Genomic DNA, 247,645 nt, shown 5'->3' on the forward strand with positions numbered 1-247,645 from the left:
TTTGCCCCAGCACCCCCATGACTCCCACATTCAACGCTGGAGGTTTGTAGACATGTGTTTAAAGTTGTATATGGTCACGGCGGCTCCAGTTGGGAGAAGGAATCCAGCAAAATGCCCCTTTTTATCTGGTTTTGATGGATGAAGCTCAGAGGGGCAAACTCTCCATCAGATATTGTCACAGTGACTCACCCCCCTCTTCTCAAAATCAGAAGCCTGGAAGTGGTGGGAAGGGGATCTAGTGAGTTCAAAGTGAAACTGATTGATTGCGCACACTGGTGGGAACAACTTTATCATCTGCTGGGTATATAAGTTTCGGGTTTGTGTGGGTTTCCTTGTTCAGTTTCGGTCCTCTGCACCTTAGAGCTGGGGTCACAATAAAGACCTGAACTGAGCTCCCAGTGTCCTTGTCTCTGAACCCACAGATCTAACAAGAACACTGACTTACGTATGCTACAGTGTGTATGCACCGTTCCAGTGGTTTGGGCAAGTGGTAGTTATGTCCATGTTGGTGGAGACGGAAGATGGTTAAGAGTGGAGCCAGATGTGCTGAAAGTAGGGAAGAAAAGAGATGGAAGAAGTCAGAGGAATCTAGAAGAGAGAGGATTAACAAATAGGCTAAAATCACAGAATCCTAGAGTTGGAAGGGGGCATCCAGACTATCTAGTCCCACCAGCCTCAAGCTTCCAGGAGAAAGATCTGACCAGCAACTGCTTGAAGGCCACCAGTGAGAGGGAGCTCCCCACCTCCTTAGGCAGCCCCATCCACTGCTGAACTAGACTCATAGAATCCTAGAGTGTGAAGGGACTATCCAGGCCATCTAGTCCCATCCCCTGCTCAGTGCAGGATCAGCCTCAAGCATCCAGGAGAAGGATCTGTCCAGCCACTGCTTGAAGGCCACCAGTGAGGGGGAGCTCCCCACCTCCTTAGGCAGCCCCTTCCACTGCTGAACTAGACTCATAGAATCCTAGAGTGGGAAGGGGCCCTCCAGGCCATCTAGTCCCACCCCCTGCTCATTTCAGGATCAGCCTAAAGCATCTATGGCCTATTATGTAATGAAGTTAGTTCACCAACCCTTTTATATTGTCCTTTAAAAAAAATATTTTTTAAACATTACCATCTATACATGAGCTATGATACTCCATTGGATTCCCCCCAGTTATGTACCTTAAAAGATTCCTACAGTAACCCTTGGAGGGGGGTGAAAGTTTGAGAAGGGAAATCCATTGCTAGGCAATGTCATTCACATTCCAACTAACATTTCAATTGCAGCCAGTATCTTTAAGACAGAAAGCCTTGGTCTGAGGAAATCAAGCTATAAAGGACTGATTTCTGGGGAAAATCGCTCTAAACTGGCTACCAGAGAGCCACCCAGAGTTAAGGCAAAGCCCCTTCCTTCCTAGTAAAAAGCCATGTGGAACCCAGGCTGTCCTCGGGCTATTATGGGCAATGGGAGACTGAATCAAATTGCATGTTCACCTGATTGCTGACACTGAGGAAGGAGAAATCAGCAGCAGACACCTCGAGCCCCCCCCCCCCCCCCCCGTCACCATGGTCAGTGATCAGACGTAGATCTTTGTCGTCTCAGGAGCATTTGCAGAAGGGTGTGGAGGAAATGCATAGCACAGGGTAATTTCTACTAATGTATGCATCAAAATAGACCGTTCTAAGTGCCATAACACAAGAAAAGTTGCTGTAAAGCTAGTTTCAGAAGCTTCACTGATAAAGCGCTATTTGGTCTGTGGCCAGAGTTTGCAATGCGAAAACAAAAATAACATGATGGGTTTGGAGCTGCAAAAATGGTACCACATTAAGAATTAAAAAATAAGATGTCATTTGGCAGTCTTTTTGTGAGTTTTCTGTAATGCATCATACACACTGGATAGGGTTCTGTCCAGCCACTGCTTAAAGACTGCCAGTGATGGGGAGTTCACCATCTCCTTAGGCATCCCATTCCACAGCTGAACTACTTGGACTGTGAAAATTGTTTTCTGATATCTAGACAGTATCATTCTCCTCATACTTTAAACCCATTACTGCAGGTCCTAATCTTGGCTGCCACCAGAAACCACTCCCTGCTCTCCTCTAATTGCCAACCTTTCACATATTTAAAGTCAGCAATCATGTCCCCTCTCAATCTCTTCTTCTCCAGGTTGAACACTCCCATGTCCTTCAGCCTTTCCTCCTAGGGCTCGGTCGCTTGTCCCCAGATAATCCTCGTCGCTCTCCTCTGCACCCTCTCAATTTTGTCCATGTTGTATTTGAAGTGAGGCCTCCAGAACTGCACACGGTACTCCAGGTGGGGTTCGACCAATGTGGAATACATCTTGTGGTTTTGATGTGACACCTCTGTTGATATAGCCCAAGACTGCATTCACCTTCTTTACCATCGCATCACCCTGTCTCCCCATATTTAGCTTACAGTCCACAAGTACCCCAAGTTCATGTTGTCTCAGGGTCTACTGAAATGCCCCAACCATGGAAGAATGCCAGGGAGAAGGAAAGTAGCGTAGAAGGGCACACGACAGAAGCATTTATTCAGCTGCACAATTGGAATGATATTGTTAGCAATATAAAATCCGGCCAGTTTAGTAATACTACCACTATCTTATAAAGCTTTTGCCATCTATTTTAACCTCAGCACTATGTGCGACATCAACTATGTGGTAAATATGTCTATTTTTCCTCGTGGAATTGCAGCACAGAGAGGTTAGAGCCCGGTCCGTTCCATTATTTATTGTGTCCATTCAGAGCAATTCAATATATTGCGTTAATTTCCTTCCTCTTCCTTTTTTAAAGAAATAATCCGTCACCCGGTTGGTAACGGCCTCGCCTTTGGAATGGAAGCGCGTGAGACAATGGCATTGAAATTGGATCGGTCCAAATGGAATCATTATTGCCCATCCATTCAGGACGTAAATGGCTCCATCAATCGATGGGGATAAGACAGCGCCCAAGGTGTTTGGAGAAGGCTTAGCGGCGCATCGGAAGCGAGCCAAGCCTACGTGCTTCTTGGAAGAGCGAGAGCATGCATTTAAAAAGGTGCACTTCAAAAACAAAAAAAAACAAATCTCCCCAAGACTCATTGTCTGCAGATTGTATCCACAATGGGTTTCTTTGGTGCCATGACCCTCCATCATGTAGATATGCATTTAGTGAATTTTCAAAAGGAATCGGTCATCAAGATCAGGGGCCATCTACGTAGAGCCCAAGATCCTTCTGCCCACTGTTCTTTGTGTGAAGGTTTTGACAACATTCTTGTACGTTGAGGCCTTTTCTGGTTTTCTGTTTAGAACAGTGGTCCCCAAGCACCGAGCTGTGGCCCGGTGCCGGGCCGTGAAGGCCCTAGCACCGGGCCGCGGCTCCCTCTCCCTGCCCCCCCCCACAGTAAGAAACTTCCCAGGCCGCAAGCTTGTGGTCCGGCAAGCTTCTTACTGTGGGAGGGAGGGGAGAGGGAAGCAGGGCTGTGCACACATGCGCATGTGCGACCGGGCCGCGCACGCACGTATGCGCCATGTGCGGCCAAAAACATGCACGTGCTGCACTTTCACACATTCACAAAAGGGCCGCACATGCGCGTTTTGGGCCGCGCAAGCGCGATATGCACAGCCGGGCAATTGCCCTCCCTGCTGCCATCAGTCCCCAGCCTGAAAAAGGTTGGGGACCACTGGTTTAGAAAACACAGTAAGGAAATGAGGATTAGGAGAACACTTGTTGTCAGGGAACATGCTTGACCTCTTGAAGTATTTGAAAGGTTGTCCCTCAAAGGAGGGTAGGGAGCGGTTCCCATTGGCAGCAGAGGAGAGGGCCCGCAGGAGTGGCTTTAAACTATGTGTAGAATGGAACCAGGTATCATAGAATCATAGAATCACAGAATCACAGAATCATAGAATCATAGAATCATAGAGTTGGAAGGGGCCATACAGGCCATCTAGTCCAACCCCCTGCTCAACGCAGGATCAGCCCTAAGCATCCTAAAGCATCCATCTATCCTAAAGATATCTATCCTAAAGGTAGATATCAGGGGCGGGAATTCACAGTCAGTGCAGTTCAGGAGTGGGATTGGCTGCCTAAGGAGATAGTAAACTCCCCTCCATTGGTGGTCTTCAAGCAGTGGTTGGACAGATACTTATCAAGGATGCCTTAGGCCAACCATGCTCAACCTTTTTGCCATTGGGAAACCCCTGAAACATTTCCTCAAGCTTCGAGAAACCTCAGAAGTGGCGTGATTGTGCAGAATCTGGTTGGGAAGTAGAGATGTGGACATACCCACCTGTGGCCCCTTCCTACCCGCACCAGGCCCATCGTTGGCCATTTTGGGAGGAGAGGAGCAGGTTGACACTACCATATATGGTAATATCACCAGATAAATGCTTAGCAAAATTAAAAAAAATGTATTAAAATTAATTAACTCCCACCTGTTAATGCTTAACAAAATTTTAAAAGATATTAAAGTTAATTAACTCCCACCTGTTCAGGAAACCCTTCCAAGAAACCACAGGGTTTCTGAAAACCTGGATTGAGAAGGGCTGCTTAAGGCTGATCCTGCATGGAGCAGGGGGCTGTACTAGATGGCCTGGTAATTCCAGGTAACAGAGATCAGTTCCCCATGAGAAAACAGGAGATTTGGAAGGTGGAACTTATGGGGTTATAAACCCTATGCAGCCTGTGCCCTCCCCAGATTCCATCTATTGGCAGATTTGGGTTTGCTCAAGGCCTCTTGCCTCGTTCGCCTTACATGAAATCACTCTTTTACATGACCCCCCCCCTCCTGCCCCATATGTGGGATAAAGCACTGGGAATTAATTATTTGAATAATTAATATTTTAATATTTTATTTGGCGTTTAAATGCTTCATTTCAAATTTATTTTGTATTTATGACATTTATATGTCTTTTGTTTTAGTGTACTCCGCCCTGAGTTTTCGAAGATAGTGTGGGACATAAATTCCAAAATACATAAAACAAAATAAGAAAGCTAACATAATCACTTGCTGTAACTGTAATATCTTCCTTCCTTCCTTCCTTCCTTCCTTCCTTCCTCCTTCCTTCCTTCCTTCCTTCCTTCCTTCCTTCCTTCCTTCCTTCCTTCATTCATTCATTCATTCATTCATTCATTCATTCCTCTACCACCCTCTCCTTCCTTCCTTCCTTCCTTCCTTCCTTCCTTCCTTCCTTCCTTCCTGCCTGCCTGCCTGCCTGCCTGCCTGCCTGCCTTCCTCCGATGAAAATGGTGACAAACCAGGGATACCCTTCTTCCTCGACCAAAAGATACTGTAGGGAGAAAGGATGGAATGAGGGTCTTAAGATACGACTACCTGTAGATGCTGTTGAACGAGTATTTGCCACTACATGTGCCGAGGGGCTTCTTCCTCTCTGACTCCAGGTGAATAAGCAAATCAAGAGCTATGAGAATAGCAGCTCTAGCCAGCAGGATCTTCTTATTGTGTAATGGAAGAATGTGGTTGCCCATAGATTTATGTCAAGCCCACTGGATGTTTGTTACTACCACTGCAGAGCTTGGCTTACCATTGCCCGCATCCCAAATTTCTCATATCTGAAAGATTACATGCCAGGTGCAAATGTCGAGTTGCATTAACGTGTATCGCTCCTAGGCAATCACTCTGTATTAAGGACTACGTTCCTGTCTCTTTTCTTTCAATCAAACAAAGTAGAAAATGAATGGAGCCTCACAGACGACTGTAAATACCCGGTGATCAAAAAGGATACAATCATCCAGGCCAAAGCAACCTTGTCATGCGGGTGTCTTGTCAGCCAGCATTAAGGGGCATCAATGGTAATGAGCTTATTCTAAAACTGACATCTTAAGAAAGACTGTGTAATTCCCCCTTTATGGGAGGCTCGGAGACACAAAAAAGGTTGTTGACAGCTGCCATCAAATGTGATTTGCTCTCTTCCCTCTTCGTCTCTTCCCTCACCATCAGTAGTGAGATTGCAGAACAAAGTCTATAACAAACCTAGATCTGTCCCTCATTCCGCTGGCTAAGTATGGGCTTGGATGCAAACAAAGTCTGCTAGCTAAAGGCTCTTCCATCAATGGAACCAACCTTTCCTGCCTGTCTCCCTCCTAACAAATCTGTTCTGCTCCTCGGGGACAGGAAGACCTTGAAGGAAGAAGAAGAAGAAGAAGAAGAAGAAGAAGAAGAAGAAGAAGAAGAAGAAGAAGAAGAAGAAGAAGAAGAAGAAGAAGAAGAAGAAGAAGAAGAAGAAGAAGTTGTCAGATCAACAGGTGGTGAGGAATCGATCTGTTTACGATTTAAAATAACCCAATTCTGATAAAGTATTGTTAGGACTTCCTAAAAATAAGAAGAGTTGGCTCTTATATTCCAATTTTTTCTACCTGAGGGAGTCTCGAAGCTGCTTACAATCGCCTTCCCTTTCCTCTTCCCACAACAGACACCTTGTGAGGTGGGTGAGGCTGAGAGAGCCCTGAGATTACTGAAGAAGAAGAAGAAGGTTCTTATATGCTGCTTTTCTCTACCTGAAGGAGTCTCAAAGAGGCTTACAGTTGCCTTCCCTTCCTCTCCCCACAACAGACACCCTGTGAGGTAGGTGAGGTTGAGAAAGCCCTGATATTACTGCTCAATCAGAACAGCTTTATCAGTGCTGTGGTGATCCCAAGGTGGTTGCATGTAAAGGAGGAGCGGGGAATCAAACTTGGGTGACCAGATTAGAAGTCTGCACTCCTAACTACTACACCAAGCTGGCTAGAGGTTTGTGATGGGAAATGGGAAGTAACAACTACTTTGCTGTTAGTGGAAAACATCAGCTGGATCCAACCCAAAGGTCAGAATCTGATATGATCCTTTATTTACTGGTCATTGATGGGGAATTGGTGGGGATGCCAATCCCCAGGTGAGATCTGGGGAGTCCCTGGTTTTGCAGCTCATCTCCAGGCGACAGAGTTCCCCTGGAGGAAATGGCTTCTCTGGAGTGTGGACTCCATAGCTGCCCCAAATCCTGCCATCTCCCATCTGCACCCCCAAAGTCTACAGTTATTACCCAACCCAAATCTCGGAGAAAGCTGCCTGCAAGAAAGTCTTCCCTCAGCATCCCCCTTTCCTTGCAGCCCTTCCTCCCCTCTCCCAGCCTGCCTTGCCTCTTCAACAGGTTCTAACCAAGAGAAAGGAGAGGCTTTTAAACTCATCCAGGCCAGGGGTGACCCAGGTCCTGGGTTTGGGTCTTGTGGCCTCCCCGAATTAACGATGGTCTCCAGGAAGAGTTGCTCACTTCCAGGTGGCACCTGAAGATCTTCTGGTATTATAACTGATGACAGCGATCAGTTTCCCTGGAGAAAGTGGTGGTTTTGGAGAATGGACTCCATGGACTCTGCTGAGGTCCCTCTCCTTCCCAGCTCTGGGTTGGGAAAGGCCTGGAGACTTTGGGGATGGAGCTGGGAGTGGGTGGGATTTGTGATAGAGAGGGACTTCAGTGGATGAGGAGGAGGAGGAGGATTTAATTTGTTACCTGCTACTCCCAAACAGGCTCGTGGCAGGTTACACAATGTCCAGTTAAAAAACCCATTAAAACCCCATTCAAATGGACAAAAGTAACAATACAATAAAACCAGCAGACCACAACATGGCGGGGGAAAAAACCCAACCCCTACCTCTAGAGGGAGGAGAAAGGAGAAAGGAGAGACAAGAAATAATAGTTGGAGCTTGACATCAAGGGGGCCCTGTTGATCTTCACCCACTGCCCCAGGCTCACCCCACTGGCCGAAGAGCTCCATTTTACAGGCCCTGCGGAGCACTGAAAAGGACCTGCAGGGCCCACAATGCTATGGAGTCCACCCTCCAAATCAGCCATTTTCTCCAGGGGAACCGACCTCTTTAGTCTGGAGATGACCTGTAATTCCAGGGGATTCCCAGTTCCCACCTAAGGACTGACATCCCTAGACTAAGTAGATGATATAGAAGACTTCTAGCAGATACTCTGAAGAGCAGCTGCCAGTCTGAGTAGACAATACGGACTTTGATGGACCAAGGCTCTGACTCAATATAAGGCAGCCTCATGTCTTCACGGGGCAATCGATGGGTGTTCATAAACATGCCAAAGAAGGTCCAGGATGATGAAAGTTCAAGAAACAGTTACTGTGCCTCTGGGCTCTCCTCGGGACCTTTGGCAGACCTACAAGGCCTCTACAGGTGCCCTCTGCCATAATCAAAGTGCTCTCCCAGTCTCGGAGTCCATAAAAAAAAACCCAAATATTAATCACTAAGCCATTTGCCTTACTTCAATATGTTCTGCTTCACGAGTAATCCAACAAGAGACTTTTCAACCACGCTGTAATTTACGAGCCGGCTGGAGCACAATACATTTTTTTTAATAAAAAAAAATTAGGTACAAGCAGATACAGGGGATTAATAGTTGTATTATAATTTTATCGTTTCCAATATATTGCCACTGTAGAAAAGACAATCAAATATGGGTAACCATCTCAAGGACGTAAAATGGGGTATTTATTTTTAATGGAAAGAGAATTTCAGGAATTATCGAGGCATGACGAGTTGATGAATCCAATCACCGGGAAAAACAAAGGCCAACCTGAAAGCCCAAGAGAGGGAAACAAAGGGACAGCAATCGTTTGTTCGGGACTGAGGCACCCTAAGGGTCATTATTTATCGGGTTTTATCATTTTTTATGAGGGCTCTATCTTTCTGAGATATGAGCCTCTTATGGCGCAGAGTGGTAAGGCAGCAGACATGCAGTCTGAAGCTTGGCCCTTGAGGCTGGGAGTTCAATCCCAGCAGCCGGCTCAAGGTTGACTCAGCCTTCTATCCTTCCGAGGTCGGTAAGATGAGTACCCAGCTTGCTGGGGGGTAAACGGTAATGACTGGGGAAGGCACTGGCAAACCAAGGTATTGAGTCTGCCATGAAAACGCTAGAGGGCGTCACCCCAAGGGTCAGACATGACTCAGTCAGACATGACACAGGGGATAACTTTACCTTTACCTTTACCATTCTGAGATCAACATGTCCATTGTTATGATGAGTTGTATGTTCCTGTGCACTTACATTGGAAGGGAAGGGTAATATGTAGAGTCAAATATAGAAGAAGAATTGGGTTCTTGCCAGGGGCTCATGGTTATTGTAATCCATGGACATCTGGAGAGCTGCAGTTTGGCCAACTCTGCACTACAGTATAGCAATACATTGGGAGCCGCCTTCCAGATTCCAAAATTGTTGTAAGCTTCTTGAGTGGTAGATCACCTGTGTTGTCAAGAAAAGAAAGTTCTGCTATCCCAGTAGTTCTCAAACTGGGGGGCTGGAACCCCTTTTGGGTTGAATGACCTTTTCACATGGGTTGCAGCAGGGCAAGCAGCTTGGCTGGGGGGGGGGTTCCATCCACACAACAGTCTTGCAGGGTAGATTGAGATAGAGCGTTTGTCTGTCTGGAGCAGTGGAAAAGAGCGAGATCTTCATGGTGGCATAAGAGGCAGAACTGAACTGAGAAACCCCGGAAGAAAACCAATTTATATACAATCTTGAACAATGGGTTTTCACGCTGTTGGTCAGTTTTGGTTTAATTTCTGTGAAAGAACCCTTGCATAGTTTTATGGTTGGGGGTCACCACAACATGAGGAACTGTATTAAAGGGTCGTGGCATTAGGAAGGTTGAGAACCACTGTGCTATCCTGACCACCTTTTCCCCACAATTATGAATTGGGAAAGCAGGTGGGGGAAACTGTGCTCCTTTGAGCATTCCAGCTCCCTAGTGACCTCGACTGCGGACGAATCGGTGGTAATGCAGCGTGAAATCGGTCATTTCAGACAGCAAAGCTCAAGCCAATCACAGCAGCTGCCCGGAAAGACAAGAACTCTCCTCTCCCAAAAAAGTGATCAGCATTTGAGCTGCACCGCAAATGACTTAAGAGAAACAATAAAACCAGAGTCCAGTAGCACCTTTAAGACCAACAAAGATTTATTCAAGGCGTGAGCTTTCGAGTGCAAGCACTCGAAAGCTCACGCCTTGAATAAATCTTTGTTAGTCTTAAAAATGCCACTGGACTCTGATTTTATCGTGCTACTTCAGACCAACACGGCTACTCATTTCAATCTGACTTGAGAGAGAGTCATTCCATGAATCCCTTTTTAATTAAGGGGTTCGTGGGAAAAGGGCGATGAGTCCTCAAGCCCCCCCCATCCCAGCCTTAGGAAGATTTCCTGCCAAAGAGCCCTCTTTGAAGGTAGATGTACCCCCATAGTATCCCTTCTGTGCATCCCCCCCCCCTCCAAAAAAAAATCAAATCTGTCATTGCTTCGGAAAGCTGCAAATGAGAAGCTGCAACAATTAAAATCTTTGCGGGGGGAAGTGAGCCGGCGGTGTCAAAAGCCTCCACGGGGACCTTGCCTTCCTCAGGCTGATGGGTAGGGAAGGTTCTCCATCCTCGGGAATTAGCATAAGCAATGGAAAGCTTTGAAGCCACCCTCCTCCCTTTCTCTGAGAGGGGAAGTCTTTGAAGTTCCCCGGCATATCATCACCATTTTGCATAGGTAGATTTCAGGACCAGGAGTGAAATCAGATAGGGTCAGGCCTCCAGAGTGAGCCTTCGATGTTTTGTCAACAAATGAGAAATGAGAAACGGTGGGGGCAGGGAAGATATCAAAAGGAATGCAGGGTGGATGTCATCAGCAGGGCCCTTTGATAGGGGCCGCTCTTTTGCGCTCAGGGAGCCCAGCAGAAAAAAGGGAACGGGGAAGGGCTAATCGGAGAAGCGATACCGGATGAATATTCGTGCCGCTTGGAAGTCTCTGGAGGGATGTTTGCACACCCGTCGGACTGGCTCGCTGCAGGGCTGGCAAGAGCCCCAGTGGAAACCTGGACAAATCTAGGCCTCCCCCATAAGACCCCTGATCCAAACCAAATATCACAGGAAAACATACAGATTGCTTGGCTGGCTGTTCCCTTGAATCAACATGTCGGCTCGTGTTTCTTGTTTATTTACATTGTTTCTATCCCACCTTTCTCCCCTGTGGGGACCCAAAGCAGCTTAAAGCTCTACCATCCCTCCTTTTGTCTCTCTCTCTTAAATGTTTGATTGTAAGTCTTTGGGGACAGAACTGTGTATTGTTGGACTCTTTAAACCAGGGAAGGTACAAGGATAATATTTGAAATATTTTAAAAGGTTGGTAACATTGGGATCTATCTATCTATCTATCTATCTATCTATCTATCTATCTATCTATCTATCTATCTATCTATCTATCTATCTATCTATCTATCTATCCATCCATCCATCCATCCATCCATCCATCCATCCATCCATCCATCCATCCATCCATCCATCCATCCATCCATCGAATCATAGAGTTGGAAGGGGCCATACAGGCCATCTAGTCCAACCCCCTGCTCAATGCAGGATCAGCCCTAAGCATCCTAAAGCATCCAAGAAAAGTGTGTATCCAACCTTTGCTTGAAGACTGCCAGTGAGGGGGAGCTCACCACCTCCTTAGGCAGCCTATCTATATCTACCTACTTACCTACCTACCTACCTACCTACCTACCTATCTATCTATCTATCTGGATTTTTATACCGCCCCTTCCATATGGCTCTGGCCGGTTTACATAGAACATCATAGAGTAGTTACATAGATCATAACAAATATAACAATCATAACATACCATGTCAACTAGAACAATATTTCAACAGGAACGGTAACTTTGACAGAACCCTTAGTTAGGTTGGATTATTCACTCATGGAAGGGGGTGTCTGAGGGAGAAGGTTATTAAAGACAGCCCCTTGAAATACCCTTTTCTGTATATGAACATTTGAAATCTAGCACAGCGGTCCCCAATCCCCAGGCCGGAGACCAGGACCAGTCCGTGGATCAGTCGGTATCAGGCCGCGGCTCCTCCTTGTCCTCCTCCCCGGCTGCTGCCTCGGGGGCTGCCCTGCCGCGCTGCTGCCAGCTCACCTTTGGTGCTCTCCAGCCATGGCTGGGGCTCCCCCTCAGTGTGGCACTGCACAGCAGCTGCTGGCAGCGCCCCCAACAGGTGGCGGGAAGTCAGGGGCACCGGCGGGAAAGCAAGTGGAGCAGGGGCTCAGGTGGCGGTGCCGGCGTCCCTCTGCAAAAGACTACCCCCCTTGGGCCTCAGTAAAATCGTCAAGCATTGACCGGTCCCCAGTGATAAAAAGGTTGGGGACCATTGATCTAGTGGACATGCAAGGGACCTCCACTTGAATATAGGAAGGAGCCACTGCTATTGAACCATTGGTGTATTTTTAGATCATAAGTCTGGTAATCTGTGTACTAACCCTGGTACATGTCTGCCATCCACAGGGAGTTGATTTATCAACCTGGTGATTGCACAATGATATAAAAAACACTTATTGGGTGATATGACCATATATAGTCATGTCGACCTGCCCCTCCCCCCTCAGTGGCCAATGATAGGCCTGGAGGGGGTGGGAAGAGGAAGGGCCCAGGGTGGGCTTCTCAACCATATTCTGCACAGTCGCATCCCTACTGGGGTTTCTTGAAGCCTCATGAATATTTCAGGGTTTTCTCAATGGTAAAAAAGTTGAGAAAGGCTGCTATATATGGTGTAACCTGCCTTAAGATGACTGGATCAAGAGGGGCAAGCTATAAATATAAAAAAATATAAAGAAACTAGCAAAAAAAGCCCATTGCAATCAGGAATGCAATGGGAGATAGGACCCAGGGGACACCGGGAGGTGCAGATCTCTCTCTCACTGTCTCTCTCTCTGTCTCTCTCCCTCTGGCTGCGTGTTCAGTCTGGCAGGGCTCTGTGTGTCTCTCTCTGTCTATGGCATGGCTGAGGGCAGGAGCTGTAGGGCAGGGCCAATCAGGGTGCAGCCAGTGTTGCTGGCTGCAACCTGATTGGTCCTATTCCAACTTGGACAGCCGGACACGTTCCACCCCCCAGGCTGTTTCACAAATATATAGAGGAACCATGGATAAGGATAAGAAGAGCCCTGCTGGATTTAACCAATGTTCTTCCAGGGATCCTCCTTCCTTCCTCTTCAGATGGGATCAGTTTACATACAGAGCGCAGACTGTGGAATGCAGGAGTCCTGCCCAAGCTAAATACTCCCGTGGTTGGCTTGTCAATTGCAAAACAATTTAACAAATTACAAAAATCCCTATTAAGGGGACAAATTATTCTGAGTGATCAGCACTGATGTGCTTGTTTAATTATGCAAGCTTCTTTGCTAAACATCTTTAAATATTAACCAGATATGTTTTCTTTTTTACACTCGTGACCCAAAACAACTTGCATATTTACTGATTAGCTTGGCAGAGGCAGTACTGTCCTCTGAACGACACTCTGGATGAAATCTGTGGAGGAGGAGGAGGAGGAGGAGGAGGAGAAGAAGAAGAAGAAGAATTGGCTTTTATATGCTGCTTTACTCCCCCAACAGGAGTCTCAAAGCAGCTTACAAAAACCTTCCCTTTCCTCTCCCCACAACAGACAACCAGTGAGTCCACCAGGTTTGCAGAACTATCTGTTTAGTATGCGCATGGCCCCGAGTTGCAGATTTAGAAATCCGCAAATAGAGGGCCCGTGTTGCTATCAGACATACAGACGATCTAAGCCAGGGGTAGTCAAACTGCGGCCCTCCAGATGTCCATGGACTGCAATTCCCATGAGCCCCCTGCCAGCATTCGCTGGCAGGGGGCTCTTGGGAATTGTAGTCCATGGACATCTGGAGGGCCGCAGTTTGACTACCCCTGATCTAAGCGGTCCATAGCCTTTTCCGGAAGGTGCCCTCTGAACCTTTTTGTCTCTGACAGCTTCATGCAACGGCAGCCGACAACCCGCTACAGAAAACAACCAATATTATTAATGTAATTCCTTCCCGTCACATATTAGTCTGACATCCTGCATTCGGGCATAAAATCCCTAAATTACAGGGCAATCTGGGCTCTTCAAGCGATCCATAAAATCCGGCACTTAGCGAAGTCGAAAGACAGGTAGAGGGAGCCCAGAGCACATGACGGGTCACCTGTTCGAGGGCTCCACCGAGGCATACAAATAAACGCACGCCAGGCTGGGGACGCCGGGTGCGATTTGTACAAAGTCGCACGCCGCAGTGACCTGAAGCAATAAAAATATCTGCAGATTTAAACCCAAGGGGACTCTCCCCTGCATATCAATGGCAATAAGAACAGCAAAAAAAATTAGAAATGTATTATTTATAGTCCTGTTTGCAAAAAAGAAAGAAAGAAAGAAGGAAGCCTAAAATACCTCGCTGGTGGACCCACTTCTTGGAATTGAATTGCTTTTCATTCCGGCACATTGTGCGGTTTTATGTGGCATGAGAATATCCCATTACAGAAAGGATCGGCATTTGCACAGAGGCTGCCCCCAGGCAGGACTCTCTCTCTTTTTTTAACCTCGCTTATCCTGTTTTGTACCTGCCTGATTTGACTCGTTTCAGCCGAGCCGCCCGTGTCAAGCAGCAGAACAAAGCTGGAGTCCGACGGCACCTTTAAGACCAACGAGGTTTTATTCCGGGTGTGAGCTTTCATGTGCAGGGACACTTCTTCAAACATCAGAATGGAAATCGCCAGGCTACGTATATAAGGAGAATATGAACGTGTCAGGGAGGGTCTGTGGCTCAGTGGAAGAACGTCTGCTTGGCATGCAGAAGGTCCCAGGTTAAGTCCCTGGAATCTCCAGTTAGAAAGGACCAGGCAGTGAATGATGGGAAAGACCTCTGCCTGAGACCATGGAGAGCCATGGAGAGGGGCCATAGCTCAGTGGCAGAGTCTCTGCTTGGCATGCGGAAGGTTCCAGGTTCAATCCCCAGCATCTCCAGTTAAAAAGGACCAGGCAGGAGGGGATGGGAAAGACCTCAACCCGGCAGCCATGGAAAGAGGCCATAGCTCAGTGGCAGAGCCTCTCCTTGGCATGCCGAAGGTCCCAGGTTCAATCCCCGGCATCTCCAGTTAAAAGGATCAGGATCTGTACCACTGATGTTAGACTGGCAACAGCTCTCCAGGGTCTCTGGCCAAGGTCTTTCCCATCAGCTCCTACTAGGTATGGGCTGTTTGGCTCAGATAAGCAGAAAACTGCTCAAATCAATACCAATTCCGGTACACTTTCAGCTCGTCTAAGTCAACCCACCCATTACTTGCATTCAAATGGTACAAATGAGGGTGGCTGAATCACAATTTGGCCATGATTTGACCCACCCAGCGCCTGAGAAGGTGGGAGGAGCATAGAATCATAGAATCATAGAATCATAGAGTTGGAAGGGGCCATACAGGCCATCTAGTCCAACCCCCTGCTCAACGCAGGATTAGCCCTAAGCATCCTAAAGCATCCAAGAAAAGTGTGTATCCAACCTTTGCTTGAAGACTGCCAGTGAGGGGGAGCTCACCACCTCCTTAGGCAGCCTATTCCACTGCTGAACTACTCTGACTGTGAAAAACTTTTTCCTGATATCTAGCCTATATCGTTGTACTTGAAGTTTAAACCCATTACTGCGTGTCCTCTCCTCTGCAGCCAGCAGAAACAGCATCCTGCCCTCCTCCAAGTGACAACCTTTCAAATACTTAAAGAGGGCTATAATGTCCCCTCTCAACCTCCTTTTCTCCAGGCTGAACATTCCCAAGTCCCTCAACCTATCTTCATAGGGCTTGGTCCCTTGGCCCCAGATCATCTTCGTCGCTCTCCTCTGTACGTCCTTCTTGAAGTGAGGCCTCCAGAACTGCACACAGTACTCCAGGTGTGGTCTGACCAGTGCCGTATACAATGGGACTATGACATCTTGTGATTTTGATGTGATGCCTCTGTTGATACAGCCCAAAATGGCATTTGCCTTTTTTACCGCTGCATCACACTGCCTGCTCATGTTTAGTTTACAATCCACAAGTACCCCAAGGTCTCGTTCACACACAGTGCTACCTAGAAGCGTATCCCCCATCCAGTAGGCATGCTTTTCATTTTTCTGACCCAGATGCAGAACTTTACACTTATCTTTATTGAATTGCATCTTGTTCTCATTTGCCCATTTTTCCATTGTGTTCAGCATGTGTTCAGCATGTGCAGAACAGTTGATAATGGCAGGCATCCCCGCTCCCTTTAAATCCCGCCCCAGCTGAGAAGGAAGCGGGTGGGGCACCTGTCAATATCAACTGATCAGCACACGGGCTGCTCTCTTTAAATGCTCTCCCCCTATCTTCACAGGTAAGTCTCCCTGCAAAGGTGGGGTAAGCATTTAAAGGGAGCAGTCAGGATGCCAGACAACTGATAATGACAGATTTCTTTCCCATCACCTACTGCCTGATTTTTTTTGACTGGAGACACTAGGGATTGAACCTGGGACCTTCTGCATGCCAAGCAGATGTTCTACCACTGAGCCACAGGCCTGCTGCTTTGCTTTGTTTGCAGTAGTCTGGGAATGCCTGGAAGAGCTGGTGGGCTCTACCCAGAGCTGTCAGCAGACGTTTTGCTGAATGTGTGGGTGAGGAGACAGTAGATGCTGTCCTGCTCTCCTGTGTGCATATATGCTGTACACCTTTGTGAACAGCCATGCTTCCTCATTGTGCTATCCGAAAGACCCCCGCTGTTGTCCAGGGGACGCCCAAGAGCATGCCGCTAGGGGAGATGACTCGGTCCAGTATCAAAAAGAGAGCCATCTTGCAGCAGCCTGGCTGTTTCTGATTCCCACAAACCTCTAGGGTTCTCAACCTGGGGGTCAGGACCGCTTTGGGGGTCGAACGACCCTTTCACAGAGGTCGTGGCAGGGCAAGCAGCTTGGCCGGAGGGGGGGGCATTCACACAACAGCCTTGCAGGGTAGATCGAGATAGAGCATTCGTCTGTCTGGAGCAGCAGAAAAGAGAGAGATCGGCATGGTGGGACAAGAGGCAGAACTGAACTGAGAAACCCTCAGGTAAAAAAACACCAATTTATGTACAATCATGAACAATGGATCTTCACACCATTGCTCAGTTTAATTTCTGTGAAAGAACACTTGCATAATTTTATGGTTGGGGGTCACCACAACAGGAGGAACTGTATTAAAGGGTCGCGGCATTAGGAAGGTGGAGAACCAGTGCTCTAGGGGGGCAGAGGACTCTCCAGAATTGACCCTTGAGTCCCTGGGAAAGTTCTGCATTCACTTCCTTACGCCTTCCAAAGCAGGGGTAGTCAAACTGCGGCCCTCCAGATGTCCCATGGACTACAATTCCCATGAGCCCCTGCCGGCGACCGCCGGCAGGGGCTCATGGGAATTGTAGTCCACGGACATCTGGAGGGCCGCAGTTTGACTATCCCTGTTCCAAAGGTTGGTTGTTACCGGAACAAGGAGGAGAGAGGGAAATCTTCGGAGCGATTCAACTAGTTGACAACACCGCCATCTTGTGTCGGCAAATCTCTTTCTTTTACCAAAGGAGAAAATGCGGTTAAAATGCACAGGAGGCCACAATGCAAGTAATTCTAGACAGAAAGGAATCTGTTACGTGCCAAAGATGCAGAATACCGCATGGCTCCTTGCTTCACATTTTGTCAAATGCTTTCTTGTGATGAGAGAGTTTGTTTTTAGATTCTGCCTTGCATGGAATTTTAGGGTTAGGTCCTTCTGGCCAGAGGCAGGGAGTGTGTGTGTGTGTGGGGGGGGGGGGGGGGTTTAAGTTGGCGGATCCAGGTTGGAAAACTGGAGATGCACCCCAGGGAGGACAGTGGGGTACCATACCATAGAGTCCAACCTTTTAAAGCATCCATTCTCTCTGAAGGAACGGGTCCCTGTAGTCTGGAGATGAGCTGCAATTATGGGGGACCTCCAGGTGCCACCTGGAGGCTGGCATCCCTACTGAATGGACGGATGCTTTCCAGACTGTTAGAATTCCGCCCCAGCCCCAGGTAAGAAGTTTCTCAGAAGGCTTCATTTAGGCTGCCGTGCTTCGAGGGAACGGCAAATCAATACGGCTTTGTAAATTTTTAATGTTTGTTCAGCATGAAACACTGCAAATAAAATACGCTCGCCACAAGAAGGGCCAGTCTTCGCAGTTCATTTGGCGAAAAATGTCAGATCAGCACTCCACCTAACTACCAGCCATGGATATGGCCTTAAAAACATCGGGGCTCATAAATCAAGAGCAAAATTTGAATAACCTCTTGTGGCAGGTAATTTCTCAGCACTCCTAAACTCTCTCTCTCTACCTCCAGCAAGGATGATAAAAGCAGCGGTTGGGGGAGCTCAGTGTGTGAATACCAAGCCCAAAATTAAAAACTCGAGCGGTATCATTTTGCGCCGTCTGGCCGGAGGAAATGCAAAACAGTTGCACCCTTGAGAATGTAGAAAAGATGAAGAGCTAGGTTTTTGTTACCTCGCTTTTTACTACCTAGAGGAGTCACAAAGCCTTCCCCCCACAACAGGCAGCTTGTGAGGTAGATGGGGCGGAGGGAGCTCTGACAGAACTGCTCAGTGTGGACAGCTCTAACAGGACTGTAACTAGCCCAAGGTCACCCAACTGGCTGCATGTGGAGGAACGGGGAATCAAACCCAGTTCTCCAGATTTGAGGCCACTGCTTTTAACTGCCACATGGAGGTTGCTTTCAAAAGAAGAACAAAATTTGTGGCGGAGTATAAGTTTAGCTCCTCCTCCGCCACAAATTTTATTAGTCTTGAAAGAGCTACTGGACACTTGCTCGTATTTTCTGCTTCGGACAGACTAACACAGCGACCCATGTCTCCTGAGAATGGCTACTCTGCAAAACAGAGAGCTGCGTCCCAGATTTAGAAGACGAAGAGTTGGTTCTTATATGCCATTTTTCTCTACCCAAAATAGGCTCAAAGTGGCTTACATTCGCCTTCCCTTTCCTCTCCCCACAACAGACACACTGTGAGGGAGGTGAGGCTGAGAGAGCCCTGATATTACTGAAGAAGAACAAGAGTTGGTTCTTATGTGCCACTTTTCTCTACCCGAAGGAGTCTCAAAGTGGCTTACATTCGCCTTCCCTTTTCTCTCCCCACAACAGACACCCTGTGAGGGAGGGGAGGCTGAGAGAGCCCTGATATTACTGAAGAAGAAGAGTTGGTTCTTATATGCCGCTTTTCTCTACCCAAAGGAGTCTCAAAGCGACTTACATTCACCTTCCCTTTCCTCTCCCCTCAACAGACACCCTGTGAGGTGGGTGAGGCTGAGAGAGCCCTGATATCACTGCTCGGTCAGAGCAGCTTTATCAGTGCTGTGACAAGCCCAAGGTCACCCAGCTGGCTGCATGTGGGGGAGTGCAGAATTGAACCTGGCATGCCAGATACGAAGTCCACACTCCTAACCACTACAATAAACTGGCTTGATACCACTTCAAAGTTTTTCTTTACCCTCTATCATCTTCCCTTTAGCATTAAGCATTAGTCAACCAAAGGCACCACAGAGTCTTACAGTACTGTAATTCAGAAGGTCTCAGCTTAATCTCCATCCTCTGCAGCTGAATATGTGCCACTGAAGACCCACAGTGGAGGTGCTTTGGCTTTGTACCAGAGCATCTGCTTGGCATGCGGTAGGTCCCAGGTTCAAGCCCTGCATCCCCAGCTGAAAAACAGGATAAGGAAATGTCACAGATCTCCACCTTAGATCCTGGAGAGCCACTGCCAGTTCAAGAAGACAATACAGTCAGGGATAGACCAATTAGGGATACCAGTTCCCGGGTGGGATCTGGGCATCCACTGGAATTAGAGGTCTTCCCCAGGCAGCAGAGATCAGTTCTCCTGGAGAAAACGGCTGCTTTGAAGGGAGGAATCCGTAGGATTGTACTCCACTGAGGTCCCGCCCTGCCCAGGTATTTCCCAACCCAAAGTTGACAACCAAGGGTCTGATTCAGTATAAGAGAAGAAGTCCCAGGTTCAGTTCCAGGCTCTTCCTGTTAAAAAGAGTGAATGGAAGGCAATGTTAAAGACTTCCGCCTGTGATGCTATAGAGTCAAGGGCGGACGGGGTGCATTGGTCAAAATGGTCCTCTGTGAAGCAGCAGGGCAAACTGCGCCATTGCAAACACCTGGCAGCAGCCCGGTGCCACACATTGCAAAATAAGGATGTGTGAGGCAGGATGCTGGACTAGATGGACAACTGGTCTGATCCAGCAAGGCTCTTCTGAGGTTCTATTGAAGGCCTCAGATCAGACCAGGGGTCCCTCTAGTGGCCAGCTAGTTCCTCTGGAGCAGGGGTAGTCAACCTGTGGTCCTCTAGATGTCCATGGACTACAATTCCCATGAGCCCCTGCCAGCATTTGCCAACAACAGGGCATCGAAGCAGAGGCCTTCCTATGACGCTGCCTCCTGGCTCTGGGATTCAGGGACTTACTGCGTCTGAATGTGAAGGTTCCCCTCAGTCACCGCGATAAACTTATCCCCCATGAATCTGTCATGTCCTCTTTGAAAGTTGTTTATTCCTGTGGCCATCACCGCATCCTCTGGCAGCGTACTCCACATTTTGATCACTCTCTGTGTATTTCCTGGGGGCCCTCCAGAACCCACTACCCATCACTGGTATGCATGAAGTAAATAAATAATTTTTAAAACCAGTATTGTGCTGGCCTAGAATGTATTTCCTTGACATCTGTGCAATGTTTTTTTTTTGTTTGTTTGTTTAATTCAGAGGCAGGTGAATGTTAAATCTTCACCAGCATTCGCCAGTACTCAGTGGAGAAAGATCCGGGCCACCTCATGTGTAAGAAGGAGGCCTCCTCAAAAGTACGGGAGTGCTAGGCAAACACACTCTGAGTCACAAGACTTAACGCTACCTCCATCGCACACTAAGGACGGTTTTGTTTTCTCAGTTCATTGACTGTGATTTCCCCAATGGGGTCTTCAAACGTGATGGAGATCTATTGACAGCCTCGAAAGCTATAATGTGTCACCAGGTGATTTAGTTAATGACAATGTCCCCCAGGGGAAGAGTGCCAAGTGCTCTCCTGGGCTGGTCCTCCATGGCCAGCAGAGGGCAGAAGTCCTGCAAACATAGATGCTTCTTGACAAAAGGCATTTCTTTTCCAAAAGGGCTGTAGGAGGAGTGGGGAACCCAAACCGAAAGGAAATCTGTAGGCTAAATAAATGTTCTAAAATATCCATTCATTTGTCTCTTCTTTGTTATGATTTCGCAATTTTAATCAACAGGCCCAAAAGTTCTATTTTTTTAGATTTTTCCATTTCTTAAATCAACAATCAAAACGGTATCCCGGGTATTTTGCCCGTTTTCCTGCAGCTTCGTCAGTGATTGTTAATCCCAATACTCAGTTTATGGTATGGCCCAGTTTATGGTACGACCCCACTGCGTACGGGCAGGAATCTATGAGCAGAAGCCTATGTGATATCCGATAAAATGGAGTATTGAGATTGAGTATTGATTCTGATGAAGGCATAGGAAAACGGGAAGAATACCCGGGATACCGTTCTGATTGTTGATCACATTTAAGAAATGGAAAATATAAAAATAGAACTTTTGGGATTTTCTTGATTAAAATTTTGAAAGCATAACAAAGAAGAAACGAATGAATATTTTAGATTTTTTTTTTTTTAGCCTACAGATTACTTGGAGGAATCAATGGCTTGGCTACTAGTAGGAGGGGTTGTAGAGCCGCTTGTGGCGCAGAGTGGTAAGGCAGCAGACATGCAGTCTGAAAGCTCTGCCCATGAGGCTGGGAGTTCGATCCCAGCAGCCAGCTCAAGGTTGACTCAGCCTTCCATCCTTCCGAGGTCGGTAAAATGAGTACCCAGCTTGCTGGGGGGTAAACGGTAATGACTGGGGAAGGCACTGGCAAACCACCCCGTATTGAGTCTGCCAAGAAAATGCTAGAGGGCATCGCCCCAAGGGTCAGACATGACCCAGTGCTTGCACAGGGGATACCTTTACCTTTACCTTTAGGAGGGGTTGTAGCATAATAGAGGTCGATCATGTCAGATTTCACACGCTAAGCACTGTCCGCGCTAGTTATTCCTTGGATGGGCGACCACCAAGGAGGACTCCGCAGTGGAAGGGAACAGCCAACGACCATTGCTTCTCACTGACCTTGAAAGCTCCTTGCTAGGATCACCAGAAGTTGGCTATAGCTTGACGGCACGTTCCACACACACATGCTGCTAAAGCAGGGGTGGCCAAACTGTGTCTCTCCAGATGTCTAAAGGTAAAGGTAAAAGTATCCCCTGTGCAAGCACCGAGTCATGTCTGACCCTTGGGGTGACGCCCTCCAGCATTTTCATGGCAGACTCAATACGGGGTGGTTTGCCAGTGCCTTCCCCAGTCATTACCGTTTACCCCCCAGCAAGCTGGGTACTCATTTTACCGACCTCGGAAGGATGGAAGGCTGAGTCAACCTTGAGCCGGCTGCTGGGATCGAACTCCCACCCTCATGGGCAAAGCTTTCAGACGGCTGCCTTACCACTCTGCAGCACAAGAGGCTCTTCTCCAGATGTCTATGGAATAGAAATCCCAGCTGGCAGGGGCTCAGGGGATTTGTAGTCCATGGACATCTGGAGAGGCACGGTTTGACCACCCCTCTGCTAAAGGGGAAAAAGGTGCTGACTAGGCGATCTTAGAAGCTTAGCACGGTCAGTCCTGGTTTGTTCTTGGATGGGAGAATAATGGTGGTCCCCATTTGGGTTTTCAAGGCGAGGGAAAAACAGAGGTGGTTTGCCATTGCCTTCCTCTGCGTAGTGACCCTGGACTTCCTTGGCAAGGCAAGCAATGGCAAAACCACCTCTGTTGATCTATGGCCTTAAAACCATACGGGGTCAGCATTGCTGTGACTTGGCAGCACCTCCCAAAGCTATTAGATCCAAGTCTCTCAGTGGAACAGGCTTCCTCGGGAGGTGGTGGGTTCTCCATCTTTGGAGATTTTTAAACAGAGGCTGGAGAGCCATCTGACGGAGAGGCTGATTCTGTGAAGGCAAAGGGGTGGCAGGTTACAGTGGATGAGCAATTGGGATGTGAGTGTCCTGCATAGTGCAGGGGGTTGGACTAGATGACCCATGAGGTCCCTTCCAACTCTATGATTCTATGATTCTAAGCTCGCCCTCTTATACTACATGACCTTCCTTTTGCATAGGATCCATTCTGTACACGCCTGAACCTCCTGAACCTGCACCTGTCAAAATGACAAAGGAAGTAAGTGATGGGAAAGCTTTGGAAAGCTGCTGACAGTCTGAGTCAAAAATGCTGACTTTGATAAAAACCCAGCTTCTGATTCAGCACAAAGCAGTTTCACATCACCTTCTGCACTAGCTTGGCGTCGTGATAAAGAGCGACAGCCACAAATCTGAAGAGCAGGGTGTGATTCCCCACTCCTCTCTACATACAGCCAGCTTGGTGACCTTGGGCTAGTCGCAGTCCTGTTAGAGCTGCTCTCACTGAGCAGTCCTGACCGAGCTCTCTCAGCCCCACCTACCTGACAAGGAGTTTGTTGACAGGGGGGAAGGGAAAGGTGTTCGTAAGCCGCTTTGGGTAGTGAAAATCGAGGTATAAAAACCAAATCATCTGTTTCTATATGCAGAAGGTGTGCTTGATCAATGGGTAATTACCACTAGAAGGGAAATTGTGTAGTACTCAAAGGGAGGAAGGTCATACTAGAAAGTTAGACGAAGCAGCATCCGTCGATTTCTCAGGGAAAGGGTTCACTTTCAACACTCCTGCATCTGTTCCCGCAGCCTGCCTGTGCCGTTGTGAGCTAATGCTGCCACCTGTGGCTCCACAGCACGGGAGCGCATGGCCACAGTTATTAAACCGTGACCTCTTGGATCACAGAGGGCGCCAGAAGTGAGAGATACAGCTGTGATTTCTGCACATGGTCTTGCAGCGACTGCGCTGAGAACAATCCTTTCATGCGAATCTCGCTCAATTAAATACCGTAGCTTCTCCATTATGAAACCCACAAAGAATCCAAAGTACTCTCGTGTCTGATTTTCTGCAGTGATAAAACGTAAGCTTGGTTACCTACGCCCGGCTAGGCGGACGGGGGGGCAGAGTTGTACAAGCACTGACCTTTGTTGTCATCTCTGGCTGGGGGGGGGGTTGGGGGGGACACAAACCGTTGGAGGGCGACGCGAAGAAATTCGACATGCCGGGGCGGGCACATGTAAATGAGGGCCAAGCGAATGACGGCGAGAGCCAGCGGTCACTAAAACATTAGGGTCTAATTTCTAACAAACCATTAGCTGCGTGGGGAATTGTCAAACATTATTAAACGTAATTTGCCACATCTGCTTTATTAGGGGAGTCATTGGGCACATATGCCGTTGATGTTGCACAGTATCGGGGCCTTCTGGCCTGCACTGCTGCAGGGATGAGGTTTTTTGGGAAGCAAAACGGTCACATGAGATCGGTAGGTGGGATCGTGCCCAGCCATAGATCCAGTGGACACATGGTCACGGAACCCAAAAGGTGGCAGCCGGCACTTGCTTTATCGTTGTGGGGTGGTTTTATTCTAATGTAACGATCCCCAACCTGTGGGTAAACGGACCACATGTGGTCCGTCGACTAATTGGAGGTGGGCCGCGAAGAACGCCTTCTCCCCTCCCCTGGCCCTTTACTTCATCCCCCCCGGCCCTTTACAACACACTTCGGGTGTCCTTGTCTCCCATCACTCCCAGATGGGACTATCTCGTTGCAGAGAAACAAGCTCAGGGTTCCCATTGATTTGTCATTGTCATGAGTTAAAATTATGTTCATTGTTGTGGCGTGTCTGTATCTTATTTTGAAGGGATGTTCAAACATTACCATACCTTTACCTTTACCTTTACTATATATTCAATATATGGTTTTAAAAAAAAATTTACATGTTTTTACAGGCATTTTTCATTAACAATTTTATATACATATATAGAATAAGACTTTTTCATGTGTAATTTGATGAATGGATGCATTAACCTCTGATAAAGATATTTTTTTATGGAAATACTTTTGGTCCATAGTTTTAGTAATTCACAACTTTTCCCAGGGAGGTTTATATAGTTTTATAGATCATTTAGGCTTTTTGATGAGATGTTGTTAAGATTAATGTTCCCTAACTGGTGTTTTTTTTTTTTAATCCTTCCTTTCCACCTTTTGTTTACACAATGTGTTCCTAATAGACTGTGAGAGTTCGAGGGGCTTGGCGGGAATCTAGCTAGCTACTGTCCTGTGACCTCAGTTCTGATGTGAAGCCACACATGACATCGTATCTTCACCAGGATGTTCCATGATTCTGGTGAATCCTAGAGTGTCATCCCAAAGTCATGTCATTCACCCTGGAAACTAAGCAGCCATGATTACTTTGGGGATAGGAAATTAACCAGGGAAATACAGGGCTGGGCTGTGGAGGCAAGTAAAGGCAAACCATCTGTGAAGGTCTCTTGCTTGAAGATCCTCATGAGGCATCACCATAAGTCCTCTGTGAGTTGACAGGACTTTGCACCACCAATGAAGCAGATAATATGGCTTCCATTTTTTATGTTTATGTTAAGTCCCTCTTTGTCACATTGTACAGGGCCAATTCCTGGAGACTTTTGGAGCTGGTTTCTATGTAAGGTCTGCTGCTAGTCTATCTATTGCAGCCTTCCTCAACGTTCTTACCCCTGAGAAACCCCTGAAACATTCTTCAGGCTGTGAGAAACCCCAGAAGTGGCGCAATCATGCAGAATATGGTTGGGAAGCGTAGTTGTGGACACGCCCACCTGGGGCCCATCATTGGCCATTTTAGGGAGGAGAGGACAGGTCAACATGAACATATATGGTCATATCACAGCTATGCACTGAATCTAAATGTGAGAAATGAATGAATGAATGAATGAATGAATGAATGCATGCATGCATGCATGAATGAATGAATGAATGAATGAATGAATGAATGAATGAATGAATGAATGAATGAATGAATGAATGAATGAATGAATGAATGTTTAAGAAGTGTAAAAAATATATTTGAAAAATTAACTCCCAACAATTTGGAAAACCCTTCCAAGGCCATCAAGAAACCCCAGTGTTTCATGAAACCCTTGTTGAGAAAGCCTGAAACAAAAGTTTACCTACCTTTGAAAATAGCATTTATTTCTATACTAGGGGCAAAGCCTGTTGTACTCAAGAATACAACGGGCGCTAGCACACATGCCTGCCCTGTGGCTTTCCTGGGTGCTGACCCTCCCCGTGCCCCGTTCCCTGCTGGATCTTGAGATCCAGCGTGTTGGAGATGATTGAAAAGCAGGAGACTCTAATCTCAAGAGCCCAGTTTGATCCCCCACTCCTCCTCTATGTGCAGCGAGTACTTTAATGAAAGACCACAACGGATGTCCAGGGTCAGAACACAGAGAAGAAGACTTGGGTTTTTTGACCCCCTGTTTTTACTACTCGAAGAAGCCTCAAAGTGGCTTACAATTGCCTACTTTTTCTCTCCCCACAGCAGAAACCCTGTGAGGTAGGTGGGGTTGAGAGATCTCTGCAAGAATCACACCCCGCTTTTCATAGCCCAAAGTAGCCTCAAAGCAGCTTACATTTGCCTTCCCTTTCCTCTCCCCACAACAGACACCCTGTGAGGGAGGAGAGGCCGAGAGAGCCCTGATATTCCTGCTCAGTCAGAACAGCTTTATTAGGGCTGTGACGAGCCCAAGGTCTCACAGCTGGCTGCATGCAGAGGAGCGGGGGGAATCAAACCTGGCACAGCAGATTAGACACCACCACTCTTAACCGCTCCACTCCACAGGCTTGCAAAAGGCAAGCAATGGAAAATCACCCTTGAACATCTCTTGCCTGGAAAACCCTATGGGGTCACCATACGGCTGGCTGTGACTTGACCCACAGAAGCACCAAGCAGCCGTGCATAGAAATCAGCAGCACCTCTCCATTCCGGTGCCTTTTCTCCAGATATTGGCCCGGATACATGCAGAGCCCATTGCCCAGCCCACATGGAGACGGCGTCGCCCATCAATATCAGCCAGCCATTAATATTTAAAAGGAAGCCTGCTCTGAATCGCATCGGGGGAGGTTTAATTCTAATATCGGAGCTGCGCCTGATAGGCCATAAGCACCGGCATCGGCCACATCATTGAGCTGGGCCTCTAATCTTGATCAAAACTAATAACGCCATCCATAACACTGCAAAGATTTATTTGTTCTGACAGATCTATACATTAAACAAATCGCCCGGCCGCCCTGAATGCTAAGTCGATGGGGCTGCTTTCGGAAAGGGAAGGGATACGATATATCTGTGTGACTGTCTGAAACCTGCCTCCAGAGGACGAGGGGGAAAGCCACTGGGTGCCTGGTGAACACAGCTCCACTCCATGCAAGGTTGCCAACCTCCTGGGGGGAGGCGGAGGTCTCTTGCGATTACAACTCATCTCCAGGTGATAGAGGTCAGTCCACCTGGAGAAAATGGCCACTTTGAAAGTTGGACAGTATGTTGTTGTACCCCATTGAAGGTCCTCCCCTCCTCAAAACCCACTCCTCTGGCTAAACTCCCAAATCTCCAGGTGTTTTCCAACTTGGCACTGGCAATCCTCAGAATCACACCGAACTGGAAGAGACCACCAAGGGCCATCTAGTCCAGCCCCCCACCTTATTGGGGACTTAAAAATCACACACTTCTGACAAGTGGTCATCCAATCTCCTCCTAAAAACCTCAGCAAAGGGGACTCCACCATCCTCTGAGGCAGCCTGTTCCATCTACAAACAGCCCTCGCTGCCAGAAAATTCTTTCTAATATTTAAGGGGAATCTCTTTTCCCGTAATTTGAACCCATGGCTCCTAGTCCTTGTCTCTGAAGTTGCAGTCAACAAGTTGTCCTCCTGCAGAATCATAGAGTTAGAAGGGAGTTCCTGGGTCATCTAGTCCAACCTCTTGCACTATGCAGGACACTCACAACCCTCTCGCTCTTCCACTGCAACCTGCCACCCCTTGAACTGTCACAGAAACAGCCTCTCCGTCAGATGGCTCTCCAGCCTCTATTTAAAAATCTCCAAAGATGGAGAACCCACCACCTCCTGAGGAAGCCTGTTCCACTGAGAAACCACTTTGTCAGGAACTTCTTCTGGAGGTTTAGACGGAATTTGTTTTGCATTAATATCATCCCATAGGTTCTGGTCTGTCCCTCTGGGGCAAGAGAGAACAGCCCCATCCTCTATATGGCAGCCTTTGAAATGGTTATCAGATCCCCTCTCAATCATCTCCTCTCCAGGCTAAACAGGCCACGCTCCCCCAACCTTTCCTCCTACGTCTTGGTCTCCAAACCCCTCACCATCTTTGCTGCCCTCCTCTGGACACGCTCCAAATAGGAGCACACTTGCAAAGGCCCCATTTTGAATCCAAAACAAATTTCTGAAGACATGATATAAACTTGGAAAGACGGTAAACAGCCTCTTGTTTGCCACCCGCTTATGGCCCCTCCAGCAGCAAATCCCATTCACATCCTTAAATAAAGAGTTTTAAAAGAGTCACCCAGCCTTATTATCTCCTCTCTCCAAAGGGTTTTTATTGGCCTTTAATGGCATATTGAGTTCGGGGAGAGGGGCGGATTCTCATCAACATGGGTTTTCAACCCAGGCTTTGCTTTAGGAGATGCCTCCCTCCCTGATGATTCATGGTCTGAGATGAAGAGCATTTATGAGACTTCCGACATTTAATTGGCTTCCCTTTTGTTTTAATTTCCTTCGCCTTGCTTTGGAGTGATAAAATTTCAGGCAAACAATTTCCAAGAGAGAGTGAGTAGGCCATGGTAAGTTAGCAAGGGGACATGGCTCAGTGGAAGGAAGAGCTTCTGCTTTGAATGCAGAAAGTCCCAGTTCAATCATGTGAACATAAAAAGAGCCCTGCTGGATCAGACCAGTGGTCCTTCTAGTCCAGCCTCCTGTCTCACATGGTGGCCAACCAGTTCCTCCGGAGGGCCAACAACAGGGCAAAGAAGCTGAGGCCTTCATTAGAATATCAGAAGAGCCTTGCTGGATCAGATCTCTGGTCCATCTAGTCTTGCATCCTGCCTCACACAGCGGCCAGCCAGTTCCTCTGGAGGGCCAACAACAGAACGTAGAGGCCGAGGCCTTCGTTAGAACATCAGAAGAGCCCTGCTGGATTAGACCAGTAGTCCATCTAGTCCAGCTTCCAGTTTCACACGGTGGCCAGCCAGTTCCTCCAGAGGGCCGATAACTGGGCAAAAAAAGCCAAGGTCTTCATTTGAACATAAAAGACCCCTGCTGGATCAGATCAGTAGTCCATCCTGTGTCACACAGTGGTCAACCAGTTTTTCTGGGCAGCCAATGACTTAGCAAAGCGGCCAAGGCCTTCCCCTGATGTTGTCTCCTGGCTCTGGGATTCAGAGGCTTCGTGCCTCCGAATGTTAAGGTTCCCCTCAGTCTCTGCTGCTAGTAATCATGGATAGTTTCACCTTCCATGGATCTCTCTAATCCCCTTTGAAAGCTATTTATTCCTGTGGCCATCACTGCATCCTTGAGCAGCAAATATCACATTTCAATCACTCTTTGTGTAAATTAGCATTTCCTTTTGGCGCTCTTGAAACTACTGCCCATCAGCTTCATTGGATGCGTTCAAATCCTAGCATTTTGGGAGTGGGAGAAAAATTTCTCATTGTCAGGGTCTCTCTTCCACCTACATAATTTTATAAACCATCATGTACCACTTTAGCTGTCTCCTTTCTAAGCTGAAAATTCCCAGACTCTTCAGCTTTTCCACCTAGGGAAGGCACCCCAACCACAAAAGCATCTTGACCACCCTCCTCTGTACTTTTTCCAGCACTGCCATGCCCTTTTTGAGACTGTACACAGTACTCCAAATGAGGCCACATCATTGATCCATACAGGGGCATTACAATATTGGCCAATATATCCTCAATCCCTTTTCCGATAATGCCTGAAACAGAGTTTGCATTTTTCACCACTACTAGAAGAAGAAGAAGTAGAGCTGGTTCTCTCCCCGAAGGAGAGAACTGCTTTTCTCTCCCCGAAGGAGTCTCAAAGCGGCTTACATTCGCCTTCCCTTTCCTCTCCCCATAACAGACACCTTGTGAGGGAGGGGAGGCTGAGAGAGTCCTGATATTACTGAAGGAGAAGAAAAGTTGGTTCTTAGATGCCGCTTTTCTCTACCCGAAGGAGTCTCAAAGTGGACCGGGATGGAAGTAATGTAAAATATCTCCATCTAAGGCCCTAGAGCAGTGGTCCCCAACCTGCGGTCCGCAGCCTGGTGCCGGGCCGCGAAGGCCAGGGCACCGGGCCGAGATTCCCTCTCCCCGCCCCCCCCCCCCGAGTAAAAAACTTCCCAGGCCACAACCTTGCGGCCCGGGAAGCTTCTTACTGCGGGAGGGGGGGGGGAGAGGGAATCAGGGCCGTGCAGCGCGCATGTGCGTGGCCGCGCATGCACGCTGCAAGGGCGGGGCAGTTGCCCTGCCGGTCCCCAGCCGAAAAAAGGTTGGGGACCACTGCCCTAGAGAGCTGCTGCCGGTCTGAGTAGACAATACCGATGGAGCAAGGGCATTGCAGCTTCCAGTTCTCATGCATTTAGATTGGTTACTCATCTACAGAAATAATCCACCTGATGCACTAAAGCGGATTCTGTTTTCTGGAAACCTCGACTGCGAAAGGAAAGCTGTTTCCATCAGCAGGGCGTAGAAGTGCTTTCCCACCCCGGAAAAGAACTCCGGCTGGAAGTGACAAAGGGGGTTTCTGGTATCTATCATTATGTTTCCACCTCACCTGGCTAACTCGAAAATCACGGGCTGCACAGCAGCAACGGAAGACAGCTGCATACTGTCATTGGCAATCAGATGTCATTTCCCCTCCTCCTTTCCTCTTGTGTGCTCTTCTCTCTCTCTCTCTCTCTCTCTCTCTCTCTCTCTCTCTCTCTCTCTCACACACACACACACATCCTACCAAAGACACAAAAAAATCAACCAACTGCAAAGATCAAACGGGGAGGGAATTTGGTTAATTTTGCCGCTCAGGAATCTGAGCTTAGGAAATCAGAACAACCTTCCTTGGGACCCTAAAGAGAGACCCTGCACAAAACCTGGCCTCCCTGAAAAGCAATTCTTGCATTTATTTCATTTTTCATACTTATATTAGAAAACGAGCTTGGTGTAGTGATTAGTAGCAGGGACTTCTAATCTGGCAAGTGTAAGCCTCCTTCAGGTAGAGAAAAGTGGCATGTAAGACCCAACTCTTCTTCTTCTTCAGTAATATCAGAGCTCTCTCAGTCCCACCCTCCTCACAGGGTGTCTGTTGTGGGGAGAGGAAAGGGAAGGCAAATGTAAGCCGCTTTGAGCCTCCTTCGGGTAGAGAAAAGCCGCATATGAGAACCAACTATTCTTTTTCTTTTATATTCTATTTTTCTGTCCTGCACACAAAGCGATCTCCAGATGTACAGAAAACTAACGGCAGCAGACTCACGCAATTGTACAACAGTGGTTTGGTTTCCAACAGCTCTTTCAGCCGTCATGGAGTCTTATATTTCCCCCTATAGCTATCCAGAGGTGACCCTTCCCTCTTTGACATAGAGATCCAGCGTTTCAGGGTTTTTTCATGGCTGGGGTTTTTATTTGGCAAAATTTATGGCTAGTGTCCCCAGGTGGTAGCTAGAGATGTCCTGGTATGACAACTGGCCTCCAGGTGATAAAGATAGCTCACCTGGAGAAAATGGCTGCTTTGAAAGATGGACTCTATGACATTTTATCTCATATACCTCCCCAAGTCCTGCCTTCCCCAGGTCCCACCTGCCATGGGGGGGGAATAATTAAAAAAAAACAGCTGCCACCCAAGGTGGAGCCAATTACAAAATGTCAGGAAGGTCAACATATTCAAAAATGATTTGGATGAATGAATAGAGGGAATGCTTATTAAATTTGCAGCTTATACTAAACTTGGAGGGGTAACAAACACACTAGAAGACAGAATCAGTTTACAGGATGATCTTGATAGGCTAGAAAAGTCATCTGGAATGAATATAATGAATTTCAATAGTGATAAATGTAAAATTTTTCATTTAGGTAGAAAAAATCATGCATCACTATAGACTGGGCGAGACTTCTCTTGGCAGTAGTACATGTGAAAAGGATCTGGGGGTCTTAGTAGACAATACATTGAACATGAGTCAGCAGTGTGACTCGGTGGCTAAAAAGGCCAATGGGATTTTGAGCTGTATGAAAAAAAGTATAGTGAACAGATCACGCAATGTGATGTTACTGCTTTACTCCGCTGTGGTTCGGCCTCACTTGGAGTACTGTGTTCAGTTTGAGCACCACAACTGAAGAAAGATATAGAGGAACTGGAAGATGTCCAGAGGGCTATGAAGATAGCGAGGGATCTGGAGACCAAGTCCTATGACGAAAGGTTGAGGAAGCTTGGTCTATTTAGCCTGGAGTGAAGATGAGTATGTTAAACATCTTCAGATATTTGAAGGGCCGTCATGGAGAAGAGGGAACAGAGTTATTTTCTGTTGCCCCAGATGGTAGGACCAGAACCAAGGGGCTAAGATTAATTCAAAAGAATTTCTGTCTAAACATCCGGAAGAAGTTCCTGACAGTCAGAGCGGTTCCTCAGTGGAACAGGTTTCCTTGGGAGGTAGTGAGTTCTCCTTCTTTGGAAGCTTTTAATCAGAGTCTAGATCAGGGGTAGTCAAACTGCGGCTCTCCAGATGTCCATGGACTACAATTCCCAGAAGCCCCTGCCAGCATTCGCTGGCAGGGGCTTCTGGGAATTGTAGTCCATGGACATCTGGAGGGCCGCAGTTTGACTACCCCTGGTCTAGATAGTCATCTGAGAGAAATGCTGATTTTATGAACTGAGGCAGATTGTGAGTGGGTGGGCAGGAAGGGATGTGCCAGAGTTTGTCTCTTGTGGCCCTTCCTTGCATACCCAGGGAATTGCTGATCGCCACTGTGGGATGGTAGGTGAATTTCCTCCAGGCCAGGCTGGATTCTGGAGATTTTGGGTATGGGGCATAAAAATTCGGGTCACTGTGAGTCAGCAGGTTGCTGTGAATTTCTGCATTGTTTGACTAGATGACCCCGAAGGTCCCTTCCAACTCTATGATTCTCCACATTTCTGGCAGATGCTCTGTTTAACAGGATCCCTTTTCTTCTGCACAGCCAACCAGAAGCCCAAAGGCTTCACCTGGCCCTGCCTTTTTTTCTAAAACCACTCTGCGGGCACCAGAAAAAGTGTTGATGGTTGCTACGGCGCTCACAGGCATCATGTTGAGGCCTCCTGTACTCAGGTATTCTTGTGGACAAAAGAGTAAGGCGCATTACGAAAAACCAGGTTTCCCCTAAGTAAAATACCTTTTTATCGCCTCATCCTTTCTTAATGTTTCATTTTCCTAAACCCTACAGCTAATAACGCTGATTCGGGGGGAGGGGGGGAGGCCGTTTCCTGGCACAAGGGTTAGAGTGCAAGACGGCAATGCGAGAAGGCTGTTCTTTTCCGCAACGTCAAAATGTTTATTATTCTAATAGGTGAGCTTAACGGGGGCTCTTGGCTGCGCTCCCAATGGCAGGAATGGCTTTTCTTCCATCTGAAGTGGGGGAACATTACCCCGGATAATTGGAAAACCTGAACAATAAGCACTGCGCTAATTTCCAAGAGCCCCGGAAAGTGAACCTAACTAGAAAGGAAGCCGAAATTAACTCGCCGTTGGCTGCTACGTCGCGGGAGGTAATGTGAACCGGCAAGGAGGGCCGATTTTTAATAATCTCAGATGTTGTTAGTAATAATGAGCAGTAACTGGGGGCGATTAATCATCCCGTAATGGGACTCATTCGCTCTCGGCTTTCGGCTCTTCTTGGGGGCGCTACCTTCTCCCGGCCACTCCCCCCCTCCCTTCCCACGATGATCTATCGGGCTAATATATCTTCCGAGGGAGCTTCTAGCCTAATGATCTATTAGCCCGATGCGTCATCGGAGTGAGGAAGATGATGATGATATACGGCTGTAGGGCTGGTGCCATTGCCAGCCCCGAAAAGGTCAGGCAGCACATTCCATAGACTTATGGGACAACCCGTCATCCTTGAAGTTGCTCGCACCGTACCCAGAGAGGAACCACTGAAACAAACACGGCTTACCTGGGCGGGTCGGCCTTCCGATGACTATCGGGCTGAAACCCATCTGTTTGATATGTTACGGCTGAGCAGAAACCGCCTGCTTTGGTCCAGGGGCAGTCTTGTATGAAGATGTAGTTCTCTAAGGTTGCCTTTGGATGCCAGTGGTGGATGGGTGGGTAGGGTTGTCAGATCCTGGTGAGGAAACTTGTGGAGTTTTGAGGATGGAGCCTCGGGAGGGGAGGAATTTTGGGCAGAGAAGATTCTGGTATTGTCTAGAAGAAGTTGGTTCGTATTGCTGTTTCTGTTGGCTGCAGAGGAGAGGACACGTAGTAATGGGTTTAAACTTCAAGTACAACGATATAGGCTAAATATCAGGAAAAGGTTTTTCACAGTCAGAGTAGTTCAGCAGTGGAATAGGCTGCCTAAGGAGGTGGTGAGCTCCCCCTCACTGGCAGTCTTCAAGCAAAGGCTGGATACAAACTTTTCTTGGATGCTTTAGGATGCTTAGGGCTGATCCTGCATTGAGCAGGGGGTTGGACTAGATCGCCTGTATGGCCCTTTCCAACTCTATGATTCTATGATTCTATGTATATGCTGCTTTTCTCTGCCCAAAGGAGGCTTAAAGTGGTTTACAGTCACCTTCCCTTTCCTTTCCCCACAACAGACACCCTGTGAGGTGGGTGAGGCTGAGAGAGCCCTGATATTACTGAAGAAGAAGAGTTGGTTCTTATATGCCACTTTTCTCTACCCGAAGGAGTCTCAAAGCAGCTTGCAATCACCTTCCCTTTCCTCTCCCCACAACAGACACCCTGTGAGGGAGGTGAGACTGAGAGAGCCATGATATTACTGAAGAACAAGAAGAGTTGGTTCTTATATGCCGCTTTTCTCTACCCAGAGGAGTTTCAAAGCGGCTTACAATCACCTTCCCTTTCCTCTCCCTACAACAGATACCCTGTTTGGGGGGTGAGGCTGACAGAGCCCTGATATCACTGCTCGGTCATAACAGTTTTATCAGTGCTGTGGCAATCCCAAGGTAACCCACCTGCCTAAGGAGGTGGTGAGCTCCCCCTCACTGGCAGTCTTCCCCCCCCCTCACTGCTCCCGCCCACATGGGGGGGAGCAGGGAATCAAACCTGGCCAGATTAGAAGTCCGCACTCCTAACTACTACACCAAGCTGGCTCTGGGTGCTGGAGAACTTCCTGGTGCCTAAGCTGTTGATAGCAGGAAGAGGATATGGAGAGAAATTGTCTCACCCAGCATGCCTCTCCTGGTTGCATGGCATTGTACACCGCAGATGCTATGAATTATCTTAAGGGAGATTTACTGGGCCTGAAGGTATCTGATATGTATATTTAAAAACCCAGCAAGTCCACGGAAATCTGGCCAGGCATTAACGAATCCCTGTCGCTAGCATTTCGGAGGCATTTACGATACCTTCTGGGTTTCTTACCAAACCCCGTGCAATTTGATTTCTTTTTAAAAGGAACCCACTGAAGAGTGTCGCGGCTTTGTAATTCGAAAGCATTGCTCTGCGCTTCGCGTGGCGCTTCTGTATTATTCGGTCGGCTCAGCAGTCAGGAGTTACACTGAATTACGGGAAGTAACAGAGCAGAAAAGCTCTCTGTCTGGAATGGAACAAAAAAAGAAATGACAGAGCGACGAGGGCGGGCTTCTATCCCTTTCTTTTTCTCCACCTTCCATCCCCAAATTCATGGTAATGATGCGTCAAATGGAGATGCGTTAGAAGGCATGATTGCGCGCCGTTCTTTTGTGAAAGCTACCTTGAAAGAGTCGAGGCGGGAGTGGGGATAACTTTGACAATTGCTTTTAACTGGGATTTGTCTTGATTGATCTGTGACTCCAGCATGGAAAGGAAAGAAGATAGATTGGGGGGGGTGGGAGCTTCAAACCATGATAGAAATCACAAGATGTCATAGTCCCATTGTATACGGCACTGGTCAGACCACACCTGGAGTACTGTGTGCAGTTCTGGAGGCCTCACTTCAAGAAGGACGTAGATAAAATTGAAAGGGTACAGAGGAGAGCGACAAGGGTGATCTGGGGCCAAGGGACCAAGCCCTATGAAGATAGGTTGAGGGACTTGGGAATGTTCAGCCTGGAGAAAAGGAGGTTGAGAGGGGACATGATAGCCCTCTTTAAGTATTTGAAAGGTTGTCACTTGGAGGAGGGCAGGATGCTGTTTCCGTTGGCTGCAGAGGAGAGGACACGCAGTAATGTGTTTAAACTTCAAGTACAACGATATAGGCTAGATATCAGGGGGAAAAATTTTCACAGTCAGAGTAGTTCAGCAGTGGAATAGGCTGCCTAAGGAGGTGGTGAGCTCCCCCTCACTGGCAGTCTTCAAGCACACTTTTCTTGGTTGCTTTAGGATGCTTAGGGCTGATCCTGCATTGAGCAGGGGGCTGGACTAGATGGCCTGTATGGCCCCTTCCAACTCTATGATTCTGTGATTCTAAATATGAACAGGCTAGGTTGGCCATATTTGGGTCAGGAAATTAATGGAGACTTAGGGGGCAGAGCCTGGAAAACATTGGCTTCGGAGAGGTGAGACCCCTAATGTGAATGTTGACGTTTTTGTTCTGTTGATTCTTTATGCCAATACAGGGATTCTGATTCCCCAAGAATACAGAGCATGCCATTGATACCTTGTGGCCCACTGATGGACCTTTGCTCCATATGTTTCTCCAATCCCCTCTTGAGCAGAGTTTTTCTATTCTACTCAGGATGTGAACTGCTCCATTCAGTTAGGGCTAATCCTGCGTTGAGCAGGGGGTTGGACTAGATGGCCTGGATGGCCCCTTCCAACTCTATGATTCTATGATTCTATGATTCTAAGAAAATCAGAAGGAACCTTGTTAGGAGCCATCACTGAGAAAGCCCTTCCTCTGGTAACAACAGAACAGTTCTGTCAGAGCTCTGTTAGCCCCACCTACCTCACAAGGTATCTGTTGTGGGGAGAGGAACGGAAAGGTGATTGTAAGCGGCTTTGAGAATCCTTCGGGTGGTGAAAATCAGGGTTTAAAAAACAACTCTTCTTCATCTTCTTCTAACCAAACTGTCCTGGAGCCAGGCATCTCCAAGAGTCCCCAAGAGGATGGCCAAAAAGGATACAAAAGAGGGGGTGAGATTCAATCTCTCCACTGTGCAGATGCCAAAGCCCCTACAAGACGAAGCACAGAAACTCAACCTCAGCTACTGCACAGTGGCCAAACTCTTTGACAGACATCTGAGATGGCCTATCAACAGGGGAACTGATCAGCTATACAGCTTACAGAGTCTTCAGGCAGGATGTCTGGGGACTGCAGGGAGAGCTCTCTTTCCCTGTTCCTCCAATGGAAACGTTCCTCCAAGAATCGCCAGCATACTTTTGCATCTGTGCATCCCCTGCATTACAGAAAGGGAAGCCTAATTCAGACACACCCCACCCCTCGCTTTATTTATCTCTTGCATGAGGACTTGAGGAATAAAGATGGCTCCCAAGCACTTTCTTGATATATGGACTGGAACGCTAGAAACCTTTTTCTTCTTAACATTATTTCTTTCCGTCCTAAGAAGGAGATGGGCCTCCTTTTCCTATTGAGGAAACCACATGCCTTTTTGTAAGTCGGTGGAGGGAGGGGGGGGACGGGAGGGACAAAATCAATGGAATTATTACAGAGAGCAAACACATTGCTACTTAGCATGAATAAAATGGATGGATCAGGCCCGAAGGGTCAAAGGCATTTGTCTTGAACGTCCAACCTGTTGTTGAATGATTTAGTGCCTCGTTCGAGGGGGATATGAAACAATAATTTGGCTTTCGGTGAGCAGACAAATGGCGTGGTGGAGCCGACAAGACTCCTCCACGAATATTTATAAAGCGGCCGTTGGAGCTATTCGGCCTGATCCAGCCCTTTATGGAAGTCTCTGTTCATTTATCCAGGGCCGTCCCAACTTAAGGGTAACACAGTCTATTTTGAAAGGTGGGCACTAAACGAAGCAAATTAATGAAGTGCAAGGAATCTGTGTTTCAAAACGTCTGACATGGAGAGCATTTAGTTCTATATAAATGGATCATGGTTATCTTTATGGTCTGCAAAATTCTAGGCAGTCTTCATTGCATGGTTTATGATGTTCATTATATCTCTATGTTTAATTATATCTGTTTGATTTAATTGTTCTGCCATTTTTAAATCTCGTTTACTGTACGAATTTCCTAATGTATTCTCTAAGGTTGTGATCCAGTTCTTTTTACTGCATTGCCTTTTGTATTTATTTATTTATTATTATAGGAGCCTCTTGTGGCGCAGAGTGGCAAGGCAGCAACCATGCAGTCTGAAAGCTCTGCCCATGAGGCTGGGAGTTCGATCCCAGCAGCCGGCTCAAGGTCGACTCAGCCTTCCATCCTTCCGAGGTCGGTAAAATGAGTACCCAGCTTGCTGGGGGGTAAACGGTAATGACTGGGGAAGGCACTGGCAAACCACCCCGTATTGAGTCTGCCAAGAAAACACTAGAGGACATCACCCCAAGGGTCAGACATGACTCGGTGCTTGTACAGGGGATACCTTTACCTTTTTTATTTATCATTATATGGTGTTATATTGTGTCGACTGCATTGTTCTTAATTGTGTAATCGAGCTTTATGGGAACTGTGGCCTAAACTTAACCCGGAAATTGAGGCAGCAGGAAAAGAAGATCCAAGATGGGATGGATTATAGAGTATATTTATTTGTTTGTTTGTTTGTTTGTTTAATTTATTTCCTTCCATTCCCAAGACTGGCTCATGGTAGGTTACAAACGTCCAATAAATACCCCAGTAAAACCCCATTAAAACAGACAAAAAATACAATAAAAACCAAAGAAGTCTAAGAAAACTCCCCTATTTCCCACCTTACCTCCATCTCTGCAGGGATAGAAAGAGGGATCAGATCATGAGACCATCTGCTGGATGACTGGGAGGGGCATCTTCCTCACTACCCCAGCCTCAACCATAGAGGTCAGTGGCTGTGGATTAGAATAAATGGGTCTGAGATAGCCAGGCCAATGTTCTGACTCAAGATATTGTTTATTTTTTTTGTTAAATTTAGATTCAGGATTTCCAATCTGGAAGTTTCCTGGAATCACAACTGATCTCAAGACTACAGAGATATATTCTCCTGGAGAAAACGGGTATGTTGGAGAGGGGACACTGTGGCATTGTATCCAGCTGAGGCCCCTCCCCTCCTCCAACCCCTCCTCCCCAATCTCCGCCTCCAAATCTCCAGAAATTTCCCAACCCAGAATAGGAAACCCTATCTAGATCCCCCCCCTTTCCATTCCAGAACACCTAAGGCGACACGAACCACAACGGTAAATAAAACGCACACTTCTCCCATTGGGAGGAATCCAGTACAAACATACAATAAACCAGCAAGGGTATAAAAAGTCATTCAATGAGCAAATCACATTGTAAAATGGAAAATCAGCCCCCTCCCCTGCAGTAACCATAACAATCCAAAGACACCAGCAATAAGGTCTTATAGCGGTAATGGAACGAATGCAAGCCGTAAAAACAAAACAATAACGACGCCGACATAATAGCAATAAAGGCAACTGAATTACTGCAGCCGATAACATCCACAAAACCTCCTGGGGTGGCAAGGAAGCTTTTTTAATATTTCAGGCCAAAGACCAAGGAACCAACTGAGCTTTTGTTAACAACTAGTTTCACAGTGTGGGAGCCGTGGCCAAGAAGGCTCTGTCCCAAGTCAAGTTGTGCTGGTTTGAAAGTAAAAGCTGAAGAGACAAAAAGATCATCTACATAACACCTTTTAGGACGGCCAACCCAATGAACCCTGGCAGTGTGCAAGCTTTTAGGTCCCCCAGAACTCTCCATCATGCCTGATGTTGGTGGTAGAATGTGCCATCAAGTCACAGCCAACTTATGGTGACCTCATAAGGCAAGAAACAAGCAGAGGTGGCTTACCATGGCCTTGCACCTGTGCAGCAACCCTGGACTTCTTAGGTGGTCTCCCATCCATGTATTCACCAGGGTCGACCCTGCTTAGCTTCTGAGATTTGACAAGAGCAGGCTAGCCAGGGTCATCAAGAATAGGACAAGAATTGAATACAGGTGGTTTGCCATTGCTGCCTCTGTGTAGGGAAGAGTATTCTTTAGATTAGGCTTCTTTCTCCTTTCCTCTGTAATGTAGATGTGAATGTAAATCTAAGAGCCAGCTTGGTGTAGTGGTTAGGTCGGAGTGTGGACTTCTAATCTGGCGAGCCGGGTTTGAATTTGCGCTCCCCCACATGCAACCAGCTGGGTGACCTTGGGCTCACCCCAGCACTGAGAAAACTACTCTGACTGCATAGGGCTCTCTCAGCCTCCCCTCCCTCACAGGGTGTCTGTTGTAGGGAGAAGAAAGGGAGGGCGACTGTAAGCCGCTTTGAGACTCCTTTGGGGAGAGAAAAGCAGCATAGAAGAACCAACTCTTCTTCTTCTTCAGTAATATCAGGGCTCTCTCAGCCTCCCCTCCCTCACTGGGTGTCTGTTGTGGGGAGAGGAAGGAAAAGCGATGCAAAGCCACTTTGAGAGTAAACGGGGCAAAACAACCAACTCTTCTAATGTGACCTACATTTGTCCTCCGTAGGTAATGTCTTGAAAGTTGCTTTGTGCCAGGTGGTGTAGTGGTTAAGAGTGGTGGCTTCTAATCTGGTGAGCCGGGATTGATTCCCTGTTACTCCACCTGCAGCCAGTTGGTTGACCCTGGGCTAGTCACAGCCTAGATAGCGCTGTTCTCACAGAGCAGTCCTGTCAGAGCTCTCTCAGCCCCATGTGCCTCACGGGGTGTCTGTTGTGGGAAGAGGAAGAGATTGTCAGTCCCCTTGAGATCCCTTTTGGCAGTGGAAAGCAGGGTACAAAAACAGCTCTTCTTCTTCATGATATTTGGAACCATAAGGATAGGGACGGCGTTTTAGACTCCTTAGCTTCTTCCTTATTCTCAGCGCTCGTTCATATTTCTCTCAGATGGAAATAATATAAAAATCCATAACGGAACAATCATTGTCATTTTCAATGGATATTTTTATTAACACTTCCATAAAAATTCAATTAGAAAGCAATGGGCTACAAGAGTCTTATTTTAAATATGCAGCAGGCCTGATTATGCTATTTATTTTTACAAAGAACACTTCAGCATGAAAACACCCTCGCGAATCTCAGAGGTGCCGCATGCAATGTCTCATATTTTCTGATGTGCTTTTGTTATTTCATAGAATCATAGAATCATAGAATCATAGAGTTGGAAGGGGCCATACAGGCCATAGAATCATAGAATCATAGAGTTGGAAGGGGCCATACAGGCCATAGAATCATAGAATCATAGAGTTGGAAGGGGCCATACAGGCCATAGAATCATAGAATCATAGAATTGGAAGGGACCTCCTGGGTCATCTAGTCCAACCCCCTGCTCAACGCAGGATCAGCCCTTTGTTATTTGTTTTTGGCCAGAGATCCTTGGACAAGTTCCTATTTCTCAGCCCCAATTTAAAAATGTAGATTTGAGAAGGACCCCTGAGGAACTCTGTAACAACTTGATGCCTAAGTAAGTTAGCTTGTACCGCTACTTAGATATATGTCCTTATATTACACAGTTATAATTTTTCACTAAGGAAGGATGATGCTTATACAGTCCGTCTCTTATAATCAACACAAACAGACCTGAGGATGGGAATCCCTGGGATCATAGGGGTGTGGGAGACTTCTGGGATATCACTTCCTGTTTGGGAACAGGAAGTAATTTCATGACACACTAGGAATTTCAAAATCTCTATGGTTTTGTTTCATAGAAAGCATGAAAATCCTAGAGCATCGTGTTACTTTTTATTGTGATTCTTTATAAAGTGTAGCTGAGTGGTTGAATGCTTAACTGGACTAGATGGCCTGTATGGCCCCTTCCAAATCTATGATTCTATGATTCTATGATTCTGTGAAAATACTGTTGTCCCCATTTCTCCCCATTGATCCACTGAACAAAGCTGGCAAACAAAGAACGTCCCCTGCAGGTCCCCTGCCAGAACCAGTTAAGCAACAACCCTAACAGGACACACGCATGTTCATCATTCCGTTGCTGCAACACACAGGATTTGTTTGCATGTGTGAACAGTCATCACATGGAAAGAGAGAAAGAGAATGATATATGACACTGAATTACACTGGAGCTAAAGTTTGTGTTGGTTTAAAGCAGAGTTCTGTGGATGCTATTGTACTCACCAAGATGTTCCCTGGTGCTCACCTACTTCTTCCCCAAGACAAGAAGCCAATCCTGCCTTTCCTCCACTTAATTTTCAAAGCAGGTACTTCCAAAACTCCCAAGAGGCATGACCCATACGTTTGCATAGAGCACCTGTTTGGAAACAGCATCATCCATCACAAGCTCATGGCTGGCTGTGACCCTCATAACATTTTGAGGAACTTCTCAACTTTTTTTTATCACCCATGTCAGCCATTTTGTGTTTGGTTCTTTTGCAGCTATTCTGTTGCAGTAACAAAGGGAAGACTATTGAAAGACACTTTGAGACTCATTTGAGTAGTGAAAAATGGGACATAAAGAAGACGAGTTGAGTTTTATACCTTGCTTTTCACTACCCAAAGGAGGTTCAAAGCAGTTTATAATCATCTTTCCTTCCTCTCCCCACAGTAGACACCCTGGGAGGCAGGTGGGGCTAAGAGAGCTCTGAGAGTGACTGCTCTGTTGGAACAGCACTATCAGGGCTGTGACTAGCCCAAGGTCAACCAGCTGGCTGCATGTGAAGGAGCAGGGAATCAAACCCAGCTCACCAGATTAGAAGCCGCCTCTCTCAGCCACTGCACCAAGCTGACTCTCCTTCTTCTAAGCACTACTCAAAATGCCAAAACTGCCCACAGACTGAGAAAGTTTCAGGATCCCAAGAATGATGAGTCCAAATCAGGAGCGTGACTGAGGACGAAGAGGTGGGACTAAAAGTCGAAGAGCAATAATACCTGCAAGAGACGGATCGTAAGGGATCTGTCTCCATGGGTTCTATTGGGATAAAAGACATGAGGATTGGTTCTGTGGAATAAATTGGTAGCAGACATTTGGGTATGGACCTTTCCACTTGGTATGCTTTACACGCCGCTGAGCGCATGGGAGAGAAACCTACAGGAGGGAGTAGAACTCCGGAAAGCGTCTTCTTCCAAACACTACTAAAAATGCCAAAACTGCCCACAGGCTGAACAAGTTTAGGGATCCCAAGAATGATGAGTCCAAAACAGGAGCGTGACTGAGGACGAAGAGACAGGACTAAAAGTCAAAGAGCAATAATACCTGCAAGAGAGGGATCGTAAGGGATCTGTCTCCATGGGTTCTCTTGGGATAAAAGACATGAGGATTGGTTCTGTGGAATAAATTGGTAGCAGACATTTGGGTATGGACCTTTCCACTTGGTATGCTTTACACGCCACTGAGCGCATGGGAGAGAAACCTACGGGAGGGAGTAGAACTCCGGAAAGCGTCTTTTCTTGTCTTGAAATTCCTATCAGCTCCTAATGAACCCGCCTGTAACTATCGAGTGATTACAATGCTATTTGTTCACCCCAGGATATGCAATTAGCTTTGCATGCCTAATGAAAAGAATTTAGTGCAACACGTTTTATCCGGAATGGTTTTAATTTTAATTACCAATTCCCACTCTATCAACTTAGATATCAGTCAGCAAGTTCCAACGACGGGAGCTGGGGGGGGGGATGCTGTTTGTATGGCGGATCTGTCAGGCGAAGAATCAAAGTGAAATTCCCAGCCTTCGAGTCTTGGGTAAAGATGCGATCGGATGCTTTGATAGTTATTGCAGTGGGACCTTGGGATATTTTGGAGGCCCCCTCCTTCAGCAGGTCCTGCAATAATAGCTCAGCTTTGCTGAGGAAGGGTTTGTTTATTTGGGACACTTTTTTTTAATCCTGCTCTTCTTCCAGGATGCTCAGGGAGTTGAACGTGGTTCCTCCTGGTCTGTGGCTACGGGAAATTAGGCTGACAAAGATGCGATCAAAATGGACACCGGCCAGAAATTTATTCAATTAAAAGAAGCAGTGCGAGATCGGAAAACATGGTGGCTGTTGAGCCATAGGATCGCCAAAAGTCGGAGACAACTGAATAGCTAACATCAACATCAACCTTCTGGTTATCCTCACAATGGCTTCTTCTTGTGTGTTGTTGCTGCTGCTGCTGTTGTTGTTGTTGTTATTTAATTTCTTACCCACCGTTCCCAATAAGGCTCGTGGCGAGTTACCAAATGTGCATAAAAATCCGAATAAAACTACCCCTTAAAACACAACCAAATTACAGCCAGAATAAAAAGCCAGACAAGATACACAAGATAGGCAAGATGCAGTGGAATCTCTATATAACTAAACCCATTCCCCTAATATAATCTCCCAGAAGGGGCAGGAAAAGGGTGGGGGTCAATGACACCTAACCCGCCATCAGAATAACCCAAGTAGCTCTGAGAGGGAGTGATTGACCACAGCTCAGAATCAGAATCGTACAGAGCTGGAAGAGACCACCAGGGGCCATCCAATCCAGCCCTCCCCTGTTCTCTGGGCCTTAAACATCACACATTCCCTACAGGTGCTCACCCAATCTCCTCCTAAAAACTTCCAGTGGAGACTCCACCACCCTCTGAGGTTGCATATGCCATCCACAAACAGCCCTCGCCATCAGTAAATGCGTTCTTATATCTAGGTGGAACCTCCTTTCCCATATTTGAACCCATTGCTCCTAGGCATCTTTAAGGCTGCAGTAAACAAGGTGGCCTCCTCTTCAACAGGTCTACCTTTTCTGTAATTAAATACAAACTACACATACCCAGTCCTCTCAATCTCTCCTCGTAAGACCTGGATTCCAATCCCTCAACCATTCTAGTCACCCTTCTCTGAACAGGCTCCAACTTGTCAAAATCCTTCTTGATCTGTGGCAGCCAGAACTGGACACAAGATTTCCAATGAGGTTTAGCCAACTGCAGAATAGAGTGTTATTATAACTTCCCTTGCTCTATCAGGGGTAGTCAAACTGAGGCCCTCCAGATGTCCATGAACTACATTTCCCATGAGCCCCTGCCAGCGAATGCTAGACTACCCCTAGATTATATGCTCCTAGCAATGCAGCCTTCTTAGCCTTCTTAGCTGATCATTCATGGGAATTGTAGTCCATGGACATCTGGAGGGCCACAGTTTGACTACCACTAGATTATATGCTCCTAGCAATGCAGCCTTCTTAGCCTTCTTAGCTGATAATTCATGGGAATTGTAGTCCATGGACATCTGGAGGGCTGCAGTTTGACTACCTTCTTAGCTGATAATTCGCACTGTTGGCTCATATTCAACACATTTTCTACAATAAATCCTAACTCCCTTTCACATGTTCTACTGTCAAGCCAGGTACCTCCCATCTTAAATTTATGTGTCACATTTTTATTACCCAAATGTAATACTTTATAACTGTCTATTAAAATTCATTTTGTTGGCTATAGTCCAAATCTCCTTGAATAATCATCCTTTCCTCTGGGGTATTAGCCACCCAACCCAATTGAGTGTCATCTGCAAATTTGGTCAATGTACCCTCCATCCCCAAATATTTAATGAAAATACTAGCGTTAGCACAGAACCTTGTGGTGCACCAGTGGTCACCTCCATCCAAGAGTTGGTTTGTGCCCCTGCAACCCCCATTTAAAGGGTTTGCAGAAAGAGAGAGAGAGAGAGCCTGCTCTCTGCTGCTCACATGTTTCAGGCTGTCTCATGTAGTCTCTTTAAACTTTAAAAGGACTTCACAAGACAGCTCAAAACAGCTGTTGGTACATAGGTGGCATGGAGTGCTCACTGCAGGTTGTGAACCCCTAAAAAAAAATCCTCCAATTCTGCTTTTCCTTCATTTACACTTCCATAAACCAGGAGAGGAAGAACTTCACTGAAAAAATTTAGTGTATAAGAAAGCAGATATTGGACCTGGGATGCAAAATGACTCAAGCTGGTGAGAGCCAGTTTGGTGTAATGGTTAGGAGTGCGGACTTCTAATCTGGCATGCCAGGTTCAATTCTGTGCTCCCCCATATGCAGCCAGCTGGGTGACCTTGGGCACACCACGGCACTGATAAAACTGTTCTGACTGAGTAGTAATATCAGGGCTCTCTCAGCCTCACCCACCTCACAGGGTGTCTGTTGTGAGGAGAGGAAAGGGAAGGTAATTGTAAGCCGCTTTGAGACTCCTTCTGGTAGAAAAAAGCGGCATATAAGAACCAACTCTTCTTCTTCTTCAGTAATATCAGGGATCTCTCAGCCTCCCCTCGCTCACAGGGTGTCTGTTGTGGGGAGAGGAAAGGGAAGGCAATTGGAAGCCGCTTTGAGCCTCCTTCGGTTAGAGAAAAGCGGCATATAAGAACCAACTCTTCTTCTTCTTCTTCTTCAGTAATATCAGAGCTCTCTCAGCCTCATCCACCTCACAGGGTGTCTGTTCTGGGGAGAGGAAGGGGAAGGCGAACGTAAGTCGCTTTGAGACCGCTTCAGGTAGAGAAAGCACCAACACTTCTTCTTCTTTTTCTTCTTCTTCTAGAATACAGCGAGGGAAAACTCCTGAAATCACAGCAAGGCCAACTCTAAAAAACCCTCCTTGCCCCAGTCTCGGGAAGACAGGATGGTGTCTTCCTCTCCTGGCTCTGCCTCAGGAAATTACAATCATTCCCGTATTCCACGTTTCTTAAGATTCCCGCGGTTACAGCGAGTTACAGCTTCATTAATATGAATGGAAAGCTCGCCAGGAGCCTCATACCTGTATTTAACGGCTAGGCCCCCAACGTCCGCATGTATTTCCTTTTATGTGACCTCGATGAATGTGACTGGCTTAATAAGGTGAAGATGAATGAAGCAATAATTCTAGACAAGACAGCAGACGGGCAGCCCCCCGCTTGATTTACAGGGCTATGTTAATAAATACCGCCGGCATCTTTTTCACTCTTTGAGAGGCACCAGGTGTTCCTGGTTATTGACTCGCTCAGGTGCCTGGCCTGCATTCTTCCAATCCCAGCTGTGGCCTGGGCAGAGGCACAGGGATGTTTGGAAACTTAGAGATGTTATACAGCCTCTTGGGGCACATGCCCACACTTATAGATCAATGTTTATTAGCTTTGCCATTCATTCATTCATTCATTCATTCATATTTTTATACCGCCCTCCCTGAAGGCTCAGAGCGGTTTACATATAACTGAAACTATACATGAAACCAGACACATAATAACATGAATATTATTAATTAATAAACCGGGTGACAGTATAACATAACAGTATAAGGTAAAGGTAAAGGTAAAGGTATCCCCTGTGCAAGCACCGAGACATCTCTGACCCTTGGGGTGACGCCCTCTAGCGTTTTCATAACATAACAGTATATCATAACATAAACAGTTAACGGTTTCCATCAGATGAAGAGGATGCTGGGTAGGGTGGCCAGCTCAGGAGTATGAAATATATGGATATTTTGGGGGTGGAGCCTATGGAGGAAGGATTTAGGGAGGGGAGGGACATCAGCCAGGTCTAATGACATCATCTTCATCCTCATCCAGAAATGCTGATTTTATGAACTGAGGCAGATTGGGAGTGGGTGGGCAGGGAGGGATGCGCCAGTGTTTGTCTCTTGTGGCCCTTCCTTGCATACCCAGAGAATTGTTGATCACCACTGTGGGATGGTGGGTGAATTTCCTCCAGGAGAGGAGAGGAGAGGAGAGGAGAGGAGAGGAGAGGAGAGGAGAGGAGAGGAGAGGAGAGGAGAGGAGAGGAGAGGAGAGGAGAGGAGAGGAGAGGAGAGGAGAGGAGAGGAGAGGAGAGGAGAGGAGAGATTCCTAACTGTCTAACTGTTCTGCTACCTTCACTCAGTCTGTTCTGTTCTGGGGCCAGGCAGGAAAGGAACTTAAGGAAGCGTGCTGAAAAGGTGCAGGATGTCTCCAGTTGAGCCAATCAGGACACTGGATGAATTATTTGAAAACTATCAGAAAGTTCCTGACCTAAATATGCTAACCACACATCTCCGCCAATGCCCCCTGCAGGACATTCCCCATATTCTATTCAGTCATGCACAGGGCAGATCTTGCATCTTCCAACACACTACTGGGTGACATGAAAGACCCCCCTCTCTGCCTGAGACCCTGCCTGAGACCCAGCTACTTTTCTGAGTAGACACTGGCTTGGATGAACCAAAGATCCAGCAGAAGGCAGCTAGGAAGAGGCTGTGGCTCAGGGGAGGAGCCTCTCCTTGGCATGCAGAAAGTCCCAGGTTGAACCCCCAGCATCTTGAGTGCAAGGGGCCCTGAGTAGTTGATGTGAAAGACCTCCTCTCTGCCTGAGGCCCTGGGGAGCAGCTGCCAGTCTGAGAAGGCAACACTGACCTGGATGGGTCACCCTTCTGATTCATTCCCCCACCTAAAGTGGGCTGGGTAACCTGGGGTCGGTTCCAGTCTGTCAGAGCTCTCTCAGTCCCACTTCCCTCACAGGGTGTCTGTGGTGGGGAGAGGAAAGGGAAGGTGACTGTAAGTTGCTTTAAGACTCCTTTGGGTAGAGAAAAGCGGCATATAAGAACCAACTCTTCTTCTTCTTCAGTAATATCAGGGGCTCTCTCAGCCTCACCCCCCCTCACAGGGTGTCTGTTGTGGGGAGAGGAAAGGGAAGGCAAATGTAAGCCACTTTGAGACTCCTTTGAGTAGAGAAAAGTGACATATAAGAACCAACTCTTCTTCTTCAGTAATATCAGGGCTGTCTCAGCCTCACCTCCCTCACTGGGTGTCTGTTGTGGGGAGAGGAAAGGGAAGGCGACTATAAGCCACTTTGAGACTCCTTCGGGTAAAGAAAAGCAGGGTGTAATGCTAACCACCTTCATGCATGGAAATCAGACGATACATTCTGCTCCTCGCATGGAGAAAGGAAGGAAAGGCCCCCGAAAGGCCGTTGAAATATAATTTTGATTTTGCTTACTTTCGCTGATGGTTTGGTTGCTTTTGTAGAACTGTTGCTGGCTGGATATGAAGGGTTTTTTTTTTAACTAGAAAATTGTTTTCTGTTCAGTGTTGTCTGCCTTTGTATGCCAGCTGTCAAATCTTTCCCTAGGCCCACTGCAAGTTCAACCGTCAACGAAGGTCTGCTACAGCCTGTCGTATTTGCTGGTGATTACCAATCACGTCGCCTGTCAAAACCGGGCAGCACCACGGCTGTTACATCAAATGTCAGGTCGTCTGGCAGGTCACCTGTCAAACGGTGTCAGGTTCTGATGGTTGTGTATTGGGAACCATTAAGAGGACGCTGGGCCTGGCCACCTCAGAACCTGGAGACATCTGAGTTCAAACATCAGTGAAACTCCAGAAGCCAGCCAGAGGGCTAGACCATCCTTTTCGCCCAGGAAATACCATGTCCGATCATGTCAGTAAAATTATTCACACCCTGAATTGCTGTGAAATTGGGTGGAATGTGACTCCTTGTGAGAGCCAGCGTGGTGGCGTGGTTAAGAGAGGCGGCCTCTAATCTGGAGAAACGGGTTTGATTCCCCGCTCCTCCTCCACTTGCAGCCAGCTGGGTGACCTTGGGCCAGTCCTGGTTCTCTCAGACCTCTCTCAGCCACACCTACCTCAAAGGGGTCTTGTGAATTTAGGCAGATGGTGAGAGGAAAGGAGATGAAGGGGTAAATCCGTGTTTGCTTCTTGGGGCTGTTTCTTATATGAAGAAGACGACGAGATGGATTATTATACACCGCTTTTCACTACCCGAGGGAGTCTCAAAGCGGCTGATAATCGCTTTCCCTTTCTCTCCCCACAACAGAAACCCTGTGAGGGAGGTAGGCTGAAAGAGCTCTGATAGGTCTGCTCTGTGAGAACAGCTTCTAACAGGACTGTGACTGGCCCAAGGTCACCCAGCTGGCTGTATGTGGAGGGGCGGAGAATCAAACCTGGCTCTCCAGATTAGAGATCTGTGCCCTTCCCCACTACACCACGCTGAAAAAAAAAGGGGGGGGGAAGCCAGATGATGGATGATTAATTTATTATACAAAGTCCTTACAAATTTTGTGGTGCAAGCTTCATTGGGTGGGAGAGGGAGATCTATAAAAACAGAATTTTGTATTTAATACAGATAATACAAAGAAATAACTTAATAAAAGTTATTACAGAGTTATTAAAATAGTATTTAAAAGCCAGGATAAACATTAATTTCAATTAGCGGTACATTTTGGTCAATATATAAAGGTAACGGTATCCCCTGTGCAAGCACCAGGTCATGTCTTACCCTTGGGGTGACACCCTCTAGCGTTTTCATGGCAGACTCAATACGGGGTGGTTTGCCAGTCCCTTCCCCAGTCATTACCGTTTACCCCCCAGCAAGCTGGGTACTCATTTTACCGACTCGGAAGGATGGAAGGCTGAGTCAACCTTGAGCCGGCTGCTGGGATAGAACTCCCAGCCTCATGGACAGACAGCTTCAGACAGCATGTTGCTGCCTTACTACTCTGCACCACAAGAGGCTCCGGTCAATATATAACATAAGATAAATAGACTCGACATTGGACGTGAAGTGAGACAATGAAAACATTGCACTGACCGGAGCAGTATTTATTTCATATATGATCAATTTTCATTGCTTTGCTCCATGTGCAATGTAGTTTATCTTATGTTGTATATTGACCATAATGTACTGATATTTGCAATACATTTTTGATGTGAAACATCTTCTGGCGCGGTCCCCCAAACGGAAGTAGTAGATGGACATGACGTCCGTCGTCTCACCCCCCCCCCCAGAGACTGCGCCAGTGGATGTACAGCGGCGGCATGCTCAATGCTCTGGCATCGCTGTTGCCAGTCTTTCGTGGAAGCCAAAGGCAGCAGCAGGAGATTGGCGGGGGGAAGCCCAGCATGGCAACAAGCAGCGCTGCTTCCACCCCTGCTGTACTTCTGCAAGCATTGCCAGGGGAGACTGCCAGCAGGTAAGGAGAGGGGGTCGGGGGGGGGAGGAGAGAGGGGAGGGAACCAAGATTCTTGCTCCTTATGTAGATGTTTCACATTAGGGGCGAGAATCTTTGTCAGTAGATTTTTTCCCTAGCTTTTAAATATCATCATCATCATCATCATCATCATCATCATCATCATCATCATCATATAATAATAATAAATTAATTAATTAAACAAATAATAATCATTATTTATTATTTATTACCCGCCACTCCCGGAACCGGCTCATGGCAAGGTACAATTTGTCCACAATAAAACCCATTAAAACACGCTAGGACATAAAACCATACAGCAATAATCAAAATCCCAAGAACACGGTGGTAAATGCAACCTGCTGACCCCTCCCCCCCCAATAACATCTGAAAGAGGAAGTGGGAAGAGGGAGCACAGATGATACAATGTTTGACACCTTTGGGAAGGGGGGGGCACCACATCTTCTCGCCACCATAAACCTGGCAGAAGAGCTCCATTTTGCAGGCCCTGCAGAACGCCAAAAGCTCTGAAGACAGGGCAGAATATCAATCCAATAAAAACAAAAAAGTAATTTCGAATCACTAGCACAGTTCCACGGGGGCCTTCAAGACGGAGCTCTTCCGCCAGGCATTTGGTTGAGGCCGGTATTGGAAGATCGGGTCCCTCCCTGTATAGGCCCCATAGGCCAGACATCACCAGTAGATACTCCCCCCCCCCGGGGGGTTGCTGTTGTTGTATATTTTGGTCAATAACATAAGATAAATCAACTCTACATTGGACATGAAGGCCAAGGTCTGAAGTTGCCATGGAAACTCAGAAGTATAGTGCCTCTGAATGTGGAGGCTACAGTTTGGTGTAGTGGTTAGGAGCCAGTTTGGTGTAGTGGTTAGGAGTGCAGACTTCTAATCTGGCACGCCAGGTTCGATTCTGCGCTCCCCCACATGCAACCAGCTGGGTGACCTTGGGCTCGCCACGGCACTGATAAAACTGTTCTGACTGAGCAGTGATATCAGGGCTCTCTCAGCCTCACCCACCCCACAGGGTGTCTGTTTTGGGGAGAGGAAAGGGAAGGCGATTGTAAGCCGCTTTGAGCCTCCTTCAGGTAGGGAAAAGCGGCATATAAGAACCAACTCTTCTTCTTCTTCTACATGGCTAGTAGCCACTGATAGACCTGTCCTTCATGAATATGTCTAATCCAGGCTTTCTGAATCCGGGTTCTGTGAAACCCTGGGGTTTCTTGATGGCCCTGGAAGGGTTTCCCACATGGGTGGGAATTAACTAATCTTAATATATTTTTTTAATTTGTTAAATATGTATCAGGTGACATGACCACAGCCATTCCCCCAACCCAGAATGGCCAATGATGGTCCTGGAGGGGACAGGAAGGGGAGGGGCCCTGGGTGGGCGTGTCCACAGCTCTGCTGCCCAAGCACAATCATACCACTTCTGGGGTTCCCCAAACCTGAAGAATATTTCAGGGGTGGTGAAAAAGTTGAGAAAGGCTGGCCTAATCCCTTTTTCAAGAATCTGCTTTCTGATCGGAGAACGGCAACAGGGCAAAAGCTCTGCCCAATGAGTCATACTGGTTCCTCACACCCCGTCAGATAAATAATAGCCCCTTCGCCCTTCATCATCAGCAGTAAACAGGGTGTTATAGCTCCTCATGAGCGTCGCCTGGATGTGTCATTTCTGTCCTTTCCCATAATAATAATCATAATCATGAAAAAGCAACATCCCCAAGAAATTCTTGCAAGCATATTAGGCTTATTATAACAGCAATACTATTTTAGTAGCAATTAACTTGTAATGGGAAGGGATATTAAATCTGAAGCGGCAGGGCTATAAACCCTGAGGCATAATATAAACCACATTGTTTTTTAAAGGCCGTTCCCATAAGCTGGGCTGAAATCATAGTGTGTGTGTTTTTTTTTAATTTCACATATTTGAAATCAGAATTAAAAAAAACATCTCTATTGACTGGATTGATGGTTCCAGTGTAAACGAGACGGGTCTGTTTTCTGTGCCACACAGAATCACAGAATCATAGAGTGGGAAGGGGCCACACAGGCCATCTAGTCCAACCCCCTGCTCTACGCAGGATCAGCCCTAAGCATCCTAAAGCATCCAAGAAAAGTGTGTATCCAACCTTTGCTTGAAGACTGCCAGTGATATTCAGATATTCAGAGGTGGTTTGCCATTGTATGCCTCCATGACAGAATGAACCCTGATATTCCTTGGTGGTCTCCCCTCCAAATGCTGACCAAGGCTGACCCTGCTTAGCTTCCTGACAAGAAGAGGAGAGCCAGGGCTATCCAGCTCAGTGCCTGGGCCCATGAGAAACATGTGTTTATGATGGAAGAGATCAAATATGCAAACGTAGGTTAAAGCACCCGCTGTGTAAAGGATAAATAGCTTTATAGAGAAGAGAAAGAGGTGAGACAGGCCTCAACGAGGGCCAGGACATTTTAGGCTTTGGCCACGGACTGATGGAATGCTCTGCCGGAAGAGCTTAGGGCCCTGCGGGTCTTAAAACAGTTATGCAGGGCCTGCAAGACAGAGCTGTTCTGCCAGGCCTATGGCTGAGGCCCAAACAGAACATCGAGAAGTGCTCTCCCCACTGCTGAAACAGAGGAAGAGCTGCCCTCCAGCTCAAATTAGTTGGGGGCTACTGAAAATTATTAAAAACGTTACGAGGCTGATTCTGTGAAGGTTCAAGGGGGTGGCAGGTGACAGTGGATGAGCGAGAGGGTTGTGAGTGTCCTGCATAGTGCAGGGGGTTGGACTAGATGACCCAGAAGGTCCTTTCCAACTCAGTGATTCTGTGTTTTAATGCTTTATATTTGATTGTTTTAAACCATATTACTACCTGCCCTGAGTTATCCAGGAAGGGTATTTATTATTATTATTATTATTATTATTATTATTATTATTATTATTTTATTTTATTTTATTTTATTTTATTTTATTTTATTTTATTTTATTTTATTTTATTTTATTTTATTTTATTTTATTTTATTTTATTTTATTAACCAACAGAAAGATTTAGAACAGGAACATGGGAGGTGAGGATGTGATGTCAGCAACAACCATAGAGTTCCTCTTGATTCCTAAAAGGTAAAGGTAAAGGTATCCCCTGTGCAAGCACCGAGTCATGTCTGACCCTTGGGGTGACGCCCTCTAGCGTTTTCTTGGCAGACTCAATACGGGGTGGTTTTCCAGTGCCTTCCCCAGTCATGACCGTTTTACCCCCCAGCAGCAAGCTGGGTACTCATTTTACCGACCTCAGAAGGATGGAGCAGGCTGCTGGGATCGAACTCCCAGCCTTATGGGCAGACAGATTCAGACAGCATATCGCTGCCTTACCACTCTGCGCCACAAGAGGCTCTTGATTCCTAGAGCTACCCATTGTCACTTCCAGGTACAATCCGCAATGAGGACGCTGATGGTTTATTCTGTATATTCTCCCTTCATGGTGAGCAGCAGCAAGCAATAGCAGCAATTAGAGGCCCTAGGGAGGTGCCTCCACTGGACAAGTGCTCTCTCTGGTCTCTGCTGCCCACCTCCCCTTTGCAAACAGGTCTGGGTAGGCAGATCATAACAGGCAGGCTAGGAGGAGGTTGTCCTTAATGCCCAAGCCCCGAGCCATGTCAGTAAAATCCAGCTCTTTGAATTGCACCTGGAAACAGACGGCTGTCCAATGCAAAGCACCTAGGCAAAAGAAAAGCCTGTAGAAAAAAGAGTGAATATTTATTGCTAAACTGATTTTCCCCCCTTTTGAATGCATCAAAGGGATATTTCATTTTAAGAGTCCAATCGTTTTATCATAAGCACAAGCTGTAAAATGGCCACTTTTAGTGTGTTTTGCAGTTAATTTGACTTCTTTTATGGCTTAGCAAAGGAGAGATCAATACCCACCTGCGCAGCACCGGGAGATGTAAGAACGTAGCCCAAGGGGGTTTTAAAAAATGGCCTCTAATGATGCCTTCCTCGAAAACCATAATAACAGATCACACTAATGGCCTGTACAGACGTTCAGTTAGGAAAACTTTTAATGCCCGGGGGAGGGGATTCAGATGTCTTTCCTCCAGATGTTGGGAACATCAAATTGTTTGGTTTTTATATAAAACGTAGGAATGTTTATCGAGATCAATATAAGCCAGCCTTTTCAATGTGTTTACCACTGAGAAAGCCCTGAAACATTCTTTAGGCCGTGAGAAACCATGGAAGTGGTGCAATCATGCAGAATATGGTTGGGAAGCATAGTTGTGTCCATGTTCACCCAGTGCCCCTCCTCTTCTGACCCCCTCCAGGCCCGTCATTGGCCATTTTGGGAGGGGCAGGTGGGTCATCATGACCATATATGCTCATATCACCAGATAAATGTTTAACAAATTTAAAAAATATATATAAAAAATAATTAACTCGCACCCATTCAGGAAACCTTTCCAATGCCATCAAGAAACCCGAGGGTTTCATGAAACTAGTTGAGAAACCACTGCGCCAACAGATTCAGCACAATGAGACCTTCAAAATCATTCCTAACCATTTTAGGGAAAGGGTAGTCTATATTTTAGGGAAAGGGTGGTCTATTCAGCAGTGGCATAGGCTGCCTAAGGAGGTGGTGAGCTCCCCCTCACTGGCAGTCTTCAAGCAAAGGTTGGATACACACTTTTCTTGGATGCTTTAGGATGCTTAGGGCTGATCCTGCGTTGAGCAGGGGGTTGGACTAGATGGCCTCTGTGGCCCCTTCCAACTCTATGATTCTATGATTCTATGATTTCCTTCTCATGCCCCTATCCTGCCTATAGCACTCAGTTTGTTCATTGATAGTTGAAGAAGAAGAAGAAGAACAAGAAGAACAACAAGAAGAAGAACAAGAAGAAGAACAAGAAGAAGAAGAAGAAGAAGAAGAAGAAGAACAAGAACAAGAACAAGAACAAGAACAAGAACAAGAACAAGAACAAGAACAGGACCAACTAGTGCCCTCTGTCTCCTCCCCCCTCAAGGATGGGTTACTGAGGGGCGGTATAGATAGGTTTGAGTTTTTTGCCACATCTTGTTGTATTGCACTTATTTTATTATGTTTGTTTATTGTACGTATTCTTGTTTTTATTGTCTTTATTTTTGCTGGGTTTTTATGTCTTGTAACTCACCTCAAGCCTCCCGGGAGAGGCGATTAAGAAATCCAAATAAACAAACAAACAAACGAATGAATCCAGTTATGTGCCTAAAACATAACACCCCTAATTAGAGATATGAGCAGACTCAAAACACGAAATCATTCTGTACAAAGAGTAAAATAACACACACTGCCAAATACAATCAAACAGAATGCCAAACACATTTTGGCACAAAGCCTTCATTGGTGGCTTACGACCGTAATTAGCACGATCGTCTGTAACGCCTACCATAAAAGACATAACGAACCACAAGGACCAGCAAGACAGCCGAATTAATTCCTTGGAGTTAATGAAAGTCTCCTTGCATGACATCAGTCTGAAAATATTTCTGGTTCGTCTGAATCTGAACCGGTCCGAATCGGGATCGGCTTGCCCAACCCTAATTATATATGGGTATCCCCAGTCCCTATAACAATGTGAGTATATATTTGCATACCTCACCGTGCGCTAATAACAAACAGCTTGCCTTACTTTTGGGGGTTGGTGATTTCCTCCTTTTTGTGGTTTTTGGATCTCCACTTCACCGTGAATTCGGCAGGCCAACCATCAGCCAGTCCTTCCTTCTCAGCCTCACCGACCTCACAAGGTTCCAGTGAGGAGAAGGCCATAGATGACGAATGGTCCATTGAGAGACAAGAAGGCTGGTGGACCTTCCCCCATTGTGAACACCAAAGGGTCTTAAAATCTTTTAATTATATTATTTATTTATCATTTGATTTTAAGAATGGTCCTCCCCACAAGTGGGCTCAGCTTGGTTTACAACATACATTTGTTAAAACCGTTTCAATTTAAAAAAAACATGATAAAGCACAATAAAAATAAAGGGACTTCGCCATTCCTGTTATCACCATAATCTAGCTGCCAGACTTCTGATTATTCTCCTTTGGTGAGATGTTCCCTCAGGTGAGGGGGAAGTCCAAACAAAGGAGATGGATATGGAGAACGAAAGGAGGGAGGCCCATAGAAGAAGAAGAAGAAGAAGAAGAAGAAAGAAGAAGAAGAAAACAATATTTTTAACCCACACTTCCCCAAGGGCTCAGGTCAGAAAACAACATACGTTAAAAAAATAAAATAACAATAATTGGCATTTAATGTCAATTATTGTTATTTTATTGTTTTAACATATGTTGTTTTCTGACCTACACTCAGATTAGTACAGATTAGTACAGATGTCAAAAATGGTGAAAACTTGGCTGAGATTTTGTGCAGGGAGGCCAAATTTCAGTGTCATTTCTGACCTCGACCATAGGGCTGGTGGAACAGCTGTGTTTTACAGGCCCTGTAGAACTCTCCGAAGTCCCACAGGGCCTTGATCTCTCCAGGGAGGTTGTTCTACTTGGCCAGGGTGTGGTTGAAAAAGACCCGGGCCCTGGTCAAGACCAGCTTGACATCCTTGGGACAGGAATCTTGAGGAGGTTCTGTTCACTTGGTCTTTGGTTCCTTTGGGGGACATAAGGAAGGAAGTGGTCTCATAGGTAAGAAGGTCCCAGACCACTGAGGGCTTTACAGGTCATAATCAGATGTAGTGGATAACTAGGTAACTCAGGCTTTCTCAACCAGGGTTTTGTGAAACCCCGTTTTTTTGTGTTTTTTTTTGACAGCCCTAGAAGGGTTTCTTGAATATTTATTTATTTAATTTATATTTCTGAATAGATTTTCAAACAGAGGCTGGAGAGCCATCTGACGGAGAGGCTGATTCTGTGAAGGCTCAAGGGGGTGGCAGGTGACAGTGGATGAGGGATAGGGATGTGAGTGTCCTGCAGAGTGCAGGGGGTTGGACTAGATGACCCAGGAGGCCCCTTCCAACTCTGTTATTCTATGATTCTATGATACAAAGACCCGGTGTGGCTCCAGATTGTCATTGAGTGGGGCTTCCTGTGCGAATTAATAGCTGTTCACATGTTCAGCTTAGAGCAGACTTTCTCAACATTTTTACTGGTGAGAGGGAAGGACAGGAAGGGATGAGTCAGTGCTTGCCTCTTGGGGCTGTTCCTTGTTGGAAGAAGAAGAGCTGTGCTTTTTTATACCCTGCTTTTCCTTATCCGATGGAGCCTCTAAGCAGCTTACAATTGCCTTCCCTTCTTCCCGCCACCACAGGTACCCTGTGAGAGGTCGGTGGGCTGAGGGAGTTCTGACAAGATTGCTCTGTGAGAACAGCAGCATCGGGACTGTGACTAGCCCATGGTCACCCAGTTGCTTGCACGTGGAGGAGCTGGGAATCAAACCCAGCTCGCCAGATTCGAAGCTGCCGCTCTGAACCACGACACCAAGAGACGCCCCCCCCCTCCGCTGCATTTCCGCACTGGAGGAAAGTGAGTGCAGAGTGCAGGGGGTTGAACTAGATGACCCAGGAGGCCCCTTCCAACTCTGTTATGATTCTATGGAATTGATCGACAGATAAAAAGCAATGTCTGTGACCTCCTCTCTTCCTTAATCAAGAGGATGGAAATGGACCCCGCTCTGCCCAATTCCACAGGGGAGACCCATTTACAATCCTGAGGACCCTGTCAAATTTTATTTACTGAGCATGATCCCCCCCCCACGCACTGCAGTTATTTCCCAGTGGTCTTAAAAGGGTAATGGATTGTAATGCTCCCAATTGATGTGATATGAGGCCCATTGCGATGAATAATGGTCCGTTGGATCCTTGCACATCTCTCAATGCAACAGACCAGGAATCCCTGTGCTAGGAAGCCCTGTATGAAGAATCCATTCACAGTCAACAAGATTTTTTAAAACAAAAATATTATATTCAGAAAAAAATTTAGAGATCATTCTTCTTATTCTTATTCTTATTCTTACTCTTATTCCTATTATTATTATTATTATTATTATTATTATTATTATTATTATTATTATATTAACAAACCGGTCTGCCCTAGTGGAGTTCAGCCCAGACTGCTCCTTAGAAGGCCAGATCCTGAAGATGAAACTCAAATACTTTGGCCACCTCATGAGAAGGAAGGACTCCCTGGAGAAGAGCCTAATGCTGGGAGCGATTGAGGGCAAAAGAAGAAGGGGACGACAGAGAATGAGGTGGCTGGATGGAGTCACTGAAGCAGTAGGTGCAAGCTTAAATGGACTCCGGGGAATGGTAGAGCAGTGGTCCCCAACCCCCGGTCCAGGGACCGGTATCGGTCCATGGATCAGTTGGTACCAGGCCGCAGCTCCTCCTCATCCTCCTCCCCAGCTGCTGTCTCGGGGGCTGCCCTGCCATTCTGCTGCTGGCTCACATTTGGTGCTCTCCAGCGGCCGCTATAGCTGGTGCTCCCCCTTGATGTGGCACTGTGTCGCTGCTGATGGCAGCACCCCCCAGTGGGCGGCAGGAAGTCAGGGGTGCCGGTGGAAAAGCAAGTGGAGCAGGGGCTCAGGTTGGCGGCAGTGACGTCCCCCCCCCCCCGGGCCTCAGTAAAATTGTCAGGCATTGACCAGTCCCTGGTGATAAAAAGGTTGGGGACCACTGTGGTAGAGGACAGGAAGGCCTGGAGGATCATTGTCCATGGGGTCACGATGGGTCGGACATGACTTCGCACCTAACAACAACAACATTATTATTCTTTAATTGCATTTGTAGACTGCCACTCCTGGACCAGCCATATTGCAGCGGTTAACAATATGAATACATGAAAAACACAACATGCTTCATTTGAAGAACACAACAGCCTAAAAACAACAACAACAACAAAAATCCCAATCCCCACCCATGTCAAAATGCCCCCATTGCAACCATATTTCTCATGGTTGGTGCTTAGAGGAGGAGCTAAGGTCTTTCCTTGCCCTGGCCTCAACCAGAGACCCAGCAGAACAGCTCCATCTTGCAGGCTCTGCAGAACTGTGTGAGTTCCGTCAGGGCCCTTAGCTCTTCTGGGAGCTCATTGCACCAGGCAGGGGCCAGAACTGAAGAGGCCCTGGCCATGGTCAAGGCCAGGTCACAATGCACAATAAAGTGGCCATAAAAGAAGTCTTGTCTTAAATGTCACACCGTAATCCACATGAAAGAGCCTCTTGTGGCGCAGAGTGGTAAGGCAGCCGTCTGAAAGCTTTGCCCATGAGGCTGGGAGTTCAATCCCAGCAGCCGGCTCAAGGTTGACTCAGCCTTCCATCCTCCCGAGGTCGGTAAAATGAGCACCCAGCTTGCTGGGGGGTAAACGGTAATGACTGGGGAAGGCACTGGCAAACCTCCCCGTATTGAGTCTGCCATGAAAACGCTGGAGGGCGTCACCCCAAGGGTCAGACATGACTCAGTGCTTGCACAGGGGATACCTTTACCTTTAATCCACATGAAGATCTGGTATGCTTTGTGTCATCAGACTTCTGCTTCTTCAGTAGACCCAAGAAACTGTCACAATCAGGATTACAATAAAATACAATGTTCAAGTTACAAAGACAATGGACCGGACACTTTTCTTTGACCCCATGAAACAGCTACTGGGAATAGATCTTACCCAATTTCAAAATTACTTCTGCAGGAAAGAGCAAAGAGCTGCCGTTGCAAACTACGTTGAATTGCCAGCTTTGGGCTGGGAAATTTCTCAAGATTTTGGGGGTGAAGCCAGGGGAAGCTAGGATTTGGAGAGAGACCTCAGCATTGTATCAATTATTTATTTATGTTCCAATTTGTGTGCTGTCCTTCCCTGAAGGCTCAGCCATTCTGCAATACCGCCTTCAAAATCAGGCTTTTTTCCCCCACCGGGGAACGGATCTCGGTCATCACCCTGAACAGTCTCCAGGCAGCACATGGAAGTTGGCGAGCCCAAATCCAGGGGCCTCGAGGCCTCCATCTGCCAGTCAGCTCACCCTCCCTTCCCAAACCCTTTTTGACAAGGTCGCATCCCGGAAGACGCCCCTTTTTGCTAACAGACGACAAGAATTACACACTGTCGGGTACACAAAAGGCGTTTTTTTCTCCTCCTCACGGTCAATCGAGCCTCATCTCTCCGATGAGGCGGAGCGTGAGGGAATTTCTGCCTCCGTGGCCGTCGGGTCCTGCATCTCTGTTTGGATGCCGAGCAAATGAGGCGTGTTCCGGAGTCAGCAGGCCTCCTGGCCTTTCCACCTGACTGACACTTCCTAACAGAAAAGTTGTCTCTAATGGACAACCGGGCCCCGGTTCCCAGTCGCCCGACTCCTCCCCACCCATTAGTACTGGGTGGCAGGTGAAGAAATTGCTTCGATGGAAAGGACGATAAAGGGGAGGGGGGAAAGGGGCTCTTTAACTCATTGAAATGCGTTCTGGGCACAGCCGGCGAGATGCGGCCACCCAGGGGACCTCTGGTGGCTCCGAAAAGCCCAGCTCCGATTTTCATTAACTCCCAAACCCTGACAGAAATATATACAGCCAAGGGATTCGAAGGCCCGAGCCGGCGCTATAAAAAAATTAACCATCTTCCTCGTGGTTTTGATTTCCCTGTAAACGCCATACGTCTCCCCAGGTTCAAAAATTCAGCGGCAGGGATGGAGGAACCTGATAACAGAAAGAACTAGTCAATTTCCCCCTTCATTTTCGCACACGCCGGAGAGCCAAGCACAAACCGACGCACAGCGCTGTGTTTAAAATATTGCCCGCTTATACAAGGCAGCCGTAAGAGCCTCTTGTGGCGCAGAGTGGTAAGGCAGTGACATGCTGTTTGAAGCTCTGCCCATGAGGCTTGGAGTTCGATCCCAGCAGCCGGCTCAAGGTTGACTCAGCCATCCATCCTTCCGAGGTCGGTAAAATGAGTACCCAGCTTGCTGGGGGATAAACGGTAATGACTGGGGAAGGCACTGGCAAACCACCCCGTATTGAGTCTGCCATGAAAGGGCGTCACCCCAAGGGTCAGACATGACCCGGTGCTTACACAGGGGATACCTTTACCTTTACCTTTACAAAGCAGCCAGCTAGGGACTAGGCAAAGTTCTCTTCTATCTAACTTAGTTATCGGTTAGTTTTTCCTTTCCAGCGTATTCAAATCTCGTTGAACTCTGTCTCCTGGGTTGTTTGCTCCTCTTCCCAATTTGGCGTCTGCAAATTGAGTGAGGAATCCTTCCACCCCCTCATCCAGATCATTGATAAAAATGTTGAAAAGTACCAGACGTGGTATTGAACCCTGTGGTACCCCGCTGCTCCCCTCCCTCCAACCTGACCTTTGACAACCACTCTTTGGGAGTGGTTTTCTAGCCAGTTCTAACCATCCAAAAATCCAGTCTACAATCTAGCCAGTTTACCCATCGGAACATCATGGGGAACCTTGTCCAAAGCCTTACTGAAAGCCAGATAAACAGCATCCACTGAGTTTACACAATCAAGTAATCACTCGTTCCAAGAAGGAAACAAGGGTGGACCAGCAGGGCCTGAGGGAGACAAATCCATGCTGATTTCCCTGGATCAACAAATTGTCCCCCAGATCAGGGGTAGTCAACCTGTGGTCCTCCAGATGTTCATGGACTACAATTCCCATGAGCCCCTGCCAGCAAACACTGGCAGGGGCTCATGGGAATTGTAGTCCATGGACATCTGGAGGACCACAGGTTGGCTACCCCTTCTCCAGATGATTGCAGATTGTCCCCTTTAAAATCTGCAATTGAGGTCAGACTCACTGGCCTATAGTTTCCCAGGTCTTTCCTCCCTTTTTTGAAGATTGGGATAATATGGGCCATTTCGCACGGCTTCAAAATAGCACAATGGTTGCTAATTGGAAACGCTACTAATTTGCCATAACCCACAACGTCGTAGACAATCTGCAACAATCCTGAAACTGACCCGCCAAAAGCGCTTCGTTGTGGCGCTTTCAGGGGAATCCAGAAAAGTGGATTCACCCACCGGATAGCGATACACTCCTGCAACCAATCTGCAACACTAGCGCTAAAGACCTGTGCGTTACCATTGTTGCTGGTTCTTCAAAGTCCCTCCCCCTGGCTCTCTCCTCCAAACTTCCGGCGAAGCGATCGCCATTTTTTTTTCTCCGAGCGAGCGGGGATAAACGCACCGGCGAGCCTCTTTCTGTTTAGAGGCTTCCCTGGCTTCAGTCCTTCACCTTTAGTCACTAAGCACAAACCACTTAAAAGCCCGTTTGCTGAAATAAAGTCCCTTTATTTTTTACACATAAATTCAGCCGAAAATCGGGCCCGTGAGAAGGGGGGGGGGGAATTTTTTTTTATCACTCGAGGCAGCGTGCAAACGATCATACAATCAAACGACAGCTCACATTAGGCAGCTGGATGGGTCTCTCCGTAGCAACGAATCTACCTAGATTCGTTGCTATGGGTCTGTTTTTTTTTTTAAACCTTTCTTAAAGGGAAAGGGGCTGTTTGGGAGCATGCTAACAGCTGCCCAATGGCTGCTTGACGGCCAGGGGCGGGACGAGCTTGGCAATAGCGCTTCCTTTCTAGCGATTTCTGCCGAGACCGGAAGCCTGTGGGAAACGCTAAAAAACGCAACTGATTCCACTACAAAGCCAGGTGTGCAAAACGACGAATTCCACTATTTTAAATGGCGATTTTTCATTCCGCAAACAATTTGCAACAAAGATCCCCGTGCGAAAAGGCCCTATGTGTTCTCCTCCAGTCTTCTGGCACTTCTCTAGTCCTCTAAGACAGTGGTTCTCAACCTGTGGGTCGGGATCCCTTTGGGGGTCGAATGACACTTTCATAGGGTCGTGGCATGGCAAGCAGCTTTGCTGGGGGGGAGGGTACCATCCACACAACGGCCTTGCGGGGTAGATCGAGAGAGAGTGTCCATCTGTCTGGAACAGAGGAAAAGAGTGAGATCGGCATGGTGGGACAAGAGACAGAACTGAACTGAGAAACCCTGGAAAAGAACCAATTTATGTACAATCATGAGCAATGGATCTTCATTCCATTGGTCAGTTTTGGTTTAATTTCTAGGAAAGAGCATTTGCATCATTTTATGGTTGGGGGTCACCACAACATGAGGAACTGGATAAAAGGGTCGTGGCATTAGGAAGACTGAGAACCACTGCTCTAAGAGTCCATCGGTGATGGACCAAGGTTCTGCAAGCTCTCCAGGAAGCAATTTGAGCACCCTTTCAGACAAATCCATGCTGACTTCCCCAGATCAACATACTGTCTTTCAGATGTTTGCAGATTCTTCTCCCCACCCCCACATACATACACACCACACTGTTTGCACCATCAGCCCCTGAACCTCTTGGGTTCCCAGTCTCTCCCAGCACTCCATATCACCAAACCCCAACACGGGACAATTTACACTACACAGACGAAACCCATGTAGAATTTCCCAGCGTTTGTCATGTGGCAGCTTCTGCCTGAGCCTGATAGAATTTGATCTCCCAAATTTACCAGCCTCATTCTGGCTGCACATTATGCGCATGGTATCACCACTCACAGCACACGGGCTGCCTGCTGTTTCATGTTTATTAATTGGGACAAAGACGGGCAAATTGGCGACTGGAGCTGCCATACTTCTGACAAAAATCAGCAGGTACTCCCGTCCCGGGAACGCAGGAAGGGAGCTCCATTCATGATTCATCGAGGCTCCCCGTTTCTTTCAACAGATGACAGAGAGTTTGTTTTCTAATTAAACATCTAAACATTAATTTAGCGAGTGTCCCTCACTTGGGGACTTTCAAATGCCTGACAGACAATTAAGGAAAGCATGCAAGGAATCCTAAAATCCAACAATGTCGGGGATTGTTGCTTGTTTCTGTCTCTGCCAATCAAAACTCGAGTGCATGTTGGCATCGGCCTCCTGGGGAGAGCAGCCCTGGGAACTGTGAGGGGAGGTGAGGCTGAGGGAGCTCTGAGAGAAACTGCTCTGCAAGACAGCTCTAACAGGACTGTGACTGACCCACTGTCACCCAGCTGGCTGCATGTGGAGGAGTGGAGAATCAAACCCAACTTGCCAGATTAGAAGGCACCATTCCTAACCACTGGGCCAAATGCACCTCATCTTCGGCTTTTGGAGGGCGCAAACTCCCCCCTGCTATCGTTTTCAGTCTAGGACTGATTTGCTCTCTTGAACTTGATATTTTACTCATCTGTTTCACTTAATATTTCTGGTAAGGCCTTGGAGGAGGAGCGTGTCACATGGCTTAAGTTCCAGTCAGCGCTTAACACCCATTCAGGGTGGCTGTCCCGCCCCTGAGTGCCTCCTCCTCCAACTGGCTTGCCTGTCTGTCCAGCAGCCAGCCAATTGCCTTCCGTCCCCCATCCCTGACCACCCCCTCCTCCTTCCACTTCTCTCTGAGGCTCGGAGGCTGCAGATCCCTGCCCTGTGAGAGCTGCCCTTGCCAGTGAGTTCCCTGCCTGAAGCCTTTCCAGATCCTGGGGGGAGGGGGAGGCCGTCCGCAGAGTTCTTCCACCCTACCCCCCCCCAATCTAGCACCATTGTATTTCTGAATGCAACAGTCTTGGCCCTAGAGAGCCAGTTTGGTGTAGTGGTTAGGAGTGCGGACTTCTAATCTGGCATGCCGGGTTCAATTCTGCACTCCCCCCCCCTGCCATGCAACCAGGTGGGTGACCTTGGGTTCCCCATGGCACTGATAAAACTGTTCTGACTGAGCAGTGATATCAGGGCTCTCTCAGCCTCACCCACCCCACAGGGTGTCTGTTGTGGGGAGAGGAATGGGAAGGCGACTGTAAGCCGTTTTGAGCCTCCTTCAGGTAGGGAAAAGTGGCATATAATAACCAACTCTTCTTCTTCTTCTTCTTCTTCTTCTTCTTCTTCTTCTTCTTCTTCTTCTTCTTCTTCTTCTTCTTCTTCTTCTTCTTCTTCTTCTAGTTTCTCTATAAACATGTACAACAAGCAGCCTGAATGATGCCTAGAACGTTTTTTTTTCCAAGTACAATACGGATAAACTTTTTCAGGCCTGAGTTGTTTTACAACCCATAGGAAAGAGAAGGATAATCCACCTGGATTTTCCCAAGCTGTTTCGACCACATGCAAATGAAGACGTAACTGGGTCAAGAGGAGACAGTGTTTATTGTACAGGCTGTTGCTTTTCGTTCTTGGCAGGAGTGTTTCCTTCGCTCCATCTTCAGGCAAGTGACAGGACTATTAAACATCCTACTCCAGCGTAAACACACAGGAATGCTGAGCGCGGAGCTCATTCGCGGGCCGGGGCAGCCACCATCGCCGGAGCTCAGGCAAGTACAAAGTTCGGTAGCCCTGCTGCTGAATTCTTCTTTGTTCCTTCTGTTTGCAGTCGTGTCTCCTTACTGTGTCGGACTTGAAAAAATACTGTGCGCTAGAGGAGGTCTGCTTTCAAAGGATGTTGTTTGGCAGGCTCCCATTGAAGCAGGATTCGATCTCTGCAGCCAACAGGGTGGAGTTAGAGGCCTTCTCTCCTTTTGCTTAAAGTCTCATTCAAGTGTAGGGAAGGGTCGCCAAGTTGTAGGCGGGGCCTGAACTGTGCTCAGTTTTGGGCACCACAATTGGAGAGGGATGGAGACAAACTGGAGCGTGTCCAGAGGAGGGCAACAAAAATGGGGAGGGGTTCAGAGACCAAGACGTTTGAGGAAAGGTTGGGGGAGCTTGGTCTGTTTAGCCTGGAGAGGAGATGATTGAGAGGGATCTTCAAGTATTTAAAAGGCTGCTATATAGAGGATGGAGCAGAGTTGTTCTCTCTTGCCCCGGAGGGACGGATCAGAACAAATGGGATGAAATTAATGCAAAAGAAATTCCGTCTAAACATCCGGAAGGAGTTCCTGACAGTTAGAGCAGTTTCTCAGTGGAACAGGCTTCCTTGGGAGGTGGTGGGTTCTCCCCCTTTGGAGGTTTTTATCCAGAGTCTGGATACCCATCTGACAGAGAGGCTGATTCTGTGAAGGTTTAGCCTGGAGAAGAGACGACTTAGAGGTGCCATGATAGGGCTGTCACAGAGAGGATAGAGCAGAGTTGTTTTCTGTTGCCCCAGAACCAATGGGACGAAATTACTCCAAAAGAATTTTCGGCTAAACATCTGGAAGAAGTTCCAGACAGTTAGAGCGGTTCCTCAATGGAATAGGCTTCCTCGGGAGGCGGTGAGTTCTCCTTCTTCGGAAGTGTTTAAGCAGAGGATAGAGAGCCATCATAGAGAAATGCTGATTCTGTAAACTTACGCAGATTGTAACCACTGCACCAAGTTGGCTCTGTGCTCAACACACCCACTACCTGATGGGTGTATTACTCAGGCATCAGAGGAAGTAAGCTCTGGGTCTCGGAAATGGATGGTTGCACAAATGGTTGCTAGCCTTCAGTGGGCTGCTTGGCCTCCAGTTTTATTCTGCTGCTGAAGAAGACCATGCCTCTCCATCTGGTTTTTATATGCATAGACCAATTAAAGGGCTATGGGAGAGGGTATACAGCAGGGGTAGTCAAACTGCGGCCCTCCAGATGTCCATGGACTACGATTCCCAGGAGCCCCTGCCAGCGAATGCAAATGTAGTCCATGGACATCTGGAGGGCCGCAGTTTGACTACCCCTGGTATACAGTCATCGCCCCCCCCTCCACTTGCCCTGGAATTACCTGCAACTTTCACATCTGCAGCTGTTATATGAGGATAAAAGATGGAATTCCCACTCAGTTTTCCTAAGCCCATTTCGTATTTTTTGCCGGTGTCAAGACTGAGCCAAGAAGGGAAAGGCTGCAAACTGCCAAAACACCATCCTCCCCCACAATGCAACAGCTGCCCAGATGTTGTCCAGCTGTGAAAGCTGAAAATGTGGCCACTCTGCCTTTTGCTGCAGGGTGAGGACCGTGGCTCAGAGTATCTGCCTTGCCTGCAGAATGTCTCAAATTGAATTCCCGCCATCTGTTAAAAGGACCAGCCTAATAGGTAATGTGGAAGTCCTTTTCCTGAGCCCCAGGGAGCTGCTGCCAGTCTGAGCGGACAATACAACTTTCAATGTATTGGCAGTTTTTAAATATGCAAAAGGGCTGCTTAAAGAATAAAATTGTTTTTTTATTATGAAGAAAAACCCTGTCAAGAAAGAGGCAAGAGTCCTAACAACCTGACTGTTAATGCCTAGAAGGTAACTATGCTAAATAAACATCTCCTCCGATGCCCCCTTCAGGATATTCTTCATATTCTGTTCAGTCATGAATGCTGCAGATCCTCCGGGAGCTTCCAGTATTCCGCAGGGCCTGCAAGACGGAGCTCTTCCACCAGGTCTATGGTTGAGACCAGCTTACTAAAGAAGAGCTATATGCCCCTTTTCAAGATTTAAAATAAATCTATTCAGATGGCGGCCATGGGTTCTATCTGCCCCCTTTCTTTCCTCCCTCTAGGACAGGGGTAGTCAACCTTTGGTCCTCCAGATGCTCATGGACTACAATTCCCATGACCCCCGCCAGAGAATGCTGGCAGGGCATCATGGGAATTGTAGTCCATGAACATCTGGAGGACCACACGTTGACTACTCCTGCTCGAGGAGATTATATTGGGGAAAATGGGCTTGAGTTGGGCTTGAACTGGGTTTCCGCCGTATCTTATTTCACTTTACTTGATTGTAAATTTATTTGTGTGGTTTTAAGTTTTTACTGGGGTTTTATACAGACTTAGTAACCCGCCACGAGCCACCTGAGAGTGGCGGGTAAGAAACTGAATAAATAATAATAATAATACACTGTTGGAGTCAGGTGTTCATTTGCATTCAAGTGTCTTGGCAACATACAAAACTCCCTTTGACCAAGACACGCAGTCATCTGAAGCATATTCAACTTGGTCTTTCATGTTTTCAGACTTGACAAGACCCAGCCAACCCCCTCCAAAATACTCATTCTCCTTGATTGCCTTCCTCCACTACTCTCCTTCCTTTAATTTGGTCCGGTCATAAAACCAGTCGACTGCATGAGAAAACCTAGATTTGCCCGGAAAAATCTCATGGCTAAATGCTCCGGCAGTTTGCGAAGCCGGCTTCCCTGTCGGAGTTTTCTTCTGCTATCGGATTCCATTGTGAGCCGCCTAGATCCTTGGCTCTCAACGATTCGAAGCTTTTGGGCCGCTGGTCTTATTGAAGCTTTGCCTCTCTCCCTCTCGCCAGGCAATTCAAGCCCCTTCATTTCCTTTCAATGGAAACTTTAGTGTTTCGGCCTCAGCTCCGCTGCCGCTGAATGCTCGTCTCTGGATCTTATTTCCAGGTCTCGGGAGGCCTGGGTTTGATAGTCTCGTCTGATTACAACTTCTTCGACAGCTTTAAAGGAATTTACACAGCGGGAAGGAGACAGACGCTGCTCCTGGGAAGGCTCGGCGTGTCATGGCTCCCCGCTTAAACGCACCTGCGTGAGCCCTCAGAGCATCCTTTTTTGACAGGAAGATCAGGTACGTCCCTCAGATGATTCTGGGATTCGTGTCAGGCATAAGTTTCTGAATCTGTCCTCTCCATCTACAGAAGCATTTCTTCTTGCCATGGAAAATCTTTTGCTGAGTTTCTGATGACCTTTGCCCCGAGGCTCTGGAACAATTTAGCAGCCGTGGTCCACTTGATCTCTATCGGCCTATAGAATGTTTGCCTCATCTTTCCTCCATGACAGCATTCAGGATCTTCCGTAAGAGTTGCCAGAAAGTGCCTGACAACTGGCAGGAGAGTTACGGGGTGAATATGGGGGGAAGTGACATCAGCAGTGGTGTTATATCGCTTCCAATAAAAAAAAAAAACAAGGCATGACATGGACAGCTCTAGGAACTACTTGGAATCCTGTGGTAAAACCATAGAGTTTGTGGCAATTCCTAGAGCTACCCTAAGTTGCTTTCTGTTGGTTTGGATGTTTTTTGTTTTTTTTTTTAACCAGAAGTGATGTGATGCTGAAGCCATGTTGTGGTAGCAAAAAATAAATGTTTAAAACCTGCAATATTTCATGCAGCATTGCATTATTTAAAGTAAGATACTAGAAGAGACACAGGTAGCTCTTGGAACTGCTATGGAGTTTTACAGTGGAGTTTTTGGCAATTCCTAGAGTTACCCTATATAAGTTCCAGTTTGGGGTTTGTTGTTTACCGACAGTGATATGGCACTGCATACAATGTTGTGGGTTTAAAAAAAAATCTTTCACCACCACTTGGAGTGGCTGTGAACAGCGGAAATGGAAGGTGGAGATTCTTCTCCCCACATTATAGCCACCCAACAACCCTGCAAGGTAGACTAGACTGGCATTGACCTAACATTTCCCAGGAAATTTCACCCATAGGTAACCTTACACTAGCCAATACACACCATCCCTTTTCAGACACTTAGAAAGAAACACAGAGCATATTTTTTTGGTCAGCCTTTGGCACTTAGTCATCCCACTGATGCTAAAATTTGTTTTTGCTTCCTTTGGGTGAATGATTAAATACACAATGTTTCTTTGGCAATTGGCATGAGGGCACTGTTTGGGACAGCACGAAAACTGGCTCCTGAGTTTAGGGCACTCCATCTTTTGCTTCAATAAAAGTGAGATGGCTACACACTGATGTGGAGAAGGAATGGCAACCTCCCCTGCTCGACACATACAACATTTTCTGACTTTGCTCAAAATCCTTCACTACGTCCTTGCGAAGAATCGCAAGCGAATTCCGCGAATTCCGACAAATCAAATCATTGCAAGCGAATTCGCGAATTCAGGCAAATTCAAGAGGGAATGTTTTTTGACTGACATTCCCCACAATACTTTACAGAGCCGGTGGCCTATCTATATATAAAAATTGGTTGATAAGTGTATAAGGAATCAACCACTGAAGAAAAATTGTGAAAACGGAGTATATCTAGAAACCGTTTTGGTTGGTCCTTAAAAAATTATTGATATATAAAATTTATTGTACCAAGTGCCTTGGAAAGGTTCTGTTTTTCTCTGTATATGTTTTGAACCTTTCTTCCTTTTTCGTATTGTAAATTCAAGACCTGCAAGTGAATTCAAAATCCAAGTGAGTTCAAGAACCCCAAATTGACTTCCATGTCCACTCCCGAAACAATGTTGAGGAGATGCTTCTCAAAAATCATTTTTTTTAGATTCCCATCAAGAAAACAAGACTCACCAGAAAAGGCAATCGTGCTAGGAATAGTGGAAGGCAGCAGAGAAAGAGAAAGGCCCAACATGAGATGGATGGACTCCATCAAAGAAATCCCGGCCCTCCATTTGCAAGACCAAAGCAACCTAGTAAGGATGTTTTGGAGCACATTAATTCATAGGACTTCTGTAAGACAGAAGCAGCTTGATGGCTTGTTTCCAAAACACTAAGTTAAACACACATCTGGCTGCACTGTACTGAAACCAACCATTATCAAGTGATTCTCCAGATAAACCCATTATGCATGGAGGCAGCAATGCCAGGCTGCTGCCGGGCATTGCGTTGGGGCAGCATGCCCCGGCACTACCCACATATGCATGGCGGAGGGAATCCCCCGGAATCGCATGTGCACATGCAAAACACCAGGGCTGGAGAGCCTGGTATGCTGCCTGGAGGTGGCAGCAGTGGGGAGGAGCGGGGGGCATGGGGCCCCCACCACACGATGGCAGGGTCAGCATGCCCCTCTCCCACCAGGGTGGGAGTGGAGGGACTCCCTGGCCAGCTCCGTGGCTCTGCAGAACTGACAGGGCTGTGCAGTGTCCCTGCAGGGACACTGTAGGTTAGGGGTAGAGCCAGGCCCAGGATTCTGGTTTTCGATGGGGTGGCATCACCTGGGCATGGAATTGGGGTCACTGTAGGTGGGCAAGTAGTTGTGAATTTCCAGTGTTGGATTAGATGACCTTGGAGGTCCCTTCCGACTCTATGATTCCAAGAATCCATGACCATATTGTAGATTTCTTTCTCTTTAATACTGTTCCAATATATTTTTTTTGGTTTTGGATCATATCTTCTTTTTCTTTCTTTTTTTCTTTTTGCATATTAGATATGCATCGACATTTAAACTTGTAGAATGCAGCTTTCCTTTAATGCTGGTAGCTCCCATGAAAGGAAATTGAGCCAGGAGGTGCAAATGCAATTTAAAATGTACAAATATTTTTCATTATCTTTCATTTAAATTTGGGCATAAATGTTATAGTATACGGGATTATTACATGTGAATTTAATTATTTATTTCTTATATAGAAACAGTCCTAGATGAGCCCGGAGGTCTCTTCGAACTCTATGATTCTAATCCATGGCTTCAAATTTAAATTGGTTTTTACCGGAGACTGACGAGGTTTTGTTGCCATTGCACAACAGGACCTTGTCTCCGAAACACAATTGTAAGGAGCTTAATTCTGAAAGAAAAGCAATTGATTGATTTCTCTTATGGAAACTATCAAAGGAATTTCTTTTGCAAGAAGAGTCTTCCGTTTGAAGACTATTTAGATTATTTTTCTAATGAGATGCCTCTTGTGGCGCAGGGTGGTAAGGCAGCCGACATGCTGTCTGAAGCTCTGACCATGAGGCTGAGAGTTCGATCCCAACAGCCAGCTCGAGGTTGGATACTCAGTGAAATTCTTCCCCTTCTGTAGGCACCGCTCCGGATCCTTGGGAATATCTCAGGCCGGATTGGGCAAATGTACAGCAAAGCTGTCACCCAGTGCGAGAATGCATAGCCATGCATATGAAAGTTCCATAGTTTAATCTCATGCACCTCTCCCAAGACCTTGGAGATTGAGCAGGGTGCCAAATTAATGATCTCTCAATATGACACCACCTCTCACATCTTCAGGTCCCGTATGTTTCCTTAGCAACCCGAGGCCTGTGTAGGAAGTACCAAAGACACTCCATGCTGTATGGCGGGGGTCGTCAACCCCTGGTCTGCGGCCCGGTTCCAGTCCGTGAAGGCCACGGTACCGGGCCGCAGGCAGCCGCACCTGCCTCCCCACCCGCAGTGAGACGATCGCCAGGCCGCGAGCGAAGCAGCTGCTGCGCATGCGCGTTTGCTCCCCCTGCTGGTGAAAACGCGCATGCACGGCGCCCGGGCCATCTGCTCTCCCCCACCCCCGGAGGTGGTCCCTGACCACAGAAAGGATGGGGACCGCTGCTGTATGGTGTCCAACGTATCTTTGCCTGATTTGCAAATCTACCTGTAGAGAAGTCTTCATGTACAGCCCAAACCGGATCACGTGCGCCATCTTGCTAATCAGGTTGCTACGGAACATGGCGTTTGCAAATGTTTTACACAGCTCCGGATAATTGCATCCGACAAAGAGGAAACCCATCTTGCCGTCTCTGGACAAGCGGAGGCTATACCCTATTATTTGCCAAATACATCCGGAACATTAGAATCAGGATGTTAAACAGGAGGATCAGTTAACTCGTGGGAAGCTGAAGGAAGGGTCCTTCCTGATTTATTCATTATCTCTCTGTTTGTTGAGCCTGATACATATGCTTCCAGTTACAGTGGCACACTTTGCCGCCCGCTATTACACGATTTTGTTTTCAGATGGCCCGAGATCAGGTTACCTCATTATTAATATATGCGCAACCGCGCATCTGTGCATGAAAATGCTGTATCGGCGCAGGACGCGCCCAAGCCTTTGGAAGTGTTAATAGTTAAGATAAACTAAGTCCATTATCATTGGGAACGACTATTTCTATGACCCTATTTGCAATAAAACCAGATTCAATGATATGAGAAAATTGCTACGTTTTGGAATAATTGAACGGGGCTGCCTGAACCCATAGAAAAGCATCATTTACAAAATACTTCTCTTGTCTCGAGTATTTATTCCCCGAGAACGAAATGGGGGGGAAGAAGAGTTCAGGGTGTTTCTGCCGCTTTTCCCATATGCATAAAAAAATTTTATAGTGAGATTTGTTTTTCCTCCAGTGCGGAAATGCAGCGGAGGGGGGGCGTCTCTTGGTGTCGCGGCTCAGAGCGGCAGCTTCGAATCTGGCGAGCTGGGTTTGATTCCCAGCTCCTCCACGTGCAAGCAACTGGGTGACCGTGGGCTAGTCACAGTCCCGATGCTGCTGTTCTCACAGAGCAATCTTGTCAGAACTCCCTCAGCCCACCGACCTCTCACAGGGTACCTGTGGTGGCGGGAAGAAGGGAAGGTAATTGTAAGCTGCTTAGAGGCTCCATCAGATAAGGAAAAGCAGGGCATAAAAAAGCACAGCTCTTCTTCTTCATACAAGGAACAGCCCCAAGAGGCAAGCACTGACTCATCCCTTCCTGTCCTTCCCTCTCAACAGGAAAAAAGTTGAGAAAGGCTGCTCTAAGCTGAACATGTGGACAGGAAGCCCCACTCAGTGACAATCTGGAGCCACACCGGGTCTTTGTATCATAGAATCATAGAATAATAGAGTTGGAAGGGACCTCATGGGTCATCTAGTCCAACCCCCTGCACTATGCAGGACACTCACATCCCAATTGCTCATCTACTGTAACCTGCCACCCCTTTGCCTTCACAGAATCAGCCTCTCTATCAGATGGCTATCCAGCCTCTGCTTAAAAATCTCCAAATACAGAGAACCCACCACCTCCCAAGGAAGCCTGTTCTACTGAGGAACCGCTCTAACTGTCAGGAACTTCTTCCGGATGTTTAGATGGAATTTCTTTTGAATTAATTTCATCCCATTGGTTCTGGTCCATCCCTCCGGGGCAAGAGAGAACAACTCTGCTCCATCCTCCATATGGCACCCTTTTAAATACTTGAAGATGATTATCAGATCCCCTCTCAGTTGTCTCCTCTCCAGACTAAACAGACCAAGCTCCCCCAACCTTTAAAAACCAGTCAGTACAAATTTACATATTAAATCATCTATCAAGTTTCTATTTAAGATTTAAAACACCATTGAAAGAAGAAAAAGAAGAGTCAAAGTGGCTTACAAATCCCTTCTTTTCCTCTCCCCACAACAGACACCCTGTGAGGTAGATCAGCCTGAGAGAGCTCTGACAAGACTGCTCGGGGAGAACAGCTCTAACAGGACTGTGTCTGGCCCAGCATCACCCAGCTGGCTGCATGTGGAAGAGCAGGGAATCAAACCCAGCTCACCAGATTAGAAGCTGCCACTCTTAACCACTACACCAGGCTGGCTCTAGGTGCACAGACCACTGAAAGCCTCTTCTGTGGGGGATGTCCCATGTATTCTTGCAGAGTTCCCAGTCATTTGCAACAGGCCTTATGCAGATTGCAGAAAGCCCTCTGTTTCTGAATTCTGATTCGTCGATTGGTTTTGCGTTTCAAGGATTCCTTCTCTCCGACATTCCGTTGACTGTCCTATGCCACTCTTGCAGGAGCCATGAGAGAGCAAACCCCTCACGTCCTTCTGCAGTACCGCAAATGCCCAACTTTTGCAGCATGAAGACGTCTCTTCCGATTCTCCAATGCACAGAAAAGCCAAGGTAAGGCCAGGTCTCCGCCTACCGCAGACAGCTGTTATTAGCACTGACTACCGTGTTGGCAGTCCGTGGGGGAGCTGAGGGTTGCCTTTTGTTTGGCAGCCAGTGACAGACTTGCTGTGATATCACAGCAAGCCTGGGAAGGTACAAGCTGGAAGTGGCATAAGCTACAGAGACTTCTAGCCCAGCAAATGGGAGGATGGAAAGCTTGATTCACCTTTCTTTCCATGCCGATTTTTCTTGATTCAAGGGGAGCTGCTGTACTCTTGTAGCACTGGTTGGTTTGCCATTTCAGACAAGCAGAAGAACCGTGAAGATGGTCAAGTTTGCCATTTCATGGACTGCTGTCTGGGAGCTGCTCTTAATCTCCTATCGAACCGTCTGTTCCTTGTGATATCGCAATCCCATGAAAAAATGGGAATTATCCAGGCTATTCAAAATCCAATTAAAAAATTCTTTAATTTCTTCTTCTTTGTTGTTGTTGTTGTTGTTGTTAGTCGCGAAGTTGTGTCCGACCCATCACGACCCCAGGCACAATGATCCTCCAGGCCTTCCTGTCCTCTACCATTCCTTCTTATGGTTATTCAAATAATAATAAATATTCTCAATCATCCAAAATAATTACACACAATCAAAATGGGTTCCCGGGTAAACTCTTCCCTGTTTTCCTTATCTTCATCAGTAATTGTGGCCCTTAATTATATTTTAATTATATTTTCACCATCCCATACTGAGATCCTCATTTGACAGAGGTCTGTCAAATGAGGATCTCAAAATATGATGAGCATAGAGCCAAAGTGATAACTAATATTAAAGAATTCATGATTGGATTTTGAATAGCCTGGATAATTCCTATTTTTTTCATGGGACTGGGAGCTGCTCTTGGCACCGCCTGAAACTTAACTGCATCACTGGGAGTTTGATAGGAACTGTCATTTTCTCAGGCTTCCGTTCCGGAGAAGGTGAAAAACAGCAAGCTTAGCTCATTGGACAAGAAATCATGCAGGGAAAGGCGGAGAATGAAACGTGGGTCCCAGTCCAGGCCTAAAGAGGTGGGGAGCTCCCCCTCACTGGTGGTCTTCAAGCAACAGCTGGACAGATTCTTTTCATGGATGCTTGAGGCTGATCCTGCATTGATCAGGGGTTGGACTAGATCGCCTGTAAGGCCCCTTCCAACTCTAGGATTCTAAGATTCTCCATGCAGGGCTGGTTCCAGGTTTTGATGAGCCCAGGACAGAGAGTGATCAGGGTCCAAGTTTTCTTGCTAGCCCCACCACTGGGACCTACCAGTCACAGTTCCCTTCCTGCTCCCATCTTATACCCCCACCCACATCTTTAACCGCTCCTGGCGGAGCGGAAGAAATAAAACAGTAAGGGCCCCGAGGGCAGGCACTGTCCGGGATGAGGAAGGGTGCCGATAGGCCCCTTCCCCTTGACTGACCAGCAGAGGGCCCAATCAGGAGGCGCGAAGCGCCTCCCGATTGGGCCCTCTGCTGGTCAGTCCACCCCCAAGCTGCCAATCAGCAGACGCGCGCAGCGCGGCTGCTGATTGGCTGCTTGCCCGGCCACAAACCAATTGGGAGGCGCGAAGCGCCTCCCAACCCGCCCCACCCCCCCACCAGAGCTTCCCTTCACTCCGGCGGCCATTACTTTGCTGGCCGCCGAGAGCGAAGGTAGGCTCCCTGGCCCCTGCCCCGAAAACGGCTCGCCTTAAAGGCGCTGGGCAAGCCCCGGGGAAGGCGCTCCGCGGCTCCAGGAGCCGCAGAGTGCCTTCCCCGGGGCTTGCCCAGCGTCTTAAAGCCCACCAGCCCCCTTAAAGACGCTGGGCAAGCCCTGGGGAAGGCGCTCCGTGGCTCCTGGAGCCGCGGAGTGCCTTCCCCGGGGCTTGCCCAGCGTCTTAAAGCCCTCCCCTCGCCTTTAAAATGCTCCCCAAGCCCTGGGGCCTGGGGAACATTTTGCTACATGAGGGTGAGGGAAAGCAAACCCTCCCCTAGGGCCCGCTGTATTTTTTTGACAGCGGGCTCTACTGCTAGTGAGACTATAAGACCGTTTATGCACTGGGGGTTTCATGCTGGGCTGCAGGCTGGAGTTTTAGTCATGGCAGGTTGCCCCACCTCTTCCTGCACCCACATGGGGGCGCATTTGGCCTGGTGCACCTCATCAGCCCCGGATCTGTGCTTCTGACAGTGGGGTGGGGCAGTGAAGTTCCCAGTGCATAAACAGTCTAAGAGAAGCCATGTTGGATCAGGCCAATGAATCATGCAATCCAATATTCTATGACACACAGTAGGCCAAACGAGGGATGCCAGCTTCCAGGTGGGAACTGGGGATCCCTTGGAATTATAGCTCTTCTCCAGACTAGAGAGTTCAGTTCCCCTGGAGAAAAGGGCTGCTTGGGAGGGGGGACTATAGCATTATACTCCACTAAAGCCCCTCCCCACCCGAAATCCCATCTATACCTGGCTCCACCCCCAAAACCTCCTGGTATTTTCCAACTCAGAGCTGGCAACCCTAGCCGAAACACAGAGGCCACCAGGAGGTCCACCAGCAGGGCCAGAGGAGATCAACCAGTGCATTCTTCCCTTGCCTTCTCATGACCCTCCCATGGTCACTTGGCTCCCTTTCCAAAATAGCTGAGCAGCCTATGTAGCTGGAGGCACAAAAAGCATGGCTCTCCATAGGGCGTCCAATTTGAGCAGGGGAGAAGGGAGTTGGAGGGAAGGTTGCCAGCCCAGGGTTCAGAAATACCTGGAGGCTTTGGGGTGGAGCAGAGAGTGGGTGGGATTTGGGGAGGGACCTCAGTGGAGTCCACCCTAGGTAAAGGTAAAGGTATCCCCGGTGCAAGCACCGGGTCATGTCTGACCCTTGGGGTGACGCCCTCCAGCGTTTTCATGGCAGACTCAATACGGGGTGGTTTGCCAGTGCCTTCCCCAGTCATTACCGTTTACCCCCCAGCAAGCTGGGTACTCATTTTACCGACCTCGGAAGGATGGAAGGCTGAGTCAACCCTGAGCCGGCTGCTGGGATTGAACTCCCAGCCTCATGGGCAGAGCTTCAGACTGCATATCTGCTGCCTTACCACTCTGCGCCACAAGAGGCTCCTGGAGTCCACCCTACAAAGGAGCTATTTTCTCCAGGGTAACTGATCTGTGACCTGGAGAGGAGCTATAATCCAGGACTGGTATCCCTATGGGAAGGAGGAGATCTTTGTGGGGTATAATACCATGCAGTGCCCCTTCCAAAGCAGCCAAATTCTCTATCTCCCCCTTGAGAGCAAATGCCTGTCTGACAGGCATTCTCAGGGCTCAAAGTTGTGGGTGTAAACTTTGGGAGAGCACAAAAACAACAGGGAGTACAAACAGCCTCAAGGAAACAAAAGAAGAATTTCTACCTAGTGTGGGCACGCAGGAGCAGAATTTAGAAAGCTCATTTCAGCAATCAATGCTAAGCCATCTTGAGTGAAAAATCTATTTTTAATGATGACAGGTCCCTGGAGTTTTACCAGTGTCTTTACGGTCCCCTAGAACAGTAAATCATGTCTCTTTCCAACTAAAGTTCTATCAATAATTTTATTGTAAGCTTTGTAGAAAATTCTAATGCTCCTATCCCACTTTATTGCAGTAATAATGGATCTAATTTGTAAAGCATATAAAATGTGGCTGTAACGTTATTGGCATGAGACACATATACGGCCCCTCCACAGCGATGTGATCTTCTGGTAGCTTTGGATGTCATTGATAAAGATATCTTGAAGGGATGCTTGAAGGGATGCCAATGGATTTTTGTTTTATTTTGAAGAACAAAAGGCACCGATATGGGATCGTAGTTGGAAGGAGCTCTGCAGGACATCTAGTCCAACCCTCTGCTAGATGCAGGGTCAGCCTAAAGCATCCATGATAAGAATCATAGAACCATAGAGTTGGAAGGGGCCATCCCGACCATCTAGTCCAATCCCCTGCTCAATGCAGGCTCAATGTAAAGCATCCATTATAAGAATCATAGAACCATAGAGTTGGAAGGGGCCATCCCGACCATCCAGTCCAATCCCCTGCTCAATGCAGGCTCAATGTAAAGCATCCATTATAAGAATCATAGAACCATAGAGTTGGAAGGGGCCATCCCGACCATCTAGTCCAATCCCCTGCTCAATGCAGGATCAATGTAAAGCATCCATTATAAGAATCATAGAACCATAGAGTTGGAAGGGGCCATCCCGACCATCTAGTCCAATCCCCTGCTCAATGCAGGATCAATGTAAAGCATCCATTATAAGAATCATAGAACCATAGAGTTGGAAGGGGCCATCCCGACCATCTAGTCCAATCCCCTGCTCAATGCAGGATCAATGTAAAGCATCCATTATAAGAATCATAGAACCATAGAGTTGGAAGGGGCCATCCAGACCATCTAGTCCAATCCCCTGCTCAATGCAGGATCAATGTAAAGCATCCATTATAAGAATCATAGAACCATAGAGCTGGCCGTATGAGGAAAGGTTGGGGGAGCTTGGTCTGTTTAGCCTGGAGAGGAGACGACTGAGAGGGGATCTGATTATCATCTTCAAGTATTTAAAAGGCTGCTATGTAGAGGATAGAGCAGAGTTGTTCTCTCTGGCCCTGGAGGGACAGACCAGAACCAATGGGATGAAATTAGTTCAAAAGAAATTCTGTCTAAACATCCGGAAGAAGTTCCTGACAGTTAGAGTGGAGTTTCTCAGTGGAACAGGCTTCCTTGGGAGGTGGTGGATTCTCCATCTTTGGAGGTTTTTAAGCAGAGGCTGGAGAGCCATCTGACGGAGAGGCTGATTCTGTGAAGGCTCAAGGGGGTGGCAGATGACAGTGGGTGAGCGATAGGTTTGTGAGTGTCCTGCATAGTGCAGGGGGTTGGACTAGATCAGTGGTCCCCAACCCCCGGTCCGGGGACCGGTCCCGGTCCGTGAATCAGTCGGTACCGGGCCGCAGCTCCTCCTCGTCCTCCTCCCCGGCTGCTGCCTCAGGGGCTGCCCTGCTATTCTGCCGTTGGCTTACCTCTGGTGCTCCCCAGCAGCCGCCATGGCTGGGGCTCCCCCTTGGCATGGCACTGTGCAGCTGCTGCTGGCAGCACCCCCCAGAGGGCAGCAAGAAGTCAGGGACACCAGTGGGAAAGCATGTAGAGCAGGGGTTCAGGCGATGGCAATATCCCTCGGCAAAAGACTACCCCCCCGCCAGGCCTCAGTAAAATTGTCAAGTGTTGACCGGTCCCCGGTGATAAAAAGGTTGGGGACCACTGGACTAGATCAGTGGTCCCCAACCTTTCTGAGGCTGGGGACCGGCAGGGCATTGTCATGCCCGCGCATTGGGCCACGCCCGCACATCGGGCCACGCCCGCACATCGGGCCACGCCCGCACATCGGGCCACGCCCGCACATCGGGCCACGCCCGCACATCGGGCCACGCCCACATTGGCCGTGCCTGCACGATGTGCGGCCCGGCCCTGATTCCCTCTCCCCGCCCTCCCGCAGTAAGAAGCTTCCCGGGCCGCAAGCTTGCGGCCTGGGAAGATTTTTACTGCAGGGAGGGCGGGGAGAGGGAGCCGCGGCCCGGCGCCATGGCCTTTGCGGCCCGGCACCGGGCCGCGGCCTGCAGGCTGGGGACCACTGGACTAGACGACCCAGGAGGTCCCTTCCAACTCTATGATTCTATGATTCTAAGCATAAGAAGGAAGGAAGGAAGGAAACCCAAATTTTCTATCTTCCCCCACCACTAAGAATTGAGGCCAGTTTCTTTAAGGGTATCACCATGCAGTTAAAGCAGAATGGCTCTGTGCCTCATGATGCTATTACATCACCTTGTGGTTCCTGATTAGTTGGGATCACATTGTGAAGGAGGAAGGCTACATAGCAAAGCGTGTTAGCATGTATGTGTTTTGGGAGAAATGGCAATGCAGCAACCACAGGTCAGGCTATGACCAGATGCAAAAAATAAAAAAAAAAATCCCGGAAAGGGTAGCAAGCAAGGGAAGCAAATATTTTGGGCCCACTTTGGAAACACAATATTTGCCCTAAAGGTTGGTTGCCATTTTTGTTCTACTACATGTGCTCTCAAGTGACTGTCCGTTGCTATGATGATCTTCTCTTTCAGACACTCTGTGCCAAATGTCCTCCTTCCATCTTGCGGAGAAGGTCACCCATGAACCAAGCCCTGAGTGAGAAGCGAAAAGCCGAGAGAAGAGTTCGTTTCCGAGAACCAGATGAGATTGTTGAACATGGTATGTTCCGTATAAGCACCAAGCATCTTTCACCCTGTGGCCCCTCCCTCTCCCTGGGGTGCATCTTATATTGTCACCAGGGCCTTGCTTTGTGATGAATGGTTCTAGGCTAGCCAACCAAATTCATATCAAGAGGCATTGGTGGCTGAGGAAATGGCAGGGTCATTATTATTATTATTATTATTATTATTATTATTATTATTATTATTATTATTATTATTATTATTATCATCATCATCATCATCATCATCATCATTTAATTTTTTAGACCGCCCTTCTCCCAATAGGTCTCAGGGCGGTTTACAACATAAATAGTTAAAACACAATAAAATCCCCATAAAAACCCCAATTAAAAGTTACATATAACATATAGCGGCGGTGGTCACAATTCTGATCTTAGTTCAGCCTGGTGGAGAGAGTAATGTTCAGAAGAGGGTGGCACCAATACAATAGATCTAACCATGATCTCGGTGTTAGAGATCTCCATATTGGAGGGGATCCTCTGATGGATCAGTGGGAGAGCTGCCCTGGCCTCAACCATATGCCTGGCGGAAGAGCTCCGTCTTACAGGCCCTGCGGAAAGCTGGTAGATCCTGCAGGGCCCTCAGCTCTTCTGGGAGCTCGTTCCACCAGGTTGGGGCCAGGACTGAAAAGGCCCTGGCCCGGGTCGAGGCCAGGCGCACATCCCGTGGGCCCGGGACAACCAGTAAATTCATACCCGCAGAGCGGAGTGCCCTGCGGGGGGCATAAGCAACCAAGCGGTCCCGCAGGTAGACGGGACCCAGGCCGCGTATAGCCTTAAAGGTCAATACCAATACCTTGAATCTGATTCGGAAACAGACTGGTAACCAGTGCAGATGACAAAGCACCGGCTGAATGTGGGCCCTCATAGGTATTCTAGTGAGGACCCTGGCAGCCACATTTTGGACCAGCTGTAACTTCCGAGTCATCATAACCAACAAGATACTGGTGGAAGTTCTGAAGAGCAAGGAAACAAGCTTGTGTGGATCCATTTTGGGCAATGCTATGGCCTCTTAAACCTGATGAATCTTGAGTGGCAGGACCCATGGTATGGGTCTGCAGTATCCAGACTAGTTAGCAGAGTGCTCAATTAAGCTAGTGTGCACAGCATAGCACGGCTGGCAACTGAGTGCATGAAAACTCCAAAACAACAAAAGCAAGCAAGCACAGGTTCCGATTGGGCTATTAAATTAATGTGACAACGACTTATTAGAGAACTCCATTCTAAACAAGAAAGGTAAAAAGATAGACCCTAATCCAGCCTTTCTCAATTTCTTAACCTGGAGGTCCTTAAAACATTCTTCAGTTTTCGAGAAACCCCAGAAATGATGCGATCATGCAGAATATGTTTGTTTGTTTGTTTGTTTGTTTGTTTGTTTGGTTGGTTGGTTGGTTGGTTGGTTGGTTGGTAGGTAGGTAGGTAGGTAGGTAGGTAGGTTGGTTGGTTGGTTGGTTGATTGGTAGGTAGGTAGATAGGTAGGTAGGTAAGTTGGTTGGCTGGCTGGCTGGCTGGTAGGTTGGTTGGTTGATAGGTAGAAATGTAGGTAGGTAGGTAGGTAGATAGGTTGGTTGGTTGGCTGGCTGGCTGGCTGGTTGGTTTATTTAGCTTTTATATTGTCACTCCTGGCCAGCCAGCTCAAGCTGGTTTACATCCAAAAAGAAAACAAAACAGCGAAAAAAAACTCCCTATCCATCCCACCCACCTTCAGGTGGGGAGTTCAATGAGTACATGCCGACCTAGGGCCCCTTCCCTTCCCAGGTCAGTCATTGGCCATTGGGGGGGGCAGGTCAACATGAATATATATTTAACACACTTAAAGTATATATATGTTAAAAATAATTCCCATCCATTGGGGAAACCCTTCCAGGGCTATCAAGAAAGCCTGCCCTAATCTGATCTAACTAGTTGAATGGGGAGAGATGCAGGAGGCATCTCTCCACCCACAGTTCTACAGACATCAAGATGGAGAGAGGGGAAGAAGAAGCAGGACACAGGATGCTGTCCCTGTCTAGCCTTAAAGAGATCAGAAAGAGGAGTGGCCAGTGTTCCTCTCTATCTTACTGACTCTATGGTCAGGAATTGCCCCCTGCTGCAGACTGAGGCAAGAGGCATTGCACAGGGCACAACTCCCAACAAAACTTAACATAGTTTGGAACCTCAAATTTAGGCTTGCCAAGTGTCATCTCCAGTGGGTGATGGGGGTAAGGTTGCCATGGAAACTCTGGGGATTTGGGGATGGAGCCTGGGGATAACAGGGACCTCCGTGAGGTACACTTCCAGAGAGACAACGCCCTCCTAAGCATCCGTTTTCTCCAGGAGAGCTGATCTCTGTCGTCCAGAGACCAGCTGTCATTCCAGAAGATCTCCAGGTCCCACCTGGAGGCTGGCAACACCACTCAGTGGGTCTTAATCCGGCTGCAGTAAAACTGACCCCAGATTTGCACTTTCCAAATTTGATTAAGGTTTTCTCTCCTGGGAGATTTCTTTTGTTTGCTCTGGGCGTTCGCGTAATCCTCGGAGTCCGAAACGGAAAACAACACCTGGAGTATTTTAGTAAGAGATGGGAAGACGCAAATAATCTTGTCTGCCCCTGCCAAGTTTCTGTCATTTGTATCTTTTAGCACAAACACTCTCTGACACCTCTTATTCTGCTGCATCTCAACGCACAAACCGCCCGTCCGGCTTAGTTATGGGCGGCGGTAAGAAAAGCTGTCTGGCACCCTCTGTTCGTCTCCATTTCTCTTTGTATTGAAATTTGGATGGTTCTTGTCAACAAAGCCCATTCGGAGACATTATGAAGTGATAGATTCCCCCTTATAATAAGAGTAGCGATTGCTTCTTCTCCTCCTTTTACACAAAGCTTGATTTTTTTGTTCCTTCAGCATTTTATAGCGGTCATTTGAGAAATAATACAGGGCCATCGTAATAAAGATTTTCTCCTTGCAATGGGCTATATTTCTGTAACTAGCACAATTGAATGCGCATCACCATTCATCTTAGAGTGGAGATATACGTTTGCCAAAAGCATTCCATCCAGATTGTGTAGAGCCGGCTTGGTGTAGTGGTTAGGAGGGCGGATTTCTAATCTGTTGAGCCGGGTTTGAATCCTCGCTCCCCTGCATGCAGCCAGCTGGATGACCCTCGACTAGTCACGGTTCTGTTAGAGCTGCTCTCACAGAGCAGTCCTGTCAGAGCTCTCTCAGTCCCACCCACCTCACAGAGTGTCTGTTGTGGGAAGAGGAAGGGAAGGTGATTGTAAACCACTTTGAGACTCCTTCGGGTAGAGAAAAGTGGCATATAAGAACCAACTTTTCTTCTTCTTCTTCTTCTTCTTCTTCTTCTTCTTCTTTTTCTTCTTCTCCTCCTCCTCCTTCTCCTCCTCCTTCTCCTTCTTCTAAGCTGCTGTCTTTACAATGCCTGGGAAACATTATTATTTTTAATTTTAAAAATGGGTGAAACAAAGGTCAAATTAACTACTGCAAATATATACATTTTCAACTCTAGGGGGGGAACCCTATCCCCACATCCCCAACTGGTTGCCAGGAGGGACCGGGGAACCCTAAATACTGTCAGCCATGGTTATCTCTGCATCCTGGAATGTGACCAATGTAATCTTTATCTGTGAACCATCTCTCCCTGCCTCTTTCCTGGTAACCTCTTCCCCTGTTTATTATACCTGCCTTTAGGTTGCATCCCACCAATCGGCTGCCCTTTGATCTGGCAGGATACTGGTTCTCATTCGTCTTGCTAATGTCACTCAGTGGACAGCCAGAGGTGCTGCATCACATCTGTTCTCTTTCTGCGTTTGTTTTCCTTGTTGTTATATCTTTCATAGAATCATAGAATCATAGAACCATAGAGTTGGAAGGGGCCATACAGGCCATCTAGTGCAACCCCCTGCTCTACGCAGGATCAGCCCAGAGCATCCTCAAGCATCCAAGAAAAGTGTGTATCCAACCTTTGCTTGAAGACTGCCAGTGAGGGGAAGCTCACCACCTCCTTAGGCAGCCTATTCCACTGCCGAAATATTGCAGATCCTGTTTTCCGCCAGAAACTGGAGCTGGGGGGGGCGGTTGAGGAAACTGATATCAGCTCACCTTTGCTAAGGTTCCTCAGTATTGGCAACGTATTGATTAGGTTGACTTGCTTTTATCCAGTAAACTGGTCTTTGCCGCCCAGATCCGGTTCAAAGTTCTGGTTTTGACATTCAAGGCCCTTCGTGGTCTGGGTCCCACATATCTGAGGGACCGCCTTTCGCCCTATGCCCCCCACAGAGCTTTACGCTCTGCAGGTACTAATTTACAGGTAATTCCCAGCCCCAAGGAGGCACAGCTGGCCTCAACCAGGGTTGGGGCCTTTTCGGTCCTGGCCCCTACCTGGTGGAATGAGCTCCCGGAGCAGTGGGCCCTGTGGGAATTACCAGCATTCCGCAGGGCCTGCAAAACGGAGCTCTTCCGCCAGGTCTCTGGTTGAGGCTGGTGCGACAAGAAAGATCTGATGCCCAGTGTTAAGAGCATAGAACTCGCTAGTCCAGGGGTAGTCAACCTGCGGTCCTCCAGATGTCCATGGACTACAATTCCCATGAGCCACTGCCAGCAAACGCTGGCAGGGGCTCATGGGAATTGTAGTCCATGGACATCTGGAGGACCGCAGGTTGACTACCCCTGCGCTAGTCAATCTGCACTCCCTACTCCTGCGCCCACTGTTGTATTAGTCTTCTTTTTGAGGAGTTTATTTTATTTATTTATTTATTTATTTATCATACTTCTATACCGCCCTCCCCGGAGGCTCAGTTAATGGGGCGCAGAGCGCCATGGTCTTTTAAACCTTGTTAGGAGTCTATTGTGTTTGGAGACATGTCCGATGGTTTTAATGGGGCTTTGATACGGACAAAGTGTAACCCGCCACGAGCCAGTCATGGGAGTGGCGGGCAATATGTCCAAATAATAAATAAATAAATAAAATTTACAACAAGTCAAAAGTCTGTCATTGTGGCAATTGATAGAAACCTCAGAGGTACCAGCCTCTGTCCTTAGAAGAACAGTTATTACAGTCCCAGAAGACCCACAGCCCCAGAGGTTGGCATTACAGTCCACGCTGCACATATTGGCCCTTTGCACTGGTTTGGTGTAGTGGTTAGGAGTGTGGATTTCACTCTCTGTGAAGCCAAGTTCGATTCTGCACTCCCCCACATGCAGCCAGCTGGGTGACCTTGGGCTCACCACAGCACTGATAAAACTGCTCTGACCGAGCAGGAATATCAGGGCTCTCTCAGCCTCACCTCCCTCACAGGGTGTCTGTTGTGGGGAGAGGAAAGGGAAGGTGAATGTAAGCCGCTTTGAGACTCCTTTGGGTAGAGAAAAGCGGCATATAAGAACCAACTCTTCTTCTTCTTCAGTAATATCAGGGCTCTCTCAGCCTCACTGCCCTCACAGGGTGTTGTGGGGAGAGGAAAGGGAAGGCGACTATAAGCCGCTTTGAGACTCCTTTGGGTAGAGAAAAGTGGCATATAAAAACCAATTCTTCTTCTTCGGTAATATCAGGGCTCTCTCAGCCTCACTTCCCTCACAAGTTGTCTGTTGTGGGGAGAGGAAAGGAAGGTTGATTGTAAGCCACTCTGAGACTCCTTTGGGTAGAGAAAAGCGGCATATAAGAACCAACTCTTCTTTTTCTTCAGTAATATCAGGGCTCTCTCAGCCTCACTTCCCTCACAAGGTGTCTGTTGTGGGGAGAGGAAAGGAAAGTTGATTGTAAGCTACTCTGAGACTCCTTCGGGTAGAGAAAAGCGGCATATAAGAACCATCTCTTTTTCTTCTTTTCTTGAGAACTTCATAAGGGTGCACCATTCTCAGCCTGCCACTAGATCCCCCGCCAAACGAGCTGCCTCCTTTGTTACGTTTTAACATCTCCCCCATTTGTTTTCGCGACCGAGAGATCTTTCTTTACAAGCTTAAGAGCGATGTATCTTTTCCATTCTGTTTCCCAGACGTTTCCCGCTGTGACTACATCATCGGCAAGCCAAAAATCTTTAACTGGGGGCCATTAGTGGAACCGATGGATGTCTGCTTGCCGCGATGATGATGAATTGCATCGTGTCACTGTTAAGAATAAAAATTAGCGCAAACGGCAGCATTTGCATTGGCGGGGAGGCGGGGAGAGAAAACCGCTCGACATGGCGCCCCTGAGAGCCGTGCTTGACATGAACATAAAACTCCATCGTCTTCCAATATTAATTTTAAGGTAATAAAATAAGACCTTGCTTAATTTTCAAGATCTGACAAAACTGGGCTGGCCTCGGCCAGCCAGGACAGGATTCCATTCTCTCACTGATGCAAAATTTTGCTTTCTTAGCCAGTGAGCCGTCGTGGTTAAGAGTGGTGGGTTCTAATCTAGCGAGCAGGGTTTGATTCCCTGCTCCTCCACATACAGCCAGCTGGGTCACCTTGGGCCAGTCACAGTCCCATTAGAGCTGTTCTTTTGGGGCAGTTCTCTCAGAGCTCTCTCAGCCTCACCTGCCTCACAGGGTGTCTGTTGCAGGGAGAGAATGGTAAAGGCGATCATAAGCCACTTTGAGACTCCTTCAGGTATATACCTGAAAAGCCAGGTATAAAAACCAACTCTTCCTCTTCTTAAAGCCATTTGAATAAGAAGAATTTCTCAAAATCGTGCTCAGAGTTGGATCATAATGCCAGTACAGGAGAGCAATGACAAGGAGAGGCATTAGGGTTGCCAGCTCCGGGTAGGGAAGTTCCTGGAGATTTGTGGGGTGGAGCCTCCTGCCCTCCAAAGCAGCTGTTTTCTCCAGGGGACGTTTGGAGATCAGCTGTAATTCTGGGAGATCGCCAGGAGGCTGGCAGGTGTCACTAACAAACAGGAGAACAGAAGCCCAGGCCTTCCCCTGATGTGGCTTCAAAGCACTTGGGCTTCAAAGGTTTACAGCATCTCCAGAGCTTAAGTTCCCACCGTTCTACCAGAAGAAGAAGAAGAAGAAGAAGAAGAAGAAGAAGAAGAAGAAGAAGAAGAAGAAGAAGAAGAAGAAGAAGAAGAAGAGTTGGTTCTTATATGCCGCTTTTTCTCTACCCGAAGGAGTCTCAAAGCAGCTTACATTCGCCTTCCCTTTCCTCTCCCCACAACAGACACCCTGTGGGGTGGGTGAGGCTGAGAGAGCCCTGATATCACTGCTTGGTCAGGACAGTTTTATCAGTGCCGTGGCAAGCCCAAGGTCACCCAGCTGGCTGCATGTGGGGGAGTGCAGAATCAAACCCGGCATGCCAGATTAGAAGTCCGCACTCCCAGCTGGCTCTCAGGAACTACTCTGATAAGCAGTGGGCAGCCTTCTGGTGATTAGAGGTATTAATCCGAGGTGTATTGATAGTCAGGTTTTAAGTTATGTTTTACTGTTTTAATTTAATTCATGCGATAGTTTTAACTGTGTTGTTTGCTGCCCCGAGATCCCAAATGTGGAGCAGGTTACAAATATTATTGTCATTGTTATTAATCATAGAATTCTATTATTCTGCTATTATTATTTATTCCATTTATAGCCCACCTATTCCAAAGCTCAAGGTGGGTTACACAAAAATATACCCCTACGCCTAAAACCAGCAACCCCAGTCAAAAGCATCAAGATAGCAAAAATCCCTCTGACCACCTACATTCAACCATCAGGGGATTCGCTCGATGATACAAGGTCACCTGAAGGGGGCCAGTAGATCTAAAGAACCTGGCCTTAACCAAAGACCTGTCGGAAGAGCTCTGTTTTGCAGGCCCTGTGGAACCTTGACAGTATAAATGTATCATTAGTAGTATAAATTTGTTAACACCCAAAGCCATGAGTCTATTATAAGTATTATTGTTGTTGTTGTTGTTATCATCATTATTATTATCATTATTATTCCCTTTTTCTCACTGGGACTCAAAGCTGACCCATTATTATTATTATTATTATTATTATTATTATTATTATTATTATTATTATTATTATTATTATTATTATTTAATTCTCAAAGTTGACTCAAAGTTGACCCATTATTATTATTATTGTTGTTGTTGTTGTTGTTAATATCGACATCAACATCAACATCAATATCAATATCAATTATAATAATAAATTATAACCCGCCCCACACTTGGGGTTTTGGGGCGGCTAACAACACAGTTAAAACTATAGTTTGAATTACGGTAAAACTGTAAAACATAATAATCTGTTCCACATATTTTATTTCTGGTAAGGGCTTGGAGGAGGAGTATGGCTCATGGTTTAAGTGCCACTCTGCGCTTAACACCCACTCAGGGCAGCTGTCCCGCTCCTCTAAATGTCTTGTCTTCTGTCCAGTGGCCAGCCAATCGCCTTCTGTCCCCCACCCCTGACCACTCCCTCCTCCTCCCACTTCCCTCCAAGGCTCAGAGGCTGCAGATCCCTGCTGCATGTGAGCTGCCCCTGCCGGTGAGTTCCCTAACAGCTGCCTGCAGCCTTTCCAGGTCCCGGGGGGGGAGGGAGAGGCCGTCCACAGAGTTCTTCCACCCCACCCCTCAATCTTGTGCCCATTGTATTCCTGAATACAATGGGCAAGTTCCCTAGTTTAATATAAAACCTGTTGATAATAATACATTTCATCTACAGTGGAGCTACATCCTTGCGTCTTTGGAGTTTTCCTGATACAAGTGGTCTTTGCATGTTGCAGTGGAATTTGGTAATCATTCTAAGGGGTACAGTTAAATTAGCATTCAATTCATCCGCGATCCATGTTAGTGACCCCACCCCCTACCCAGGGCCCCTTCCCTTCCCAGCCCCTAAAGGCCCACCAATGGCCATTTTTGGAGGAGGGTCGACACGACGATATATTCTCGCACCAAACCATCCACAAATAAGACATATAAATAAATAACTCCCACGCATTTGGGAAACCCTTCCAGGGCCATCAAGGAGCCCCAGGGTGTCATGAAACCCTGATCTAAGTATTGATCATGGCCACCTGGCTCCCAAGATCTCCCAACAGAACCCGTCTTGTCTCGTTCCGTGAAGAGCCCGAAGCAATTTCGCCGGGCTCGTTTCAGACACAAGCTCCCTCGGTCCGGAAACATCCGCCAACAAGTAGAATAACCATTTGAATCAGCCCTCGCCGGGGAAGGAGTTAGCCGGCCCACCACTGGCTGACATTTACTCACCGAAGGCGCGGCGAGAGTCATTTTAAACAGCGATCGATTTAACAAAGAAAACGGAAGGCTGTTCAGAGATAATTTGCAAGCGGAAAGGAGGGCTCCGTTCAAAATGAATAAATCATTCGCGGCAAATAGTTCCCCCCCTGACTCTATTAGAGAGCATTGATTCGGTTTCTCGGGTGCTTTAAAATGATTTGCTCTTAGCACGCCGCCTTCCCCCTGTGCACTTTTTGATCCATTATTATGGGTTGGCTGCCTGCTTTTATGACTTCTACTTTCCTCCATATGCCTCCACATGACAGCTTAATTGTTTACTATGAATTCTGGGACCCGTAATAGCAGCTAATTTAAATAGGCCAGGGTGAACAGCGGACCTTCCGTCATAATGATACGGGCCCTGTTTTCTCTATTTCAAAAAAAAAAAAAAGTCTTTCCCTTCTTGGTTGCATGGGCCTATTCCAAAACAAATGATTATCTCCTGCACCATATTTTTCAAAAACGATTATTAGCCAAGGCGTGAATTGGGCCTCCGCTAGCACCAGCCATTCCGAAACGGCTTTATAAAAGAACGCGGCGATTGCCGAATAATAACAAAACATATGAAAATGGTCATACGGTGTCGGACCGGCGTTCTGTCTAGCTCAGCAACCTGTCAACGGATGTGGGGCGGGCAGCGCGCCACATCCATTCATAAGCAGGGCCAGACGGCAGTCTCTCCGTACAAAGGAAACCTGCACTTCGGAATCTGTCAGATCGAAGAAGAGCTGGTTTCTTGTTCTCTGCTTTTTATTATCTAATCTAAAGGAGTCTCAAAAGCGGCTTACAGTCGCCTTCCCTTCCTCCCCCCGCAGCAGGCAGCCTGTGAGGGAGGTGAGGCCAAGGGAGCTCTGAAAGAACTGTGACTAGCCCAAGGTCACCCAGCTGGCTACATATGGAGGGGTGGGGAATCAAGCACAGTTCTCGAGATAAGAGGCAAACGCTTTTGAACCAGTACACCATACTGATTCTCGAATGATTTCGTGGAATAAGGGTTATTGTTTCACTGGCAGTCTTCAAGCAAAGGTTGGATACACACTTTTCTTGGATGCTTTAGGATGCTTTGGGCTGATCCTGCATTGAGCAGGGGGTTGGACTAGATGGCCTGGATGGTCCCTTCCAACTCTATGATTCTATCTTTTTATACCCCTCTTTTCACTACCCAAAGGGGTCCCAAAGCAAGTTATAAACACCTTTCCCTTCCTCTCCCCACAATAGATACCCTGTGAGGTAGGTAGGTCTGAGAGAGCTCTGACAGAACTGCTCTGTCAAGAGAGCTCTAACAGAACTGTAATTGGCCTACAGTCACCCAGCTGACTGCATGTGAATGTGCATATACCTGTTTGTAAGAAAGAGCCAATGCACATTTACTTTCTGAAGGAAACCAAAGACCAATACCTGGGTAAATATGAGGTTGGAATTGCCCATTTATTTAGTTATTCTTTTTTTATATAGTTCATCTTTCTCATTGGCACTCAAAGCTGACATTAAATGATGCAATATAACTCAACAGTGTCTAACTTACAGCAAACTATACACAGCAGTATAGAACACAGCCCCCCAATACTTTGGCCAAGTAACTTAGCCAGTTTGGTGTCGTGATTAAGAACAGTGCCTTCTAAACTGGCGAGATGGGTTTGATTCACCGTTCTTCCACCACATGCAGCCAGCTGGGTGACCTTGGTCCAGTCAGAGTTCTCTCAGAGCTCTCTCTACCTATCTCACACCGAGTCAGTTGTGCCGAGAGGAAGAGAAACTGATTGTAAGCCAGTTTGAGACTGCTTTGGGTAAACAAAAGCAGAGTACAACAAAAAAAAAAACAGCTTGGTGTAGTGATCAAGAGCGACACCTTTTAATCTGGAAAGCCGGGTTTGATTAACTGCTCCCCCACATGCAGCCAGCCAGCTAGTCACAGTTCTGATAGTTCTGTTCTCACAGAGCAGTCCTGTCAGAGCTCTCTCAGCCTCACCTACCTCACAGGGTGTCTGTTGTGGGGAGAGGAAGGGAAGGTAATTGTAAGCCACTGCGGGTAGTACAAAGCAGGGTATAAAAACCAACTCTTCTTCTTCTATAGATGAGAGAGAGAGTCCTAGTGATTCCCAACCAAGCTTCTGATTTTCAGTTCAGATTTGGGATATTCTTCATATTCTGTTCAATTGCGCACACTACAGATTTTGTATCTTCCAACTCTAGGATCCTGGATTTGAATCCCCATTTCTAACATGGAAGCTTGCTGGGTGATCTTGGGCCAATAACATTCTCACAGCCTAGCCTACTATGCAGGGTTGTTGTGGAAGAACAGAAGAAGGGAGAACAATGTTCTATGGGCTAGTCACAGTCCTGGTAGTACTTTTCTTACAGTGTCACCAGGGCTCTCTCAGCCCCATCTACCTCGCAGGGTATCTGTTGCAGGGAGAGGAAGGGAAAGCCATTGTAAGCCACTTTGAGACTCCTTCGGGTAGTGAAAACCAGGATATAAAAACCAACTCTTCTTCAAATGCACGAAGAAAAGAATTAAGTGTAATCTGTACATGGATGTTACATGCTGCTGCCGTAACTTGTAAGCATGGTTACAGCTGTGTAAAACATGAAGGAGAGCTTGGTCATGTTTATAGATTTCATAGAATCATAGAATCATAGAGTTGGAAGGGACCATACAGGCCATCTAGTCCAACCCCCTGCTCAACGCAGGATCAGCCCTAAGCATCCTAAAGCATCCAAGAAAACCTTTGCTTGAAGACTGCCAGTGAGGGGGAGCTCACCACCTCCTTAGGCAGCCTATTCCACTGCTGAACTACTCTGACTGTGAACATTTTTTTCCTGATATCTAGCCTATATCGTTGTACTTGAAGTTTAAACCCATTACTGCGTGTCCTCTCCTCTGCAGCCAACAGAAACAGCATCCTGCCCTCCTCCAAGTGACAACCTTTCAAATACTTAAAGAGGGCTATCATGTCCCCTCTCAACCTCCTTTTCTCCAGGCTGAACATTCCCAAGTCCCTCAACCTATCTTCATAGGACTTGGTCCCTTGGCCCCAGATCATATTCGTTGCTCTCCTCTGTACCCTTTCAATTTTATCGACGTCCTTCTTGAAGTGAGGCCTCCAGAACTGCACACAGTACTCCAGGTGTGGTCTGACCAGTGCCGTATACAATGGGACTATGACATCTTGTGATTTTGATGTGATGCCCCTGTTGATACAGCCCAAGATGGCATTTGCCTTTTTTACTGCTGCATCACACTGCCTGCTCATGTTTAGCTTACAATCCACAAGTACCCCAAGGTCTCGTTCACACACAGTGCTACCTAGAAGCGTATCCCCCATCCAGTAGGCATGCTTTTCATTTTTCTGACCCAGATGCAGAACTTTACACTTATCTTTATTAAATTGCATCCATTTCATTTCCAGCTATGTTTAGCTGCAGTTAATTAACCCCGAAGACGGACCCTCTCAATATTAAGAGCAGTCCGTCAAGAAAAGCAAACAGAAACTTTTTCCCGCAGCAGGCTACGCAAATTGAAATGTAATTTTTCTCCCATTTGACGCTCACCTTGAAGGCCGCTTGTAAATACATTTCACTTACAGCGTTCCCAGTTTGTTTCCCCCCACCCTAGTTCGAATAAAACCTGGCTCGCGTTGCAGGAAGAAGGCCGGGGAAGCGCGCTTCTTTTATCAATGTCCAAGAAGCGTTAAACGTATTTGACGGCGCCTTCTGGCCTTCCGAAGTCTTGCAGCTCTCATGTTTTGCTGGAATGCGTTTTTTCGAAAAGAGGACCTGCAAAACTATCCAAGCCCATGCATTAATTATGGCATTCCTGTTCTCCTTGTGTATAATCAGGCCCTTTCAATGCTCCATTAGATTTCATCACGGTGATTCGGCCTCCTTTGTGAAGGAGGTTTTTGTCGCTGCTAATTAGCCAGCGGGTGCCGGAGAGCAACATTCAAGGCCAAAAGGTTGGAATGATGCCTTGTGGGGGGGGGGGGGAGGGCAGGCCAAAGGAAGTGGGTCCCTTTTGAACGGCTGCCAGGCGGAACCAAAAGGGGACGATTTGCTATGCAGAGATGTGACAGGTGGCACAGTGTGGTCCTTCCCCTACATGCCTTTTCCACCCTGCCAAGTTCCCACCAGCTAGGATTTTGGATATGTGTTTGGTGCATCCTGGGGAGGAACAGCTGGAGAATGGGGAGGGATGGGGTTCGGAGCCCTGGTTCCATGACAGAGCACCAGCTTTGCATGTGAAAGGTCATAGGAGATGGGAGGAGACTGCATGAACACCTGTCAGAAGTGCGTGTTTTTTAAAAAGAGGAAGAGTTGGTTTCTATACCCTGCTTTTTACTACTTGAAAGAGTCTCCAAGCGGCTTACCATCGCCTTCCCTTCCTCTCCCCACAACAGAAAGCCTTGGAGGTAGGTGGGGCTGAGAGAGCTCTGGAAGAACTGCTCTGTGAAAACAGCTCTAACAGGACTGTGGCTAGACCAAGGTCACCCTGCTGGCTGCATGTGGAAGAGCAGGGAATCAAACCTGGCTCACCCCATTAGAAGCCACAGTTCTTAATCACTATACCAAGCTGGTACTCCCTGAGAAGATAGGGGAGAGGTTGGACTGGATAACCCCAAGAAGGTAGAGGGGGTGGACTGGATGGCCCTTTGTGGCCTCTTCCAGCTCTGTGTGATTCTGATAATGATTCTGGGTTCAGTCCCTGGCATCTTTAGTAAAAAGGAGCAAGTAACAGGTGATGCAGCAGGGGAAGGAAACATGGTACAGCCCAATCTCGTCAGATCAGCCAGAAGATGGACCACCAAGGAAGCCTCTGTAGAAGAGGACAAAAACCAACCACCTCTGCTTCTCAACTGCCTTGAAAGCCCCTTGATGGGAAGGAACACTGTTAGTCTACTGCAGTTTGTCAGCCCTTTATGCACATTGTTGATGATACCCTGGAGAACCACTGCCAATCAGAGCAGACAGCACTGACCTTGGTTTGATTCAGTGTTCAGCTGCTTTATGTGAAGGGGACCGCTAGTTTGGTGTAGTGGTTAGGAGTGCGGACTTCTAATCTGGCATGCCGGGTTCGATTCTGCGCTCTCCCACATGCAGCCAGCTGGGTGACCTTGGGCTCACCACGGCACTGATAAAACTGTTCTGACTGAGCTCTCTCAGCCTCACCCACCTCACAGGGTGTCTGTTGTGGGGAGAGGAAAGGGAAGGCGACTGTAAGCCGCTTTGAGCCTCCTTCGGGTAGGGAAAAGCGGCATATAAGAACCAACTCTTCTTCTTCTTCTTCTACGTTAGCATTAACCCCGTATTTATGGATTTATTTCCAATCCTAAGGGAGATATCACGGGATGGTTCTCCTAAACGGAGAGAGGGACAGCGGTGGCGTTCCCTCTTTGAGCATTTGTCCAAACTGTGGCTCTCCAGATGTCCATGGACTACAATTCCCATGAGCTGGCAGGGGCCCATGGGAATTGTAGTCCGTGGACATCTGAAGAGCCCCGGTTTGGCCACCCCTGACATATGGTGTGCCACCAGGTTCCTTTGCACAACGTATTTTCGAATGCCCACTCAAAGTGGGATGCATCAATGTTACAAGCTTTGCAAAGAAGGAAGTACCACAACTCTGTGAGTGCAAACATTTTGTCTAGAATGGCAAGCATTTGTTTATTTATGCATTTGCAGGCTGCCCTTCCCCAGGGGCTCAGAGCGGCTCACAGCAATCATTACAATAAACAACGAAACAATAACATTGACACATTAAATCCCCAAATCCAAATGATTTCAGTTAAAAGTCTAACAATTCCTGAAAGGCCACCTCTCCAATTGAAGCCCCCCCTCCCTAAAACCCGCCCTCGGCAGGCTCCACCCCCAAAGTCTCCAGGTTTTCCCCAACCTGGAGCTGGCAACCCTATTTCTCTGCCTCTCTAAGCCAGACTTTCTCAACCAGAGTCTCGTGAAACTCTGGGGTTTCTTTACAGCCCTGGAAGGGTTTCCCGAATGAGTGGGAGTTAATTAATTTTTATATATGATTTAGATTTAATTGTAATATGTGATTTAAAAGTGTTAAATATTTAGCAGGTGATATGACCATATCTGGTAATGTTCTCCTCCCCCCTCCCAAATTAGCCGATGATGGTCCTAGAGGGGGTGAGAAGGGGCTCCGGGAGAGCATGGACACAGCTCTGTTTCCCAACCATATTCTGCATGATTGCGCCACTTCTGGGGTTTCTCAAAAACCGAAGTATTTTGAATTAATTAATTAATTAAGGTAGTAGTAGTAGTAGTAGAAGAAGAAGAAGAAGAAGAAGAAGAGTTGGTTCTTATATGCCGCTTTACCTGAAGGAGTCTCAAAGCGACTTACATTCGCCTTCCCTTTCCTCTCCCCACAACAGACACCCTGTGAGGGAGGTGAGGCTGAGAGAGCCTCGATATTACTGAAGAAGAAGAAGAGTTGGTTCTTATATGCTGCTTTTCTCTACCCAAAGGAGTCTCAAAGTGGCTTACAGTCACCTTCCCTTTCCTCTCCCCACAACAGACACCCTGTGAGGGAGGTGAGGCTGAGAGAGCCCTGATATTACTGAAGAAGAAGAAGAGTTGGTTCTTATATGCTGCTTTTCTCTACCTGAAGGAGTCTAAAAGCGGCTTACAGTCGCCTTCCCTTTCCTCTCCCCACAACAGACACCCTGTGAGGTGGGTGAGGCTGAGAGAGCCCTGATATCACTGCTCGGTCAGAACAGCTTTATCAGTGCTCTGACTAGCCCAAGATCACCCTTAGGGTGGGGGAGGGCAGAATCAAACCCGGCACCCCAGATTAGAAGTCTGCGCTCCTAACCACTACACCAAACTGGCTCTCTTTATATACCGCCCTTTGCTGTGACATCTCTGGACAGTGTACATAAAACATAAAACCAGTGGGGAATGGGAATGGGAAAGGCACTCAGAACATTGGAACAGAATAACCTGAGCAAGAAGGACAGAAACGATTAACAGTTCAACATATGGGCAATCGTGAACAACTGAAGGGGAACAGCAACAACCAGGGGCAAGTTGTTGTCAGGTTGCCTGGTAGAGGGACAGGTTGTGAGAAGGTCCCTATTGTTGGCCTAACCTGAAAGCCTGGAAGAAGGGCTCCATCTTGCAGACCCTACAGAACTGTCGGGGTTCCCATGGGGCCTTGCCTTCATTTGTGAGCTCATTCCACCAGGGTGGAGCCATGGTTGAGGAGGCTCTTGTTGTGGTTGAGGACTGGTGGCCTTCTTTGGGGCCAGGGATCACCAAGTTGCCACTCTTTATCCTATATATGGAGACAGACGGTCCTTGAGGCTCACAGGACCCTGACCACGTATGGTCTTGAAGGTGAGTACTAGCACCTTAAGCCTGATGCGGTATTTGAGTGGTGGCCAGCGCAGCTGGATCAGGGTAATATGGGGTTTGGAATGGACCAGAACCAATGGGATGAAATTAATTCAAAACAAATTCCGTCTAAACATCCGGAAGAAGTTCCTGATGGTTAGAGCGGTTTCTCAGTGGAACAGGCTTCCTTGGGAGGTGGTGGGTTCTCCATCTTTGGAGATTTTTAAAACAGAGGCTGGAGAGCCATCTGACGGAGAGGCTGATTCTGTGAAGGTTCAAGGGGGTGGCAGGTGACAGTGTGTGAGCGAGAGGGTGGTGAGTGTCGTGCATGGTGCTGGGGGTTGGACTAGATGACCCATGTGGTCCAACTCTATGATTCTATGATTCTAGGCAGTGATAAAACATTCCGTGCCTTCCCTTTCCTGTTCTGAGACGTTCATGCCTCAGGGGAATGGAGCTTTGCATGGAAGGTGGTGAGTGTCCTGCATAGTTCAGGGGGTGGACTAGATGACCCAGGAAGTCCCCTCCAACTCTGTTATTCTATGATTCTATGTGAGCAGCTGCATTTTGGACCAATCCTATCATCTGAAGCAGGGATAAGTCCCACACAGAGCACGTTGCAGTAATCCAGTCTAGCGGTGCCTGTTGCATGGATCACTGTGGCAAGGTGTTCTGGAGCCAGGGAGGGTTTCTCAGTTGCTAAAAAAGTTGGGAAAGGCTGCCATAAGCACACCGGCTCTCTTTCTGAAGGTAACCTTCCCCGATGTGGCCCAGTTTAAATGTTTCTGTTCCCAACGTACGTTTGAAAAAGCTAACGTGGTCTCCTTTCTTCCCACTCTCTCCTTCGCTACGTCCCAGATCACAAGAGGCCGGGGAGCGTCCTGCCTTTGTTCCTCTGGATTTCGCTTTGTCTGGGCCTGCTTTTGACTCTCAGTCTCTACTTCAGCAGAACGAGGCGCGATTTCAAAGTCCTGGACGACTTGCAGTCCCAGCTCATTATCGTCTCTCTTCAGATAAGGCAACTCGCTTTGAAATGGTGGACCAGCCTGACAAGGCAATAGAAGCAGACTCGGAATCGTGCCGGGCCTGGGGCAATCGACAGCTTTCCAAAGAGAACATCTGAACGGGCTTTCGAAAAGGCCTTTGAAACCAAACCAGGGGCAAAACCGGTCGACTTCTGGTGGAATAACGGAACTGTCCATTTGTCTGGTCTTTCTTCTTTCTGTCCTGGTTGGATTATCCCTCCGTTTCCGTAATACAATGACACCTTGCTGATAACTCTGAACGTGTCCAGAGGAGGGCAACAAAGATGGTGAGGGGCTTGGAGACCAAGACGTAGGAGGAAAGGTTGGGGGAGCTTGGTCTGTTTAGCCTGGAGAGGAGACGACTGAGAGGGGATCTTCAAATGTTTAAAAGGGTGCCATATGGAAGACGGAGCAGAGTTGTTCTCTCTTGCCCCGGAAGGACGGACCAAACGAATGGGATGAAATTAATTCAAAAGAAATTCCGTCTAAACCTCCGGAAGAAGTTCCTGACAGTTAGAGTGGTTCCTCAATGGAACAGGCTTCCTCGGGAGGTGGTGGGTTCTCCATCTTTGGAGATTTTTAAACAGAGGCTGGATAGCCATCTGACGAAGAGGCTGATTCTGTGAAGGTTCAAGGGGGTGGCAGGTGACAGTAGATGAGCGATTGGGATGTGAGTGTCCTGCATAGTGCCGGGGGTTGGACTAGATGACCCAGGAGGTCCCCTCCAACTCTATTATTCTATGATTCTAACCTTCCTCGCAATTAGGTCCCTGTTGTGTCAGGAGCTTCAATGACTGATAATATTGTTCTGCTTTCAACCTTGGAACTGAGGGGAAGAAAGTCACGCAGGATGTCAAAGGATTGCCCATCTGGTTTATGAGGGGAAATGGTGCATGAGCTATAGCGCCCATGGGACGTTCTTTTCAGCTCCCACATTTTGGAAAATAACTGTTGGGTCTTGCGTATGGAGGGATGTGCACCGCGCAGCTCAGTCGCCAAGAAATGCTGTATCCAACATCATCTTAGCTTCTCCCCAAGTCTCGTGTCTGGTTCTCCCACCCCATCTGAAGGAACACGGGGCTGCCGCCAAATAAAAGCAGCCCTGAGTCATGCTGTCTCTTCTCAATTAACAATATTATTACGGTATGGATTAGTGGAAGAAAACAAAATGTGGAATGAAGATGGAACACGGGGGTGGGGGGAACCTGGCACTGGGCTTCCATTGCTTGCAGCAACTTTGTGTTTCTTAGAATAGGCAAGAGCCATTGAATAATAATAGTACAATTCTGAGTATAGAACACACCCAAAGCTCTGCTTGTTTGGATGGGGACTGGGATCCACCAGAGGTTGATGCAGATGGAAAGGATTTTGGTCTGGAGGGCATAATTTCCCCACCTCCTATTACAGTCCACCTCTCTCCCCAAAAGCTGCTTTGGGGAGAAACGGGACCTTTTGGAACAGCCTGGGAGAACCTGCTGATCTGCAACAGGAAGAAGAACTGGCCAGAAATGGTCCCCTTCTGTCCACCCAAATTCTCCATGGATTCCACTATAATCTGTAAGGGAGGCAGGAGAATTATCTCCATATTGCAAATGGACAGACTGCTTTGGAGACTTGAAAACTGGGAAACCTCCCAGATTGTAGCTTGTTCTCTAAATGGCTGCACTGACCGATCATCTAAGGCCCACCTTCCTGCTCCCCACCATTGTACGCTAGGCTAGTCATCACCAGAAGCTGTCCCTTTTCATTGGTCACCCACCACTTAAAATCATAGAGCTGGAAGGGACCCTACAGGCCATCCAGTCCAACCCTCTGCTCAACTTCCTTCGCCTCCTTTTGAAACCAGATGAGAAATTACTCTTTTCCGGGAAACCTTGAAAACAAAATGGGAGAAATAAAGGCCAAGTTTATATCTTGGTTTTCTTGTATTCTTATTTAATCTGCCTTTTTTTTCATATCTTGCTTTGTCTCGGTGTATGCTTTTAAAATTATTTTTATAGCGAGCCAAGCAAGGCAATCATTCAGGGAGCGGAAAATCATTGGTGTGATTTAAAAAAAAAAAACAATTATGAGCAACTTTTTCCAATTCATCGAGAGGAAACGCCAATTTCTCCCACACAAAATGTTCAGAACATTTATTTAATACACATGGCACTGGATCCAAAGCCCCATGAACTTTTCAGAAAAGGGGGTGGGGGAAGGATTTGATATAAAACACATTCATTAAATATCAACATTGATATGCTATTTTCATCAGGGAGAGGGCCCAATCTTTAGCCTCTGCTAAAGCCAGTGGAAACCTGCCCAGTTCAAACAAGACGCCCTAGCCTTCCCATGCCCAATTTCCTGCAAGGTATTACAGTAAAAGCAATGGTAACTATGACATTCTGCACAAAAGAAAATAATTCCATGGAAACAGAGGAATTTTGTACATATTTAAAGTCAATGGGCTGGCCCCAAGACCCAACAAGCAGGGGTATTAAGGAAAGCAGGGAATCCCATCAGTTTGGTGTAGTGGTTAGGAGTGCGGACTTCTAATCTGGCGAGCTGGGTTTGATTCCCTGCTCCCCCACATGCAGCCAGCTGGGTAACCTTGGGCTCATCACAGCCCTGATAGAGCTGTTCTGACCGAGCAGTGATATCACTCAGCCTCACCTCCCTCACAGGGTGTCTGTTGTGGGGAGAGGAAAGGGAAGGTGAATGTAAGCCATGTTGAGACGCCTTCTGGTAGAGAAAAGTGGCATATAAGAACCAACTCTTCTTCTTCTTCTTCTCCAGGAAGACCTCCAGATTCCTAGGAGAAGGTGGGAGAGAGATCCCCTTCCATGACCTCCCTTCATTCATGGGCAGGCAGATCCAACTCAATAGCTTCCCAGTAGACAGCATATAGTTCACGCCCAAGCGAGTAAGGAATAAGAGCCTTCTAAAAGATAGGTTAAAGCATAAGAGCAGCTATTTAAAAGACTCTGTTAAGAAACAATGGAAGTGCCAATTTTCCATCCAAAAACTTACAGATTCTTTTTTTTTTTCAATCAAGTCTGGTATGAAATTCAGATCCAAAATCGGATGAGTTGGATCTAGCCAATTTTTTTTCCACTCAATATCACCCTACTAGAGCCTCTTGTGGTAAGGCAGCAGTCACGCAGTCTGAAGCATTGCCCATGAGGCTGGGAGTTCAATCCCAGCAGCCGGCTCAAGGTCGACTCAGCCTTCCATCCTTCCGAGGTCGGTAAAATGAGTACCCAGGCATGAACGGTGCTTGAACAGGGGATACCTTTACCTTTACCTTATCACCCTACTGTCTTGACTATAGCCTTGTTCAAAATGGGTTTTATCTATGAAAGTTCCACATCCCCCCCAGACACACACATATCCCTTTTGAGTTGTCAAAAGGGAATCTTCTACTGTTTTTTCACCTGCAGAAAGCTAATTTGATCTGATCCAAGATCTAGAACCTGGCAGAATTTTAAATTTGAGCAAGGGAATCTCTGGTTCTCAGTGACCAATGATAGGCACTCAGTTTTTTAAATTTAATTTTTAACAGAGCATTAAAATATCAAAATTGGACTCTTCGTTTAACCACAGCCTTCCCGCTGGGTGGGGGGGCAGAAACACCTTCCTTGTGACCCCCTTCTGGAGTTTCTCCACTTCTCCATTCTGGTTCACAGCAGGGGTCACCTCTGACCTTCTGATAGGCACGGTCACAAAAACAACAGCCATGGAAGGTAGAGCCAGGCACAAAATGGCTGCCATGGCTTACCTTCAGCCACCCAGTGAAGATCCTTGTGCTACAGTGGCAGCCACTGCCAAAGTAACATTTCAAAAAACCTCCACAGCCAATCAGAAGCCTTGGCCCATTTCGCACACATAGGATAATGCACTTTCGGGGTGCTTTGGCAGCTGGATCTTCCTGTGTGGAACAGGAAAATCTACTTCCAAAGTGCATTGAAAGTGCATTATCTATTGTGTGCAGAATAGGCCCTTGTTGGGAATATGTGCTCCCAAGCCCTGCCCACTTCCTAGAAGCTTTGGGTGGGCACCAGGAACGGTGCTGGCCGGTGCCGTGGTCCCCACAGGCATCACATAGGGCAGGGGTAGTCAACCTGTGGTCCTCCAGATGCCAGCTCATGAGAATTGCAGTCCATGAACATCTGGAGGACCACAGGTTGACTACCCCTGATGTAGGGGACCTCTGGTCTACTGCAACTATTTCAAAAGGGAATCTTGCACTGTTGTCATATAGCTTTTCCAACATTAAGAACGAAAGTACACAAACAGGCACACCACAACCCGTGCATTTAGAAGCTAAAGCAGTCATCCTTTTCACAATGAACACAAATACGTAGTAAAGGGGTTCAGAATTCAGATTTGTGTAGGTAAACAAGGACCTTTCCACCTACACTGATTCTACATGATGTTCTTTCACGACTGGTCAAGAACGCGACATGAATTAGAAGTGTTGGGTTGGAGGTCAATGGAATGGAAGGAGCCCACAGACTTTCACGCCTCCCTGAAGCTTCGACCTAGACCCTCAAAAAGGCAGTAGGATTCAACAAGGGGTGCTGAATTCAGATGGGGAATCAGCCCCGATCACCCCTTCTCTTTTTGTTAAAGATCGTTAATGGCATAAGCACTATGGCATGCGGTGGGAAGGTCCAGCCTTACCTCACTGCACTACCCTGTACCACACCCTGAAGGTCCTCTGAACTTCTAGAGAAATGCAAGAGGAACCGTTAAGCCCTGCTCTCAGTTCCTAAGATCCCGCCCACTCCTGGCTCCTCTCCCAAATTCTCCAGGTATTCCCCAACCCAGAGTTACCAGGCCAATTCCTAGAGCTGTCACAAAGCCTCAAGGGTAGCTCTAGCAGTTGCTAGGAGCTTTAGGGCCAGAGCTTGCTGTAAGTAGCCAAAGCCTTATTTTCGTCTTAATTCTCCTTTCCAGAAGGAGTCCCAGCAGATCCCAAATACAACCCTGGATATAAAAATTCTGTGATGAGCTCCATTTCACTGTGCGGAGATGTGACGCAGCTCTTTGGACTCTCCCCTGCTGATAAAAAAAACTTGGATTTTGGCACAGGGGGGAGGGGGGAATTGGCCAATCTGTATAACCATCGTACCTACTTGGCTACCTATTTTATAAGCCTCCTATGTTTAACTCTGCCATATGATAAACAGATCACAGCACAGGGGAGTGTTTTGGGGTGCCAAAGAAACGCATGAAGGGGATGAGTGTCTACCAGAAAAAATTCTACTATACAACCTTTGCCATCACCGTTGGCTAAAGACCCACATACCTGAAGGACCACTTGTCTCCTTATGCCCCTCACTGGGCATTGAACTGCGCAGGCTTGAATCTGCTGGTGGTTCCTGGCCCCCAGGAAGCACACCTGCCCGTGACCTTTTCAGTCCAGGCCCCAACCTGGTGGAAAGAGCTCCCGGAAGAGCTGAAGGCCCTGACAGAGCTATCACAGCTCCACAGAGACTGCAAGACGGAGCTCTTCTGCAAGGCATTTGGCTGAGGCCGGGCTAAGGAAGATCTGTGGGTCCCTCCTTTAGAGGCCTCGTATGCCCATCCAATGAGCCTCTTGTGGCGTAGAGTGGTAAGGCAGCCGTCGGACAGCTTTGCCCATGAAGCTGGGAGTTCAATCCCAGCAGCCGGCTCAAGGTTGACTCAGCCTTCCATCCTTCCGAGGTCGGTAAAATGAGTACCCAGCTTGCTGGAGGGTAAACGGTAATGACTGGGGAAGGCACTGGCAAACCACCCCGTATTGAGTCTGCCATGAAAACGCTGAAAGGCGTCACCCCAAGGGTCAGACATGACTCGGTGCTTGCATAGGGGATACCTTTATGCCCATCCATCTAGGCAGGTGGCCTCTCCCGTAGCTGGTGGACAGAGCATGCTGGGTCTGGATTGGTGGGTTGGGAGGGGATGGATGGGATTCTGCTGCCGATAGTGTAAATTGTCGTATTCTGTTTTATGGGTTTTATTTTAAACCACCTCGAGCTGGCACGTCCGGGAGAGGCAGTCAATACATTTAAATAAACACATAATAACAACAACTCGGGACACAACAAAACAATGCCAATCCAAAGAGCAGCTTTGGGAAGTTCAGGCGTATGCATGATAGAACCTTTGGTTTTGGAAGCAGTGACCGACGCTGAATACCATTAGAAGAAGAAGAAGAAGAAGAGTTGGTTCTTATATGCCGCTTTTCCCTACCCGAAGGAGGCTCAAAGCGGCTTACATTTGCCTTCCCTTTCCTCTCCCCACAACAGACACCCTGTGCGGGGGGAGAGGCTGAGAGAGCCCTGATATCACTGCCCGGTCAGAACAGTTTTATCAGTGCCGTGGCGAGCCCAAGGTCACCCAGCTGGTTGCATGTGGGGGAGCGCAGAATCGAACCTGGCATGCCAGATTAGAAGTCGGCACTCTTAACCACTACACCAAACTGGCTCTCGTTTTACACTGAATACTGCTATCGAGCATTATAATCTTGAGTCTGTCATTTCTCTTAAAAGAACTTAAAGGAATATCGAGACAAAAAGTACAATCAAGCGCTTTGGATTCTGTTTTTTTTTTTTTTAAGTAGTACCGGGAAACAGCTCTTAAGTCCGGGAACTCCCAAGCAAAACGCCGACGTTTTGTCCCGTCTCCCCCAGCACGCAAAATCCAAAATCTGATCTCTTCGGACTTTACAACCTAGTTAAACAGTCAGCCTCGCAGGCATGTTTATGCAGAAGGCAAATTAAGGAGAGCACTTGGCAAGATCAGAGACTTGCAATGCATAAATCATGTGACAGGACTGTCAAAGGTTGCTTCAGTAACTGAGATATTCGTTTCCAACAGATCCCCACACCAAAGTTCTGCAGTACGGTCTACGGTGCACCTATAGGAAGTGCAAAGCAATGCATTTCGGAACCAAAAAAAATCCCAACTAAGTACATGTGAATGGGCTCTGAGCTTGCTGAGGCCTAGAGGAAAAGAGAATTCGGGGTTACAGTGGACAGCTCAATGAAAATTTCAACCTGGTGGTGCCCCAGCAGTGAAATGGGCAAATTCTATGCTGGGGATTATTAAGGCAAGGTCTGAAAATAAAAAAAAAACAGGCAATATTTTAATGCTCCTGTATAGATCTATTCTACCGACCTCAGAAGGATGGAAGGCTGAGTCAACCTTGAGCTGGCTGCTGGGATTGAACTCCCAGCCTCCTGGGCAGAGCTTCAGATTGCATGTCTGCTGCCTTACCACTCTGCGCCACAAGAGGCTCTTCCTGGGGGTTAAAACGGTAATGACTGGGGAAGGCACTGGCAAACCACCCCGTACTGAGTCTGCCATGAAAACGCTGGAGGGCATCACCCCAAGGGTCAGACATGACCCAGCGCTTGCACAGGGGATACCTTTACCTTTACCTATAGATCTATAGTGCAACCTACTATGCACAGTTCTGGACACCCTATTTTTAAAAGGACATTTCGGAGATGGGAAAAGTAGAGAAAAGGGCATCGAAGATAATTCAGCTCCTGTCTACGAGGAAAAGCTGAAGAATCCGAGAGTTTCAGATTAGAAAATATATGACCGCGGGGGGGGGGGGGGGGGATATAGGTAGCCTTGTTGGTCTGAAGCAGCAGAACAAATTTAGAATCCAGGGGCACCTTTAAGACCAGCAAAGTTTTATTCAAGGGATAAGCTTTCGTGCGGACGCACACTTCCTCAGATACAATGAAATGGGAGTCCCCAGTCCACACTAACAGGTCAAGCGTGAGCAAGTAAACTAAGAGGCAGCATAATAAAAAGGTTTATCAAATTCCAGAAGCAAGCAGGAACAACAAGCTTGGCTTAGAGAGCTACCATTTGTTTTTGGTTCATTTCCGAGGGATAACACAGAGAAGGAAATCAATACATCAAAAAGGGAGAGCAAAGGGCAGGTGCATCTTTCAATGTGGAATGAGAGCAATCAACCGAGCCCCTGCCCTTATGCTCCCGTTCGTCTTCTCCCAAGAACCGGAAGCATTGGCATCACAGCATCGCAGAGCCATCCCACCCCTGTCCCCTGACCATTTCGAGAACTATGCATGAGAACTTTTTCTTCTCTCCCAAAGTACTAGAACTCAGGGGCTTGCTGGTGGGCGGTAGATTCAGGACGACCAAGAAGTCGTGCTTCTTTACTGAATGAGCCTTCTAGAGTCAAAGCTTCTTTTGTCAGACATTTTCGGGGTGTCTCAGGTTATAAGCTTTGGCTCCCCACATCTTCTATATGGATAATCTTGTGGGTCTCTAACGTGCTTCTGGACAGGAGTCCAGCAGATCTGCTGCAGACCAACATGGGTGCCTCTGGAACACTCTCCTTTTTAGCCGGCATAGTATCTAAGTCTTTCATAATCACGCGGATGCTCTTGTACACAAGCAACCGAATCACAGTCATGCTGTAGCATCAGTTTTGTGGTCCAGGATGGGCAATAGAAGCCACGATGCACTAAACCGGAAGTCAACATCTCAAAATAAAATCTGACCCACGTAGCTACCCTCTGAAACTACACATACATACACAGAGAGAAGCATTTGAAGGGCTCTCACTTGGAGGGGGGCAGGGGGCAGTTCCTGTTTGCAGAAGGGGGTATGACCCAAAGTAATGGGTTTAAACTACATGTAGAACGGTACCGGCTAGATAATGGTGTGTGTGTGGGGGGGGGGGATCACAGAGCATTTCAGCAGTGGGGCTGCCTAAGGAGGTGGGGAGCTCCCCCTCACTGGCCGTCTTCAAGCAGCGGCTGGACAGATCCTTCTCCTGGATGCTTGAGGCTGATCCTGCATTGAGCAGGGGGTTGGACAAGATGGCTTGGGAGGCCCCTTCCAACTCAATGGTTCTGTGATACTACATATTACTTGGGACTGCAATCATATACATGTCATGGTCCAGTTATTCTCCTAGAGCCAGCTAAGTGTAGTGGTTACGAGCAGCAGCTTTTAATCTGGTAAACTGGGCTTGGTTCCAGGCTGCTCAGCAGCAGCCAACTGGGCAACCTTGGGCTAGTCACAGTCCCAATAGTGCTGTTTTCGTAGAGCAGCCCTGTCAGAGCTCTCTCAGCCCCACCTACCTTACAAGGTGCCTGTTGTGAGGAAAGGAAGGCAATTGTAAGCCACTTTGAGACTCCTTTGGGTAGTGAAAAGTGGGGTATAAAAACCAACTCTTCTTCTTCTCAGAAGGAAGCCCCTCATTAAATCCACAGGCTTATTTTAATGAGTGGGGTTTAAGAAGGACTGCCTGGTGCCATGGTTAGCTCATCAGAACAGTACCAGGTTGAAATCCCCACACAGTCTCAAATTTTGCAGTGTTCCAAGGACCAATCACTCTCTTTCAGACCACCAAGCCACTCTGAGCTCTACAGAGGGAGGGCGGAACACAATATGTGATAGACAGAAATGAATAAGTATTCACCGACCCCTCAAAATAGAGTATAAATTATTCCAGGATTTCCCTCCCGTTGCAAACCATGACTGATGGCTCAGGTTAAGCGCCTCTCATTAACCTTTCAAAGAAATAAGCATGATGGGGTTTCCTTAAGCCTTGGTCAAAAATTGGTGATGGAGTGATAAGACACCGTGACAAAAATTAAGGTTTAACATTGACTGGAAAACCAAGTTGATGCATCATTTCCCCATTCCGCCATCTTCTCTGCTTGGAAATGGACAAGCTCCCTCTAGAGGCAAGGTGAAGCACTATAAGCTAAACCATAGCTCCCCAACATGATTTGAATCTCAACCAAGGTTGAAGCGAGATACCACGGTGAGTGCAAACCATGATTCAGCCGTAATAGCCTTCTTTGGTATTCTCGATCCTAAACAAATAAAAAAGACAACTCCAAACTTTCTCTTGGGCATTCCACTTCCTTGGACAGCAATGTTTATCTGGATTAGTTTGGCAAAAACAGGAAAAAAAGCACCCCAGTTGAAAGGCAGACCATCTACCCGACCATACAGCTGTTGAGCAGATACACAGGCGGCTGATAATAATCTCACGTACCCAATGACAGCAACCCCACAAATAGCTATTAGCATTTCCACGTTCCACAGTAGAGTACATCATTAAATTGCTAGTTGCGTATATGAAGAAGCAAGCATTATATATTAATTGCTTACGAGGCAGAGGTTTCTCGTGCCCATGTGACAACGTCTTACGAAGCAATAGTAATATATTGAACATGCCAACCTCAACGATGAAAAGAAACTGAAGCCTGATCTGCAATCCCTCCAGGAGACAGGCAGAGTTCATCTAATACAATGCAATGGTTTATATATATCTTGTTTTTCTTTACTCTGCATCAGGGGTAGTCAACCTGTGGTCCTCCAGATGCCCATGGACTACAATTCCCATAAGCCCCTGCCAGCAAGCGCTGGCAGGGGCTCATGGGAACTGTAGTCCATGGACATCTGGAGGACCACAGGTTGACTACCCCTGCTCTACATGATAATGCAACAGTGAAATATCTTTGCCAGCTATACTGCTCCATGTCTGAACTCGATTCCCCAGGAGCAGAATTTTTAAAAAGTTTAAATAAATTTAAAATGCATCATTTAGATCTGCAAAAATATTCAAATTCCAGCTTGGTGGTGGCTTCTATTATTATTAAGTGGCCTCTATTAATGTTAAGAGTGGTGGCCTCTATTATTATTATTATTAATTAATTATATTTATATGCAGCCGCTCTTGGCAGAGCCAGCTGTGGAGAACCTGGTTTGATTCCCCCCTCCTCCAGCACTTGCGACCAGCTGGGTGACCTTGGGTCAGTCACAGTTCTCTCAGAGCTCTCTCAACCCACCTCCCTAACATGGTGTTTGTTGTGGGGAGAGGAAGGCGACTGTGAGTCATATTGAGACTCCTTCAGGTTGTAAAAAGTAGGGTATGCAAAAGCCAGTTCTTCTTCTTCTGAAACAATGTCAGGGGTATTATTCTGGGATGGTGGGAGTTGCTAGGGTACCTCAGTGTCAAGGTGCCCATTTTGGTGATATGACTTGCCAGTTTGATCCCTTGGTTTTTATCATTGGGAAATTTGGAATTCAGCTTTGACAGTCATCTGGTCATGAATCAGCATGAGCGTGGCATTTGGATGCAGTCCTGTCAATAGAGGGGCTCATTCGTACCCCTGGGCCCCGAGGTATGGCTTGAACACACTGGACCCCATATCTTTGCTGAAACGAAATAGCCCTGGGTCTGATCAGTGCCCAAATGAACTTCCTCTTGGGAAGCCCAGATAAGCTGCCTTGAGTTCCCTGTTGGAGGAAAGGCAGGATAGAAAATTAATAAATAATTACAAATAATTACAAACAAGCTTTCCCAGTTCCACAGGGCCTCCAAGACGGAGCTCTTCGGCCAGGTCTTTGGCCAAGGGTGTTAAGATCTGACCACCACCCCTGTGACAGCCAAGTCATCAGCTACCCAGGGGTGTTCTCCTGAAGGATATTCTTATAGTCTGTGACTGGGGAAGGTTGGGGGCTATGTGGGTTATATATCAGGGTGGGTTATAATGGGTTTTAATAGGGTTTTATGTTGGGGGGGGGGTTATGAGGATTATTGTTACCCACCACGAGCCACTATGTAGGAGTGGCGGGATATAAATGTAAAAAGGAAGGAAGGAAGGAAGGAAGGAAGGAAGGAAGGAAGGAAGGAAGGAAGGAAGGAAGGAAGGAAGGAAGGAAGGAAGGAAGGAAGGAAATCCTAAGGAGGGAACAGATGATGGACAGGATCATATCTTATATACATGATCATTAGGCAGCTGGTAGAACATTGAAAAATGTAAACAGAATCATAGTCAGAAGGGACCTCCAGAGTCATCTAGTCCAAAGCTCTGCTCGATGCAGGAAATTCACAGCTACTGGCCCACCCACAGTGACCTTAATTCCATCCCCAGATGATGCCCCCTCCCCTTACAAAACCAGAATCCTTAGCTAGTCTGGCCTGGAGGAAATTCACTTCTCGACCCCAAAGCCGTGATTGGCGTTTCCCTGGGCATGCAAGAAAGGACCACAAGAGCCAAGCACTGACACAATCCCTTCCTGCCCATCCACTCATGTTGTCCTCCAAGGACAATGGGCGGATTCAGGCTACATTTTCCAACAGAAAAGAGCAAGAGTCCAGCAAACACCTTAAAAACTTACAACATTTGTGGTGATTCTTATCCTGGATGCTTAAGACTGATCCTGCATTGAGCAGGGGGTTGGCAAGATGGCTTGGAGGCCCCTTCAACTCTATGGTCCTATGATTTCTAAGTAGTGGCTGGACAGATCCTTCTCCTAGATGCTTGAGGCTGATCCTGCATTGAGCAGAGGATTGGACTAGGTGGCCTGGATGGCCCCTTCCTGTGATTCTATAAACCTTTAGGAAGAGTTTTCATGGTGTAGGACAGTAGTTCCCTCTTCGCCCTGCTACACCAAGGCCCTCATTCATTACGTAGGCATAGCCACATGAACACCCAATCATGAGGCTACCCAAAGAGCATTAATGCAAAGAATGGAATTCATAAGACAGATGGTCACCATGAGAGTAGCCAGCAACAGAGAGGAGCCTTTGGGCTGTTTGAATGAACTGAGTGTACGTCTTCAAAGGTCTTGGGAAGACACACAATGCTCAAGGATGCTTAAAAATCAGATGGTTGTTGATGGCACTTGTACCCCCACAGAAAATCTCTATCGAAGTAACAGTACCCAGTTCCCACATGCACAGTCCATCACTGCCACCTCCAGATGATACCTTGCACATGCCGCATGAGCAAATTAATTCCCAGGAAGAGAATTTCGATACCACCTGATGTCAACCCCAATATAATATGCAATACTTTTCAGTGGGAAGAGTTTGTACTTTTGGCCAAGAGCACACCTGTCAAGGGTTGAATGCACAAAAGATGGAGGCCAGGACGTTGTACATACATGTGTGAACTAGCCATCTGGATCAGTGGTCCCCCAACCTGCGGTCCGCACCGGTCCGCGAAGGCCAGGGGCGCCGGGCCGCGGTTCCCTCTCCCCGCCCCCCCACAGTAAAAAAACTTCCCAAGGCCGCAAGCTTGCGGCCGGGAAGCTTCTTAACTGCGGATGGGTGGGGGGAGAGGGAATCAGGGCCGCGCCGCACATCGCGCATTTGCAGCCCGGCTGCGCATGTGCACATGCGCGCTGCGTGGCCGAAATTGCAACATGCGCAGCACTTTCTCGCATGCACGCTGCGCGGGCGGGGCAATTTGCCCCTGCCGGTCCCCCAGCCGAAAAAAGGTTGGGGACCACTGATCTGGATGACATGAATGGCGCAATGTCGACAGACGATAAATCTCGTTAAGAGGATGCTCAGTCCCCCGTTCCTAAAGCCTCTTGGCAGACATTCCAATACAACTTTCATACTTGCACTCCAATATAAGCTACCAAATTAGAAAACCCAGACAGGCGTATCCCCCATTAGATCATGCCGCTTTTGTCATCCAGAAAAGAAGTTCGTGACGAGGATCGTCCTAGCAAAAACTCCTTCTCGTGAATCAGGCTGTCCAGGAGGTCTTCCTGCCGATAGTTGTGATAAACCTTCATGAAGGCCAAAATGGTAATTCCTAGCCAACTCAGCCAGGCCGCCCAGAGGCCGAACTAGAGAGAAAGAGACACAGAAGAGGAGATGAAATTCCTGCCAACCCTCCTTGGCAAAAATCAGCCAACGAACCACAAGTACGATTCGCGATTCTGTTTATGGGGCTGAATTTTTGACTCGGTAACAATCCCCACCTGGACTTTTGTGGGATAAATGACTGCTAGTCTGATCTCAAAGTATTCCAGTTTGGACCACATGTTCTGACAAGTTCATTTCTCTGGTTCTTTAGATCTTTACATGGTGTTTACTGTGCAAAATTTTCACAAGCAAATGTCTTCGCTGAGGAAGTAACACTTTGGGAGATCCAAAGAGTTCCCAACAGCTCCTTTTTCATCTTGCAGGGAGGGGCTGTGGCTCAGTGGTAGAGCGTCTGTTTGTTATGCAGAAGGCCGCAAGTTCAATCACTAACACCTCCAGTTAAAGGTAAGAGCAGCCAGTAAGTGGCAATAAGTTATTTTATTTTATAGTTCACCCTTCCCTGTGCAGCTCAGGGTGGCTAACAAGTCTTAAAATAATCCAGAGTAATGTAAACAAGTTAAAACAATCATATGCATATATTAAATAAATTTTATTTTAGAACATTTAAAAGTGACTTGAGGTTGATTGATTAATTGATTGATTGATTGATTGACTGACTGATTGATTGATTGATGGATTGATTCCACTGGGCCCCCGAGCCTCCCTCCCATGAAATTAACGTCCTAAACCGACCAATCATGGGTCCATCTGCACGTTGCCGTTATAAAGGTACCGAAAGAAAGAAAGAAAGAAAGAAAGAAAGAAAGAAAGAAAGAAAGAAAGAAAGAAAGAAAGAAAGAAAGAAAGAAAGAAAGAAAGAAAGAAAGAAAGAAAGAAAGAAAGAAAGAAAGAAAGAAAGAAAGAAAGAAAGAAAATAAACATGTAGGGAACAAGAACAATACATTAAACTCAATAGCTATGTCAAATGGATAATCAAGCCTTTGGCTTGTCTTATGTAAAGTATATGTAAAGTATAAATGGTCCTAACTACTGAAGAAAGATCCTTGAAAATGAAATAAATCCGGGTATCATTATGGATGGACTCCAAAGAACAGAAAAAGTTTTGAGAGTTTCCTGCCTTCTTGGTCCTTGTTGACCCGTGATGCTTCTTTGCATTTGGCTATTCCCAGAGGAAGGCAAAAACCTCCAGCATTCCTGGACCAAGCTGATCTGGAGAAAAATTCCTTTTCGGACCCCAAAGTGGTGAGTAGCATTACTCTGGATATGCAAGACAAGAGCAATGAGAGTTGAGCCCTGGCTCCTTCCTTCTTAATTAATTAGTTAATTAATTACCCAATGGGATGAAATTAAGTTAAAAGTATTTCCAGCTAAACATCCGGAAGAAGTTCCTGACAGTTAGAGCGGTTCCTCAGTGGAACAGCTTCCTCGGGAGGTGGTGGGTTCTCCATCTTTGGAAGTTTTTAAGTAGAGGCTAGATAGTCGTCTGACAGCAATGCTAATTCTGTGTTTTTACGCAAATTGTGAGTGGGTGAGCAGAAGGGATCCTATCAATGCCTGGCTCTCGTGGCCATTTCCTGCATTCTGCAGCGGGTTGGACTAGATGACCCTGGAGGTCCCTTCCAACTATATGATTCTATTTATTGACCACCACTCTCAGTCCAGCCGGTTTGTGGCAGTCTGCAATTGCCCTACAATCACAGTAAATCACAAACTCAGCATTCTTGTCAGGGGGCCATATAGCCTCTGCTTCCAAAACCTCCAGAGGAGGAGAGCCCACCACCTCCCGAGGAAACCTGTTCCACTGAGGAACCGCTCTAACTGTCAGGAACTTCTTCCGGATGTTTAGCTGGAAATTCTTTTAACTTAATTTCATCCCATTGGATAACTAATTAATTTATTAATTAATTAAGGAAGGAGCCAGTGCTCAACTCTCATTACAGGATACAATTAAACTTACCTGTGCAATGGCAAAACTGGTCATAGAACGAGGAGTTTTCCAAATTCAGTTCGAGATCGATATCCTGTAACTCTTCACAGCTTGGAGGAGAAGACGCACGGGGTGAAAAGGGGGAAGAAAAGAAAATCATTTCAGTCCTTTCAAATGACCACTCCGAGCGGCACCTGAATCAAACCTCTGATCAAGATTCATTTTCTAGCATTGAAAGCCCACCGCCGCATGTAACAGCTGGGCGATAACGTCCTCATTATAAAGCCATCATTCCACACCTTCTGAAAAACAGGTGGACTTGCACGTTACAGCTGTTCTCGCAGTGCCCCGTCGAACCAATCAACGCTTGCTTCAGTTGTATCTCACAAGGAAATAATGGAACAGGGGCCCAAAGGTTAATGCGCTTCTGTGTCTTTTTGCTAACCGGGGCAGTTCCAGCCAATTTCCTTCTGGCCGAGAACAAAAGATGCCGCGTGAATTTGTTAATCTGTAAGTAAGCTGCGTTCTTCGGGTTGGATCCTGCGTGGCTTGGCTCCGCTGATTTTCAAAAGTTGCCTTCCCCAGATGAGAGACTCTTCTTGGGGGAAGTGCCTCTTCGATTAGGGCAAACATTTTTTGCCAAAGGAAGGTGCAGCTGTTAGAGCAGGGGTAGTCAAACTGCGGCCCTCCAGATGTCCATGGACTACAATTCCCAGGAGCCCCCTGCCAGGGGGCTCCTGGGAATTGTAGTCCATGGACATCTGGAGGGCCGCAGTTTGACTACCCCTGTGTTACAGGAATAAATCCACAAGGCCCAACCACACAGAAGAGCCTTTTGAACCAGGGGAAGGAAAGTTTTGTGAAAGCAAGGTTAGTGAAATAAAACTAGGGGATCCAACCCGAAATTTGCCAGGGCCTTTCCGTGCCATCGCTCAAACTCTTGACACAAATCCTTTGTGAGTCATTCCACAATATTTGTGAAATACTTAAAGGAATTTTCAGGAAATGTCAGGGCATCCTGCATGGCTGGACTCAGAGCACTTTAAAGACTAACAAAATGTGTGTCAAATTCCCCCTCAGCCTTGAAGCTCACTGGGTGATCTTGTCTCTCTAGCCTTCCTCAGAGGGTGCCCCTGAGAATCAAATGGGAGGGGGCCCTTCTTGAGCTGCGAGGCGGGAAGGTGTTAATGGAATCAATAGTGGTACAGCAAGGAGGCTGTAGAAGGGTAGACAGGCAGGCTGCGGCCAGACTGAATAGACCAGCCTTTCTCCAGTTTTTTACCATTGAGAAACCCCTTCAGGCTTAGGGAAACCCTAGAAGTGGAGCAATTGTGCAGAATATGGTCAGGAAACCGAGATGTGGACACGCCCACCCAAGGCCCCTCCCCTTCCCACCCCCTCCAGGCCCATCATTGGCCACTTTGAGAGAGGAGGGGTGAGTCAATGTGACACTATATGGTCATCTCGCCCAATAGATGTTTAACAAATCTTGGATCTTGGAAAATATGTTAAGCAATGGGCTTTGTTTTCGATCCATATGGGGAAAAAAAACCTATCCAGTCTTTGTGAAGATATGTAAAATTTAACATAGTAACAGCAGATTTTAAGTATAATGTTATGTCATAGATTTAGGTTTTACTATTTCATTTGTTAGGGTTAGGAGAGAAGTCTTGTGTGTGTGTGTGTGTGTGTATGTGTATATATATACACATATATACACATATATACACATATATACACATATATACACATACATACATACATACATACATACATACATACATACATATACATACACACACATATATATACATACATATATACATATATATACACACACATATACACACATATATATACATATGCATATACACACATATATATATACATACACACACACACACACACACACACACACACACACACATATATATATATATATATCTGTATGTATGTATGTATGTATGATTGAATGTTAGGTTAGTGAATTGATGAATTAGTAATGGGTCTGATATCACAATAAAATATTTGAATTGCAAGAAAAAATGTTTAACAAATTTTAAAAACACATAAAAATTAATTCACTCCCACCCATTCGGGAAAGCTTCCAGGGCCTTCAAGTAGCCCCAGGTTTTCATGAGACCTTGGTTGTGAAAGCCAGCCTTGGTTGAGGAAGCCAATTTGGACTTTGATAGAGCAAGGATCTAATACAACAGAAGGCAGTTTCACGGGCAGCTGAACGGAGATCAATCCATGTGCATGATGCAAACCAGAAAAAACCAAAATATTTCATATGCATTTCTTAAATGTTTCCTTTTGCATTATACCCACCTGCCCACCCACCCCCCTCACAGGCAGATTATCTTGGGAACTGCCCCCAACGTGTTTCACCCCAACATGAAACAAAACCAATAAGTCTCCATTTACCTTTTAGCATCATCAGAGTAGACTTCGGTAGAAGAGAGCGTTTGGATGTTTTTGTTTCTGACGCTCCAGAGCAAAGGGTCGATAAGACAGATTCTGCCTACCTTTTTTTTTTTCCTTTCTTGTTTTACAAACAACTCGGTTTTTTTTTTTTTTACTTGGTGCTGTGAAAAAATTCCGGGGTTTTTTTGAGGTTTCAGAACGCCTCTTCTCTCTTTCTCTTTCTCTCTCTCTCTCTTTCTGTCCCTCTTTTCTCTCGCCTTTCCAATGCTGTCAGCCATCTTGGATGCTTATCCGAATATTCGATTCGTCAGAGGTTTTTTTCAGTTAAAAAAAAAAAACCTGAGAGGTTTTATAACCGAATATTCGAATAATCGTTGCAGCCCTAAACAGAACATCGACTATGGTATTTTCCAATATATGACAATGCGAAACACAGAAATTGATGCTTTAGCAATTATGTGACATAACATGTTCTACTATGCATTTCATCGTATTCCTGTTTTAGGGTACTGTATAATGCTAGCAAGTTCGGTTTGCATTCTGGAACGGCAGGTTCATATTGCTATAAGGCAGGGGTAGTCAACCTGTGGTCCTCCAGATGTCCATGGACTACAATTCCCAGGAGCCCCTGCCAGTGAATGCTGGCAAGGGGCTCCTGGGAATTGTAGTCCATGAACATCTGGAGGACCACAGGTTGACTACCCCTGCTATAAGGAATTCCACCTCACCTCCTTAATAGCACTGCCTTTTCTTGTAAACTGGGGAACCCTTGATGATAATGTTGCAAATCAGTTATAGCAGATTAAAAAGCTAAGAACCACTGCCAAGATTAAAAGAACCACTGCCAGGTCATTTTCTGCTCGTCCATTAATTCTGCTCATAATTAACTCCCACCCATTCGGGAAACCCTTACAGGGCCATCAAGAAACTCCCCAGGTTTCACAAAACCCTGGTTGAGAAAGTCTGCCCCCCGGGGTCACCGTACATCAGATGAGATTTGACGGCACTTTCCTCCATCTCATCTATACGTACCCAACTTCCTGTGTAGTGCAAAAGTACTGTAATGTTTTGAGGTACACGCTAACTCCCCCTTTTTATCGGAGATTTGTACAAAGGTCTGACTTCCAGATGACTGAAAGATTCATTCTCATCTTGGACTACATACAGATTCACAGAATCTTAGAGCAGGAAGGGGCCATACAGGCCACCTAGTCCAATCCCCTGCTCAACACAGGATCAGCCTCAAGCATCCAGGAGAAGGATCTGTCCAGCTGCTGCTTGAAGACCACCAGTGAGGGGGAGCTCCCCACCTCCTTAGGCAGCCCTTTCCACTGCTGAACTAGACTCCTAGAATCCTAGAGTGGGAAGGGGCCATGCAGGCCATCTAGTTCCACCCCCTGCTCAATGCAGGATCAGCCTCAAGCACCCAGGAGAAGGATCTGTCCAGCCCCTGCTTGAAGACCGCCAGTGAGGGGGAGCTCCCCACCTCCTTAGGCAGCCCCTTCCACTGCTGAACTAGACTCCTAGAATCCTAGAGTGGGAAGGGGCCATGCAGGCCATCTAGTCCCACCCCCTGCTCAATGCAAGATCAGCCTCAAGCATCCAGGAGAAGGATCTTTTCAGCTGCTGCTTGAAGACCACCAGTGAGGGGGAGCTCCCCACCTCCTGAGGCAGCTCCTTCCACTGATGGATATATAATCTTCCAGCGTTCTAAGTCATACAAATACTCAATTTTACAACAAGTGCCAGTGACCTCCATGTATGAGCCAGAGGCCCAAATGCCTCAAATAAAAGGGCTTTGCAGACATTACAATTAGGCAGTGGAATCTCTTCCTGGCCTCACTTAACCAGTCATACCTTTCCAGATCCTTTCCAGGCTGTCCCTTTTCTCTTTTGTTTTCCTTGCACTGAATGGCTACCCTTATCCCCTCCCGTTTATCCACCTTCCCACGTCAACAGAGAGTGTCACCGGCTTTGGTACCCACCTGTAGGGCATGCTGCCTTTGTCGGTAATAGCATCGCACCACATCTTGAAGCCCACGCTCACAATGGTGCTGGCGATAAAGATGACGAACATGACAAAGGCGCTGATCAGCAGATTCAGGAAGGCATAAAAGAAAGAGCTGCAACAAAACAGGTGGGGGGGGAGAGTAGGAGAACTCATGAGCAATATGGGAAATCTCTTGGAACCGCATGACGTGTCTGTAGCTGCCTTAGCCTGGGTTAGGCCATTGGTTTCTCAAGGTCTGTGTTGCCCCCTCTGATTGGTAGTAGCTTTCCAGGGTCCCAATTTACCGTCCTTCCATACAGCTCTGGGCGGGGAAGAGGTTGGTGTTCCCCAAGCACAGACAATCAGATCGTGAACAAAACCACCAAGGAATAAAACATGACAGGATGAAGAGCAGAAGAGCTCCAGAGCAATGCATTTGAGGCCGAGGACGAACTTGCAACATCTGTCGTAGGCTAGCCATTTGATTTAACATGCCTATGAACCAGCCAGCCCTGGGTGAATCCCAATTCAGCTCCCAGCCTTTGCTAGCTGAGATTCTATTGCCCAAGGCAATTCAGAGTGCCTCCTCATTTGGCAGAACTGCACCAAAGCATCACTAATACTCTGTTCGAAGGGAGGCACAGTGCCCATAAAGGGCTCAGGACTGTAGCAGAGGACAAAAAAAAAAAAAAGTATCCATTGCATGCTAGATGATCCAGGGCCTGGGGACCAAGCCCTTTGAGGAAAGGCTGAGGGACTTGGGAATGTTCAGCCTGGAGAAGAGGAGGTGGAGAGGGGACATGATAGCCCTCTTTAAGTATTTTAAAGGTTGTCACTTAGAAGAGGGCAGAGAACGGTTCCTTTTGGCAGCAGAGGAGAGGACACAGAGTAATGGGTTTAAAATACATGTAGAACAATATCAATTAGGTATCAGGGGAAATAACTTTTCACAGTCTGAGTAGTTCAGCAGTGGAAGGGGCTGCCTCAGGAGGTGGTGAGCTCCCCCTCATTGGCGGTCTTCAAGCAGCAGCTGGACAGATCCTTCTCCTGGATGCTTTAGGCTGATCCTGCATTGAGCAGGGGGTGGGACTAGATGGCCTGCAAGACCCTTCCCACTCTAGGATTCTGAGTTTAGTTCAGCAGTGGGATGGGCTGCCTAAGGAGGTGGGGAGCTCCCCCTCACTGGTGGTCTTCAAGCAGCGGCTGGACAGATATTTATCCTGGATGCTTGAGGCTGATCCTGCATTGGCTAGATGGTTGGACTAGATGGCCTGTATGGCCTCTTCCAACTCTCTGAATCTATGTTACCCATAGACATCCAGAGATGGTCACTTGTCTCCTTCTGACTCCTCATGGCTAAGAGGTTCATGAGAAACCAGAGTCTTTTCCAACTTTCTACCCCTTCCTTCTGTGCTGTCCAGTTCTTCTCCCATCCTAGCCCAGACAGGCTTGGGCCCCAGATACCCAAAGGGACCGCCTAGTTGACTATACTCCTGACAGCACTCCACTCTGGCAATGTGAACCAGACTGTGATCCCTGGCCCTCAAGATGTGCATCTGGCCTCAACCAGAGCCAGGGCTTTTTCGGTCCTGGCCCCCACCTGGCAGAACGAACTCCCGGAGGAGCTGCAGGCCCTATAGGAGTTTGCAGAGCTCTTTTTATGTCCACATCCTCCACAATCTGATCTCGATAGAAATTCTGAGGGTTGAATCACGGACTTTCAGGGACACTGCCCCTGAGCACATGCTGGCAGGGGCTTGTGGGAATTGTAGTCAGGGACATCGGGAGACAGCCCAGTTTGGCCACCCCTACTCTATGGCATTGTACCGGGCTGAGGTCCCTCCCCTGCTCAAGTGCCACCCTTCCCTATAATCTCCAGGTTTTTCCCAACCCAAAGCTGGCAACCCTGCCAAGAGAAAACTGCTACCAGCTCAGATACAGCCATTTATATCCATTTCTACCTATAACTAGTTCAGATGAAGCCCAAGAGATGGGAAGGCAAATGGAGAAGAAGAGACCTTTTCATTTAAACATGGCTGGGGTCACTTATTCAGAGGCATGGGAAGTTTTCAGGAGGCAGGTCATGGGCAACATGGGCACACTTGAACCCCGCACCATATCTGCCATTTTGAGCTCTAGTTGGGAAAAGGGAAAGAGTCAGACAAGGGTGCTGACTTCTTCTGAAATCACTTTCCTGGGCAAGGACCGGTTTCCATCCCCCCCCCCTTTGCACAATGCATTGATTCAGACACGTGAGATGCATCCTGCCCCCCACCTCCCCACCCCCTTAGCCTTTCCTTAGGGGAAAATTGTTTTCTGGGGGACCCTCCCCCAGGGAAGAGGAGGAGGTTACTAGGGGACCCACCCCTCAGGAAAAGAGGTGGTTTCTAGGGTATCCACCCCCCCCCCGGGGAAGAGGTGGTTTCTAGGGGCCCCCCCCGGGGAAGAGGTGGTTTCTGGGGGACCCCCCCGGGGAAGAGGTGCTTTCTGGGGGACCCTCCCCAGGGAAAAAGTGGGTCCTGGAGGACCCACCCCTCAGGAAAAGAGGTGGTTTCTAGGGTATCCACCCCCCCCCCCGAGGAAGAGGTGGTTTCTAGGGGACCCACCCCCAGGGGAGAGATGGTTTCTGGGGGACCCACCCCCAGGGGAGAGATGGTTTCTGGGGGACCCCCCAGGGAAGAGGAGGTTTCTAGGGGACCCCCCCCCAAGGAAGAGGTGGTTTCTGGGGGAACCACCCCCAGGGGAGAGATGGTTTCTGGGGGACCCACCTTATCATGAAAGAAGTGCTTTCTGGGGGACCCTCCCCAGGGAAAAACTGGGTCCTGGAAGACTCTCCCACAGGGAAGGAGATTTAGGGGGGACCCACCGTATCATGGAAGAGGGGGTATCTGGGGGACCCTCCCGCAGGGAAGAGGAGGTTTCTAGCCCCCATCCAACCCACCCCATCCCCCACCCCGCTGCGTCCCCGTGCGCCCTTACTCCTCGTGGCCCTTGCAGAGCAGGAAGAGGGTGCGCCAGGCCTGGGCGGCGGCGAGCAGGAGGGAGAGGAGGCCGGCGAAGAGGCTGAAGCGGCAGGCGGCGGGCGGCCCCCACTCCTGCACGGTGAAGCGCTGCCGCTCGGCCGTCAGGTTGGCGTTGAGCCACAGGCCCTCGGTGAAGAGCACGCAGCGGCCGTGGAAGTCGTTGCTGTTCTCCGACAGGGGCACGGCCACGATGAAGCTGAAGAGGAAGGCCAGGAAGTAGCCCAGGCACTGGCCCAGCAGCGCGTTGCTCGGCGCCATGCTCGCGCCCCGCGCTCGCCTCCGCCCCGCCCGGGAGCGCGCCTCGGCCACGCGCGCCGCCGCCCCTGCCTCCGCCGCCGCCGCCGCGCAGAGGCGTGGGAAGGACCCGGCTGGCGGCGGAGGGAGACAGCGCGGCCGAGCGGGTGGAGCGCGTGGAAGCCCTCCCTTGGAATTACCACCCTCCCCCCCTGGCCTACCTTGTCGGGTGGTTGTGATAAGGCAAGGAACGGAGTGACAGCGGGTGGTTCTTGGAGTGAATTGGAGCAGGGGTAGTCAACCTGTGGTCCTCCAGACGTCCATGGACTGCAATTCCCATGAGCCCCTGCCAGCATTCGCTGGCAGGGGCTCATGGGAATTGTAGTCCATGGACAACTGGAGGACCACAGGTTGACTACCTCTGCCTTGGAGGGCCGGTGGGATAAAGATGTAGTCACCACCCAAGCAGGATGCACAGTAGGGAGAGTAAAAAACTTAATGCAGCGACAACTGTGTATGGCAACCCACCCCTTCTGAAAGTCTTTTTTTTTTTTTTAAGTCTTTAAGATGGCGCAGGACTCGATTGCCTTTCTGATTCCTAGTTAGGAAGGGAGGAAACCTGAGCAGCTAAGGGATCCCTGGTTCCAATCTTGAATTTATCCAAAGAAGAACTAGGAGGAGAGGTCCTTTTGTACCCTGCTCTTCTCTACCGTAAGGAGTCTCAATGCAGCTTGTGATCGCCTTCCCTTTCTCTCCCCACAACAGACACCCTGGGAGAAAGGAAAAGAAAAGGTGGTTTTTATACCCCACTTTTATCTGACCTAAGGAGTCTCAAGGCAGCTTGTAATCACCTTCTCTTCCTCTCCCCACAACAGTCACTCTGTGAGGCGAGTGGGGCTGAGAGAGCTCTGACAGAACTGTGACTCACCCAAGGTCACCCAGCAGGTTCCATGTGGAGGAGGAGTGGGCAAGCCAACCTGGCATATTAGAGTCTGCAGTCCTCAGTAATTATACCATGCTGGCACTGCAGTACAAGGCTAACTAGTTTCCCTGAAATGAACATTCAGATTGGCTACAACTGTGTAGGGATCATAGTGGCCTGCCTTACAAAGCTGTTGTGTGCATTTCAGAAATATAAGAGACCTCTTCTCCTGTTCATTCACAGAAGTGGCAGAGAGGGTGGCAAGAGCATACCCGGTGGCCCTGGCCCCCAAGCTCACACAGGTGGCTATTATTGTAAAGACTGGGACACACATCTGTTTCTTTTGCACAGAATGGTTCATGAGATTCATTCCATCCTGGATCCAGCATTTTGTGAGCCAGTTTGGTGTAGTGGTTAGGAGCGCGGACTTCTAATCTGGCATGCCAGGTTCGATTCTGCACTCCCCCACATGCAGCCAGCTGGGTGACCTTGGGCTCGCCATGGCACTGATAAAGCTGTTCTGATCGAGCAGTGATATCAGCGCTCTCTCAGCCTCACCCACCCCACAGGGTGTCTGTTGTGAGGAGAGGAAAGGGAAGGCCGCTTTGAGCCTCCTTTGGGTAGGGAAAAGTGGCATATAAGAACCAACTCTTCTTCTTCTTCTGTGTGTGTGTTGAAGGTAATTGGTTATTTTTGGCAAACGTTAGCACCACGAGTGCAGCCAGCTTCCCTATTTTAAACTAATCCAAAATGGAAGAGGAAAGGCGTATGACTCAGCACCAAGGACAGCTCAGATATGGGTGGGTTTTTTTTTGCAAATCCTGCAGCACTGGCTCTGCGGAGTGCTGTCCTTGGTTCTGAAATCCACGTGCTAGGACCGATGCTAAATCTATTCCATGGGGAAGAAGTTTACCCTGCCTTTTTCAACTTTTTTACCCTTGAGAGATCTCCAAAATATCCTTCAGGCTTTGAGAAACCCCAGAAGTGGCGTGATCATGCAGAATACGATTGGGAAGCATAGTTGTGTGCTCGCTCACCCCCTCCAGGCCCATCGTTGGCCATTTGGGGGGGGGGGGGGGGGAATGAATCGACAAGATCATATATGGTCGTAAGGTAAAGGTATCCCCTGTGCAAGCACCGGGTCATGTCTGACCCTTGGGGTGATGCCCTCTAGCATTTTCATGGCAGACTCAATACGGGGTGGTTTGCCTTCCCCAGTCATTACCGTTTTACCCCCCAGCAAGCTGGGTACTCATTTTACTGACCTCGGAAGGATGGAAGGCTGAGTCAGCCTTGAGACAGCTGCTGGGATCGAACTCCCAGCCTCATGGTCAGAGCTTCAGACAGCATGTCTGCTGCCTTACCACTCTGCACAACAAAAGGCTCTATATGGTCGTATCACCCAATAAATGTTTAACAAATATAAAATATATTTTAAATTTTTTTTCATTCATGAAAACCCTTCCAGGGCAGCCAAGAAACCCCAGGGTTTCACAAAGCCCTATCTGAAAGAGCTTGAGTTAACCACTCACAAATTTTGCTGTTTTGTAGCCATCTGTAGCCTTGCCTTAGAAAACCCAATCTAATCTGATCTTAGAAGCTAGGTGGGGTTGGCCCTACTTAGTATTTAGACAAGAAACCAGCGAAGGAGTCCGGGACGCTATGCAGAGGCTGGCCATGGCAAACCACCTCCAAATATCTTGAAATTTGAAAACCTTACAGGGTTCTTGTAAGTCAGCAGCGTCCTCATAAATACAACTCTAAGCCAATCTTATCATTCAATTGCAATTCATAGAGCTCCCAAAGGAATGGAAAAGAGCATATTAAGAGGAAATGAACACACAAGGGAAACCAAGAATAATCAAGGGACCGGAGCTAAGAAAAACAGCTCAGGGCTTTGCAGCTTTAGATAGCAACATGCTAGAAGTTTATGAAATTATTCAAGAGATTGAGAAAGTGGACAGAGTAGAATTTTCTCCCTGTCCCTCATGGCAAGACCTTGCAGGCACCCAATGATGTTGATGGCCTGTGCATTTGAAGCAGACCAAAGGAATGACTTCTCCAACCAATGAGCCATTAATGTGTGGAACTCATTGCCACGGGATGTAGCAATAGCCAGTGACTTAGATTGTCCAAAAACTGGATTAGACAGATTCATGAGGGGGAAATGAAATAGGGATGGCCGCAACCTCTATGTTCTGCCGTTAGGACTTTATGCCGCCTTTCTCTACCAGAAGGAGTCTCAAAGCGGCTTACAGTTGCCTTCCCATTCCTCTCCCCACAACAGATGGCCTGTGGGGTGGGAGAGGCTGAGAGAGCGCTGATATCACTGCTCGGTCAGAACAGTTTTATCAGCTCCGTGATGAACCCAGCTGGCTGCATGTTGGGGAGTGCAGAATCGAACCCGGCATGCCAGATTAGAAGTCCGCACTCCTAACCACGACACCAAACTGGCTCTCCACACCAAACTTGGATGGGCCAGGGAACATCAGCATGTTTGGGGCCAGGGAACATCAGCATGTTAGCACCTGATGAACTTATTGTTCTCTTTGAGATATATTGGGAAAAGCTGTCCCTCAGACATACAGGGCCCAGACTCCACAAGGCCTTAAAGACCAAAACTAATACCTCAAATTTGATCCGGAATCCAACTAACAACCTCTACAGCTGTTGGAGTTTGGATTGTTGTCAATGGTGTTTCATCAGACTGGAGAGAGGTGAGTAGCGGGGTACCTCAGGGTTCGGTGCTCGGCCCGGTACTTTTTAACATATTTATTAATGATCTAGATGAGGGGGTGGAGGGACTACTCATCAAGTTTGCAGATGACACCAAATTGGGAGGACTGGCAAATACTCCGGAAGATAGAGACAGAGTTCAACGAGATCTGAACACAATGGAAAAATGGGCAAATGAGAACAAGATGCAATTTAATAAAGATAAGTGTAAAGTTCTGCATCTGGGTCAGAAAAATGAAAAGCATGCCTACTGGATGGGGGATACGCTTCTAGGTAGCACTGTGTGTGAACGAGACCTTGGGGTACTTGTGGATTGTAAACTAAACATGAGCAGGCAGTGTGATGCAGCGGTAAAAAAGGCAAATGCCATTCTGGGCTGTATCAACAGAGGCATCACATCAAAATCACAAGATGTCATAGTCCCATTGTATACGGCACTGGTCAGACCACACCTGGAGTACTGTGTGCAGTTCTGGAGGCCTCACTTCAAGAAGGACATTGATAAAATTGAAAGGGTACAGAGGAGAGCGACGAAGATGATCTGGGGCCAAGGGACCAAGCCCTATGAAGGTAGGTTGAGGGACTTGGGAATGTTCAGCCTGGAGAAAAGGAGGTTGAGAGGGGACATGATATCCCTCTTTAAGTATTTGAAAGGTTGTCACTTGGAGGAGAGCAGAATGCTGTTACTGTTGGCTGCAGAGGAAAGGACACGCAGTAATGGGTTTAAACTTCAAGTACAACAATATAGGCTAGATATCAGGAAAAATTTCACAGTCAGAGTAGTTCAGCAGTGGAATAGGCTGCCTAAGGAGGTGGTGAGCTCCCCCTCACTGGCAATCCTCAAGCAAGGGTTGGATGCACACTTTTCTTGGATGCTTTAGGATACTTAGGGTTGATCCTGCGTTGAGCAGGGGGTTGGACTAGATGGCCTGTATGGCCCCTTCCAACTCTTTGATTCTATGATCACAAGCTGAGGGGGTGTGATCCTTCCCACCACTCGAGAATCATTCATGAGAGAGCCAGGGTCACTTAGCAGTTAGAGAGTGTGGGGGAGGGATCCAGGTTGGTGAGGGGTTTGGAGACCAAGATGTATGAGGAAAGGCTGGGGGAGCTTGGTTTGTTTAGTCTGGAGAGGAGACGACTGAGAGGGGATCTGATAGCCATCTTCAAGTATTTAAAAGGCTGCCATGTAGACGATGGAGCAGAATTCTTCTCTCTTGCCCCAGAGGGACAGACCAGAACGAATGGGATGAAATTAATTCAAAAGAAATTCCATCTAAACCTCCGGAAGAAGTTCCTGACAGTTAGAGCGGTTCCTCAGTGGAACAGGCTTCCTCAGGAGGTGGTGGGTTCTCCATCTTTGGAAATCTTTAAACAGAGGCTGGAGAGCCATCTGATGGAGAGGCTGATTCTGTGAAAGCAAAGAGGTGGCAGGTGACAGTAGATGAGCGATTGGGTTGTGAGTGTCCTGCATAGTGCAGGGGGTTGGACTAGATGACCCTGGAGGTCCCTTCCAACTCTATGATTCTATGATTCTAGGTTCAAATCCCTACCACCTGAATAATGCACTGAATGACTGGGCCTCTGTCCATCAAACCTTGCAGGGCTCTTAGGATGAGCCATTGGGGACTGAACCCAGAACTTCCTGCGTGCAAAGCAAGCGCACCGTCCCTGAACCACCACCCCCCTCCTTTATCAAAACGACATAGCCAGACGTCTTGCTGCATGGACGAGCGAAACTCAACAGATGTTCCTCCCAGACATTCATCAGTTCTGACTCCGGCACATTGCGTTAAAGTAACATGCATTCACATCGACGCATTTATTGGTGTCCCTGGGCTTTGGGGGCTTTTTCGGATTTGTTTTTGCCGAGCCGGACGTGTCTCTCGTTAGAACAGAAGCTGGAGTTACTGGTTCCTCGCCATCTCTGCCCTCGCTCTCAGCGGCTGGGCGTGTGCCAAGGTTTCATCCCCACCGCTGAGAATTTGATTAAACCCCGGTCAAAAGCACTAAGGCTGAAAGAAAGGCGAGAACTTTAAGCCCTGGGCAAAGCTTGCTAATTATTTAGCTTCTGTAGGGTGGGCTGCTGATGGCCACACTCAGAGTAGCTGGCTTTCCATTAGATTCCCAGGGGTTTTAAATCCTTTCATGCCTAGAAGGGTGAGGGGGGTGGGGACCCGAACTATCCAAATGGAGGCAGTCCGTCCGTCCCCGCCCCCCCCCCCCTTGCAAGTCTATATAGGCTAGATATCAGGAAGAAAATTTTCACAGCCAGAGTAGTTCAGCAGTGGAATAGGCTGCCTAAGGAGGTGGTGAGCTCCCCCTCACTGGCAGTCTTCAAGCAAAGATTGGATACACACTTTTCTTGGATGCTTTAGGATGGTTTGGGCTGATCCTGTGTTGAGCAGGGGGTTGGACTAGATGGCCTGTATGGCCCCTTCCAACTCTATGGTTCTATGATTCTATGATTCTATAAGTCAATGCTTCAGGTCTCGTAAGCCTTTTCTCAAAGCAAGAGGAGAATCAATACAGACACAAAACTCAATTTGTGACTTACTCCACGGATGCTGGAGAGATGGAACAAACGCCTGGCTCTTTCGATATCAGGGTGGGGGGGTTGTTTTTTCCTGCCATAGCCCCATCTGCTTTTTTCTCATCTCCAAAGATGGTTCAAGAACCAGGCTAAACTTTTAATTGCATCAACAGGCAAAGGGCATTTAAGAACCAACTCTTCTTTTTCTTCTAATGCAAAAGAAATTCCGTCTAGTTCCTGACAGAGCGGTTTCTCAGTAGAACAGGCTTCCTCGGGAGGTGGTGGGTTCTCCATCTCTGGAGATTTTGAAACAGAGGCTGGAGAGCCATCTGACGGAGAGGCTGATTCTGTGAAGGCTCAAGGGGGTGGCAGGTGACAGTGGATGAGCGATAGGGTTGTGAATGTCCTGCCTAGTGCAGGGGGTTGGACTAGATGACCCAGGAGGTCCCTTCCAACTCTATGATTCTCTGATTCTATGACTATAGCTACAGTGATATTTTCAAGCACTGAAGACACACCCCCCCTCTTTCTTTATAAAGGCTGAGGTCAAGAGAGACCAAGCAAGAGAATATTCTTGCCTCTCCCGGGAGGCCTTTCCTTCCACCCGGGATGACCTTGCCTGGCTGGCAGCAAAGTGAAATGAGATTGCCCACACTCTGGCCGTCATCACGACCAGGATTTCTCTCGTTTCATCTCTGATCCCTGAGATGTTATTGTGCATTCCACCCAACCCCTACTGGTAGGACCTTCTCTTCCAAGGGTCGTGCAGGGCCCGGAGTTCATTCCTTCCGTAACCTTTTCAAACCTAATAAAAAATAAAGCACGTGGCGAGACCGGGGGGGGGGGGGGGGGGGAGAGAACGACAAAAAACAAAGAGAGGGCAATTCTCCAATGACCCCAAAGAGGGTAATTCTCGAAACACACTGAAATCCTTTGTGATGTTGCATGCTGGGGAAATGGCAGGAGGGACTGAAGCTAAGTGGTAGAGCATTGGCTTGGTGTGGCGTGTTGTCCCGGAATCAAGACCCAGTTTCCCTTGTTAAAAGATAAGGGAGTAGGGGGATGTGAAAATTACCTTTACTAGTAGGAGGGCTAACTCTAGGAAATACCTGGTGGTTTAGGGAGGGGAGCCTGGGGAGAAATGGGGTTTCAGGAGGCGAGGGACTTCAAGGGAATATGCTGCCATAGAATCATGGAGTTGGAAGAGAGCCAGTTTGGTGTAGTGGTTAGGAGTGCGGACTTCTAATCTGGCATGCCGGGTTCAATTCTGCGCTCCCCCACATGCAACCAGCTGGGTGACCTTGGGCTCGCCACGGCACTGATAAAACTGTTCTGACCGGGCAGTGATATCAGGGCTCTCTCAGCATCACCCACACCACAGGGTGTCTGTTGTGGGGAGAGGAATGGGAAGGCGACTGTAAGCCGCTTTGAGCCTCCTTCGGGTAGGGAAAAATGGCATATAAGAACCAACTCTTCTTCTTCTTCTTCTCATCTCCAGGGACATATAATAAAACTCCCTGCACAATGCACGAAACTCACAACGATCTGTCCCCCGCGCACACAGTGACCCCAATTCCGTGCTTGCAATCGCTTTCCCTTCCTCTCCCCACAACAAACACCCTGCGATGTTGGCGGGGCTGGGAGAGCTCTGGAAGAACTGCTCTGCGAGAACAGCTCTAACAGGACTGTGACCGGCCCAAGGCCACCCAGCTGGCTGCGTGTGGAGAAAAAGGGGAGAATCAAACCCAGAGGCCGCTGCTCTTAAACACTATACTGCTCCGGTCATCCCCAGCTTATACGATAACCACCCTTATGGATAAAGCAGCCCAGCCCTGATTTGTAAGGTTTGATGCTATTTCCACTTCCCCTGTTCCTCTTACCTATCTGTCTATCCCGAATCCCCCGCAGGGCACGCAAAACCGCATCCACTGGTTTTCGCACAGGATGAGTGATGGGCCGGTACGTTTTTAGCGGTGGCTTCACGATCTCTCTCAGGCCGTTAATTATCCCACCTGACGTTAGCAAGGCTCTCAAGTTGATTGTCCCCCCATAAATGATAGATCTCTGCTCCTCCAAAGAACTCATTAAGACATGTTTTATTACGAGGAAATCCGCTGATTAATCAACCGTCCCTTTTCTTTCAAGAGCGTCGTTTCCCCAAAGATACGTTTCTTGCGCGCCCCCCCCCCCTCCCGCTTTGAAAATATTACCATTTTTCCTCCAAAACAAAAGGAGCCCTGAGTGTCAGAGAGGAGTTCTCTGATTTATTTGACCCGATGCCGAGATGTCTGCAGGAATGTGAAGTCCCGGGGTTTGAAATAAAAACAGACAAGAGCGGTCTTCTGAGGCATCGCTGTCACCATCGGAAGAAATGCAACCGGAAGATAACAGGCTTCCTCGGGAGGTGGTGGGTTCTCCATATTTGGAGATTTTTAAACAGAGGCTGGATAGCCATCTAACAGAGAGGCTGATTCTGTGAAGGTTCAAGGGGGTGGTAGGTGACAGTGGATCGGCGACAGGGTTGTGAGTGTCCTGCATAGTGCAGGGGGTTGGACTAGATGGCCCAGGAGGCCCCTTCCAACTCTGTGATTCTATGATTCTAAATTTCGTCTAAACCTCTGGAATAAGTTTCTGACAGTTAGAGCGGTTTCTCAGTGGAACAGGCTTCCTCAGGAGGTGGTGGGTTCTCCATCTTTGTTGATTTTAAAGCAGACGCTGAATAGCCCTCTGACAGAGAGGCTGATTCTGTGAAGGTTCAAGGGGGTGGCAGGTTAGAGGGGATGAGCGGTAGGGTTGTGAGTGTCCTGCATAGTGCAGGGGGTTGGACTAGATGGCTCAGGAGGTCCCTTCCAACTCTATGATTCTAGTATTCTAAATTCTATCTAAACATCCGGAAGAAGCTCCTGACAGTTAGAGTTGTGTGAGACAGGATCCTGGGCTAGATGGACCCCTGGTCTGATCCAGCAGGGCTTTTCTGATGTTCTAATGAAGGTCTCGGCCTCTATGTTGTTGCCTCTCCAGAGGGACTGGTTGGCCACTGTGAGTCAGGAGGCTGGACTGGATGGGCCACTGGTCTGATCCAGCAGGGCTCTTCCTATATTTTTATGTTTCAGTGTGCCTCGGCTGCTTGAACACGGAAGTGCACAGTGTGTCCTTACGTAGTGGAACATGCCTTTTGTTGCTCCTCATTTTGTTGCGCCGCATAATACCCCAAAACTGCTCATGGAAGACCGGTCCAGTTCTTCCTCCATCTGCTCAGAAAGGCACGTTTCCCAAACCCATAGAGACATCACCGCTCCCCTGTCCGCACCCGCTAGCAACCTTCGGAGCTGTTTACTAGCTTGTGAAATCTAATGAAATGTCACCAAGTTCATGAATCTTTCTGTCCCGGGCTCGTAAGTTACGACCTGAATTATGGGTCACTTTCAATCATCTCCGAAAACCGATCTGGCTGGCCTCCCTCGTGGCCCTGCTTTGTGTTGCTCAAATGACTGGAAAGCTGCCCTAAACAGACACCTGGGAATTTCCTCTCATTCACATGAATCCCCAAGTGGAGAAAAGCTGGCAGAGTTACTGCTGATGATCATAACTCACATTTTTATAGAGCCAACAATGCAAGAAAGAAAGAGATCTATAAAACAGGGAGAAGACGCCGGCCTGGTAGGAAGTCTGTACAACTGATAGTGTAACTTTGGTCTTCAACCGGTAGTACAGGCTAAGGGCTGCCAGCCTCCAGGTGGAGCAGGTAGAAGGTGGACGATTCCAGAAATACAACAAAGGAGAGAAAGAATCTGTCTAGCGGCTTAATTAAAGATCTAAAGTTAAAGAGTCTCTATCTCTTTTATTTACACTTGGACTCTGTTTGCTTTCTGTTTTCAGAGCTTTCGTCAAAGGCAAAACGAGTCCGTTCTTGTTAATCACTTGAAAATATAATTAGGCTAACGCTCTTCTGGTGTGGAGAGTCAAGGCTGTAAGCTCTTGGTCTACAGGTGGAGGTTGGAGATTCCCCAGAATTGCAACTGGTCTCCAGAGGAGCAAGATCAGGTCCCCCCGGAGGAAGTGGCTGCACTCTGTGGCACTGTATCTCTTCAAGGTTTCTCTCCTCTCCAGGTTCCATCCTCAGATCTGTCAGAGTTTCTCAGCCTGGAAATTGTTGTGTGGGTTCATTTATTTCATTTCTTACCTGCCACTCCCAAATGGCTCGTGGCGGGTTACGAAGACTATATAAAACCCCAATAAAACATCCCCATTAAAGCTCAGACCAAATTTACAGACAGGAGTAAATGGATAAGCCAGTACGAACTCAAACGCATACCCCAAACTCTGCCCTTCCTGGGATCCACGCAGATTTCCCAAACCCAGTGCTGGGAATCCTAAATCAAACTGAAAAGAAACTTGCACCCCATTCTAATGTGAATTGAACCTAGTGCTGAGCTGAAAAATGGGGCACCTAAGGTGGAATTGAACTTTAGGTGGCTTGAGTCCAGGGCTGAGGGGCACACCTGGCAGTTCAAATCTAGGGCTGGGCTGAAACAGGAGATGTGCATACTGGAAGAAATTGGGGCTCCATTAAATAGTCCCCATTTCAAAAGTAATTGGGTGGCGGTGAGGTTGAAACGTGATGGGGAATTCTCATCCATTCAGAATGAGGGCAAGTAGCGTGGCCCTCACTCCGATTTGGCTTTGGAACTTCATTGCATAGGACAAATCTAATCATAGGCCCGGCAGAATGGCTCGCTCTTACAGGCCCTGTGGAACTGTCCAAGGTTAGCAGGGCTTTAATCTCACCAGGGAGAGCATTCTGCTGAAAAGGCCCTGGCCCTGCTTGAAGCCACTTTGATGTCTTTGAGGCCAGGGATCCAGAACAGGTTTTTCTCTCTAGATCTTAAGTCCTTTTGCAGGATAAACAGGAAGGGGAGGTCCTGTAGATATGAGGGTCCCAGATATATGGTTCCCCGTTTCCTGTTCCGTACATGGGTCCCAGATATATGGTTCCCTGTTTCCTGTTCCGTACATGGGTCTCAGATATATGGTTCCCCGTTTCCTGTTCCGTACATGGGTCCCAGATATATGGTTCCCCGTTTCCTGTTCTGTACAAGGGTCCCAGATATATGGTTCCCCGTTTCCTGTTCCTTGCAAGGGTCCCAGATATACGGTTTCCTGTTTCCTGTTCCGTACAAGGGTCCCAAATATACGGTTCTCCATTTCCTGTTCCGTACAAGGGTCACAGATATATGGTTCCCCGTTTCCTGTTCCCTACAAGGGTCCCAAATATACGGTTCTCCATTTCCTGTTCTGTACAAGGGTCACAGATATACGGTTCTCCATTTCCTGTTCCATACAAGGGTCCCAAATATACGGTTCCCCGTTTCCTGTTCCGTACAAGGGTCCCAGATATATGGTTCCCTGTTTTCTGTTCTGTGCAATGCCCATATAAAAAAAATCAGATGCAGAGTGCGCTCAAAGATGGCGAGTTCCTGGAGGCGAGCAGCGCAAGCAGCTGGCAGTACATAACGGAACCATTCATGCCAAGAGCCAGCACAGAAATGCTCTAAATCCTCGGGACTTGTATTGGACTTCATAGATCTCCCCTGATTTACACCAGCCAATAATCTATCTGCTTCCCTGTCTCACTAGCTTCTGTACTACAGCTATAGACTTGTACCCCTAATGGCAACTAACAGATGACCTGCCAATTAACGGCCTGTCCTCGCATTTATGGATGACAAATTGTGGCATGCATTGATTTTTCATCTGCTCAGCCTAGCATCTGTCATGCAGGGCGAGACGTCTGATGCGGGAAACGGCCTCTTCATTTTCCCTGTTGATGATTCACCCAGAGTTGGCCTTTGCAGCTTCATGCTGCAGGCGATGCTCTTGCCAAAAATAAATGCAAAGCGGGGGAGGAGGGGGGAGACAGGAAGGGGAAGGAAAAAGAGAGCCAGCTTGCAAAATCGACCGTGCTTACACGTCAGCAAGAGTGCAGGATCCTTCTCATTGGCAACTACAGGGAGCATTCCGATTGTATATATCTGCACTGATCATTTTTCTGCAGCTTCGGTTTCTTGCATGCATTGCGGCCTAAAAGGAAGGGTTGTAAAGCTGAGGGTCCTGGCTCAGAGGCAGAGCATCTACATAGCATGCAGGAGGTCCCAGGCCCAATCTCTAGCATGCCCGGTTAAAAGGAGCCGGTGGTAGGTGATATGAAACTAAGAGGTGATATGTTGACCATCTTAGTACTTGAAAGGATGTCAAATGGTGGAGCAGAGTTTTCTGTTGCCCCAGAGGGTTGGGCCAGAATCAACGGGATGAAGTTAATTCAAAAGAAATTCCGTCTAAACATCCGGAAGAAGTTCCTGATAGTTAGAGTAGTTCTTCAGTGGAACAGGCTTCCTCGGGAGGTGGTGAGCTCCCCATTGTCAGGATCAGTGCCTGTTCTCTGCCATGAATTGTCCATGAACAGGGGTCCCTCCATCTTGCCTGTATCCTTGTATTAACTCCGGGCTCTTTGTGTAACCCAAGCCCACTATTTTATTCTGTCTGCCTAAAACCGAAACCTGTCTGCTGTTCTCATGTTATCATGATTTGTAGTGCCCGCTCTGAACTGTTTGTCTTTTGAACCTTGCAAGCTAGCTCTGCTTTGTGTAACAATAACATTGTATCTTGTCAATAGGCGCCAGGCTGTCCAAGGACGCGCTAAATGTAACACTCCCTGGCCTGGACTGGCACCTGGGAAGGAGGGAATCTTCCCTCTGGGAACATTCAAGTTTTGGGTGGGAGAACTGCCTTGATAAGGGCTTGCATTTTTATTGTAGGTTAGATTTGACTTGGCTAGTTACAGTGACTGAAGTAAACTTCCATTGAAGCTTTCTTATTATAGAGGTTTTGTTGTGAGTTCTTTTAGCACTTGACTTTGTAGGTTTGTAAGCAGAGGCTGGATAGTCATCTGACAGAGATGTTGGTTCTATGAACTTAGGCAGATTGTGAGTGGTTGGTGTCAGTGCTTGGGGTCTTGTGGCTCCTTCTTGCATGCCCAGGAAAACACCGATAATCACTCTGGGGTCAGGAAACAAATTTCTTCCAGGCCAGATCGGCCAAGGATTCTGGTTGGGGGGGCATAATCTGGGCATGGAATTGGGGTCACTGTGGGTGGGCAGGTAGTTGTGAATTTCCTGCATTCTGCAGGGGGTTGGACTAGAAGACCCTGGAGGTCCCTTCTGACTCCATGATTCTATTCTATTAAAAGATATCTACCTGAGGCCTTAGTTACCTCCAGTCAGAATACACAATACCCCTCTTGATAGACCATAGGTCAATATTAAGGCACATAGGGAGAAGCTTAAATGGACTCTGGGGAATGGTAGAGGACAGGAAGGCCTGGAGGGTCATTGTCCATGGAGTCGCGATGGGTCAGACATGACTTCACAACTAACAATAACAACTACAGTGGGAGGAGCCATTGTTCAATGCTGGTGCATCTTCTTGGCATGTAGATGGCCCCAGGTTTAATCCCCTGTATCTCCAGTAGATTATGTGAAAAGACCTCTAGCAGATAGATACCCTGGGGATGCATGGCCTGTCAGAGTGGACAATGCTCATCTTGACAGATCCATGGTCATGCTAAGGCAGCTGGGAAGGATTTAGGGCTCAGGGACAGAGAATATGCTCCAAAGGGCTGCTATTGTTTACCTTCAGTCAGGCTGCAAAGAGCCGTGAGCCATGGGGGCAGCTGCTACCAAAGTAGTGTTTTGAAACCCCCCCTGTGGCTGGGGCAAGTTAACCCGGTGGGTCTTCTGTTGGGCATCAAGGCTGTCTTGAGTGGGGGGCTGAGTCAGCTGAGAAAGGGTGGAATAGAAGTCCAAATAAGTAAGTTAGTGAATGAATGAATGAATGAATGAAAAGGAAGGAAGGAAGGAAGGAAGGAAGGAAGGAAGGAAGGAAGGAAGGAAGGAAGGAAGGAAGGGAGGGAGGGAGGGAGGGAGGGAGGGAGGGAGGGAGGGGGGAGGGAGGGTGGGAGGGCGGAAGGAAGGAAGGAAGGAAGGAAGGAAGGAAGGAAGGAAGGAAGGAAGGAAGGAAGGAAGGAAGGAAGGACGGACGGACGGACGGACGGACGGACGGACGGACGACTTTGTATGTGTGCATATTTTATTTGCATATTTTTATTTGCATATTTTTAAATTATAATTCACATTTGGGGGCATGGCCAGCTGACATCACTGCAAAAGCAAAAAGGGATGATGATGGAGCATGGATTAAGCGCTTAGGCCATCCTGTAAATTTACCAGCAGCCTGCTGCATTTCACACCCTTGGCTTATATGCGAGTCAATAAATATTCCCAGATTTTGTGGTAAAATTAGGTGCCTCAGCTTATATGCAAGTATATAAGAAGAAGAAGAAGAAGAGTTGGTTCTTATATGCCGCTTTTCCCTACCCGAAGGAGGCTCAAAGCAGCTTATAGTTGCCTTCCCTTTCCTCTCCCCACAACAGACACCCTATGAGGTGGGTGAGGCTGAGAGAGCCCTGATATCACTGCTTGGTCAGAACAGTTTTATCAGCGCCATGGCAAGCCCAAGGTCACCCAGCTGGCTGCATGTGGGGGAGTGCAGAATCAAACCCAGCATGCCAGATTAGAAGTCTGCACTCCTAACCACTACACCAAACTGGCTCTCCAATACTTTAGTAACACTAAACACCAAACAGATTTTTCTTTGCCACCCAGCAAGCCTTGAGATTTTGTGGGAAAGAAGCAGGGAATCAAACCCGGCTCACCAAATTACAAGTCCGCACTCCTAACCACTACACCAAGCTGGCTCTAGCCATGATCAATGAGAAGGTTGCAAATTGCAATCATTTTCTTTCCCTCCTGGCCATCAGTGCTTGATTTCCGGCTAGCAGGGCACTGCTTTTCACTTCTCAAGGCTTCCCAAGGTGGGTTTCCCAACAAGAAGGAAGCTGGGACAGTCGCAGGGCAATTAAAACCAGGACGCGTTGGAATGACAGTGGGTTTCAAATGGCAGCGAGCAGTTCTTTAACGGAGCTATTCCTTCCCTGACTCTCCCCATAAGTATCAACAGGGCGATTCGAAGTGCGAAATAATTAAACATCAGTCACACAATAAATTATGCACCAGGATCAAAGCTGCCACCGCCACTGAGTACAAGAAGCCGGGATTCAAAAATGACACTGAGTTATGTTTTCGGCGTTTCTAGCAGCACAAAGCCCAGTACAAACTCTGGACCGGATCGTGGGAATCTGTTTGGATTCCTTCGACGGAAGGCAGCCTCCCTAAAGGAAAGAGGCCCTTCCGTCATCCGTTGCGGGGAGAGGGAGGGCAGGAGATTGGAAGCCACTTTGAGACTCCTTAAGGTAGAGTAAAGCGGGGTATAAAAACCAACTATTCTTTGCGGAATCATTCACTTGGGGGCTTTTTGCACGGCTTCAAAATCGCACAATGGTTGCCAATTGGAAACGCTATTGATTTGCCATAACGCACGACATCGTAGACAATCTGCAACACTCCTGAAACCGATCAGCAAAAAGCGCTTCGTTGTAGCGCTTTCAGGGGAATCCCAAAAAGTGGATTCACCCTCCGGAAAGCGCTACACTCTTGCAAACAATCTGCAACACTAGCGATAAAGACCTGTGCGTTAACATTGTTGCGGTTTCTTCAAAGTCCCTCCTCCTGAGCCTGTCCTCCAAACTTCCGGCGAAGCGATCGCCATTTTTTTTTCTCCGAGCGAGCGGGGATAAACGCACCAGCGAGCCTCTTTCTGTTTAGAGGCTTCCCTGGCTTCAGTCCTTCACCTTTAGTCACTAAGCACAAACCACATAAAAGCCCGTTTGCTGAAATAAAGTCCCTTTATTTTTTACACATTAATTCAGCCGAAAATCGGGCCCGTGAGGGGGGGGGGATTTTTTTTTATCACTCGAGGCAGCGTGGCAACGATCATACGATCAAACGACAGCTCACATTAGGCAGCTGGATGGGTCTCTCCGTTGCAACGAATCTACACAGATTCGTTACAATGGGTCTGTTTTTTTTTTTAAAAAACCTTTCTTAAAGGGAAAGGGGCTGTTTGGGAGCATGCTAACGGCTGCCCATTGGCTGCTTGACGGCCAGGGGCGGGACGAGCTTGGCAATAGCGCTTCCTTTTCTGCCGAGACCAGAAGCTGTGGGAAACGCTACAAAACGCAACTGGATTCCACTACAAAGGCAGGTATGCATAACGACGAATTCCACTATTTTAAATGGCGATTTTTCGTTCAGTGACCAATTTGCAACAAAGATCCCGGTGCGAAAAGCCCCTTGGTCTTCTCCGGAGTGGTTTAAAGGTCCCCCCAAGAGCGGCAGGACTTGGCTCATAATTGGCTCATAATTCAGACCTCTTTCCACTGCTGGCGAAAGGCTGAGCTCTCCTGATGCAGCCATATGTCCTGCATTATCCTTTTGAGCATCCTGCCTGTTATTGACTGACTGCGGACAGGCCTGTCCGTGCCCGGGGGATACAGTGTCGAGTCTTCCCTCTCTGAGTGACATTGATGTTCTGACGAGCCGTTCCCGGCAGCTGTGTGATTCTTCCATGACCCGAGCAGTCAGTCGGCCCTGTTCTCCTCGTGGGGGAAGAAAGACGTCTTCAGCATATCCGCAGTTGCCGCTTTCTCTTCCCTGCTCGTGGCTGGGGTGCACGCCACGATAACTTAGCCCAGGGGTAGTCAAACTGCGGCCCTCCAGATGTCCATGAACTACAATTCCCAGAAGCCCCTGCCAGCGAATGCGTTTTTATAACTCGCTTTTATCTACCCAAAAGAGCCTCTTGTGGCGCAGGGTGGTAAGGCAGCCGACATGCTGTCTGAAGCTCTGCCCATGAGCCTGGGAGTTCGATCCCAGCAGCCGGCTCAAGGTTGACTCAGCCTTCCATCCTTCCAAGGTCGGTAAAATGAGTACCCAGCTTGCTGGGGGGTAAACGGTAATGACTGGGGAAGGCACTGGCAAACCACCCCGTATTGAGTCTGCCATGAAAACGCTGGAGGGCGTCACCCCAAGGGTCAGACATGACTCAGTGCTTGCACAGGGGATACCTTTACCTTTTAAGGAGATGAGTGGCAATACCAGGAGATTTCCAGACCTCCTAGGTCATATCACGTGAGCCAGGATGCTGGACTAGAAGGTCCATTGGTCTGATCCAGCAGGAATCTTCTTATGGTTTTATTTTCTCTCCCTAGAAAAACCTGCAAGATGGGGGAGAAGGACCAGTACAGTTTTCTGTGCCTGGTCCACCTCATAGGGTTATTGTGACTCTGAGCAGAGCTGCAGAAGATATGCATGTGTCTAAAATCAAAGCTATTTAAAAATGCTGTTACCCTTTCGTGCTAGGAAGGAAGCTCACTCACCTATCGTCATCCCCCATTCATTGCTCCTCGGAGACCTCCACCGACTATTAATTTTTAATGCCTTGGACATATTTGGGAGCGATCCATTTTTTTAAAAGTGAAACAGTCTCTTTAATTGCTTTCACATCCTGCTGCTCCACTTCGAACCCTTTAATTTCTCGTTTCCAGACCGTCAAACACAGGTTAAGTGAATTCTGTAGGTTCGTTACCTCCAGTTTTGATCTAATTTATTCTCCTGAAGCTTGAATAATTTGCAACATGGCTCCCTTCAAAGACCATTTGTTTATGCCCCCCTCCCCAAGTGCCTTCTCTGAAACCAGCAACAGAAAGAGCAAAAAGAGTTCTTCCTTGATGTATCGATTGGCCTTTAGATTGACTGTCTCCGAAAGAGATTGCTTTCCAAGGTTCCCCTGGGGTCTCCACAAATGCTTTGTCCGGTGCCTTTTAAAATCCTATTGTTTTCACCATCGTCTTGGTGTTTCCTGGTCAAATAGCTCCCCGGATGTTTCTCTTCTTGGATGTTTCTCTGTTTGTGTACGATGGGCTGCAAGGGAACGTAGCTCCAATCGGATGCAGAAAGGTTGAGGGAGCTTGGTCTGTTGAGCCTGAGAGAGGATGACCAAGAGGTGATAGGATAAACATCTTCAAATACTTGAAGGGCGGTCATAGAGAAGATGGAGCAGAGTTGTTTCCTGTTGCCTCAGAGGCTCGGACCAGAACCAAGGGGATGGAATAAATTCAAAAGAATGTTCGGCTAAACATCCGGAAGAAGTTCCTGACAGTTAGAGCGGTTCCTCAGTGGAACAGGCTTCCTCAGGAGGTGGTGGGTTTGGAAGTTTTGAAGGGGAGGCTAGAGAGTCATCTGTCAGAAATGCAGATTCTGTGAACTTAGGCAGATGGTGAGTGGGTGGGCAGAAGGGACTGTGCTGGTGCTTGGCTCTGTTGCCCTTTCTTGCATAACCAGTGAAATACTGGTCACCACTTTGGGGTCGGGAGGCAAATTTCCTCCAGGGCAGACTGGCCAGGGATTCTAGTTTGGGGGGGGGCATCATCTGAGCACTGTGGGTGGGCAGTTAGTTGTGAGTTTCCTGCATTGGGTTGGACTAGCATTTTCATGGCAGACTCAATACGGGGTGGTTTGCCGGTGCCTTCCCCAGTCATTACCGTTTACCCCCCAGCAAGCTGGGTACTCATTTTACCGACCTCGGAAGGATGGAAGGCTGAGTCAACCTTGAGCCGGCTGCTGGGATCGAACTCCCAGCCTCATGGGCAGACAGCTTCAGACAGCGTTTCTGCTGCTTACCACTCTACGCCACATGAGGCTCATCTAGAATCCTTAGAGCCAGTGAAAAAAGGCTCTGTGAATTTTCCATGACAACAGAGCTGCACCTGCTCGGGAGGAAAAATAAATAAAACAAGGTGATGCATCTTGTTGTCTTAATCACTATAGAGCCCACACTCAACAAACAGCGTGCAGGCACTTAGCAGGGTTGTCCTTGTCCCTTGTTGTCGCTACGAAAGCAGACAGCCAATCCTGCCGTCCTTCTGGATTGAGCTTCTCTGAGCAGCTGAACCCGAAGTGGCGACCAAGGCTTCATGGCGCCCCAGCCGACAAACCGGGTTACATTCCAGGTAAACAAAGAGCGGGTTGCTAAGCAGAGCCCAGGAATCATCATGACAAGCGGCTAGCCATTTTTTAAATTATTATTCTGGAAAACAACAAGGTTCTGAATAGGGATGCCAGCCTCCAGGCGGTAGGTGGAGGTCCTTTGGGATAACAACTGATCTCTGGGGGACAGAGATCAACTCAGCTGGGGGAAATGGCCACTTGGAAGGCTGGACTCTCTGAAGCCCCTTCCCTTCCCATATCTTGCCCTCCTCAGACCCCGCCCCCCAGATCTCCAGATATTTACCAATTCAGAGCTGGCAACCCTTGTTCTAGAATAGCTGCCTTTCATTTATTATCAATCCTGGGGTAATAAGACCACAATTCAGCTGGGCCAGGTGAGCTCGATGTCCTTGGATCTTGGAAGCTAAGCAGGGCTGGTCCAGGATATTACTAGGATAGGAGACTACCAGGGAAGCCCTGCCAGGATTTGGCTATGCAGAGGCAGGAAATGGTAAATCACCTCAGTTTGTCTCTGGCCTTGTAAACCTTACAGAGAGCCAGCTTGGTGTACCAGTTAGGAGTGCGGACTTCGATTCTGCACTCCCCCGCATGCAGCCAGCTGGGTGACCTTGGACTCACCACAGCACTGAGAAAACTGCTCTGACCAAGCAGGAATATCAGGGCTCTCTCAGCCTCACCCACCTCACAGGGTGTCTGTTGTGGGGAGAGGAAAGGGAAGGTGAATGTAAGCCGCTTTGAGACTCCTTCGGGTAGAGAAAAGCGGCATATAAGAACCAACTGAGTAATATCAGGGCTCTCTCAGCCTCACCTCCCTCACAGGGTGTCTGTTGTGGGGAGAGGAATGGGAAGGCAACTGTAAGCTGCTTGAGACTCCTGGGAGAGAAGAAGCGGCATATAAGAACCAACTCTTCTTCTTTTTCTTCATAAATAGGAATATGGAGGAACTGCATTTTTGCTGTTCAGTTCATGTCCGAACCACAACCCATGAGAACCGGGAGGTTTGTGCACAAACTGGTTAGTATGGGTTCGTGAGCCATTTAAAGTTTAAACCACAGCTTTCTGATCCCCCCTGCTTTTCACAGGAAGCAGAAAGCAGGGGTTTGAGCTCCCTGCCATTCAGCGGTTTGATTTAAATGGTTCAGAGCTACTTAAACCACTTTCTGCTCCCCACAAAAAGCCACAGGTGAACAGTAGGTAGCTCTCCATTGCTCAGCTGTTTTTCCTGAAGAGCAGAAAGGAGGGATTTCAATACCTGCTTTCTGCTCTTCACAACTCCCCATGAACTGTATGAAAATTCGTGGAAGTTGACGGCAGGCCTGCAGTTTGCGAACATTGTAATGAACTCAGCCAGTGTGTGCCCCTCCCTTCCCATAAGTCAGCTGCAACGTGATGACATTCTCCAGCAAGGATACTAAGCCATGTTGTTCTGCTGTGATATCTGATACATTAATTTACTCCGCACAATACACTCACCAAACAGAATGTTATTGTTGTTTATTCAGAAAGGTCACCATGGGCATTCGGCAGATGGAATATATTGCTTACAGAAACAGGAATCCACCTTGTAGCAATGTGGGGGGAGGGGGAACTGGCTATGTTGTAGTTCCTGGGAAATGCCGAGAATTCACATCCACTGTCTGTTTCTCCCGAGAAGGTGGCCAACTTCCAGGTGAGGTCTGGAGATGTCCTGGAATGACAAGTGATGCCCACACAACAGAGCTTTGGAGAAAGTGGTTGTTTTTGAGCATGACTCATTGACAGAATAATTAACCCCATGAAGGTACAGGCACTGATTAAAGTGTAGATAAAGAAGAATAAGAATAACAGTTGGTTCTTATTTGCCGCTTTTCCCTACCTGAAGGAGTCTCAAAGCGGCTTACATTCGCCTTCCCTTTCCTCTCCCCACAACAGACCTGTGAGGTGGGTGAGGCTGAGAGAGCCCTGATATCACTGCTCGGTCAGAACAGTTTTTATCAGTTCTGTGGCTTGCCCAAGGTCACCCAGCTGGCTGCATGTGGGGGAGTGCAGAATCGAACCTGGCATGCCAGATTAGAAGTCCTCACTCCTAACCATTACACCAAACTGGCTCTCATTTGGTAAAGATAAAGCTTTAGTCAGGAAGCTGGAGTTGACCACTCTGTTCCTGAGTTGGCTCAGATTAGGCCTGGGAACCCATGGGGTCTGCAGGAGTTCCAGAGGGGGTCCACAGCCTTTCCTGCCTTAATGGACTCAACCACAAGCTACGGAACTGGTTGCTTCCATTGCTCTGACTCCCAAGCAGGAGTTCTCTTGTGGTTTCTGTCCCTGGGAGGGGGTGGGGCTTGCCCACCTACTCCCCCCTTAAACCACCTGATGTCTCTACTCCCTCAGTCCTTCCCCGCCTGGAAGAATGAGCTCCCGGAAGAACTAAGGGCTCTGGCGGAAGTTCCACAGTTCCACAGGGCCTGTAAGATGGAGCTTTCCCACCAGGTGTTTTGTTGAGGCCAGGGCGAGGCAAAACATTGGGCCCCTCCACTAAGTAATGACTTTGGGCACCAACCCCGAGAATTATGCCTTTATGGGGGGGGAGGGGTTGCAGTGGGTGGATGGGGGGTTATATTGTTTTAGATTATTGTGTTTTTAGGCTGGTTGTCAACCATCATGAGATGGCTGCCAAGGAGCGGCAGTATATAAATATGATAGGTAGGTAGAATGCATAGAAATTTTTAAACAGAAATGTTTAAACAGAGTCTGGAGAGCCATCTGATGGAGAGGATGATTCTGCGAAGGTTCAAGGGGATTTTAGGTGACAGAAGATGAGCGATAGAGTTGAGTATCCTGCATAGTGCAGGGGGTTGGACTAGATGACCCAGGAGGTCCCTTCCAACTCTATGATTCTATGATGGTGGGTGGGTGGATGGATGGATGGATGGATGGATGGATGGATGGATGGATGGATGGATGGATGGATGGATAGATGGATAGATGGATAGATGGATAGATGGATAGATGGATAGATGGATAGATGGATAGATGGATAGATAGATAGATAGATAGATAGATAGATAGATAGATAGATAGATAGATAGATAGATAGATAGATAGATAGATAGATAGATAGATAGATAGATAGATAGATAGATAGATAGATAGATAGATAGATAGATAAGCGACCAAGGGCCCCTGCTCCCCCCCCCCCTCAGAATCCCATCAATAAGCCCGGGACCTGTTTGTATTAGTATATTGTTTACTGTTATACTGTGTTGTTATCTGGTTACAATTATTAGTTATCAGTTATACATGTTCTACAGACTGTTTTATGTATTGTTCTCTGTTATAATGTAAACCGCCCTGAGCCTCCGGGGAGGGCGGTATAGAAGTATGATAAATAAATAAATAAACAAACAAATAAATAGATAATATGACACAACTTTCTGTGCAAGCCAGAACTGGCGGTGTTGTGCTGGGGGTGATGCCTTAGCAAACAGCCCTGAAGTCTATGAAAACCATAGAGTTTTGAGAACTATACTAGAGTATAGCCCGGGCCATGCCAGAAGTTGCATCTTCCAAAGGGGACGCTGATCACACAAACACCCCAGTTCCCACCAGTTGCTCCCAGCAGACTGATGGGCTCTAATCTGGAGGCTGGGTTCGAATCCCTACAACTCATCCACCTGAAGTCAGCTGCGTGAGCTTGGCCTAGGGTTCCCTCAGAATTCTCTCAGCCCCACCTGCATCACAAGGGGCCTGCTGTGGGGAGAGGAAGGGAAGGCGATTGTCATCCGCTTTGAGACTCCTCAAGGTAGACCAAAGCAGTGTATAAGAACCTCCTCTTCTTCTTGGAAAGCCCACTGAACTCAATGGGTTAGGAGGGTGTAACTGTGTTTAGGACTGCCCTGTAAGCAAAGCCCTTTATGGGTTCACAGAGGGATTTACCATTCACGGCTTGGGGAAAGGTCAGCTCAGCTCAGCTCAACGACTGTTAACATTATGGAGAACGATAAAAATGAGGAAAGGAGAGTTCACTCGAAGGCATGGATGTGGAAAAGGTTGTAATGAGTTTTCGGGGTCTGTGTGTGCGTGTTTTTAAAAGAATCTTCAGGTTGCCAGGGAGGGGGAACAATTACGAGCCGCTTTCCGCAGCCTTTAATATATTTTTTTTCCCAACTGCCTTTAATAGCCCTTTACATCACAAAAGGCCAGTCTTCGGAGTCCATAAATATCTCCATCTCCGCGATTTCATCTTGGCAGGCTGCTTTTCTAGGAACATGGATATTGATGAGATACTTGGGGCACTCCCGATCTCCGCATTTTTCTGCATTTTCAAACACGGCTTCCCATTATCCTCTTTTCACAAGCTGAATATTTTTTTTTCCAGATCATTTATTAGTGACTAATGGGCGGCCCCATCCACAGGCACCCAAAGACCACCATTTGTCTTCCGTAACGGCTGCATTTGCTTAAACAAGCAGCGGCAGCCGCAGAAATCCTGCAGAGGAGAGTGAGGGACATGCCGCAAGATCTTGTCTCGTTATAACGCAGAAGAGCAGCGCAGAAAATCCATATTTTTCCAATGTATTTGGGGGAACCGGCAAGTTTTTGCTTTTTGTTATTTATTTAGTTCTAAAGGTATGCCTTTAGAACTAAATCAAGGCTATGGTCTTCCCAGTTGCAACGTATGGCTGTGAAAGTTGGACCATAAGGAAGGCCGAGCGTCAAAGAATTGAGGCTTTTGGTGCCGGAGAAGACTCTTGCGAGTCCCTTGGACTGCAAGGCAAACAAACTGGTCAGTCCTAGAGGAGATCAGCCCTGACTGCTCCTTAGAAGGCCAGATCCTGAAGATGAAACTCAAATCCTTTGGCCACCTCATGAGAAGGAAGGACTCCCTGGAGAAGAGCCTAATGCTGGGAGCGATCGAGGGCAAAAGAAGAAGGGGACGACAGAGAATGAGGTGGCTGGATGGAGTCACTGAAGCAGTGGGTGCAAACTTAAATGGGCTCCGGGGAATGGTAGAGGACAGGAAAGCCTGGAGGATCATTGTCCATGGGGTCGCGATGGGTTGGACATGACTTCGCACCTAACAACAACAACAACAACAACAAAGGTATGGCTTCCAACCGTATGATTCTATACAGAGGCAGGCCATAGCAAACCACTTCTGTGTATCTCTTGACCTGAAAACCCTACAGCAGCCTTTCTCAATTTTTTAACCATTTTTACCCCAGTCCTCCGTCTTCAAGAAACCCTGAAAAGTGGTGCGATAGTGCAGAATATAGTTGGGAGGCATAGCTGTGTACATGCCTCTCCCCTTCCCACCCCCTCCAGGCCCATCATTGGCCATTTTGGAAGAGTGGTGGGTTGACATGACCATATATGGTCATATCACCCAATAAATGTTTAACAAATTTTAAAAATATATACTGTCAGACAGTGGCCCCCAACCTTTTTATCACCGGGGACCGGTCAACACTTGACAATTTTGCTAAGGCCCGGGGGGGGGTAGTCTTTTGCCGAGGGAAGTCACCGCTGCCTGAGCCAATGCTCTGCTTGCTTTCCCGCCGGTGCCCCTAACTTCCCGCCACCTGCTGGGGGGTGCTGCCAGGAGCAGCTGTGCAGTGCCACGCCAAGGGGGATCCCCAACCATGGCGGCCACTGGAGAACACCAAAGGTGAGCTGGCAGCAGAGTGGCAGGGCAGCCCCCGAGGCAGCAGACAGGGAGGAGGACAAGGAGGAGTCGCGGCCCGGTACCAACTGATCCACGGACCGGGACCCGTCTCCAGACTGGGGGTTGGGGACTACTGCTGTAAGAGGTTAATTACCTCCCACACACTCAGGACACCCTGCCAGGACCATCAAGAAACCCCAGGGCAAAACCCTGGCTGAGAAAGCCTGCCCTACAGGGTCATCAGGGACCCGGGACCCGGGATTGAGATTGGGTATTAGTACCATCAGTATCCCCTCTCCACCTGCTTGTAGTAGGAGGGGGAGGTTGATTAGCCTATCTTGCCAGGTTAGCTTGCTAACCGATAATGTTATATTGTAATTGTTGCTGAGGGTTTTTAATGGATTTTATTGGGGGTTTTAAAATGTTGTAACCCGCCACGAGCCGTAAGGGAGTGGCGGGCAATAAATCGAAAGATAATAATAATAATAATAATAATAATAATAATCATAGGTTGACTGCAAACTGACAGCATTTTCCATGCCACCATCTCAATTCCCCACATGCATGGAGCTGTCATAGTACACCCCATGGAGAGCTCAGCTCACATTATGTCTGTGCTCTCCCAGCTGCACTAGCTCCAGATCAGATTCAGAATCAGGTTCAAGGTTTTGACTCTCATGTTCAAAGCCCTTCATAGTCTGAGACCGTCTCTATCTTTGGGACCGCCTCTTTCCACTGTACCCCACAGATGATGATGAAGAAGAAGAAGAAGAAGAAGAAGAAGAAGAAGAAGAAGAAGAAGAAGAAGAAGAAGAAGAAGAAGAAGAAGAAGAAGAAGAAGAAGACTTGGTTCTTATATGCCACTTTTCTCTACCCGAAGGAGTCTCAAAGCGGCTTACAATCTCCTTCCCATTCGTCTCCCAACAACAGACACCCTGTGAGTTGGGTGAGGCTGAGAGAGCCCTGATATTCCTGCTTGGTCAGAACAGTTTTATCAATGCCATGGTGAGCCCAAGGCCACCCAGCTGATTGCATGTGGAGAAGCACTGATCTAAACCTGACTTGCCAGGTTAGAAGTCCTCACTCCTAACCACTACACCAAGCTGGCTCTCTATCAGCCAAAATCTGCTCAAGGTCCAAAGCCCCAAGGTGATAAAACTGGCCTTTTTGGCCCTGGCCCCGACCTGGTGGGACATGCAACCTGAAGAGAACAGGGTCTTCTGGGATCTCAAACGACGATGGACCATTCCGCCAGGCCTACTGAGGACAGAAGGTTAACACCTGGGCCTCTCTTCCAAAACTCCGCCCACACCCCCTTTCTATTGGTGTAAAAATGTTTTAGTACGCTGGTTGTAAACTTTTCTGTTCATTGCCCTGAGCCCAACAGGAAAGGGCAACAGAGAAATAAAATCTCTTTCCATTTCACCCACATTGTTCCCTCCCACTAGTGGACAGAACTAGAAAGTACAGGAGAGAACGTTTTGACAGCGTGGGTTGGAAGTTCTTAGGTGTTCCTGGTGGCCCTGCCTCATCCAAAGGCCTGGTGGGAAAGCTCCATTTTACCGGCCCTGCAGAACTGAGTAAGCTCCTGACGGAACCTGTGTCTCCTCTGGGCCTGTATCTCCTCATTCCACCAGGTAGGGGCCAGGACCAAAAAGGCCCCGACCCTCGCCGAGACCAGGTGCGCCTACCATGGGCAGGGGGCCACGAGACCTTTGGAACTGACAGAGCACACTTCTCTTTGGGGAGCTGCCTCCTCTGCATATTTAAACTCTGCCAGCGATTTAGTCCCCCATTATTTTTGCTATGGCATGCGACCGATCCTTCATAGGAGCCTTCCTCAGTTTCTACAGAAAACGCCTTTCCAATGAGCACTCCCCTCTGCAATCATGAAATTAGAGTAGCCTTCTATGCCACCGTGACATCCACTCCAGGGAGCCTCCCCGGCAACTGCATGCAGGTAAGCGAAAGTATTCTTTCCTCGCAAGCGACCAACATTCTCTTCTGCTGAACCAGCACACTCACCCCACTGACGTTCTCGCAAAGGGCACGGTGATTAATCTGCTTGGGGATCCAAGCGGAGAGAGAAAAGCTGAAACGCGGCAGATGCATAGTTCAAAGCCGCCTGGTGGCTAGGAAAGGGCCTGTTTTCGCTTTCTAATCTAGGACACCAAAGAGCCTCATCAAACTGAGCGACCAAGACTGTGTTGGACAGGCAGGTCAGAGTCAGTTCCTCCCTTCCAGCATTGGCGCTGGTTCGTTTTGGGGTGGGAGAGCACCAAGGAAGTCCAGGGCTGCCACACAGAGGCGGGCAATGGCAAATTGCCGCTGAACATCTCTTGCTTTGTCAGCTGGGACCTGCCCGCAAAAATAGGATACTGCCACTGCAATATCCAAGTAGAGCTGTGTTTCCCAATCAGGGTTCTGCCAGAGCCCCAGAGGAGTTATGCCAGTTGGGGGGGGCAGATTTAATTTATATCTGTTCCACTTAATATTTCTGGTAAGGGAAAGGAGGAGTTGGTCTCATGGCTTAAGTGCCATTCAGAGCTTAACACCCACTCAGGGTGGCTGTCCTGCCCCTGAGTGCCTCCTCCTCTAACTGGCTTGTCTATCTCTCCAGAAGCCAGCCAATCACATTTCATCCCCCACCTCTGACCACTCCCTCCTCCTTCTACTTCCCTCCGAGGCTCGGAGGCTGCAGATCCCTGCCGCATGAGAGCTGCCCCTGCCAGTGAGTTCCCTAACAGCTCCCTCCTAGGTGGAGGGAGATGCCATCCGCAGAGTTCTTTCACCCCACCCCCAATCTAGCGCCTGTTGTATTCCTGAATGCAACGACCTTTGTCCCTAGTATATATATATATAATATAAAGGTTTATAAAAGGGCCCAGGGTGGCTTCCACTTTATTTGAGCAGGTCGACCTAGCTGTCTCCCCAAATGGCCAATGTTGACCCAGGAAGGGGGGAAGTGAAGAGAAGGGCCCCAGGCCACACAAACCTTTGCTGGTTGACATTTCTCTATCATAGTCGGCTTCTGGGGGACAGCTGGAGTCCCACGTGGCGGGTGAGGTTGGTTGAGTGGGGAGAGGGTTCTTTTTCGTTTTTACTCTAGGTGAGTTAGAGGGACAGAGAGGGGTGGCGTGTCCCTTTGGGGGCTCAGCAGGGAGATATGGCCAGCTGACCTCTAAACAATTTTTTCATGGGTCACTCCATAGTCAAAAGCTTGAAAAAAAGCTGAATTAATGAATCTAGACTAAACATTTTTCAAAAGGACGTTGTCAGTTCAAACCAGCAGCAGTTCACTAGCATTTATCTAGTAAAGGCTGTTTATCAGCCTTTGAATCTGAGGATCGAACCAATTAAGGTGTGAGTTCTGTTCTTTGAACTCTAACCAGCAAATGCAACTCAAAACGACCAGGGATTTTTATCTTCTATTTGGAAAAGAAATCGTTTTCTTTATTAGGCAAGATATGAAGAAGTACAGGCATGTGAAAAGCGACCCTGCAATTACTGTAAAAATGTGCCTGATTGCTTAATCATAGAATTGTAATACCTTAAAAGCGAGCCAGGCTTCAGGTTTTTTCTTCCGTTGCTGCTTTTAGGGATTATCATAAGTCGCACACCTCGGGAATTGCACCTAATCTTCTGAGACTTCTACCTGGAGAAATCTGACTTGCTTATCACAGTAGTCCATCTTTCTAAAAACATACCAGCTTTTGAAAGGTGATGTCAGAAGAGAGCTTTAGGGATACTGTGGACCAGTGGTCCCCAACCTGCATTCCACGGCCCGGTGCCGGGCTACGAAGGCCAGGGTGCCGGGCCGCGGTTCCCTCTCCCCGCCCCCCCCCGCAGTAAAAAACTTCCCAGGCCACAAGCTTGCGGCCCGGGAAGCTTCTTAATGTGGGAGGGCAGGGAGAGGGAATCAGGGCCGCGCCGCGCATCACGCATGTGTGGCCCGGCCGCGCATGCGCACATGCACACTGCATGGGCACACTGCGCAGGCGGGGCAGTTGCCCTGCCGGTCCCCAGCCGGAAAAAGGTTGGGGACCACTGCCATGGACCACCAAAGAGACAGACAAGTGGATTTTAGATCAAATCAAGCTCAAATTCTGCTAGTCAGAACCCTACAGCTGAAGCTGGGTGTGTGCATTTAAATAAAGTAAATTAAACTGGGGGGGGGGGGGGCGGAATCCATGACAGCCAGGAATGTATCTCTGTGTATAGGTGCTGCCTCTTTTCATGCTGCCTTCCACTTTTCTTAACACTGCCACGAGTCAGCTGACTGAGAGCGTGCGGTTCGTAAATAAAATAATAAGCCAGCTTGATGTAGTGGTTAGGGGTGTGGACTTCTAATCTAATGAGCCCGGTTTGATTCCCGGCTCCTCCACATGCAGCCAGCTGGGTGACCTTGGGCTCGCCACAGCACAGAGAAAGTTTTTCTGGCCTCATCGCTCTCTTCTGCCCCCTCTCAGTTTTGTCCACGTCCTTTTTGAAGTGAGGCCTCCAGAACATAGAAGCTCAAAGGACTAAGCTGAGGACGTCCCACGTTGGTCACATGATGAGAAGAGGATAGTCCCTGGAAAAGACAATAGTGTCAGGAACCGTGGAAGGAAGCAGGAAAAGATGGTGATCCAAGGACGTCACGCGGCCCTCAGTTTGCAAGATCTGGGGCCAGGCTGGGCTATTTGGGGGGACTTTAATTCATAGGGTCACCATTAGATGGGAGCAAACACTTAACACACATCAGCCTTACCTTTTTTGTCTGTCTCTTCTATCATTATCATGTGACTGCTAGCTAGGAAACTGATTGGGTCTGAACTGACTGTGAGATAATCGGCACAAGTGGAAAAGGGCCAATCAGCAAGGGCGTATGAATTATATCTGATAAAGCCAGACCAAGAGGCCAAGCTTAACTCTTAACCTCTATTAAGAAAGCAGTTAATCTAATACTTCTGTAACTGTTTTAATTAACTGTCGATGATTAAAATAACTTTAAGCAAACAGAATTCACCGACAGTTGATGAGTCTATGAACTCTCACTTAACCCCTCAGCGAGAAAATAATTGGGGATGCAATCCAACACTTAGATGAAGGAGCTGGTTTTTATACCTTGCTTTTCACTGTCCGGGTCTCAAAGCAGCTTAAAATCACCTTCCCTTCCTCTCCCCAGAACAGACACCCTGTGAATTAGGGAGAGCTAAGAGAGCTCTAATGGAACTGATCTATGGGAACAGCTCTGACAGAATGACTGGCCCAAGGTCACCCAGCTGGCTGCATGTGAAGGAGAGGAGAGAATCAAACCCGGCTCTCCAGATTAGAAGCCGCTGCTCTTAACCGCTACACCAAGCTGGCTCTGAGAAGGGGTTGATTTGCAGGGTGGACCTAGAACCAAATTGAAAAAGGAGGCAACCCACAAATATCAGAGATATTGGCCCCTTCTTCTTCTTCTTCTCAGGCTCAATGGAAGAGCCTCTGCTTTGCATGCAGAAGGTCCCAGGTTTGATCCCCCCCCAACTCCAATGAAAAGAGCCAGGGTCTGATGTCAAAGACTCCAAACAGCTGAAGCCAATCTGAGTAGACAATACTCACCTTCATAGACTCACAGTCTGACTCAGTATCAGACAGCTTCAAGTAGGGCTGCCAGGTCCCCCTTGACCATCGACAGGGAATGGGAAGGAGGTGTGAGGTTCCAGTTGATATTCCCAATAAGCAGACTTTGTTGAAGAAAATCTCTTTATTGAGGAACACACGAAGCAGGACATCTCCAATTGCTTGCTAAGACTAAAGCACTCCTGGGGGTCCACGGGAGATCCCCAGAGGGGGTCTGCGGCCTTTTCCCACCTGCCTTAGTAGACTTAGCCATAAGCTAAGGAACGGCTGCCTCTGCCTGGAGGGCTCAATGGGTAGGTCGTGGGTGTAAAATCAGGGGGGGGGGGTGGATTTGGTTGTAACGTGGTATGGGGGGGGGGTTCAGGCTGTCTTCTTCAGCTCCTGCCATTCTTTCCTGCCTACATGAGGTGGGGTCACCATTGTAGTAGTCAAGATGGGGGGAGGGAGTAAAATGAGAGAGAAGAGTGTGGGTCTTTATGTCACTTCTGGGGGCATGGCTGGGAGGTGTGACTAGCTCATATAAATCATATTGATTTACCTGTTTTTGCAAGGAAATAAAATGTGAAAAAAATATTTCTACATCCCATGGCCTATCACAACCATTTACATTTTTCTCTTACAGGGGTCCTTGAAGACTGGAAAAGTATTTCTCAACCCAGAGATGGTTATCCTGTGATAATGCTATAAAGCCCACCCTACCAAGCCGCCATTTCTTTCCAAGGGAACTGTCCCCTGAAAATCAGTTGTAATCCTAGGATGGCAACCCTATTTCTTTCCTAGAAATCCCTCTCCCCATATACACACCCTTCCACATACACATACTACAGCTTTGCCCCAGGAAAGTGGCCCAGACAAATCCGACTTCCAGTATTCTTCCATCCTGCTGTAGGTTCAACCCCCTGAATCTCCCATATCATTCAGAGCTCCACATAGCCTCCCGTGCACATACAGAGCTCCAGCATGGAGCTACTGCACGCAAAGCCTGTAACTGCAATTGTTGGGATTGCAATTAACAAGTAATTGGGTGAAGTCAGCCTTGCAGGGCTGTTGTTAAGCTGTTTAAGTAGCTGAGCTGTACCTGTGTGTCACAGGTAAGGCTGCAATGGAAAAAAACCAAAAAACATGTCTGGGGATTCCTTTAAGTTGGGCTCCTGCCCACTTCCTCTTTTTTCAGGAAGTTCAGTGGGTGTCCTATGCTGAAGCAAGGAGTAGCAGCCATGAAGGCTCTCAGCTCTGCGTCTGCTGATATGTGACATGTAGTCTGCATGAGCCAGCCATAGGGGCTTGCAATGTGTTTCCTTTGTAACCATCTTTTAAAGTTTTTGCACTCTGCTTCAGTAAGGAGCCCGAAGCAGATAAATATGATATATGTTACAAATCATCTTTCCCAGTAAAGATTTCTCTCTTTTAAACCTCAAAGAACTATGAGTCTGGATCTGTGCCTCATCCACAAAGGTAACTACAACGCTCTGTTACTCTGCAGCTCTGTTTCTCTGGACTCAGGACCCAGCCAGGCCTGAAAGTCCTAAAACACGTATGCTCTTATAAGTGTGGGAGATCCCTGGAAGCTTCTCTGGACTCCTCAAGCCTTTACTTGCTAGGTGGCGGGGGGGGCACGGATCACAAGCCCTTCAAGAGACGGCAACATCACACCCTGCCCAACCCATAAATCCTGCGGCGGAGTCAAGTGCACGCACATCTCCTTTCTCCAGCCCCATTTTTTTACAGCTCTCTCTTTATCACGATCTCCAAGAGAATAACAGGGGCTATAACCATTTCCTCTCATCAGGCTGTCATCATAAAGACGGGCGCTCCATTTTCGGAGAATTTCTAAGTTATGGGCAAGAGGGACACCTTCTGCCGTTCCCCGACTGCCCCATTTCCCCGCAAGTGAGTAAAACAAATAATCTTCCGGGGCTGTCTCCAGGGGATATATTCAGTCACCGCAAATAGATTCTGGAGGAGGCTAGATAGCCGTTCAGCCATTGTTGGACATATTAAACAAGGCACCCTGGCGGTACGCTCCGATTCTTCATCGACGAGAAATGTGTAGGCCTCTGTTTCCACTTTATAATAACCTGAGAAGCATTTGTGAGGTCTGAGCCTATCTCCCTGGAGGTAATGCTGAAGGATAGACCTTTCCTCCATGACTCTGCCTAAAACCCTTTTAAAACTGTCTATGCCTCTGGCCAGGATTACCTTCGGCAGTGTACATTTCCCCCCCATCTTTAACCTTCACAACAATCCAGTGAGAGAGGGTGATTGTTCACCCAGGAAGTAAAATTAAGCCTAGACCCTGTGGCGCTTTGTACACATGGATCAAAGATTCTTTTCTCTTTTTTTCCCCCTTTCAGTCTCAGAAACAAAACTTAGTTCTGCCAGACCTAGATCATCCAGATTTTTTTTTAATGCAGAAGTTTATTGGAACAAGGGTTTCTTTTTTTTCCTCTGAGGCAATTCCTTTCAGGTTCTCAGTGAATAGCAGGATGTTGTCATCAGCACAATTTCTGCATTCAGCTGAGAAGGCATGTAGGGTTTCCAGCTCTGGGCTGGGAAATACCTGGAGGCTTTTGGGGTGGAGCTGGGAGTGGGTGGGATTTTGGGCAGGGAGGAAAACCACTGGAGTATAATGCCATGGAGTACATTTTCACCAGGGGAAGGGATCTGATCATAGAGTCCTAGAATCACAGGATTCTATGAAGAAAGGTTGGGGGAGCTTGGTCCGTTTAGCCTGAAGAGGACACGACTGAGAGGGGATCTGATAACCATCTTCAAGTATTCAAAAGGCTGCCATACAGAGGATGGAACAGAGTTGTTCTCTCTTGCCCCGGAGGGACAGACCAGAATGAATGGGATGAAATTAATGCAAAAGAAATTCCTTCTAAACATCCAGAAGAAATTCCTGACAGTTAGAATGGTTCCTCAGTGGAACAGGCTTCCTCGGGAGGTGGTGGGTTCTCCATCTTTGGAGACTTTTAAACAGAGGCTGGAGAGCCAATCTGACAGAGAGGCTGATTCTGTGAAGGTTCAAGGGGGTGGCAGGTGACAGTGGAGGAGCAAGAGGGTTTGGGAGTGTCCTGCATAGTGCAGGGGGTTGGACTAGATGACCCAGGAGGACCCTTCCAACTCTAGGATTCTATGAGTCTATGACTGATAGAAAACTCTGCTGCTTCACAGGCTCTTCTTTTCAAATGACAGAGCCAACTGCAGGCGAAACAAGCCAATGAAAGCGGCCAATGCGTATGCATCCGTTAAGTGCCATCAAGTAGCTTCTGACTCAGGGCAACCCTATGAGCTCATGACTTCTGAAGACTCCTATCCTGAACAGCCTTGCTCTGGTCTTTCAGATCAAGGGCCTTGGCAGGGTCAATTCATCTCCTGTTGGGTTAGTGGCCAGACCCCTCCACAATTTCATTGGAAGAGAAAGTCCTTGCAATGTCTCTTAGTCCCAGCCTTCAGAGCCATTGCTCTAGCATCCTCCTTGTCTCTCCTCGTATTGCTGTTCCCTTTGATGAGCAGACCGATATTCTCCAGAGCAGGAGTAGTCAACCTGTGCTCCTCTCGAGGTTCATGGACTACAATTCCCATGAGCCCCTGCTAGCATTTGCTAGCAGGGGCTCATGGGAATTGTAGTCCATGGACCTCTGGAGGACCACAGGTTGACTACCGCTGCTCCAGGACTCAAAAAAGGTAGGGGTCCCCTTCCTTCAAGGGTGGGCTCTCTGGCATTATACCCTGCTATGTTCCTTCCCCTCCCCAAACTCCACCTTTGCAGACCCCATCCCAAATCTCCAGGGATTATCCAAGCCAGAGTGGGCCATTCAATTCCCAAAGAGTCTCTTGGAAGGAAATGCTGTCTCTTCCCTAGTGCAGGATGCGGCCTCCCAGTTGCGATCGGTGCTGTGAACTTTCGTTTTGAAAAAAAGGAGATCCAAATGGATGGGTGGGTGGGTGGGTGGGTGAGTGGGTGGATGAATGAATGAATGAATGAATGAATGAATGAATGAATGAATGAATGAATGAATGAATGAATGAATGAATGAATCTCAGACTGGTCACACAGTCACAACCTCCTTTAGCTGGATCAGTGGACAGTAGGGTTGCCAGCTCTGGGATGGAAATGCCTTGGGATTTGGGAGAGGTAGGGGGTGGCAGGGTTCAGGGAGAAGAAGCACTTCAACAGAGTATAAAGCCATAGACTCCACCCTCCAAAATGATCATTTTCTCCATGGGAATGGATCTGGAGATCAATTATAATAACAGGAGGTCTCCAGTTGTCACCTGGAGGTTGGCAGCCATTAGTGCCACCCACTTCTATCGTCTCCTCCTTCTCCTCTTTCCTTAGAGCTGCAATCTTTGGTTTGGTAAATATCTGCGGACTTTGGGAGTGGAGCCGGGAGTGGGAGGGATTTGGGGCGGGGAGGGAGCTCAGTAGGGTCTAATTTCATGGAGACCCCCCTCCTAAGCAGCCTTTTTCTCCAGGGTTACTGTTCCCTGTCACCTGGGAATAAGCTGTAAAACCAGGGAATTCCCACGTTCCACCCGGGGACTGGCATCCCAAGTAGGCAGGATTCTTAAGTATACCACTGCATTTCCAAACCCAGAATTCAATTGGCTTCAGGGTGTTAACTGGTGTCCCTAAAGCCTACCTTCAGTGGAGCACAATGTGCCAAAAAGAAATAAAAACTGCTATAGATGTTGATGACATTTTTTTTTTAATGGAGACTCAAAAAGGATGTGTTTTTTTTCTCTCTGGGGGACCTGCTTTCATAGGAAAGAGCCAATTTTTATAGAAACAAAAAGGCAGAATCAGTTCCAGGGATACTCCAGCCATCCTCTGGGGGCTCCTCTGGAGAATGGGACATGTTAAATTGCACTCTTAAAGGTACCTTTAAGTAGCATTTCGAACAATGCAAGAAACAAGTTCCCACCCGCCCAAATTTAGCTTTTCAATGCACACTTTACCTGTGAATTGTTGGCTTCCGGCCCTGGGATTGTTTCATTTCCTTTCAGCTCTGGCTCCCAAATTTGGCAGACATTGTCCCTGATTTCCACCTCTTCCTCCCAAGAGTGGCACCATCCCGGTCTAGTGGTACAATGGAAGCTTTTGGCAACCAAGCCGACATTCTTAAGCCATGACAAGGCGAAGGCAGTCTTGGGCTGTATCCACAGAGGCATCGTGTCAAAATCACAAGATGTCACGGTTCCGCTGTTTTCCGCATTGGCTTCACAACCCCCTGGCTGAGAAACCCTTCCAAGGCTATCAGGAAAGCCCAGGGCTTCTCCGTTCGCCGAATCAAATATATCTGATGAATATTCCTTCCCCCTGAAACATCCCCTTTAAGCCAGTGCAGTTCCAGTCAGATGGAGGAGTTTGTGGACTTCTTTCCCAGTCCCAGTATCAGTTCAGAAATGGCCCCTGGCAGCACAAAGATACCCTAACACCAAGAAGAAGAAGAAGAAGAAGAAGAAGAAGAAGAAGAAGAAGAAGAAGAAGAAGAAGAAGAAGAAGAAGAAGAGTTGGTTTTTATATGCCACTTTTCTCTACCCAAAGGAGGCTCAAAGCGGCTTACAGTCGCCTTCCCTTTCCTCTCCCCACAACAGACACCCTGTGAGGAAGGGGAGACTGAGAGAGCCCCGATATTACTGAAGAAGAAGAAGAGTTGCTTCTTATATGCTGCTTTTCTCTACCTGAAGGAGTCTCAAAGCGGCTTACAGTCGCCTTCCCATTCCTCTCCCCACAACAGGCACCCTGTAAGGTGAGTGAGGCTGAGAGAGCCCTGATATTACTGAAGAAGAAGAAGAGTTGCTTCTTATATGCTGCTTTTCTCTACCTGAAGGAGGCTCAAAGCGGCTTACAATCACCTTCCCATTCCTCTCCCCACAACAGGCACCCTGTAAGGTGAGTGAGGCTGAGAGAGCCCTGATATTACTGAAGAAGAAGAAGAGTTGCTTCTTATATGCTGCTTTTCTCTTCCCGAAGGAGGCTCAAAGCGGCTTACAATCACCTTCCCATTCCTCTCCCCACAACAGGCACCCTGTAAGGTGGGTGAGGCTGAGAGAGCCCTGATATTACTGAAGAAGAAGAGTTGGTTCTTATATGCTGCTTTTCTCTACCCGAAGGAGGCTCAAAGCGGCTTCCAGTTGCCTTCCCTTTCCTCTCCCCACAACAGACACCCTGTGAGGGAGGTGAGGCTGAGGGAGCCCTGATATTACTGAAGAAGAAGAAGAGTTGGTTCTTATATGCCACTTTTCCCTACCCAAAGGAGGCTCAAAGCGGCTTACATTCACCTCCCCTTTCCTCTCCCCACAACAGACACCCTGTGAGGTGGGTGAGGCTGAGAGAGCCCTGATATCACTGCTCGGTCAGAACAGCTTTATCAGTGCCTGGCATTCTTTTCTGCTGGCTGATGAGAATTTATTAGCAATCCTATGCTCCCTGGCAGGAATGGCTCTGCAGGGGACCCCACACCCAAAACCTCAATAAGACCCATTTAATTTTTTTTCTTCTTGCCCACCAAATGAATTCTGTGAGTTCGTCGCACTGCAAATTGCGAGTTAATATTTGAGGCCTTTGGCTGCAGGGGTTGGATCTTCCCCCTCTCCGCTTGCACGATACATATTTTATTTCACCTGTTTTTATTTCCTGTCATTATTTTTCTGTTATTTCAAGTTTTAGGGCTTTGTAATTAAGCCAGAAGCTGTGACGGGGCCTGAGTTATTGCCGCGGGGAGTCACGCCTAGTGTGCTGTTAAGCACCAAACTGAAGGCCAAGCGCACAAGTCCTGGATTTACTGTGCCATAAACAATACCCTTGTGAGCCTTCCTAAGGAAGGAAACCCCGATACACAAAGCAAAGGATGTCTGCACAAAGGCTAACGTTCTGTAGAACTGTAAAACCCTCGTCCAGCCCCCTGCTCAGTGCAGGATCAGCCTCAAGCATCCAAGATAAGGATCCTAGAGTTGGAAGTGGCATATGGGCCATCTAGTCCAACCCCCTGCTCAACATAGGTGCCCAAGGGACCAAGCCCAATGAAGACAGGTTGAGGGACTTGGTAATGTTCAGCCTGGAGAAAAGGAGGTTGAAAGGGGACAGGATAGCCCTCTTTAAGTATCTGAAAGGTTGTCACTTGGAGGAGGGCAGGATGCTGTTTCTGCTGGCTGCAGAGGAGAGGACACGCAGTAATGGGTTTAAACTTCAAGTACAACGATATAGGCTAGATATCAGGAAGAACATTTTCAGTCAGAGTAGTTCAGCAATGGAATAGGCTGCCTAAGGAGGTGGTGAGCTCCCCCTCACTGGAAGTCTTCAAGCAAAGGCTGGATACACACTTTTCTTGGATGCTTTAGGATGCTTTGGGCTGATACTGCATTGAGCAGGGGATTGGACTAGATGGCCTGTGTGATTAACACAGGATCAGTCTAAAGCATCCAGAATAAGACTGTCAGTGAGGGGGAACTCACCACCTCATCAGGTAATCGATTCCACTGCTGAACTACTCGGTCTGTGAAAAAAAAATCCTAATATCTAGCCAATATCACATTTGGTTCAAATACTTATACCTCATTGCTTCCTTGTGGCTCAAAGTGGCTCATAATTCCAAAAGCAATACTTCTTCTGTTCCTCCATTTCCAAGAATATTCTTGCCTTATTAAAATCTCTCAGAAATAACTTATACCAAATGTATCGTAGCATTATGCAACCCTAGTGCTGGGTCATACAAGCCCTCTAGTCCCACCCCCTGCTCAGGGCAGGCTCAACTTCAAACAGCCAGGATAAGGATCTGTGCAGCTGCTACTTGAAGACAGCCAGTGAGGGTAAGTGTATCTCCTGGCTACACGACACATGCCATATGATAAATAAATTAAATAGTCCCTCTTGACCAACACTGTCTACTCCAGCCTTACTCAACATTTTTACCATTGAGAAAGCCCTGAAACATTCTACAGGCTTGGAGAAACCCCAGAAGTGGCACCATCATGCAGAATATGGTTGGAAAGCATGGCTGTGGACACGCCCACCTGGGGGGCCTCCCCATTCCCCCCCCCCATCATTGGCCATTTGGGGAGGGGAGGGCAGGTCAACATGCACCATATATTGTCATATTACCTGATAAATGTTTCACAAACGCAGGATTAGCCCTAAGCATCCTAAAGCATCCAAGAAAAGTGTGTATCCAACCTTTGCTTGAAGACTTCCAGGGAGGGGGCGCTCACCACCTCCTTAGGCAGCCTATGCCACTGCTGAACTACTCTGACTGTGAAAAACTTTTTGCTGATATCTAGCCTATATCGTTGTACTTGAAGTTTAAACCCATTACTGCGTGTCCTCTCCTCTGCAGCCAGCAGAAACAGCATCCTGCCCTCCTCCAAGTGACAACCTTTCAAATACTTAAAGAGGGCTATCATGTCCCCTCTCAACCTCCTTTTCTCCAGGCTGAACATTCCCAAGTCCCTCAACCTATCTTCATAGGGCTTGGTCCCTTGGCCCCAGATCATCTTCGTTGCTCTCCTCTGTACCCTTAGAACTGACTCTTCTTCTTCTAAGGCCTGCAGACTTAAATTAGTTTTTATGATATTCTTCGATACTTCTTTATGAGTTCGGTAGGCCACCGACACTTCCTTCCGTGCAGCTCTTACACAGACCAGGCAGTGTCAAAGTACAGCACACAACGAACTCAACATGAGTGAATGCAGCAGGACTGGTACCCCCATCCAAATACTAGCCAGGGTCAGCCCTACTTAGCTTCCCATCAGGCTTGCCTGGGCTTTCCCATCAAACCAGTCTGATGACGTGAAGCAAAGAGAAATTTACATTGATGGCATTATTTTGAACATTTCTACACTGCCTTTCCACCTGAAGTCACCTGGGAGCCTGGATAGGCCAACCTCATCAGATTTTGGAAGCTAACCAGTAACAGCCCCAGTCAGTATTTGGATGGGGGACCCCCAAGGAATGCGAGGGTACAGAAGTCACTGTACAGAGGCAGACAACGGGCAACCAGCTCTGAACATCTCTTGCCTTGAAATGCCCTATGGCAGGCATGGCCAAACTGTGGTTCTCCAGATGTTCATGGACTGCAGTTACCATGAGCCCCTGTTTCACTATATATTTCTGGTCAGGCTTTGGAGGAAGAGCATGTCTCATGGCTTAAGTGCCACTCAGCACAACACCCATGCAGGGTGGCTGTCCTGCCCCTGAATGCCGCCTCCTCCTCCAACCGGCTTGCCTGTCTGTGCTGTAGCCAGCCAGTCGCCTTCCGTCCCCCACCCCTGACCACCCCCTCCTCCTTCCTGTCCAAGGCTTGGAGGCTGCAGATCTCTGCTGCGTGAGAGCTGCCCCTGATGGAAATCTAGCATCCATTGTATTCCTGAATGCAACAGGCTTGGCCCCTAGTATATACATAATATTTAAACCAATTTAATAAGACATAAACAAAAAGACATAGATCCACAAATAAAGGTAAAGGTAAAGGTATGCCCTGGTCAAGCACCGAGTCATGTCTGACCCTTGGGGTGATGCCCTCTAGCGTTTTCTTGGCAGATTCAATATGGGGTGGTTTGCCAGTGCCTTCCCCAGTCATTACCGTTTACCCCCCAGCAAGCTGGGTACTCATTTTACCGACCTCGGAAGGATGGAAGGCTGAGTCAACCTTGAGCTGACTGCTGGGATCGAACTCCCAGCCTCATGGGCAGAGCTTCAGACAACATTTCTGCTCCCTTACCACCCTGCGCCACAAGAGGCTCAGATCCACAAATAGAGGAGGATTAATTATAGTTTCTGATGTTGGGAAAGGCAGTGTCTGGTATCCAAAGAAGAAGCGAGGAAGACCCTACAGGGAGCAGCAAGAAGACAATTAGATAGGAGACTCAGGGCAGTATTTAAAAACCTTTTTTTCTTCCCGCAGGAGGCATCAGGAGCAGGGACCTGGGAATGGGATAAATGGAAGCTGCCCTCCTATCAGTTATGGCAAACATCCCTTTCATCCACAGCAGAGCATAGTGTGTGTACAATTGCCTTTCGATTAATGGAACCTAATTGTACACTGTTAAAAACACTAGAGGAGCTGATTCCATGAAGGCTCAAGGGGGTGGCAGGTGACAGTGGATGAGCGATAGGGTTGTGAGTGTCCTGCATAGTGCAGGGGGTTGGACTAGATGACCCAGGAGGTCCCTTCCAACTCTATGATTCTATGATTCTAAGGGCCCTTCTGTAATGACCAGTGGTCCATCTAGCCCGGAATCCTCACTCAGAGCCCACCAGTTCCTAAGGAAGAGGAAACAAACAGGGCACAGAGGCCAAGGCCTCCCCCTGATCTTGCCTCCCGGCACTGGGATTCAGAGGTTTAGTGCCTCTGAATAAGGAGGTTCCCCTCAGTCACTGTGGCTAGTAGCCACTAATAGAACTCTTCTCCCGGAATCTGCCTAATCCCCTTTGAAGGCCCTCTGTGCCTGTGGCCCTCACTACATCCTCTGGCAGCTCATCCCACATTTTAATCCCTTGCTGGGTACAAGAAATCGTCCAATCTGGTATATTTAGGAAATAGTCACTTCTTTCCATCCCCCCCACCCCACCCCGCCCCTTACATAATGCTACCTTGATCACATTGCTGCAAAACAAAGGAAAAGGAATTAAACACCTACCTGGGCTATCACTGCCGTACGGGAGGGGAGAACACCTGCGCAAACGCTCAAAAGCTAATTTCATAACTGCATAACTGCCTGTCAGATCAACGGCACACTGTGCACAGCAGGAACAAGGCCATTTCAATGGGAACTTGGTGTCTCATTCCAATGAATTACCCCACACTTCTTTATTAAAGAGGTAATGGGATTTCAGCCTGCTCTGACTTGCTCGCACCCACCCCCCACGCCCCCCACCAACATGTTTTCTTTGCCTTGCTGGTGGCAATTTTCCCAAAAACCACACACACACCCTCCCAGCTTGGCTACGGAGCCTTTCGACGTGGGGAACCGAGGCGCCATTTCTGTTGTTATGAAGTTAGTGTTCCTGTTTTATAGGCATGATGTATTTGGGCCAATCCATCTTCTGTCTCCGCGGTGTGTTTAGAACCTGGCACTGATTAAATGCCCATAATCGGGAACATTAATTTCCCCGTCAGTTGAAAAATCACCATTGTAAATTTTTCCTAGTCACTTTGTATACACCGCTGAATGATGCTCTACACAAAACACAGTGTGTGTGTGTGCGTGCGGGCGTGCCCGCGTGCGTTATTCATGCCGTGGTGGCTTGCAGATTTGTGGGGTCTTGAGCAGGCAGGGAGGAGACTTCCAAGAAGGGAATCTGAACTGTGTGAGGCTTATATTAGTAGGGCTATCGACCTCTGGACGGTAGCTGGAGGTTTCAATTGATCTCCCAACTGCAGAGATCAGTTCATGTGGAGAAAATGGCTGCCTTGGGAGGTGGAGTCTATGACATTATAACCCTCTGAAGCCCCTCTCTTCTCTAGACCCCGCCCTCCTAGAGGTTTCAAATGGACTCCCAACTACAGTTCATGTGGAGAAAATGGCTGCCTTAGGAGGTGGAGTCGATGACATTAAAACCCTCTGAAGCCCATCCCTTCTCCAGAACCCGCCCTCCTGGAGGTTTCAAATGGTCTCCCAACTACAGTTCATGTGGAGAAAATGGCTGCCTTGGGAGGTGGAGTCTATGACATTAAAACCCTCTGAAGCCCCTCCCTTCTCCAGAACCCGCCCTCCTGGAGGTTTCAAATGGTCTCCCAACTACAGTTCATGTGGAGAAAATGGCTGCCTTGGGAGGTGGAGTCTATGACATTAAAACCCTCTAAAGCCCCTCCCTTCTCCAGACCCCGCCCTCCTGGAGGTTTCAAATGGTTTCCCAACTACAGTTCATGTGGAGAAAATGGCTGCCTTGGGAGGTGGAGTCTATGACATTAAAATCCTCTGAAGCCCCTCCCCTCTCCAGACCACGCCCTCCTGGAGGTTCAAATGGTCTCCCAACTACAGTTATGTGGAGAAAATGGCTGCCTTGAATGGTGGATTCTATGACATTAAAACCCTCTGAAGCCCTTCCCCTCTCCAGACCACGCCCTCCTGGAGGTTCAAATGGTCTCCCAGCTACAGTTATGTGGAGAAAATGGCTGCCTTGGGAGGTGGAGTCTATGATATCATAACCCTCTGAAGCCCTTCTCCTCCCCAAACCCCACTCTCCTCAGGCTCCTTCCCAAACATTTCAACATATTTCTCAATCCGGAGCTGGCAATCAAAGTGCTCCCAATTCCAAATGGGGAAATTCCTGGATGTTGGGGGATCAAGACTGGGGAGGGGGGGGTTGCATAGGAGAAAGAACATTGCAGGGAAGTGATGCCATAGCTGCAAGGGGATTGCTCGACTGTGGAGACTGGTTTCTGGGCGCTTGCTTCAGCAAATCCCAATCAGGTAATGCTATAGAGGTACAGTTTGTTTTTCATATTAAATAGCCTCAGTACTGTTTGTTTTTGTTTACTTGGTCATGCATTTGAGTCTGTTACTTTTACCTGGGCCCAGTATGGATAATAAAAGTAAAGGGGCAAACATTACAGACCATGTGTTTAACAATTAGCTTAGGGGGCATGGGGAGTACATGTGCATGGTGGCAGCTGCCTTTCCTGAGTGGAGTTGGCACCTGGTACATAATCTCAGCAATGTGCTCAAGGCAAGAGCTATAGTGAGGGATTCTGCTGCCATATCACGTGACCAGTAGGAAGAGGGATTCTAACCACGGTCAGTCCAGGTGGGACATTAAAAATAGGGACACCTGGATGGGCAAGGTGTGGGCTCCACACCACCGTATCTAGCCAACTAGGGCAATTTGAGAGGATTTATCCATATGGTCAGAGTTCCTGGTTAAGCTCAATGGTACTACTATTTGGCAGATGTCCATTATGCCGGGCAATTTGCATCAAGGGCACTCTGACCTTGTGGGCAGTCTGGGGTTTGGTGAATATTACAGAAGCCTTTGGTGCACATGCACCATGCCTCATGACTGGACATGGAGATCTAACATTCCTTCAGTTTTTTTTCCTCCATCTTGGTGGTGGTGTGCCTCTGGAGGGACTTGTTCTGGGATTACAGGGTTCCCTTCTGGTGTGATAATCAAGCAGGGGTCTGTGTTTTGAACAGGCAATCTTTATGCTCTGAGTGAGTTATGTACCAGGTTCACAGGTTTCTTCTCACCTGCTTGGAAGCTAATATCTCTTTCACTGCAAGGTATATTGCAAGCTCAAGTAATGGCATAGCAGTGGACATCCTGTCTCAATTCCAGGAGGACATGTTTCGTATTTGTGCCATCAGCAAATGCCACTCCCGGTGCCTTGACAGAACCTCATCCTCGAAGTGGTGATGGGGTCCTTGGTGCCATCTACTCAGCGAGCTTATGATGGGGCAATTTCAAGGTATGAGCAATTTTCTCATTCTTGGGGCTGCCTTTCTCCCTTACTGCCCTCGGAAGAGGTCATTTTGCATTCCCTGGCTCACCGGCATGCTGCACCTATGATCATATGCATAACAATAAATCTGTGGCCCACATAGATGACAGCTTTGGCCCCAACCAAAAGCCTGGCAGAAGAGCTCCATCTTACCGGCCCTGCAGAACTGTGCTAACTCCAGCAGGCCCCTGATGTGCTCTGGAAGCTCATTCCACCAGGTAGGAAGCGAGATGCAGCTCCTTGGGGCCAGGAACCACCAAGTGGTTGGTATTCAAAGAATACAGTGCTCTTCAGTGGTCTATAGCTGAGGCCAAGATCAGCGAACTAGAGTCATTGCCCCCCCACCCCCGGGGTTGGAAGTGTACATCGCTCCTTTTCCATCCTCTCCATCGCTTCGATAGTGGGGTGGGAAGGGGATTTTTTTGCCGTTATGTTGGAATTTTTAAAGTCTTTTAATGGGGACTTTAATTGGGTTAAGACAATTGTTACCCGCCTCGAGCCTTATAGGGAGAGGCAGGAAATAAATCTATTATTATTATTATTATTATTATTATTATTATTATTATTATTATTATTATTATTATTATTATTATTATTATTATTATTATTATTATTATTATTATTAGATTTATTTCCCACCTCTCCCTGTAAGGCTCGAGGTGGATAATAATAATAATAATAATAATAATAATAATAATAATAATAATAATAATAATAATAATAATAATAATAATAATAATAATAATAATAATAATAATAATAATAATATAGAAAGAGATGCAGTCTCTCAGATATCTGTTCTATAGAAATCTCTTCCCCTAGAGAAAGTGGCTGCTTTGGAGGGTGGAGTCTATGATACTACACCAACACCAGGGACCCCTCAGCTCCCCAAATCCTGTCCTTCCCAGACTCCATGCCCAAATATCCAGAAGTTGCCCCATCTGGAGTTGCAATTATACATCATGCTCTTACCTATGTAAGGTTGGTAGCCTCCGAGTGAGAGCTGAGATCTCCTGGCACTACAGCTGGTCTCCAGGCGACAGAGATAATTTCATCTGGAGAAAAGGGCTGCTGTGGAAGGTGGGCTCTCCAGAATTATACCCCACTGAAGTACATTGTCCAGAGATGTGGGCAGGCTTGTTTGCCAGGTCTTGGTGCAGTGGTTAAGAATGATGGCTTCTAATTCGGCGAGCCGGGTTTGATTTCCCATTTCTCCACATGCAGCCTTCTCCTTCAACCAGTCCTGATAGTGCTTTTCTCACAGAGCAGCCTCCCTTAGAGCTCTTTCAGCCTCACCTCCCTCACAGGGTGTCTGTTGTGGGGGGAGGAAGGGAAGGCAATTGTAAGCCGCTCTGAGACTCCTTTGAGCAGTGAAAAGCGGGGTATAAAAAACAACTCTGCTTCTTTAGAGGGGATCTGGTCAGCTGCCATCTTCGGGAGGGGGAGATTTGGGGTTTGCAATTTTATTTAACTGAATGTGGCTTCGGCTGTGGTTGTAAGTCACCTTGACTCGTGAGGAAAGGCAGGATATAAATGTTTCAGTAATATATAAATGATCAAGAAATTTAAAAATGGAGCCCTGATTCCATTTGAGTGCCTACCATGATGTGAAACTGCAAGAGACGGGGGGGGTCCATTCATGGACCGCCGGGCCCACGTCCAGCTTTTCCCTGAGATCTTTGAACAGCAAAGTACAAAAGTGACCGCTCAATTAAAAAAAAACCCTCTGTATTTCCAAGTCAGAAAGCGAAGCACCCTTCGCAACTGAATATCTGAAGGTGCCGAACCGTGACTCCGCAAACTGTTCGTTCCGCAGCTCACATCTCATTTTCTGTCCTGTCAGATTTGCTGGAGATGTCCCCGCCGCCCCTCCTTCCTACAGCTCTTTCATAATTTTTCAAAGGCCCCGACGCTTTCAACATTAAAGCAACAGTGCCGCCGCCATGGTGACCTTCAAAGATTTGTATACTTGCGTCGTGCGAGTCAAGACGTGTGCGTTTTATTTTTTCTTCCCCGATTGTCAGGGCTCCAAACATAACCAGGAGTATGAAAGCGGAAATCAATCTGCCACTTATGGCTGGCCACAAAGGCCCGGCCGCCAGAACCTTGCTGACACCTGAATCTCAGGGCAGGATGAAAGCCAGCCGGATCACCCTTCTCACAGAGATGTTACCGCCGCAGAGTCACACAAGCCAAAACTCATTTCTTCAGAGAATGAAGCCGATCAGACCTGATGTTGCTCGCTGGGCTAAGAATTCAGGGCCAGAAATGAAGCAGAGTGTTGTAGATCGCAGCAAGCACCCGCCCTTCTTTCGAACACTGAGCCTAATTATCCGAAGAAGTGAGCCGTGTCTCACGAAAGCCCCTCCACCGTCAAAGATTTTGTTAAGATTTCAGGAGAAGAAGAGTTGGTTTGTATACTCGGCTTTTGTACTATCCAAACGATAGTCAGTGTGGCGTACAAACACCTTTCCCTTCTTCTCCCCACAACAGAAACCTTGTAGGTGAGGATGAGGGAGAACTGGGACTGGCCCAAGGTCACCCAGCTGGCTGCATGTGAAGGAGTGGGGCATCAGATTAAAGGACTCTGCTCTTAACCGCTACACCAAGCTGGCTCTTAAGCTACCCCTGGGCTCAAGAAGAAGAAGAAGAAGAAGAAGAAGAAGAAGAAGAAGAAGAAGAAGAAGAAGAAGAAGAAGAAGAAGAAGAAGAAGAAGAAGAAGAAGAAGAGTTGGTTCTTAGATGCCACTTTTCTCTGCGCTCTTAACCACTGCACCAAGCTCTTTCCTACTTCTGGTGTGGTGTGGTGGTTAAGATTGGCCTCTGATCTGGGTTTGATTCCCCACTCCTCCACATGCAGCCATCAGGGGTGACCTTGGGCCAGTCACAGTTCTCTCTCAGAGCTCTCTCAAGCCCACCTACCTCACAGGGTGTCTATTGTGGAGACAGGAAGGGTAGGCAACGGTAAGGCACTTTCAGGCTCCTTCAGGTGATACAAAAGTGGGGTACAAAACAGGGATTCGGAAGTCAAAACCTGAGAACTGCGAAATCTTCTTGACTGCGATTTGGGGCCTGCAATTCCCCGAGGGGTTTGGCAGCGGAAGCATTTCAACGGCATACAAAACAACGGCACCGCGGGTGAAGTCGCAACGTTCCCCGGCCTCTTTCCCAAATTAAAACCAAAAGGCCCTTTTCATTTCCCTCGCCTCGAAGCAGAGATAAATGTTCTCCAGATATTAAGCTATTTGTTTTTCTGTGTCAAAGTCAGGAAGGCGACAGCATCCTGGTATTGACAATCGGCCGAAAAGTCCAAACCAGCAAGCCATCACGCGCAAGTACACAATGCCACCTTCTGGCTCAAAAGATGCAATCACAACAGACAGCGCTGTTCCCCTAGGGCCAGGGAAGGGGGAGCAAAGGGATATATATCACTGGCTTGTGGAAGTCAAATTTCGTTTGCTGACTTAATCCCAGAGCCAAAATTAATCAGACATCTGAGCTAACTGGATCGGGAGAAGCCATCAATTATGTCGCCTCTGTCCTAACGGCGGCATTAACAGTGCAAAAGGAGGTGGGGCCTTTTGGGATGATTAATCACAGTTTAACTTGCCTAGAGGACCTATGAAGCTTCCCGCTGACTGGCAGCAGGAGCCCCGTTTTGCATTAAGCGGTAGGGAAACTTGTCTAAGGAGGTGATTGATAGGGCACGTGCAGAGGAGTTGGATGTGCTATGCGGGCCTGGCACTCTCCGACTGCCACTTATCTTGGGCCACAACTTCACCTCCTCCAAGGGATGCCAGCTACCAGGTGGGACCTGGGGATCTCTATGGGCCATTCCGCATGACTTTAATGTAGCAGAAGGCATGCAAATTGTAAATGCTACTAATTTGCAGTTCCGCAAGACGTCGCACACAATCTGCCACACTCCTGAAACAGTCCCGCAAAAAGTGATTCGTTGTAGCGCTTAAAGGGAAATTGGGAAAAGTGGATTCACCCTCCGAAAAGCGCTACACTCTTGCAAACAATCTGCAACACTAGCGAAAATGACCTGTGCGTTCCCATTGTTGCGGTTCTAACAAAGTCCCTCCCCCTGGCTCTCTCCTCCGAACTTCCGGCGAAGCGATCGCCATTTTTTTTTCTCGGAGCGAGCAGAAAACAATGAACCAGCGAGCCTTCATTCACCTAGCGAGGCTTCTCCGGATACAGGCCCTCCACAGAAGTGCTTTAAAGTTCCCCTAAGTCCCCAAGCACAACACAGCCCTGTTTGCAAGTTCCCTTTATTTTCGGGCGAAAATCGCGCCATGCAGGGGATTTTTTTTTCACTCGGGGGAGTGTGGTAACGATGACTCACCAGCTCACACACCAGCTAGATGGGTCTCTACGTTAGGAGGAATCAAGGCATATTTGTTGCAATGTGTGTTTTTCTTTTTAAAAAAAAAAACCTGTTCTTAAAGGGAAAGGGGCTTTTCGGGAGCGTGATAACAACCGCTCATTGGCTGTTCGTTTGATTGATGGCCAGGGGCGGGACCAAGCACAGAAAAAATCGCTTCCTTTCTAGCGATTTTTGCTAGACCGGAAACCTGTGGGAAACGATGAGAACGCTACTGAATTCCACTACAAAGGCAGGTATGCGTAACGCCGAGATTGCACTTATAAAAATAGCACTTCCCCTTTCTGGAACCAATTGGCAACATTGGTCCATGTGCGGAAAGGCCCATAGAGTTACAGCTGACTGACAGAGATGAGTTCTGTTGAAGAAAATGGCTGCTTTGGAGGCTGGACTCTATCGTATTGTACTCTACTGAGGTCGCTGTCCTCCCCAGGCTCCATCCCTGAATCTCCAGGGGTTTCCCAAACTGGAGCTGGCTGGCTTCCTCTGGGTTCAAGGACCAAAGAATCGTTCTGGCTCTGAGTGATTTAATAATTGATTCATCCGCTTGGTTCCTATTGTCTCTTGTTGGAGACAGGATGCCGGTGTTTCATGAACAGAGCCCATCAATGGTACAAAACAAGCCAAGGCCAGCTTTCCCAAAGCAAATTTGAGACCACAGCGACAAGCCGGCCTCTGAAGGAATGCATTGAAGCCATGCTGGAGAGCTCTGGCCCCCCACTTTTATATGTTTCGAGCCCTATGTCATGCCCTTTACAAAGGCCTGCTACCAACACTATCTATCTGTCTGTCTGTATATCCATCCATCAGCCCATCCATTCCTCTATCTGTCTGTTCCTCTGTCTGTCTGCCTGCCTGCCTGTTCAACTTTAAACATCTTCCTTCGTGACTCAGTTATAATTGTCTCTCAAGCATAAACTTCTGTTAAGGTTTTCAATCCTTAATGCTTAAGTTTCCTCTTATAATTCTCACATGGACCACCCAGGCTCATACAGAAGCCTACACAATGTTGTGCCTCTGATAACCTGCTCTGCTCTCTGCCTGGGTTCCTCTGGGTTCCCTGACCACCCCCTCCTCCTTCCACTTCCCTCTGAGGCTCGGAGGCTGCAGATCCTTGCCGCATGAGAGCTGCCTCTGCCGGTGAGTTCCCTCACAGCTGCCTGCAGCCTTTCCAGGTCCTGGTGGGAGGGAGAGGCCATCTACAGTAGGGGTAGTCAACCTATGGTCCTCCAGATGTTCATGGACTACAATTCCCATTAGCTCCTGCCAGCAAACGCTGGCAGGGGCTCATGGGAATTTTAGTCCATGGACATCTGGAGGACCACAGGTTGACTACCCCTGATCTACAGAGTTCTTCCACCCCACCACCCATTCTAGCACCAATTGTATCCCTGAATATAATCTAATAAATCTCTACCATGCTCCCTTTCAGTCCTATTGGAGATGGTTGCCTCCTGCTGTTTTATCCATGAGGTCTGGTTCGATTTTGCTTCACTCTTACGAGACTCAACCCGGCGATCCTTTACTTTCACACTTTTTTCCCCGTTTCCTCGCACCGAGCTCATCCCATAAAACGTCTGCAGCTTTCAACACTATCGCAGCATCAATAAATCATTAGACATGGATTCCATTACAAATGAGAGATGCGGTATGTATAAATCGCATATAAAAACTGTCCATCACTCGTACACAATACGAACGAAGCACAAAAATCGACAGGGGGAGAAGAACAGAAATCACGGACCAAAGGGTATAATCTGATTTTATAAAAGGAATGAAACTGCGAACATTTGTTCCCCTCTGATGGGAAGAACTCATTTATACTGAATCAAAGTTGTCGAGCAAGATCCATTCTGCACAAAAGTCCCTTTCCCAAGAAAGAACTGTGTCCTAATTCGGCTGCCCGAGTCCCTTTCACTGGAAATGCCGAAATCTTTGGGGACAAACCCTGGGAAATGATGATCTGGGGCCAAGGGACCAAGCCCTATGAAGATAGGTTGAGGGACTTGGGAATGTTCAGTCTGGAGAAAAGGAGGTCGAGAGGGGACATGATAGCCCTCTTTAAGTATTTGAAAGGTTGTCACTTGGAGGAGGGCAGGATGCTGTTTCTGCTGGCTGCAGAGGAGAGGACACGCAGTAATGGCTTTAAACTTCAAGTACAATGATATAGGCTAGATATCAGGAAAAACCTTTTCACAGCCAGAGTAGTTGAGCAGTGGAATAGGCTGCCTAAGGAGGTGGTGAGCTCCCCCTCACTGGCAGTCTTCAAGCAAAGGTTGAATACACACTTTTCTTGGATGCTTTAGGATGCTTTGGGCTGATCCTGCGTTGAGCAGGGGGTTGGACTAGATGGCCTGTGTGGCTCCTTCCAACTCTATGATTCTATGATTCTATGATTCTAAATTTACATTGAAGGAAGAAGGCCCCAAGTTCAAAATGTGGTATTATCATTTCGGATGACCAGATGATGTGCAAAGCTTCCTTTGGCCCTGAAGAGCAGCTGCCGGCCTGAGTAGACACGGTTGACCTTGGTAGACCAGTGGTCCGACTCAGTATATAGCAGCTTCACGTGCATTCAGCTGGGAAGTTGTGTTCCCCAGCCACAGCGACAAGGAGAACCTTGAAGGCCCCTCAATGGTACTTCCAAAAAGGTGGCTGGAGAGAGGCAGCGTGGAGTATGGGTTAAGAGCGGCTGCTTCTAATCTGGAGAGCCGGGTTTGATTCCCTGCTCCTCCACATGCAGCCAGCTGGGTGACCTTGGGCCAGTCCCGGTCTTGTTAGAGCTGTTCTCACGGAGCAGTTTCTCTCAGAGCTCTCTCAGCCCCACCTACCTCTCAGGGTGTCTGTTGTGGGGAGAGGAGGGGAAGATGATTATAAGCCACTTTGAGACTCCTAACGGTAGTGAATAACGGGGTATAAGAAAAAAAAACTCTTCTTCTTCCTGCTCTGTGAAAGAAAAAGGTTGTTTGTTTTTTGTAAATTCTACCCTTATTTAGGCAGGTTGACCTGCCCCCTCCCAAAGCAGCCAGTGATGGGTCTGGAGGGGGTGGGAAAGGGAAGGAACCCAGCCTTTTAAACCTTTGCTACTCAAGGCTCCTCTCCCTTCCAGGAAGAGCATGGCAGAGAGACATGGTCAGGTGACATCACTTCCTGGTGCCTCAAAGCCTGAACAATATTTCAGCAGTATCTCCATGGTCCAAAGGTTGAAAAGAGGCTATAGCACTCCTCCAACACTTCCATGGCTATCTCAACCAGGGTTTTGTGAAACCCTGAAGTTTCTTGACAGCCCTGGAAGGGTTTCCCAAATGGGTAGGAGTTCATTTATTTTTTATATTTTTATTTATTAAACATTTATTAGGTGATATGACCATAAATAGTCATGTTGATCCCACCGTAAAATGGCCAATGGTGAGACTGGAGGAGATGGGGAGGGGAAGGGACCCGGGTGGGCGTGTCCACAGCTCTGCTTCCCAACCATATTCTGCATGATCGTGCCACTTCTGGGGTTTCCTAAAGCCTGAAGAATGTTTCAGGGGTCTCTCAATGGTTAAAAAAAAGCTGAGAAAGGCTGTGTTAGACTGAAGAAAGAGTCTACAGCTTGGGTCCTATGACCTCATTCCATGTGTACTGGACTGTCTCCGTTTTGCATCTTCTTCCACTAAAACTTCTGCTTGAGTGAGACCATCAGCTTTCAATGGGCTGTTACTCAAACACACATTTTAATAGAAGCGGAAGCACAATCCAGAACACCTGGAACTCCTTTGCGGGACCCAAGCCTATGGACACCGAACTGGGAAATCCACCCCATTCAGTTTTCCCGCGAATGCCTTGCTCACAAATTCCCCTTTCATCACGTGCATGTCAGAAAAGGCATCTTCCTCTCCACCCGCCCGCAAATCCCAGGGTTTCAGCAAACCTCTAATTGCCTCCACGGCCCTGGCCCACAGCCAAGAAGCCATTTGGTGGTAATCTTCTCGGCAGTTTCCCCGTATCCCTTTTAACCGTCTTAGGACCACAGGGTGGATGTTCTGGAGGCCCACCTGACTCTCCTCTGGTAATTACTCCAGGCTGCCCTACTGGTTTTGCTTAGCTAATTGAGGTAGCAAGGGTATCATTAAACCAGGTTCCCCATGGCTTGATAACCTTTCAGAGCTCTCAGACCCGGCGGGATCTTGCCCATGCATCCTGCTCTCCTTCCCTTCCCTTGATTTGAGACCCCCAATTCATCACCTGCCCCCTCTGCCTCCCGAGTTCAGGATGTCACTTCCACTGCCCTGCTGAGACCTAATTAGAGGGTCACATTCATTTGTCTGCTCCACTTTGGCTGCCCCCAGGTTGTCCAACTTCAATTCACAGCATTCTCTTCAAGCCTGCTTCCTTACCCTACAACCTCTGCGAATAGTTGCTTTAGGATGCTTTGGGCTGATCCTGCGTTGAGCAGGGGGTTGGACTAGATGGCCTGTATGGCCCCTCCCAACTCTATTGATTCTATGATTCTAGTCTCAAAGCAAGTTGTGTTTCGGTGGGGTTCGGCTGGGTTCGAGCGTGGGGAGGTATCTTGTTTTCATGTCAGGTTTCCTCCATAGTACTTGTGAAGATACTTCCGGGTGGGCCTGTTACTCAGTAGTATCAGAACAAGACCCAAGTCCAATTGCACCTTAGAGGCCACTAAAATTGTCCAGGATAGAAGCTTCTGTAAGCTGAAAGTCCCATTGTAGGGAATCTGCTTGGACTCTTGAATACCTATGAAGAAAGGGAGAAATGTAATTTCATGTCTACCCCTTCCCCGGAGAGTAGGAATTTCAGGGCAGGTTTGAGAGAAAGGAAATTTCTAGTATCTCTTTCCATTGGCAAATGAATAGGATTAAGAGGGGCTGTCCCTGCATCGCTGGCGATTACCGATTGCATTCCAGATAAGGTTTAAGGTCTTGGTACTTTCCTTTAAGGCCATCCGTGGTCTGGGCCCAATGTACCTGAGGGACAGCCTCTCTGCCTATGCCCCCTGCAAGAGCAATCTGCTCTGCACATTCCAACCAGTTGGTGGTCCTTGACCCCAAGGAAGTACTTTTGGCCTCAACCAGGGCCCAGATGTTTTCCGTCCTGGCCCCTACGTGACCTCCCCAAGGAGATCTGGGCCCTGTCAGAGCTGGCACAGCTCCACAGGGCCTGCAAGATGAAGCTCTTCCACCAAACTTTTGGTTCGGGCCAATAACCCTAAAACATCTATGCCCCCCCTCCAACAAAATGCACACCCCATAGAGATATCCACCCTAGGAAGACCTACCAGGAGTGACCAGTTTCTAGGTGGAAAGGCCATAATCGATGCTGTTAATCAGATGCTGCTAAACTGTTAATAGGTTTTTAATTGTTGGCTAGTTAGTAATGTTTTATTGTGTTTTAATTGCTATTACTGATACTTTGCTTATGTACACCGCCCTGAGCTGGTCTCAGGAGGGCAGTCTAAAAAATAAATAAATAAATAAATAAATAAATAAATAAATAAATAAATAATAATAATAATAATAATAATAATAATAATAATGTCTCACTTCTGGGGTGTGCTGGAAGCGATGTCACCACGTTGTCTGCAGCACCAGCCTAGTGCTCCTTTTGCTTCCGGTAAGTCCCCCCTACCCCCTGCTGGTTGCCAGGGGTAACCCTAAGAGAAGACGTATACACGGGAGAAATAAAGAAAACAGGGAAGGATTTCATATACAGGGGAGAATGAGAGCAGATAAAACAACACAGAAAGCGAACGCAACCTGAATAAACAGTTTCCCTAGTTGAATGGCTTACCGGCCACAGGTCCTGAGCCATGATGGATTGACATAGGCCTGTCCTGCAAGGGGCCTAGCCTTCCTTTGCTTGCTCCTGGGAAAGACAATGGGCCCTCTCCCACGGCAGGGTTGTGTCTTTGCCAGGATTATGCTGGCTTGCAGGGCCAGGCACTCTGACTTTGCTGGGCTGAGCTGTTTCCTTTTAGAAGAGAAACCTTGTCCTTCTGCTTTGGTTTTTTGCTGCCTTGTTTCTGCTCCTTCTAAAGAGCCTCTTGTGGCGCAGAGTGGTAAGGCAGCTGTATGAAAGCTTTGCCCATGAGGCTGGGAGTTCAATCCCAGCAGCCGGCTCAAGGTTGACTCAGCCTTCCATCCTTCCGAGGTCGGTAAAATGAGTACCCAGCTTGCTGGGGGGTAAACGGTAATGACTGGGGAAGGCACTGGCAAACCACCCCGTATTGAGTCTGCCATGAAAACGCTGGAGGGCGTCACCCCAAGGGTCAGGCATGACTCGGTGCTTGCACAGGGGATACCTTTACCTTCTGCTCCTTCCAGGGAGGCAACCCAAAGGGACTGCCTGGTTTGGGAAGCAGAATACAAGCAGAATGAGGATGCTTCCCCATCAGGTTTCCCATTCATACAATCCTAGAGTTGGCAGGGGTCATGCGGGCCATCTAGTCCCACCCCCTACTCAATGCAAGATCAGCCTCAAGCACCCAGGATAAATATCTTTCCGGCCACTGCTTGAAGATGGCCAGTGAGGGGGAGCTCCCCACTTCCTCATGCAGCCGATTCCACTGCTGAACTATTTGGACTGTGAATTCCCCCCCCCTGTCATCTAGCCGATATCGTTCTCCATGTACTTTAATACCATTCCTGCGGGTCCTGTCGTCTGCTGCCCACAGGAACCTTTTCCTGCCCTCCTCTAGTTGACTACCTTTCAGATCCTTCAAGAGAGCCATCCTGTCCCCTCTCCACCTCCTCTTCTCCAGGCTGAACCTTCTCAAGTCCCTCAGCCTTTCCTCCCAGGGCTTGATCCCCAGGCCCTAGATCATCCTCCTTGCTCTCCTCTGCACCCTCTCCATTTGTCCATGTCCTTTTTGAAGTGGGGCCTCCAGAACTCCAAAATCACAAGATGTCATAGTCCCATTGTATACAGCACTGGTCAGACCACACCTGGAGTCCTGTGTGCAGTTCTGGAGGCCTCACTTCAAAAAGGACGTAGATAAAATTGAAAGGGTACAGAGGAGAGCGACGAGGATGATCTGGGGCCAAGGGACCAAGCCCTATGAAGATAGGTTGAGGGACTTGGGAATGTTCAGCCTGGAGATAAGGAGGTTGAGAGGGGACATGATAACCCCCTTTAAGTATTTGAAAGGTTGTCATTTGGGGGAGGGCAGGATGCTGTTTCCGTTGGCTGCAGAGGAGAGGACACGCAGTAATGGGTTTAAACTACAAGTACAACGATATAGGCTTGATATCAGGAAAAAAAATTTTCACAGTCAGAGTAGTTCAGCAGTGGAATAGGCTGCCTAAGGAGGTGGTGAGCTCCCCCTCACTGGAAGACTTCAAGCAAAGGTTGGATACACACTTTTCTTGGATGCTTTAGGATGCTTAGGGCTGATCCTGCGTTGAGCAGGGGGTTGGACTAGATGGCCTGTATGGCCCCTTCCAACTCTATGATTCTATGATTCTGTGATTCTAACTGCACACAGGACTCCAGGTGTAGTCTGGCCAATGCTGTATACACTGGGACTGTGACATCCTGTGGTTTTGATGTGATGACTCAGTTTGATAGAGCCCAAGACTGTATCCGCCTTCTTTACCACCTCAGGGAACTGAAGACACTCAAATAAGGACTGGAAGGCAATCTGAATTTGTCTCTTTAAGAATGTTCAGCTCATATTGGTCAGAGACTAAGAGTCTTTCTCTCTCTCTCACTCTTTCTTTTTTCTTTTTCTTCTTCTCTTTGTATCTTGGAGAAGCAAATGTTAATTATTCACTTATTGGTTCATTGTTGTCATTTGTTATGAATACCCTATCATCTATTCACTCAATTGTTCCCTTCTTTGGAAGCAGGAAAAGGGCTGGCTGTTTATTCCTAGCTGTGCCGTAAAAAAAAGAAGGAAAGCAAACACTGTTGGCAGAGTTTAATTCTGCAAAGGAGGGGCAGAACTCCAGCTGCTTAAAGGACAGATAGCTTTATTGAGAAGAGAAGCAACTTAGCAGAGAGTCTCACTGACGAACCAAGCCTTTCTCAACTTTTTTTTGCTATTGAGAAACCCCTGAAACCTTCTTCAGGCTTCGAGAAACCCCAATTGTGCAGAATATGGTTGGGGGGCATAGCTGTGTATACACTCATTGGGGGGCCCTCCCTTTTCCACCCCCTCCTGTCCCATCACTGGCCATGGGGAGGTCAACAGGACCATATATGGTCATATCACCTGATAAACCTTTAAAGCCGGGGTAGTCAAACTGCGGCCCTCCAGATGTCCATGGACTATAATTCCCATGAGCCCCTGCCGGCAAATGCCGGCAGGGGCTCATGGGAATTGTAGTCCATGGACATCTGGAGGGCCGCAGTTTGACTACCCCTGCTTTAAACTGGTAAGGGCTGGTTCATACGTTATATTCCCAACCTGTGCCCACTTGTGTGCGTTGCTTGACTTAGTTTGTGAAGAAAGGGGCTTCACCTCTCCCCACGTCTCCCCATGCTAATTTCCCGAATTGCTCCCAGGGAACAAGAATGGTCATTTTGAGGAAACGTTATTGGTTTGTTTAATTTGTATAACATCCCTCCCTGCGAGTGGGGATAGCCACAGGAACGTGGCTAGTTGGTCTGAAGAAGAAAGGTTGGTTTTTATACCCCACTTTGCACTCTCTGAAGGAGTCCCAAAGCAGCTTACAGTCGCCTTCCCTTCCTCCGCCCACAAGAGTCACCCTGTGAGGCAAGTGGGGCTGAGAGACCCCTGACACGACAGCTCTCTGAGAACAGCGCTATCATGACTGTGACTGGCCCAAAGTCACCCAGCTGGCTGGGTGAATGAAACCCGGCTCTCCAGATTATTGGCCACCGCTCTTAAGCACTACACCAAGCTGGCCCACACAATCACCTTCCTTTATAAGGCACCTTGTGATGGAGGTGGGGCTGAGAGAGTTTGGAGAGAACTGTGACTGACTCAAGATATGGGCTAATGCCAGCTGTCTTGTCATAGAAGCATAGAATGATGGAGCTGAAAGGTCCCTGCTGGGTCATCTAGTCCAACCCCCTGCACTATGCAGGACACTCACAACTCTATCGCTCATCCCCTCTAACCTGCCACCCCCTTGAGCCTTCACAGAATCAGCCTCTCTGCCAGATGGCTCTCCAGCCTCTGTTTAAAAATCTCCAAAGATGGAGAGCCCACCACCTCCCGAGGAAGCCTGTTCCACTGAGAAACCGCTCTAACTGTCAGGAACTTCTTCCAGATGTTTAGATGGAATTTCTTTTAAATTAATTTCATCCCATTCATTCTGGTCCGTCCCTCTGGGGCAAGAGAGAACAATTCTGCTCCTTCCTCTATATGGCACCCTTTTAAATACTTGTAGATGGTTATCAGATCCCCTCTCAGTCATCTCCTCTCCAGGCTAAACAGACCAAGCTCCCCCAAACTTTCCTCATACCCCTCACCATCTTTGCTGCCCTCCTCTGGACACGCTCCAGTTTGGCTACATCCCTCTTCAACTATGGTACCCAAAACTGAACACAGTGCTCCAAGTGAGGCCGAACCAGAGCAGAGCAAAGCGGTACCATCACCTCCCGTGATCTGGACACAATACTCCATTTGATGCAGCCCAAAATCCCATTTGCCTTTTTAGCCACCGAGTCACACTCGGAAAGCCTTAAACTTTTGAACAGAGCCAGCACAGTTGTCACTGGCACTCACTGGCAGTCTTCAAGCAAAGGTTGGAGACACATTTTTCTTGGATGCTTTAGGATGCTTAGGGCTGATCCTGCGTTGAGCAGGGGGTTGGACTAGATGGCCTGTGTGGCCCCTTCCAACTCTATGATTCTGTGATTCTGATTCTGAGCAGGGGGTTGGACTAGATGGCCTGCCTGGCCCCTTCCAACTCTATGATTTTATGATTCTATGATTTTATGAAATTGAGTTGCATCCCTAGATTTCTTCTGTCCATCAACAGGTATGGGGACCATTGAACGAGTGACAAATCCAAGAGCATATGAAGATCTCTGTCTTGGGAGGGAAGTTACCTATTTTAAAAGAACATTTTTATTTGATCCTAACTGACTTTCTCCCCCCCCCCCCCAGCTCCCCAGCTCCCCAGGTATGCAGTGAAGACCCAAACCGGTAATGGTTTGCTTGGTACTTCTAAACTTAACAGTTCACATGGGTTACTGCCTGAATAACGGCCTTTTATTTTACGGCGGAATTAATATTATATACACAAGAGCATTTTTAAAACACCCAATAGGGTAAAAGAAATGATTGCCGTGTTGAAAAATATAAATTTTTATGCGCAGGAGTTATTAGCGCAGCCCCGTTCCCTAGTCCATTAACGCGCCACGCACTAAAATCCTTTCCTTTGACCTTTCTTCTTTTTTTCCCCCCCTCGCTGCGTCCCAGACTGTTATCTTGTAGCTTTAATAAAACCATCATTCACGGGTGCTTTTTATGGCCCACTAATTTGTCTGTGCTCCTGTATTATATTGGGTTTCATCACTTTTATATGGAAATCGATTTTTTAAAAAATCCCCTTTCTCTATCTCATTTAAATCACTGAATAATTAACAAGGCTTCTCCATCCAACCCTCCCCGGCCCCCCAATTGTGCAAAGAGAAGCTGCTAATTTCCACAATTAAAAAGCCTAATGGGATTCGAATACGCTCCCACTGTCCCTATTTGTTCCTGAGTTTGGGTTCTTGCCTCTAGCAAATTTCTGTTCTTATTTGCCTTTTGGGAACATTGGGAGGGGGGCGTTTTTTACCTTTCATGGGCGCCCTGGCATTTCTAAGTGGCCTTGGGAGAAATCCTGAGGTTTTTCAAGGAAAGAGACATTAAGAGATGGTCTGCCATACTTTGCCTCTGTACAGTGACCCTGGATTTACTTAGTGGTCTCCCATTTAAGCAATAACCGGGGCCAGCCCCACTTAGCTTAGAATCATAGAATCATAGAGTTGGAACGGGCCATACAGGCCATCTAGTCCTACCCCCTGCTCAACGCAGGATCAGCCCAAAGCATCCTAAAGCATCCAAGGAAAGGGTGTATCGAACCTTTGCTTGAAGACTGCCAGTGAGGGGGAGCTCACCACCTCCTTAGGCAGCCTTTTCCACTGCTGAACTACTCTGACTGTGAAAAATGTTTCCCTGATATCTAGCCTATATCGTTGTACTTGTAGTTTAAACCCATTACCATGCGTCCTTTCCTCTGCAGCCAGTGGGAACAGCATCCTGCCCTCCTCCAAGTGACAACCTTTCAAATACTTAAAGAGGGCTATCATGTCCCCTCTCAACCTCCTTTTCTCCAGGCTGAACATTCCCAAGTCCCTCAACCTATCTTCATAGGGCTTGGTCCCTTGGCCCCAGATCATCCTCGTTGCTCTCCTCTGTACCCTTTCAATTTTATCGACGTCCTTCTTGAAGTGAGGCCTCCAGAACTGCACACAGTACTCCAGGTGTGGTTTGACCAGTGCCGTATATACAATGGGACTATGACATCTTGTGATTTTGAATCTGAAGCTTCTGAGAACTGGAGAGATCAATTACCCTGGATGCTGAAATTGCAATCAGCAAGTAATTTGATGAAGTCAGCCCTGGAGGGCTGTTGTTATCTGTTTAAGCAGCTGAGCTGACCTATCTGCTCATTAGTGGTGTCAGGTGGTCAGTGCTGGGATTGCAGCTGTGAGCAGTAGAAAAAAACCCAGGACATGGTCTAAGAGCTCCCTTTGCTTGAGCAAACTTACCTCCTCCTTCTTCAGGAAGAATAAGATGTGTGTGCTGTGAAGAAAGGACCAAACTCTATTAGGGTCTTTGCTCTCTCCCTCTGCTGATTGGTGGCATTTAGTCCTCCTACGGCCTAGACACAAGAGGCCTGCAATGTGCTCCTTTTGCAATTACTCTTTAAGCTTTTGTACTCTGCTTCGCTAAGGAGCCAGAAGCTGATGAATATGATATATTTCTGCAAATCATCTTTCCCAGTAAAGATTACTCTCTTTTAAACCTCAAAGCACTGTGATTCTGGATATGCGCCACATCCACATATTTTCAAAACATTCTGTTACTCTGCAGCTCTGTTTCTCCAGAGAGTGAGGACCCAGCTGAGTCCAAAAGTCCCAACACTGGGCCATGCATGTCGGAGCAAGAGATGGAGATTTGCCATTGCCGGCCTCTGTATAACGATCCTGGTCTTCCGTGATGGTCTCCCATCCAAATACTAACCAGGGCTGACCCTGCTGAGCTTCTGAGATCTGATGGGATCGGGCTAGGGCAGGGCAGGGGTTCTTGAGGCTCAGGACAGGGGCCTGAGTGGAAGCTGGAGCGCCATCCTCCCTCCTTACCTCCCATCACCTGCCCAATCAACTGTGGAAGCAACATCATCGGAGCTACGGTGCAACTGACCAGAGCAGAGAACCTGGAGGCAACTCGTAATCAAACATGTTGTGTCACTTAGGCCTTAATTGAAAAAGCAGCTTTGTGACCAGCTTGCATAACTTTTAAAAGCAGTTACGGGGAGACACGGAAATACCACGTTGTCGTGGTTCGGTCCTTGGTGGCTTGGGAACCAGACCGAACCCCGCCATCAGAGGCGCCCGCGATCACGGAGGTAGGGCATGGTGATCACAGGCAAGCCGGCAGCTGGGCGCCCCACCCGATCGTTGAGGTGGCAATGGCCGCTAAAGAACCTCAATGTCCCCCTCCACCTTTTGACAAGGGCCCGGAGATGGCCCTTTGTTCCAGGAAAATGGGCCATCGGGAACCCCGGAAAACCTCGCATATGTGCATGAGTCATGATTGTATCAGCATGTTCCCTCCGGAAGTACTGGGTGGGGCAATACAGCCAAAGGAGGTGGGTTTTGTATAAAAGAGAGCTTCCACCTGGAGTTCGGTGGAAGCTCTTACTCCATACCAGCGGACTCCACGTTGCTGAAATAAAGCTTGTTCCTGTTGTATCGTCCACCCGGCCTGGCGTGACGTTTTCTTCAAGGGGCACCCTGTTTTTTCAGTTAGCAAGCGGGTTCCCGACATCGTAAGAGCTTCCCCCCGAACTCCAGGGTCGGCATCGCATCCGAGCGCTTATCGGGACGGATCCAGAGATGGCGTTTTCAAGCAACGAGGCGGTCTCGACCCCCACGAACCCCGGGAACATGGGTTTAATGTCCCCGGGAGATTTCCTCCGAAAATCGGGGGGCCAGGACCAGCTGTCCGGGACCCCGAGACCCTCGGCAGCGGCGGCCAAGGGAAGGCGCCGGGCCATGGGGTTCCCAAGCACGGCGGGGAGCGCGCCGAGGTCTGGGGGGTTGGCCCCAACCTGGGACACCCAGCTGAGGCAGGCGCTTCGCCCGGTAAGACCTGAGGAATCCCTAGAGGACCTGCGGCGGGCCATGGCGGACTTGGCCAGGCGCTTGCAGGCAGCTGAAGCCCGTGAGCAAGCTCGGGCCGGGCCCGGAGGGACTGGTAATACAACGGCGGAGGGGATCGCGTCGAGTGAGGACGCCTCCAGCGACGAGGACGAGCCCGGCACTGGTGAGCGGGCCCCGGACCCCGACCCGGAGCAGTTTTCAGTCCCGAGTAGGCGAGACGGCCAGCGGAGAGGCGAGACAGCAGAGGATCTCGGGGGAGCAGGTGAGCCGACGGGGCGGCGAGAGCCGGACCAACGCAGGAGCGACGTGCAAGGCAGGGAGCGGCACGGCGTCGTTGGGCAAGTTGGTAGCCGGTGGAGCGGAGCAGGACGAGACGGCGGACGCCGAGAATCCCGGATCCGGAGGGGGTCGGACTACTCTCCAAAACGTTCCCCCCCAGAGCTTAAGGCGCGTTTCGACGGGACGCCGGACGACCTCCCGCAGTTCCTCCTCCACGCGCTGACGCATGCCCGGAGATATGGAGACCGGTATGAGGACTCCGAGGACTTGGTCTGGGGGGTGGCCTCGTGTCTCCAGGGCAAGGCGGGTCAGTGGTACCTGGGGTTGGCCGAGCGCGGCGACCCGGCAACTCAGGACCTGCAGGACTTCGTGGTCGCGCTCCGCCGACGATTCCAGGACCCCCAGGCTGAGGACAAGGCAAAGAGTCGGATCAAGGGACTTCGACAGGGTACTAGGGGGGTTATGGACTATATAGACATTTTCCGGAGGGAAGCAGGCAAGGTGTTCTCCTGGAACGAGGAGACCCAAATCGAGTACTTCCGGGAGGGCCTTAACCCGAAGCTCAGGGAATGGGCCGTGATCAAGGGGACGGAAGAAGATCTGTCTACACTGGAGGGGTGGTGTTTCGTGGTCGCCAAGCTGGAAGCCAGCCTGGGTTGGGCCGCCGCACCCCCCCGGGAGGCCAAAGGCGGGTCAGCCGAGGCGCCAAGACCGGGCCCCGACAACTCTCGCCCCAAACGACCCCCGAACCCCGAGCGGGAAAGGAGACGCCGGGAAGGACTGTGCCTGAAATGCGGGGGGTCAGGACATTTCGCAGCAGCGTGCCAACGGCAAGGGGGGGAGGACCGCGGGCTCTCCCAGGGGGGAGGTGCGACACGCCCCCAGCAGGCACGCCGGGCGGAGGACCTCCGCAACGAACCGGGAAGCGTCCAGGCGACGGGAAACGGCCAGGACCTGCTGTAGACGGCGCCGGGCAGCAGGTCCCGCGGTGCGAGGGAAAACCCCTACAGCATGAGGCGCGACCTCCGAACGTGGTAATTTTAGAGCTCCGGAACCCGGAGAACGGACTAAGTTGGGTGGGGGAGGCTCTTTTGGACTCTGGATGCGACCACAGCATGGTCCACCCCCAGATAGCCCGGGCTTTGGGGCTACCGAAGCGCATTCGGAAGGTTCCCCTGGTTTTCGTCCAGATGGACGGCAGCCCGATTCAGGGGGGACCTTTCGGGGAGGAGGTGGGTCCTATCGCCATCCACATAGGGGACCACCAAGAGCTGCGGTGGCTGATCCAGGTCCCCGTAGCGGGATATCGGGCGGTGTTGGGCCTGGATTGGCTGAAGGAACACAACCCCGTGGTGGACTGGCGGGCGGGGACCCTGAAGTTCGGCTTGACGGTGGGTGCACGGCATCGGGTCCCCCGCGAGAATTCCAGCCACAAGAGGACGGCGGCGCGTCCCAGGGGAGCGGCGGCGGCGCAGCAGGAGAAACCAGAGCCCGAGGTCCCGCCAGAGTACCGAGACCTCGCAGCCGTTTTCAGCGAGCGGGAAGCGGACGAGCTACCCCCACACCGCCGCACGGACTGCGCTATCAACATCCCAGAGGGGGCGGTACTGCCCAAAGGGCGCATCTACAAAATGAGTGAGGGTGAGCTCAAGGACCTCCGGGAGTTTTTGGAAAAAAATCTGGCCCGAGGTTTCATCCGGCCTGCTTCCAGTCCCATGGGAGCTCCAGTCTTGTTCGTCCGGAAAAAGGATGGGTCCCGACGGCTGTGCCAGGACTACCGGGGCCTCAACGCCATCGCAGCGGGGAACGCTTACCCCCTCCCGCTGATCCCGGATTTGCTGGCCCGGCTGGGCAAAGGGACTCTGTTCACTAAGCTGGACCTAAGGGAGGCGTACTACCGGGTACGCATCCGGGAGGGGGATGAGTGGAAAACGGCGTTTAACTGTCAATTGGGACAATTCGAATTTAAAGTGATGCCGTTCGGTTTAAGCGGGGCACCTGGGGTTTTCATGAGTCTAATTAATGAGGTGTTGCAGGACCTTCTGTTTCAGGGGGTGGTTGTTTATTTGGATGACGTCCTGATCTACAGCCAAGATCCCCAAGAGCACGTGACCCTGGTGAGGGAGGTGTTAAAGCGCCTGCTGGCAAACCACCTATACGTGAAGCTGGCTAAGTGCGAATTCCACCGTCCCTCCCTGGACTATTTGGGCTACCGCATCTCAGCCCAGGGCATAGCTATGGACCCCGAGAAGGTGCAGGCGGTGCTGGACTGGGAAAGGCCCCGCACCCGGAAACAGCTACAAAGCTTCCTGGGGTTTGCTAATTTTTTTAGAGGCTTCATCCCCAGATACTCCTCCGTAGTGGCTCCCCTCACGGACTTGCTAGGTACCAAGGGGAGAGGTCCTCGCGCCACGCGGCCCAGCGCAGCGCTCGGCTGGAATGAGAAATCGGAGGCAGCGTTCCTGGCCCTCAAGCAAGCTTTCGTGTCTGAGCCCACGCTACTGCACGTCGACCCAACCCAGCCGATGGTGGTACAAGTCGACGCCAGCGACGCAGCAGCCGGGGCGGTTCTCCTGCAGCGAGACCAGGCGGGACAGCTGAGGCCGGCGGCCTACCTCTCACGAAAATTCGCCGAAACGGAGCGGAACTGGTCTACCTGGGAGAAGGAGGCGTTTGCGATTAAGTTCGCCCTCACCGAATGGCGGCATTGGCTGGAGGAAACAGAGGAGCCGTTCGAGGTCTGGACAGATCACAAGAATCTGGAGGCGCTCCGGCAACCGCGATCCCTGAACGCCAAGCAGATGAGGTGGGCGGAGTTCTTTTCGCGGTACAATTTCAAGCTGGGTCACATCCCCGGCAAAGAGAATTTCCTCGCGGACGCCCTCTCCCGGCTGCCGCATCATGGGGAGGGGTACGCTCCCTGCACCAGGTCTGTGTTCGGTGAGGAGCAGCTGGGACGGGGGGTCGTCACTAGGCGTCGGGCCCGGGGGGAATGGGAGCCCGACCCGGCGACCGCCCCGCTCCGAGACCGCCTAGTGGCAGCCTACGGGACAGACGAGGAGCTGGCTGAGCTCCGGGACTCTTTGATTTTGGACTCCGGTCTCTGGCGGAGGGGGGAGGCTGTCTACGTCCCGGAAGGGCTACGACGGGAAGCCCTCAGCCTCTGCCACGATGCTAAGACCGCCGGGCACTTCGGTTTCGTAAAATCCTGGAAGTTGGCCCGGCGGCGGTTTTGGTGGCCCAGTCTGCGGCGGGACACAAAAGCTTACGTCAGTGGTTGTCCTGTCTGCCTGACCTGCAAGCCGGGGGTTGGCAAGCCGAAAGGGCTGCTGCACCCGCTCGAGGTCCCGACCCGGCCGTGGTCAGTGATCTCCATGGACTTTATAACAGACTTGCCTCCCAGCAAGGGGAAAACGGTGATCTGGGTGGTGGTAGATCTATTTTCCAAACAGGCCCACTTCATTCCTTGCGCCAGTGTCCCCAGTGCTTCACAGTTGGCTCGGATGTTCCTGGATCACGTGTTCCGACTGCACGGGCTGCCGGACAAGGTGATTTCCGATCGGGGCTCACAATTCGTGTCCCGGTTTTGGCAAGCTTTCCTGCGCCTGTTAGACATCGAGCAAGGGCTGAGCTCCGCTTACCACCCCCAGACGGACGGGCAGACCGAGCGGGTTAATCAAGTACTGGAGCAGTACTTGCGGTGTTTCGGTTCCTATCATCAAGACACCTGGGTGCCCCTGCTCCCCCTGGCCGAGTTCGCGTACAACAACGCAGACCACAGCAGCACGGAGATGTCGCCTTTTGCCGTCGTCTACGGGACAGACCTGAGACACTTCCCGGAGCTTGGAGAGGTCCCCGCCCGGGAATCGGCCGACCTTCGCGAGTGGGGGAAGCGTGCCGGGAGCTGCTGGAAGTCGCTGCAGGAGCAGCTCCACAAAGTCAAGGCAGCGCAGAAAGAGGACGCCGACCGGAAGAGACGACCAGCTGAGGAGATCCGACCGGGGGATCGAGTTTACCTTTCCACCCGGAACCTCCGGTTGAATTTGCCCAGCAAGAAGCTAGGCCCTCGGTTTTTGGGGCCTTTCGAGGTCTTGGCCCCGATCAACGAAGTTTCGGTCAAGCTCAAGCTCCCCAAGAACCTCCGGCACATCCATCCCGTCTTTCACGTGAGCCTTCTAAAAAAAACTCCGGACGGTGACGTTTGGCACCCCGTGTTTTCCCCGCCAGCGCCCGAGGTCCTGCCGGGGGGGGGAGCACCACGAGGTGGCGGATATCCTGGACTCTAGACTCCACAGGGGGAAGTTGCAGTACCTCGTGGAATGGAAGGACTTCGCTTTGGGGGACCGGGAATGGGTCTGGGCAGCGGACGTCCTTGCGCCCCGACTCACTGAACGTTTCCACAAGCGGTATCCTGGCCGTCCCGGGGGGTTGGAGAATGGACCTTTGGGGGGGCAGAATGTCGTGGTTCGGTCCTTGGTGGCTTGGGAACCAGACCGAACCCCGCCATCAGAGGCGCCCGCGATCACGGAGGTAGGGCATGGTGATCACAGGCAAGCCGGCAGCTGGGCGCCCCACCCGATCGTTGAGGTGGCAATGGCCGCTAAAGAACCTCAATGTCCCCCTCCACCTTTTGACAAGGGCCCGGAGATGGCCCTTTGTTCCAGGAAAATGGGCCATCGGGAACCCCGGAAAACCTCGCATATGTGCATGAGTCATGATTGTATCAGCATGTTCCCTCCGGAAGTACTGGGTGGGGCAATACAGCCAAAGGAGGTGGGTTTTGTATAAAAGAGAGCTTCCACCTGGAGTTCGGTGGAAGCTCTTACTCCATACCAGCGGACTCCACGTTGCTGAAATAAAGCTTGTTCCTGTTGTATCGTCCACCCGGCCTGGCGTGACGTTTTCTTCAAGGGGCACCCTGTTTTTTCAGTTAGCAAGCGGGTTCCCGACACACGTGGAGGACACTGAAGCCCTCCACGTGTGCCAGTGTGACTTAGGCAGATTGTGAGTGGGCTCACCGTGCGTGGGCAGTTAGTCGTAAGTTCCTATATTGTGCAGGGGGGTTGGACTAGATGACCACATGACACTGGGGGATCCCCTCCAACTCTATGAATCTATGATTCTCATCACGTGCTTTCTTCACTGCAGTGGACATGAGGGGTTAGATCCAGCACCAAAATTCTGCTTGCCCAGAACCTCTAGTGCAAGATCAGGGTACCTGCTGATATATCAAACTTATTCTATTCCCTCCACAAGCACATTCACACACACACACACACACACTGCTTGCACAAATTCTTTGTGCAACTAATTACTGGGCATGCAGATAGAGACAGCAGAAATCACACTCAAGGTCTCGTGTGATTGGAACTGAGCTTAACCTGTTGCTGTAGTTGTGAATTTGCTGCCATCCTGCATTCTGCATGGGGTTGAACTAGATGACCCTGGAGGTCCCTTCCAACTCTATGATCCTATAGAATCGTAGAATCATAGAGCCAGAATCGTAGAGAGCCAGTTTGGTGTAGTGGTTAGGAGTGCGGACTTCTAATCTGGCATGCCGGGTTCGATTCTGCGCTCCCCCACATGCAACCAGCTGGGTGACCTTGGGCTCGCCACGGCACTGATAAAACTGTTCTGACCGAGCAGGAATATCAGGTCTCTCTCAGCCTCACCCACCCCACAGGGTGTGTGTTGTGGGGAGAGGAATGGGAAGGCGACTGTAAGCCGCTTTGAGACTCCTTCGGGTAGGGAAAAGCGGCATATAAGAACCAACTCTTATTCTTCTTCATAGAGTTAGAAGGGACCTCCTGGGTCATCTAGTCCAACCCCCTGCACTATGTAAGACACTCACAACCCTATCGCTCATCTACTGTAACCTGCCACCCCCTTGAGCCTGACCCCACAGAATCAGCCTCTCTGTCACATGGCTCTCCAGCCTCTGTTTAAAAATCTCCAAAGATGGAGAGCCCACCACCTCCCGAAGAAGCCTGTTCCACTGAGAAACCGCTCTAACTGTCAGGAACTTCTTCTGGATGTTTAGATGGAATTTCTTTTGAATTAATTTCATCCCACTGGTTCTGGTCCATCCCTGCGGGGCAAGAGAAAACAACTCTGCTCCATCCTCTATATCAGGGGTAGTCAACCTGTGGTCCTCCAGATGTTCATGAACTACAATTCCCATAAGCCCCTACAATTCCCATGACTACCCCTTCAAATACTTGAAGATTATCAGATCCCCTCTCAGTTGTCTCCTCTCCAGGCTAAACAGACCAAGCTCCCCCAACCTTTCTTCATATGTCTTGGTCTCCAGACTTGGTCTATGTTTCCACTTGCACATCGATGGGTCCAAGCCAAGGGCTTTGTAACACTTGAACTTGCATTTGGAAGGACTGGAGAAGGTAGACTTGACTTCCCATCAGGCCAACATGGACCAACAACCGCTAGGTGGAGCATGAGATTTTGTCCCAGTGGAGCCACTTGCTAAAGTTTCCACCTGTGCAACATGGGACCCCAGCCGAGATCTTGGCAGCCTACCCATTGACATTTGGATGGTTTGGAGAATCTGGACCTGGTTCACCATCAAGGTTTTGGCAAGCAAGAACCGGTTGTTGAACTGAACTGGGCTATGGGTCTCTGTGCTGTAAATTTCTGCTTGGTGTTCTTCCAAGAGCCAAAGTCCAGGAACATCTTAAGCAGGGCACATTTCCTGCAGGGCAGGAGCTCACTTCTGCAGACATGGCTAGAACATGAGTCCGTTTGAAGTGTGCCGTGACTCACGCAAGCTCCTTTGCTGCCACAAATGCTGTTAGTCTTTAAGATGCTTCTGGAGTCTGGCTCTTTTTTACTGCTATAGACAGACCAGCATGATATTTTCCATATTGAAAGGTTGTCACTTGGAGGAGGGCAGGGAAAGGTTCCTGTTGGCTGCAGAGGAGAGGACCCACAGTAATGGGTTTAAACTACGTGGAGAATGGGCCAAGAAAGAGTCGTTCAGCAGTAGAAGGGGCTGCCTAAGGAGGTGGGGAGCTCAGCCTCACTGGGCATCTTCAGGCAGGGGCTGGACAGATAACATATCCTGGATGCTGGAGGCTGATCCTGCATTGAGCAGGGGGATGGGACTAGATGGCCTGCATGGCCCCTTCCCACTCTAGGATTCTGTGAGCCTAATTCAGCAGTGGAAGGGGCTGCCTGAGGAGGTGGGGAGCTCCCCCTCACCGTTGGTCTTCAAGCAGCGGCAGGATAGATCCTTCTCCTGGATGCTTGAGGCTGATCCTGCATTGAGCAGGGGGTTGGACGAGATGGCCTGGATGGCCCTTTCCAACTCTCTGATAATATTATTTTGACGGCCACCCATTTTGTTAGGCCCAGGTATTCTTTGCTGTCTCGTTCTCTTTGGGGGGGGGGGTGGAGGGCAGGAGGGTTTTCAAGTTTTCAACAAATTTATCTTACTACTTCTCTTCGTGGCTGAGCCCCATAGAACCCACGTAGGTTATATATATTGTTCTCCCGAAGCAAATAAAAACAAGCTTTGAGCCCTTATTAAAGTTTAATTAGTCATTAATATTGACGAAGCAATCAGATGGGTTTGCCGAATATTTAATAAATAACCGCTTCGTCTTTCCTCCCCCCAAACAAAGCAAAAAAATAAAATACGTCTTAATTCCGTTGGAACGATCTATTATTTATTCATTCCTGTATAATTCTAATTCAGCCTCTTTCCGGACGGGAGAGGAAGGCAGGGGCAGAGGGAACTTCTGGGCGCCGGTATCAATCTTTCCTTTCAGTTATTTTATGTTGCATGACTTTTGCTGCAGGTGAAAAGTCTGTTTCAGAGTTCTCAATGGGACATTTTGTGACTCCTCCACACAAACTACCTCCCTCGGGCCTCTGAAATCAGAGCTTCTGTGGGATGCGCCAGAAGAAGGAATGTCGGAGGCCGTAGAGAAGCTTTTCAATGGCACCGGGAGGCTGCTCGCCATTCCGGTTTCATCTGGGAGATATAGCCCTATCCCTTTCCATGAAAGGATCTGTCCGCGAGGGATGGGTTTGCTTGATTCCATTCCCCATATAATCCTAGAATGTCCTCTCTTTGGTGCTCCCCACAGAAGAAGAAGAAGAAGAGTTGGTTCTTAGATGCCGCTTTTCTCTACCTGAAGGAGTCTCAACGTGGTTTACATTTGCCTTCCCTTTCCTCTCCCCACAACAGGCACCCTGTGAGGGAGGTGAGGCTGAGAGAGTCCCGGTATTACTGAAGAAAAAGGCTCTTATATGCTGCTTTTTTCTACCCGAAGGAGGCTCAAAGCAGCTTACAGTCGCCTTCCCTTTCCTCTCCCCACAACAGACACCCTGTGAGGAAGGTGAGGCTGAGAGAGCCCTGATATTTCTGCTCGGTCAGAACAGTTTTATGAGTGCTGTGAGGAGCCCAAGGTCACCCAGATGGCTGTACGTGGGGAAGCGCAGAATTGAACCTTGCATGCTAGATTAGAAGTCCACACCCCTAACCACTACACCAAACTGGCTCTTTCAACCTTCCTACAGGAAGAGGCTCACCTGGACAAAGATTGAGCGTGCCCATTCCTTTTGTATGACACAAGTGCCAATATTACGAAAGAGGTTGCCAAATTCCTTGCTTTCGTTACTGCGACCAGTTCTAATTCTTAATTGTCACCTGTTAATTCTCATAATGTCTCGGTTTTATTAATCCACTAGTAAAAAAGCCCATTGCACTTCGAAATGCAATGGGCGCTAGCAATGGGCTCCGCGGAGAAGGCGGCCAGGGCCACCCACGCCCCGAGGCTCTCCCAAGGCTTCTCCCGGCTGGCGGAGCCGCAAAGCCGCTCCGCCGCCCGAGAGAAGGCAGCCAAGGCCCACCCACCCCCCAAGGCTCTCCAAAGCCTTCTCCCGGCCGCCGGAGCGGCCTCACGGCGTCTATGACGCCGCGAGACCGCTCCGGCGGCCGGGAGAAGGCGGCGCGGCCGACCGCTCACCTGTGGCTGTGCGGGTGAAGCAGGCAATGGGGAGCTGCGCTTTGCGCGGCTCCCCATTGCCTGCTTCGGGCGGGATGGACACTTGGAGGGGCCAATCAGGAGCCGCTTCGCGGCTCCTGATTGGCCCCTCCGAGTTTTTATCCCGGACAGGGCCCGCCCGAACTCCTCCCACAGTGCCCTTACTGCTTTATTCAGTCCGTGGCGCTCCGCGCCACGGGGCTATTTAAAGATTTTGATGCTGCTAATTGTAATAGTTGGTAAATTGTCTGTCATGACGATTCTGTTAATTACTCCTGATAGTCTTAATAGTCTACCATCCTGATTCCTAGCCTATCTCCAATTTTACTGTGATCTTTTGACTGATCTCATTGCTATACTAGTGTTTCTATTGTTGTTTTATGACCAATGCCAATGGCTGGCTGGCTGGCTGGCTGGCTGGCTGGCTGGCTGGCTGGCTGGCTCGCTGGCTGGCTGGCTGGCTGGCTGGCTGGCTGGCTGGCTGGCTGGCTGGGTGGGTGGGTGGGTGGGTGGGTGGCTGGCTGGCTGGCTGGCTGGCTGGAGGGAGGGAGGGAGGGAGGGAGGGCGGGCGGGCGGGCGGACGGACGGACGGTGGGTGGGTGGCTGGCTGGCTGGCTGGCTGGCTGGCTGGCTGGCTGGCTGGCTGGCTGGCTGGCTGGCTGGCTGGCTGGGTGGGTGGGTGAGTGGGTGGCTGGGTGGCTGGGTGGCTGGGGGGGTGGGGGGGTGGATGGATGGATGGATGGATGGATGGATGATATTCTGACTGACTGACCAAAGATTTCAATCTGGGAACCTGCTAGATCATCCCTACCCCATGATCTCTCCTAGGTCTCCCTCCAGTATTTATTAATTCAAAATTTTAAACTCAGGAGGGGGTTGTGAAAGACTTTAGGAAACTACATTGTAAAGTTTCAAATGCATCAGGCATGATCCAACCCAAACGAATCACTGCGGAGTCCGATTAATTGGGACCAAAGAATAAAGCACATTCTCCCGTGTCTTCCTGCAGCTCTCGATGGGGCTGTGTAGCATTCAGCCTTGACCCGATCGTCATTTCTCCCCAGCAAACAGAACGGAAAGCGGAGAATAGAGAGGTTTCGTTTAGAGTCAACACCGGTCGCGGAAGGAACAATAAAAAGGTCTTTTAATTAGTTTGCAGCCTGCAGAATACCAATAAATGCATGGACTTCTGTTGGGAAGACGAGAGCGAAAAGAAAACACCGCAGCAGCATAAATAATGGTTTTTTCTTTTCCTTCTGCCACTGGAGGGGAGGGGAGCCGAGGCATCCGGAGAAAGGGAAAGTGAACAAAGGCGCAATCCATCGAGTTCTTATCGCCAGTAAATGGAGACATTCCAGAAGATAATGCACAATATTCTTCACGGAGTCCTGCTTGCCAAGACGTGAACTGTGGTTGGTGAGTCTCAAACTACTGGAATTGGGTGTTGTAAGTAATGCAATTTATCGAGAAATATGTCACATTAAATACAAAAAAAGCCATGCTCCCAATTCAGCAAAGACATACAGAAATCAGCTTCTCCCGGCAGCCTGCCCCTCTTGCAACAATGAGCATGGTTCCAGCCGCCGTTTGGACACCCCTGTTCTAGAGGGCAAAGATTTCCCAATGCCCCTTTGCTGCAGTAGCAGGCAAGGGCCATAGCTCCATGGTAGAGCATCTGTTTGCCAACACAGAAGGTCCCAGGATCAATCCCCATCATCTCCAATTATCAACATCAGGGGTTCTTGGAATAGACTGATTTTCTGGGCCCTCCTCAATCTGCCTTCAGGCCAGGGTTTGCGTGCAGTCCTGGTTGCCACAGTTTGAGAAGTATATAGACCAGTGGTTCTCAACCTGGGGATCGGGACCCCTTTGGGGGTCGAACGACCCTTTCACAGGGGTCACGGCAGGGCAAGCAGCTTGGCTGGAGTGGGGACGCCATCCACAAAACAGCCTTGCAGGGTAGATCGAGATAGAGAGTTTGTCTGTCTGGAGCAGTGGAAAAGAGCGAGATCGGCATGGTGGGACAAGAGGCAGAGTTGAACTGAGAAACCCTGGGGAAAAAAACAATTTATATACAATCATGAACTATGGAGCTTCACGCCCTTGGTCAGTTTTGTTTTCATTTCTGTGAAAGAACCCTTGCATAATTTTATGGTTGGGGGTGACCACAGCATGTGGAACTTTATTAAAGGTTCGTGGCATTAAGAAGGTTGAGAACCACTGATACAATCTGGAACATGTTCAGAGAAGGGCAGCTAGGATGGCTGATGGGCTGGAATCCATGCCTTACAAGTCAAAGTTGAGAGATTTGGAGTAAAATTGCCACAAGATAGAGAGCTTAAAGCCGAGAGATGTGTCTTAATTGATATCTGTTAAATGGACTACAGACTCTGCAGTGGCAATCACTGAAGAAGTATCTGAAAACGGGAAAAATGTACCTAGGAGCCCGTTCTGATTGCCCAGAAATTATATGATTTATATACCTAATAAGAGTGGATGAGAGACTTATCATTTTGGCCTGTTGATTTCGGTTTTCTCTTATCTATTACCTGGACTTGGAGCTGTAACAAGTTAATTTTTCTGAAATCAATCTGCTCGCAATAAATTAAATGTACCTGCAAGAATATGTCATGTGCTATTTTTGTAAGTAAAATTTCTTTCTTTTGTTACCATTGGAGTCAGATCATCTTTGTCACTTGCTTGAACAGCATTTTCTCCTTAACTGGTAATCAGGAATACCGAGGGAAAGATGGAGAATCAGGGGACATAAATTGCAGCCAAGGTGGACATTTGATTCTCAACACTATGGAACCAAATGCTAACATGCCCATAACTAATGAACTTTTCCATGACACATTCACATGTGTGTGGAGGTGTCTATCAATGCAAACAGGCAAGCATTGAAGCACAGGGTTAATCTGGATCAGCCAGATTGCCTGTTAAAGTTACCGTTCCTGTGGAAATATTGTTCTAGTTGACGTTATGTTATGATTGTTATATTGTTATGATGTTCTATGTTATGATGTTATGTTACAATTGTTATATTGTTATATTGTTACTAGGGGCAAAGCCTGTTGTATCCAAGAATACAACGGGCGCTAGAACTTGGCAGTGGGAAGAGGAAGGGGAGGAGTTGTCCAGTCTGTAAGGGCATGGGGTTGAATGTGTGTTGTGTGGGAGGTTGTGGTGGCATGGTGGCAAATGAGGGCGTGGGTGTGGAGATATGGGTGTCAAGAACCTGTGGTGTGGAATGTTGGTTGATTGTGGGAGAGGACTGACCTTTGGGAATTGTGGCATAGTGGTTACAGATGAGCTTTCCAGAGCTATGTCCTCAGATATGTGAAGGGAAAATCAGACTGGAGATTCTTCTTAGGGGAAGATTACATAGCAACCAATTCCTCCCAGTTCTGCGTCATTTCCCTTCTTGTATGAATTAGGCTACATTCACCGAAATGCCCCTCTGCCCTAATACACATGGTGTAGTCACAGTACACAGGTGTCCACCCAGTTCCTTCTGTCTCCCATGTTTTCACTGTGTCTCCAGACATTTACTTGTTCTCTATTTACAGATTCAGGCTGTAAATATTTATTTAAATAGTAATGTTTGGGAGTTTGTGTTCTCATCCCCCTTGGCAGCCCTGCTGACCTCCTCTCCCTGCGGTGGTCAGGAGCAGACTGGCAGCCAGACTGGGCTGGGTGAATGGAATTTTGGTCTGTCCTGGTGAGGGGCCAATAGGAAGGCACTTTGTGCGCCTCCCCATTGGCTGCCTGGCCCTGGATGGACACTCGGAGGGCCCAATCAGGAGCGGCTTTGCAGCTCCTGATTGGGCCCTCTGAGTTTTTATCCTGGACAGGGCCCGTCCTAACTGCTCCCGAGGTGGCCTTACCCTTTTATTTAATAGGAGCGGTTAAAGATGATGTCCCATGTAATTCTCCTATAACATTATATGTAAACGGCCCAGAGCCATGGACGGTATAAATTAATTAATTAATTAATTAATTAATTAATTAATATTTGAACCTTATAGGAAGCCATAGGAAATCCTTTCGGGAACTAGGGATTTCCCACAATAATCTATCACTAATCCAGTCCGGGGGGGGGGGGGGATGGATTCTCACCTCACTTAACAAGGGAATATCAACTGCAACAACTGGTAAATCAGAAAAGGTTTTCAGCCACAAAAACTACCCAAGTTTCATTTGAAAGGATGCCCTATGCACATACAGGGGGGAAAAATGGCATTTTTCTGGTTCAGGGATATGGGATGAAAAAAATACCAATATCTCCAGATATTCCCGAATGGCATTACCAGCATTGTTTTTTGGATCTGGCAATATTTGTGAATACTGAATATTCTTGGCTCCATTATACCCATTATGCCTGGGTAATGCAGTTTTTTTCTTCTTCAGCTTTTTTGGAATTGGTTATATCAGTAGCTGAATACAGAACAGAGAATCTGAATTAGGCTTTGAAAATACAGAGAATTACCAGTACGGTATTTTTTTCAGCATTTTTTTCAATTCAAGTTAAACAGAATGTACCTGCCTAGTCTGCCCCCTGTACTCGTGATGGAGAGTGGCTTTTTGGCTTCCGGGAAAGCTCAGCTAATGACATGAAAAGCCAAGTTTTCTACCCCTCTGAAGTCTCCAGTCCCCTTCATCAATCATTTCTTTTGGACCTGAACAGTATTTAATGTTTCCTCTCCCTGGAACTTGGTCTGGATTCTGATGGTTCCAGACAGCAGCCCTATTGGTGGATCTACGTCTCCCCCTAGTGCCAAAAAGCTGCTGCAATATATATATCCGGGGGATTGTTTTCTACATATAGGGCCCAAAACACTCAATCCAGCCTTTTTCAGCTTTTGGACCATGGATGAACCCCTGAAATATTTTTCAGACTTAAAGGACATGCCTCTTCAGAGAAGTGGTCATGGAAGAGAGATGCGGGAACCAACTAATCAACTGATCGATCATTTACCACTTTTCCATTCCGGAGAAAGAGACTAGGCCCATAGAGCAGCAGGGGAAGGGGGCTACGGTGACGTCTAGAGATGTCAGCAGCAATTTGAACTTCTGGGAAAGGTCATATAACCCTTGGGGAGCCCTTGCAGAATCCCAGGGCTCCCCAAAACCCTGGTTGGGGACACCTGGCTTTATTGGCAGTAGTATTAGCATTATTATTATTATTTATTAGATTTATATCCCAGCCCTCAACAGCCTCTCGGGGTGCCTGACGGCATAATTAAAATATAAAATGAAATTACATTAAAATACAATGTAAATATCTGAAAATAATAAAATGCATCCAATTAAAAGACTGGAAAACCAACCTAACTCCTACAGCCTACAGCTACAGGCATAAGGTCACCCAGTTGGTCTATGGAGGAATTTCCAGGCAAACTTGACTCTGCCAGCCACTCAATCAGCAATACAAGGCGGGGGGTGGGGGAGAAGGGAAGAAGGGAAGAAGGCAGGATGCAACTGTCATGGCGAACCTGTGACTTGGAACAAGCCAGAGAGAAGATGGAGTCTGGCCCAACTTTGGCAGACTTTAGCAGTGTCTGGCTTTGGCATAAACCCGGACGGTTGAGGGAGGCCCCTGGTTGTTGGGGACAGTATGCCAGTCTACTGAGCGAGGTCCAGCCATAACAACCTAGGATATTATTTTATGTTTTTATGGTCTCATTATTTTAATCAGAATTTTGTATTGACGACTTTTGTATTGACGACAGGTGTGCACTGCCCTGATCTCAGCTGGAGAGGGAGGTGTATGAATGGATGGATGGATGGATGGATGGATGGATGGATGGATGGATGGATGGATGGATGGATGGATGAATCTGATGCTCTTAAAGACAGGACAAACTGCACAATACATTACAGCTAGAACCTTAGTCCTGGGTGACACAGACAGCTGGTCTTTTCCTGCTAGCGTGACTTTCATAATTTGACCGATACTTTGAGGCCTGGTCACTTTTCAGTTCTCTCGACTTCTTCCTTGAATTACACCACAATGTAATTCCCGCATCCCTGGACAGCAGCTCGGCCCTGAATGCCAATGAGTGGCAGCTCTCCGGTCTTAAAGCATCTCTCTGACCTTGGGAAAGATGCCTAATCCATATTCATAGCCCCGTTTAATTCTGTCATTAACGGCTCTGTATACCTAATTTATCACCCTAAGCACATCAGCCGGAACCATGTCCAAACGGGAAACCTTCCGTTTCTCCTCCCACATATTCTTAGACATACGTCGCAATAACTTAAGACATCATTTGGTGGTTATCTTTAAAAGGGGCCATCAAAACGAGGGTGGCGTGTTTCCCCCCCACCGGATTCAGACGGGCACTTTAAGAAGGACGATTCCCAGTGGTTAGCCATCTTAATGGAGAGCAAAGAGAGAAAGAAAAAACTCATCATAGAATCATAGAATCATAGAGTGGGAAGGGGCCATACAGGCCATCTAGTCCAACCCCCTGCTCAACGCAGGATCAGCCCTAAGCATCCTAAAGCAAGGCTACTATATCCCAAGGCTACTATAAATGTTACTAAAATTATTACAAAATAAATGAAGTAAAGGGTTCTTCTTCTTGTTTGTTTATTCTCATATAGGATCCAACCAGAACGGTTTCTAGACATGTCCCGTTTTCCTCCATGGTTGTCCTTTGACTGTAAATATCATGAATATCCAACTTGTGAAATTCAACCTCTATTGAATAATATAGCAGGTCCAAGGGGAGCAGAGAATAAGTTCCTCTTCATAGAATAGAATCATAGAATCATAGAATCATAGAATCATAGAATCATAGAATCATAGAATCATAGAATCATAGAATCATAGAATCATAGAATCATAGAGTTGGAAGGGGCCACACAGGCCATCTAGTCCCACCCCCTGCTCAACGCAGGATCAGCCCGAAGCATCCTAGAATCATAGAATCACAGAATCATAGAGTTGAAAGGGGCCATACAGGCCATCTAATCCATCCCCCTGCTCAACGCAGGATCAGACCAAAGCTTTGCACCAACCAAGGACTGAATGGACTGAACGCTCCAGGGTCATCTAGTCCAACCCCCTGTACTAATCAGGACACTCACAACCACCTGCCTACCCACAGGGACCCCAATTTCATGCCAAAGTGATTCCCCCCCTCCCGCTATTAGATGTCATAGGTTAAGGATGAAAATGGTAGGATTTGCAGAAATGGCTAAGCTTACTCCTGTGAGGAGGGAAAAGGCAGTAACTTCATTTATTGCTAATTGAGAACCCCTTATTGGCTTTTTTGCAGGGAAGTTAAATGAACCAGTTGATGACTGGTGCTTTTGTAGAATAAGGGAAATTTGCTAGACAGAAGTTGACCATAATCGTAAGATAGTTAGAGACGGCTTTCTTTAGAGAAAGCTTCCTCTTCTAAATTGGTAATGATTTGAGGGTAAGTAAGCAATTTTCATAGAGAATACTATTTTGAAATAAGGATTACATTTCCTGGTTTCTGTTGCTGAGGATTTGAAAATTTAACTGATGCCCTTCAATTAGATTTCTTATCATGTTGGTATATCAATACTGAATATCATGTAGAGGCCCCTAGGCATTTATGCGTTATAGTTTTGGGTTGGGGTTCACTGAGGAAGCATTCACAAGCAAAACACAGGATTTACCGATTCCTTGTTTGGATTTGGAATTTCCAGTGTCATTCCTACAGTTTCTTAAGGCCTTGTAGTATCATTCTGTTTTCTTTGAGTTTTCAAAGCACTGCATAAAGAAGAAGAAGAGTTGGTTCTTATATGCTGCTTTTCTCTCCCTGAAAGAGTCTCAAAAGGGCTTCCAGTCACCTTCCCTTTCCTCCCCCCACAACAGACATCCTGTGAGAGAGGTGAGGCTGAGAGAGCCCTGATATTACTGAAGAAGAAGAAGAGTTGGTTCTTATATGCCGCTTTTCTCTACCAGAAGGAGTCTCAAAGCGGCTTACAGTTGCCTTCCCTTTCCTTTCCCCACAACAGACACCCTGTGAGGGAGGTGAGGCTGAGAGAGCCCTGATGTCACTGAAGAAGAAGAGTTGGTTCTAATATGCTGCTTTTCTCTACCTGAAAGAGTCTCAAAAGGGCTTCCAGTTGCTTTCCCTTTCCTCTCCCCACAACAGACATCCTGTGAGGTGGGTGAGGCTGAGAGAGCCCTGATATTCCTGAAGAAGAAGAAGAGCTGGTTCTTATATGCCGCTTTTCTCTACGCGAAGGAGGCTCAAAGCGGCTTCCAGTCGCCTTCCCTTTCCTCTCCACACAACAGACACCCTGTGAGGGAGGTGAGGCTGAGAGAGCCCTGATATCACTGCTCAGTCAGTTTTATCAGAGCCATGGCGAGCCCAAGGTCATGGAGAGAGCACTCTACCAATGAGGGTCAATCAGTTCAAATGGCATGCACTAATTAGGGCCAATCAGTTCAAATTGCATGCAGACAACTTACTCCCTACCTGATTGAACCTTCCTTTGGGTGTGCTACCAATAGGGAGAAAGCACTCTGCCAATGAAGACCAATCAGTTCAAATTGCATGCAGACAACTTACTCCCTACCTGATTGAACCTTCCTTTGGGTGTGCTAGCAAAAGGGAGAAAGCACTCTGCCAGTGAAGACCAATCAGTTCAAATTGCATGTGCTGCCCATGAGGGCCAGTCACTTCAAATTGCACTCTGCCAATGAGGACTAATCAGCCCAAATTGCATGCAGACAACTGACTCACTATCTGATTGGCCCTCCCTGGGTGTTTAGTGTCAATAGGGGGAAAGCACTCTGCCAATGAGGGCCCATCATGAGGCTTGCCGGGTGGAAGAGGTGGCCTGCCTTTCTGAAAGCCCCTGCTGCTGGTAAGTTGATCATCCTCAACCTCTCCATCTCACCCAGGCAAGGGAGGAAAGCCAGCTGATTCCTTTGCCTTTTGTGTTAGTCTCAGGTTTCAGCTCTCTGCTGAAAGGAAGAGACAATCAGTATTTCAAAAACAGAATGAAAAGGAACAAACAGATTGCAATAAATATTTTAGTCTAGGGTTTGTTCAGGCAGTCCAAGGGCATCAGCAGAAGGAGGAGTTTGTCAACCCGGGCCTCCCACCCACAAGTTAATGTAGGCTGTCAGCAGCCTCTCAGTTCTCACTTTGTTCTGTAGTCATCAACTGTTTTGCTAACATGTTGTGGTACCTTTTAGACTGGAGCTCTCTTCCTGCACATAGCTGGCATTGCTTAATTGGCTCAGGTGGGCTAACAAGGCTGGGAGCCACAGCTGGAGGCTGGGCAAAGGAATGAGGAGCTCTTACAGCAACTTTGGAATCTAAACCCTGGTTTGTCTGCCGCTCTGTTCCCAGAACCAGCATTTCTTTGAGGGGGCTCTCTAGCCTCTGCTTACAAACCCCCAAAGAAGAAGTTTTAGAAACTTTATGGTGAGCCCCCTTTAAGTCTACATAGACTTCCATTTTGTTAACCTTTTTTGGCTCTTGGACTCTAGTCTGGGCTAAGATTTTCTCCTTTTTATTGTGAACCCAATCCAAATCCACCTGCACTGGTGTGTACTTGTTTTTCAAGGTGAAATATGCACTGAGAGAGGTCAGGGTAATAGGTTGCTTGATCCCTAGGAGGAGATTTTTTAAAAGGCAATCCCAGTAAACAAAATATAATTTGATCATGTAATCCAACCTTCAACATGTCCAAAAAGCAGCTTACAAAGTTTACTGAGGATCCTGAAATCTCACCCCAAACTGGAAATCAAACTCTGTGGTTCCATTAGGAGGAAAGTTCAGTTAATTAAATGTTAGTTGAGCACAAAAGCCTCTAGGTGGAGTCAGAGGGAAAGGAAATAAACCCTTTGGACTGCAGTCATAGAACTGTAGATTTATAGGACTTTTCTTCACACCATGATTTTAGCATCATACTTATCCTCTGAAGATGCTATATTCTGGCCACTCCGCACTTCTGGCCAGCAAACTGCCCGCTATATCCACCATTTTAAAGCGCAAATTGGTGAAGTAGATTCGCCAGCCTAAAAAGCCAGTAGCCACCAGCCAAAGAAATGTATGGAGGCGAAGAAGCGCTACCTCTGCCTCCAATGTCCCACCCTCGCACCCGCCTCCCTCTCCATTCTTATGGGGGATGGGAAATGTTTTTTTTTTAAATGGAAAGAGCCTGGAGCAATGAATAAGCGCACAAGCGTGCAGGCAATGCCAGAAATAAAAGTATTTTTTTCCAAAGTTGTGATACAAAATATGCCTCTCTAAAGTCCACCCCCCTCCAAAATCAGGAACAAAATTAATGTTTAAAAGTATCTAAATTTCTCCACCCGTGATTCCATAAGGGGTGGCATTCAAAAAGCACTACGCATCTATGCACAGGTGTTTGAAAGGAGAAGTATGAATTTTAAAAAAATAGTGGGCATCACAGGACCTTTAAAACATGGAGAAAGGGGATTGGCTGCCTGACTTGATTGACAGGCGGAAGAGAGTCATGTATAAAGCATGTTGCTCTCTTTCACCATTTCCAGCAGCAGTTGTGGAGGGTGAGAAGGGGGAAAAGGCGGCTGACTAGAGCAAGACAGCAAAAAGGTGAGGAGTTGCTGCGAGGCACGATAATATGTAGCGCTACGCCATTCAGCTGGCGTAACGCTATTTTTACCGAAGTGTGGAAATGCCCATAGAGTTGGAAGGGACCGCCAGGGTCATCTAGTCTAATCCCTTTGGCCAATTGGTTCCAAACAGGTGAAATTCATCTCTGCCTCAATAGCACCATGGTCCAAAAATTGCATGATGCTGTGTCCAGGCTCATCCCATGCTAGGAATTCTTGTCCCTAGATGGGACTGGGGCATCCCCTGGGATTATAGCTCCTCTCCAGGCATCAGAGATGACTTCCCTTGGAGTAAAGGGCTGCTTTGGAGGGTGGACTCCATAGCATTAGACTCTCCTGAGGTCCCTCCCTGTCCCAAATCCCTCCCACTCCCAGCACCACCCCCCCTAATGACCCTGAGCCTGTTCACAGAAAGAGGAAACCTATAAATTTAGTAATAAATAACACTGAAACAAATATAATTCTCCAGGTATTCCCCAACCCAGAGCAAACAACCCTGTTAAGAATTGCAAATTCCATGTTGGAAACTACCTGGAAACCTTGTGGGCGTGGAGCCTGAGGAGGTTGGTTTTTCGGGAGGGCCGGTGCAGGGAGGATCTAAAGGGGGAGTTTAGGGGGGGGGTTGATTGTTGCATGGTTTTATGCATGTGCTGTGATCCGCCACAAGCCAGCTGTGCTGGAGCAGCAGGATGCAAATGTAATAATAAATAAACTAAAACTAAAATAAATAAATTGTCCCAGACTGCACTCCTTCCTCGGACCTTAAGCATGGTCTTCGGCAGATCTGCAGACACAACAGCCAGTTCCCCCTGGTTATCAGTGAGGGACAGGGGTGTACAGCTGAGAGCTCTAGATCAGTGGTCCCCAACCCCTGGTCCAGAGACCGGTACCGGGCCGCGGCTCCCCCTCGTCCTCCTCTCTGGCTGCTGCCTTGGGGGCTGCCCTGCCACTCTGATGCTGGCTCCCCTTTGGTGCTCTCTGGTGGCCGCCATGGCTGGGGCTCCCCCTCGGTGTGGCACTACGCAGCTGCTGCTGGCAGCGCCCCCCAGTGGGCGGCGGGAAGTCAGGGGCGCCAACAGGAAAGCAAGCGGAGCAGGGGCTCAGGATGTGGTGGCGAAGTCCCTCAGCAAAAGACTCTCCCCCCCCTCCAGACCTCAGTAAAATTTCCAAACGTTGACCGGTTCCCAGTGATTAAAAGGTTGCTGACCACTACTGTAGATTGCTTGGGGTTGGAGACTAGATTCTGCAGGGCAGGTTCTTTTTTTTTTAATTTAATTTTTTTAATAGACATAGAAAGTAAAAAATAGCGGTGACATCAAGGATACTGTGCAGAAAGAAGAAAAAAGAAAAGCCAATTAACAACCACAAAACAAACACAATATGATTAACTAAATACACAAACTAACATATTTACATAATTAACTCCCAAACATTGCTATTTAAAGTTTTTTTTGTATTCTGTAACATTTTTCCCAAACTAAATCAAATCCATTCCTTTGACAGACTCCTTAAATTGTTCTTATATTGTAAGTTATTTTTTCTAGTATCATAAGTTGCTTTAGCTTACCTATCACCAAATTTTCAGCATTTTTCCAATTGTTAGCAATGAATTATTCTGGCGGCTACAACCATAAAATTAACCAAAGTTTTTTTTTGTTTACAACACATGTTGTTATTCAAAAATAAATTAAGGAGCTAATGAAGCCGATGGTTCTGTCTTGTCATTTATTATTTCTTCTATTTCTTTAAATATTTTCCCCTTGCACGGAAGGTTCTGATGACTCTTTGTGGTTGGAAATTTGTACTTCGCCACAGAGGGCCTCAGTGCTGTGTGTGTGTGCGCAGTGCAGCGTTGTCCTTGGGGGTTTCAAACTATTTCATATGCCTAGATCTATTGGCCCGCTACACTGTGCATGAATCGCTACATGCGCACCATGCCTCGTGCATGGTTCTTGTGCAATCCTATCCCATGCTGCCTGCATGCTGCACATATTTGGCACTCGGATAAATACATCATTGTTCGACAGATGCCTTCCTTATTCAGCCCCTGAAGCCGTTCGCATGGTGATCCTCAACCCGCTGCTTTCATGAAAGCTGGGTGAAGAGCATCTGGGCTTTGAATAGCTACACAGAAGACGCTGTGCTGGAACATGCTGCTACAGTACTCTCGAGCTTTCAAAAACTGCTCTGTAGCCATGAGAATTACAAAAAATGGTTCTTTTTAAAAGAAATTTGCGGGTTGTTCCATAGAATCCAAAGTAACTTCAGGTTTCAGAACCAAACGTGGCTCAGTATTATTATTATTATTATTATTATTATTATTATTATTATTATTATTATTATTGTTGTTGTTGTTGTTGTTGTTATTATTACCACCACCACCACCACCACCACCACCACCACCACTACTACTACTACTACTACTACTACTTTAATTTATCACCCACTACTCCCAAGTGGCCTGTAGTGGGTTGCAAGAGTCTGAATAAAATCCCCAATAAAGCTCCCCTTAAAACTCCAGTACAGAAACAAACACGGATTTCAACAAAGAAAATGTTTACAGTGTCTTGGAGGGGAAGGTGGGGTGCTGGAATAACCAATATGAGAAGGGAATGGCAGGCAACGTGGTGCAGAGCCAATGCGGAATAATGGTAAAGACCATCTGGACTCTAATCTGGGTTCGAACCTTGACTCCTTCTCTGCAGGAAGTCTGCTGGGTGACCTTGGGCCTGTCACTGTTCTCTCAGATCTCTCGGCCCCACCTGCCTCACAGGGTGCCTGTTCTGGAGAGCAGAAGAAAAGGCAATTGAAAGCCACTTGGAGACTCCTTAAGTAGAGTGATGTATAAAAGCCTCCTCAAACATTTTTATGGGATGAAGAAAGCAGCCCTATGATTCAGGATGTCAACTCCGGTTGGTAAAATAGCTGGGGATTTGGGGATCGAGCCTGGGGAGGGAAGGGTTGGGGGGAAGACAATCATCAGTGGAGTATAATGCCATGGTGTCCATCCCCCGAAGTAGCCATTCTCTCCAAGGGAACAAATCTCTGTGGTAAAGGTAAAGGTAAAGGTAAAGGTAAAGGTAAAGGTAAAGGTAAAGGTAAAGGTAAAGGTAAAGGTAAAGGTAAAGGTAAAGGTAAAGGTAAAGATATCCCCTGTGCAAGCAGCAGGTCATGCTTGACCCTTGGGGTGACGCCCTCTAGCGTTTTCATGTCAGACTCAATACGGGGTAGTTTGCCAGTGCCTTCCCCAGTCATTACTGTTTGCTCCCCAGCAAGCTGGGTACTCATTTTACCGACCTCGGAAGGATGGAAGGCTGAGCCAACCTTGAGCCGGCTGCTGGGATTGAACTCCCAATCTCATGGGTAGAGTTTCACACAGCATGTCTGCTGCCTTACCACTCTGTGCCACAAGAGGCTCAAATCTCTGTGGTATCTAGTTGTAATCCCAGATCTCCAGATCCACCTGGTTAAAGACAAAGAGAGGCAAACCATTCAAGTTGGTAACCCTTCTCCACCCTTCAGTGATATAGGCCCCGCCTCCCCCAAACTCCAGTTATGATGAGTCACGCACTCTAACAGAGAGCCAGTGTGTTGCAATGACCTCAGCAGGGCTCCACAATGTGGAAGTGGGCGGGGCCAGGTAGGGCTTTGGCCCATCAAAGCTTCTGATTGGCCAGTGGACATTTGATTGACTGCGCAGATTTTTTCAAATCTAGTCAGAATTCCAAATGCGCTCAAAAAAGTTGAGGATTCTTGGTTTTAGAGTGTTGAACTAGGATATGGGAGGCCTGAGTTCGAAACCCCATGGAAATTTTCTGGGTGACTTTGGGACAGTCACACACTCCTGGACTCACAGGGTTGAGAGGATTATGATGGAGGAGAGGAGAATGATGAAAGCTATTCTGGGACCTTTTATTGTTTATAAACTTGTATCTTATATTTTGTAAAGGCCTATCTATCTTTAGGATGCTTAGGGCTGATCCTGTGTAGAGCAGGGGGTTGGACTAGATGGCCTGTATGGCCCCTTCCAACTCTAGGATTCTATGATTCTACGATTCTATGATTCTATCTATTCTTTGACCCCACTGGTGAGAATGGTGGAGTATACATACTGCAAATACATAAATCTTTTCACACAAAAAATGACAGTGTCCCCGTTTGGTAGTGACTCTGCCTCTAGTTACACCCCAAGTTTCAGACTTTTGTTTGCTGATGTCGCCCATCTCTTTACATCACCTCGGCAGGCTAGCCGTACCTCTAAAGTAAATAGCTCTCTCCCCACCCAAACACATTCTAAAGTACGTGTTTCCACTTTATTTGGGTAAGACGTCAAATCTAAGCCCTTCCACAGCTGTAAGCTTGCTTTTATGAAGGCTGCGCATGGGTCACGGACCTTGTGTCGGAATGTTGCACGGCCCACATAATAAACACACCACAGACATGGATTTGAACACCAGTGTGTTGCGTTTGCCAAAGGATATTTACTAAAGCGGACTGGAAGAAGTTCATGGTCAGAGGAAACATGTTGTTTATTTAAATAGCTTAGAAAAGAAAATAGTTGAGGGAAAACAAGCCTTTTTTGTAGCTGTCAAAATTCTATTTATGGGAACAGATTTGGTTTTTTTTGTTTTTTTGTTTTTCAACTGTGAGAAGCTTTCTCTGTTGTTGTTTGTAGAAGTTTTTCCCAACTGTAAAAAAAAATGCATTTTTTTTCCCCTTTGGAGGTTTGAAATTGGCAAAACTTTAACCCTGACTTTGACCATTTACGCACTGGAGGTTTCATGCCGGGCTGCAGGCTGGAGTTTCAGTCGTGGCAGGTTACCCCACCTCTTCCTGCACCCACATGGGGGAGCATTTGGCCTGGTGTACCTCATCCGTCCCCAATTTGTGTTCCTGCACAAGAGCTGGGGCTGTGAAGTTCCCAGTGCATAAACGGTCTTTCAAATGTTTTTTCTCCCCCTCTCCGGGCAAAGTCCTTTCCTTCCTCTCTGGGCAGAGAACAGGCATGAAGCTGGGAAGTCAGTCCATTTGCTTTGCAGACTTACCTCAGACCGCTTTTATGCAAATAAATCTTTAGACAATGGGATGGCCACACACCCTCCCCCTTCACCCATCAAGCAGGGAACAGAGATTTGATTGCATTTTTTAATGAGACTTCAGGAAGGAATCCAGGATCTCCAGGAAAAGCTTCTTTGACCTGGCCTGACCTCGTCATTGTGTGGGGAAAAGAGAGGTGATTAAAAAAAAAACCTCAGGAGAGCAAGGAGGAAGCTTTCTTTAATGCTGTGTCCATCAGAGCAAACAGAACTCTTAACTGAGGTCTGGAGGAGACAACCGTTAGCCATGTGTTGGCCTGGACAGAACAGTTCCCAACCTTAACAGTTGCCACTGGGCCTGGAGCAGATCCCTGATATTGCCACCAATTCCAAGTCACTCCTAGCCACCACCTCTGCTGCTGGGCCTGACACAGCTCCTGGCCTCTGTTGCCAACAGAAGGGAGAGGAGGTGGGCTGACATAACCCCTCCTCACATATATTTTTTTTCAGATGTTCTGCAAAGCTGGGGTTCTCCCAAGTTTGCAGATCTGTTTTATGTCACTGTGGCCCTGATCTGTGGATTTAAGTATCTGCAGATTAGAATATGGGATATTTGGCAGGGATGTTAAATTTCACTTTTGAACCTCATGTGAAAAAATATTCCCACCCATGGTGACATTCTCGCGTTGATCAACGTTTCTAGTAAATTATCTGGGACAGACCATTAAGTTAACAGGCAAGTAATTTCCTGGTTCCCCTCTGGACCTGGTCCAGTCACTGAATTAGTGATAAGTTCCCTAAATGGGTTAGTAGATTGATATTCTCATATTTGAATTTCCCAGAGAACGCTTGGGTATCAGCCATCAAAACTTGGAGATTTATTGGGCTTTGCTCTCCCTAATAGAGTAATTGGCAAAGAGTAATTAACATGTGGAATTCACAGCTTTAGAAATTGGTTGCAGCCACAAGCATAGGCAGGTTCAAAAGGAGACTGGATAAACATATGGAGCAGAGGAACGTCTGTGGCTATTAGCCACAAGGTACAGATGATACGCTATGTCTGGGGCAGTGATGCTCTATATTTCTGGTCCTTGGAGGGATGACAGTGGGAGGGCATCTGGAATTCTGGGCCTACCAGTGGACCTCCTGATGGCAACTGGGTTTTGGCCACTGTGTGACACAGATTGTCAGATTGGATGGGCCATTGGCCTGTTCCAGCACATCTGTTCCAGAACATCTCTTACGTTCTCTTAATAGAACTAGAATGCCATCTCTTAGCAGCATCTCACTTGTTTTCCAGACTTCCTTCCTGAAAACTGTGACACATGAAATAGTGGTACATGAGCCAGCTTGCTGTCGTGGTTAAGTGCGGCAGCCTCTAATCTGGCAAGCCGAGTTTGAATCCCCCCTCCTCCACATGCAGCCTGTTGGGTGACCTTGGGCCAGTCACACTTTTGTTAGAGCTGTTATCATAGAATCATGGAAGGAGCCATACAGGCCATCTAGTCCAACCCCCTGCTCAACGCAGGATCAGTCCAAAGCATCCTAAAGCATCCAAGAAAAGTGTGCATCCAACCTTTGCTTGAAGACTGCCAGTGAGGGGGAGCTCACCACCTCCTTAGGCAGCCTATTCCACTGCTGAACTACTCTGACTGTGAATTTTTTTTTCCTGATATCTAGCCTATATCGTTGTACTTGAAGTTTAAACCCGTTACTGCGTGTCCTCTCCTCTGCAGCCAGCAGAAACAGCATCCTGCCCTCCTCCAAGTGACAACCTTTCAAATACTTAAAGAGGGCTATCATGTCCCCTCTCAACCTCCTTTTCTCCAGGCTGAGCATTCCCAAGTCCCTCAACCTATCTTCATAGGGCTCGGTCCCTTGGCCCCAGATCATCTTGCAGTTAAACTTGCAGAGCAGTTCTTTCAGAGATCCCTCAGCTCCACCTCCCTCCCAGGGTGTCGGTTGTGGGGAGAAGAAGGGAAGACGATTCTATTTTGAGACCCCTTTGGGTAGTGAAAAGAGGGATGTGAAAACCAACTCTCTTTTTACATGTCCAGCACTTCCCACAGTGGACATAAAGGCAAGAAAATTCATTGAGCTTTTCTCCCATTTTCACATCTTCCTATAGGAAGAATTGTTCTATTGGCTATGTCGAAGCTTAATAATTTAGCTGAAGTAACCCACTATTGGTAATCTGGCAGTGGAAATACAAAACAAAGGAATATGGACATGAAATGACATCCTTCTATTAAAAGATGAAATAAAAACAAATGCGAAAATTAAAGATTTGGAAGCATTATTAAAAATCAATAATGCAGAAGGAATACCGTCAGCTGTGATCTGGGAAGCAAGCAAAGGTTTTGTAAGAGGGCTCTTAATATGCTTTAGGATGCTTTAGGATGCTTAGGGCTGATCCTGCGTTGAGCAGGGGGTTGGACTAGATGGCCTGTGTGGCCCTTTCCAACTCTATGATTCCATGATTCTTAATAGCAGTGGCTGCAAAGAACTGAAGAGAAAGCACAGAACAAATTAAGGAATTAGACAAATCCAGAAACTTGAGCTGGACATAAAAGCAATCTCACTAAAGCCATATGAGCAGAAATAAAGCAATTAAAACCAATTAGACATGTTAGAAACGGAAGAACTCCAGACAAAACTTAATTTTTTAAAAAAACAGAAACATTTTGAACATGCAAACGAACCCAGGAGACACCTGACACGCTGCCTGAGGAAAGAGAAAGAAAACAGAGCAATAACATGCAGAGAGAGAAAGGTAACCAAGTTACAGTAAAATATTTAGGTAATGATATGTTTTCACCCACGTTGCGGGAAAGAATGGGCAGCATTTGCCTAGGTTAAAGATTAAACATGGAGGGGAAAATAAGAGTTTACACTGTGATTCCCACCCACCACCCCCTTCAGAATAATCCTAAAGAAAGAGGTTTCCACTGCTTGACCTCCACCCTGAAGAAACCCTGCTCGAGATTTTCCCTCACGACAAAAGAATGGGGGGAACGGCCTGGAAAAGTCACTCTGAGCTGAGATCCCCCAAAAGCAATAAACAATTCAGAAGTGGACAAAGTCCCTCAGCTCTGGTTATTCTTAGCTTTCGGGGCCGCTGGAAACTAGAGCGGAGTGAAAAGGACATGATCCTTTCCTGTGGGAAAATCAGGCCAAGAGGGTGGCGTTTCTCGTCATGCGTGAGGAGGAGACAATTTAGACTGGCTTTGTTTCCCCCCCCTTCCTCTTTGTCCGTGTGGAGAAGGGGTGTCAGTTCCCCCCTGGGGGCCGGAAGGGGATACGGGGGGCGAGCTAGGGTGCCAGGTTCGGGTTGGGAAACTCCTGGAGATTTGGGGACGGAGCCTGGGAGCAGCAGTATAAAAGTCCGTGATGGATAAAATAAATAAATAAAGTCTTGATCATGCCATGAAGGCCTTCCAAAGTGGCCATTTCCTCCAGGGGAGCTGACCTCTGTCGCTCGGACGTCGCTTTTAATCCCAGGAGACCTCCAGCTGCCACCTGGAGGTTGGCCACCCGATCTCCGAGGCAGCTGCCCAGCCTGCCTGCACGGCACAGCGACCCCCAACAAGAGCTCCAACGGCACAGCAAAGGGATAAAGCATTTCAGCTGCCAGGAGTCCGAGATAGAGCCATGTTTATCTATGAGAGAGCCAGCTTGGTGTGGTGGTTAGGAGTGCTAATCTGGCAAAATGGGTTTGAATCTGCACTCCCCCACATGCAGCCAGCTGGGTGACCTTGGGTTCGCCATGGCACTGATAAAGCTGTTCTCACTGAGCAGTGATCTCAGGGCTCTCTCAGCCTCACCTCCCTCACAGGGTGTCTGTTGTGGAGAGAGGAAAGAGAAGGTGACTGTAAGCTGCTTTGAGAGTCCTTCGGGTAGAGAAAAGTAGCATATAAGAACCAAATCTTCTTCTTCTTCAGTAATATCAGGACTCTCTCAGCCTCACCCACCTCACAGGGTGTCTGTGGTGGGGAGAGGAAAGGGAAGATGATTGTAAGCCACTTTGAGACTCCTTCGGATAGAGAAAAGCAGCATATAAGAACCAACTCTTCTTTTTCAGTAATATCAGGGCTCTCTCGGCCTCACCCACCTCATAGGGTTTCTGTTGTGGGGAGAGGAAAAGGAAGGTGACTGTAATCCGCTTTGAGACTCCTTCGGATAGCATATAAGAACCAAATCTTCTTCTTCTTCAGTAATATCAGGGCTCTCTCAGCCACTCCTCCCTCACAGGGTGTCTGTTGTGGGGAGAGGAAAGGGAAGGTGTCTGTAAGCCGCTTTGAGACTCCTTCAGGTAGAGGAAAGCGGCATATAAGAACCAACTCTTCTTCTTCGTCTTCTATCAGAGTAAAGAGATGGGCAAGTGAGCCTGACCCCCAATCGACATCTCTGCTCCCTTGTCTGCTGTAATTGTTATCACAGAACTAATTTGTATGCTGTTTTATACTGTGGAGGCCCTTAAAGGTTTTGTACCATCTTGCTGTTGCATTTCAGCTGCACGTGGCAGGACGGAGCCGATAGCCGGAGACAAGAGGCTGGATTGTGCGCTCGGTGGAAACCAGAGCGCAAACAATGATGTCTCAATGGCACAACCCCAGCATGACGATGGTGAGTCACAGGACCTCTGACTCATCGTTCCTCCTTGCTTTGGGGGAAGAGCGGAGACGTCCATTCACTGAACGCAAAGGTCCCTTTGGCTTGCGATCCCAATTGTGCTAAAAGTCAGGGGTCGCTCCGGAGGCCACGACGGACGTTCTGCCGCTTGATCTTCGGCAAAGGCCAGCTTTGCACAGAGGTCTCTGTACGGCGGCCCCGGAAGGCCGCCATGGTCCGAGCGCCCACACGATGGTTCCAAATTGCCCGGTTCTGAGTCAGACATCTGGCCTGCCGTGGTGAGCGTCATCCGGGGTCCTTCGCACCACCCCCTGCCTGATCTTCTGAACTGGAGATGAAAAGGACGCCCGAGATGGTTCGAGGATTGGGGCGTCTTCCCTTTGAGGACAGGTTGAAGTGGCTGGGACTTTTCCACTGAGAAAAAGAGATGACCAAGAGGGGATAGGAAGGAGGTTTATAAAATGGTGCGGGTGATACCGAACGAAGGGAGCTTTTGACTCTTAAGCTTGCACCACCCTAAACAAACGTGCTGGTCTCAAAGATATTCCTAGGCCTAGTCTGCACACATAGGATAATGCACTTTCAATGTGCTTTGGCAGCTGGATTTTCCTGTGAAGAACAGGAAAATCTACTTCTAAACTGCATTGAAAGTGTATTATTCTTTGTGTGCAGACTAGGCCCTGGATTCAAGTCTGACTTTTTTACTGCAGACTGGAGATTTTGGGTGGAGGGGAATCATTTGGGCACGAAATTGGGGTCACCGTGGGTGGGCAGGTAGTTGTGAACTTCCTGCATTGTGCAGGGGGTTGGACTAGATGACCCTGGAGGTCCCTTCCAGCTCTAGGATTCTAAGCACAATCCTGCAAAGGTTGAGGATTGCCAACTGACCAGGAACAAATAGGTCTGGAGTGATCCTGTGCCTTTAGGGAAGTTTTTTGCAGCACGCAGATAAATATTTGTTTTTCCTAGGGATGAACTCTTCCCTTCCCTTCATGCTCCAAGCCAATGATTGGCAGGTTCTCCCAGCTATTTGTGGTGGATAAGGGCTGGGCAATTCTCAGGGATCTGGGGATGAGCCTGGAGAGGACAGAGACCAGGGCCCATTCTGCACACATAGGATAACACACTTTCAATGTGTCTTGGCAGTTGGATTTTCCTGTGCGGAACAGGAAAATCCACTTCTAAAGTTCATTGAAAGTGCATTATCTATTGTGTGCAGAATAGGCCCTTCTCTGCGATCAGGAGAACTCCAGAGCCTGGCAACCCTTTGTAGAGGTGTGGCAGAGAAGAGAAGACAAAGCGCTTTTTTATACCCCACTTTAGACTACCCAAAGGAGTCCCAAAGTGGCTTACAAACACCCTTCCATTCCTCTCCCCGGAGGAAAGGGAAGGTGTTTGACTGAGAGAGCTCTGTGAGATCTGCTCTGTGAGAACAGCTCTAACTGTAGCTGATCCAAGGCCATCCAGCTGGCGTGTGTGGAGGAGAAGTGGGGAATCAAACCCAGCTCTCCAGATGGAGAGTCCTCTGCTATTTAACCACTACATCACTGCAAATTCTCACCTCCAGTGATTTCTCTTCTTTGGTTCCAGACCTGAGTTGTGGAGAGTTACCATCTCAGGGCTGCTAAAGTCCTGGAGATATGGGGTGGGGGTAGAACCTGGGTGGGCAGGACCTCAGTGGAGTTTAACGCCAGAGAGTCTTACCTCCTAATGCAGCCATTTTTGCAGGGGTGGCCAAACCGTGGCTCTCCAGATGTCCATGGACTACAGTGAACAGGGGGGCTCATGGGAACTGTAGTCCATGGACATCTGGAGAGCTACAGCTTGCCCACCCTAGTGAGGAACTGATCTCTGTAACCTGGCAACCGCTTGTAATTCCAGGAGGTCTCCTGGAACTACCTGGAGGCTGGCAACCGGAATTGTGCATGGGAGAAGTTGTTATTGAAAAAATTATTCTGGTACTCCAGCAGGGAAGGAGGCTGCAGGGTAAACTGGGGGATTGTGGAGAAATGGGTGCCCATTTGTAAGATCCAGATGGTGATTGTCTATTTTTTGCTGTTGCAGGTCCATAAGTCCTGGATGTGGCTGGGATAAGGAGACCAACCTCCAGGTATGACCTAGGGACCTCCCCTCCCCAGAATTACAGCTCATCCTCCATGCTAGAAGAAATAGCAGCTTTGGAGATAGATTCTGTGCCCTTGTGCCCCACTATGGACCCTGTCCTACCCACGCTCCATCCCCAAATCTTCAGGAATTTCCCAGCCTTGCAAAAAACCTCCATTACCCCCAATGGTTACCCAGTTTGGTGTAGTGGTTAGGAGTGCGGACTTCTAATCTGGCATGCCAGGTTCAATTCTGCGCTCCCCCACATGCAGCCAGCTGGGTGACCTTGGGCTCGCCACGGCACTGATAAAGCTGTTCTGACCGAGCAGGAATATCAGGGCTCTCTGAGCCTCACCCACCTCACAGGGGGTCTGTTGTGGGGAGAGGAAAGGGAAGGCAACTGTAAGCTGCTTTGAGCCTCCTTCGGATAGGGAAAAGGGACATATAAGAACCAACTCTTCTTCTTCAGTAATATCAGGGCTCTCTTAGCCTCACCCACCTCATCAGGGTTTCTGTTGTGGGGAGAGGAAAGGGAAGGTGACTGTAAGCCACTTTGAGACTCCTTCGGATAGGGAAAAGTGGCATATAAGAACCAACTCTTCTTCTTCAGTATTATCGGGGCTCTCTCAGCCACTCCTCCCTCACAGGGTGTCTGTTGTGGGGAGAGGAATGGGAAGGCAAGTGTAAACCGCTTTGAGCCTTCTTCGGGTAGGGAAAAGCGGCATATAAGAACCAACTCTTCTTCTTCTTCTTCTTCTTCTTCTTCTTCTTCTTCTTCTTCTTCTTCTTCTTCTTCAATGCCCCACAGATGGCCAGGGGGGACCTATCATCCCTCATCTGGGAAATGATATTGATCTCCATGCTGCAAAAAAACTTCCCTAAAGGCACAAGAACTGTTGCCTGCTAAATTGGCACTCCCTAGTCTTTGTAGGATGGTGCTTAAAAGCATACTTACTAAATTCTGGGGAAATTTCAGCTCAATGGCCAGCCATCTTCTTCGCCTTTGCAGCTGCACCCCTGTTTCTTTCAGGCTGATCCGGGAGATTAAAATATTTGGATTTGCTCCGATTCGCCGTGTTGATTTCAGAGAGATTCAGTCGCTCGCAATCTAAGTGCACGAGCTTAATTGGATCGTTGGGCTGGGCCGAGCTGTTCCTCTTTGCTTTTAACCAAAATGTAATCTGTTTTTTTTTTTTCTTCTTCCCAGGCAGAATCTCTCAGTAATTATGTGGCTGTTTTTGGTTTGTTTTTTAAAGTACTCGATGCCTCTTGCTTTAAAGAGAACTTCTGGGAGCCGAGAGGTAAACGAAATCAGCAGACTGATGATGAAAGGTGGAAAAACACTCCAATTATCCAGCACCTTCTTGCTATTCAAGCCAAAAAAAAGGGGGGGCTACAGAGTAAAGGCACTCTCTTCTGACAATGTTCTGGCTCTCCCCTCTATTTTTTTCCTTCGCAGCAGTCCTGCAAGGAAAGACAGGCTGAGAAAGAGACCGACTGGGTCAAAGCAGACCCCTCGGATTCATGCCATAGCAGGAACTTGAATCTGTTCTTGCAAAGCAGTTCTCTCAGAGCTCTCTCAGCCCCACAGGGTGCCTGTGTCGGGGAGACGAAGGGAAGGGTGTTTGTAAGCTGACTCCTTCAGGTCATGAAAAGCGGGGTATTAAAAAGTCTTGTCTCCATTTCATCGTGCATAACAGATAAGACAATACACACACACACACACATCATTCTTTTACAGAACAGATGAAGTCCTAAATCCTTGCCTGGAAAGTACCGAGATGGAAGGTCACGTGACCCAATGGGGAAAACCCCATTCCACCATGAAGTGCCCTGTCAGGAAAGGGGAAATATCCCATGTTTGCTGCTGGGGGTTTTTTTCCCCTGAAGATGAGCAGAGCAGCCTTCTGCACAACCTGGTCTATGTCTACCCATTAAGTTCAATGGGATGCACTGCCAAGGAAGAGTACATATTGGTGATAAGAGAGGAGCTGTGCCTCAAGTGGTGGAACATCTGCGTTGCATGCAAGAGTTCTAGGCCAGGGGTAGTCAACCTGTGGTCCTCCAGATGTCCATGGACTACAATTCCCATGAGCCCCTGCCAGCGTTTGCTGGCAGGGGCCCATGGGAATTGTAGTCCATGGACATCTGGAGGACCACAGGTTGACTACCCCTGTTCTAGGCCTACCAGGTCCCTCCAGGGTGGCCAAATCCAGCTGGAAAATGCCCTGTTGGGTGACCTTGGTGCTGTCACAGTTCTCTCAGAGCTCTCTAGACTCTCAGCAGGAGATATGGATCCTACTTGGCATTGGGACCTGAACATCTGGTCCTGAACATCTTACTTCCCCCATGCTGCCCTCGCAAGGGCCTTCCTGCTGGTTAAGGACCATGGGATTTTTGCCATCGGTTAAGATGTTGTGTCTTGGGATGGGGTTTTAATGGGGGGGTTTATTGCCATGTACTTAACCTGAATGTGGTCCTGGCCTGGGTAACCCAAATTAACCCAGTTTTGTCAGATCTCAGAAGCTAAACCCAGATTACTGCCTACCTAATCCAAGCCCACGTGTAAAATTGCTGGTTTCATCTCAAATAAAGTTCAACTCTGAAAAATGTTTAGGCTCTTTTTCTTTCCTCACACTATGGCCTCTGAGTCCTTTATGTATCATCTCATTTCAGCCCACTTTTCTCTCCAGGGGGCTCCCAAAGCGATTGACATGATCCTCTTCTCCCTTTCGTCTTCACACCAGCCCTGTGAGGTAGGCAGCATGGGACTAGTCCTAAATCACCCGGCAAGCTTCCGCAGCAGAACAGGATTCGAACCCAGCTCTCCCCGATTCGAGTCCAACTCTCTCTCCTACTCCATCGTGCCTCTCACAACTCCCTTTGGCTTCTCCGTACCCATCGCCGTCACTCCCCTGTGCTTCTCAGCGCGAGCCGAAGCAGACATCATGTTCTTGTCAGTCTTCCCCCTCCTGGCTTTTTAAAAGGATCCGAACAAAATGTAACAATAGTTGTCAAGGCGATGGATGCATCGGTACAAAGAAAGCGCGGGGGGGGGCAGCAAGCGGCTGCACGGCAGGGTCAAATGCAACACGGCGGGGAGACAAAGATGCTTTTCCACAGTGACAAGTGAGACCCATACAAAATCAAAAAAAAGCTACTCCAGGGATGGCGGCAGCCTACCCTCCGGTGGGGCAGCTTCTTTGGCCCAGGGATGCGGCAGCAAAGAAGGAGAATGTAGACTTGGGCTGTATCAACAGAGGCATCACATTGAAATAGCAAGAAGTCATTGTCTTGCTGTATATAGCATTGGTAAGACCCCACCTGGATGCTGTTCTGGAGGCCTCACTTCAAAAAGGACATGGAGAAAATGGAGAGGGTGCAGAGGAGAGCGACGAGGATGCTCCAGGGCCTGGGGACCAAACTAGAACTCTCCAGGGGGCTCCCAAAGCGACTGACATGATCCTCTTCTCCCTTTCGTCTTCACACCAGCCCTGTAAGGTAGGCAGCATGTGACTAGTCCTAAATCACCCAGCAAGCTTTCGCAGCAGAGCAGACTATCCCCATCATCCTCCAGGGGCCAGGGCAATCTGGCGACTTTTCTGTGAACTGTTGCTCTCCAGATGTCCATAGACTACAATTGTAGTCCATGTGCTGGCAGGGGCTTGTGGGAAATGTAGTCCATAGAGATCTGGGTGTAAACTGCACGGAGCTTTTATTCCAACCCCAGATCGATTCAGTCCCTGCCCCTCTACACAGAATGCGATTTCCATTTGGATTTTGGGCGATTTTAATTTTCCTTCTGCAGCAAGAAGGATTGATCCGGAGTGACCCTACCTTTATTGTGCTATATCTGAGACTGCTGTTAATCCTGAATAAAGAAAGCTCCGTGGTAGAGAACCTCTGATAGGCTACACCTGGTCATGTGACACGCTAGCCTTAAAGGAGAAGCCCCTAACTTCTCTCAACTTCTGTCGGTCCTGGATTTTTCCTCCCTCCTCTGCCTTTTTCGATCCTCTCCCCCTCCCCTCCAAGAAAAGAAAGAGGCTCCCTGCTTGGCTTCTCCCCCCCCCCTGCAAGAAAAGAAAGAAAGAGGCTTCAAGAAAAGAAAGAAAGAGCCCCCCCCCCACCTTCTGAGCCTCCCTAACCATGTGCAGAAGACTTTCCTGTTTCAATGGGGAGGAGGGGGGGGAGGAAGACCCGAGTTCAAAGCGATCTGAATTCAACAGGATTGACAATGGAATAAACAAAGTAAGTGCAGACTCTGCCCTGGAGAGCCACAGTTTAACCCCCTGGCCTAGAGAGAGGGAGGGCAGGAGCAGCATGCCAACGCAGGTGGCAATTCCTGTGGGTGGGTGAGTGGGGAAAGCCCCCTCCCCGGGAACTCTGCCCACAGTCCCACAAAGCTCTGTTCTTCATGGCACCAACTCAGCCAGTGGTTTCTATCCAGAAATCAGGAAACTTTTAAAAAAAGGATTTACTGGGATGGGGATCATCCTTTAAATCCCTGCTTTAAACCCCTCTCGTCCGCTGATTGCAACATCTGTCTGGCTTATCTCTGCCATTGAGAGGCCGGCCTGGTTTCCTCGAACAGCAGATGAAAACGCAGTTTGGCTCCAGGCTTGGAAGATGGCCGGTCAGGAGCTCATGCAGAATATTTCCCCACTCAGCCTTCGTTCAGTTTGTTATCTTTTTAGATATTTGTGAGGGAAAATGCTCTCAAAGTGCACCCGACTTTATGGTGACCCCCATAGAGGGGGGCCAGGTCCCCCCCTGCCCGCCTAGCCATGGGTGAGGGGTGGAGGTGTAAGAGTTGCCAGATCCCCCTCCTTGCTCCGGACCCTCCGTGACTCCAAGGAAGGGGAAATTAAGAGCCTCCTTTGAAATGTTTGGCCAACATTGAGGTTGCCAAACCAGTAGCTAAATATGATGCCATAACATGCTAAATTACCCCGAAAGCACGTCACTGGAAATCTGCCATGCCTTGAGCACACTGCTAACCCTGGTATGTCTTTAGTATGATTCTATTTTAAAAAATTTGATTTATAAGTATTCATTTGCTGCGGATTGTTCTATTAGATTACAATTCTAAAAGCTGTGCAGGCTTTCTAACTGGCTTGGAGCTGCATTACAAGCCCAAATCTGAATCTGATCCAAGTTGTGAAATCCCTAGAGATTTGGGGATGGCACCTGGGAAGGACAGGGACCTCAGTGGGGTATAATGCCACAGAGTCTGCCCACAGAGCAGCCATTTTCTCCAGGGAACTCATCTCTGTCATCCTCCAAGTGGCAACCTTTCATCCTCGCCACTCTCCTCTGCACCCTCTCCATTTTGTCCACATCCTTTATGAAGTGAAGCTTCCAGAACTGCACAAAGGACACCAGGTGAGATCTACAACATCTTGCAATATCGATGTGATGCCTCTGTTGATACAGCCCAAGACTGCATTTGCCTTCTTTACAATCACATCACACTGTCTGCTCCAATTTAGCTTACAGTCCACCTCGTTCACATCCCCTTGCTACTGGGAAGTGCATCTCCCATCCAGGATGCACGTTATGAAGAGGGGTTGACTCCGATCTACAGAACTCTGTCTGACTCCCCCCTCCTCCACATGCAGCCAGCTGGGGGATCTTGCGCCAGTCACAGTTTTCTTAAAGCAGTTCTCTCAGAGCTCTCTCAGCCCCACCTCCCTCACAGAGTGTCTGTTGTGGGGAGAGGAAGGGAAGGTGATCGTAAGCTGCGTTGAGACTCCTTCGGGTAATGACTAGCAGGGTATAGCAACCAGCTCTTCTTCCTCCTCCTTATTTTATACCACTGGCCCCTGCAGGCCAATCCAGAGGCCTGTCAATTTGATCGTCTCCAGGGGCTCTAGCGGCTTCCGCTTTCTGGAACCTTCTCCCCATCCTCACCATCTGCTTGTTCTCTCCTCTCCTCCTTTCTTTAAGTATTTAAAATGGTGCCGTATAGAGGATGGAGCAGAGTTGTTCTCTCTTGCCCCGGAGGGATGGACCAGAACGAATGGGATGAAATTAATTCAAAAGAAATGCCATCTCAACATCCTCTGACAGTTATAGCGGTTTCTCAGTGGAACAGGCTTCCTTGGGAGGGGGTGGGTTCTCCATCTTTGGAGATTTTAAAACAGAGGCTGGATAGCCATCGGACAGAGAGGCTGATTCTGTGAAGGCTCAAGGGGGTGGCAGGTGACAGTGGATGAGCGATAAGGTTGTGAGTGTCCTGCATAGTGCAGGGGGTTGGACTAGATGGCCCAGGAGGTCCCTTCCAACTCTATGATTCTAAATTCTGTCTAAACATCCGGAAGAACTTCCTGACAGTTAGAACGGTTCCTCAGTGGAACAGGCTTCCTCGGGAGGTGGTGGGTTCTCCATCTTTGGAGATATTTAAACAGAGGCTGGAGAGCCATCTGACAGAGAGGCTGATTCTGTGAAGGCTCAAGGGGGTGGCAGGTGACAGTGGATGAGCGATAAGGTTGTGAGTGTCCTGCATAGTGCAGGGGGTTGGACTAGATGGCCCAGGAGGTCCCTTCCAACTCTATGATTCTAAATTCTGTCTAAACATCCGGAAGAACTTCCTGACAGAACGGTTCCTCAGTGGAACAGGCTTCCTCGGGAGGTGGTGGGTTCTCCATCTTTGGAGATATTTAAACAGAGGCTGGAGAGCCATCTGACGGAGAGGCTGATTCTGTGAAGGCTCAAGGGGGTGGCAGGTTACAGGGGATGAGCGATAAGGTTGTGAGTGTCCTGCATAGTGCAGGGGGTTGGACTAGATGACCCAGGATTCTATGAATCTCTCGGATCTGCGGTCGAAGCAAATGGCCTTCCCACCCCCACTCCGCACAGCGTGCTGTCACTGGGGTGTTTGCCAGCATTTACAAAATGGAAGTGCTGTTTGGAGTCTACGCCCTCTCAACAATCCCCATTGTCGAGCAGGCCTTGGCATCAGGGAGTGTGGCTTTCCTGGGGGAGAGCTAACGTAGGAGGAGAAAATGAGGAATATTTGTGGGGGGCAAGCTCTCCTGTCGTGGCAGGGCCCGGTAAGAACTGCAGGCCTTTGCTGGTGTCCGACCGCTCCGTGGAGGCACTGAGCCTTGGGATTTACAAAGAGTGGCCTTCTCTTGTCGAGCAGAGAGAGAACAAAAGGGCAGGACGCTGGTGAATGCGTCCCTTGTAGAAGAAGAGACGTCATGTTTGGTTGTAAACAAAGAAAAGGTTGCCGCCAGATCGTGTGCAGCAGAGACTATCCGCCTCTCTGAAAAGAACAGCTTTCTGGGATGGGGACTGTCAAGCCTTATTTACAACTGCCATCATGCAAGGTGTGATGCTGGAGGCCTTTAGGAGCTAGATCCCTTTAGAACGTAAGAGAAGAAGAAGAAGAAGAAGAAGAAGAAGAAGAAGAAGAAGAAGAAGAAGAAGAAGAAGAAGAAGAAGAAGAAGAAGAAGAAGAAGAAGAAGAAGAAGAAGAAGAAGAAGAAGAAGAAGAAGAAGAAGAAGAAGAAGAAGAAGAGTTGGTTCTTATATGCTGCTTTTCCCTACCTGAAGGAGGCTCAAAGCGGTTTACAGTCGCCTTCCCATTCCTCTCCCCACAACAGACACCCTGTGGGGTGGGTGAGGCTGAGAGAGCCCTGATATCACTGCTCGGTCAGAACAGTTTTATCAGTGCTGTGGGGAGCCCAAGGTTACCCAGCTGGCTGCATGTGGGGGAGCGCAGAATCGAACCCGGCATGCCAGATTAGAAGTCCGCACTCCTAACCATTACACCAAACTGGCTCTAAGGAGAACTAGGTTTGCCAGCTCCCCCCTTGGCCTCACCACAGCACTGATAAAGCCGTTCAGGGATCTCTCAGCCTCACCACCCTCACAAGGTGTCTGTAGTGGGAGAGGAAAAGGAAGGCAAATGGAAGCCACTTTGAGACTCCTTCAGGTAGAGAAAAGTGGCATATAAGAACCAACTCTTCTTCTTCTTCTTCTTCAGTAATCTCAGGGCTCTCTCAGCCCCACCCACCTCACAGGGTGTCTGTTGTGGGGAGAGGAAAGGGAAGGTGACTGTAAGCTGCTTTGAGACTCCTTTGGGTAGAGAAAAGTGGCCCCAAAAGTACCCTCAGGCTTAACAATTTTGAGTACCACTGAGGTAGACAAGGCTTCAACTCCCCACTCAACTTTGGAACTTCATTGAATGACCTCAGGCCAATGGGGCTCTGTCTGCTAAGCCTACCTCGCAGGGTTGTTAGGAGGAGAAAGGAGAATTGCATGTTCCACCTGCAGTTCCTTAGAGGAAAAGTGAATATCTGTGCTAAATAAATAGGTGTGTAGACTTTAGCTGAGCTGAACTGAGCTCACCAGCTATTTGTTAAGGCCTGGCTGTCAGCCAGAACAGAAATTTATTGAATCCTGCCTGGTGTTCTACCATATCGCATTAGTGGGTGGAGTGTATTTGGCTTTAGTTTACCCATTCTAGGTGGAAGATTTCGTGAGATAGTGCTGAGACTTTTGAACTTGTTCCTGAGTCCCTCCAGAGAAACAGAACTGCAAAGTTACAGAGCGTTTTGATAGTATGCAGTTCTTAGTTAGAACAGAATGAGGCACAGATCCAGACTCACAGTGCACTAAGGTTTCAAAGGGAGTAATTTTTACTGGAAAGATTATTTACAAATGTATACAATATTCATCTGCTTCAGTCTCCTTAAGTACAAAAACTTTAAGTAGTTGCAAAAGCAGCACTTTGCAAGCCTCTATGGCTCGGCTGCAGCAGGGCTACATCCCCTACATCAGCAGATGGAGAGAGCATTCGCTGGCAGGGGGCTCCTGGGAATTGTAGTCCATGGACATCTGGAGGGCCGCAGTTTGACTACCCCTGCACTGGAGAGAGAGAAAAAAATTACACTTCATTCGCATCTCATTATTCCTCATGCTGATGATAATCCTTAAGAAAAAAGACAGCTTTGCTTCTTGTTTTGCTCTCGAGTGGCAAGAACTACTTGGTTAAAAGGCAAACGGAGAACAAATAGCAAGCAAAGCTCGGTTTGCTTTCACTGTTCTCACCCACCAGTCCGTTTCTTTTCCTCGGTGCCTGTCACAATGTTGTGGTCGAGCTCACGTTAACAGAATACACAAACCAGCCGACAGACGTCTCCGGATTGCCTTGTAATTGTGGGAGTCCACAGAAAAACGATTAGAGAAGAAGAGGAGACAGGAAGAGCTGGAGAGGTGTTGAACCTCGCTTTTTACTACCCAGAAGAGTCTCAAAGCGGCTTACAACTGTCTCCCCTTCCTCTCCCCATAATAGACACCCTGTGAGGTAGAGATGAGGCAGAGAGAATTCTGAGAGAACTGTGACCGGCCCAAGGTCCCCCACCTGGCTGCTTGTGGAGGAGAACTGGGGAATCAAAACTGGCTCTCCAGATTAGAGGCTGCAACTCTTAACCATGACACAAATCTGGCTCTCGCCGCTTGACATATTTACTTGAAAGGCAGAAAACTCGGAATGTAAGACAACTTTTTAATAATGTTATACACCCCCACATAATTATCATTAGACATAACTAAACTTTGTATGCAAATGCAGGATAATGCTCTCCTTGGAATTCCTGCATGCCTTGGCATAGATAGCCCAGGTAAGTTAGATTTTGGTGGGGTCGGCCCTGGGCAGAATTTGGACAAGAGACCCCCCAAAGAAGGCCAAGGTCACTACAAAGAGCCAAGCAATGGTTGATCACCTTTGAACATTTTTTGCCTTGAAAACCCTATGGATTGTGACACCGGATTGGGGGCAGTGAAAAAACCTAGTCATGCGCTTGGGTAAATACTGTATGTGCAAAGTGTAATACAAAGAGTGTAGTTATTCTGCCTAGTTTTGAATTGTGATTCAGGGGTAGTCAAACTGCGTCCCTCCAGATGTCCATGGACTACAATTCCCAGAAGCCCCTGCCAGCATTCGCTGGTAGGGGCTTCTGGGAATTGTAGTCCATGGACATCAGGAGGGCTGATGTTTGAATACCCCTGTGGCCTTCGGTATGTTGTACGTATTTTTATGTTTGGTTTACATGGCCAGCTACCTTGAGTTCTGAAAGGCAGACAGGCAGCTAATTGATGATCTAAATAAAAAAATTAAAAATGATACACGTACAAAATAAGAGAAATCGGTAATCCTAAAGAGGCGTCCCTGGGAGCAAGCACCTCCAAATAATGTGGGACTTACTTAGTAGTAGACCTGCCTAGGGAAAAGCTGTGGTTCAGGGGTTGAGTACACAGCCCCAGCATCTCCAGTAAACATGGACCAGGCAGTAGGGCAGGGGTAGTCAAACTGTGGCCCTCCAGATGTCCATGGACCACAATTCCCAGAAGCCCCTGCCAGCAAATGCTGGCAGGGGCTTCTGGGAATTGTAGTCCATGAACATCTGGAGGGCCCCAGTTTGACTACCCCTGCAGTAGGGTATAGGATTGCCATTTTGGAGTTGGGAAATACCTGGAGACTTTGGGGGCGGAGCCAGGGGTGGGCGGGATTTGGGGTGGGGCGGGACCTCAGTGGAGCCCCCACCCCTCCAAAGCAGCCATTTTCTCCAGGGAAACTGACCTCTGTCATCTAGAGATGAGCTACAATTCCAGAGGATCCCCAGTGTTACGAATTCCCAATATCAGATGAATCCACTCACTTGTGGATTGAACCTAGCAGCTTTTATTCAACCCACAGAGACTTCGGGGCATTAATAAAGCACCAAGTTCTTCCGCAGTCAAATTTCAGCAGACATTATCCGGATGCCTGACTGCTTTTTGTTTCTCTCCTGAAAGGAAATGCCATTTTTGGCAAAAGGCCTTGCTTCTCTGCGCTCGGAAGGAAAGCCGCCTGCCCTCGGCACCAAATAACGTTGACAAGTGGATTATGCCACCCCGCCTGTCAGGATTGTAGAATCTCTGTCATAAATTAGCCTGAGTTCCTCCATGTCAGTTATATTGCTTGATTGGGCCTGGCGCCTGCTAGCCCCGGCCTTGTAGTTTGTAAGCAATAAAATAGAATAGTGATGTTATGTTAACCTTATCTTGTTATGGGCTCACAGGGTTGTTGTCACCTCTCTCAAGGATGGGAGTTTGGAATCCTGTTTTTGTTTCACATATGTCTTTCCTCACTAACCCCCCTCCTTGGGAACTGTCAAGTTTTGGGCGGGAGAAATGTATTGATAAGCTGAGGCAAATCTGGCTTCGAGTCAGATTTGACTTTCAGTCCAATGCGTATAGTGCTAATCAATAAAACTATTTTCTTTTGGAATAAGTTTTGTTGTGAGTTTCCTGTGCGTCTGACATCAAGTCAAATCTCACAACTCCTTTCACCTGCAAAATGCAGGGCGAGGGACATACTTTTTCCGAGCAGGGAGAGGGCCTGGATTGGGACCTCTCCCAGGGCGACGGCGCTGGTGCTGGGCCGCACAGCTCGGGCATGATGCGGGCACTCTCGGGGACAACCCCAGGGCCCGAGGAATTTTTGGAACGACACGTCACCCAGCGCAGGCGATTGTCAAAATACGACCGCCCTACTGGGGACGAACGGTGGCCGGAGCACCTGGGACTGCCTAGCTACGCGCTGGAGCCTGTGGGTGAGACACAGGACTTGCAGTACAAGCTGGACAGGGTGACTAACTGGCTGCAGAATCTTTCGGGTCGGCTGGATCCGGAGGAGAAACGCCGAACACAACGCCTGCTAAAGGAAGTGCTCGGGGGTGGTGCGCACGATACCAGTCTGCGAAGAGCGAGCGGTGGGCTTGCCCTGCGGGAACACGGCATGGCGGACACGCAAGCAGCGGTGGATGCTGAGGCGGTGGCCAGGGCCAGAGCACAGCTAGAGATCGAGGCGGAGGCGGCGGCTCGGGCGAGAGCGCAGAGGGAAGGAGAAGACGAGGACGAGGAGCGAGAGGACGACGGCGGCGCGGGTGGCGATGGTGCCGGAGGGGACGGCGCGGATGGCGGCGAGGGAGCAGCAGCAGCGGCAGCGGCGGCGGCGGCAGACGTTGCGGGAGCCGAGGCAGCGGCAGCAGCAGCGGTGCGCGAGGCAGCGGTGGCGGGCCGCGCGGGCAGCAGAGGCGGCGCGGGTAGCGGAACGAGCAAGAGTGGCAGCGGGGCTAGGACGAGGCATCGGCCGTGGCGCAAGACCTCTGGCCCAGGCCCCGGCACCTGCGGATTGGGGCCCAGGGCGCCTACCCGCCCACCTCCGTGGAGTGGAGTTGCGGAACACCTATAAATTCAAGGCTAAATTTGCTGGGGACCCCTCCGATTTCCCTACATTTCTGGTGCACCTCCAGGCCTACATGATGGACATGGGGTTCACTTTCCAGGACGACGCTGAGCGGGTGCGTTTCGTGGGTCAAGCCCTAGAAGGCAAAGCTGCCAAATGGTTCGTGGACTTGTACCGCTACCACCCCCAGGCCATCCGCGACTACAACCACTTTATGCGGGCCCTACGCCAGATGTACGTGGAGCCGTTCGAACGGGAGACTGCGGAGAAAAAACTCAGGGCCCACCGGCAAGGGAAGTTGTCAGTGGTCGAGTACGCCAGGGAATTTAAAGAGCTGGCTTCCTCTGTACCGGACTGGACAGAACCCCAACGCGTGCTGGCGTTTGTCGGGGGCCTCAATCCTACCCTGGCAGATAAATGCCTCCTCCTGGAAGACCCGCTCACCGTCGAGGGGTGGGTCCAACTGGCTGGAGAGATGGAAAATCGATTGGAGCGAGCCTCGATGGTTCAGGTTTTGGCAGGCAAAACCGTGGCGAAAACTTCCACCCCGGCGAAAGCCAAGCCCCGAGCCAAGTTGGAGCCGTCTGAGCGCACCCGGCGCATGGAAAAGGGGCTGTGCCTGGGCTGCGGCCAAGCGGGGCACTTCCTCGCACACTGCCCGAAGAAAGCGGCGTCGACCCCTAGGGCCGTGAGCAGCCCTCCGCCGAAAACCCAGCCTGCCAAGAAATCCACTCCGAAGAAAAGCGCCAAGTCTCTTCTGGTGCCCGTGGCTGCCGTGCCGGCAGTGGACGACTCGGAGGAGGGAAGCGAGCTGGAGGACGAGGATCAAGCTGAGGAGCAGTCGGGAAACGAGGACGGTCTGCTGTAAAGGCGCCCCGCCAGCAGGCCGCCAACAGGGGCAAACGCGTGGTGAGTGATTCCCCCTTGCTACTCCTACCTGCCAATCTCTCCAACCCCAAGTCCGGGAAAACAGTGGGAGTCCGGTGTATCGTGGACTCGGGGTGTACCCAATCCCTAGTGAGCCCGGCACTGGCCGAGACTTTGGGGGTGGGAAAGGTGCCACTGAAGGAACCCTTGCCAATCACCCAATTAGACGGGAAATGTGCTCCCGGAGGGGAAGCCACGGCAAAGACGCGCCCCATGGACTTGGACATAAAAAAAACATTGGGAGCGAATCCAACCTTTGGTAGCCCCTCATTCGGCTTTCCCTTGCGTGTTAGGGTTGGATTGGCTGAAGGAACATGACCCCCTAGTGAAATGGAAAGAAGGGACTGTGGAATTTACCTCTCCCGCCTGCGAGCAGCACGCTCGACCGCAGGATCCTCCAAGTGCGGGGATTGTGGCCGCTTTGGGATCAGGGGGGGCAGCGCTCCCTCCCGAGTATCGGGACTTTGCTGATGTGTTCGCGGAGGTGGAGTGCAACCAACTTCCCCCCCACCGTAAAACTGACTGTGCCATCGAATTAAAGAAAGGGGAACCTCTCCCCAAAGCCAAACTTTATTCCATGAGCCCGCGGGAGATGGCGGAGCTTAGGGAATTTTTGAACAAAAACCTGGCGAGGGGTTTTATTAGACCGGCCACATCTTCCTTGGCAGCCCCGGTCCTTTTCGTAAAAAAGAAGGACGGTTCACTGCGCTTGTGTACTGACTACCGTGGGTTGAATGCGGTTTCCACCTGCAACGCCTACCCGCTCCCCCTGATAAAAGACTTATTGGGCCACCTGGGGAAGGCGCGGATCTTCACGAAACTGGATTTGAGGGAAGCCTATTACCGAGTCCGGATCAAAAAGGGGCACGAATATTTAACGGCTTTTAATACTCCCCTAGGGCAGTTTGAGTACACCGTAATGCCGTTCGGCCTCGCCGGCGCTCCGGGCGTGTTCATGAATATGATAAATGAAATTATGCATGATTTATTGTACCAGGGGGTGTTGGTGTACATTGATGATATTCTTGTGTATTCAGAGAATGCTGAGAGTCACGCGGACCTGGTCCGCGAAGTGCTCAGCCGCTTGCGGAAGCACCAATTGTTTGCTAAACTGTCTAAATGTGAGTTCCACCGCGATGCGGTGGAGTTTTTGGGTTTCCGAGTTTCCCAGGCTGGGATTGAGATGGACCCTGGCAAGGTGCGTGACTTGCTAGCTTGGGAACCTCCCCGCACCAGGAAGCAGTTGCAAAGCTTCCTGGGGTTCGCTAATTTTTACAGGACTTTTATCCCCAACTTTGCCAAGGTGGCGTTGCCCCTCACTGATTTGCTGAAGACCAAACAAGGGGGTAAAACGGCGAGCCGCCCGGGGGCGCCCCTGCTTTGGACCCCCCCCTGTCAAGACGCTTTTGACAAACTAAAATCGCTGTTTACATCCGAACCCGTATTGGCCCATGCTGACCCTTTTAAGCAATTTACTGTACAAGTAGACTCCTCGGACGTAGCAATGGGGGCCGTGATCCTCCAAGAGGGGGAGGACGGGAAATTACATCCGCTGGCCTATCTTTCAAAGAAATTTTCGGGGGCAGAACGAAACTGGGCAATTTGGGAAAAAGAAGCAGCTGCTGTAAAACTGGCCCTTTCCACCTGGAGGCATTGGCTGGAGGGATCCGCGATCCCGTTTGTAGTCTGGACGGATCATAAAAACCTTCAAGCACTCAAGCAGCCCCGCTCGCTTTCCGCCAAGCAGATGAGATGGGCGGAGTTTTTTGCCCGTTTCAACTTCTCCCTAAAGCATCTGCCAGGCAAAATGAACTTTTTGGCAGACGCATTGTCACGCCTGCCTCAGTATAACAGCAAACGAGACCCATTGGTAAATACCGTTTTCACCCCCGCCCAATTGGGGATGGCCGCCGTGACGCGGAGCCACACAAAGACTGTTACGCCCATCCCAGGGGGCTGGGTCCAGAAGGAGATGTCACAAGATCCGGAGTTTTGCTCCCTCCGCCCCGATCTGACGGAGAAGGGGGGGCTCTTTTTTAAGGGCGAGAGACTCTTTGTCCCTGTTTCGGTCAGGGGAAAAGTTTTGAAACTTTGCCACGATGCAAAAACTGCTGGACATTTTGGTTTTGTGAAAACTCTGCACCTAGTCAGGAGACAGTATTGGTGGCCATCTCTGCGCAAAGATGTGGAAAAATATGTACAGGGGTGCCCCATTTGTATTGCCTCAAAACCGGCTGGGGGCAAGAAAAAAGGGCTATTACAGCCGCAGCCCACCCCCTCTCGTCCATGGTCAGATGTTACTATGGACTTTATCACAGACCTCCCTCCCAGCCACGGGAACACCGTAATATGGGTAGTAGTGGATGCTTTCTCTAAACAGGCTCACTTCATTCCCTGCACGGGTGTGCCTTCAGCACCTAAATTGGCTTCTCTTTTCATCAAACACGTGGTACGTCTGCACGGGATCCCGACACGTGTTCTGACGGATCGGGGCCCCCAGTTCGTTTCCAAGTTTTGGAGGGAACTCTTAAGACTATTGGGAGTGGAGCAAGCCCTTACTTCGGGCTATCACCCTGAATCAAATGGCCAGACCGAAAGGGTAAACCAAATCCTGGAACAATATTTGCGTTGTTTTATCAATCACCAGCAGGATAATTGGGTCTCCTTATTGCCACTCGCTGAATTCGCCTACAACAATGGGGTCCACGCCTCAACAGGGGTATCACCCTTCAAGGTGGTATATGGAACTGATTTGGTGGCAGCCCCCACCTGGGAGCTCAGCTCCACTGAGGCTCCTGACATAAATAAATGGGCAGCAACCATCAGTACAGGTTGGCCAGAAATTGTTGCTAGCCTCAAGGAGGCAAAACAAGCCTATAAAGCTCAAGCAGATAAAAAGAGAGTACCTGCACCTGAATGGAAAGTGGGAGACCTGGCCTATTTGTCTACTAAGAACCTGAGGTGCCAACAGAAATCCAAAAAGCTTGGCCCAAAATATGTGGGACCATTTAAAGTGGTAAAACTGATTAATAATGTGACTGTTGAGCTAGCTTTACCAAAGACTTATAGGAATGTACATTCGGTTTTTCATTCCAGCCTGCTGCGAAGAGCTCCGGCCCCGGACGAGTGGCACCCTCCCCCAGCTACGCCTGTGCCAATTTACATCGACAAAGACACCCACTATGAAGTCAATCAAATTTTAGACTCTCGTTTGCATAAGGGTCGCCTTCAATATCTGGTCGATTGGAAAGATTTCCCCTCTGGGGACAAAGAGTGGGTTGAGGCTGGGAATGTGAAAGCACCCCGCCTTCTTCGGGCTTTCCACCGAGCATTCCCTGATTGTCCTCGTCCGGTAGATGCCGGCTAGGTGGGGGAGTGAAGTTAGTTTTAATGCGGAGGGATGTCAGGATTGTAGAATCTCTGTCATAAATTAGCCTGAGTTCCTCCATGTCAGTTATATTGCTTGATTGGGCCTGGCGCCTGCTAGCCCCGGCCTTGTAGTTTGTAAGCAATAAAATAGAATAGTGATGTTATGTTAACCTTATCTTGTTATGGGCTCACAGGGTTGTTGTCACCTCTCTCAAGGATGGGAGTTTGGAATCCTGTTTTTGTTTCACATATGTCTTTCCTCACTAACCCCCCTCCTTGGGAACTGTCAAGTTTTGGGCGGGAGAAATGTATTGATAAGCTGAGGCAAATCTGGCTTCGAGTCAGATTTGACTTTCAGTCCAATGCGTATAGTGCTAATCAATAAAACTATTTTCTTTTGGAATAAGTTTTGTTGTGAGTTTCCTGTGCGTCTGACACCGCCGGGTGTCCAGAAGGGCCTTTGCACAATCGTTCGGATCTTCCCATCAAAAGCACGCCCAGGGTTTTGACAAGCACTCCACAACAGTGTCGGAAAAGAACCTAAAACATGAGTCATCTAATGATATCTCAAGAGCACTATTCGTCCAGAGTGCTGAAAGGAATGTCAGATCTCGTTCCAAACACAAGTTAATTATCAAAGGAGTCGAGTGTCTGGAATCAAAGCCTCTCCCTCGGTTTCGAAGGCCATCGCCAGACCTGCACACCAAGGCACCGAAAATATTATTTGGGCAAACCTTGCACATGGAATAACACTGAGACGGGGAGAGTCTGTACTGGAATCTAACTGAGGGCCAAACTAGGCCTGATTTTAGTTGGGGTGGCAGGTGACAGTGGATGAGCGATAGGGTTGTGAGCGTCCTGCATAGTGCAGGCGGGTTGGACTAGATGACCCAGGAGGCCCCTTCCAACTCTTTGATTCTGTGATTCTGTTTAGTTACTTTGTTTATTCCATTAAAAGTATGTGTACCTTTTCACATTTATTAAAGTAAGTAAAAGGTAAAGGTATCCCCTGTGCAAGCACCAAGTCATGTCTGACCCTGGGGTGACGCCCTCCAGCATTTTCATGGCAGGCTCAATATGGGGTAGTTTGCCAGTGCCTTCCCCAGTCATTACCGTTTACCCCCCAGCAAGCTGAGTACTCACTTTACCGACCTCGGAAGGATGGTAAAGTATATTTACTTTATAATGTATATATATAGTGATCTGCAAACATCTGGAGGACAATTTGGTGATCCAAGGAAGTCAGCATGGATTTGTCTCCAACAGGTCCTGCCAGACCAACCTGGTTTCCTTTTTTGACCAAGTAACAGGTTTGCTGGATCGTGGAAATTCGGTTGATGTCGTTTACTTGGATTTTAGTAAAGCTTTGGATAAGGTTCCCCATGATGTTCTGATGGATAAATTGAAGGACTGCAATCTGGATTTTCAGATAGTCAGGTGGATAGGGAATTGGTTAGAGAACCGCACTCAAAGAGTTGTTGTCAATGGTGTTTCATCAGACTGGTCACAAAAGCCTTCCACAATTCACTGAAACAAGAATGGCCTTGAGAGACCAGACGCCCGACTCAGAATACAGCAGCTTCCTGTGTTCCTCTTAAGGGGAGAGGCCATGGTTCAATAGCAGGGACTCTTTTCTATGCGGCGGGTCCCAGGTTCAATCCCCGACATCTCCCGTTAAAAGAATCAGACACTATGCAATGTGAAAGACATCCAATGAAGAGTTGGCAATTTTTCACTGTGTCTCCCACACTTTTGTTGTAGACCTCCATTGAAGACGATGGAGAGCTGCTGCCAGTCAGAGAAGGCAATACCGATTTGAATACATCAATGGCCTGATTCAATATAAGGCAGCTTCGAGTGTACCAAAGGCATGTAATTAGTCCCTGAGTGGGTTTTGCTCTCGTATTGTTTCCTGCGAACCAGAACAATGCAGTTATATAAGAGCAATCCACGCTTGATCTCTCAGGTGAGAACTACAGCAGCATTCAGCAGCGAATATCACGGGACACGCCTGGAGTTCAGGCATCCCCACCCAACCGATCTAAGCCTTTGAATTTGCACACCAATTTTTTTTTTTAGTATTATTATTTAGATAAAGTACCGCACGGTTCACACCCTCAGTAATCAAAGGTGCGGAAAGCAATTTTAGAAAAAGGAAGAAACGGAGCACGCTTTCTGGAATTCTACAGAATAGTGAAAGTAGAGGTTTAGGTCTATCAAGCGTTTGGGGAAATTTCTGGGACTAACCAGAATGGCACCCAAAATGTGCAACTGAGCTGAAATGGGCCTCCACTGCTGGCACCGTGGAAAGGAAGCAGAACGGTTTACAACAGGGGTAGTCAAACTGCGGCCCTCCAGATGTCCATGGACTACAATTCCCAGGAGCCCCTGCCAGCATTCGCTGGCAGGGGCTCCTGGGAATTGTAGTCCATGGACATCTGGAGGGCCGCAGTTTGACTAAGCCTGGTTTACAAACTCATTCCCAGGAGGGAGCTGTCAGCAGCTGCGGAGTCTGTGTTTCGAGACTCATCCTTAAGTGATAATGATGGGGAAATGCTCAAGGTGTAGAAGTTCCTGACAGTTAGAGCGGTTTGTCAGTGGAACAGGCTTCCTCGGGAGGTGGTGGGTTCTCCATCTTTGGAAATTTTGAAACAGAGTCTAGATAGCCATCTGATGGAGAAGCTCATTCCGTAAAGGCTCAAGGGGGTGGCAGGTGATAGTGGATGAGCTCTAGGGTTGTGAGTGTCCTGCATAGTGCAGGGGGTTGGACTATGACCCAGGAGGTCCCTTCCAACTCTATGATTCTATGTGACCTTCACAGCAGGGGGAGGCAGCATGGTACAGCCCAATCTCATCAGGAGCCAAGGAGAGTCAAGACTTGGATGGGAGGCGGCCAAAGACGAATCAGCGGAGGCAGGCAATGCCAAATCACTTCTGCTTCTCACTTAATATTGTAAGAGAAGCCATGTTGGATCAGGCTAATGGCCCATCCAGTCCAACATGCTGTGTCACACAGCAGCTAAAACTCGCGTGCCATCAGGAGCATTTTTTAAAAACTAGAAAAGATAAGGGGAATTTCTGCAAGGCTGACTTCAGTGGATCCTTGTATCTCATCTGCTGTTAGTAAGAAATGTAGCTTATTTCTTTGTGTTTGGAAGAGAAGAATCCGTTTGTTACTCCTTGCTCCCCCAAAAGTTTAACCTCATAGAATCACAGAGCTGGAAGAAACCTCCAGGGTCATCTTGTACAACCCCCTGCACTATGCAGGACACTCACAACAATCCACCCACCTACAGTGACCCCAATTTCATGCTCAAGTGATCCCTCCCCCACCAAAAATCTCCAGAATCCAGCCTGCTCTGGGGAAAATTGACCCACCATCCCACAGCTGCAATTAGCAATTCCCTGGGTAGGCAAGGAAGGGCCACAAGAAACAAACGCTGGCACACCCCTTCCTGCCCACACAGTCACAATCTGCCTCAGTTAATAAAATCATTACCGGCATCATTTTCATTCATTTGTTCGTTCGTTTATTATTTTATTTATATTCCGTCACTCCCATAGAATGGCTCGTGGTGGGTTACAATCATAAATATTCACTAAAATCCCCCTAAAACAATAATAAAATCCCTACAAAAATCCACCCCCCCCCCCCCCCCAAGGCAGTGAAATCTGTACATCTACCCTGGGCTTGGGCAAGATGGCGCCAACATGATCTTCAGAAATCTGTTTACACACACACACACACACAGGGCCATTCCCCACTCGTCCAAAATAGCACAATGGTTACAAATTGAAATCGCTACAGTTTTGCTGTTATGCACAATGTCATCGACAATCTGCAACACTCCTGAAACGATCCGCAAAAAGCGCTTCGTTGTAGCGCTTTCAGGGAAATCCCAAAAAGTGGATTCACCCTCCAGAAAGCGCTACACTCTTGCAACCAATCTGCAACACTAGCGGGAAAGTTCTGTGCGTTACCATTGTTGGGGTTTCTGCAAAGTCCCTCCGCCTGGCTCTCTCCTCTGATCTTCCGGCGAAGAGATTGCCATTTTTTTTCTCCAAGCGAGCGGAGATCAACGCACCGGCGAGCCTTCATTTACCCAGCGAGGCTTCCCTGGCTGCAGAGCTGTTTAAAGTCACCAGGCACGAAACAACGCACAGCCCCGTTTGCTGTTTTATTTTCCCTTTATTTTTCACTGTATTTTCGGCCGAAAATCGCGCCCGTGCCGGGGGGGGGGTTAATTTTTTTTTTCACTCGGGGGGAGCGTGGCAACGATGAAACGACAGCTCAAACACCACCTGCTACCTAGATGGGTCTCTCCGTTGCAATGAATCAACGCAGATACATTGCAACATGTGTTTTTTTTTTACTTCCTTAAAGGGAAAGGGGCTTTTTGGGATCATGATAACGGCTGCCCATTGGCTGCTTGACGGCTAGGGGCGGGACGAGCTCGGCAATATTGCTTCCTGGCTAGCGATTTTTGCAGAGACCGGAAACCTGTGGGAAACGATAGAAACGCAACTGGATTCCACTACAAAGCCAAGTATGCATAACGACAAATTCCACAATTTAAAATGCCGTTTTTTCGTCCCGCAACCAATTTGCCACATAGATCCTGGTGCGGAATGGCCCACACTTTTGGAGCAGCATCAAGCCTTATGCGAAATTTTAGTGAACTTAGTTTTAGTGCAGGACCGTTCCATGTCATTTTGGTGGGTCCCAAGGAAAGGATGGCAGAAACTTTTTTCTTGTTTCTAAAACTCCCCCCACAGAAACACGACTGGTAGACAGATGAGGCCCTGAGGGTTTCTTTAATGGGGGGAGGCATTAGAGGCTCTTGTCCACTGGGCCAAAACTGCGTGGATGCTCTTGAGATGGAGAAGGAAAGAAGGGAGGAGAATCAAGCAGAAAACATCAAACAAGTGAAAAAAATTTGGATCCAGTCGCACCTTCCACCACAAAATTTTGTTCTTCCGGACACTTGCCTGGGCCTGCTTTGAATGTGTATCAGACTGTGCAGTTTAGCTGCAAGAACTACAAGCAAGCTGGAATTTTAAAACAGGGTTCAATTAACAGGAGATTAAAGTTGGACAACAAAGTGAGCATTTAATGCATACCACCCCAGCCTGGATGGCCCAGGGTAGCTTGATCTCATCAGATCTCAGAAGCTAAGCGGCCTCTGATCAGGAGAGCCGGGTTTGATTCCCCACTCCTCCTCCACATGCAGCTAGCTGGGTGACCTTGAGCTACTCACAGCCTTGTGAGAGTTGCTCTCCAGGATCAATTCTGTCAGAGCTCTCCCAGCCCTACCTCCCTCACAGGGTGCCTGTTGTGGGGAGAGGAAGGGAAGGCGACCGTATGCTGCTTTGAGACTCCTTTGGGCTGTGAAAAGTGGGGCATAAAAACCAACTATTCTTCTAAATTATAATAATACACCACCTCCTTTAAAACTTTAGAAAGGGGAAATCCATTTCTGTTGGGCAGATGGGTGTTTTATGGGTGAAGGGAGGATGTTTTAGAGTTAGGGAGGCCAGTGTTTCCTGGGTGTAGATTTCCTGGCCTCAGCCATAGGCCTGATGGAACAGTTCTTGTTTTGCAGACCCTCTGGAAATGTTGAAAGGTCTTTTGAGTCTTGCAAGAGCCACCTTGGTGTAGTGGTTAGGCGTGTGGACTTCTAATCTGGCATGCCAGGTTCGATTCTGCACTCCCCCACATGCAGCCAGCTGGGTGACCTTGGGCTCATCACGGCACTGATAAAACAGTTCTGACCGAGCAGGAATATCAGGGCTCTCTCAGCCTCACCCACCTCACAGGGTGCCTGTTGTGGGGAGAGGAAAGGGAAGGCGACTGGAAGCCTCTTTGAGACTCCTTCGGGTAGAGAAAAGCGGCATATAAGAACCAATTCTTCTTCTTCAGTAATATCAGGGCTCTCTCAGCCTCACCCACCTCACAGGGTGTCTGTTGTGGGGAGAGGAAAGGGAAGGTGACTGGAAGCCTCTTTGAGACTCCTTCGGGTAGAGAAAAGCGGCATATAAGAACCAATTCTTCTTCTTCTTCAGTAATATCAGGGCTCCCTCAGCCTCACCTCCCTCACAGGGTGTCTGTTGTGGGGAGAGGAAAGGGAAGGCAACTGTAAGCCACTTTGAGCCTTCTTTGTGTAGAGAAACGTGGCATATAAGAACCAACTCTTCTTCTTCTTCTAAGCTCCCTTTATCAGATACAAGTAGAAACAGAGATCATGGGGTCCTTCTATCCGCCAGTCAACACAGGGTTACGAAATTCAGTTCCATATTATCTCCTGAATTACCGGATGGGGGACCAAACGTCACATTTCCTCCATGTATGCATATCCCCCGCTTATGTCAAACAGGAAATAGACTTGAGTCATAAGGAGAAAAGATGAAGCATCCGTGAGGCAGCATCATACAGCCCCTTGGGTTAGCTAAACCATTGATGTGGGTCACACATTGATGTGGGTCAATTAGATGTGGGTCACACTATTAGAATCAGAATCACACAGAGCTGGAAGAAGCCACTAAGGGCCATCCAGTCCAGCCCCCCCATCTTGTTGGGGAGCTCAGACAACTGAGAGCTCAGACAACTGAGAGCACGTGGAGAGAGCTACTGGGGAGAGTTGCTGCTGACCAGGTGAGGCTATTGTTCTGCCTGGGTGAGGTGATTGCTGGGTAATTGTTGGGAGGCTTAAAAAGGGCTGCTCCTCACCAGAGGCAGAGCTCAGACAACTGAGAGCACGTGGAGAGAGCTACTGGGGAGAGTTGCTGCTGACCAGTAGTTGCACTGCCTACAAGTTACAATGGACCTCCAGGACACTCATCCCATCATCTGCAGTGAGTGTGACATGATTGCCTTCCTCCCAGAAGACAAGATGGACTACAGCTGCCCCAAGTGTAAGCTGGTAAGACTTTTGGAGGAAAAGATTAGGGGATTAGAAAACAAAATTATTACTCTGACCCAAAGTAAGAAAGGGGAGGAGTTCGTAGTCCAGAGCTCTGCAACATGGAATAAAGAGAATAAAGAGAATACAACCAGTCCTGAAGAGGACAAGGAGATTGACCACAATAGGGAGCCTCTGCAGGCAGTTCGGAAAAAGACTGAACGGCGAAGGGCGAGACAGTTCTCGGGGCCTTTGGAGCTCCAGAATAGATTTCAGGCCCTTGCAGAGGAGGTGCAAGGGTCAACAAGGGAAGAGATCCCAAAACAAACTCTAAGACAAAGGGAAGAGGCCACGGGGACAGAAGGAAATGGAGTTGAGAAGAAAAAAAAAAAGGAGAGTACTGGTAATTGGAGACTCCCTGCTAAGAGGAATGGATCGCCATGTGGCTGGGCCCGACCCCCTAACCCGAGAGGTGTGTTGCTTGCCAGGGGCGAAAATTAAAGATGTTTCAGAAAGGCTGCCCAAACTCCTCAAATCTACGGATCGCTACCCATTTGTGATTGTCCATGTGGGAACGAATGACATGTCCCTGAATACCATCGCTCCTATTAAAAAAGACTATCAAGATCTGGGGAGGAAGCTCAAGCAAATGGGGGCACAAGTGGTATTCTCTTCAATCTTGCCTGTCAAGGGAAGAGGAATGCGTCGGGAGAGGAAGATAATGGAGGTGAATCACTGGCTGCGTAGTTGGTGCCGGCAGGAGAGATTTGGTTTCTGGGACCATGGGATAGGCTTTCTTGAGGAAGGCCTACTAGCACCTGATGGACTGCACTTATCGAAACTGGGGAAGAATGTGTTTGGCAGGAACCTGGGGAGATTCATCAGGAGAGCTTTAAACTAAAGCCACTAGGGGAAGGAGACGATCAACATAGGGAGTGTATGGAAGGAAAACTATCGGAGGCAGCCCAACCGGCAAGGCCAGCTCATAGGGAACCAAAAGTAAAAGGATTCAGATGTCTTTATACTAACGCCCGAAGCATGGGCAATAAAAAGGAAGAGCTGGAACTTCTCATGCTGATGGAAAGGTATGATCTAGTAGGCATCACAGAAACTTGGTGGAATGATTCTCATGACTGGAATGTAATGGTGGATGGATATGAACTGTTCAGAAAAAACAGAATAGATCGAAGAGGTGGAGGAGTGGCACTGTATGTGAGGAAAGGGCTTACCTGTCAGGAAATTCTAGTGAAGGAGAGTATATCTACAGTGGAAAGCATCTGGGTGAAAATAAGCGAGGGGAAAACAAACAGTGTGGTGGTTGGTGTCTGCTACCGACCGCCTGACCAACGAGAGGATGTGGATGCTGCACTTTGTGAGCAGCTTGAGAAAATATCCAAACGGCAGGACCTTGTCATCATGGGTGACTTCAATTTCCCAGATGTGTGCTGGGAAACAAACTCTGCGAAGCGTCCTCAGTCATGCAAGTTTCTGACCTGCCTGGCTGACAATTTCATTTATCAAATGGTAGATGAACCCACAAGAGGTTCAGCCATACTGGACTTAATACTGACCAACAGGCAAGAGTTGGTGGATGAGGTGAAGGAGGTGGGGACCCTAAGGGGAAGTGACCATGTCCTCATAGAATTCCTTTTGAGATGGGGAGCCAAGGAAGCTTGTAGCCAGACGCGGATGTTGGATTTTCGTAGGGCAAACTTTAATAAACTCAGAGACATGATGAGTGTCATACCATGGACGAGAATGCTGGAAGGGAAGGGAGCATGTGAAGGGTGGGCGCTACTCAAACAAGAGCTATTACATGCTCAATCAATGACTATTCCAGAAATACGAAAACACTGCAGGAGCTCTAAGAAGCCTATTTGGATGAACAGAGAACTTCAAGAGGAACTAAGAAAGAAAAGGAAAATGTTCAGGAAATGGAGGGAAGGACAGAGCTCTAAAGAAGAGTACCTACAGGTTACTAGGCACTGTAGATCAATCATCAGAAAGGCCAAAGCTGAGAGTGAGCTAAGATTGGCCAGGGAAGCCCATTGTAACAAGAAAAGATTTTTCAGTTACGTGAGGAGCAAACGTAAAGTAAAGGAGGCAATAGGCCCGCTGTTGGGTGCGGATGGACAAACTCTAACGAAAGATGCAGAGAAAGCAGAAAGGCTTAGTGCCTATTTTACATCTGTTTTTTCCCACAGGTCAAAGTGTTTAGGCACATCTAGAGATGGCTGTAGCCAAAGGATAGTGTCTGGGTGGCAGGTTAACATGGATAGAGAGGTGGTCGAGAGGCATTTAGCTGCACTGGATGAGTTCAAATCCCCTGGTCCAGATGAAATGCACCCGAGAGTACTCAAAGAACTTTCCAGAGAACTTGCACAGCCCTTGTCCATCATCTTCGGAACCTCTTTAAGGACTGGAGATGTCCCGGAGGACTGGAAAAGAGCAAACATTATTCCGATCTTCAAAAAAGGGAGGAAGGATGACCCGGGAAACTACAGACCAGTGAGTCTGACCTCTGTTGTGGGGAAGATAATGGAGCAGATATTAAAGGGAGCGATCTGCAAACATCTGGAGGACAATTTGGTGATCCAAGGAAGTCAGCATGGATTTGTCTCCAACAGGTCCTGCCAGACCAACCTAGTTTCCTTTTTTGACCAAGTAACAGGTTTGCTGGATCGGGGAAATTTGGTTGATGTCATTTACTTGGATTTTAGTAAAGCTTTTGACAAGGTTCCCCATGATGTTCTGATGGATAAGGTGAAGGACTGCAATCTGGATTTTCAGATCGTTAGGTGGATAGGGAATTGGTTAGAGAACCGCACTCAAAGAGTTGTTGTCAATGGTGTTTCATCAGACTGGAGAGAGGTGAGTAGCGGGGTACCTCAGGGTTCGGTGCTCGGCCCGGTACTTTTTAACATATTTATTAATGATCTAGATGAGGGGGTGGAGGGACTACTCATCAAGTTTGCAGATGACACCAAATTGGGAGGACTGGCAAATACTCCGGAAGATAGAGACAGAGTTCAACGAGATCTGAACACAATGGAAAAATGGGCAAATGAGAACAAGATGCAATTTAATAAAGATAAGTGTAAAGTTCTGCATCTGGGTCAGAAAAATGAAAAGCATGCCTACTGGATGGGGGATACGCTTCTAGGTAGCACTGTGTGTGAACGAGACCTTGGGGTACTTGTGGATTGTAAACTAAACATGAGCAGGCAGTGTGATGCAGCGGTAAAAAAGGCAAATGCCATTTTGGGCTGTATCAACAGAGCCATCACATCAAAATCACAAGATGTCATAGTCCCATTGTATACGGCACTGGTCAGACCACACCTGGAGTACTGTGTGCAGTTCTGGAGGCCTCACTTCAAGAAGGACATCGATAAAATTGAAAGGGTACAGAGGAGAGCGACGAAGATGATCTGGGGCCAAGGGACCAAGCCCTATGAAGATAGGTTGAGGGACTTGGGAATGTTCAGCCTGGAGAAAAGGAGGTTGAGAGGGGACATGATAGCCCTCTTTAAGTATTTGAAAGGTTGTCACTTGGAGGAGGGCAGGATGCTGTTTCTGCTGGCTGCAGAGGAAAGGACACGCAGTAATGGGTTTAAACTTCAAGTACAACGATATAGGCTAGATATCAGGAAAAAGTTTTTCTCAGTCAGAGTAGTTCAGCAGTGGAATAGGCTGCCTAAGGAGGTGGTGAGCTCCCCCTCACTGGCAGTCTTCAAGCAAAGGTTGGATACACACTTTTCTTGGATGCTTTAGGATGCTTAGGGCTAATCCTGCGTTGAGCAGGGGGTTGGACTAGATGGCCTGTATGGCCCCTTCCAACTCTATGATTCTATGATTCTATGATTCTATGATTCTAAGAGTGTGTGGCCAGCCTGGGGTCAACCAGCAAGGGTCCACAGCAGAGTGAAGACTTGAACCCAAGTTTTACAGATCCTCGTTCAACACTCTAACAAGACTTTTTAAGCCAGGATTTCGTGAAGGCCTGGGGTTTCTTGAAGGCCCATCGGAAGAGAACTTGGGCTGAATCGGGGAGTACGAGGTGTGGTGTTGATAAGGGCTGTTTTTATGGGGGTTTTGTGGAATACTTGTAAACCGCTCTGAGACTTTCCGAGAGCAGCAGTATAAAAATTGAAAAATAAATAAATAAAATAAATAAATAACCTGAACGTTTCTGACCTCCTTAGGGGCTTTGTTAAAGTTGTTCTATTGGAATTGTTCAATGAGATGATTTTGGTGACCTTTTTTAAGCAGAGGCTGGAGAGCCATCTGACTGGGAGGCTGATTCTGTAAAGGGGGTGGTAGGTTACAGGAGATGAGCGAGAAGGTTGTAAGTGTCCTGCATAGTGCAGGGGGTTGGACTAGATGACCCAGGAGGTCCCTTCCAACTCTAGGAATCTAGGATTCTAGGATCTAGGATTCTAGGGATACATTCCATCTAGGCCCCTCCTGAAATCTTGACACCTCATGATGTTAGAAAATCACAGCTGGAACTAACTGTAGTGAATTTAATTTCTGCATTATGCTGCTGCTGGGTTATTTTATGGGTGGTTTTAATGTCACTGATTTTACTGTATCTTTTAAAATGTTGTAAGACGCCACAAGCTGCGAACCCTGGAAATTTCGGGATAAAATAAGGTGACCAGATTGTCCCACTTTTGGAGGGACATCTGGGGCTACCTGGCAAATTGCACTTATGTTGAAATTAAAAATATATATATTACAATACTATTTTTGAGTTCTATGCATTCTTTGAAACTTTTTGTTGCTCCATATAGATGAAATTTTAAATCAAGAACTCCCCCGGTCAATGGCGTTCCACTTTACCAATGTTAAAATCCGGTCACCTTAGCATAAAAGTCTAAAGAAATAAAAATAGATTAAAGATCACTCCCTCCTGACAGATGCTCATCTGATCTCCGAACAACTTCCAACAGCAGAGACTCCACCACCCTCCAAGGGAGCCTATTCCATCGATGAACAGCCCTTACCATCAGAAAATGCTTTCTAATCCTTAAGTGGAACCTACTTTACCATAATTCGAACCCACTGCTCCTAGTCTTTGTCTCCAAGTTTCTGCAATCCTGACACAAAGCCGCAGTAAACGAGCTGGCCACCCCTTCAAAACATCTCCCCTTTTCCTGGTTAAAATTAGTGTTACAGGATCCTTGTTTTAGGATGCTTAGGGCTGATCCTGCGTTGAGCAGGGGGTTGGACTAGATGGCCTGTATGGCCCCTTCCAACTCTATGATTCTATGATTCTATGATCCTGACATGACTTTAATACTGAAGGGTGGGGAAATTAGGTCTGAATGACTTTCCATTTTGAGAGCATGTATTTTGGGAGCTGGTTTAGGATCAGGAGGTAATATTTTTTGGCCGTCCCCAAAATTAGTCTGATGCAACGATTTATCACTTCAGGCCTCAGTCACATATCTGTTCCCAATCTTTATCAGACCCTCCCTCCAAGGAGCTCAGGACAGCCTGCCATGTTCTTATTACTCTCCCTTGTTATCCTCACAACAACCCCGTGAGGTAGGCTAGGCCGGGAAATCATGCATGCTCACCAAGCCAACTATTACGACAGGGTGTGGTTCTGAACCCAGTGCTAACCATGATGCAACACTGACTCACATGGCTGGCTTTCCTTCCACTGTTACTTTTCTCGTATCTTTGCATTAGTCACCACATTTATTTTGTAAGAGAGAAAGAGGACACCTCCATACACACACACCAAGTTCTATTGATATCTGTTGCAGAGGTGGCTATGCATTTACTTCTCTGAAAGGAGATCCACCAAGATCTGTTCAGTCCTAAAGAGAGAAGCTGCAGCATAGAGTCCGGACTTTTGTCAGCTGTATTCCACAAAGTTGAAACAGAATAGTTAGGGTACATCAAAGGACCGTTTTAGTCTGCATTCTTTCTTTTTTTTTAATGCTCCAAGGTGATTCTGCATCAGGCAGGGGGTGTGCAAAACTGACATACAAACAGTATCATTCCACTTGTCATACAGCTTCCCCTCCATTTCCAGGCAACCAGGAGAAAAAAACCTACCTCCACGTTCCACCTTATATATCCACAATGAAAAGGACCGGAACAAAAATCCAGGGAGTCAGAGGGAATAACATTTGAAACTGAAATAGATAAATGGTGATAGTTTGTTGTACCACAATAACAATTTCTGATTTTTTTTAAGCCTACAAAAAGCCCCAAAACGGCACAGCAAGGGGGGAAATGTTTGGAAAACAGCACCCACAAGGGGCTGAAGGTGGAAAGGTTGCACAAGGGAAAGGCATTAACCGTGCTGCACCTTTTCTTCTCAAAATGTGCCAATGCATTCAAACTGCAGACTTCGTCAAAAATCAGAGTAAAGAATCTTCAGGAAACAGCATACTGAGGACAGGGAAAACATGGAAAGAGGACAATTACAGGCCAATGTTGTGTGGATAATTTTTAAAAGCGCTCCAGTTTGGAAGCCAAGGTGCCCATAACCCTCCACTTGGATGCTGGCCGGGAAAGAAGTTTGCATGAGCTCAGAAATACTATCCAAACCCACGTCACCCGGACCCTAGTCAAACATCCTTATTAATACACCGTACTGCTTCTCCACTTAAGATCCCGATAAGGTTGATAGAGATTATTCTATTAAAAAAAGAAAAAAATCGGGGGGGGGGAGGGGGGAGGATGTGGAGAAGACGGTTGTTATGGGAGCGCAGGGGTTTGCGATATACAGTAAATACGTATTTTGTAGAATGGAACTCAAGGATGTTAATTGTTCCTTTTCATCAAGCTGTTCTTGGACTGATCCCAACCTTCTGGTTAGGGCTGCCCACTCTTCTTTCTGTGTACGTGGGAGATGAAAGCGAGCTCAAACCTGGCAGTGGGAGAGATTATTAATATTATTGTTAATAATAATAATCTTCTGCCCAATTACCTGCCCCCTGACAGCTTTTAAACCGCGAACAGAAATTGTAGCCCATTCCATTCAAGAATGTCTACGGTTCAACTCGCCACACGAACGAAAAGGAATTTTCGAAAAATCCTCAGGTACTAAAGGTCAGTAACTGATTGACGAAACAGGCCTATGAGGTGACCATGGCTTGGATCGATTACGAGAAGGCATTTGATTCATTCCCTCATACACAGATCCAGAAAACATTGGAAATAGTGGGAATTAGCAAAACTGCAACAACTAACTGCGTGTTGTGGTTAAAAGGTAAAGGTAAAGGTAAAGGTATCCCCTGTGCAAGCACCGAGTCATGTCTGACCCTTGGGGTGACGCCCTCCAGTGTTTTCATGGCAGACTAAATAGGGTGTGGTTTGCCATTGCCTCCTCAGTCATTACGGTTAACCCCCCAGCGAGCTGGGTACTCATTTTACCAACCTCAGAAGGATGGAAGGCTGAGTCAACCTTGAGCCGGCTGCTGGGATCGAACTCCCAGCCTCATGGGCAGAGCTTCAGACTGCATGTCGCTGCCTTACCACTCTGCGCCACAAGAGACGTGATGTGGTAAATCTCCCCAAAATTGGCGCATGCAGAGCTTTGGCAAAAAACAAAACAAAATCCCAAACCTCAGTAGTTTACTTCAGAAGAGAACTAACAGCATCACAGGACTCCTGTGAAGCTAAAGACAAAAGGGACCAAAAGGCAATTCTAGAGACAACCCCACCACTACCACCATCTGTACCCTATTCAAGTTCACACAGGATGGTTTCTTGTCATTAGAACTGAACTGAGGGAAGACTGCGGAAAGCAATCAAGATGCTGAGCAAGAACAACAGGACACCAGCCTTCAAAGAAAACGACAATTATCTTGAGATTTTGGAAGCTGACAACAACGAACATACCTTTGTTAAGAATAGTACAACCAAGGAGGATTAACAAAGAGTTAGAAAAGATATTGCCAGGGAATTTAAATGGAGGTAACATAATTAGGTACATAGATGGCATTCAAAAAGAAGAAGAAGAAGAAGAGTTGGTTCTTATATGCCGCTTTTCTCTACCCGAAGGAGTCTCAAAGCGGCTTACATTTGCCTTCCCTTTCCTCTCCCCACAACAGACACCCTGTGAGGTGGATGAGGCTGACAGAGCCCTGATATTCTTGCTCGGTCAGAACAGCTTTCTCAGTGCCGTGGCGAGCCCAAGGCCACCCAGCTGGCTGCATGTGGGGGAGTGCAGAATTGAACCTGGCTCGCCAGATTAGAAGTCCGCAGTCCTAACCACGACACCAAACTGGCTCTTGACTGGATACAAGCAGAGTTAGAAGCAACAGATTGCAAAACTACACAAAGGATTCCCAATCAGGGCTTCGTGGACCCCTGGAACTCACAGGAACTCCAGATGGGGGTCTGCGGCCTTTCCCTTCTTGCCTTGATGGACTCAACCACAAATTAGGAAACTGGACCCTTCCTTTGCTCTCCTCCTGAGCATGAGTCAGTTCTCTCCTGGTT

At 48.2% G+C, this 247,645-nt stretch overlaps 3 protein-coding genes and 2 long non-coding RNA genes across 6 annotated transcripts; 2 read left to right on the forward strand and 3 right to left on the reverse strand.

The window, feature by feature from the left end:
* Window positions 1-445: 445 nt before the first annotated feature.
* Window positions 446-46,942, reverse strand: LOC143828846 (uncharacterized). The gene is made up of 3 exons (XR_013227933.1): window positions 46,816-46,942; window positions 34,022-34,308; window positions 446-546 (listed from the first exon to the last, which is right to left on the reverse strand). It is a non-coding gene; the product is annotated as an uncharacterized LOC143828846 (long non-coding RNA).
* Window positions 46,943-69,232: 22,290 nt separating this feature from the next.
* On the forward strand, window positions 69,233-101,603 carry C2H14orf180 (chromosome 2 C14orf180 homolog). 2 transcript variants are annotated; one of them, XM_077323812.1, is made up of 4 exons: window positions 69,233-69,435; window positions 75,241-75,397; window positions 81,514-81,640; window positions 99,069-101,603. In XM_077323812.1, the coding sequence occupies exons 2-4, from the start codon at window positions 75,380-75,382 to the stop codon at window positions 99,269-99,271; spliced, it is 348 nt and encodes a 115-aa protein (XP_077179927.1). In that variant the 5' UTR covers window positions 69,233-69,435; window positions 75,241-75,379; the 3' UTR covers window positions 99,272-101,603. The 2 variants fall into 2 exon arrangements, with proteins under 2 accessions (XP_077179927.1, XP_077179926.1); XM_077323811.1 differs by having other exon boundaries at window positions 75,290-75,397.
* A 7,497-nt stretch (window positions 101,604-109,100) lies between these two features.
* LOC143830795 (uncharacterized) lies at window positions 109,101-111,445 on the reverse strand. Its single transcript, XR_013228598.1, has 2 exons — window positions 109,711-111,445; window positions 109,101-109,569 (listed from the first exon to the last, which is right to left on the reverse strand). It is a non-coding gene; the product is annotated as an uncharacterized LOC143830795 (long non-coding RNA).
* Window positions 111,446-112,482: 1,037 nt separating this feature from the next.
* On the reverse strand, window positions 112,483-122,518 carry TMEM179 (transmembrane protein 179). Its single transcript, XM_077319020.1, is given in 5 exon segments — window positions 112,483-112,852; window positions 114,790-114,804; window positions 114,806-114,869; window positions 119,172-119,309; window positions 122,156-122,518. Coding segments are annotated over 5 exon segments (699 nt in total). The 5' UTR covers window positions 122,458-122,518; the 3' UTR covers window positions 112,483-112,672.
* LOC143828957 (uncharacterized) lies at window positions 122,456-232,683 on the forward strand. Its single transcript, XM_077319109.1, has 4 exons — window positions 122,456-122,600; window positions 213,518-213,631; window positions 228,344-228,890; window positions 232,005-232,683. The coding sequence occupies exons 1-3, from the start codon at window positions 122,456-122,458 to the stop codon at window positions 228,847-228,849; spliced, it is 765 nt and encodes a 254-aa protein (XP_077175224.1). The 3' UTR covers window positions 228,850-228,890; window positions 232,005-232,683.
* The last annotated feature ends 14,962 nt before the right edge of the window (window positions 232,684-247,645 follow it).

The sequence above is a fragment of the Paroedura picta genome, chromosome 2 (assembly GCF_049243985.1).
Source record: "Paroedura picta isolate Pp20150507F chromosome 2, Ppicta_v3.0, whole genome shotgun sequence".
Taxonomy (NCBI): Eukaryota; Metazoa; Chordata; class Lepidosauria; order Squamata; family Gekkonidae; genus Paroedura; species Paroedura picta.

Excerpts from the sequence above, each read along its gene's own strand:
- C2H14orf180 (XM_077323812.1), top strand. Across the intron at positions 81,641-99,068 it reads AGATGAGATTGTTGAACATG|ATCACAAGAGGCCGGGGAGC; the intron begins GTATGTTCCGTA and ends GCTACGTCCCAG.
- LOC143828957 (XM_077319109.1), top strand. The coding sequence starts at position 122,456 with ATGCTCGCGCCCCGCGCTCGCCTCCGCCCCGCCCGGGAGCGCGCCTCG. Across the intron at positions 122,601-213,517 it reads GAGACAGCGCGGCCGAGCGG|CTGCACGTGGCAGGACGGAG; the intron begins GTGGAGCGCGTG and ends GTTGCATTTCAG. Across the intron at positions 213,632-228,343 it reads ACAACCCCAGCATGACGATG|AACCCCAACGCGTGCTGGCG; the intron begins GTGAGTCACAGG and ends CGGACTGGACAG.